This window comes from Astyanax mexicanus, chromosome 16, assembly GCF_023375975.1.
Source record: "Astyanax mexicanus isolate ESR-SI-001 chromosome 16, AstMex3_surface, whole genome shotgun sequence".
In the NCBI taxonomy this organism is placed as follows: Eukaryota; Metazoa; Chordata; class Actinopteri; order Characiformes; family Acestrorhamphidae; genus Astyanax; species Astyanax mexicanus.
This window is the reverse complement of record NC_064423.1, coordinates 40,328,031-40,585,000: the sequence shown is the minus strand read 5'-3', so window position 1 is coordinate 40,585,000 and position 256,970 is coordinate 40,328,031. Positions and strand designations below refer to the sequence as shown.

Genomic DNA, 256,970 nt, shown 5'->3' with positions numbered 1-256,970 from the left:
TGCTCAGAAAATCCAGGGACACTTTTCCTCCCAGGATCCACAGAGCATGTGGAGGGGCATCAAGTGCATCACGGACTACAAATCTAACGTTGCACAAAGCTCCAAAGACCCATCCCTGCCTGAGGCTCTCAACACGTTCTACGCCCGCTTTGAGAACCCTGACACACCCCCCAGCACCAGACTCCCACACTCACCAGGAGAGGAGCCCCTCAGCGTGACACCAGCAGAAGTAAGGAGGACGCTGAGGAGGATTAACCCCCGGAAAGCTGCCGGCCCGGACAACATCCCCGGACAGGTGCTAAAAGACTGCACAGACCAGCTCTCGGACGTCCTGGCCGACATTTTCAACGCGTCCCTCATCCAGGCAGCTGTCCCCACTTGCCTGAAGACCGCCACCATCATCCCGGTCCCCAAGAGCTCCACAGTGACAGGTCTGAATGACTACCGGCCAGTAGCCCTCACTCCGATAGTCACAAAGTGCTTTGAAAGACTGGTTCAGACCCACATCAAAGCCACCATCAACATCACTGTGGATCCACACCAGTATGCATACAGGAAGAACCGATCCACAGAGGATGCCATTTCCTCCGTGGTCCACACTGCCCTCACCCACCTGGAGCAGAAGGATTCCTACGTCCGTATGCTCTTTGTGGACTTCACATCTGCTTTCAACACCATGATTCCTCAGACACTGATAACCAACTCTCCTCACTTGGACTGAGCTCTTCCCTGTGCAACTGGGTCCTAGACTTCCTGACCAACAGGCCGCAGTCTGTGAGGATTCACAACATCTCCTCCCCCTCCATAATCCTCAGCACTGGCTCCCCTCAGGGCTGTGTGCTGAGCCCCCTCCTGTTCACACTGCTCACATATGACTGCTCACCTCTCCATCCAGGCTGTCATATTGTGAAGTTTGCGGACGACACAGCAGTGGTTGGATGCATCACAAACAGAGATGAGTCCAGCTACAGGCAGGAGGTGGAACACCTGGAGGATTGGTGCAGAGAAAACAACCTCTGCGTCAATGTAAAAAAGACAAAGGAGATGATTGTGGACTTCAGAAGGGGCCAGCATGCCCACCTCCCCCTGCACATTGGAGGATCTGCGGTGGAAGTGGTCGACAGCTACAGGTACTTGGGTGTGCACCTGACCAGCAACCTCACCTGGAGCAACAACACTTCCACTCTGGTCAAGAAGGCACATCAGCGGCTCTACTTCCTCAGGAGGCTGAGACGAGCTGGACTCGGGAGCGCAGTCCTCACCTCCTTCTACAGATGTGTGGTGGAGAGCGTCGTGTGCTCCAGCATCAATGTGTGGCATGGAAGCTGCTCTGCTGCAGACAGGAAAGCACTGCAGAGGGTGGTGAAGGCTGCACAGAGGATTGTTGGAGTTAGCTTCCCCAGCACCACAGACATTTACACCTCCAGGTGCAGGAAAAGGGCCACCTGCATCAGGAAGGATCCCACCCACCCAGCACACGCACTTTTTGTCCCGCTCCCCTCAGGCCGGAGGCTGCGGAGCATTAAGTGCAAAACAACAAGACTCAGAAACAGCTTCATTCCGGAAGCTGTAAGACTCTTAAACTCCACTTAACAACACACTGCACTGACACCAAGGACAAATTACTGTTTACTGTTTACCAACATGGTCACTTTACTTGCACTGAGACACTTTATCTCCACTGCTCTAATTCACATTATCATGCTGCTATAGCACACTTGCACTCTGGACTTCATGTTGCTGAACCTTTCTACTCTCTATTTATTTATTTTATTCTTGGGATATTTATCTATCTATTTTGTATATTCTATTTCTTTTATTGTATTCTTTTTTTTATCTATATATCTATTAATAACAGCTCTTTGGGTGTAAAACTGGATCGTGAGATCACAATTTCGTTCCACCTCATGTACCACATGTGATGCGAATGACAATAAAATCTCCTTGAATCCTTGAATTTGTAGCATGAAGGCAGACAGGGAGCAGAGAAACAGAAAGAGTGGAGCTTCTGGAGTAGGGCTGCACGATATATCGTTTAAGCTTCGTGAAAATGATGTGCGCATGCACAATAGTCAAATCACAGGAAGTGTGATGTCACTTAAGGCAATTAAATCAAACACGTCATGTTACAATGTTTTGATTCTCGACACAAGAAGTAGATACACAGCGCTGTCTCTGTGTCTGTGTGAGTGACAGGCTGCTGCTGCCTGAGAAGCGCGAGGGGGAGGGGCATGGCCTCCATCCACATGGTTGGGCACGTGCTTGTGAACGTGAGCATGTGTGGAAAGCTGTGCTCCTCAGTCCAGCACAGTTTAGCAGTGCAGATATTTCCAGTTACTGAATTCACGCTTTTAATCCCAGAAAAACAAACGCTCTTATTTGCCTTTTAAAAAACTGTTTAAATGCTGATTAAAGGGCTGATTACTGTAGTTTTGCTGTTTTCCTCGGGTTTTGAGTTGAGCTCGGCGCTGACTCAGCTCTTGATTGGTCCGGACGCGAGACAGCGTGCGGGTGGGGGCGGGGCTGGTGATGTCATGGGCCTTGCATTGTTTAATGTTGCGATATATATCGTCAAAAAAAAAAAAGAACATTTGCAATGTATTTTTTTTTTGTGTTTTTTAAAGTAAGGTTCCGGTTCCCAGCCAGTCTGTGAACATGACCGAAGCACAACTGGAATATATTTATAGCTAAATTAACTCACATTCCCTCTCTTCAGGCACTGCACCTTAACTCAACATGCCAACAAGGAACAGCCCCACATCCTTTATCTGTATTTATTTAATAACGCCTCAGTGCTGCATTCCTACAGTATGATCTCACGTTCACTAATCAGAACCATGCACACCAGACCCAGACCAGACCCCATCACTACTGCTGCACTGCTGCACTCACTCCCAGAGCTCCACCAGCTAACTCCACCCCCCGTACACCACTCCTCGTACACCACTCCCCGTACACCACTCCCCATACACCACTCCTCGTACACCACTCCCCGGGTCCAGCCGGGTCCCACCACATCCCTTCACCTAGAATACAGCCGATTACAAAACGCACCATGTTAAAAACCATATTACTTACTTTTATTTGTATGCTATTCATATTCAACAATCAAATGATGCAGGGGTGAAACGATTACTCGAGTAACTCGAGTAAGGACCAATATGTAACTAATTTTCAGTATCAAATTATAAAATAATCAGGATGTATCATCAGATATTAAGGAAACATGTTGAGTGAAAGCACATGAACAATATTATACCCTGAAATATTATGCTATATCACCCACCCCTAATTATCACATCTGGGTACTACTTTTTTTTACTGTTTTTATTAAAAGAAATATTCACACTGTTCTCATTTCCCATTATATATCAGACTCCTCAACTGCAGAGACTGAACTGATGGTTTTTCTGTACATGCACACACACTCTTACCCCACTTACCCCAGAAAATGGAAAGCACTAAAAACCCTACTACCTCACTGGACTCTATTGCACACTGTGTAATAGAGGTAATTACTACCTCACCTGGTCTTTTTTGCACACTGCATAATTTGCACACTGTCTTGTTATTTATTATTCTTTGTCTGTATTGTGTTGTATTGTCTGTCTGCACTTTTGTACTGTTGCACTATTGTTCTGTATACACTGTGTTTATGTGCACCATGGTCCCTGGAGGAACGTTGTTTCGTTTCACTGTGTACTCTCTATATAGCTGAAATGACAATAAAAACCACTTTGACTTTGACTTTAGAGATTAGAGATTATATCTGTGCAGTATAATTTATTTTACTTCAATCCTGGATATATGGAGATATTTGGAGGAGTGCGTTATTACTATTATTAGTATCATGATATTCTGGATCACTGACTACTGTTACAAATCTGATATTTTTTTTGTATTTTTTTAATATCTCAGTTAGGGTACGCCATATCACTTTTTTATTTCTCAATTTTATTTTGTTGCAAAAGTGTATTCTTGAATTTTTTTTTTTATTTAGTGTTTTGTCATATCGCCAAGAGTATCGCTATCGCGAAAATACCATGAAATATCGTGATATTATTTTAGAGCCATATTGCCCACCTCTACTGCAGATCTTTAAAAGTCTTAAAAAAGTCTTCACATTTATCACCACAGAAAAATACAAATAAATACAATTTTGCTTTTATTTTCATTATTTATTCATCTTCTAAAGCCCTGATTAATCAGATATCTGGAGATTTCCTCTCTGTGGAAGAACGTGAAGCGTAAACCAGGTTTCCTGCACCAGTTTGACTCATTATTCCACACACTGCGTCTGACTGACGGGTTTAAACAGCCCACACTCGTATTCATCACTCACTCATCCCTCAGAGATCAATCCCATGACTTCACTACATCACCAGACCTCCACCAACCAACTGACTGACGTACACCGGTGACTCGACACCGAGTGATTGGTGAATTACATCATACTGATACAGTCCAGGCTGAGGCTGGGTACAGGGTTCTGCTGGGCATCAGGAAGTGAGAATAGAGGATAGGGCTGGGTCGATACATGGACCTAAAATAATAATATCACGATTATTTTATTTTATTATAATATCAGGATATGTTTTACAATAACAATATTCTTGGTGATATGATAAAACTTTAGTTTTTGAAAATTTAGTACTGCACGATTCTGAAAAAAAAAAGTCATCGCAATACATACATTTTCTTTTAACAATATAGACCTTTGCAAAATAATAAAAGAGCACTTAAAATGACGAGTTTCTTAGATTTTACCAAATTGAAAACCTCAAGATAATCAAGAGAAAGATGGTTAAAAACAAGCCATCAAACCAAACTGAACTGCTTGAATTTTTGCACCAGGAGTAAAGCAGCATAAAGTTATCCAAAAGCAGTGTGTAAGACTGGTGGAGGAGGTTCGAACCCCAGCTTATGCAGCTTTTCCATTAGCTGCCGGCACTCAGAGGGAGCACAGTTGGTCTTGCTCTCTCTGGGTGGGTACAGTACAGTAGATGGTGCTCTCTCTTTCCCCTCATCACTCCTAGGGTGATGTGGATCAGCACAAGGCTGCGTCTGTGAGCTGATGTATCAGAACCGAGTCGCCTCGCTTTTTCATCCGAGCGTTAGCACTGTGATGCTACTCGGCAATGCTAAAGCTTCAGCAGCAGCAGTTCAAAAAGAGGTGGAGTCTGAGTTTAAATGTGTCAGAGGAGGCGTGTGCTAGTGATAGGAGTGCTAATATCTTTTTTAAATAAATCACCAAATATTGATTTCTGAACTCTTAAAACTTTATGAATATGAACTTGTTTTCTTTGCATTATTTCTTTTTTTGTTATTTCAGTCATTTCTCATTTTCTGTAAATAAATGCTCTAAATGACGATATTTTTATTTGTAATTTGGGAGAAATGTAGTCTGTAGTTTATAGAATAAAACTACAATGTTCATTTTACCCAAACTTTTACTAGTATCGTGATAATATCGTGATAATATCGTGATCGTGAGACCCCCAGGCTGTGCAGTGAACTCATAGACTCATAGTTTCCTCAGCAGATCCAGGAGGCCAGTAGAGAGTGAGCAGCAGCAGAGGGACTTCCTCTTCCCGAGATTCCGGTTTCTCCGCAGTCATTAACCCGACGTGACTCAGCCGGAGCCCCTGAATAAAGCACAGCTGAGCGGGAGAGCGAGGGGCTAAAGCCAGCTGGGTCTCTCTCTCTCTCTCTCTTTCACTGGCAGACACTTCTAGAAACACTGGAACAGGATGAAGACTCTTTTCATGCACTCACCAGTGTTCAGAGGCTACTCTCGTTTTCACCACAGTCTGAGATAATAGTGTCATCCAATCAAATACCACCTACAAATAGGGGTGGGACAATACTGCGGGGAAAATTAGTATTTAATAAGTGTTAAATACGATTTTGCAGTTTTTCCCGCCTACAATTAATGTAAAGGTATGTAATTTTTTTATTGTAGGTACACTTTAACTGTTTATCAAACAATCAATCTTTATTTTAATTTAGAATTTTTTAATTTTTTAATGTAGCCGAGCATTTACAAAATACAGGTATTGACATGACTAAATTTAATAATTTTAAAATAACAGTAAATAATAAAAAAAAAATAGATTAAATAAAAACTGAATTAGAATATAATAAAAAAAAATAATAATAATAATAATAATAAACTTGGTTTCATTGATAAGAAATTAAGATTAAAATAAGAGAAAAATTAATACAACCAAAACACAGCTAAAATTAAGCTAAAACTAACTTTTACATAATACAATAAAGAATACAAATAAATAAAAATAATAATAATAAAAAACTAATAATAATAATAATAATAATAAGAATAGTAATAATAATAATAATAATAATAAGAAGAATAATAATATAAGAAAATCAAAATAAGTTAAAGCGCAGTAGTGCAAAACTATTAATAAAAAAAATCTAATTAAAATGAGGAAGGAAATAAAAAGGAAATAAAGAACTAAGAGAAGAACTAAAATAAAAAAAATAAAATTAATAATTAATTATAAATAATATATGAATTATATATTAAATTAAATTAATTTGCCTTTAATTTCATAAAATAAGTATTTGATGCATTTGAAAATCAGAACTTAATATTTGTACAGAAACTTTGTTTGAGCACCAAGTGGTCCAGTGGGCTAAGCCCTGCAACTATGATCAGGAGATCGCTGGTTCGAATCCCAGTCATGCAGCTTGCCATCAGCTGCCTGAGCCCTGAGAGAGCACAGTTGTTGGCTGTTTGATCATCATAATGTTTTTGAACATTAATGGTCTTTGCTACTCCACTTAAGGATATTTTCAAAGGTCTTTAAATGTTTCTGATCGACTGCCGTTCATTTTTCACTAAACTATTTTTTTCTTTATTTAGTTGAGTAGTTGTTGTTTCTCATAATCTGGATTATAATATTACTCTATAAATATTCACTATTCACTGTATACCTGTAACTCTACCTCTTCACTACTTTACTTTAACTGATGCTCTCAAACACTTTATTAAGAGACAAGAAATTCAAGTAATTAACTCTTGATGAGTTCAGCACAGCTGTTAACTGAAAGCCTGAATTCCAGGTGATTCTACCTCATAAATCTGACTGAGAAAATCCAGCAGAGATGTGTAAAACTGATCATCTAAGGAAGAGGTGAATCTAAAATATAAAACATATTCTGGTATATTTAACCCTTTTTTGTTTACTAAATAATTCCATATGTTTTTCTTGATAGTTTGAATGAGTTTAGTATAAATCTACTACGAAAAAAAAAATTAAAATAATGAAAAAACTCTGAATTTTGACTGCTATTATATCTATATAGATGTGTAGCTCACTCGGATCACTAATAGTGCTTTCAGAGGACCTGAATCAGCACTGTATCCAGTAACACATTACAGACCCGGCATCACTACCAGCGGGAAACACAATGACCCACATGCCTGATATGATCACATATTAGGAATTAGAAAAACAGGTCAAAGCAATATGGCAGCAAAATGTAAAAAAAATATATATATATATATAAATATATGTTTAAAGACAATGGGCCCTATATACCTATTTTTACGCCTCACGCTGGCCTGGTTTAAATAGCAACAGTGCTTCTGAATATATCTACACTATTTATGTTCAGGTACATTTCTGGAGTTTTTGCTTGTTTATCTTGGTAACAGAAAACACAGGAGCTCCACTGACTGAATACAACCTAGACAGACGTTCATTGCTATCTTGGCGCAATCCCAACGCCCACATGACATAGACAAAACCTTTTGCAACATGTAGTCTAAGGTTTGTGGACACAGCTCTGATAGCAACAAGTATTTACACACCACCATTTAGCTAAAAGTATTTGGACATGTAACCAAATGTTTTTGGACAGGACTGATACACGTCTGCAACATTGTACACAGCCCTGAAAACAACGTACATTTCTGGAGTTTTGCTTGTTTATCTTGGTAACAGAAAACAGAGGAGCTCCACTGACTGAATACAACCTAGACAGACGCCAACAGTCAGACGCTTATTGCTATCTTGGCTTACCCCAACGCCCAACTGACATTGACAACAACCTTTTGCAACATGTAAACTAAAGTTTTTGGACACAGCTCCGATATCAACAAGTATTTACATACCACCATTTAGCCAAAAGTATTTGAACTGCCATATATAACAAAAAGTTTGTGGCCATAGCTCTGTTAGGAACATATATCTGCATTCCACCATTTAGCCAAAAATATTTGGACAGAAAGATTTTATCAAAAGTATTTGGTTTGCAACATTTAACCAAACATATATGCAGTCAACCACTTATCTAAAAAGTATTTGGACTGCAAGATTTAATCAAAAGTACTAGGACACGGCTCTGTTAAAACATATATATGCAGTGCACCATTTAGTCAAAGTACTTGAACTGCTACATTTAACCAAAAGTATTTGGACACATATGTTCATACATGTATATGCAATACACCATTAATCTGAAAAGTATTTGGGTCGTAATATTTAATCACAATTATTAGGACACAGCTCTGATACCAACATGTATTTACATTCCAAATGTTTTTGGACAGCACTGATAGTTTTTGTTTTTGTACACAGCTCTGAAAACAACATCTACAAGCAGTCCAACGTATAACCAAAAATATTTGGACTGCAACATTTAACCAAAAGCATTTAGACACAGCTATGATAGCAACATGTATCTGCATTCCACCATTTGATCAAATGTATTTAGACACAGCTCTGTTAGCAACGTGTAGATTCATTCCAACACTTAGCCAAAAGTATTTGAACTGCAACATGTAACCAAAAGTATTTGTACACATCTCTGTTGGCAACAAGTATCTGAATACCACCACTTAGCCAAAAGTATTTGTACTGCCTCATATAACCAAACGTTTGTAGATACAGTTTCGATAACAACATGTGTTTGTATTCCACAAATTTAACCAAAAGTTTTTGTACACAGATCTGTTAAAAACAGGTATATGCAGTCCATGATTAAGCCAAAAGTATTTGGACACAACTCTGTTAAGATGGTTGGACTGCAAATTTAATCAAAAGCATTGAACTGCAACATTTAATCTTAAGTTTGTAGAAACAGCTTTGTTAAAACATGTATCTGCATACCACCAATAAACCAAAAGTATTTGGACACAGCTCTGAAAACAACATGTATATGCAGTCCCCCATTTATCTAAAAATATTTAGACCGCAACATTTAATCAAAAGTTTGTAGAAACAGCTCTGTTAAAACATGTATTTACATACCACCATTAAACCAAAAGTATTTGGACACAGCTCTACTGGCAACATGCAATATACATTCTACCATTTTGTCAAACGTATTAGGACACAGCTCTGAAAACAACATGTATATGCAGTCCACCATTTAACCAAAAGTTTTTGGACACAGCTCTGACAGCAACATGTATTTATATTCCACCATTAAACCAAAAGTATTTGGACACAGCTCTGAAAACTACACATACAAACAGTCCACAATTTAACCAAAATTGTTTGGACTGCAACATTTAACCAAAAGCATTTGGACATGTTGTTAGCAACATGTATCTAAATTCCACCATTTAGCCAAAAGTTTTTAGACACAGCTCAGAAAACAACATGTATCTGTATTTGATAATTTATCTAAAAGTATTTGGACAGCCAGATTTAATCAAATGTTGTAGAAAAAGCTCTGTTTGCGATATATATCTGCATAACACAATTAAACAAAAAGTATTTAGACACAGCTCTGAAAACATGTATATGCACACCACCACTAAACCAAAAGTATTTGGACACAGCTCTACCGGCAACATGCAATCTACATTCTACCATTTAGTCAAAAGTGTTTGGGTACAGCTCTGCTAAAAAAAAAAATTATCTGTATTTCAACATATAAACAAAATAGTTTGGACTGCAACATTTAACCAAAAGCATTTGGACACAGCTCTGTTAAAAACATGTATATGCATTCCACCATTAAGCCAAAATATATGGACACAGCTTTAATAGCAACGTGTATTTGTATTCCACCATTTAGCCAAAAGTTTTAGGACTGCCAGATTTAATCAAAAGATTGTAGAAACAGCTCAGTTAAAACATGTATCTGCATTCCACCATTAAACCAAAAGTATTTGGACACAGCTCTGAAAACATCATGTATATGCATTAATCAAAAGTTTTTGGACACAGATCTGATTTATCCAGAAGTATTAGGACAGCTCTGGTACAGTAAGGTTAATTAGGTTAATAAGGTTAATTGGGTTATTGAGCTGATCTGAGTTTATAGTTGTGAAAGTTGCGGCTCGGAGCTCCGGGGAGATTCCGCCGCTCTCTCCCCGGGGCTCCGCTCTCCGCTCCGGCGGTTAAATAGCGCTGTAACCCGATACTGAGCGCTGTTATTCCAGATTATTCTGTGTAATAATAATAATAAAAATAAAAATAATAAGATGTTTATGGAGCTGCTGCAGCAGCAGCAGAAGGCCTCGGCCGGATCCCGAACCCCCTCCTCCGGTTTAAAGCTGCTGGGGTCCCCGGTTCCTCCCCTCCGCCTCCCGGCCCCCGAGCCCCGGCCCCCGGCCCTCAGCTCCAGCCCTGCCCGCATTCCCTCACACTGATGCCCGGGAGCGCAGCGCGCAGCCCCGGCCTCCTCCGCCGCTTACCTGGATGAACTGTATCGTGAGCGCCGACTTTCCGACGCCGCCGCCTCCGACCACCACCAGGCGGTACTTCTCCTGCACGGAGCCGTCCTTCCAGCCCGCAGCCATGGGGGAAACACTCTCACACACACCGCCAGCGAGCGCTCTCCCGCTCCGCCGTGTCCCGCAGGCCCTGGAGGAACAGACCGCGGCACTGGAGGAGCAGACAGGCCGGGTTCGGGGAGTAATCCGCGGGGGGAGAGAGGGGAAATCACCCGGGGAGCGTTCAGCGCTGGAGCCGCCTCAACCGTCCGCCCTCCGCGCAGCCGTGTGTGTGTGTGTGTGTGTGTGTGTGTGAGAGAGAAACAGAGAATGTGTGTGTGTGTGTGCGTGTGTGTGTGTGTGTGTGTGTTTGAAGGCTGCAAGACAGGGAAAAGATAGGAGTGCTTGGTTTCACCGTTACACACGGACGACGCTAGAGGGCGCCGTCGGTCACGATACATACAGTCATACCCCCTGCTTTTATAGATCTTGTGTCCAAATATGTTTCTTTGAAGTAATAAAACACATCAGTCCTGCTTAAAATTATTATAAACATTTCCTAAACTTTAAAAACTGCATTTATTGAGGCCATTTCCGCAACCATCTGCGTCTCACGGCTATCAGCTCTCCCTATTGCCCCGCCCCTAAACCCATACATCACCCAGTGCCCAAATACATCACCCAGTAATACCCCTCCCATTTTTGTAGCTTTTTCATTTTCAATTTGAGCTGAGGGTAGAGTCAGCTAAAGTTGTGTTTTTGTTGTTTTTTGACTCTGATCAAAGTTCAAACCTTAAAAAAGTAGCTTACATTACATTTGATTATATTACATTATATTGCATTTAGCTTTAAATTAAAAATTTGCTTTAAAAGATTTATCCAAAGCAACTTAAAAATAATAATGTACATTAAATTTGTTAGAAGACATAGAAATTCAAGGCAAAACATTTTAGGAGACCAAAAGGTAGAAGTGGGATAGAAAAGGATCGGAAGGAGGAGGGATTGTTAGAGGTGTTAGGAGAGTAGGTATTTTATTTTATTGTTTTTAAAAAAAAAGTATTTTATAATTATATACAAAATTTTGCTGACACCATAGAGTATTAGCTGAACATTTTTTGACTCCAACATTTAGCCATATGCTTGTGGATACAACTCTATTGGACAAATGATTTTGCATTCCAATATTTAGCTAAATGTTTGTGCACACAGTTCTATTAGGCATATGTTTTTGGACACCAACATTTAGCCAAATGTTTTTGAACTTTTTTGGTGCACGTCTTGCTGAAGCATCTGTGACCAAGACAGCAAGTCTTTGTGATGCATCAAGAGCCACGGTATCCAGGGTAATGTCAGCATACCACCAAGAAGAACCGACCACATCCAACAGGATTAACTGTGGACGCTGTAAGAGGAAGCTGTCTGAAAGGGATGTTCGGGTGCTAACACCCAAAAAACATAAAACCACGGCTGATCAAATCACGCAGAATTCAATGTGCACCTCAACTCTCCTGTTTCCACCAGAACTGTCCGTCACCACAATCAATTATTGTGCTCTAAAACCAGGTGTTTCAGTTGCATTGTTCAGCCTCTGTATATAAAACCTGAGAAAGAGCTGAAATCAGCTCTGTGGGAGTTAATTCAACACTTGAGTTTTTGCTCTGAAGTGATTGGAGGGGAGGGGAGTGTCCATGTATCACATGTGTTACTATAAAAGGTCTACGTCCTCAGTTCTTGCTTTTTAAGATCAGTATGTGGTGGAGAGAGCTCTGGATGTTATTCTGGTGCTGCAGGGATGCACTGGGACCGGCTCGCTCGGAGTTAATTGAAATTCCTTAAATTCCTCTGGGGCTCCGTCTGAGAGTGGGAGTCAATAAGAATCTGTTATTTCTGCAGCTGAACAGTAAGAGCAGTAAGAGCATCACATTAAACACAGTATACACATATTCAGATTATGAAGGAACACATAAGGAATCATGTAGTAACTTACTCTGTAAAGAAGCATTTAAGTTACTCTTATCTGGGGAGCTGTTTGTTAACTTGCGGTTTCTAAGGCTGGTAACTCTGATGAATTTATCCTGTACAACATAGGAAACTCTTACTCTTCCATCCCTTCCTATTTTCCTATTCCTATTTCACTCTTCTTCTCAGTGATAAAACTCGTGCATCCAGAGTGCAATTGAAAAAAACAGGAGAACCAGTGAGTTTTTAGTCTTTCTCGGTCACATGACATCAGTAGTTCAGTAGCTCCTCCATTTCCACTCACTGTTGTGTTTTTTTTTTTTTCGTGGATCTCTGTGGAAACGTGCACCTAAAGTGTAATTACGATGCGCTGCAGTGGACAAATAGCTATTTTATTAAACGCGAGGAGACGAAATTCTAAAATTACTCTGAGAAAAACAGTAGATAATTCAGCCTGTAATTTTTAATCAGAGGACGTCTGAGAAAAACACGTACATGATCGCTCTGGACGGGAATAAAATCACAGAGGATAAAAACCGCCACAAAAGAGAAAATTACCCCCAGAGAACCCCCTGAGAAACTAATCCCACCCGGACATGGATACATTTTTTTTTTCTTTATTTGGTTGAGTAAAGTGCTTACTTTTCAAGTAATTAACTCTTGATGAGTTCAGCACAGCTGTTAACTGAAAATCTGAATTACAGTTGACTTTACCTCATAAAACTGACTGAGAAAATCCAGCAGAGATGTTCAAAACTGATCATGTAAAATTTTTGTTTACTAAATATAATAATTTAACGTTCTTCTTCTTAGTTTGGATGAGTTCAGTATTAATCTACTATGTAGAACATTTAATGAGAAAAAAAAAAACCCCAAAGAGTTTAAGGCGTGTCCAAACTTTTGACTGGTCAGTAAATTTTACATTTCATTTAAAGTAAATCAAGGGATCAGAGTCTGGAGGAAGAGTGGAGAGACACACAGTCCAAACTGCTCGAGGTCTAGTGTGAAGTTTCCACCAATCAGTGATGGTTTAGAGATGAGGATTTCATTTTCCAGCAGGATTTGGCACACTGCTTGCCAAAAATACCAATTGGTCTTAATATGTAATATTTTTTTTTTTTTGAGACACTGATTTTTGGGTTTTCATTGGCTGTAAGCTTCATAATCATCAACAATAAAGGAAATAAACACTTAAAATAGATCACTCTGTGTTTAATACATCTATATAATATATGAGTTTCACATTTTTAAATGCATTACTGAAATAATGTAACTTTTCAATGATTCAAGTCCAAGACTAGGCTTTATCTCTGTCTGTAATTTAAAAAAAAGTAATGAAGAACAAGCTTCTGACTTCTTCTAAAGGCTACAACAATATTAAAACAATAGATCTGTTGAGAAAACTCTAAAAGAAAAATCTAAAATCTGCAATTGTTCAATCTAAAATAAAACATACAGTTTGAAAGTCAGAGGTTTGAGCAAAAGGAAAGCTGTGCAGGTGCTGAACCAACAGAACAGAGTGAAATTACACCCAAAAAAAGAAATTAGGAAGTAAATGTGAAACTAACACAGAAAATTCCTTCCCCCTAATACTAAAGTGAAAAAACACACACCCAGAGTATATTTAAATACACACAGTGCCAGTTCAAAAAGTGGAAACACCTTAAATTCAGTGGGTTTTGAAGAAAAACATATGGAATCATTTAGTAAACTAAAAGTGTTAAACAAACTAGAATATGATTTTTATATTTTACATACTTAGATGATCAGTTTTGAACATCTCTGCTGGATTTTCTCAGTCAGTTTTATGAGGTAGAGTCACCTGGAATTCAGGCTTTCAGTTAACAGCTGTGCTGAACTCATCAAGAGTTAATTACTTGAATTTCTTGTCTCTTAATAAAGTGTTTGAGAGCATCAGTTAAAGTAAAGTAGTGAAGAGGTAGAGTTACAGGTATACAGTGAATAGTGAATATTTATAGAGTAATGTTCGAATCCAGATTATGAGAAGCAACAACTACTCAACTAAATAAAGAAAAAAATACTTTAAGAAAAAAAATGAAGGATAGGATTTCCACTCTTGCTCGTGAATATTCATACATGCAAACATATCACCTCTGATTGGCTAACAGCACTGCGACACCACGAGTGAGACGAACAGCAGTTGGAAAGGTTTTAAAAATAAAGAGATTTTTACACTAATAACAGTCTTTACAATGTCATATGTTACTTTATAACATGTGTAATAATGCCCTGCTAAGTGCAGTTCAGCCTATACTGACCTAGTCTTAGAGTCTCTCAGAGTAAAACACCAAATCCACCGGAGATCCTATTTTAACCTATAGTTACTCACACACAGAGGTGGGTAGTCCAGGTCCAGAAAGTAAAAATCCACCCTGAGGTTTTGTTGGCTGAGCCGCAGCAGAGCCGCCCAGGCAGTTGAAACAAAACCCTGGGGTGGATTTTTACTTACAGGACATGGACTACCCACCTCTGCTTACACTAGATAGCTAGTTAGCAAAGTAATTAGTGTAAACAGAAATATTTCATTGATTTCATGATTTAATAATAAAACACTGAAATAATGGGAAGCAGTCAATACCTGTTAACTAGTTAATTTACCCACTTTTAACTTTCATCAGATTTTCCTGATTTTCTTTCCTGATCCCTAGAGACTCATAGAGTCTCAGTAAATGTACACCTATAGTTACTTACATAAGATAGCTGCTGTAAACAGAACTATTTCATGATTAAACAAAACACTGATTTAATGGAAAGCTCTAAATATTTAACACTGTTCACTAAATTGCACCTTTCATGAGTTATGGATTGAATTCCACATACCTCATTTAAAAGTCAATTATAAATGTTCGAAACATACACACCTACCTATCTCTGATGTGTTATTTGCACAAATAACACATGAATGAACTGCATGCTGTTTCTAGCGCTGTTAGCTCCTTCTATCTGACAAGACGGTGTGTCTGCTCGGCTTTAGCTCTTCCTGTGGGCGGTCCTGAGCCGAGGTGGGCGGGGCCATGAATACCAATTCACGGGTTGATGTAGACACGGTGCTTTTCCTGATCGACTCGTTTGTGTTTTTCTGAATATTTTCTTTTACTAGCTGCTGCAGACATGGAGGAAGAGGTTGAGGAAGAGTTTCATCATGTGCAGCATCATAAACAACTCAGAGAGACCCGTTATATTTCACTAATAACAAGAAAAAAAGAATTTAAACAGAGTGAGACCTTTAAAATATAAAAGTAAAAGTAATGTAAGGGGAAAAAGACCATTATGGACAAATGCTTGGGCCGCGCCACAGACTGCTATAATGTGCAATATAGTGTGTGTAAAGGAATTGAACAGATTGAGGCAGGCGGTGATGTGTGATGTGGAGTAAAGGTTTATTGAAACAGAATACAGATTAACGAGGAGACGATCCTCTCAGAGTGTTTAAGAAGAGCCGTGTTGTAGAAACGCTGAATAATCCTCTCACGCATATTTCACAGGATTACCCAGTAAAACGGGCGACTCAGTGGAGACAGGACAGACAGGAGACAAGAGACAGAGGACACAGGAGATAAAGAGAACCACACACAGAGCTTCCAGGTGAATCCTCACTCAGGTGCAGAGCCCAGGTCAGCCTAAAGCTTTAGGAGATGGTTTTCTTCTGGGAGAGGTTGATCTTGTCACCCAAACTCAACGCCATACCCTGAGGAGAATAAGAATAAGAAAATATTAGAATATTATGGTCTATTTTCATATATAAGGTGCACTGGATTTTAAGGCGCATTAAGCGACACTATTAAGGATGCTACATCAAAGTGAGCAAGGGTGTCGCCATGTTTCCCTTCTAATGGGAAAGCTGGGGGAAATGCCCAAGTAAACAAAACTAATTCTTAAAAAAAAAAAAAAAAAAAAAAAAACATTTTTTTTAAAGTCAAACGAGTGCTGGATGTTAATCTACACAGATTTCTCTCCTGTAAACTGTTTATTTATTTAGTAAATAATAATTTATTTAGTAGTTCATTCACTAGTTAATTCATCTACTGTTTACGTATCTTTTGCACTGCTTAATTTAATTTAAATTATTATATAACTGTGTATTTGCACTTTCTGTTTGCCTGACATCAGTTATCCTCACATTATGCACATCAACTGGTGTTCACTGTCTATTGTGTTCAACTGCACTACCTCCATTCTCCATCTCCATTACACACACACACACACGAAGACTGTACATTTACACTGTATATTCTATTTCTTATTTGATTGTATTTATATGTATCTTTATATTTTATCTTTTTTAACTTTGTGTATTGTGTAACCTGCTGCTGGATGCCAAGAATTTCCCCCCGGGGATCAATAAAGTATCTATCTATCTATCTATCTATCTATCTATCTATCTATCTATCTATCTATCTATCTATCTATCTATCTATCTATCTATCTATCTATCTATCTATCTATCTATCTATCTATCTATCTATCTATCTATCTATCTATCTATCTATCTATCTATCTATCTATCTATCTATCTATCTATCTATCTATCTATCTATCTATCTATCTATCTATCTATCTATCTATCTGGGTGAGTAAAGTGCTTCCATTTAATTACAGTAAGCCTAGATTTTTTTATATTTTATCCAAGGGTGAGCGCTAACCACAGCCTCAGTTAGCTGTGCTACTCAGCTTCCTTATACTCTGTTATTCATAGGAGTATATTTACTGCTCCTTTCAACCTGACCGGTAGAATTCACACATACAGTGCCTTGCCTCCTTGAACTTTTCAACCTTTTGCCACATTTCAGGCTTCAAACATAAAGATATGAAACTGTAATTTTTGTGAGGAATCAACAACATGTGGGACACATTCGTGAAGTGGAACGAAATGTATTGGATATTTTAAACCTTTTTTAGAAATAGAAAACTGAAAAGTAGGGCGTGCAATATTATTTAGCCCCCTTGCGTTAATACCCTGTAGCGCCACCTTTTGCTGTGATCACAGCTGCAAGTTTTGCAGCTTGGGGTTTGTCTCTATCAGTTTTGCACATTCTTCCTTGCAAAGTGAGGTTGGATGGAGAGCGTTGGTTTGTGATGAACAGCTGTTTTTTTTTTCAGCTTTTTCCAGAGATTCTTCATTAGATTCAGGTCTGGACATTGACTTTCTGCCATTCGAACACCTGGATACGTTTAATTGTGAAGCGTTCCACTGTAGATTTTGGCGTTCTTCTTTCCACGTTTCCATAAAGGCCACATTTGTGTAGCGTACAACAGATTTTGTCCTGTTGTCCTGTCAACAGTGTCTCCCACCACAGCTGTAGATCTCTGCAGTTCATCCAGAGTGATCATGGGCCTCTTGGCTGCGTCTCTTAACAGTCTTCTCTTTGTTTGAGCTGAAAGTTTAGAGGGACGGCCGGGTCTTGTTTAGTAGATTTGCAGTGACCTGATACTCCTTCCATTTCAATATGATCGCTTGCATGGTGCTCCCTGAGATGTTTAAAGCTTGGAAAAACATTTTGTATCCAAATCCAGGTTTAAACTTCTCCACAGCAGTATCTCGGAGCTGACCGGTTTGTTCCTTGGTCTTCATGATCAAGTCAAGTCAAGTCAAGTAGTTTTATTGTCAATACTGCATATGTACAGGACATACAGAGAATTGAAATTACGTTACTCTCCTTCCCAATTTTACAGCAAGTACAGATAATAGATATAATAAAGGAGAATGGGAGACACTATGTGTACAATACAGCAGGGACACAAATAGACATACATGAGACAAAAACAAGGTGCAGTGGTGTGGGGGAGGAATAGATATATAAATATAAGTAAATAAGTAAAAATAGATATATAATTATAATATAAAAGAGTGGGAGACACTATATGTTCAATACAGCAAGACACAATAAACATACGTAAGACAATAGTGCAATATTGATGGTGATTGAGATGGAATGACAGTAAAAATAGTAAATAACAGTAGTGCAAATACGGTATATGGTATATAGCTTAAGGCTGGTAAAGTGAATGGGTGCGTAAGTCCTTAAAGTTCACAGTTTAAGTGGAATTAAAGTGCGTATAGACAGTGCAAGTATATCAGTAGTGCAGGTGTTGTGTAGTGCAAGTCCGTTTGGAAGGGACCAGTACTTTGTGTATTGTAGTGCAGAGTTTCAGTACTGTATTAGTGGGGGGGTCAGGATGCTGAGTGAGTGTGTGCTGGGGGCAGGATTGGGATGGGGGGTAGAGCAGGAAGAGAGTTCAGCATCCTCACAGCCTGATGGATGGGGCTGTCCTCGCCCCGAGACTCCGCAGTCTCCTCCCTGATGGCAGCAGGCTGAAGAAGCTGTGTAGTGGGTGAGAGGGATCTCCTGCCAGACGGAGGGCTTTCCGTGTGAGGCGGGAGCTGTACAAGTCCTGAAGGGAGGGGAGAGAGGTGCCAACAATCTTCTCAGCTGCTCTCACGATGCGCTGGAGGGTCCTGCGGCAGGATGCTGTGCAGGCCCCGTACCACACGGTGAAACAGCTGGTCAGTATGCTCTCGATGGCCCCTCTGTAGAAGGTGGTCATGATGGGGGTGGGGGCTCCAGCTCTTCTCAGCTTGCGGAGAAAGTAGAGACGCTGGTTTGCCTTCCTGGCCAGTGACGCTGAGTTGGTGCTCCAGGAGAGGTCCTCTGTGATGCTCTCTTAAACATGCCTTAAACATTGTGTCCCACTTGTTGATTCTTCACACAAAAAATTACAATTTCATATCTATGTTTTAAGTCAGAAATGTGGCAAATGTTTAAAAAGTTTTGCAAGGCACTGTAAGAACTGAACCCCATTAAGAATTTTTGGGATGTTCTGGAGAAGATCTGTGCAGTTAAATTAACATTTTTTTGGTGAGTGATTTACCTGGCTCTTTGCCCGGATGCGGATGTGGCCGTTGACTGGAGCGTCTGGACCCAGGTGGATGGGTTTCTCAATGCTGACGTTTGCCAGGGCGTCCTCCCCGAAGATAGAGCGAGCGTACAGATTAGCAGCCATGAAACCACAGATCCCAGAGAGAGCCTGAGGGTTTAAACACAATCCAGAACCTCATTAACCACCATGTTTCTGTTAGTACGATTTAACAAGCTTTAAGTGTAGCTATAGCTAATATTAGCATATTACCTTCTCAGGAGTTAAGCACTTCATGTTGGTGGAGCCGAGGATGTGCAGAAGATACTCGTTCAGGTCTGAGATGTTGGTGTTAACTGTAACCTTCATTGAAGAGGAGAGGAGAGCAAAGTTGGTAACATAGAAATGGGCATCACAGCCTTAATATTTAAGATAAATATAGCCAACATTGTCGATTTAGGCAGCGTGGGCAGTGTGCCAAGTCCTGCTGGAAAATGAAATCCGCATCTCCATAAAAGTTGTCAGTAGCAGAGGGAAGCTGTAAGATATGAAGTGCTGTAAGATTTTGTGGGAAAACAAAACTGCACTGACTTTAGACTTGATAATAAAACACAGTGGATCAACACCAGCAGATGACAGACATGACTCTCCAAACCATCACTGATCATCAGTACATTTTACATTTCATTTAAAGGAAATCAAGGGAGCAGAGTCTGGAGGAAGAGAGGAGAGACACACAGTCCAAACTGCTCGAGGTCTAGTGTGAAGTTTCCACCAATCAGTGATCAGGATTTCATTTTCCAGCAGGACATGGCACACTGCCCACACTGCCAAAAGTACCCAAAAAAGTCACATTTCCTAAAATATTGATGTTTGGATTTTCATTGGCTGTAAGCCATATTCATGAACAATTAAAGAAAGGCTTAAAGAATTAGAGATCTGACAGGTGCAGTGCAGTAATAAAATCATTAATAAGATTAGAAAAGAATGCACCTATTTACATATAGTGTACAACTACAAGCACAAACGTTTAGCTTGTCAAAAAACAGCTAAAATTGATTGGCTGATAGCTTCCTTTCATTTAAGATCACTTGTAGGTTAGGGACCAATAGATCCTGTGAACCAAATATCAACTTTATAAAATGTATGGCTGCAAAGAATCCTGCATCATTAATATCGCCCCCTATTGGCATACATGAACATAACTTCATGTTTTTTTTTTTACCACAAAATCTTTTGGAAACATTTTTTTTTTTAATTTTGAGCAATAGACAGGTTTGCAAAAAGTAAATTTTGAATATTATTGCAAACTAACAAAGAACAAAGTAGGCGGAGCCTAATAGTTCTATCAACATTTCATGCTTGAACTATGGTGTCACATCAATGTCGAAAGTCGGGGGCACAAAAATACCAGGTAAAAAATATTAAATGCGCGTTTTAGTGTTTTGCATGTATTAATTTACTTCTCGCGAGCGCAAATGTGAAACTCGTGAGCAAAAAAAAAAAAAAAAGGAAATCATGTGGGCAATAAAAAAAAATATATATCAAAATATGAAAGAGCTTCATTTCTCTTCTTCTAGGGTGTTTTTCCCCTCAACTACACAATTGTCTTCGCACACTATGTGCATTATCTGCGGCGGCAAGTGTGGTTTTGACAGTTTGGGGGCGGGGTCAGCAAATGCCATTGGCCGATATCTCCCTGGAAAATGAAAAATTAAGCTTGGGAGCGATATTTAGATTAGTGTGCACACGATTCTATTTTTTTGTTTGCGAGTTTCTCATTTGCGCTTGTGAGAAATAAATGTATACACGCAAAACGTTAAAACACGCAGGTACATTTTTGCAAGCATGAAATGTCGATAGAACTATTAGGCTCCGCCTATGTTGATTTTGTGCAAACCTTCATAATATTCAAAATCTATTTTTTTGCAAACTTGCCTTTTGCTCAAAATATGTAATAAAATAAAAAAAAAGGATCTATAACTTTAAAACACTTGATCGTAAAAATACGAAACTTTGCATGCGATGCCATATTAGACCCCTAATAACCGTTTTGTCTCGAGAGTGTACAGCCTGTTTGGTACCTTGTTTTCCCACTCGAACTCCGCCCACATCTGTCTGAACTCGGCGTCTGTGCAGGAGGCGGGCTGAATGTAGTCCATGATGTCGATGTGAATATCACTGAGGACCACGCAGTTCCTGTCGCTGGCTGCTCCCGACACGTCATACACTGCAAACCATCCCATAATAATATCAGTATTAAACAATGAACATGCATTAATACACTTTCTGATCAAAAACATAAAAAAACCAAGAAGAAGATTCGAGTATAGCAGTCAAAAGTTTGGACACGCCTTCTCATTCAGTGTTTTAATTCCTACATTCAGTAAATGAATAGTAAAGTGATTCAGTCTATGAAGGAACACATAAGAAATCATGTAGTAACTTAAGTGTTAAACAAACCAAATATACTCTGTAAAAAAGCATTTAGGTGCTCTTAACTCTTAAATTTAGGAGCTGTTAACTCTGATGAACTCTTACTATTCCATCCCTCCTGGGGCGGGCCTGATGAGAGCCAGTTCCATCATTATAATGGTTCTGATATTTTTTCCAGTTACTGCACTTGGGGTTTATTGTTTTTTTATTCTTCAAGTAATTTTTATTTTTTATTTAGTTGAGTACTTCTTGCTTCTCATAATCTGGATTAGGGGTGGGCGATATGGCTCTAAAATAATATCACGATATTTCAGGGTATTTCTGCGATAACGATATACTTGGCGATATAGGAAAACTAAAATAATTCATTCATTTCAGAAATATAGTATAATAGTATAACAGTATAATCATAATGTGGTCAAATAAATAATATAGCATAAAATAATATAATGCAGCAAATAATATTGCAGAACATTTAGTGCATGCATATAAACTGCAAACTAAAACTTATATTATACAATAAATACACCTAAAGCTTCACAGTAAATAATAGACTACTTTTAAGACAGAACAGCCCTATTATCACGATATGGATTTTTAATATCATGATATTTCTGTGTAACGATATATTGTATACGATATGATATTGCCCACCCCTAATCTGGATTAGAACATTACTATAAATATTCACTATTCACTGTATACCTGTAACTCTACCTCTTCACTACTTTACTTTAACTGATGCTCTCAAACACTTTATTAAGAGACAAGAAATTCAAGTAATTAACTCTTGATGAGTTCAGCACAGCTGTTAACTGAAAGCCCGAATTCCAGGTGACTCTACCTCATAAAGCTGACTGAGAAAATCCAGCAGAGATGTTCAAAATGAATGAGACTACTCATGTCTGCTATTAATTAAATACGCTGGGTCAGAAAAGTTATCACTTTTTGTATTTTATGATGCAGAAGGTGAGGAAAGCACTGTTACGCCCTCTTGTGGTGCATTACTTTATTAATGAGTGTAACACCAATAATAAAAATAATACTAACAGAATGTTGGCTAACATCTAATACACGTACCGATATTCCCAAATATGATGCCGTTCTCTGTAGAGGCCACTTTGACGTTGGCTTTGATGTTGGCGAAGTCGTGTGGAGCCAGAGTGAGAGGAGACGGCTTCTCCACCAGTTTAAGATCACCTAAAAATATAAAAACACCAGTTTACTTAAAACTAGATCCATTTACAAATCAATTAATCAATCAACCTTTATTTTCACTCAGGGTAACCCTCATTTACAATGCTGCCGAGCATTCATAACATCAAAGGGATTGAAAACATTTAATAACAAATTTGAAATAATATATAAAAAAAAGAAAAAAAAAAAAAAAAGAAAAGAAATATTAATTTTAAATACAAATTTAATATATATAAATAAAATATATATGTAAAACAAATTTCTAAAATAACAAAACAAATTGACACACAAAAATTGAAAAAAATTCTAAAATATAAAATAAGTAAAAAGATAACAGTAAAAGTAAAGTAAAATGTTAAGAATGATAAGAAATTAAGAACAAGAAGGAAAATAAAAAAACAAAACGTAATAATAAATAAATAAAAATAAATAAAATAAATACAAATAAGAAACAAGCTGCATGTGACGCAGTAATAGTTAGATTAGAGTGTAAATCAGTTGAAAATATACGAATTATGATGATAGTTCAATACATGGCTTATTACTGTGACAGAATATATATAGAAAAAGATAAACTAATAAAAAAAATTATGTAATAAATATGTACCCAGTGTGGCCAGTTCCAAAGTGCAGTTCTGTAGAGTGTCACTGGTTTGATTGACTACCAGCACATCCAGGACAATGTCGTACTGGTTGACGTGGACGTAGGCCTCGGCGTAGACCGGGTCTGAGAAACCCGTCAGCTGCGTCACCTGCAGAAAAACCCAGCAAAACACATAAAATCCTGATATTAAAGAGGATATTATTATTTTTACTATTTTTATACTAGGTTAGAATAGGTCTATGTTCTATACAAAACCCTTTCAGTATGAGCTGTTTAAGGGCTTGGTCACTTTTATGCAAATAAGCTGTTGCTGACCACACCCCATCTTAAAAATTAGCTTTTACCACACGTTAATTTTAGCTTAGAAAAAGCGACTTGATGCTAAACTGCAATAAAGGCACAGATCTCTACATCTCCCTCATCTGCTGACTCTCTACAGACAATAGATACAGATCCCTCCCTCAGACGAAGTCTGCTGGATAATCCTGTTGAGTACTGTCTAACATCCATAACCAAAATTAGAACATATACATATATACACAGCTCTGGAAAAAATGAAGAGACCACTTTAGTTTCTGAATCAGTTTTGTGTCAAATGTTTGAATAAAATGAGCATTGTTGTTTTATTCTATAAACCAGCGTTTCTCAACCTTTTTTATATCACGACACCCTTTAAATATATGCGAGAAGTCACGGCACCCCAGTTTACGGGGGGGGAGGGGGGGGGGGGGTTGGGGGGGGTGCTGGCGCAGTACTTCAGTTGAGAAGGGGGGGGGTTTGGGGGGTGCTGGCGCAGTACTTCAGGTGAGAACGAGGGGTGTTGCTGGCGAAATATGAAATAAAATAGCGCGTACATCGCGTGGGGGACAAAAACTCTACAGTGTGTCCCAATTTAGGGGCTGCATCCTTCTGAGTCTGTATTAGAAGACAGATTGCGTCACAGCTGCGCAGTAATACACCGCCTCTGTGGGTCGCATCCTTCAGAGTATGCTGCCTGTGAATTGGGACACACCCCGACACGAGCTGACTCTGGAAAGGAAATATGCACGTGAGGCGCAATATTTTGACGGCACCCCCGATGAAGCCAGACGGCACCCCAGGGTGCCGCGGCACCCTGGTTGAGAAACACTGCTATAAACTACAGACAACATTTTTCCAAATAAAAATATTAATATTGTCATTTAGAGCATTTATTTGCAGAAAATAACAAATATGAGAAATGGCTGCAATAACAAAAAAGATGCAGAACTTTCTGGTTTTTAATCACAGTTTTTTTTTCATGCATCTTGGCATCATGTTCTCCTCCACCAGTCTTACACACTGCTTTTGGATAACTTTATGCTGCTTTACTCCTGGTGCAAAAATTCAAGCAGTTTAGCTTGGTTTCATGGCTTGTGATCACCCATTTTCAATTTGCTAAAATCAAAGAAACTCATCATTTTTAAATTCAAGTAATTAACTCTTGATGAGTTCAGCAGCACAGCTGTTAACTGAAAGCCTGAATTCCAGGTGACTCTACCTCATAAAGCTGACTGAGAAAATGCAGCCAAGAGGTGCTACTTTGTAGAATGTAAAATATAAAACAAACAATTTTTTAGAGAAGTTGTAAATTTGTTTTAAATAATGGAAAAACACTAAATTTAAGGTGTGTATTGTGTATATCCATCTAGGCCTAACAACAAGAAGATTTTAATCCACTGTAAACTGAAGCACAGCGCCATCTGCTGGCCCAACACCTCACATTACACCTCCCTGCTCTCAGACCCTGTTCTGAAAGCTCTTCCTCCAGAACCTGCTGCTCTGGTACCTTGTTGAGTTTGGAGGCGAGCGGGTCGGCTGCCTCCTTCCTCTGCGTGTTCCCCATGGCTGCCAGCAGGCTGAGCTGGAACTGGTCCTCTTTAGAGGTCATCTCGTTCTTAGCCGTCAGCTGCATGAAGGAGATGGGGTCGTCCGCCTGCACCGTCACGTTACGCTTCTCCGACTCTTTCTGTGGATCAAATCAGAGCTAAAACTGAGAACTGGAAACACAAAACACATTCAATAACTCTTATCAGCTTTAGACTAGGGATGTCCCGATCTGAGTCGTCTGATTTTGAGCATCTGCCGATCCGATACTTTGGAAACGCAGTATAAAAAAAATAAAAAAATAAATTGTCCATTTTGTTTGTTTTTTATATTTATTTTTAATTATTATTATTAAAACAATGGTATTTAAACATACAAAATTACTACATGGACATATAAATTATATTCCTATTTAAAAATGCATATTTTCCTAACAGTGAAAAAAGTCAACAATTCTGTTATTTATCATAATTTAAATTATGATTTCTTTTTTTAATATGCTGGTGTTTTCCTACATAATATCAGTGTAGGGTGGTTTACTAAGTCTGGCAGACTAGATTTAGATCTATAGTATCTACTACTGCATCTCAAAAAATTAGAATATCACTGAAGTTACTTTATTTCAGTAATTCAGTTAAAAATGTGAAACTCATATTACATTATATAGATGTATTAAACACAGAGAGCTTTTATTTATTTTATTGTTGATGATTATGAAGCTTTCAGACAATGAAAACCCAAAAATCAGCGTCTCAGAAAATTTTTATATTATATAATAAGACCAATTGGTATTTTTGGGGCAGTGTGGGCAGTGTGCCAAATCCTGCTGGAAAATGAAATCCACATCTCCATAAAAGTTGTTATCAGCAGAGGGAAGCTGTAAGATATGAAGTGCTGTAAGATTTTGTGGGAAAACAAAACTGCACTGACTTTAGACTTGATAATAAAACACAGTGGATCAACACCAGCAGATGACAGACATGACTCTCCAAACCATCACTGATCATCAGTACATTTTACATTTCATTTAAAGGAAATCAAGGGAGCAGAGTCTGGAGGAAGAGTGGAGAGACACACAGTCCAAACTGCTCGAGGTCTAGTGTGAAGTTTCCACCAATCAGTGAATTATTAAAAAAATGGAAAAAAATGTTATATAAGTGTTGCTGCATATTTTTTTTGTACATTCCAACTTAGAAAGATGTTGGGAGTATTCAGCACAGCGACAGTGTCTCAGTTTGAAGAAACGGAAACGTGGCTAATAAAATTAGGGGATAGCTCCATATAGCTCCATTCACACCGGAGTCACTTAAAACACCATTACAGACTAAACAACCACAAACGAAGATTATAAACCCAATAAAAACTGTGTTCGGACCTTCTGAGAGAGCTTCTCCTCCTCCAGGCGTACGGCGAGCATGTGGGACAGGGACCGGCGGCACTCCTTGTTGAAGATGTCGTTCATCAGAGGCGAACACTCGGACAGCACCTTCAGACACAGCGAGATGCGGTCCACGTCGTCGTCTGTGATCGGCTTCTTCGGCAGAGAGGACTTTCCCAAATGGAGCACGGTGGCCATGATCAGCATAGCCTCTGCCACAAACGACTGAAGAACAAAAAAAACATATATCACAAAATATTAAAACCTGCATTAGAACACAGTTATAAGACAGTCTGATAGAGATGTAACAGGTCAAAGTTCTCACGTTTTGCTTCCTTTTATCCTGAACGATAGCTACGTAGCGCAGGGCTACTTTAGTGAGTGTGGTTGCCAGAGATGCAGCAACGTAGAAATCTCCGTCCATGAGGAAGCCCCTCAGTGGAGGCCTGCAGGACACAGAACAAAGAAATGCGTCAAATAATACAGAGAATAAACTCAAAACACAGATTTCTGAAATCTTCAGAGTTTCCTGAAAACTGTTTATTTGTGTGATTGGAGCACTTCTGTTTATTTACAGTAAGCTTAGATTGCTAATATTATGTATGAGGGGGAGTTTTCAGTTTTCAAGTTTCTCCAGCACTAAGGCTGGGTGCAGCAGCATTAGCATTAGCCGCTAACCGCACTGCTTTTCGCTAGTAAATGCCTCCCGATAGCGCTAGACTGAGAAAACCTGATATAATCAGGTGCGCTTAATAATCCGGTGTGCCTTCAAGTCCAAAAAATACAATATGTATGTAATGTATTTCATTGGAAGAGCTCCCAATATATGGAGTTCTGGAAAATAAAAATAAGAGAGCACTTAAAAATGATGAGTTTCTTTGATTTAACCAAATTAAAAACCTCTGGAATATAATCAAGAGGAAGATGGATGATCACAAACCATCAAACCACCAAACTGAACTGCTTGAATTTTTGCACCAGGAGTAAAGCAGCATAAAGTTATCCAAAAGCAGTGTGTAAGACTGGTGGAGGAGAACATGATGCCAAGATGCATGAAAAAAAACTGTGATTAAAAAAAAAACAGGTTTATTCCACCAAATATTGATTTCTGAACTCTTAAAACTACTTTATGAATATGAACTTGTTTTCTTTGCATTATTTGGGATATTTTCTGCAAATAATTTTTATTTGTAATTTGGGAGAAATGTTGTCTGTAGTTTATAGAATAAAACAACAATGTTCATTTTACTCAAACATAAACCTATAAATAGCAAAATCAGGGAAACTGATTCAGAAACTGAAGTGATCTCTTTATATTTTCCAGAGCTGTACATCTATAAAATCTCATTATAATTATGATTAATTGGTTACAGCTGCTATAAAATGGAACGGGAAGCTCGTGAACCCCCTTTACATCGTCAGAACGAGAGAAATAGGGCATCCTAAAGCCTGACGGTCCTCACAGGAACACGCGTACGAGGACTACAGGAAGTAAAGTGGGTCATTAGGGACTGGGGGTGACTCTCTGTATTTAATCTTAGTCAGGATGTAGACGTGTAGCCGTGTATTTTAGGAAGCTGTACCTGTCCTCCTCTTTCTTGGAGGGTCTGGAGGAGCTGAGGGCGCTCTGAGTGACGTAGGTACCCATCTCTGTGACCAGTTTCTGGGCTGGTGCTGCACTGACCTCCTCCTCAGGCTTCACCTCTCCGGCCTCCTTCTTTATCTCGTTCTCCACTATGGGAATCTGCAACACAGGAAACACAGGAAACAGGAAAACTCAGCTCAGTTACTTACTGATACTCTGTAGTACGAGAAACAGGACAGCCATCAATATTAAATATAGACTACATAATATTATTCATACAGTACAGGCCAAAAGTTTGGACACACCTTCTCTTTTTCAATGCGTTTTCTTTATTTTCATGACTGTTTACATTGTAGATTCACACTGAAGTCATCAAAACTATGAATGAACACATGTGGAGTTTTATGTACTTAATAAAAACGTGAGCTGAACCTCCACAGTCACCGGACCTGAACCCAATCCAGATTTGAGGTTTGAGGTGAGCTGGAGCACAGAGTGAAGAAGACAAAGGAGCAACAAGTGCTAATAAACACCTCTGGGAACTCCTTCCTTCCTTCCTTCAAGACTGTTGGCAAACCATTTCATTTCAGGTGGCCACCTCTTGAAGCTCATTGAGAGAATGTCTCTGCTGCTGCTCCATGTTGTTTAGACACTAAGAGCTCAGTCTGTGCAGTGTTCACTGCTCACATCTGTGCCGCACTTCCCATTAAAAACACTGTGTTTAAAAGCGCAGCTGCGGCTGGAAATCAGCATGCACATTTTGATGGGTGGAAGAGGAGAGCAGAGAGAACTCAGGTCAAAGGACAAAGTTACTCAGCCTTGGGGGAAAAACTCTGCAAACCTTCTCCCTCGTGCGGCTCCTGTCCAACCCGTCCACGGTCGAGTGGACTGGGCAGCGAAGTATGGAAACCACCGGTAGCACATCTTCAAATTAGCTTGAGTGGTTGGAAGGGTACCTACGCGGACTGAAGCCGGGCCTTGTTACAGCTCTGCTAATTACTGAGTAAAATCTGATGCCGTTGAGGAGCTGCTAAATCACTGTGCAAAGTTTCCTAGTGGGACATGTGGGATGTCCTCACACCACGACACCATGATATCCAGGTGAAATGTCAATCTCACAAGTTCATTATTGAAATGTGCTTTAATTATACAGTGGGCTTTATAAGAGTCCTAATGGCCTCTGCTAATTGATAACACCACTGACTCTATCTTCATTAATGGATGTGTCTTTGGTTAGATGGTTAGGGCAGTGGTTAGGGCAGTTTTGGGGCTTTTTATGGTCCGGAGCCCAATGTGCTGTGTTTAGTTGAGCTTATAGTAGGGCTGCAACTAATGATTATTTTGGTAGTCGACTAATCTGACGATTATTTTTTCGATTAGTCAACGATTATTTCTGCCATCTCTAAAAACGATAGAAACAGCAGAACATGAGATTCAAATGGCATTTAAATATCCGAACATTGTTTAAACATGGAAATAACTGATATTTAGTGATTTAATATGTAATCTGTTGTGTTTGGGCACTTTTGGAGACACAAACTTAGTCTCCTATTGCTTTTTTTTTTGTCCCCAGCACTTTGTGTAATGTGATACTGTTACAAATGAACGATTATTCGACAATTAAATTTGTAGTCGACAAATTTAAATAATCAACATTGTCGATTATATCGACTAATCGTTGCAGCCCTAGCTTATAGCCATGAAAGTTAAAGACGTTACAATTAACAAAACTAACAAAAGGTTAGGACAAAACGGTTTTAAATAATAGTGTTTGAAGGATTTTGTATTTATTATCTTTTCTTTTTTTTTGCTAAATTTGTAGGAAATGGTTCACTTTTTTGTGTAATAATTAAGATTCAAGATTCAAGAAAAGCTGTAAAATATATATAAAAAAAAAAAGCACAGCTGCAGATTTTCAGTGCTGTGTGTTAAAGCAGCTTCACACTGCACAGATATACAGATAAACACACTGAAACACAGAATCTACTCTCTCACTATATTTACTTTCTTGTTCCGCGCCAGACAGCTCTGACCAATCAGAGGAGACGATGTGCTTGTGTGGTTTATTTGTGCACATTTTGGTGCGTTTAGGTTTTTATACCCGTGTGAAACTAAACCAAACAGAGGGAGAAATCGCCTCGCTTTGCCAAAAACTCACACAAAGCAATCCAGACTGTTCTCATACAGAGTTCCCCAATGGTGGAACAAACTACCTTCTACTACCAGATCAGGAGAATCTCTCGCTATCTTTAATAAACTCCTGAAGACAGAGCTCTTCAAAGAGCACCTACTCTCCTAACACCTCTAACTAACTACCTTCTACTACCAGATCAGGAGAATCTCTCACTATCTTTAATAAACTCCTGAAGACAGAGCTCTTCAAAGAGCACCTACTCTCCTAACACCTCTAACTAACTACCTTCTACTACCAGATCAGGAGAATCTCTCACTATCTTTAATAAACTCCTGAAGACAGAGCTCTTCAAAGAGCACCTACTCTCCTAACACCTCTAACTAACTACCTTCTACTACCAGATCAGGAGAATCTCTCACTATCTTTAATAAACTCCTGAAGACAGAGCTCTTCAAAGAGCACTTACTCTCCTAACACCTCTAACACACTAACTACTTCTAACCTCATTTCCTTCTTCCCCTCCTTCACTCCTCTATCCTATTATTCCCCTTTGACCTCCTTTTATCCCTATCCAAAGATGTTTTTCCTTTAAACTTATTTTACTTGACTATTGTAAGTCGCTTTGGACAAAAGCGTCTGCCAAATGTAATGTAATGTAATGTAATGTAATGTAATGTAATGAGAAACGCATCTTACTCCAAATAACAAAACTCATCAACTGATCCAGATCATAGAAGCTTTCACAACTACAGGTGGTGAAAACGCTCTTTTATAATCAGAAAATTAATTTCTAATTCAGAAATCCTTACAACCAAGCTAAAATGTTTAGAATAAAGTAAAAAAAAAAAAAAAAAAAAGTTTCTTCTGTCCAATTTATCAGGCATTCTTTGTTCCAGTGCCCCACGCTGACCTTATCACCCCTAAAACATGTATATCAAGTATATAATAGTATTTTAATTAACACAATTAATATAGATATAATTACCCTTTACATTTCTTACATTCACTCTTTTATTTACATTTAAATATCCACCAAAAACTTGACGTGTCTTAAGAACAAGAACAAGTGTGATTAACTGCAAGTTAATCACAGAATATTGTTGTGATTAACTGACACCACTAATAAAAAATGTAAGTATGTACTGAAATATTATCACTGTTCTCACTGGATTCTTAGACATACTCAGAAACCGATCATAAACCGATTATATAGAACGAGCTTACCTCTCCGAGCGACCGGCGCACTTCCGTCATCACGCTCTGAATGTCGTCTTTGGTGCTGCAGTATTCTCCCAGAATCCACAGAGCTCCTCTGTAAATTCTACAGCAGGAACAAACCAGAAGATTAACTACTAACACAAATTCAGTTATATAACAATCAATACGAACAGCTACGGCTAACAATTCTGCAAATATAGCACCTGTTATAGATTATTAAATAAGGTAAAGTAGGATTAGATAGCTAGACAGACACACAGACCGATGGAAAGAGTCTCTCACATAAGTGAGGAGACCCCTCACATTTTTATAAACAAGTCAGCAATGCCACCTCATGGCAAAGAACTCTCTGATGATGTGAGAAACAAAGTATTGCTGCTGTACATAAAACTGGCCTAAGCTTTAAGAAGATTGCTAGATTGACAGGGTCGACCAAAGAAGTTGAGTCCATGTGTTCAATGCAATATCTAGAGATTGGCTGCCAGTATTGCTGCAGAGGTTTAAAGGTTGGAAAGTGTGGAACAGATTTCAGGAGATAAATGTGTGTAGATTAATAACCAGAACTTGTTTGACATTGAAGAAAAAAAAAAAAAAAAAAAAGATTTTTTAAGAATTACAGTTTTGGTGACTTAGGCGCTTCCCCCAACAGCAAGACGTGTGGAATTACATTGTTGGGTCCCTATTATCGGCCACCTTACATTTTGCCTAAAATTCCCAGAATTAACTGAAAAAATATGTACACCTGAGCATATATTTTATTAACAACAACTCTTAACATGATACTGGTGGTTGATAATGTGTGTAATAATGTGTATTTTTGAATCGCTGGGCTTATTTATTTGTGGGACCGCGTCTTTGTCTGCGCTGCCTATTGGAGACATAGCTTAGCGCTTCCAGTGGTGCATAATGACATTGCATTTGTCCTGTGTGGGCATACATACTCTGATTCTGTCAGGAAAACATGGCGCCACCCTTGTTCACTTCAATTTAGGCATCCTTAGTAGTGTAGAACATTAAAATCAAGTAAAAAATAGCCATGGTGCTACAGAAGCACGGTGCATGCTTCAAAGATTTCAATGCACATATTTACAGCAATGTTAGGGAAACTAAAACAATGTTTTATGACGGGAAAGAGAAAGGAAACTGCGCAATAGGTGGTGCTGGCCGTTAATAGGGGCACTGGCCGATAACAGGGGTACCTATTATAGGGGTACGGCTGATAATAAGGTTGTGGTCGATAATAGGGTTACGGCCGATAATAGGGGTACCTATTATAGGGGTACAGCTGATAAGGGTATGGTCGATAATAGGGGCACTGGCCGATAATAGGGGTACCTATTATAGGGGTACGGCTGATAAGGGTATGGCCGGTAATAGGGGTACGGCCGATAATAGGGTGTACCTTTTATGACGGTACGGCTGATAATAAGGGTATGGCCGATAATAGGGGTACCTATTATAGGGGTACCTATTATAGGGGTACCTATTATAGGGGTACGGCTGATAATAAGGGTATGGCCGATAATAGGGGTACGGCCGATATCAGGGGTACGGCCAATAATAGGGCACAGTAAATGTATACTGTTATTCAAGCTCTACCTCAACTATTATACACTGTATCAAAGTGAAATATTTCAGTATTATTACAGGTGAGAGCAGTATTGATCATGCATTATTAAAATCTTTACTTCACGGTCTTGATGGCGTGGAAGACCTCCAGCATCTTCTCGATAATGAGTGGCCTGAGGTTGTCAAATCTCTGGATGGCCTCCCGCACAAACTCCAACACATCAGCTGCTGCTGCTTCATTCGTATCGCTCAGGAACTCCATCAGCTGAGATATCACACAAACACACCACAACATATTAATTTACACATACCTTTAATCCACTATAATACACAGTCAACATCAAAAACAAGAGGAAGAAAAACTTAAAGGCCAGTTTATAACGCACAAACATAAACGCTCACAGCGGCATAGGACACTCGCACAGGCTACGCCATTAGCCCTATCTGGACGGGATTATTTTCTGTGAAAAATATCTCACACTTCTACTCAGTGATAAAAATCCTGCATCCGGACTGCAATTGAAAAAACAGGAGGATCAGTGAGTTTTTAGGTTTTTTTCTCGGTCACATGACATCGCGTTCAGTAGCTCCTCCATTTCCACTCGCTGTTGTGTTTTTATTACGTAGATCTCTGTGGAAACGCGTGCCCAAAGTGTAATTGCAGTGCGCGGCAGTGGACAACCAGCTATTTTATTAAAGGCGAGGAGACGAAACTCAGAGATGTGTGTCCGGACGGGAATAAAATTACCGGAGGACTATGGAGTTCAGAGAAAAACAGTAGATAATTCAGCCTGTAATTTTTTATCCAGAGGACATCTGAGAAAAACACGTACATGATCGTTCTGGACGTAATGGAACTGTGGTATAATCGCAATAATACACTCGGGGTTTGTGTTATAACATGTAATATTTGAACTCCCTCTCGTGTGTTATAGAGCACTCCCTCTTGCATGTTATTCTGTGCGTTAAAGTAATAATTCATGTGGCTAATCAGTAAGTTTTTTTTAACCGATTACCAGCCCTAATCAAAAGGTTAAAACTCACCACAGGAATGACATTAGCAGCCATGTCGGGGAATCGAACGCTGCAGGAGTGCAGAGTGCGAACCAGCAGCTGTCTGTATTTATCCGTGTCCTCGTGCTCCGTCACGTTATTGGTCTTGATCACTTCCTTCTTCAGCACGATCACCAACTGCAGAAAACATAGAGAATCATCATGTTTATACATGTATTTCACTGTAAAGTGACAAAAAATTATTTAAGTTATATTGATCTCAAATTAAAAAAAAAAAAATCTAGGTTTAATAAAAAAATCAATAAACTCTAGCTTTGTAACTGAATTACAATCAAAAAACAGGAAAAATATGTTCATACAATGGTGAACAAAAGTTGTGAAATTAATAAAAAGCTGCATTTTTATTTCAGTTAATCTCTAATAAGGCCCGTCGTGATAAATGTTTACAATTTTACATGTACATGTGCATCCCAAAAAAATTTAATATAACTGAAAAGTTACTTTATTTCAATAATTCAGTTGAAAATGTGAAACTTATACTGTATTATATATAGATGTATTAAACACAGAGTGATCTTTTTTAAGTGTTTATTTATTTTATTGTTGATGATTATGAAGCTTACAGCCAATGAAAACCCAAAAATCAGTGTATCAGAAAATTAGAATATTATATAATAAGACCAATTGGTACTTTTGGCAGTGTGGGCAGTGTGTCATGTCCTGCTGGAAAATGAAATCAAATCCACATCTCCATAAAAGTTGTCAGTAGCAGAGGGAAGCATGAAGTGCTGTAAGATTTTGCGGGAAAACAAAACTGCACTGACAACTTTTATGGAGATGCAGATTTCATTTTCTAGCAGGACTTGGCACACTGCCCACAAGTTGATCTCCATGTGGCTCATTCACATGTTTAACAGCAACTCTGGTTGTGTTTGCATCAGATAGGGTACATAAATAGCTTGCCTAGTAACAGAAGTTACAGACGTTTGTGTATGGCTTGATTAAATGACGTGAAGGACTACAGCAGCAGTAAAACTGTAGTATGTATGTTTAGCCTAATTTAAGCAACGCAGCACACAATTACCAACCTCCTCCACGTTACGGGACGATACCAGGTCCAGAGCCAGCTGCAGCGTCTTCTTACGGACCTCCAGATCCGGGGTGGTCAGAACTCTCAGGATATCCATCACCAGATCCTGAGATTAAACCACAGCATTTAACAAAAAAAAAAGAGAGTTAGTCTATCTGTATTTCTAATTTTTCCTAGGGGAAAATAAAGTATCTAATCTAATGTAATCTAATCCCATTTACTATAACACTTTATTTGGATGGACCACAGAAGAACATACATAGATGCTTAACTAACCCTAAGGTGAAAGTAATGATTATCTATTAAAATGTACCTCTACTCCCAACTTTAAGTATTTACATATTAAGTAACTTTAGTATTTTTATATTTTGAAAGTTTAGATAAAAGTTTGGGTTAAATTTTAGGTTTAATTTAGGTTTTATTTTAATGTCATGGTTGAAATTAGGCTTAGAGTTGGGGTTAGGTGAAGATTCTATGGAACCATGCACCAGGCAGCTTGATTAAGGGCGTGTCAGTGTGTCTTTGCTATCGTAACGATGGGAAAAGTACACCTTGAGCAGCTTGAAACACATGAAGAATTAATTAATTCTCCTGATTAATTATGGGTGTGGTTAATTTTGGGCTTAATGTGAAATAAACCAATCAATCATTTAAGAGCCAGGTGCCCTCTGCCTTTGGTGGATTGCTATTTTAACTGCGCAGCCACCTGATAATATTGTATGAAGATAATGTTGTAGCATAATAATATTGCATCATCATAATATTGGTGCATCATGATGGTATTGTATTGTGATATTTAATCATGACAATATCATATCGTGATATTGTATCAGGATAACATTGTATTGTGATCATTTTACAATTAAATCTATATTAAATGGCGCAGCTACCTGCACAAGTCCAACGCTTCTGACCTGCTTGTTCACGAGTGTCTCCTCATCTTGTAAATTTGTTGCGTTGACAATTCACTGCCAAGATAGCAATGAACATCTGCCTGTTGATTTCTGTCTAGGTTGTATTCAGTAAGTCGTGCACCTGTGTTTTCCGTTGCCAAGATATAGATAGCAATACTCCAGAAATGTACCTGAACACACCTCATTTCCAGACCACCACACCCATCAGTGTAGATATATTCAGAACCTCTGTTGCTATTTAAATGATTCAGGTGGTAGGTGTGAAAATAGACTCTTCGCAGTGTGTAAGATAGCAATGAGCGTCACAATGCATCTATGTGATATCATGTGATACCATGTCTTTACCTGCAGAACGCGCTCGTGGGTGGGGTGTTCCTTCAGCTCGATCAGCCGGTCCAGAACTATCAGCTTTACGTTGTTATCGCTCTCTTTAATAATCAGATCAATGTAGCACTGAGCTGCAGCCTGGAAACACAGATACATGGAAGATTTTAAAACGTACAAACGTGAGGTGATGTATTAAACGATCATTAATGATTAAATGGGAAAAGCCTGCAGTACCTTGATGGCAGTGGGAGCACTGGAAAGGGTAACCAGGGTTCCTGCAGCCTCGTACTTCACCGCTGGGCTGGAGGACTGCAGCAGGTTGTAGATGCACCGGATGAAGCGTGCTCTCTCAGACGGGTTTGCATGGCACACCTACATATTAAAACATTAGGAACACATACTTAGGGATTCACGATATTCAGGAGGAGGAGGAGGGGAAAAAAAAGTCACTAATTAAGTCACTAATCAGTCTGTCAGTAAGTCTTTCAGTAAGTAATTTAGTCACTAATCAAGGCATTAATTAAGTCAGTAAGTCCTTTTGTAAGTAATTAAGTCACTAGTCAAGTCAGTAGGTAATTAAGTCACTAATTATGTCAGTAATAAAGTCACTAAATCAGTTAATCAGCAAGTTAGTTAGTAAGTCCTTCGGTAAGTAATTAAGTCACTAATCAAGTCAGTAAGTAATTAAGTCCGTTCTTCAGTAAGTCCGTTCTTCAGTAAGTCCGTTCTTCAGTAAGTCCGTTCTTCAGTAAGTCCGTTCTTCAGTAAGTCAGTGTTTCAGTCAGTCAGTGTTTCAGTCAGTCAGTATGTCAGTAAGTCCTTCGGTAAGTAATTAAGTCACTAATCAAATCAGTGAATAATCAAGTCAGTTTTTCAGTAAGTCAGTTTTCAGTAAGTCAGTATGTCAGTAAGTCCTTTGGTAAGTAATTAAGTCACTAATCAAGTCAGTAAGTCAGTTCGTCAGTAAGTCCTCCGGTATGTAATTAAGTCATAAATCAAGTCATTTCACTAATTAAGTTGCTAATTAAGTCAGTTCGTCGGTAATTCCTTCTGTAAGTTATTAAGTCACTAATCAAGTCAGTAAGTAATTAAAGTCACAAATTAAATTAGAAAGTAAGTCAGTCAGTCAGTAAATCACTAATCAAGTCAATAAATCAGTCACAAATTAGGTTAGTAAGTCAGTTTGTCACTAAATCAGCCAGTAAATCAGTCAGTAATTAATAAAGTCACAAATCAAGTCAGTCAGTAATTAAGTAAGTCAGTAAGTTAGTCGGGATATTTAAACTTTTGTATTGAAGCCAAATGTAACTTTTGAATAATTACAAGTTTACTCTTTTTGTACTGTAATATCAGAAGCATATAATGTGGTCTTAAACGACAATATCATTCATCACAATTATTTTTAACCAACAAACATTGTTGATATACAAAGATAAACAAGACTTAAACTAAAAGACACAAAAGAAACTGAGGCACAGTTAAATTAGTTTTGACATTGTGATAGACTGAGATGTTTTAAAGGTGCCAATACAGCATAATAATGGTGCTCTGACTGATGCTACAAGTGAAACACTGCCAACATGAATTATACCGACATTATTAACTTTATTTTACTTATTCCTGTAGTAAATACAAACAACACTAAAGCTAATCCAAAATATAATGGAACAGTGGTATAATCACAATAACACAATATCAGTGCCATTGACTCACATTATAATATAACATATTATATTATAAAACATATTATTGCTTAATTAACTCCTTTTCTCACCTTATAGATTAGCTCCACAATAACAAGCTGCAGAATGTCTCCGAAAGTGTGGACCTGATCGATGCAGGTGCTGAGGTAATCCAGGGCTCTGTCCTGAAAAGGCAAAAAGAGGCAGGAATCAATAAAATCAGACTGTTTTTATCAGCGATTCTGTTTTGCAGTGAAAACTGTAACTAATGCGTATTGTTACTCTGGGGTGCAGCGCTTTGTACCTGGTCAGCGTGGATCAGCATCATAAACGCGTTTCTCTTGCAGCTTGCATCTTTTTCATTTACCAGAAAATCATGAATCAACTCTGGGGCGTCTGGGATCAAATTCTCGAAGTTCCTGAATCAGGAGAAAATATATCGAATAAATCAGCGTCAGGAAACCCGACGAACAGTGAACACAGTGCAAACGCTCGGATTAATGATGCTGGCTGTTTTATACAGCAAAAGAATCAGTGAATACTAAATTAAAATATCACTTTATGTTCTTTTCCCACATATCTTGAGTGGTCTGCACTGGCTATTTATTGCTAATTTAATCTTTTGCGTTTAAATTTTACTTGATTTCTTTTTTATATAATGATTAATACTCTATAGTAATACTCTAGAACCCTAGGAGCTGCAATTATTATTAAAATGTATACAGGTTTGACAGTCTGACCAGTTATTAAAAACAATAGCTATTAATTTTAAGTTTTTAGCATCCTAGAGATATATACCTACAGTACCAGTTAAACGTGTGAACACACCTTCTCATTCAGTGTTTTTCTTTATTTCCTTATTTAATGTATTTTCTACATCGTAAATTAATAATAAAGGCATAAAACAATTAAGGGACACATGGAATTATATAGAAAACATTATATTTAAAAAAAAAAAAAAGAAAAGAAAAAAAGGTGACTTAAATCCAACTGAGACGGGTGATTTGGGATGAGCTAGACCAGTGTGGTTGTCTGAACCTAGAACCCACACAAACTACTTATTTAACCACAAATACTGAGACTTACTTTATTGATCCCAGAGGGATTCAGTCTGTCAATCAATAAATCAGTTAGTAAGTCAACAAGTCAGTCAGTGGGTCAGTAAGTCAGTCGGTAAGTCATTATATCACTCAGTAAGACAGTCAGTTAGTTACTAAAAAAAGTCAATAAGTCAGTCAATAAGTAAGACATTCAGTAAGTCATAAAGTTACTAAGTGAGAGTCCGTCAGTAAGCCACTCAATCAGTAAGTCATTAAATCAATGAATCAGTAAGTCAATAACTAAATCAATAAATCACTACGTCAGTAAGTCCTTATGTCACTAAGTGAGAGTCTGTCAGTAAGCCACTCAATCAGTAAGCCAGTAAGTCAGTCAGTCAGTCAATGAGTCAGTAAGTAAGTCACTAAGTCAGTCAGTCACTAAAACCATAAACCACTAAGTCAGTAAGTCAGTCAGTAAGTCATTATGTCACTAAGTAAGACAGTCAGTCAGTTACTAAGTCAGTCAGTAAGTCAGTCAATAGGCCTTTGTCAATAAGTAAGAACTGAATCAGTAAGTCAGTCAGTCAGAAAATAAGTCAGTAAGTCAGTCACTAGATCAGTCAGTCACTAAATCCATAAACCACTATGTCAGTAAGTCAGTACGTCCTTATGTCACTAAGACAGTCAGTCAGTCAGTCAGTAAGCCAGTCAGTCATTAAATCCGTAAACCACTATGTCAGTAAGTCAGTACGTCCTTATGTCACTAAGTAAGTCAGTCAGTAAGCCAGTCAGTAAGTCAGTCAGTCACTAAATCAATAAACTACTAGGTCAGTAAGTCAGTCAGTAAGTCCTTACGTCACTAAGTAAGACAGTCAGTCAGTCAAAGTCAGTCAGTCACAAAATCAGTCAGTAAGTCATTATGTCACTAAGTGAGGGTCCGTTAGTAAGCCACTCAATAAGTCAGGAAAAAAGGTTGGTCAATAAGTCACTCAATAAGTCATTGTCACTGAGATTGTAAGTAAGACAGTAAGTCAGTCAATAAGTCAGTGACTCAGTAAGTCAATCAATAACCCGATGAGGTATTTTGTGTACCCACCTGTAGATGGTGTAGATGGCGAGGACGGCGTTGCGGCGGACGTAGCTGTGGCGATGTTCCAGACAGGCACGGATGGCCGGCATCAGCGGCTCCAGCAGCTCAGACTCCTTCAGCTTACACAGGAAGCGCAGGGTGGAGCCACGGATGAACTCGTTGGGATGCTGCAGGTCCTGAACAAACAAATCAGCACATTTCAGGACTTCAGAACCGTGATATGTCCTGTGATTCCCAACCATAATTAAGAATTTCATGCTCGTATATGTACAATAACTCAATAATGTAAACATTATTACAGGCCTAACATCAACCCATAAGAAAAGTACTGAAAACGAATTGATTTGCTGATAACTGATGGTTACCTTCCTGTAGGCATCACAGACCAGAATCATCTCCTGCAGCAGTTTCCCATCAGGTGTGGTTTTGGGCACAATCTCCCAGAAGACCAGTAGAAGCTTTTTAATGGTGTGGTCTTGCAGAGGGAGCACAAATCTGATGATGGTCATTAAGAGGCCTGGCAGCTTCTCACCATTCAGGATCATGATGATGACCTTCTTCAAAGCCTCTGTTTTGGCTTTTATCTCCCCCTTTTCTGTTTTTTTTGTAACAGAAACAAAAAAATTACAACGTGCATTGTCAGTTTATTCTAAAATCTCAGGCAGTCACGTCATTTGGAACACAATAGGTCACACTCCTGCTAGTGCATATTAGAGAGCCAGTGGGCGTAAGCTAATGGCTTAATAATTTTAGATTTAAGCTATTATTCTTTAAAAACATTAAATTGTTTATATAAAAGGTGAATTCATATGAGGTGCATTTGTCATTGTTTATACACTTATTCACAGAAATAAAGAAAGCACAAAACAGGTTTTTTGATTACCTAAATCAGCTTTAAGGCTGACTTCTGAGGGGGGTTCTGAGTCGTTGGTTACATTGATGAGGGTATAACACACATTCTCCGCTGCTGTCATGGTGCCAGACAGATCCTATCCCCCTTCCGGAGACACCAGGCAATGACTGGGGCTACGTTTTTTCCTGCAACAAGAGCAACAACACGAGTGAATAACAACAAAGCAAACCGGTATAAACATAATATTCCCCCAAAAAATGACAATATATGAAGAAATCAGACTTCACTAGAAGAAAAACGAATAAGAATGTAAACAATAGATCATAAAAAGAGATACGCCAACAACTTTAACACGGCTTCTTTTACTTAACAAAATACTTTAAATTGTTCCATATACACTATAAATGGTATTAAAATGCTCAAAATTTAAGTATTCAAAGAGATATTTCTCAAAGGCTCTACTGTACAAGTAACACACAAGTTTAATACTAATTTATAATATTATTCTTATAGCCATTAGTCAATACTGTATTACAATCAACCACAATTACCTTCTTTCTCCAGTTGACAAATAATTTCAGTTCAGTTGTCTTAAAATTATCCTTCAAGTTACAGTATCTATTTATTTATTTATTTAAAAGGGCTATATTTCTGTCCTGTTCTTAAAGTTTATTTGCACCTTGTATCCATATTTGTACTTATTTCTTGTTAATGAACTATAATTTAAGGCTATCAATTATTTATCTAGCTAGTTAATGATGTAGATAGCGTAGGGCTGGTTGTACAAAAAGAAATCTTGATTCTTGAAATATATGAGCAATTCTCGATTACAACATTTAGTTTTTACAAAACAATTTCATGTTTTTATTTGTAAACATATAGCACCATTTAAATTATACATTTAAACCTATAAATTATGACATGTCTCTTCAAACTATCACTGATCATCAGTAAATTTTACATTTCATTTAAAGTAAATCAAGGGATCAGAGTCTGGAGGAAGAGTGGAGAGACACACAGTCCAAACTGCTCGAGGTCTAGTGTGAAGTTTCCACCAATCAGTGATGGTTTTATGGAGAGACATGTCATCTGCTGGTGTTGATCCACTGTGTTTTATTATCAAGTCTAAAGTCAGTGCAGTTTTGTTTTCCCACAAAATCTTACAGCACTTCATATCTTACAGCTTCCCTCTGCTACTGACAACTTTTATGGAGATGCAGATTTTATTTTCCAGCAGGACTTATCACACTCCCAAAAGTATCAATTGATCTCATATAATATTCTGATTTTCTGAGACACAAATTTTTGGGTTTTCATTGGCTGTAAGCCATAATCATCAACAATAAAAAACATGCACTAGTATTACTTAATCTAATTAGGTTATAGCTAGTGGTCCAAAAATTTAACATATCAAATGTGATACACTTGCTAGAGCTTTTTTTTAATTGAGATATGAGCTTACACATACTGCAAATGCCTAAACACCTATTTGTCAGCATATTAGCTAACATATTTCTAACTAGCTAACAGAGCAAATTTAAAACTGCATTAGTTTTACTAGCTTGCTGTTACATTGGTTAGCTTAGCTTAGCATAGCTTTTCCTAGTTAAGCTAACTAGCTAGTTTGCACTAGCTTAGCCGTATTAAAGCATAAGCTAACTAACATCGATAAACATTAGCACTGGTGCTATTCTCAATTAATAACAATTAGTTTAGACGTTTTTAGCACGAACAACATTTTCTAGTACGCAGGGAATAAAAACAATATGATATTTGTTGGTAACTTAGCTAGCTAAATAGTTAGCTAGGTTAGCATTAGCATTAGCTGCTGGTGGTGGTGGCGTCTACGTGGATGTAGAGCGTTAGCTGTGCTCCGTGGCCGCGGTCAGTCAGCGCGCTGCGAACGGTGTGAAATAAAGCATTAAAACTGCGTTACCGCGCTGTTTTAAAGATTCAGAGCTGAACGCGGGTTCCAGTACCTGTTCAGCGGGTCGGCGCTCCTCTCCTGCCCGGGTCTGCGCTCTCCTCTCCGGCTCTGATTCAGCTCAGGATCCGAGTGACGTGGAGCTTCAGAGACCCGGCCACATCAACACTGTACAGGAAGAGCAAGGCGGACCAATCAGAGACGTGGAGGGAACGGGGCCGCGTCCTCAACCACACAGCACGGCCGCGTCACAATTCAATATTGTACACCAATAGTGTACTGAAACACAGTACCAAAAGTAAAAGAATTTAGACACACATTACACCTCTTCTCATTCCATGTGTTTTCTTTCTTATATATATATTTTTAAACATTTAAATTTATTTTATAAACAAAAAATATCAAATGTTATTAAATAAACTAGAATGTTTATATTTTTATATATGTATTGTTGCTATCCAATGAAAAACATGTTTCTCCAAAAATAAAATCTTAGTTTTCACTGAAAATCAAAATTTCAGTTCATACTGAACAGGTACGCTAAATGGCTAGCTAATTCAGTCAGGTAATTTATCACAAACACTAGGTTATCTTACTAGGCACTGGTGTTTAAATTAATTTTTAAAATGTAGTGTTCACATTTATATTAGTGATCTGTGTGCAGCTGGAATAACAATTCTGGTGGACTACATATGGGCTAGTGGACTACCGAGTGGACTACAGAGTATGCTAGTGGACTACAAAGTGGAATAATGGACTACAGAGTGGAATAATGGACTACTGAGAAGTTCATCCCAGAAAATTTATTTTGTTTCATTTATCAATATATTTTGACACACTGTAAGGGACAGTTTGTGTTTGCAAATTATGTAGTAAACTAAAAAAACAACAAAAATGGAGATACTTGTTTTACATTGGACAGCAACTATCAAACACATTATGGTGAAACTGGCACTCATCAGCACCGCCCGAGGAAAGGAAGAGCAAGAGTTCCATCGGTTGCACAGGATACACCATCAGAGCTACCAGCCTCAGAAACCTTAGAGTATTTTGTTTTTTCTTACAATGCAAATGTAATATTGAAGATTATATTAAAGCTATACAAAATCACATACTTAATTATTTAGTTTAAAAAGTGTTAAATATACCAGTAACACATTTCTCTTGAGGATAGATCTGCAGACTCTTGGTATTTTAATCTCAGTGTCTTCATGAGGGAGAGTCCCCTGGAATAGTTTTTTCAGCATCTTAAAGGAAGGAGTTCCTGGAGGTGCTGAACAATAGTTTTACGCTGTGAAGATCCTGCTCATCTTAATTAAATCACGTCAAATCACCATCTCAGTTAATCAGAGGGGATTGTGGAGGATAAACACTGTTTTGCTGTTTACTACATAATTCTATATGCATCCCTTAATTGTTTTAATGTATTTAAAGGATCAATATGCAATTTATTTATCAGATATTAAGGAAACATGCTGAGTGAAAGCATTGGCAGCTCTTGTTAGCAGGGCTTCAGCCAGTACATTCCTATTTTAAGTGTTCGGTCTACTTCGCCTACAGGTATATCAGTGGCACAGCAAATGAGTTAGCTAGCAGGGCTGGTTCAGTTAAACCTCAGCTGCTACACAGCTTAAAAAACTCAGCATGTCTCAAAAAAGCTCAGTAACCAAAGAAGGAATAAAACAAGAGTGAATATTGGCAGTGAGTTCGAAAGCTGGGGAAGACTTTGAGTTCAAAAAGACTATAAGACCAACCCAGAGCTGCTACTTTTCTCCTGAACAGGTAAGCTAAATGGCTAGCTAATTCAGTCAGTTAGTTTATCACAAACACTAGGTTATCTTACTAGGCACTGGTGTTTAAATTAATGTTAAAAATGTAGTGTTCACATTCATATCAGTGATCTGTGTGCAGCTGGAATAACAACGCTGGTGGACTACCTATGGGCTAGTGACTACCCAGTGGACTACAGAGTGTACTAGTGGACTACAGAGTGGAATAGTGGACGACAGAGTGGAATAGTGGACTACTGAGAAGACTATTGGACTACCGAGTTGACTAGTGGACTAGTGGGTTAGTAAACTACCGAGTGAACTAGTGGAAAACCAAGTTGCCTAATTGACTATTAGACTATTGAGTTATAAATAAATAAATAAGTAATGACCTACTGTCCCAAAATAATGAATTAGTATCTTAAAATACTGACTTACTATCTTAAAATAATGACTTACTATATCGACATAATGAATAAGTATCTCAAAATAGTCGTTTAGTTAATAAAAATAAAAAATTGGTATTTTAGGTGATGGGAATGGGATTTCCTATAAAAAAGAAAAAAGTTTTTACACAGTATTTATCAGTAAATTTACAGAAAAATATCTGTTTTGATACAGACCGACAGTAAAGTAACAGATTTTTTTAAAGTAGTGAAACTGACAGTCCATTTGCCTTTTTTTTTTACAGAAGGATTTTTACAGTGTATACTCAACACTGGGATAATTGTAACAGTGGACAGTAACTGTATTTAACCGTATCAACTTTGCAACCTGTACATATTTCATAAAACTACTTACAATACAATACAAAAACGTTTCAGTGCTTGACACACTGGAGTTTATGATACAGCAAATTGGAAGTTCCAGTCATGTGTAATTGTTGTTTTTTGTATTTATTGGAAAAAAAAACACAAAACGTGCAGCAACCATCCCTGTCTCTGGTCTTTCCTACATTAGTGTAACTTAGTGGTTCTATTTCGTTACTATACATCTCTTAAAATGCATAAACTAGTAGCAGAAAGCAATGCATATACTGTAGTTGCATGGGGTGTCCAGAAGTATTTGGACACGTGCACAGTCTGCACAGTACACACACACACACACACACACACACACACACACACAGTGCAGTTATAGTGCTGTATCTGATATATCCTCTAGACGGTGCAGTGGAGCTCCCTGCCTGCCTTCTTTCTCTCTTTACAAGAAAAGCCCTCAGAACCACAACAACAACATTTCACCTTCTTTTCCTGCTCGGGAGCCAAAATGCTGGAGCCCGTTTGAGCGAACATGGAGCGCGTTCGCCCGTCGAGTGCGAGAACCGTCGGTGGCGGCGCGAGGAAACTTTAAACACACGCGGAGAAAAGAGAGCGAGGAGGAGGAAGGAGGAATACCGAGAAACCGAGCATGGCAGTCCGGGAGGACGGAGAGCTGCTCCAGCGCGGCGGGAAGAACAGCGGCAGACAGCAGCAGCAAGACGGAGCCGCCACTGCCACCGCCACCGTCACCTCCACCGAGAGCCTGAGGAACGGCTACGTGAAGGGCTGCGTGACGCCGCTGAAGCAGGACGGCGAGCGGGGGCTGCTGGCTCACGCGTGCCGCCTGTGCGGCGCCTCGGAGCCGCTGCGGGCCTGGGCGGCCTGCGCTGGCGGAGCCCTGGCCGCGCTGGTCGCCGCTCTGGCCGCCGCGTGGCTGCTGCTGTTAGCGGCAGCTGCTTCTCCAGCCTCCCCGTCTCGCTGGAGCTCGGCAGCGGCGGGGCTGCGGGAGTTCGCGGGCGACGCGTGGCACTCCGCGAGCCCGCTGTTCAGCATCGGCTGCGCCTACTTCTTCCTCACGCTGTACCTGCGGCGGGCGGAGCGGGAGAGCGGCCGCGGCTGGCTGCTCGCCCTGCCCGCCTCCTGCCACCTCGGGGACTGGCTGCTGGCGCGGTTCGTGGAGGACGGGGAGAGGGATTCGGACGAGGAAGCCCCGGTGGTGGCGGCGGCGAGCCGGCTGCCGCTCGCTCTGGCCTGTGCCGGCCTGCTGACGCTGGCCCCCGCGGCTCTCCGGCTCCGCCACAGCGTGCTGGCGCTGGCCCTGGCCGCCGCCGCCTGGCTAGTGGCGCTCGGGGGGCTGGGACGCGTGCCCCCCGCGCTCAGGCCTGCCCTCGCCGCCCTGGCGGGAACCGGGGGCGCCGCGCTGGCTCTGGGCTTCGAGCGGCGCTACCCGGCGCGGCAGGCCGTGAGCAGCGCGGGGACCGAGGAGAAGGTGCCGGTGGTGCGGCCGAGGAGGAGATCGAGCTGCGCGGCGCTGGGGGAAGCGGCCGGGGGCTGCTACGGAGGAGCCTGGAAGATGCCCCGGAGGCCCTCGCTGCCCTGCATATCCAGAGAACAGGTGAGATAACAGTTACAACATATGCTGGGGTATTATTTTATATTATATTATTAGCATTACTATTATTATTATAAACATAATTGTTTATTTAGATTGTCACGTGGCTATAAGCTGTATCGTGGTTGGTTGTGTTTGGCACTGATAGGTCAAGAGTGAGTTTTCCCTCGGTTGTTTTGGTAAACTTTAAAATATTTAAAATATGTGTAGTAACTTATGGTGGGGCTACTATATATTGTTGGGCTACTTCTCTGCTACAGTGATGGAAACAGAGTCAGTGTTGCCAATAATATATAAAACAATACATGTAAATACAGTGAATACAAATTATTTTATTAGTATTAATAATAATATAATCATATTTGTTTATTTAGCTTGGCACGTGGCTATAAGCTGTTTGGCCAAGAGTGAGTTTTTCCTTGGTTGTTTTGGTAAACTTTAAAATGTAAATCTTTTTAGTAATAGTACTATATGGTAGTATTGTTGGGCTACTTCCCTAGTACAGTAATAGAAACAGAGCCAATAAGGCCAATAATATATAAAACAGTATTTACAAAAATACAGTTGCTGTGGTTAACTGGTAAATGGAACTTCTATGCAGTTCTATTAACCTTAATTATTACAATTATTTTATTTCTGTAGCAATACAGGGAGGTACTTTAAACAATACAAGGCCAGTAGGTAAAGCACAAGACTATGCACAAGTGTGCATAGAGAAAATACAAAAATACAACAGGTGAGGGACATGTGGGGTTGTTTCTGTTACTAGTAGTAGTATTATTGTTGTTGTTATACGTATTTGTTTGGCTCGCTGTATCGTGGTTGGTTGGGTTTGGCACTGTATAACCAAGCTTGTTTTGGTAAACTGGAGGTAATTGCACTTCTATTCACTATCAATCAACTTTATTATTATTATTTTACTCTAATACTGGGCAGTACTGTTGTGCTACTTCTGTGGTACAGTGATATAAACAGAGACAATACGTTTCCCTCGTTTGTTTTGGTAAACTGGACGTGATTGTAGTTTTATGTTCAGTTTTATCCAACTTGACATTATTTCACATTATTTTTGTACCAATATATTGCTTTACTATTGGGCTAATTCTCTGCAACTGTAATAGAAATAGAGCCAACAATTGGCAAAACACAGTGCAAGGTGCATAGAGTAAATACAAAAATACCATATCCATGATGGCACTTATATTTACTTTTATTCAACTTTATACTCACATTTTATTCAAAATTAAAATATTTGGAGCAATATCTGGTGGAACAGTAATATAAATAGAGCCAACAATTGACAAAATACAAGACAAGGAGCATAGAGTAAATACAAAAATACAATATCTAATATCTATTCAGTTCTATTCAACTTTATTATTATTATTATTATTATTATTTCTGTAGCAATACAATTTAATACTTTTCAGCTACTTCTCTGGTACAGTAATATAAATAGAGACAATATATTTCCCTTGCTTGTTTTGGTAAACTGAACGTAATGGCACTATTTTTTGGCTTTATCTAACACAACAAATTATGTTTGGACCAATATATGGTGGTATTGTTGGGCTGCTTCTCTGGTACAGTAATAGAAATAGAGTCGACATTTTTACAAACACAATGCAAGGAGCATAGAGTAAATACAAAAATACAATATCCAATATATATTCAGTTGTATTCAACTTTATTATTAGCCCATAAGTGTTTTGGTAAATTGGACAAGATTACTTTTTTTTATTCACTTCTATTTAACTTTATATTTATATTTTATTCTAAAGTAAAATATTTAGAGCAATATATGGTGGTACTATTGAGGCAGTTCTCTGGTGCAGTAATTGTAAAGGTCAGGTTAAGGTGCATACAGTAAATGCAAATAAAAAAAAAATAGTTTCTCTCGCTCTTTTTGGTGAACTGGACGTGATCTCTCTTACATTCTGTTTTATCCAACTTGACACATTTTTTTTGTACCAATATACAGCACATATTTTCACTTATTTCACTTATTTATTCATCTTTATTATTATTATTTTACTTCAGTGCAGTACTGTTGGGCTACTTCTCTGCTACAGTTATAGAAATAGAGTCAATAAGTTTCCCTCGCTTGTTTTTAGTAAACTGAATGTGATTGCACTTCTATTCGTTTTTATTGAATTTTGACAAATTATTTTTGTACCAATATATTGCTTTACTGTTGGGATAATATCTGATACAGTAATAGATAAGTCAAGGGAGGGACATTCTGGCTTATTTCTATTATATTTCTAGTTTTATAATAGTGTGTTTATTTAGATCTGTATCGTGGTTGGTTGTGTTTGGCTCTGTTTGACCAAGAATGAGTTCCTTAAAATGTTTTAAATATTTATAGCAATATAAGGTGCTACTGTTGAGCTACTTCTCTGGTACAATAGGCCAAAAATACAATATCTAGACAACAGGTGAGATAGAACATGCATGGATATTGTTTTATATTCTATTATTATTATTATTATTATTATTAAATGTGTTTATTTAGCTTGGCACATGGCAATAAGCTGTATCGTGGTTGGTTGTGTTGCACTGTTTGCCAAGAATAAGTTTCTGCTTAGTTGTTTTGGTAAAAAAAAAAAAAAAAAAAAAAAAAAAAAAAAAAAAAATATATATATATATATATATATATATATATATATATATATATATATATATTAATATATATATATATATATATATATATATATATATATATATATATATATATATATATATTAATTATATATAGCAATATAAGGTGGTACTGTTGGGCTACTTCTTTGGTACTGTTAAAGATTTATTAAAGGTTATTAAAGTTATTATTATTATTATTATTATTATTATTATTATTATTATTATTATTATTTATTTGGCTTGTCGCGTTGCACGAAACTGTATCGTGGTTGGTTGTGTTTGGCACTGTATAGCTGAGAGTGAGTTTTTATATTATTTTATATTTTATATTATAGTTCTGTAGCAATACAGGGTTGTTCTGTTGGTGTACATTAGGGGTGGGCGATATTACTCTAAAATAATATCACGATATTTCAGGGTATTTTTGCGATAACGATATACTTGGCGATATAGGAAAACAGAAAAATAATTAATTAATTAATATAGTATAAGAGTATAACAGAATAATCATAATGTGGCAAAATAAATAATATAGCATAAAATAATATAATGCAGCAAAAAATATTGCAGAATATTTAGTGCATGAATATAAACTGCAAACTAAAACAATTATACAATAAATAAACCTAAAGCTTCACAGTAAATAATAGACTACTTTTAAGACAGAACAGCCCTATTATCACAATATGGATTTTTAATATCATGATATTTCTGTGTCACGATATATTGTATACGATATAATATTGCCCACCCCTAGTGTAAATCTTTGGTTCAGTAATAGGAATAGTGCAAGGCCAGAGGGCAAAGCACATGTTAATGCGTATAGATAATTGCAATAAATACAATAAAACTGTAACTCTAGTTGCTCTAACGTTATCACAATATTTATAGGCATTTTTAATATGTACAGTAGCTATCATGACATTTTGAAATGCAAACTAATACATCAGTAGCAGACATATTTTAAAAACTGCTGTAATGCTATTGCATACTTATACTTCTTCTTCTATATATGTATTTTATTCATTTTCAGCGGTATTATTATTTTATCATTTAGTATTGATACAGTGTAGTAATGATGGGTTACTTCTCTGCTACAGTGAAAGAAATGAGTGAGTGAATAATACAATAATGGACAAAACAAAAGTCAAGGTTCTTACAGTAAATACAAAAATACAGTTGCTGTAGTAAAAAAACAGTCATTCTTCATTCTTCTATTTAGTTCTATGCAACGTTTATTCTTATTTTTGAAACATTACAGGATGATACTGTTGTGCAGTGATGGGAATAGTGCAAGGCACTATTTTCCACTTTTTCTTGCTTGTTTTGTTAAACTGGACGTGATGGCACTTCCATTGACTTTTATTTAGCTTTAAAATTTAAATATTTGTACTAATATCCACGGCACTACTGTTGGACTACTTCTCTAGTACAGTGATCGAAATGGAAATAGAAATGGAATACCAATAAAGCCAATAATAGACAAAACACAGTAAATACAACATCATATTGTATATATTTATTAAATAGCAATATCATGGCTGATTTGTATAGAAACTATGAAGGAGCACATAAGGAATCCTGTAGTAACTTAAAAAACAGTGTTAAACAAACCAAAATACTCTGTGAAGAAGTATTAAGGTGTTTTAAGTTGTTAACTTGTGGTTTCTGAGGCTGGCAACTCTGATAAACCTAACGTGTACAACAGAGGAAACTCTCGCTCTTCCTTTCCTGTGGTGCTCCTGATGAGTGCCAGTTTCATCCTCATCATAAACCATCACTGATTGGTGGAAACTTCACACTAGACCTCGAGCAGTTTGGACTGTGTGTCTCTCCACTCTTCCTCCAGACTCTGCTCCCTTGATTTCCTTTAAATGAAATGTAAAATGTACTGATGATCAGTGATGGTTTGGAGAGTCATGTCTGTCATCTGCTGGTGTTGATCCACTGTGTTTTATTATCAAGTCTAAAGTCAGTGCAGTTTTGTTTTCCCACAAAATCTTACAGCACTTTATTGATGCACTTTTATCAATTGAGTTTAGACAAGCAGCATTATTTTATTTAATATTTACTACTGGTGTTCTGTTCACCTTTCTGTATGTATGCACAGCAGTTTGAGCTGTGCCATATCGTATTGTACATGATAATATCGCCAAAAAATGGTAATATCGTGAACGATATCATACCTTGAAATATGGTGCCATATCACCCACCCCTAATTACCTAATTATCACATCAGGGTTCTACTTTTTTGCCATTTTTAGCAAAAGAAAAATGCACACTGTTCTCATTTCCTATTATTTATCTACTAGATACTGTCCAGTATCATTTATTTTACTTTAATATGGAGATATGGAGATATTTGGAGTGCATTACAAGTATCATGCCATTCTGGATTATTGACTACTGTTAAAAATCTGATGAAATTATTTTTTTAAATATCTCATTTAGCCATATCATATTGCATGCAACAATAAAATTCAAAATTATTTTACTAATTCAGTGTTTTGTCATATCGCCAAAAGTATCGTTATCGTACAAAAACCATGAAATATCGTGATATTATTTTAGAGCCATACGCCCACCCCTAGTTCGTACAGGTGCTTAAAATCCTGGAAAATGCTTGAATTTTAACGTTCTGTTTTTCAGGCCTGAAAAGTGCTGGAATTTTGGAGAAAGTGCTTAAAAAATGCTTGAAATTGTAACTACATTTACTTTACAATAAATAACTATCTGACTAATTAAGTTTGCTTTAAGAAAAAAAATTGCAGAGCCTTAAACTAAAAAAGGCTTGAATTTCTTCTCATTCTGCTGTTAGCAAACACAATACCACCATAATACCATCTTCTGCAGTGTGACAAAAAGGAAGTCAATAATTTTGATATGTAAAAATGCTAAATGCTAATGTATAAATGCTAAATGCTAAATCCCAAATTACTGCTGTTAATTCCAACTTACTTAGAAGTATTTTTTTTTTCTTGGCAGCGTAGTCACTGTGAAGTGTGGAGAATAGTTTTGCATATATATTCATTGATCTATATCGCTAAATCGCAGTTTTGAGATATCACTATCAGTAATTTACCACAGCTGAAAGGTGCTGAAAAAAAAATAAAAAATGGGCCTTGAAAGTGCTTGATAAGAGCTTGATAAGAGCTTAAATTTTACCATGTAAAAGGTGTACAAACCCTGTTTAAAGTACTACAGCACTAGCTGAACCACTTCTGACACCAATCTTATCACTTTAAAGTAATACAAATGTATATTGTGTGTTTTTGAAATTCGATACAGTGTTGCACAGCTGAATAACGTGAGACGATATTGATGTTGGTTAGGGCTGCAACGATTAGTCGATATAATCGACAATGTCGATTATTTAAATTTGTCAACTACAAATTTTATTGTGGACTAATCTTTCATTTATAACAGTACTGCATTACACAGAGTACTGAAGACAGAAGTGCAATGGGAGATGAGTAAATGGTTTAATGATTTAATCACTAAATATCAGTACTTTGCATGTTTAAATAACATTCAGATATGTAAATGCCATTTAAATCTCATGTTCTGCTGTTTCTATCGTTTTTAGTGGTATAAAATGGCAGGAAAAATCGCTTACTAATCGACTAATCGAAAAAATAATCTGCAGATTAATCGACTACCAAAATAATCATTAGGCCTAGTTGCAGCCCTACTATTGATATGATAAAAACGCATCTCTTCAAGACAGCTTACTCTGTAATTCTTGTATTTAAGTTATTTTAATGGATGTGATTGTTGTATCGTGGGCCTTGAATCAGATGGTAAAAAAAAAAAGTAAAACCAGCAGCACTTGTTGATTTGAGAATTTCTGATTTATTAGCAGAACAAAAATAACCAACGCATTTCAGCGCTCAGTAAAAGTTACATAGTTACTTTTAATTATTTGATGTAAAAAAAGTACAACAAATCATCAATTAAATTGTTTTTAATGAACTATTATTCCACATAATAATTTGGGTCTTTCAGGCAGTATTTGTTCAGACCCCCCCATAAAACATTTTCAAGAACAAGTGGTATAGGTTTCTATGATCCATTTTTTCTTCTTTACTATTAAAATTTATGGTCATATAGGTGACTATAAACCGTATTTTTATAGTTTCACAGTTCATTATTATATTTTAACTTGCCATTGCTGTGCTTTAACTGCTATTAACATTTTTTTTTTATCATTTAAGCAGAATGTTAAAAATATTTACCACCACATGCTTTCTCAGGTTTCATGTGGAAGTTTTGAAAGCTGACAGCTCTGTCCGGCGGGGCACATTTTGTAAAGTAAAACTACCTATTTTAAAAACTACTTTAAAAATAACAAATTACTCAAAAAATGTACTCAATTACAGTAACTTGAGTAAATGTAATCCATTACTTTCCACCTCTGGTTGTGGGCCTTAAAAGTGCTTAAAAAGTGCTTGAATTTTACCTTGTAATAGGTGTATGAACCCTGTAAATATATATATGTGTGTATATATATAAATAATTAATTAAATAAATAAATATATATATATATATTTATATTTATATATTTAATATTAAGAGACATCATGAAATGAAACATCAATTTGAAAAATCTTAGTTTACCGACACTGTCAAACATAGATAAAGATAGTAAGTCAAGTAAAACTGTGTATAAATGAAAATAATTAGGAAAATGTATTATTTAAAGTGGTATATTTCATTATTTGTTTTATTACAGAGTCTGTGGCCCGTGACTTCAAATATATTTCTCCTTCTGGCCCCCAACAAAAATAGTTTGGACACCCCTGGTATATATTATTTATTATTACATTGTCTTTAAGGATCCTGATGCGGTACTGTAAGCGTCTCAGCCTGCGCTGATTGTAAGGCGTATAAAACCCTGGTAATTGAGTGAGTAATTGAGCCGGAGCGTGCCGGAGGGGCTGGTTGTGTGCGCAGGACGTGGTGTTGAATTACCAGCGGTACACGGCGGGTGACCTCTGTGCGCTGACCTCTGAAAATCAGCTGAGAGTATTTGTATTAGACAAAGCTGACCTTATTCCACCTGTGCCGTCAGCTCCGCCCAGGTCAGGGGTCCTGTTCAAACAGCACAGTTACTGTAACGTCGCCGCTGGGCCTGCTGCTGCTGCTGCTGCTGCTGCTGCTGCTGCTGCTGCTGCTGCTGCTGCTGCTGGTGTCCAGGGTATATACCCAGGGTTCATCTGAGTGCTTAAAATGCTTGAAAATGCTTGAATTATAAGTCCAATTCCAATTTCCAAGTCTAAAAAGTGTTGTAATTCTGGATAAAGTGCTTGGAAATGCTTGACAACCTTGCTGTCTGTCTGTCTATCAAAAACCACTTTGACTTTGACTACGACAAACAGCTATTTGATTTTAAATTAGTGCTGCAGCTATCAATTATGTCAATAATCGAGTACTCTACTGAAAAATCGTTTTGATTAATCGAGTAATTGATTGATTAATCGGATAAAACAAAGTAAAAGATTTCATGAAAATAAGAAATTTCACTTTCACATAATGAATGACCAATTTAATTTAATTAGTTTAATTTTTTAATTCACAAAAAGTTAAATAAGGCTAAACTAAGTACAAAATTGTACTGCATGTAATCTACACAGTTTTCCCTGCTGGAAACTGTTTATTTGGGCGAATAAAGCTCTTCTGTTTATTTACAGTAAGCTTAGATTTCCAGATTTCCACTAAAGCTAGGTGCAGCAGCATCAGTGTTAGCATTAGGGGCTAACCGCTAGTAAATGCCTTATGACAGAGCTGCACTGAGGAACCTTGAGTGTTCCGGTAATCTAGGGTAATATCAGCTAGTGATTTGTAGCAGTTAGCAGGTAATGCTAATGTTCCAACAACAGTGCTTGCCAGGGTTTGCAGCAGGCTACAGCCCGATATACTCACCTCTGAAAGGCATAAGAGCTAGCGTTTGGCACGGTTCGTGGCTAATGCTAATACTGCCCAAGCGTTTTGTCATATCGCAAAGAGTATCATTTATCACAAAAATACAATATATAGAAATATTGTGATTTATATTATATTAGGGCCATATCGCTCATCTCTACTTTGGATGTTGTTCTGGGTTCTTTTTTTTTTTTGTTGGGATCTCCTGGATGAGTAGTTCATGCCCTTTTGGAGTAATTTCTTTTCGGTCGGCCAGTCACTCCTGGGAAGGTTCACCAGTGTTACACATGTTTTCTCCATTAGTGAATAATAGTGAATCACTGTGGTTCTCTGGAGTCTTAAAGCTTTAGAAATGACTTTATAACCTTTTCCATCTTTTATCTGCTTCATGTTGTTATAAGTTTCAGGTTCTATTATATAAGTGATTTCTTGATTCTACAGGTCTGGCACTAATCAGGCCTGGTTGTGATTAGTAGTGAAATTGAACTCCGCTTTCCAAAAAGTGATGAATCACAGTTAATTAGTTAATTTAATATTTACTCAGTTTATATTTCTCTGATATTAACGTTTTTTGATAGTCTGAGAAACGTAACTATGACAAAAATGCAACAGCAAAAGAAATACTTTTTTGTAACAGGCCTGAGTGTTGATTGTGTACTCTGTGTAAAGGTTGTGGTGATGTTCTGGTGAAGGTTCTTTCTCACGTGTGGCCTCATGACTTTTCCATTCGCAGTGAGAAACAGCTCAGCACCTGTGACTCACTGCACTCGAGCCGGCACTCGGCCCGGCGCTCTGTGTTTAGAACCGGTGGCAGGATCACTGCGTTTTTAAGGTGGACACTGTGTGGAGGGGCTATACTGTCAGCAAATAAAAGTCACAAATGCAACAACAAAAAAAAAAAAGAACGTGTGATTAAATAAGAGAATTAGTACATGACTTTTGCATGGTGTTCCGAGATGCACAAGGTGTACTTTTCCCGTCGTTACGATAGCAAAGACACACTGACACACCCTAAATCACGCTCTAAATCAAGCTGCATGGTGCACAGTTGACGACTCACCTGTAGATTGATTAAAACAGAGCCCAAAGTGGTGTTTTGAGATGCGCAAAGTGTACTTTTCCCGTTGTTATGATAGCAAAGACACACTAACCCACTATAAATCAAGCTGTACGGTGCACAGTTGATGACTCACCTTCATATTGAACAAAAAAGGGCCCAAAGTATTTTACTCAGCCCGGGACTCTTTGTTTAAAACCAGTGGCAGGATTAGTACGACATTTTTAAGGTGGAACGCTGTGTGGAGGGGTCAGACTGTCAACAAATAAAAGTCACAAATGCAACTAAATAAAAAAATTAGTGGGTGATTTAATAAAAAAAAAAATAGTTCATGCCTTTGCGTGGTGTTTTTCAAGATGTGCAAGATGTACTTTTCCTGTCGTTATGATAGCAAATACACTGACACATTATAAATCAAGATGCATGATGCACAGTTGACGACTTACCTTTAGATTGATAAAAAAGGGCCCAAAGATTTGTGCTCTGGCCAGCGCTCAGTGTTTAGAACTGGTTGCAGAATTATTGTATTTTTAAGGTTGAACGCTGCGTGGAGGTGCTGGAATATCAGCAAATAAAAGTCACAAATGCAACTAAATTAAAAATGAATGTGTGATTAATTAAGAGAATTAGTACATGCAAGGTGTACTTTTCACGTCGTTATGATAGCGAAGACACACTGACACACTATAAATCAAGCTGCACGGTGCACTGTGTGGAGGGGCCGGACTGTCAGCAAATAAAAGTCACAAATGCAACCAAATAAAAAATTAATGTGTGATTAATTAAGAGAATTAGGACATGTCTTTTGTGTTGTGTTTTGAGATACACAAGGTGTACTTTTCCCATCGTTATGATAGCAAAGACACACTGATGCACTAAATTAAGCTGCACGGTGCACGATTAACGACTCGCCTTTAGATTGATTTAAAGAGGACCCAAAGTTTTGTGCTCAGCCAGAATCTCTGCGTTTTTAAGGTGGACGCTTTGTGGAGGGGCCGGACTGATGGCAAATAAAAGACACAAATGCAACTAAATATAAAATAAATGTTTGATTAATTACTGCATTAATTAATTGCGCAACATGGGTCAAAAATTACCCAGCTGAGTTTCAATTTTCTATATCTTTGCAATAAATTAATTCAATTTTTTTTGTATTCAAGGTGTTCCTCAATTCACTTGTTTTTGATCATCATACATCCTTATTTTATTTTTCCTTTATTACGTTTTAAACAAAAACCTTTTTTTATACAAAAGCTGCTTCTTTTTTAAGTAAGTAAGAAAGAAAAATAAAAATAAATAGTTGTGTGTAAAAAACACTGCCATGCATGAATTAACACAAAATAATGAATGCAGTTCATTTTTGACCCATGTGGGTAAAAATTCAATATAGAGAAATAATGTATATTTCTTTAATAAAGTGTTAAATGAATGCATTTCACGGGGTTACTCATTTGTTGCTCATCAAAGGGTTACGGAAATTATTAAGTGCCTTTTGTGTGGTGTTTCGAGACACGCAAGGTGTACTTTTCCCGTCGTTACGATAGCAAAGACACACTGACACACTATAAATCAAGCTGCACGATTGACGATTCACCTTTAGATCACCTTTAGGCCCAAAGTATTGAACTCTGCCCAGCGCTCTGTGTTTAGAGCTGGTGGCAGGATTACTGTGTTTTTAAGGTGGAACGCTGTGTGGAGGGGCCGGACTGTCAGAAGTGTTTATGTGGCAGAGGACCTTAAATCACTAAAACCATAACAAAGCCAGATCACCCTTAAACCCAGAGAGAGAGAGAGAGAGAGAGAGAGAGAACAGGCAGAACAGGCTTTCTGAGTTCAGCTCAGATCCATTCTTCTCTCACAGATCTGTCTTTTAAATTCATGAAGTAATTCATTATATAGAAAAAAATAAGAGCACACTTAAAAATTCTGTTTTTCTTTAATTTTACCAAATTTAAAACCTCTGGAATATAATCAAGAGGAAGATGGATGATCACAAACCATCAAACCACCAAACTGAACTGCTTGCTGAATTTTTTTGCACCAGGACTAAAGCAGCATAAAGTTATCCAAAAGCAGTGTGTAAGACTGGTGGAGGAGAACATGATGCCAAGATGCATGAAATTAAAACTGTGATTAAAAACCAACCAGGGTTATTCCACCAAATATTGATTTCTGAACTCTTAAAACTCTTTATGAATATGAACTTGTTTTTAACTTTGTATTATTTGAGGTCTGAAAGCTCTGCATCTTTTTTTGTTATTTTAGCCATATCTCATTTTCTGCAAATAAATGCTCTAAATAACAATTTTTTGGGGGAATTTGAGAGAAATGTAATGTAATCCATTTATCTCAGCAATATGAGTGTTTTTACCTGAAAAAAGCACCACATATGATTTTGTATGATTTGAACAGATGCAAATACACGTAAATACAGCAAAAAGTAACAAGGAATTCTCATTTTTAACTAAGTATCAATTGAATAAGATTTCTCCTGGATGCTCCTCAGCCAGCATGTGTACATTATGTTATTTTATGTTCAGTTCCGTCAGCAGCTCACCTGATTTACCACATTTACCAATTTACCAAACCAGGAGTTGATTAATATGATGAGAGCTAGAAATAACTCTATTAAACTCAGATTAGGAGGAGGAGAGATTAGGAGATGTTTTGTTGTTTTAAGGGAAACTTTAGCTTTTTGTAAAATTGCTGTTTGTATTTATTGTAATGCTGTAATGGGTTTTACTGAGATAATAAACACTTACTGCACAGATAAGAAGCTTTTTCTTTACTGAAATTCCTTCCCACAGGTGCCTAAAACTTTTGCACAGTACTGTATATTGTAGTAATATATGCTTAACCCTTGTGTGGTGTTTGGGTCTGTGGGACCCGTTTTCATTTTTCATCAAATGATACATAAAAAAATATTTTTTATAACTCAAACTCATTGGCATTGGCTCATTTTTTTTTTTGTGTGAAAAACATATATCAAAACGACATTTTTGATAAACACACACTGTACACCACACACACACACACACATTTATATTACATACAGTATGTTTGGCCAAGGGCTAATAAACATTGCTTCATTTGTAAATTTGAAACTAAACAAATTTTCTACTCATATCTTGAGTTTAATTCATTTTCTTTTACATTTTATTAAAAAACTAATAAAAAAAGAGTAGCACTTTTTAAAAGAAATGTAACATAAGAAAGGTAAAGGGCAAATATTAACCATGTAAGCTGTTTATATTTCTTGTAATTTAGGTGAAGCGAGCATGTGTAAAGCATTTTAATGTAAAATTGCTTAATTTTGCTGAATTAAATACAAGTAACAAAGTAAACGAGTAACAAAAATATGAACACCACACAAGGGTTAATGCTGGTGTGTTGGGGAGGTTTTGTTGGGGTGGTCAGTGCTGCGTCTGTTCTGGAGGTTCTGTTCTGCTGTAGGATCACCTCGTGTTCGGGGGACGGTGTGATGGAGGGTGCGAGTGATGCGTGAGAGAAACCAGGCTGTTTTACAGGTTCTGGAACGGAGCCGGCAGCTATTTTAGTCCGTTGTTGGACGTGTTTTTGTCGTAGCTGTGGTGAAAAAGGGCATGCTGGACGAGCTGACATCCTGTGTCGGATGATGTTGAACATTTTAGAGCGTCTGGAGCCGTAGAGTTCAGACCGGAGTCGTGTGAGGTTAGGAGCTGATTGATAGAGTGATTTTACTTTAAATTTTAGGGATTGCACCATTATATCAGTTATATCAAAGTTATATTGGAGTTATATTGGTATCGGATGATATATAATAACATTTCAAATAAGGGTGGGCAATATTATATCGTATACAATATATCGTGACACAGAAATATCATGATATTTAAAATCCATATCTTGATAATAGGGCTGTTCTGTCTTAAAAGTAGTCTATTATTTACTGTGAAGCTTTAGGTGTATTTATTGTAGAATTGTTTTAGTTTGCAGTTTATATGCATGCACTAAATATTCTGCAATATTTTTTGCTGCATTATATTATTTTATGCTATATTATTTATTTTGCCACATTATGATTATTCTGTTATACTATTATACTATATTTCTGAAATAAATGAATTATTTTAGTGTTCCTATATCGCCAAGTATATCGTTATCGCAAAAATACCCTGAAATATCGTGATATTATTTTACAGCCATATCGCCCACCCATAATTTCAAACCAATATTGCTGACGTATTTATTAGACTAGCAGGAAAAGGACCAAGAGATGCTGGCTGCACTACTACAGTCAGCCAACACTACTTTTCAACAGCTAGGTTATTTAAAATTCATTGATTTTTAGCTCATTTATATTTCTTTTCATTAGTTTCAATAGATCTGTTGTTTTATTTAACCTGTAATTTTTTTTATGATTTAACATTTAGTACACTATTAGTACCCCTCATCCCTATCCAACAATTTTTATTTAAATATAAATATGAGAACATATGTCCTAATAATCAGAAAATATACAATAAACTGTTCATTAAATAAAGAGGGTTTAAAGCTGTGAACAGTCTGTGTAAAAACAATATGAGAAACCTTTCTATTTATTGTTTGTATATATTTTTTAAAAGCTAAAATGTAAGGAGTATGAAACTGAAACACCTGGTTTTAGAGCACAATAATTGATTGTGGTGACGGACAGTTCTGGTGGAAACAGGAGAGTTGAGGTGCACATTGAATTCTGCGTGATTTGATCAGCCGTGGTTTTATGTGTTTTTTGGATACAATCCGGGTTAGCACCCGAACATCCCTTTCAGACAGCTTCCTCTTACAGCGTCCACAGTTAATCCTGTTGGATGTGGTTGGTCCTTCTTGGTGGTATGCTGACATTACCCTGGATACCGTGGCTCTTGATGCATCACAAAGACTTGCTGTCTTGGTCACAGATGCTCCAGCAAGACGTGCACCAACAATTTGTCCTCTTTTGAACTCTGGTATGTCTCCCATAATGTTGTGTGCATTGTAATATTTAGAGCAGAACTGTGCTCTTACCCTGCTAACTGAACCTTCACACTCTGTTCTTACTGGTGCAATGTGCAATTAATGAAGATTGAACACCAGGCTGCTCCAATTTAGCCATGAAACCTAAAATCCCACACTAAAATGATGACAGGTGTTTCAGTTTCATTGTCCAACCTCTGCACATTACTAACCATATAAAAATATTTCAAGAATACACTACTGCAACAAAATAAAGATTAAATACAGGGTAATTCGATTTTTATATATTTTCTGTTGCCTGCCTTAATAGATTTAAGGTGCGTCCTTCATCACTCGCTGTTTAAAATACCTGATATATGTGAATATGTGATTCTGACAGGTGTTTAACTTTAGTCCCGGCTCTTCCTCTCGATGTAAAAGTGCAGCTCTTTTTCTTTTTTGGTCCCTTTTTGTTAAATGTCTTCAGTTCTGTTCTTTTTTTTTCCCCCTCTTTCCATTGTTCTGCGTGTGGCCGCTTATATAATCTGGATGAAGTGCACTTCTGAGTGTTTAGGGGACATTAACAAGCGGCATGATATTGGGGGAAAAAGCTGACATTAACTTAACACTTTTGAAATTTTTTGGTCATTTTATTAATCATTAAAAAATATTATTATATTAAATATTATTATTATTATTATTATTATTATTATTATTATTATTATTATTATTATTATTATTATTATATACTATTGTTACATGAATTATTAATATTAATATTTTTTTTACTACTATTTTTTTTTTTTTAGATAAATACCGATAATAAATTATTGCCCATTGGTCTTATATAATATTCTAATTTTCTGAGACACTGATTTTTGTGTTTTCATTGGCTGTAAGCTTCACAATCATCAACAATAAAATAAATAAACACTTAAAATAGATCACTCTGTGTTTAATACATGTATATATTATAAGAGTTTCACATTTTCAACTGAATTACTGAAATAAAGTAACTTTTCAATGATATCCAGGTTTTTTTTTTTAGATGCACTAGTGGTGTGTGTGTGTGTGTGTGTGTGTGTGAGTGTGTGAGAGCACTGGGGAAGAATGTACTAGAATACATTTCCTGGAAATCTCAGAAAGTCAGTGATGTGTTTGTTTGGCTGAGGTGGTTAAAGTCAGGCGTGAGGTGGAACTGGTCAGACGGGCCGAGAAATGCTGGTGTCTGTGTGTGTGTGTCTGTGTGTGTGTGTCTGTGTGTGTGTGTCTGTGTGTGTGTGTCTGTGTGTGTGTGTCTGTGTGTGTGTCTGTGTGTGATTTCTGAGGAATGCAGTTTAGCTGTAGGTACAGTTTTTATTAGACTTTAGCTCTGTGTTTCCCAAAAACGTATTGTTAATTCTGTAATTCTACATTTATATAATATAATATAATAATACAAATTATATAACTATATTTTATGTAATATACAAATCGTATATATACTTAGGATCGGGCCTCACAATTTTGGGGAAAAATTGACATTGCAAAATGTTGTGTGTCAATGATGTCATGATATAAATGCAGTCTGTGGATCAATAATGGGAGTAATATAAATGGTATTATGTTGATATAATCTAAATCTGGTAGGTATTGTCATGTAAATGAGAAAAGAAAACAACACAAGTTTTGGAGCTGGAGTGAACTCTGTCTCTCTGTGTGTTTGGGAGCTGGAGTGAGTGCAGTGTTTGTGAGAGCAGAGTGTGAGTGGGAGAGTGCAATATGTGTGCGAGAGCAGTGTATGTGTGAGAGAGCAGTGTGTGTGAGCTTAAGAGAGAGCAGTGTACGTGTGTGAGTGTGTCTGATTTTTAAGTGTTTGTGAGAGCAGAGTGTGAGTGGGAGAGTGCAATATGTGTGCGAGAGCAGTGTATGTGTGAGAGAGCAGTGTGTGTGAGCCTAAGAGAGAGCAGTGTACGTGTGTGAGTGTGTCTGATTTTTAAGTGTTTGTGAGAGCAGAGTGTGAGTGGGAGAGTGCAATATGTGTATGTGCGAGAGCAGTATGTGAATGTGGGAGAGAGCAGTGTGTGTGCGAAAGCAGTGTTTGTGAGCCTGAGAGAGAGCAGTGTCTGTGTGAGTGTGTCTGATTGTAAGTGTTTGTGAGAGCAGTGTGTGTGAGCGTCTGAGAGCAGTGTGTGCACGAGAGTGTGTGTGAGCGTGAGAGATCACTGTGTTTTTGTGAGAGCAGTGTGTGAGTGTGTCTGATGATAAATGTTTGTGATAGAAGTGTAAGAGTGTGTGTGAGAGCAGTATGTTTTTGTGAGAGCAATGTGTGTGTGAGTGAGCATGAGAGAACAGTCTGTTTGTGAGAGCAGTGTGTGTGCACATCTGAGAGAGCAGTGAGTTTGTGAGAGCATTGTTTGAGAGAGCATTAAGTGTGTGTGTGAGAGCAGTGTGCATTTGAGAGCAGGGTGTTTTTTGTGAGAGCAATATGTTTTTGTGAGAGCAGTGTGTGTGTGAGTGTGAGCATGAGAGAGCAGGGTGTGTGCGAGAGAGCAGTGTGAGCGTGAGAGTAGTATGTTTTTGTGAGAGCAGTGTGTGAGTGTGTCTGATTGTGTTTGTGAGAGCAGTGTGTAAGCATCTGAGAGTGCAGTGTGTGTGTGTGAGAGAGCAGTGTGTGAGGAGTGTGTCTACGCGTCTGAAAGAGCAGAGTGTGTGTGCGCGAGAGAGCAGTGTGTGAGTGTGTCTGATTGTGTTTGGGAAAGCAGTGTGTGAGTGTCTAAGAGAGCAGTGTGTGTGTGTGCGCGAGAGAGCAGTGTGTGAGCGTGAGAGAGCAGTATGTTTTTGTGAGAGCAGTGTGTAAGTGTGTCTGTGTTTGTGAGAGCTGTGTGTGTGTGTGTGTGTGTGAGAGAGAGCAGTGTGTGAGCGTGAGAGAGCAGTATGTTTTTGTGAGAGCAGTGTGTAAGTGTGTCTGTGTTTGTGAGAGCTGTGTGTGTGTGTGTGTGTGTGTGTGAGAGCAGTGTGTGAGCGTGAGAGAGCAGTGTGTGTGCGAGAGAGAGCAGTATGTTTTTGTGAGAGCAGTGTGTGAGTGTGTGTGAGAGCAGTGTGTGTGTGAGAGTGTGTGTGTGTGTGTGAGAGAGAGCAGTGTGTGTGCGAGAGAGAGCAGTATGTTTTTGTGAGAGCAGTGTGTGAGTGTGTCTGTTTGTGAGAGCTGTGTGTGTGTGTGTGTGTGTGTGTGTGTGTGAGTGCAGTGTGTGAGCGTGAGAGAGCAGTATGTTTTTGTGAGAGCAGTGTGTGTGTGTGAGAGCAGTGTGTGTGTGAGAGTGTGTGTGTGTGTGTGTGTGTGCGGGAGCAGTACGGCGGTAGTGGAGCTCCTCTCAGCTGTCACGTTCTCGCGCTCTGCAGCCATGTGGAATGATATAACATTGACGTCAGTGGGGCGGTGACGTATGAGAGTGTGACTCCAGAATAAAGCCCAGTTTTACTTATTGCCCTGTACCATTTACTGCCGGCTCTGCTGCCTGATCTCTGCGCCGGGTACAGTGCCGGGTACATCGCCGGGTGCACCGCCGGCTCTCCTCGGCCCGATCCGACGCTGCATGCTTTACATACAATACATTATTTCACTAATTACAGGCCTCACACAAAAAAAAACCTAACAAACATACATATAAATATATAAAATATATATATATATATATATATATATATATATATATATATATAAATATATTGTTTTAAAATGCTGATTATCCGCTTATTGTATCATTAAACAATAAAAATGTTTGGTTTCCTGTATTTGTAATTGGCTGGTGTAAATATAAACTATAGAAGAGCTACTGTGAAAAAAAAATACATTAATGCTGATATTAATAGTATTATATATAATTTCATATTTCCACATATTTAATAATTTCACAAATAATGAACATTAACAATGTAATATAATAATATGTTAAATAAAAAAAGATAATAAGTAATGTCTCATCTCATTTAAGTATTAATTGACACTAGTTAAAAATGACTAAATTTCAATACTTAAGATTATAATAAATGATAAATTTAGAAATAATAATTAAATTGTAATTAATAATAATTAACATATAACAAGGGTCAATTAATAATTAGTTATGACACATTAATTTACCCTTATTAGTTTGTAACTATCATAATTTGTTTGAGTTTATAATAATTGAATTATTTTAATTGTTTTATCTTAATCCGTCCAAAAATATAGGTAATTACAGATGAGTATATGTGAGTATATATTTCTATATATGTATGAGTCAATCCAGAATTGCAGGTATATTTCACACCTCATAACTTTCACACTAATAAATGTTTATATAAATATAACCTTTTTAGAATAATTATACTGCATTATTCACATTAATTCAGTATAATAACAAAATGTATTAATTTACAGTCTTGTACATTAAATGTGTGGGATGAGATTATTCACATATATAACCAGATTATGAATCAAGTATAATGTTTAAACACAAATAAAATTTAACTAATACTTAATTTAAGTTAGTATTTAAGGGAATGAAGAAGAAAGCTGTCAGAAAGATTCGAGAAACTGCAAGTTTAAGTTCATTTTTACCATCTATTTGCATAAATAAAATAAATGAAAGGAAGTGTTCACTACACCTTACCAAAAAAACTGGCTGCCTCTTTCCGTGTAAATTTCACCTGCTTGTGTGTGTTGAGCAGCACAGCTGAGGTAAATTTATGACTAAAACTGCACTGCTGAGGTAAATGCAGTGTAATATTGTACTTTGCTAGTAAGTGTGTTGTTAAGTGGTTAAGTATTCTCCATGTACCTCTCTTGCGCTTTTTTCTATTCTTATTTTCTGTCTTACTCTGTCTCTCTCTCTCTTTTCTTTTCTTTTCTTTCACTCTCACACAAACACTCAGTCTCTCTCTCTCACTCCATCTCCCTTTCTTTCTTACTCTCACACATTCTCTTCTACTCTTACCCTCTCTTTCATTCTTATTCTCGTTCTCTCTCTCTCTCTCTCTCTCTCGTTGTCTTTAATACTTTTACTCTCTCTCTCACTGTCTCTCTTTCACACACACACACACACACACACACACACACACACTCTACTGTCTCTTACTCTTCAACACACACTCTCTCTCTTTCTTTGCTCGCTTAATTATTTCTTTCTTTCTTTCTTTCTTTCTTACTCTTACACACACACACACAATCTCTCTATCTCTGTCTTTCTTTGTGCATCCCTAGTGTAAATTAATATTTAATTTATTTACAAAAAAGTAAATAAAGTTTTCTTTTTTATTTCTTTTACACTCTTTCACTCTCTCATTTTCTCTTACTTTTACACACACACTCTCTGTCTCTGTGTCATTCTGTGTGTGTAAAGTCATATAAAAACAATTCTTTATTTCTTTTACTCTCTTTCTCTATTGCTTTCTTTTACACTCTTTCACTCTCTCTATCGCCTTTTCTCTTACTTTTACACACACACACACACACACACACACACACACACACACACACACACACACACACACACACACGTGTGCATCCCTAATAAAAGTAATTACAATTCTCTCTTTCTTTCTCTCTTTTTCTTTCACTCTTTCTTTCACTCTTCTTTTACACTCTGTTTTGCACTCTTTACTCTTCCTTTCTTTCACTCTCTCCTTTTCTCTCTTACTTTTACACACACACACACACACACACTTTCTCTCTCTATCTTTGTGTTTTTCTGTGTGTGCGCGCATCACTGGTGTAAATTTATATAAAAAAACAAAGTTCTTGCTTTCTTTCACACTTTCTTTTTCTCTTTCTTTTTCTCTCTTACACTCTTTTTCTTTCTTACACACACTCTCACACTCTTACACTCTATCTCTCTTACTCTTTCTTACACACACTCGTGTGTGTGTGTGTGTGTGTGTGTGTGTGTGTGTGTGTGTGTGTGTGTGTGTAACAGGATGCAATGGCTGCGCAGTCGGCTGCTCTGAGTGCAAACAGATGAGGAAATGCTGGAGCGGCGACTCCAAAACTCGTTACCCCTGGAAACCGTTTGCGTCACGATCAGCAGCAATTAGGCTGCAGCTCTTTAGTTTTTCATGCTGCGCTGCTGCGGCTGCACGACTGCGAATAGTGAACTCGCAGCTCGGCCAGACAGCCCGCCTCTCTTTACTCAGCGCTCAGTTTTCACAAATAAATACACATATATATGTATAAATAAATATAGAATAACATTTAAATAAACTTTTCTTGTAGTATAAAGTATGTTATCTTATTTCCTGTGTGTGCTCAGTTTCACACTCACACACTTGTGAACACAATTGTACGTTTATGACATAATATTTGTATAAACCAATATAAACAACTGTTAAAAGGTTAGGAATGGCTTTTATATTTTATATTAATAATAATATTAATCTAATATATATAAACTTGTATACACTGCAGACTCATATAACAAATGTTATGAACGTTTGACATGTTTTACAGAGTGTTTTAAATATTTTATACTTTTATATTAGTAGCAAAAAGACATTAAGGAATACAGAACAAAACACAGTATAATATATTTAATTTATATTGCATTTTTATATGGTCAGCGCATTTTTTTGGATCATATGAAAATCTGGCAGCAGTTTTTGTTGTATATGGAGTTGAATTGAGTGAATAACCAGACTGGGTCTTTTTACTGTACCCACTACTTGCCTTTTTTATGTAAATTTGTGATTTTTAACTTTAGGAAGCTCAGAAAGGAAGGGTCAAATGAGACTTGTGAGGAGTTTAGGGCTGGACGATATGACACTAAAATAATATCACGATACTTCCGGCCATTTTTGCGATAAAAATATAGTTGGAGACATTAAACACATTTTTAAAATTAATTTTAAGAATTTACTACTGCAACAAAATAGTATTGGGTAGAATACAGAACAAAACACAGTATAATATGAAGAATGTATATTGCATTTGTATGTGGTCAGCACTTTTGTGGATCATATGAATAAATCTGGCTGTTTTTAGGGTTCAAGCACCGAAGGTGCGTAGAACCCTATTGTTTTTGCTAAGATTCTTCTTCTTCTTCTTCTTCTTCTTCTTCTTCTTCTTCTTCTTCTTCTTCTTCTTCTTCTTCTTCTTCTTCTTCTTCTTCTTCTTCTTCTTCTTCTTCTTCTTCTTCTTCTTCTTCTTCTTCTTCTTCTTCTTCTTCTTCTTCTTCTTCTTCTTCTTCTTCTTCTTCTTCTTCTTCTTCTTCTTCTTCTTCTTCTTCTTCTTCTTCTTCTTCTTCTTCTTCTTCTTCTTCTTCTTCTTCTTCTTCTTCTTCTTCTTCTTCTTCTTCTTCTTCTTCTTCTTCTTCTTCTTCTTCTTCTTCTTCTTCTTCTTCTTCTTCTTCTTCTTCTTCTTCTTCTTCTTCTTCTTCTTCTTCTTCTTCTTCTTCTTCTTCTTCTTCTTCTTCTTCTTCTTCTTCTTCTTCTTCTTCTTCTTCTTCTTCTTCTTCTTCTTCTTCTTCTTCTTCTTCTTCTTCTTCTTCTTCTTCTTCTTCTTCTTCTTCTTCTTCTTCTTCTTCTTCTTCTTCTTCTTCTTCTTCTTCTTCTTCTTCTTCTTCTTCTTCTTCTTCTTCTTCTTCTTCTTCTTCTTCTTCTTCTTCTTCTTCTTCTTCTTCTTCTTCTTCTTCTTCTTCTTCTTCTTCTTCTTCTTCTTCTTCTTCTTCTTCTTCTTCTTCTTCTTCTGTAAAAACAGTTGTGCAGCCTAAACCGTAAGTCATAGAGAAATGAAACTTGGTAGGTAGATGTAGGATCAGTGCATCTCGGTGGACAACAAAAATGGCACCGATTGGTCAAGTGGTGGCGCTATAAACAAGGAAATTCATTTTTCACAATTTTCTCAATAACTCAAAAACCATAAGACCTACATTCAAAATTCTTTTTTTGATGGATTCCTTGGGTCAATACCAACAACTTTCCAATTTGGACCATGCACTTCCGTCTATATAGATTTTGTGCTAATTTGCATAATATGCAAAACCTACTTTTGCAAACTAGTCCTAGGAATTTTGACCAATCCTGGCATGTTTGGTATCAAAACACTCGTGAGAGCATGCGCTTCAATATTCATTAAGAAAAAGTTGAAATATGTAAACAATATGGCCGCCATATGCAAATTAGTCCTTCCGGATATATGCCCCATTCACTTCAAGAGGTAAATTTGGAGCACTGTTTCTCAGCAACCGTGCAACCTAGCAAGTTGAAACTTTGCATGCAGAATCTATCATACAGCCTCTAAAGGATGTTCAAAGGGCAACTTAATCAATCAACATGGCTGAACACCATCAGCCAATCAGCATTCAGCAGACATTTTGGCAGGCTGAATGTTGCCCAATCTGGATGATATTTGGCAGTTATGTTTAGGTGGAGACACTGTAGTGACCTGCAAAGTGCTGAAACAATCCGCCCACTGGGGGGCGCTGTTCCAAAAAAACAAGTATATGTCAATCATGCTGTACTATTTTGACATCTAATTGTTTTTGCCATATTTAGTACAGTGGCTCTGACAAATTTCTCAATACAACTATGTTTAAAAAGTGCTTTGTTCATTCATAATTGCTAATTGTTTGAAAATAGCTATATTGAAACTACTCTCTGGATATTTGGCCTATCACCTCCATTTCAGTCTTGCTGCACACTGTAGAGTCTCTAGGTAAATGTTCATTAAAAACATTTGTGAACATTTCACATACAATACTCTCCAGGCATCAAGCAATCTGTGCGTCCTTGGAATTTCTAACCTAAATTGCTGTAACTCTGCAGTATTTGCTGTAATCTCACAATGTTAAAGACCTCTGTACAATATCACTCTGATGAAGCGCCATTTAATGCAGAACTAGATTAAGAATAACTTGACATTACATGTCATATCAGAACATTCACTCCTTTGTGCCTCTTCTCAACATTAATAACAGGTGAAAGACTTTTGATCATTTCTAAATGTGACAGAATGTCTCCAATTGTGTTAGACCTTCTTACACATCACCATCCTATGCTCTAGTAGGCACCATTGTGCTAGTTGGTGCTTGATGAAGCGCCATTTAATTCAGAACTAGATTTATAATAACTTCGTAATTACATGTCATATCAGAACATTCACTCCTTTGTGTTAATTTAAACTTGTTTGGTCAAACATTTCAGCTTGTTCTGCAAAGGTTCAAAGGTCAATCTGAATACCACTTTGTGAACATTCTGGTTGAAGCCACCTGATCAATACCAATAACATGTAGACACCTTTTGACTAGTTCTAACTCACTTAATGAATATCCTACAAAGTTCACTAGATTTACATGTGAATTTAAGCACTGATCAGGTTGAAAGGCCTCTGCTCAACATTAATAACAGGTGAAAAACTTGATAATTTCTAAATGTGACAGGGCATCTCCAATCATATTAGACCTTCTTACACATCACCATTCAATGCTCCAGTAGGCACCATTGTGCAAGTTGGTGCTTGAACCCGATGATTGCCGCTTGCGGCTATATTTGTACTATTTGATGTTGAATTTTGTGATTAACCAGACTGTATCTTTTTACTGTACCTACTATTTTTAACTTTATGTATAATTGTGATTTTTAAGTTTAGGAAGCTCAGAAAGGAAGGATAAGTTGAGACATATGAGGAGTTTAGGGCTGGACGATATGATACTAAAATAATATCACGATACTTCAGGCCATTTTTGCGATAAAATTTAATTGGAGATATAAAAAAAAACACATTTTTAAAATAAATTTTAAGAATTTACTTCTGCAACAAAATTATATAGAAAATAATACAGAACAAAACACAGTATAATATAATTAATTGATATAGCATTTTTATTTATGGTCCGCACTTTTTTGGATCATATGGCAGTTTTTGTTGTATTTGGGGTTGAATTGAGAGATTAACCAGACTGGATCTTTAGATTTTAACTACTTTTTTTCTAAAGTTGTGATTTTTTAAGTTTTGGAAGCTCAGGAAGGAAGGGTCAGTTGAGACATATGAGGAGTGTAAGGCTGGACGATATGGCACTAAAATAATATCACGATACTTCCGGCCATTTTTGCGATAAAAGTGTAATTGGAGATATTAAACACATTTTTAAAATTAATTTTAAGAATGTACTACTGCAACAAAATTGATATTGAATAGAATACAGAACAAAACACGATAATATACTATAATATATAGTGTATAATATAGTGAATTTATATAGCTTTTTTATTTATGGTCAGCACTTTTTTGGATCATATGGCAGTTTTTATTGTATATGGAGTTGAATTGAATGATTAATCAGACTGGATCTTTTGATTTTACTTACTTTTCCCACTAAAGTTGTGATTTTGAAGATTATGCATAATATATTTATGCTAATTATATATTTTGGCCTATTATTATTAAAGTTAAGTCATTTTTGCAGGCAAGTGGGATAAGACAAAATTTTTTAAATGATCAAATCCTCTACAAGAAAACAAACGTTTTAAATATATTTAATAATTTAGAAAAAAAAAGTGTTTTTTTTTCTTTTTACCTATTTTTTTTCCTCCTATTTTATGTGGCCAATTGTTTAACTTTGGTCTCCTCTGACCTCAAAAGCTTCTTCCACATTTTTGCTGTGTTTCTACATGGCTTGTGGTGAACTACACATTAGGGGTGGGCAATATGGCTCTAAAATAATCACGATATTTCAGGGTATTTTTGCGATAACGATATACTTGGCGATATAGGAAAACTAAAATAATTAATTAATTTCAGGAATATAGTATAATAGTATAACAGAATAATCATAATGTGGCAAAATAAATAATATAGCATAAAATAATATAATGCAGCAAATAATATTGCAGAATATTTAGTGCATGCATATAAACTGCAAACTAAAACAATTATACAATAAATACACCTAAAGCTTCACAGTAAATAATAGACTACTTTTAAGACAGAACGTCTCTATTATCACGATATGGATTTTTAATATCATGATATTTCTGTGTTACGATATATTGTATACGATATAATATTGCCCACCCCCACTACAAACTACAAACTTTGTTCTTAATGCCATACTTATCCTATAAAGGCCAGACTGTGGATCTCTGCAGCTCCTCCAGAGTGACCATGGGCCTCTTGGCTGCTTTTCTGACCAGTGCTCTCCTTGCTGTATCATGGCCATGTCTTGGTAGGTTTGTAGAAACAGTTGTTTAATATATTTTTTCGGGCTCATTTTTGGATGGTGGATTGAAGTACAGTGTTCTTTTCCACAACTTTATCTCTGATCTGTCTGTCGAGTTTCTTTATGATGCTGTTTGTTCACTAACAAACCACTGAGGCCTTCAGAGAACAGCTGTACTTGTGCGAGACTAAATTGCACACAGTTAATTCTCCTTATATAGGCGTTTTTAGAATAAAGGGGATTGAATACTTTTGCATGTCACACTTTGAGTGTTTCTCTCTCTCTCTCTTTCTCTCTAATCATAAATATTCCTCACTAGTCTAAAGTTGGACTTACCTCAGGTGTGCTTTACTAATAATCAATTTTCCTCAGCAGTGCTATTTTAATAATGATTTACCTCAGCAGTGCTATTTTAATGTTGGATTTATTTCAGTAGTGCGATTCTAATCATGGATTTACCTCAGCAGTACTATTTTAATGATTGATTTACCTTGGCAGTGCTTTTTTAATGTTTGATTTATTTCAGTACCCTTATTCTAATAATAAATTTGCCTTCAGCAGTACTATTTTAATGATTGATTTACCTTAGCAGTGCTATTCTAACCATGAATGTGCCTTAGGAGTACGGATTTACCTCAGCAAAGCTATTGTAATCATGAATGTACCTCAGCAGCGCTATCCTAAAGATGGATTTACCTCAGCATTTAATGGCATTAATCATCAAAGTAACCTATTTTAAAATTAAACTGAATAAAAAAAATAATAATTCTTTGCAGCAGTGCAATTCTAATTTAAGATGTATCTCAGCAGTGCTATTCTACAGATGGATTTACCTCAGCAGTGCGGTGGTAATGAAATATTTATCTCAGCAGTGTTTTTTTTATTAAATTACACACATTTTATACTCTGTATTTAGGCGTTTCAGAATAAAGGGGGTTGAATACTTTTGCAGGTCACATTTTGAGTTTGTGTATAGAGGTGAGGGGGGAGAGGTCATGTGATTTGTGTACACCTTGAGCAGTTGTTAGATATCAGTGATGGCCCCGACGGGTGATAAGGGTCTTTTCTGGGCCGATGTTGAAGTGGCACATGCCCCCCCACCCCGTGTGCCTGGTCTGGGCCGTGTGATTGGCAGGTGTGGAGGGGGATTTTCTGCATGGTTTATCTGGAGCTGTGTTGCGCAGTAAAGGTTATCAGCATCTCCGTGTTTTTAAGGTGGACTGATTGGCTGATAGAGCACTTGTGGCTTGAGCGGCACAGCCGAGGTAAATCTGTGACTAAAATTGCACTGCTGAAGTTTCTTAACTGTAGTTTTCTAATTCTAATAAAGATTTGGTGCATCTTTCTCTCTCACGCGCCCTCACTTTTTCTTACTCTCTCTCACACGCTCTCTCTTTCTTTCTTTATCTCATCTATTTTTTTGCGTCCTCTGTCTCCTTTTCTGTCTCATACTCTTTTCTTTTCCTCTTACACTCGCACACTTTTCTCTCTTTTTTTCTCACTCTCACACTCTCTCTTTTTCTTGTTTTCTCTATTACTTTTGCTTTTTCTCCTTCTTTTTCTCTCTCTAATTCTCTCTCTTTCTTTCTCTCACTCTTTTATGGTATCTTACTTTTTTTCCTCTTACTCTCTCGCACGCTCTCTCTCTCTTTCTCTCTATAGCTCTCTATCTCTTTATTTCTCTTTCTTACTTTAGCTTTCTCTCTCTCATTCTCTTGCTCTGTCTTTTTCTTTACTTTTTTCCCTCTTTTTTCTTACACTCTGTCTCTTACACTTCAACTCTTATTTAGAAAATCACTTTCTCTCTATCACCCTCTGTATCTCGCTTTGTCTTTTCTTTCTTTCTTTCTTTCTTTCTTTCTTTCTTTCTTTCGTCCGTCTTACACTCTTGCATAGTATCTAACCTTTTCTTACTTTTTATCTTACTCTTTCACACTCTCACTCTCTCTTTCTATATCTCTCTTTCTCTCTTTTTCTTTTTTTCTTTCTCTCTCTTACTTCTGCTTTCTCTCTCTCATTCTCTTGCTTTATTTATGGGTGGGGGTCACGGCCGGGTCGTTCAGGAAGGAAGGATAAGTTGATGCGGTTGAGAGGTGTAGAGCTGGGCGATACGGCCCTAAAGTAATATCACAATATTTCAAGGTATTTTAGCGATAACAATATTAAAAGCCAAATGAAAAAAATAATTGTAAAAAATATTGTAGAAATAAACTACTGCAACAAAAATAACAATGGAGCAATATTTGCTATAAATATAAACAAGCAAAAAAAATCTATAAGCATTTCATAAACAGTGACTTATCCAGTAAAAAAGCCCAAATAAAAATGAATTAATGAACAAGTAAAAGCATAAAGAAAGAAAGAAAAAATAAATGACAAAAAAATCAACTAAAAAAAAATTATAAATATGTTAAAATGCTTAAATAAATTAAAATCTATTTTTTGGATTTTGAATTTAGGTCAAAGGTGAAGCATCAGGTAGATTTCAATTAAAGGTGAATTTAATTAATTAATATATTTTGTTTAGTAATAATATATAGATTTTTGAAAAAACAGAATACAGATTTTTTTTTTTTTGTAATAGGTTTACATTCTAAGATTGGTGTCAGAAGGGGTTCTTCTTTTAGTGTTATGTTTAAACCCCACCCACTAGCGAATCGCTGGTAAAAATATTCTTTTAAAAACATTTAGACCCTTAATTCAAATCTGTTTGACTTAAAACTCATAATTACAAATTCAGACCAAATTTAAACTTTCAGTAAATAGAATAGAATGAAATTAATGTACAAATTTTGTTTGTTTTATCTGAAAATCAAAAAAAATCTACACATCAGAAGTCAATTAAACGTTCAGTGTTCTTAAAATTTCAATTTCTTTAAATTTCTTTCAATTATTAATCAATTATTAGTTATTAATAATTAATATACTCTGATTTGTTTAACAAAATTATTCTTTTGTTTGCTAAATAATTTTGCATGTGTTCATGTATAGCTTTTATGTAGTCTTTAATATTAAATATACAATGTAAAAAGAAAATAGAAAGAAATCTTTTGACTGGTGCTGTGTATTATTAAGTATTTTAACTTTATTAACAAGTAAGGTCAATTTAATTGAAATACCCAAAATGCAGATTTAAAATACTAATGACAGATTTAAATCTCCATAATATATTATAGTTTAATATACCTTAGTATAGTATGTCATATTTCTTTGATTTTTATCAAATTAAAAACCTCTAGAATATAATCAAGAGGAAGATGGATGATCACAAACCATCAAACCACCAAACTGAACTGCTTGAATTTTTAAGCAGGAGTAAAGCAGCATAAAGTTATCCAAAAGCAGTGTGTAAGACTGGTGGAGGAGAACATGATGCCAAGATGCATAAAAACTGTGATTAAAAACCAACAGTGTTATTCCACCAAATATTGATTTCTGAACTCTTAAAACCTTATGAATATGAACTTGTTTTCTTTGCATTATTTGAGGTCTGAAAGCTCTGCATCTTTTTTTGTTCTTTCAGACATTTCTCATTTTCTGTAAATAAATGCTCTAAATGAGAATATTTTTATTTGGAATTTTGGAGAAATGTTGTCTGTAGTTTATAGAATAAAACAACAATGTTCATTTTACTCAAACATAAACCTATAAATAGCAAAATCAGAGAAACTAACTACAATACAAAGGAGAAACACAGTTATTGTGAAAGAATTGTAAAAGTTATTGTTGTGAAAGCCTCGTTCGCCCCCCTTCTCTCTCTCTCTCTCTGAATTGGAAACAGTGTCAGCGCTGCTGCTTTTACACCAAAAGGCGGTTGCTAGGCGACGGCTGACGTCACCGTGGCTACAGAGGAAGGTCTGTGTGTTTAGCTGCCGAGGGCGAACCCGACCAAACAGAGCAGAACTCTGACCCGCTGTCACTGCCGCCGCCACGGAACCGACCCGGCCCTGCCGCGGAGCTCCTCCACCCGGCACCGAGCCAGCGCCGGGTCCCCCCGTCCCTCCAAAACCGGCTCCTGGCACCCTGCCAGCCTGCCCCCCTCCCCCTGCCGGCCCGGCTCTAATGACATCAGTGAGATTTTGCAGAAGGGGAAAAAAATCAATCACTTGTTGTGTCTGCAGAGAACTCTTAACTCCACAAACCGCCGGCCTGAGAGCAGCGCTTTCTCTCTCTCTCTCTCTCTCTCTCTATTTCTCACTCTCTCTCTCTCTCTCTCTCTCTCTCTCTCTCTATTTCTCTCTCTCTCTCTCTCTCTCTCTCTCTATTTCTCACTCTCTATCTCTTTCTCTATCTCTCTCTCTATTTCTTTGTGTGTCTCTCTCTCTTTCTTTGTTTCTTTCTTTGTTTCTTTCTTTGTTTCTTTCTTTGTTTCTTTCTCTCTCTTTTTCTCTCTCTCTATTTCTCACTCTCTATCTCTCTTTCTATATCTATCTCTCTCTCTATTTCTTTGTGTCTCTCTCTTTCTTGTTCTCTTTCTATCTTTCTTTGTTTCTTTCTTTCTTTCTTTCTCTCTCTTTTTCTCTCTCTCTCTCTCTCCTACAACTTCATCAACACAAGCTTTAATATTATTATTCTTAATAGTAGTAATAATTAATTCTTATTACAATAAGACAATGTTTTTTAGCGATTAAAGATGTATCTAATTAATTACAATAAATTTAATCAATAAATTAATCTAAATTAATCATGTATAATTTATAATTGCATTAATTATCAAAATAGCCTGTTTTAAAATCTCAACTGAATTTTATCTGAAGAGCAAAAGAATCATACCTTTTTTCTTAGCAGTGCTATTCTAATCATAAATGTACCTCAGCTGTGCTATTGTAATGATGGATTTATTTCAGTAGTGCTATTCTAATAATGGATTTACTTCAACTGTGTTATTCTAATCATAACTTTACATTAGCAGTGCTATTCTAATGATGGATTTACCTCAGCAAAGCTATTCTAATCATGAATGTACCTCAGCAGTGCTATTCTAAAGATGGATTTACCTCAGCATTTAATGGCATTAATCATCAAAGTAACCTATTTTAAAATCTACAACTAAACTGATTTTTATCTGAGGAGCAAAATAATCATAATTGTTTATCAGCAGTGCAATTCTATTTCAAAATGTATCTAAGCAGTGCTATTCTAAAGATGGATTTACCTCAGAAGTGCTATTTGAAGGATTGATTAATTTCAATAGTGCTGTTCTAAAGTTGGATTTACCTGAGCAGTGCAATTCTAATGATGGATTTATTTCAGTAGCGCTATTCTAATAATGGATTTACCTCAGCAGTGCTATTCCAATGATTGATTTACCTCAGCAGTGCTATTCTAATGATGTATTCACCTCAGCTGTGCTTTTCTAATGATTGATTTACCTCAGCAGTGATATTCAAATCATGACTGTACCTAAGCAGTGCTATTTTCATGATGGATATACTTTAGTAGTGCTGTAATCATAATTATTTTTAGATTTTTATAACTGTTATAGACGTAAAAGCTCCCTGTAATGAACATCAGTCAGTAACAGATACTGTACACACTGTGTATTTCTTAAAAATGTTGGAGATACTAATCTTTTGTACTTAATGTCATTTTTACTTACATTACTTTTACTTTTATACTTTAAGTAGTTTTAAAACCAGTACTTTTACACTTTTACTTAAAAAGAATAAAAGCTTGAGTTGATTCTTCTTCAACTTCTATAGACGTATTTTAAACCCTAGTATCTATACTTCTACCTACAGAGTAATGAATGTAGTAATGAATACTTTTCACACCTTTGTATATCACACACACACACACACACACACACACTCCCCTAGAGAAGTGTGTGTGTGTGTGTGTGTGTGTTTATATATGTGTAATTGTAGGATTATAAAATGGACCCTTAAGGAATAGACACAGGCAGAGAAACGGTTAATTAAAGTAATGAGGCGTAACACTGCTGTCTGCTGAGGTGTGTGTGTGTGTGTGTGTGTGTGTGTGTGGCGTGAATGACACAAGCTGTCATTAGAGATAAACAGGCCAGTGGAGCATGTGCTTTAATGCAAAGTGTGATAGGCGTGTGTGTGTGTGTGTGTGTGTGTGTGTGTGTGTGTGAGGGAATCACGTGGCTGTTGGAGAGTCAGCACTTTGGTAAACACTTTCTACTACTCGCCCCCCCACTCCCCCCAACACACACACACACACACACACATCCATGCACATGCAGTGTGTCACCACTAGGGGTGTGCAATATCACATTGTACCCAATAATAGCTTAATATTTTTAAAACAATAAAAAAATGGTTTTGATGTAAGTAAATAATTACTTGTTGTAATTGAATGTATTTACCTTTTAATATGCAGCATCAAAATGCTGTGCCATAATTTCTTCCTTTATTTAACTTCACTTATATTTGTTTTACATCATATTACAACTGATGAAGGCAGGATTTATTTTTACATTTTAATGCTCTAGTCGTTTAAATCAAAGCATTTATGATTAGAATAGGACTGATGAGGTAAATGTATGATTAGAAAAGCACTGCTGAAGTAAATGTATGATTAGAAAAGCACTGCTGATGTGAATTTATGATTAGAATAGCACTGCTAAGGCAAATGTATGATTAGAATGGAGAGTCTGAGTAGGTCATACTTCTTCTCCATCAGCAGCCGGAGTCCGAGAGAGAGAGAGAGAGAGAGAGTACAGTAGGTCATGCTGCTTCTGCATCAGCAGCCAGAGTCTGAGAGAGCGAGAGAGAGAAAGAGAGAGAGAGTACAGTAGGTCATACTGCTTCTCCATCAGCAGCCGGAGTCTGAGAGAGAGAGAGAGAGAGAGAGTACAGTAGGTCATGCTGTTTCTCCATCAGCAGCCGGAGTCTGAGAGAGAGAGAGAGAGAGAGAGAGAGAGAGAGAGAGAGAGTACAGTAGGTCATGCTGTTTCTCCATCAGCAGCCAGAGTCTGAGAGAGCGAGAGAGAGAGAGAGAGAGGGAGTACAGTAGGTCATGCTGTTTCTCATGTGTTTCTTTGTGATGCTGGTTGGTTCAGGTGTCTGTTAGATGATGTATCAGATCTGGGGACCCAGCGCTTTCCTGCGAGTGTGATGCTGCCTAGTGATGCTGCATTAATTGGCTGCAGTTGAAAAAGAGGCGGAGTCTGACTTCACATGTATCGGCAGAGGCGTGTCTAAGTGTCAAGACCATCACTAGTGATTAGTGATTAGTGACTCCTAATTAGTGGGTGGGGTAATTGGTCTTCTAAACTGGGGAGAAAATGGGATGTAGAGAAAGAGAGTATGCAATAAGACTTCAGGCATGTAACGATGATTATACTATCGGTTAATCGTACAATATGTGGGCATGACCTCAATAATATTTTAGCCAGTCATGCAATATATATATATATATATTTTTTTTTTTTCCAAGCTATGATAAATTCTAATGTTATGCTATTCTATTAGGCTATAGTTACCTATAATTAAATTAATATCATTTATCACAATAATTTCTGGGATGATATCTTGTCCACAAAGGATTGTTATCGTGACGGGCATAGTTGAGATGTTCTGTGGTGAGTACTGAAAGATCTGGCGTCCAAATACTTTAGATTTTAATCGTGATGTTCTGAAATCTCCTGCTGCAGAATAACAGAACAGAATGAGCTGATTTGTGGAAAGTGCTGAATTCCACAGATAACTTCTAAAGACCTGAACGTCGCTTTCGTCTGATTGATGTTCTCTCGGACCTTTAGACGAGGACTCGATACTCGATCCTAAATTGCCGCAGTAACATCTATTATCTGTTTTATCCGCCTGTGGATCTCTTTAGATGACTGTACGCCGTGTTTTTGTTGTCTGTGTTTTTATTAACGCCGTTAGCGTTAATTAGTGCAATTAATCTGGGAATATTATTATATATATATTATATAATAAAATATATATTTTAAAAATATATCAAATACATTTTTAAATCCTTTAAAAAATGACATGATCAAATCGGGGACATCTCTAATTATAATAAAAAAATATATAATAAATATATATAAATATATTTATTATATATTTTTTTATTATAATTAGGGATGTCCCCGATCTGATACTGTAATGTTTTTAAAGGATGGGAATCTGGCATAAAAGATACGGATCACTGATGTATCAAAAATGTCACATTTAACATTGTTACTCCACGAGTTCACTATAGAACAGGGGTCGGCAAATAAGTTTGGCCTCGGGCCAGATATTTCCCAAGCCATTTTTGGCCACAAAAAAAAAAAATCTGTTTTGTAAACTGAAGTGTAATGGGATGGAGTGTAGCTACAGACTAGTAGCTCTCCAGCCCAGAGGGTTGTTGAACCCAATTGCAGGACAGTTGATCTCAAAGCAGGTAAACCCAAGAAGAAAGGAATAAAAAATAAATAAATAAATAAATAAACACCGCTCCTCACACGGGATCAAACCCGTGTCAACAGGGTCTTGTTCCAATACACTACCGCTATCATAAAATATGATACTTCGAATAAATATTAAAAGTCTTAATGATGCAATTTGCTCTAGTCTAGTGTGTATTTCTATTCGATCTTTAAAAAGAAATTGTGTGTTTAATCCAATTTCCTATCAAGTGGTTGGATTGGGGACATTGATTGATTGATTGACACCAATAATATATAAATATAATGTACTTTTGCCAGTCTAACACAGATTTTTTTTGCATTTATATTTAAATACTTATTATTTGTTAATCGATTTTAATCAATTTCACTAGTATGTATTAAAGTGATGAGTTATTAGTGGTGCCGGACGGCTGAAGTGGGTTCGAGACCCTCGGGGATGAAGTGGAAAGTATTCTTTAGCATTCTTCACATGCCGTGCTCTATTAGCGATGCTGTTTGGTTAGTGCAAATTGACACCACATGTAGAAGCTGAAGGACTGCGGGAGAAGATAAAGGGTAATTTGTGTATCAGAACGGCTGCTGGGAAATTCCAGCATCTGATATTTAAAGGCCGTTAATCACGGGACGCCATCCACAAATGTTTAGTTTTAGGAATTCTGAGATTTTAATGAAGAATATAAAGCGCTGTACATATTTTACAACAGACGAAACAGAGCGTCTGCTTTCTACTTATACACTTATCTTTGTCTTATTGTCTAAATGCATTTCCTTAACTGTTGTTCATAGGGATTCACAATAATAATGAATATTGCAATTATATATTTTTTTAAATCTATTTCGTAAAAATTACCTTTTGTGTAAAAAAATGTACATTTTGTATGAAATATTAATAATGTTATAGTGTAACAAAATAAAAGTTACTTAAATAAAGTAATATGACAAGAAAGCATGAGTGAGGGGGAGACTGCGAGAGCTAGTGAGCAAAAGAGACAGCGCGAACGAGCAAGCGAGAGACATTGAGCGTAAGTGGGAGACAGCACGAGCGAGAGACAGAGTGAGTGAGCGAGCGAGAGACAGTGCCAGCGAGCAAGTAAGTGAGAGACAGCACAAGTGAGTGGGAGACAGCGCGAGTGAGCGAGAGACAGCGCGAGTGAGCGAGAGACAGCGCGAGTGAGCGAGAGACAGCGCGAGTGAGTGTAAGAGAGACAACGCAAGAGAGTGAAAGAGAGAGCACAAGTGAGTGGGAGACAGCGCGAGTGAGTGAAAGAGACAGCGCGAGTGAGTGAAAGAGACAGCGCGAGTGAGTGAAAGAGACAGCGCGAGTGAGCGGGAGACAGCCCGAGTGAGCGAGAGACAGCGTGGGTGAGTGAGTGGGAGACAGTGCAAGTGAGTGAGTGAGAGACAGCGCGAGTAAGTGAGCGAGAGATAGCATGAGTGAGTGAGTGAGTGGGAGACAGCTGAGTGAGTGAGACATTGCGAGGGAGCGAAAGCATGAATGAGTGGAAGACAGTGCGAGAGTGAGCGAGAGACATTGCGAGTAACTGGAAGACAATGCGAGTAAGTGAGCAAGAGACAAAGCAAAATTCAAGCAAAGTTTTGAAATAGGCACCTCTTTTTTTTTTTGAGAGAGTTATCCACTACACCACCAATCACTATCTCACTGCGCCAGTCTATACACACAGTACACACTATATGCACCAATTATAAAACATTGTGTTGGTTTTTAATCTTATATATATATATATATATATCTGTATGTTACTCTGGTCTTCAGTTCTGAAGGTCAGATCACCGGTCTATAGCTACTAGCATAATGCAGTGCTCTATTTTCTATTGCAATAAATATCGATATTACGTTATTTAAGTTATTAAGTCCGGTCTAGGACTGTCTATCTCGGTGTAGGTCTGTGTTCTGCAGTTATTAAAGCTGCGTGTTAAAGGCATTGTTCCGCGCTCCGCCTATAATCCTGTGTTTTTACCTTCAGCGGTTATTTAGTACGTCTTTAATTGAAATAATTGTTTAAAGGAAATGAATTCTTTTACCCAAACAGCTATTGAAGGATTAGTCTCCATGACGCAGAAGAATCTGAGGTCCTCACCAGGGGAACGCCGCCTCTGCTAATTGGTTCCTCTCCTCCAGAGTGTTAAACGCCAGCTCAGACTCTCAGAGCTGCTGGTGAAGGTGCTATACATACAGCATACACGCATTTAGCTTTGATTATGGCCCGTGTTTCCACAAGCTTCTGCAGCAACTCAACATTTATTTCTGTTCAGAGTTACATTCATTTTTCTTATATTGATGTTGGGAGATTTGGAGCACAGCTCAAAGTCTTCTTCAGCACATCCTACAGATTCTCAATGGGGCTCATCTCTAAACTCTGTGGTGGCACTCAGTCTGTGACTGGGCAGGAGAAGCCCGTGAAATAGGTAGACCGCTTGTGACTGGGCAGAAGCCTGGGTCCTGCTGGGCAGAAGCCTGTGCCTGGGCAAAAGCCTGTGCCTGGGCAGAAGCCTGTGACTGGGCAGAAGCCTGTGTCCTGCTGGGCAGAAGCCTGTGAAAAGGTAGAACCCTGATAATTGGTAGAAGCCTGTGGCTGGGCAGAAGCCTGTGAATTAGTGGAAAGCCTGTGGCTGGGCAGAAACCTGTGTCTTGCTGGGCAGAAGCCTGTAACTGACTGGGCAGAACCCTGTGCCTGGGCAAAAGCCTGTGCCTGGGCAGAAACCTGTGATTAGGTAGAACCCTGTTAATTGGTAGAAGCCTGTGGCTGGGCAGAGGCCTGTAACTGGGCAAAAGCCTGTGAATTAGTGGAAAGCCTGTGGCTGGGCAGAAGCCTGTGTCTTGCTGGGCAGAATCCTGTGACTGGGCAGAAGCCTGTGAATAGGTAGAACCCTGTTAACTGGTAGAAGCCTGTGGCTGAGCAGAGACCTGTGACTGGGCAAAAGCCTGTGAATTAGTAGAAAGCCTGTGGCTGGGCAAAAGCCTGTCACTAGCGAGATGTTTCTGAATAGGTAGAAACCTGTGTCTGACTGTGCTGAAGCCTGTGAATTGGTAGAACCCTGTGAATAGGTAGAATCATGTTAATTGGCAGAAGCCTGTGGCTGGGCAGTAGAAGCCTGTGAATTGGTAGAAAAGGCTTGTGACTGGATAGAGGTCTGTGTCTGGCTGGGCAGAAGCCTGTGTCAAAACCTGTGCCAGAGCATATGTCTTCTTTTTCTTACACTCATTGAATTTGCTTTGTAAAATTAATTCTAATCTATAGAATTTATCACTGTCCAAAAACTTCTGAACTTATGTGTGAAAGTATTTCCTCTATTAAAAGTACAGTTTATAGTGATGTGTTTTATTAGAATCAGTGAGAGAGGAGAATAACGTCACTCTCTGGGTTTCTGGTGTAAATCTCCATAAATAACTCGTCTTATCTTCCTGAATTAAACCTGTGTTCAGATTCCAAGAAGTCAGGAATTAGGGTCACATTCTTCTGCGTTTATTTTATTTAGCTAAACGTGGAGAAGATAAGAACGCGGGGCTGGATTTTATTACAGTGTTGTTCTATAATTAATATAATGATTTCAGCTAATGCTGCGATAAGAACATAACAGATGTAATCTTTGTTCGTACGCTGTGTGATTCTTAATATGGCTCATTAATATTGATTATGTGCTTCTCTGTAACGTTAGATTAAAGTTGAGTGTTACTTTATTGTGATATACTGTACCAGTCAAAAGTTTGGACACATCTTCTCATTCAGTGTTTTTCTTTTTAATTTATTTAATTTTATTTTATTTATGTATTTTATTTATTTATTTTAACCCCTTAAAATGCCTTAAAATAACTTATTTTACTTAAAGGTTTGTAAATAGACGTAAAAACTGTACAAACGTAACGAAACTTAAGGTTTGGAGGAGATGAACCGTTTGATTTGTATTCAGGAAAAAAATCATTTTAAAATGAAGTTTTATGATTTTATCTATTATATTTTGACATTTATAATAGATTTACTCAAATATATTTTTTATATTTTTCTATTACAATTACAGTTATGATTTTCAGTAATGTTCCTTATCGAACATGAAAGCTTTTTATGTAATGATTGAATATAAATCCCCAATATTTAATGGTGTAATGTCAGGCAGACAATTGACAAAAAACTGGCCTGTCAAAAAAAATTATGTATTTTCTACATTCTATTGTAGATTAATATATATATATATATATATATATATATATATATATATATATATATATATATATATATATAAAACACTGGATAGAGTAAATTCAGCTGTGATATGTGTGTGACATCTGTATATTACTCTGGTCTTCAGTTCTAAAGTTTAAAATACTGACATGTAGTAATTAACCAAATTAATGCTGGATGGTTCTGAGTGTGAACTATTGAAAATGTGTGTTTAAAAAAAAAATAAACTCTTACTTGGCAAAAATATGCATTTTTAAGCTATTTTATAAAAGGCATGCTTTGGGTGTCTATTACATCTCAACTAATCTAAAAGATGAACAAACACTGAACTGCTTTAGCTCATCTAGGAAGGCTTTCCACAAGGTTTAGTAGTGTGTTTATGGTGTTTATGGGAATCAATCAGACACTAATGTTGGACGAGAGGATCTGTCTCACAGTCTGTCCACTATGATTCATCCCAAAGATGTTCTATCAGGTTAAGATCAGGACTCTGTGCAGACCAGTCAAATTCTTCTTCACCAAACTCAAACTCACCAGCTCATCCATGTCTTTATGGAGCTTACTTTGACAGGCCTGTTCCCAAAATAGGGCTGCACGATATTGGAAAACTTTTCTTTTTTTGACAATATATAATCGCGATATTAAACAATGCAGGGCCAATGACGACACCAGCCCCGCCCCCACCCGTGCGCTGTCTCGCGTCTGGACCAATCAAGAGCTAATTCCGAGTCAGCACCGAGCTCAACTCAAAACCCGAGAGAAACAGCAAAAAACAACAGTAATCGGCCCTTTAATCAGCATTTAAATGGCTTTTTAAAAGGTAAATAAGAGCGTTTGTTTTTCTGGGATTAAAAGTGTGAATTCAGCTGTAACTGGAAATATCTGCGCTGCTAAACTGTGTTGGACTGAGGAGCACAGCTTTCCATATGTGCTCACATTTACAAGCGCGTGCCCAACCATGTGAATGGTAACCATGCCATCCCCCCCCCCCCCTCACATTTCTCAGGCAGCAGCAGCCTGTCACTCACACAGACACAGAGACATCTACTTCTTGTGTCAAGAATCAAAACACTGCAACATGAGTCAAGGGTCATGCACATGAAATTGTCCAACATCTCTTGGTCTGCTGAAGCAGTAAGAGTTAATTTTCATGAAACAACCCCACACCATAATCATAATGATCCCCCCTCTACCAAACTTTTTACACTCAGCACAAAGCAGTCAGACAAGAACTGTTCTTCTAGCAAATGCCAAATTCAGACAGAGAAGAGTGATCCTGAGAGAGACCCATGCTTTCACTAATGTGTGTAGAAGCAGTCTGCATGCCCAGGTGCTTGGTTTTAATCACCTGTGAACATGGAAGTGTTTGGAACACCTGAGTTGAGTGATTTGGATGGTGATGAGCGAGTACTTGTGGTTGTAGAAGCTGGTGGAATGCAGGGAGGATGAGGACGCTGGGTTATTAGGGCAGGTTCTGACGGGTCTGTGGGTTCTGGGTTGGAAGTGTGCAGCAGGTTATGGTGCAGGTGTGCAGGACAGGCTGAGAGCTGGAGCAGGTGAGTTTGGTATGGACTTCTGCTCCAGCATAGCATTTAAAAGAAGAGAGAGAGAGTGTTCGGGCTGATAGCTGGTTTTGTGTGAATATTATTCACAGTATTATTGCAGTATTGAGCTTATATGCATTCTTATAGGCAACTCTTCATATATTTTACATATATTTTGAACATCTCTCAATTAATGTATTTTATTGAATGCATTATTTTTTAAAAAACAGTTTTCAGGCATTTTTGAAACAAGCTATCACAGTATTGCACGAAGAGTGTTTCAGTGTCTAATTTAACCTGTTAATTGACAGGATTAAATGACAGGATATCTGCATATTCGTATAATGCCTAAATTTATGTATACGTTTTTTTATACATATATAAATAATAGTACTTTGATAAAACAGCTGTAAGTGGAGCTTTAGCATGGCGTGCAAACACATTTCTTTGATTTTACCAAATTAAAAACCTCTGGAATTTAATCAAGAGGAAGATGGATGATCACAAACCATCAAACCACCAAACTGAACTGCTTGAATTTTTGCACCAGGAGTAAAGCAGCATAAAGTTATCCAAAAGCAGTGTGTAAGACTGGTGGAGGAGAACATGATACCAAGATGCATGAAAAAAACTGTGATTAAAAACCAGGGTTATTCCACCAAATATTGATTTCTGAACTCTTAAAACTTTATTTTTTTGCATTATTTAAAGGCCTGAAAGTTCTGCATCTTTTTCGTTATTTTAGCCATTTCTCATTTTCTGCAAATAAATGCTCTAAATGACTATATTTTTATTTGGAATTCTGCCGTGATTTGATCAGCCGTGGTTTTATGTGTTTTGGATACAATCCGGGTTAGCACCCGAACACCCCTTTCAGACAGCTTCCTCTTACAGCATCCACAGTTAATCCTGTTGGATGTGGTTGATCCTTCTTGGTGGTATGCTGACATTACCCTGGATACCGTGGCTCTTGATGCATCACAAAGACTTGCTGTCTTGGTCACAGATGCTCCAGCAAGACGTGCACCAACAATTTGTCCTCTTTTGAACTCTGGTATGTCTCCCATAATGTTGTGTGCATTGTAATATTTAGAGCAGAACTGTGCTCTTACCCTGCTAATTGAACCTTCACACTCTGCTCTTACTGGTGCAATGTGCAATTAATGAAGATTGAACACCAGGCTGCTCCAATTTAGACATGAAACCTAATATCCCACACTAAAATGATGACAGGTGTTTCAGTTTCATTGTTTAACCCCTGTATGCTCGTGTAAAGTTCAGGACAGGTCAGATTGGGACTGAACCGTCGTCAGCAGCTCTGATTGTCTCTGAGAACATGTGTGTTGATGGATGGCGGCTCGGCCGACGGCGGCGCTGCTGTTGGCTGGAGGTCTGCTGGTCCCTGTTTATACGAGCAGTCTGTCCTCACTGATTCACTCCCACCGTCCCCCCGCCCCCAAATACAGCCAGATGTTCCCTTACAAGGCCGGGGACGATCTGGCTGCTGCCGCTGTTGTATCAGGTAGAGCTTTACTGTGGAGCTCGGCCTTCCTCCTCCAGTGGCAGCAGTGCGCTCTGTACTCAGCTCCAGAGCCAGGTCTTTAACAAAAACTACTCTTTTAACACCTAAATTTAACCCTTCTGTTATGTTCTGGGTCAATTTGACCTGTTTTTAAAGTTTGAAGATCTAGTAAAAATAGTTAAAAGTATTTTTTTTTCCAGTATAAAACTTCTTTTGCTTGCCTTAATTATTCTAGTCATCATATCGCATATTTGCAACAAAATTACAGTGTTATGTTTCAATATTATGTAAAACTATTGTTGGTAACACTTTAAAATAAGACTACCATTATAAAGGGTTTATGAATGGTTTATAAAGAAGTTTATTAATGGTTTTTAATTAGGTTGCAAATACTTTAAAACCCATTAATAAGCAGTTAATTAATATATAACAAGTAGAAAAGGCAACGGTGAGCTGAAAATTAGCAAAATAATGATTCCACACTCATTTATATCATTTATACTGTCAATCCTCAGATCTTTATAGATACTGATTTTACTTTGTGTTTTCCATCAATCAGCATTAAACCTGTCATATTAATATATTTATAAGTATGTTTAACTATTTACCATAGATTAAATGAATAAGTTGCCATTGATGTGTTTTAACTGCTTATCAATGGTTTTTAAGGCATTTACAACCTAATCAATAATAATAAGTAATAATCTAATTTGCAAACCATTTATAAATCCATTTATAGTCTTATTTTAAAGTGGTACTCAATTGTTTTATGTGTTAATAATAATAATAATAATAATAATAATAATAATAATAATAATAATTGTAATAATGAAGTTTATTAATATAGCACCTTTCATACATAAAAATCCTCCTCAAAGTGCTCTACATAGAGAGAAAGAATTGGTTCATAAGCACAACAAGCAAGCAAGGCAATTTTAAAAAATAAAATAAATAAAATAAAAATAAAATAACAAAATAAAATGAACATGAATAAAATATAATACTCAAAAACAGATGTATGACAATTATGATAGAATAAAAATACAGTCAAAACCAGACAGATAAAAATAAGATCTAATTAAAAACTGTAAAATAAAAATAAAAATATAATAATAGGGTAAAAATGAAATCAGAACCAAAAAATAAAACAGTTATAATACATAAATAATAAGAAAGGTCTAAATGAATGCTAGAAAATTAATGAGAAATAAATATAAGAAGCTCTAATTAAATGCAAAAAAAGATATGTTTTTAGATTTTTCTCAAAAATAGAGGTTGCCGCTTCTCTACTCTTTATGAACATGATGGCAATTGTGTCTATTTGTATGTTTGTTCACATACATAACAGTAAACAGTATTTTGGCCAATCATGCTTCAACAACTGTGATTCCATAACATACACAGAGTGCGGACTATAAGTAAATAATTCACAAACTTATCTTAATAAATGATTGATTCATTCAAATTGCTTTTCTCCAACTCATTCAATTCAGTGTGCATTAATTTTTTTCTTCACACTTCGTCACTGTAGTTACTGCTCTTGACTTGTTTTGCACCTTGTATCCAGAGTTTTTAATGGAGTTATTTTTGTCTTTTGTGCTGAATAAATGATTCTGTACCCAGGACTGAATCCATTTGTCCCTTTTCTGAGTGAATAACTGCTCTTTGCTGTTGTTGTTTTTTTTAGTATTTTACTCGGTAAAAAAACACTCATACAGTGAGGAACAGCAGCAGGAGCTCCTCAGATAAAGTGCTCTATAATGTTGACATGTTGAGATTAATTCTATTTGTCTATTTGAATGAAGCTTATTTGCCAAGCTAGCCGGTTCTGTAGCAGCTGGTAAGTTTGGGTAGATGTTTTCTGGAGGCACTAGACCATACAGTATCAAACTTATTTTATTCACCGTTTAATCTTGATCTTAATTTTAATCTGTTTTGAGCAGGACAGACTGTCTAAAAGTTATGTTCCCTTTACTTGCTTAATAAGTATTTTATTAATGGAAATGAGATATTGGGTCATGCTTTAATGACAGCATTAAACCAAATAAAATATATTTTACCTTCTGGATTGTACAACAACTTTATGCTGGAATATAATGGAACACCCAGGACCTGACTGTAAAACATTAGCCTCGCAAAATGAGGTAAAATTCCCCGGAACCTTTGATGGAAGTTAATATAAAATGTGTATTTTGGAGATGCAAGCTGTTGTTTTGTGGACGACGGCCGCGATAACGACGATGGACAACAACAATAACAAGTACAAACAGTATAAACGTCCCTCCAAAGGTACAGTGTGATCCAACGGGTCCAACTGTGCTCATTAAACATAGATAAATAAACTGTGCAGAGGGATACAGTACGAATACATCCCGTAACTAAACGTACCAAAGATGTACCCTTGAGGTTCACCGCCCCAGTGACTAATTTATACCCTTTTTTTAATTCGTGAGGGTGCAGAATTAACTTTTCTGCCATTTCTAGAACTCTAAAACTCAATAAATGCAATAAAATAAAATAAAAACTCTCAGATTTCTATCAAACTTGATATACAGTTATATATCTCAGATATGGCTGATACGTAAATGACTACAGGTGGGTCTTGCACCACAAGAGGGCGTAAGAGCTCTAGTTAATGCCAACCTTGCAGAGACAAAGCTTTTAGTCCTGCTGATGGAAAGGGTACTCATCAGTGTTGGAGATGGTTAACCCCAACCTTGCAGAGACAGAGCTTTTAGTCCTGCTGATGGAAAGGGTACTCATCAGTGTTGGAGATATCTTAGGCTAACATTGCAGAGACAGAGCTTTTAGTCCTGCTGATGGAAAGGGTACTCATCAGTGTTGGAGATGGTTAGCCCCAACCTTGCAGAGACAGAGCTTTTAGTCCTGCTGATGGAAAGGGTACTCATCAGTGTTTGAGATATCTTAGGCTAACATTGCAGAGACAGAGCTTTTAGTCCTGCTGATAGAAAGGGTACTCATCAGTGTTGGAGATGGTTAACCCCAACCTTGCAGAGACAGAGCTTCTAGTCCTGCTGATGGAAAGGGTACTCATCAGTGTTGTAGATATCTAACGCTAACCTTTCAGAGACAGAGCTTTTAGTCATGCTGATGGAAAGGGTACTCATCAGTGTTGGAGATATCTAATGCTAACCTTGCAGAGACAGAGCTTTTAGTCCTGCTGATGGAAAGGGTACTCATCAGTGTTGGAGATATCTAATGCTAACCTTTCAGAGACAGAGCTTTTAGTCCTGCTGATGGAAAGGGTACTCATCAGTGTTGGAGATATCTAATGCTAACCTTGCAGAGACAGAACTTTTAGTCCTGCTGATGGAAAGGGTACTCATCAGTGTTGGAGATATCTAATGCTAACCTTGCGTTAGACAGAGCTTTTAGTCCTGCTGATGGAAAGGGTACCCATCAGTGTTGTAGATATCTAACGCTAACCTTTCAGAGACAGAGCTTTTAGTCCTGCTGATGGAAAGGGTACTCATCAGTGTTGGAGATATCTAATGCTAACCTTGCAGAGACAGAGCTGTTAGTCCTGCTGATGGAAAGGGTACTCATCAGTGTTGTAGATATCTAACGCCAACCTTGCGTTAGACAGAGCTTTTAGTCCTGATGATGGAAAGGGTACTCATCAGTGTTGTAGATATCTAACGCTAACCTTGCTGAGACAGAACTTTTTGTCCTGCTGATGGAAAGGGTACTCATGAGTGTTGGAGATATCTTAGGCTAACGTTGCAGAGACAGAGCTTTTAGTCCTGCTGATGGAAAGGGTACTCATCAGTGTTGGAGATATCTAACGCTAACCTTGCTAAGACAGAGCTTTTAGTCCTGCTGATGGAAAGGGTACTCATCAGTGTTGGAGGTATCTAACGCTAACCTTGCGTTAGACAGAGCTTTTAGTCCTGCTGATGGAAAGGGTACTCATCAGTGTTGTAGATATCTAACGCTAACCTTTCAGAGACAGAGCTTTTAGTCCTGCTGATGGAAAGGGTACTCATCAGTGTTGGAGATATCTAATGCTAACCTTGCAGAGACAGAGCTGTTAGTCCTGCTGGTGGAAAGGGTACTCATCAGTGTTGTAGATATCTAACGCTAACCTTTCAGAGACAGAGCTTTTAGTCCTGCTGATGGAAAGGGTACTCATCAGTGTTGGAGATATCTAATGCTAACCTTGCAGAGACAGAGCTGTTAGTCCTGCTGATGGAAAGGGTACTCATCAGTGTTGGAGGTATCTAACGCTAACCTTTCAGAGACAGAGCTTTTAGTCCTGCTGATGGAAAGGGTACTCATCAGTGTTTGAGATCATTGCTTGCGAGTTTATTTTTATGTACTGTAATTTTAAATAGATTTTAATAGATTTTTTGTAATTAGTAAGATATTTTATTTATTATCATGTTGGAATAAACCTTGAATAAGTTTGCCCGTGGGCCAGGTATTTTGTAAGCCATTATGTGGCCACAAAAAAAAAATCTGTTTTGTAAAAGGAAGTGTAATGGGATGGAGTGCTGCTACAGACTAGTAGCTCTTCAGCCCAGAGGGTTGTTGAACCCAATTGCAGAACAGTTGATCTCAAAGCAGGTTAACCCAAAAAAAAACCCGAACCAGTCATCAGGGTCGTGATCTAATACACTACTGCTGCCCCGACTAGTGAATTGGGACACGGCCGGGGAAAAAACGTCCTTATAAGGTGATAGTGAGACCAAGAACGGGTGGAAAAACGAGAACGAGCGGAAACTTAAGTCACGTTGAGCACGACAGAGAGAGAGCGAGACAGGGCAGGAATATAAACAAAAGCTCACCAGAAAAGCATTTTATTTATATATATATATTTTTTCATTTTGCTCCAAACTTTTACACAAACAATTATAATTCGTTTTTTTTTTACAAATACAAATACAAAATAAACTGCTTTGAAAAATATTGCACTAATCACCACATGGAGTTCATGATTATAATGAATTATTTCATTTAAGTAATATATATATATTTTTTTTTTGGGGGGGGGGGGGGGGGGAGGGGGGGGACAATAACATAATTATTTTACACAAGTGTAGCAATAATAATAAAATAAAAAAAAATAATAATAATTTTAATAATAGCACTAATAACAAAAAAATAAGAATTAAAATAAGAACTAAACAAAAATAATGTTTAATGATAAGTTATATTGATTTTTTTTCTTTTTTTATAATAATAATAATAATAATAATAATAATAATAATAATAATACTTTATTACAACAACAAAAATAACTACAATAACTATAACATTAATAACAAAAAAAAGATAACTAAACCAAAAAATAAAATAAAATAAAATAAATGATTAATGATAATAATTTGTATCAGTGAGAGCCGGGTCGTCGGTAGCGGTTCTGAGACGGATGGTGTAGAGCAGCAGGTTAAGTAAACTCTAAAGCAGACAGGAAGGACTCGGGCCGGCTGGAATAAACAGGAAGAAGTGCGCCGGGCCGAGAGCAGCCGCAGGCTTTTCACTCAGCGCTGAATAAAAACCGGAGCCGGGTTAGAACTGCCAGTCCACCTCTCTCACCAGAACACCACAACCTCCACCAACTGAGGCTCTGACGCTTAACGCTTAATAGGTAGAAGTATAGATACTAGAGTTTAATAAAATACTTCTGTAGAAGTTAAAGAAGAATCAACTCAAGCTCAAGGAAAAGTGGTTTTAAAACTACTTAAAGTATAAAAGTAGAAGTAACTACCCTTTCTCCAAAACACATTTTTCTAAAAGCTATAAAGACTATAATGTTAAAATATTAAAATGATAATGTTGAAAACCTTATATTTGGGATACACTAGGCTCCCAATGTTTCTGCTGCATATATGCCCAATTGTAAATGAATGTATTTTATATTTAGTAGAATGTAACTATATATTAAATATATTCTTTAATATATATATATATATATATATATATATATATATATATATATATATATATATATATATATATATATATATATATATATGATAAAGGATATATTAAAGAAGGGTGTGCAGGTGTGATGGATCACAGTATAAACCAATAGGGAGTCGGAATGGTATATTTTTATACTTATATGTTTATACTCTACATCCAATCACAATCAGATTCACTCTGATCTGGATGGAGAGATTTATCTGGATAGAGGTTTTATTGAACGATGAGAAGCCGGAATTTAAAAAAACGAGCTGAAATGAGTAAACAGGAGTAACGAGGCTGTTTTTATTAAAATGTAAGGAGTAGAACGTTCAGATAATTGTGTGAAAATGTAATAAAAAAATAAACAGTCCAGTACAGTAGAGAGAACCTACATTGCAACTTAACCCTCCTATTATGTAAATTTTTTTAGGAACAGCAATGGTGTTCCAGGGTCAGTTTGACCCGCTGCATCTTTAATTATCCAAAAGATAAACTTAAAAACCCCCCAAAAATCCTTACAAGAAGTGTAAATATAATTTTTTTTACTAACTCAATTAGGATAATTCACTCGTTTTTCATTCAAACTTTTTTTAACGTTTCCCTACTTTATTTACTTTTAAAAGACCAACATACAAAACAATAGTTTTACATAACATTGAAACATAACATTGTAATTTTGTTTTAGTTTTTGCAAATATGTGAGATGAACCATTTTCATATTATATGTTCATTAAACTAATTAAGGCAAGCAGAAGAAGTTTTAAACTGAAAAAAATACTTTTAACTATTTTTCCTAGAGCTTCAAACATTAAACCAGGTCAAGTTGACCCGGAACAAAACAGGAGGGTTAAGTACAGTAACAAACGAATGCTACTTTTTTATATATATATATATATATATATATATATATATATATATATATATATATATATATATAAAAGGTCATATCTTGATATTTTGATTATTTTATGAATTTTTACATTGTAAATTTAATATTAAAGACTATATTGAAGCTATTCAGGAACACATGCTGAATTGTTTAGCATTAAACAAACCAGAATGAGTTTTATGCTTTAGATTATTCTAAATAAGTATTACATGTATCTTTGAGGACAGATCTGCAGACTCTTGGTGAGATTTTAATCTCAGTGTCTTCATGAGGGAGAGTCACCTGGAATAGTTTTCTCAGCATCTTGAAGGAAGGAGTTCCTGGAGGTGATGAACAATAGTTGCTGCTAATTTTCCTAATGCTTCCTGATTTTATTAATGGCTGTTAACTAGGTTGAAAAAACATTAATATAAGTCAATAGAAAGAGCAACAGGCAACAGTGGCCTGGATGCTTATCGTACTTTGTCGTTTCCATCAGTCAGCATTAATATATCTAATAAAATAATATAGGAAAGTCACTTTAATATAATTAAGCTAATGTAATATAAGGTTAGCATACACCACGTTATGACACATTATGATTACTGGATAAATCATTAATCTTGGTAGTTAAATGTAGTTAAAAGTTGTCAACATATATGTTAATGCTGACTTATGGAAACCACAAAGATTAACAGTATAAATAAATGTGATCAATGAATCAGTATTTTGCGAATGAAAAATAAGTAATTGTGATAAACGATGTTGTTGTAATTAAACTATTATTATTATTATTATTATTGCGTACGATTATTATGCGAGTTTATTATGGTTATCTTAGTAATCAGTGCACTTTACTGTGAATGTTAATGTTGAAATTATTTTAAGAAATAAAAGTTAATTACTCTTTAAAACTGTTTTAATGTACTTTTATGCTATTATACTATGATTATATCAGTGTCATAAAATGCTTTTAAAATTACAATAATATAATTTATCGCAATTATTTATTTATATGCATTATTTCTAGGACACAATATTGTCCAAACTTAAACAGTTATTATTGTGACTGGTCTAAAAGTTGGAACAGATAAACTGCTTTTAATGTTATCAATATACTGAGTTATTCTATTAGTTGTAAATGTTCTTGCATTTTTATTATTATTATTATTATTATTATTATTATTATTATTATTATTATTATTATTATTATTATTATTATTATTATTATTATTATTATTATTATTTGAGCTCTCTAAACAAATTCATTATCAATTTGTTGTACAAAATATATATTTTTATTATTATGGTTATCTTAGTAATCAGTGCACTTTACTGTGAATGTTAATGTTGAAATTATTTTAAGAAATAAAAGTTCATTACTCTTTAAAACTGTTTTAATGTTTTCTTATGATTATATCATTATCAAAAAATGACAAACATATAGTTTATCGCAATTATTTCTAGGGTAAAATATTGTCCAAACTTAAACAGTTATTATTTTGACTGGTCTAAAAGTTGGACCAAATAAACTGCTTTTAAGCAGTTAGTTATACAGAGTTTTGTATTAGTGTAAATGTTTTTTTGCAATATTATTATTATTATTATTATTATTTTAAGATACTATGCAATACGCTCCACACACACAGTGCTGCAGTGTAAAGCATGAGCTGGGTGGAGGTGGGCGTGAGTCTCAGGGTATTGTCTGGTTCAGTGGCTGGTTCAGTGGCTGGTCTCAGAGGCTGAGGGCTCTGAATGGTAAAAAATGCCATTGTGGGAAAAAGTTCATCATTGACGTAATAGACTTGACCTTCCTCAGCTTGTGGCATTTTTGTTGTTCCTGCAAACACGTGTTTGTCATTATGCAAGCTCCTCGCCGCCTGGCACCGCGCCACCGCTCCAGCCTGCCGCTCGCCCGCGCCGGGGAGAGTGGCAGGTTCCGCGCCGGGTGAGCCGGTGAGCCGCTGATCTGCTCTGAGCTGCGGAGGAACAGTTTAATCTGCTCTGCTTTGTGTTTCTGCAGGACGTTTCCCCAAACATGCTGAAACAGCATGAAGCAATAAATACACTGTATAAATATACTGAAATATTCAGCGTTTAATACACAGATTTACCCCAAATTACAGCACGTCAACTTCTACTACTGGCATTTTCTCTCTTTTTAATGGAGTTTTTATTAAAAAAATAAGATCCAACTAACATCAGTTTAGAGTATAGAGCTTAACATCCCTCAACAAAACACATTAAAAAACATAAAAGAAATAAAGAAATAAAATGAAATGTGCAAAAATCATAAAAAGACATTAAAATACATGTTGAATTATAAAAAAACATGAAAGACTGAAAGAGAAAGAGAGACTGAAAGATAGAAAGAGAGATTGAAAGAAGGAAAGAGAGACCAAAAGACGGAAAGAAACTAAAGGACAGAAAGAGAGACTGAAAGAAAAACACTGAAAGAGATGCAGAAAGACGGAGAGAGACTGAAGGACAGACTGAGAGAAAAAGACTGAAAAAGAGATGCAGGTAGAAAGACTGAAAGACAGAAAGAGATGCTGAAAAATGGAAAGAGACTGAAGGAAAGAAAGAGAGGCTGAAAGATAGAAAGAGAGACTGAAAGAAAAACACTGAAAGGACAAGGACAGACAGAGAAAAAGATTGAAAAAGAGATGCAGGTAGAAAGAGACTGAAGGACAGAAATAGAGGCTGAAAGATGGAAAGAGAGACTGAAAGACAGAAAGAGACTAAGAGAAAAAGACTGAAAAAGAGATGCAGGTAGAAAGACTGAAAGACAGAAAGAGAGGCTGAAAAATGGAAAGAGACTGAAGGAAAGAAAGAGAGGCTGAAGGATAGAAAGAGAGACTGAAAGAAAAACACTGAAAGGACAAGGACAGACAGAGAAAAAGATTGAAAAAGAGATGCAGGTAGAAAGAGACTGAAGGACAGAAATAGAGGCTGAAAGACGGAAAGAGAGACTGAAAGACAGAAAGAGACTAAGAGAAAAAGACTGAAAGAGAGATGCAGAAAGAGAGAGACTGAAAGACATAAAGAGAGACTGAAAGAAAGATGCAGAAAGAAATAAAATCTTTAATAAAAAATCTTCAATAGATAGAGAGACTGAACAAGACGGAAAGAAAGACTGAAAGACTGAAAGTTAGGCTGAAAGACAGAAAAAGAGACTGAAAGACAGAAGGTGAGACTGAAAGACGGAAAGAGACAGAGAGAGACTGAAAGAGACGGAGAGAGACTGAAAAAGACCGACCCAGAGAGAAATTAAAAGACCGAGAGAAAGAATGAAAGAAAGACAGAGAGAGATTGAAAGTGAGAGAGAGAATTAGACAGTGAAAAGAGGAAAGAGAGAGAGAGAGAGTGACAGCAGTCCTGTAGAAAAGCCTGAAGACCTGATTCTGCCCTGCTTGTGTCAGAGCTGCCTGCAGAGGGGGAGGAGCAGCATGTGGAGGGGGCGGGGCAGATGGGAACAGCAAAGGGGTTCTTGGAAGCTCCACATCTGTATGGTGGGGGTGTGGGGGGGGGGGCATGGCGGGACAGAGAGGCAGGGAAGGCTGTAGAGAGTGCCAGCTGTGACGGGGGTGGGCACGGCTGGAAGGCACGGCGCCGGGTTGGACGCTGTGTGCCGGGTCTGGACCTCCTGCGTCATCAGTGTCTGGTCAGACTGGAGGCTGGAGGCAGGTGGCCTCGCCTCGCCGGCTGTAAATCAGAGAGCCGCCAAAACAGCTGCTCACAATCAGGGATCACCCTTTTAACAGTAGTGCAAACACACACACACACACACACACACACACACTCTCAGTACTGGATTATTATATACTATTTTCACTGTTTTTGCATTATTTGCACTAAAATAAATATAATATAATATAATATAATATATATATATATTTAGAATTGAATTGCACACAGACAGTAAAGTGTGAAGGCCAAAAAATGGTCTAATGTAAGAGAAAACGCTGCAATATATGTCAAATATAATCTACAATAATTCAAATAAATCAGTCACTGTTAGGTCTGTCACAATAATTGCAATACCGATTTATCGCACAATAAAAGAACATGATCTCAATAATTTCTGATCATTGTGATATCGTCTATTGTGTTTAATTGTATGTTTGTTCACACATATAATAGTGAACAGGTGCCATCTTTAAAAAGTGTATAATTGTTTTTTATGCTATTCTGTTATCATTATGTCAGTGGCATTTAGTAGTCTTAAATTTACAAAAAAATATTGTGTATCGCAATAATCGTATCGTCCACAAAAAAAAAACTTATCGTGACAGACCTAGTCACCGTTTGAGGCAAAACTATCCTTCAAATGTTTTAACTTGTTTGTCTGAATATTTTTGATTGCAAAATGTATGTATTTTATACATGCAAGAAATAAGAGAGCACTTAAAAATGTTTCTTTGATTTTACCAAATTAAAAACCTCTGGAATATAATCAAGAGGAAGATGGATGATCACAAGCCATCAAACCACCAAACTGAACTGCTTAAATTTTTGCACCAGGAGTAAAGCAGCATAAAGTTATCCAAAAGCAGTGTGTAAGACTGGTGGAGGAGAACATGATGCCAAGATGCATGAAAAAAACTATGATTAAAAACCTCCAGGGTTATTACACCAAATATTAATTTCTGAACTCTTAAAACTTTGCATCTTTATCTTAAAACTTTGCAAATAATCTTTGCATTGTTTGAGGATTTCTCATTTTCTGCAAATAAGTGACTATTTTTATTTGGAATTTTTATTTTTCACATTTAAATTTTTTGACTGTAGTATAGATTAATACTCAGTGTTGTACAGGTCAGACGCAGCTCGTACATTACATGCTCGTTTCTGCCAGCTGACACGATAGCACACTTAAAGAAATGGGTCGTAATGCATGCGCATGCAAATTTGAGCTGCCACTCGCGCCGGCTGGGCTGCTCGGGTTTCTTCTGACGTCAGGCTGCTGTAAGCGGCAGCTCTGGTTTCCTGCCTGCTCTACTGCAGTCAGAGTATTCATTACAGCCTGAGAGAGCGTTCCCCCCACCCCGACCCGGCGCTGAACCGACCCGGCACTGAACAAGTTTCACTTTAAACCTACCAGCCAAGCCTGGCCTGACCCGGCACTGAACAAGCTTCACTTTAAACCAGCCAGCCAAGCCTGAGCCAACCCGGCACTGAACAGCAGTCCAGCCAAAGTTCAGGTTTTACTTTAAACCTACTAGCCAGCACTGCCCTGACCCGGCACTGAACAAGCTTCACTTTTAACCTGCCAGCCAAGTCTGACCCGACCCGGCACTGAACAGCAGCCCAGCCATGGTTCAACCTTCACTTTAAACCTGCCAGCCAAGCCTTACCCGACCTGGCACTGAACAAGCTTCAATTTAAACCTACCAGCCAAACCTGACCTGACCTGGCACTGAACCGACCCGGCTCTGAACAGCAGCCCAGCTGGGGTTCAGCCTTCGTTTTAAACCTGCCAGCCAAACCAGGCCCGACCCGGCACTGAACAGCAGCCCAGCCACATTTCAGCCTTCACTTTAAGCCGCGAACATTCTTTATTATTTAAAACATTCTTTAGTTCCTATTTAGCTCAATAAAATAGAACTTCTTTAATATTTAACTCTTATCATTTGGTGTAGTATAGAAGAAATGGGTTTTTATCCATTTTTTTATTTTCTAGTTGTTGTTTTTTTATGTCTGCACCTCACAATTAGATTTCAGGGGAAAAAAAATCTTTACATTTTTTTATTTTCCCATCTTGTAACAAAAGTAAGCTACATTATACCATTCAATGTTTGTTACAAGATGCAAAAATTGAAAAATCTAAAAAATATATATTTTTTTATTCTGTTAGCGAAAGGCAGAAATGAAAAATTAAATGAAAAATAAAATATCTCCTACATTAAATAAAAAAAAATACATTTTATACACAATTTTATATGGCCAGATTTAGCCTAAACCTGTCATCAAATTGATAAAATTGGTAAAACTGATGAACGTTTCATTTGCCGAAACCTCACTGAAATCACCAGATTCATTCACTTTGAAAAGAGAATGCACCACAATGCATGTTTTAAAAGTACTTTTTTTAGCATGCTTAGTGCAGTTACACACTCTTACCAAAAACTTTTAGACTCACTTTAATATTAAAGCTTCTTGTAAAATTAAAGGAACAATGGAATTATACAGATACAGAGATTAGATAGTTGTATTCATGCTATTTGTTAATATTTTGGCCCAAAAAATGAATAAAACTGTCTTTTTTTTTTCTCAGTTATGTAAGAGTTGTGTGTAACTCAGACCGTGTGTGTGTATGTAAAGCTGTGCTGTTGTATACTTAACCCTGATTACATTTGTCACGGTGGTGTTACGTGTTTTGTGCGCTATTGTGTGGCGAGCTTCGCTTTCTTTCTGCCCAAAGCAAAACCAACACTGTGCCGTATGTGATGTCATCACCCAACCGCCTTCAATCTGTCCCTGTGGAGCACAGTCCATTACCTCATCACACTGCGTTAATAATTAATACAGCAGCAGTGAGATGCATCAAAACCTTTAGAGTGCATCAGAAGCTTCACTGTGCATCAGAAGCTTCACTGTGCATCAGAAGCTTCACTGTGCATCAGAAGCTTCACTGTGCATCAGAAACTTCACTGTGCACCAGAAGCTTCACTGTGCACCAGAAGCTTCACTGTGCATCAGAAGCTTCACTGTGCACCAGAAGCTTCACTGTGCATCAGAAGCTTCACTGTGCATCAGAAACTTCACTGTGCACCAGAATCTTCTCTGTGCACCAGAATCTTCTCTGTGCACCAGAATCTTCTCTGTGCACCAGAATTTTCACTTTGCACCAGAACCTTCAGAGTGCATCAGAACCTTCAGAGTGCATCAGAACCTTCACTGTGCATGTGCATCAGAACCTTCACTGTGCACCAGAACCTTCACTGTGCACCAGAACCTTCACTGTGCATCAGAACCCTCACTGTGCATCAGAACCCTCACTTTGCATCAGAACCTTCATTGTGCATCAGAACCCTCACTTTGCATCAGAACCTTCACTGTGCATCAGAAGCTTCACTGTGCATCAGAACCCTCACTGTGCATCAGAACCCTCACTGTGCATCAGAACCCTCACTGTGCATCAGAACCTTCACTGTGCATCAGAATCTTTACTGTGCATCAGAACCTTCTCTGTGCACCAGAATCTTCTCTGTGCATCAAAACCTTCAGAGTGCACCAGAATCTTCACTGTGCATCAGATGCTTCACTGTGCATCAGAACCTTCACTGTGCACCAGAACCTTCACTGTGCACCAGAACCTTCACTGTGCACCAGAACCTTCACTGTGCATCAGAACCTTCACTGTGCATCAGAAACTTCACTGTGCATCAGAACCTTTACTGTGCATCAGAAACTTCACTGTTTTTGAGAACGCACGCTCGACCTTGTGTTTGGACGGCGGACGGTCGGCCCTGCGGGTGCCAGGACTTTCCCACACTCGCAGCAGCTGCAGAGCAGTGTGTGTGTGTGTGTGTGTGTGTGTGTGTGAGGGTGTTAGGCTGCACTGACGTCAGCCGACTGACACCCACAGAATCACAGACGGAGACAACAGCACTCACTGCACATTCATCACACACACACACACACACACACACACACTCTCTCTCTCAAAACAATGTTTTTCTCTCCGTCTTTCTCGCTCTGTCTCTTTCATACAGAACATTTATTAAACCTGTAAATATAAACAAGATTCCAGTGAGATTTTGGAAAGAGTGAGTGTTGCTCATTATTCCACATTGAAGTGTAACTAAACCCCCTGATTTTTGCTGAATGGGAGGGGATGGATGATGTATGGGTTTAGGGGCGGGGCAGGAGGGAGAGCTGATTGGGTTGAGCATTGTGCCTCTGATTGCGGTGAGACGTAGATGGTTGGATGTCAGCAGGAGGCGGTATTATTGATTGATATTTTTAGGCATAAAGTAGTGCTGGGCGATATAACGATATCGATTTGTTTCGCGATAATTTTTCCCTCGATGACGATGATAAGCCTGTGCAATAGAATTCGATAAACATTCATTTCCATTTCCGTCTAAGTGGCGCGGCAAACAACGAAAACACAACGTGTAATCAATCCAGAAGACGCTGGAGCAAATTAATAAATAGTTAAGAAAATTGTAATAGTTATTCTCATGCATGCAACAAAAAACCCTAAAGAATAGTGGAGTATGGCCCGACACACGCAAACAACCATAGTGTTTGTACTTTGGGAATAAACGGCCGCACTGTTCAGCACGTTTTAAATAAATTTTAAGTAAATTTTAAGCACTAAATGTAATTAATTCAATTTATATTAGGACCTCGGGGCAGGTGCTGCAAAAATGTGTATGTGGGGCGCGGATTAAAGGAAGAGGTTTTTTTGCGGAGCGGTAACAGGACAAAAACACCTTAAGAATGATGTCTAAATGACTTTCCTCTAATCTAATATAATTTAACATGGTTTAAGGATATAAAATAATTTCTAAACAAACGAACTTTTTAATATTGAGCTTATGGCCCAAGTGCAAAAACACAAAATCATTTATCATTTAGATTATCTGCCTGAACGCGAGCCCGAACCCGAGCTTGAACGCCAGCCTGACTCAGGCGCTGCATGAACTCGGGCCGGTCGAGAACACCGCTTTCCTCTCAGATTAGGCGGAAGAAAATGGTCTTTTTTTTAATGTAACAAATCACACTGTGATTTTTGTGATATTTCCCCAATTACAGCTCAGCTGCGCGTTTAAAGCTCAACGCATGAATTAATCGGTGCGCTGTGCGCCGCGCGTGCTCGCGGGGGATTTGACGCGTCTGTCAAGCAAGTTAATGGACCGTTTTGGGGGCAGAGATTAAGAAGTACAGCAGGTACATCTCAGATTTGTAGTTTAATGCTCTACTAAATTACTGGCTTTAAAACTGGCTCATGATATGGTCGGTTCTGGCTGGATTTTTTCCTGCCTACAGGCTGCATTTGACGGAAAGCAGCTCCTCAGTCAGACAACAGTGTCAGCATACAAATCGTGTGCGTTTCCTACAGGACAAACCATTTAAAAGTGCAGATAAACTCATTAAAAAATCACACAGTGTCTGTCTGGCTTAAAATACTTTTAATAAGGTACAGCTTTTAAATTAATAAATCAACATTCATTAAAAATCCGTGAGAAGTTCTGTATGCTAAATGACAAGCTAAGCTAATAAGCTAATAACATTTAATAATAACAGAAAAATAGATATGAATTTGGAAAATAACCAACTAAAGTGAGCTCAAAATACAATAATAAATATAATCTAACGAATTTCAAAATATAAATTAGAAATATTGAACTTCAATATTAAATTCAACTTCAACTACAAAAAACGCAAGGACCGATAGAACATAACGAACAGAAAAAAATAAATTTGAAATTGGAAAAAAAGTTCAAAATGCTAAAAGAAATAAAACCTAACGAATTTCAGAATATAAAATCTAAATATTGCACTGCAGCAGTACAAAAGCCTAAGTGCTTAAACAAACAAACCAAAAAACAGCCTATCACAAATCATTTTTTGAGCCCGACCCAGCTGAGGAAAAGGTGGGAAATCTTTTTTTTTCCGGCTGGGTCTTGGAAAACTTTGTGGTGAATTAAAGGGGCCGAGTTGCAATTTTTGTTTTACTTTAATCAGTTTTTAATCCGTCTTTTTAAAAACAAATATTCCAATATTGGCTGCCAATCAGTGCCCAATATTCTGAGCTCAAAAAACGCTATTCGGGCCAGCCCTACTAATCTAATATAATTTAACATGGTTTAAGAATATAAAATAATTTCTAAACAAACGAAATATTTAATATTGAGCTTATAGCCCAAGTTTTTTTTTCAGTCATGGAAAATTGGAAAAAATTGGAAAAAAGCCCGAGTTCATGCAGCGCCTGAGTCAGGCTGACGTTCAAGCTCGGGTTCTGGCTCGCGTTCATGATTAATTTGTTTTTTTTAAAAACTAATATTGGAATATTCGCTACCAATTACTGCCAAATATCCGGAGCTCAAAAAATGCTATTCGGGCCAGCCCTAATAATTATGGAGATACAGAAAAAAATATTGTGATAAAACTTCCATCACTCCCTTATTCTCTCACTAATAAAAACAAACCTTTAAGTGTGACACAAAGTGATTTGATTTATATCGTGATACATATCGATATCGACTGATATGGAAAACTATATCGTGATAAGATTTTTTCCCATATCGCCCAGCTCTAGCATAAAGTTTTTATTTAAAAAATATGGTTTAGGGTTTTTAATGCCTTTTGTTAGACAGTTTTTTATGTAAAGGTGTTTGTTGCTAAGGCGATGCTATGCTACAAGTGTTGATTGCTAAGATGTTAATAGGTGTTTCCTGAAGTGTTAAATAGGGGTTCCTAAAGTGTTGCTAGGTGGTTGCTGAGGTGTTGCTATGCTACACGTGTTGATTGCTAAGATGTTACTAAGTGTTTCCTGTTGCTAGACAGTTGCTTAAATAAAGGTGTCTGTTGCTATGGTGATGCTATGCTACAAGTGTTGATTGCTAAGTTGTTGATTAGTGGTTCCTAATGTGTTGCTAGGTGGTTGCTGAGGTGTTGCTATGGTATAAGTGTTGATTGCTAAAGTGTTGATTAGTGGTTCCTAACGTGTTGCTTGGTGGTTGCTGAGGTGCTGCAGTGCTATAAGTGTTGATTGCTAAGATGTTAATAGGTGTTTCCTGAAGTGTGTCTAGACAGTTGTTTATGTAAACGTGTTTGTTGCTAAGGCGATGCTATGCTACACGTGTTGATTGCTAAGAAGTTAAATAGTGGTTCCTAAAGTGTTTCCAGGTGGTTGCTGAGGTGTTGCTATGGTATAATTGTTAAATACCTTAGATGTTGATGGGTCATTCCTAAAGTGTTGCTAGACAGTTGCTTATGTAAAGGTATGTCGCTAAGTCGTTACTATGGTATAATTATTGATTGCTGGGGTGTTGAATAGGGGTTCCTAAAAAGTTGCTAGGTGGTTGCTGAGGTGTTGCTGTGCTACAAGTGTTGATTGCTAAGTTGTTGAATGCGGTTCCTAAAGTGTTGCTAGGTGGTTGCTGAGGTGTTGCTATGCTACACATGTTGATTGCTAAGATGTTAATAGGTGTTTCCTGAAGTGTTGCTTGACAGTTGCTTACGTAAAGGTGTCTGTTGCTAAGGTGATGCTATGCTACAAGTGTCCATTGCTACGGTGTTGATTAGTGGTTCCTAAAGTGTTGCTAGGTGGTTGCTGAGGTGTTGCTAAAGTTTAATTGTTAAATACCTTAGATGTAAAATAGTGGTTCCTAAAGTGTTGCTAGACAGTTGTTTATGTAAAGGTGTTTGTTGCTAAGGTATTGCTATGCTACAAGTGTTGATTGCTAAGGTGTTGATCAGTGGTTCCTAAAGTGTTGCTAGGTGGTTGCTGAGGTGGTTTCTAAAGTGTTCCTAAAGCTACACGATGACATAATGAGAATAAGAATTTGATGTGTGAAGGCAGAAAAGAGAATACTTTCGGCAATACAGTGTAAATATATATAGAGTGAGAGAGGAACCGGTATCATATATAACGCAGTAATCGTTAGTGTGTCTTTTTTAATGCATTGTTTTTCCCTGTTTACAGCCTGTTTATCCGTACCTGTGCAGTTCACCTGTGCAGTAAATCTGTTATCAGTGTGATGTAATCACCCCTACATCACTGATAACTCCGTTCTTTATGTAAGCAGTCTGAAACATAATTACAATAAATTCATCAAAGCAGAAGAGGAGAAGATCAGAGGGGGCGTGGCCTGCTGGACACTGTTAATGTGTAGCAGATGGCATCGGTTGGGTCATAGCATTTAACAAGTATTGCTACACCTTTGAATTACATATTGAAACATTGCTATAAGGACTGGATTGCATTCAGATTTATGAATTTTTATATTAAAATATTAATATTTTTATTGAAACCATAAGTGCTCTAAACTCCCTTGCACTCGCCCCATAATTAGATTTATTATAGTTACTGCTTCATTACTCCACATGGTGGCGCTAGTATCAATTGAATAAGGTTAATAAACCTGCGGTGAAGAATATTAATTGTTAAATTGTGTGAAACTTAAACACCATAAATCCATAATTGCTGGTATTTTATTATTTAGGAGTATTTTATTAATATAACACATGCTGTGAAGTATTGTAAAGAAGTATTGTTATATTGAGTATAACAGAATCACAGTATCGTGATATCATTGTTATTGTGAGCAAAGTATCATGATAATATCTTTATTATGAGATTCTATTGTGTGCAACATATTGTTCTTTTGGGCAGCATATTGCGATAATATTGTTATTGTGGGCAATGTAACGTGATAATGTAGTTATTGTTTGCAACATATAGTGATATATTGGCAACTTATCATGATAATATTGGTATTGTGGGCAACATATCTTGATATCATATGATGGACAAAAATATATTGATATTGTATTGTGGGCAACATATATTTATGATAATGTAATTTGGGCAATGCATGGTGATATTGTATCGTGAGCAACATGTGATAACATGGGTTTTGTGGGGAAAATGGTGTGATATTGTATTGTGGGCAACATATGTGATAATATTGTTATTGTGGGCAAAATGTTGTGGTTATATTGTTATTGTGGGCAACATATCATGATATATTATGATGGGCAGTGTATTGTCATGATATCGTATTGTGGGGAACATATTGTGACAATATCGTATCGTGGGCAGCATATTGTAGTGATGTTTTATTCTGGGCAAAATTATTATGATATTGTATTTTGGGCAGCATATCTTGATATCTTTATTTTGGGCAATGTATGGTGATATTGTATCCTAAGAACCTATTGTGATGATATCGGTATCATGGCCAAAATGATGTGATATTGTATCGTGGGCAACATATGTAATGATATTGTTATTGTGGGCAACATATCGTGATATCATATGACGGGCAATGTATTGTTATAATATCATATCGTGAACATATTGTGGTAATATTGCATTGTGGGAAACATACTGTGATAATATTGCATTGTGGGAAACATACTGTGATAATATTGTATTGTGGGGAAACATACTGTGATAATATTGCATTGTGGGAAACATACTGTGATAATATTGCATTGTGGGAAGCGTACTGTGATAATATTGCATTGTGGGAAACGTATTGTGATAATATTGCATTGTGGGAAACATACTGTGATAATATTGCATTGTGGGAAGCGTATTGTGATAATATTGCATTGTGGGAAGCGTATTGTGATAATATTGCATTGTGGGAAGCGTATTGTGATAATGTTGCATTGTGGGAAACATACTGTGATAATATTGCATTGTGGGAAGCATATTGTGATAATATTGCATTGTGGGAAACATACTGTGAGAATATTGCATTGTGGGAAGCATATTGTGATAATATTGCATTGTGGGAAGCGTATTGTGATAATATTGCATTGTGGGAAGCGTATTGTGATAATATTGCATTGTGGGAAACGTATTGTGATAATATTGCATTGTGGGAAGCGTATTGTGATAATGCGTGCTGATATTGTATTGTGAGCAACATATTGCAATAGTAATATTGTTTTGTTAGCAAAATATTGTGCTAATGTCGTTATTGTGGGCAATATATTGCATCACAAGCAAAATATTGTAATAACATTGTTGTTGTGGACAAGCTCTTAATATGGCAGCAGTGTGTGGGTGAACATTGTCCTGTTGAAATAGATTTGTGTTTATGAGCTCCGGTGAACCTTTTAATTATTTGACATAACATATATTTCTCTACAGGGACTACACAAGCTGTGTCAGCAGTCAGTACTACTTAAAGTAGCTGAATATGTTCATTATATCTTTAAATGTGTTTGTGGTGTCTTCAAGGTCTAGTGTACCTAATGACTTTAAAACTCTGCACGCTCCAGTGAACTCTGAATATAAACACCAGCATAAGTTACTGTTATTCAGACCATTTACCCGCATTTTATCGTTCCAAGAGAATCTGACCATCCGTCCACTACAGTAACTGGAGTAATCTGATACTCTGTGGGTGGTGGGGTGGCACAAGGGCATATAAGGGCATTGTGTTTAGATGCCACCTGCCAGGAGAACGGTACTTGTTTGACTGCATTGTGCTGAGTGTAAAGTTTGGTAGAGGGGGGATCATTATGATTATGGTGTGAGGTTGTTTTTCACAGTTGAGTTGAGTTTTCACACAGTTCCTGCAGATTTTGTGGTAGGGGTGGAGTGTTGATGAAGCGTCCAATAGCATCCCACACATTTTCAGTCAGGGATTACTGCTGGACGATATACTGGTTCATCTGGTTCATTTCCGGAAGGGAAATTAAAACCAGTATGCATTTTCACATACTGCTATACCACGAGAGGCACTGCTGAGCACTGTGTAGAACAGCACAACCAAAGAAGCAGCTACAGCTCGCTAACAAATGCTTGCCAGTTAGCATAACAAGTCTTGCTGTGTCCTGCCTGGAGAGCAATAAGAACAGCACTTTATCTGGGGAGCTCCTGCTGCTGTTTCTCACTGTATGAGTGTTTTGAATTAGAGTAAAATAGAAAAACAACAGCAAACAGCGGTTATTCAGCAGAAAGGATAAAACTCCCAATAATTTTGGATACAAGGTGCAAAAAACTTGAAGAGCAGTAACTATAGCCCTGTTTAAATATATTAGGCTCATTTATAGTGTTTATGAAACTATTCAAAATATTTAGTTTATTAAACAAAGCCGTGTTAAAGTTGTTGGCGTATCTCTTTTTAAGGTCTATTGTTCACATTCCTAAGCTGTTTTTCTGATAATAAAGTCTGATTTCTTTATATATTGTGTAATTTTGTCAGAAAGAGTAAACCCAATAGTAATCAAAGCCTTAATTTAAAGCCTTAGTGTTTTATATTATATGTACTACTAAAAGTAGAGTTAGTCACAAACCTAATAAAAAGCTCAGTTATGCAAAATGTATTCATTAATAATGATTCGATTCTTTGATTATATTGTCTGGAATATAATCAAGAGGAAGATGGATGATCACAAGCAATCAAACCACCAAACTGAACTGCTTTAATTAATTTTTGCACCAGGAGTAAAGCAGCATAAAGTTATCCAAAAGCAGTGTGTAAGACTGGTGGAGGAGAACATGATGCCAAGATGCATGAAAGAAACTGTGATTAAAAACCACCAGGGATATTCCACCAAATATTGATTTCTGAACTCTTAAAACCTTATGAATATGAACTTGTTTTCTGAAAGCTCTGCATCTTTTTTGTTATTTCAGACATTTCTCTTTATATTTTCTGTAAATAAATGCTCTAAATGAGAATATTTTTATTTGGAATTTGGGAGAAATGTTGTCTGTAGTTTATAGAATAAAACAACAATGTTCATTTTACTCAAACATAAACCTATAAATAGCAAAATCAGAGAATCTGAGTCTGAGATTGAAGTGTCCCGCACTATCAGGGATAGATCTGGTGATGCAGCTTCATAAAACATAATAGGGGTGGGCGATATGGCTCTAAAATAATATCACGATATTTCAGGGTATTTTTGTGATAACGATATACTTGGCGATATAGGAAAACAGAAAGATAAATAATTAATTTCAGGAATATAGTATAAGAGTATAACAGCATAATCATAATGTGGCAAAATAAATAATATAGCATAAAATAATATAATGCAGCAAATAATATTGCCGAATATTTAGTGCATAAATATAAACTGCAAACTAAAACAATTATACAATAAATACACCTAAAGCTTCACAGTAAATATTAGACTACTTTTAAGACAGAACAGCCCTATTATCACGATATGGATTTTTAATATCATGATATTTCTGTGTCACGATATATTGTATACGATATAATATTGCCCACCCCTAAAACATAGTATACAGTATATTATCTGTGGTGTCTTTAAAGTGTGTAAGCTCTTGAGATGACAGCAGTATGAGGATGAGCATTGTTCTGTTGGAATAGTGCAGAAATTGAGCAAAAAATGTGATTTTTTATTTTATTTTAATTATTTGTTTTTTAATAACTGTACCGTAAACTTTACAGTGTGCTGTACCGTAAACATCGCCCCTGTCCCTGAGCGGTCTGTGCCTGGTCCGCTCCTGCCGTCCAGGTTGCCATAGTGTTGGTACCACAGTTATTCGCAGGGCTCTGGCGGGTTGCCACGGCAGTGGTAATTTGGCGTAGTGAATGTGAGGTGGTGGTAAGCAGATGCTGATGATGATAAACAGGGATCATCTTCATCTGATCCATCAAACATCTCAGACCTGACACACTGGAGGTGCCTGGATCCGCACTCTGACAGAATGGCCTTAAGGCGGTTGTTGGTATATTTCAGGTTCTGGGCTAATTTCTAATAGTAAGTAGTGTTTAAGTAAGAAGAACGTAAAACAAAGGTAAAAGTAGTTCTAGATGATATTACCAAAATTTATATCACGATATAGACTCTTAAAAACGTTTTACAGCACTGTAATGCAGAGAACAGTGATTCATATGAAGATTTTGTTGCCAATCATTGAGTTGAACTGCATTTTTACATTGCGATAATAAGAGAATTGATCTATTTTGGCATATTGTCCACACCATCATATAGTATCAGTGTGTAGTGCACAATTAGAAACACAGCCTCGGATCATCTTTTAGCTTCTTTTGGCTTTTTATATCTTCTTTAAGCCTCTTTGACCTTTTTTTTTATAAAGCTTTTTGTAGCTTCTTGGAGCTTTCTTGTTGCTTCTTGTGACTTTTGTAGATTTTTATAGATTCTTATAAATTCTTATAGCTTTTTCAAGCATTCTGGAGCTTTTTGTAGCTTCTTGTAGCTTCCTTTAGCTTTGTGTAACTTTTTGAAGCGTCCTATACCTTCTTTGTGCTTCATTTGGCTTTTTGAAGCTTTTTTAGATTCTTGTTTCCTTTTGAAGCTTTCTGGAGCTTCTTGTAGCTTTTATGCAGCTTTTTTGAGATTATTTTGGCTTTCTCTAGCTTTTTGTAACTTCTTGGAGATTCTTTAAGCTTTGTGGAGTTTGTTGATGCTTTTTAGAGCTTATTTGAGCTTCTTGGAGCTTCCTTGAGCTTCTTGGAGCTTCTTGTGGCTTTTTGTAGCTTCTTATATCTTCTTTAAGCTTTGTGGAATTTTTTGATGCTTTTTAGAGCTTCTTTTGGCTTTTTGTAGCATTTTAAGACCTTTCTTGGACCTTTCTTGGAGCTTCTTTGAGTTCTGTGGAGTTTCTTGGAGGTTATTGAAGCTTTCTGGATCTTTTTGTTGCTTTTGGTAGTTTTTGCTTCTTGGAGCTTCTTGTGGCTCTAATCTGTAGATTATTGTAGCTTCTAGAAGCTTTCTAGAGCTTCTTGTAGATTCTTGTAGCTTCTTTGACTTTTCTGGAGCTTCTTGGACCTTCTCTGAGGTTTTTGTAACTTTTTTGAAGCTTTTTGAGCTTCTTTTGGCTTTTTGTAGCTTTTTGTATATTTCTTGGAGCCTTCTTGGAGCTTTCTGGGGCTTCTTGTAGATTCTTGTAGCTTCTTTAAGTTTTCTGGAGCTTCTTTGAGATTCTTTGAGGTCTTTGTAGCTTTTTGTATAGTTCTTGGACCCACCTTGCAGCTTTCTGGAGCTTCTTGTAGCTTTTTTGAGCTTCTTTTGGCTTTTTGTAGCATTTTAGGAGCTTTCTTGGACCTTTCTTTGAGCTTCTTTGAGTTTTGTGGAGGTTCTTGGAGTTTATTGAAGCTTTCTGGATCTTTTTGTTGCTTTTAGTAGTTTTAGTAGTTTGCTTCTTGGAGCTTCTTGTGGCTCTTTATAGGTTATTGTAGCTTCTTCAAGCTTTCTGGAGCTTCTTGTAGATTCTTGTAGCTTCTTTAAGTTTTCTGGAGCTTCTTTGAGGTTTTTGTAGCTTTTTTGTAGCTTTTTTTAGCTTCTTGTGGCTTTTTTGTAGCTTTTTGAGCTTCTCTTAGGTTTTTGTAGCTTTTTGTATATTTGTTGAACATTTCTTGGAGCTTCTTTTGGCTTTTTGTAGCTTCTTATATCGTCTTAAACCTTTGTGGAGTTTTTTGCTGCTTTTTATAGCTTCTTGGGGCTTCTTGGAGCTTTCTGGAGATTCTTGTAGCTTTTTGAAGCTTCTTTGAGTTTTCTGGAGCTTCTTGGAGCTTCTTTGAGGTTTTTGGAGCTTTTTGTAGCTTTTTAGGAGCTTTCTTGGACCTTTCTTGGAGCTTCTTGGAGCTTCTTTGAGATTCTTTGATGTTTCTATCACTTTTTGTATATTTCTTGGAGCCTCCTTTGAGCTTTCTGGAGCTTGTTGTAGCTGTTTTGAGCTTCTTTTGGATTTTGTAGCTTTTTAGGAGCTTTGTTTGACCTTTATTGGAGTTTCTTTGGCTTTTTGTAAATTCTTGTAGCTACTTTGAGATTTCTGGAGCTTTTCGGAGCTTTTTGGAGCTTTTTATAGCTTCTTGAAGCATTCTGAAGCTTTTTTGGGCTTTTTATTGGTTCCTATACATTCTTTGAGCTTTTTTTTGTTGTGTTTTGTATCTTTTTATTGTTTTTTGGGGCTTATTGAAGCTTTCTGGAGTTTCTTGTAGATTTTTGTCGATTCTTATATCTTCTTCGATCTTTGTGGAACTTCTTGGAGCTTTTTGAAGCTTTTTTGATATTTTTGGAGGTTTCTTGGAGCTCCTTGGCGTGTCCGGCTGCCCTCTGTTCAGGCCGTCACTGTGTCGGCTGGTGTGCGAGAGCTCTCAGTATCAGCTGATCAGTGGCAGGTCGGTGGGCAGGCTGTTGGGACAGGTCTGGCACCAGAACGGTCCGAGTGTCCTGCTGCCGCTGACGGATCGGACAGGCGGCACAGGTGCAGGAGACCACGGCATTGTCTGATCTGCCTCCTGACTTTCCCTCTAACACACCCACACACACACACACACACACACACTCTCTTTACTGTACAGTATATCCTCATATCTCCAGCACTCCCCCGTGTGGTCAGATCCGGAGTGTCCAGTCCTGCTGCTCTCAGGAATTAAACATGGCGACCCGTCGCTCACCCGTCCTCTCTCTCTCTGTCTCTCTCTTTCTCTCTGTATCTCTCTCTGTCTCTCTCTTTCTCTCTGTATCTCTCTCTGTCTCTCTCTTTCTCTCTTTTTCCTTTCTCTCTGTTTCTCTCTCTCTCTCTCTCTCTCTCTCTCTCTCTCTCTCAGACTGCTGTTTATCACTGCTGAGCTGAGCTGATTACACTTATTTATATGATTATTATATGACAAGAATGCCAACAACAGCTGAAAATACTGGAAATGACGGATAAACTTTATAAATAATTATATTATATAAACTGTATAAGTTAAAGTAGGTTATGTGTCAATAGCCACATAAAACCTATTGACATTAGACTGGGTGACGTTTTATTTTGTATTATTATTAAAGTATTATTTTGTGTTTCATATTTTTCTTCATTATAATCTTATTACCTTCATTATTATTAAATATTTTTAATTCTGTTGTTATGGAATTTAAAAGCTGACCTAAGTACTGAATCTGCATTTTGTGTAGTTGAATTAAATGTGGATTATAGTGTGTGTAGTGTAGTGTATAGTATGTAGTGTAGTATAGTGTGGATTATAGTGTGTGTAGTGTAGTGTATAGTATGTAGTGTAGTGTGGATTATAGTATGTGTAGTGTAGTGTATAGTATGTAGTGTAGTATAGTGTGGATTATAGTGAGTGTAGTGTATAGTATGTAGTGTAGTATAGTGTGGATTATAGTGTGTGTAGTGTAGTGTGTAGTATGTAGTGTAGTGTAGTGTGGATTATAGTGTGTGTAGTGTAGTGTATAGTATGTAGTGTAGTATAGTGTGGATTATAGTGTGTGTAGTGTAGTGTATAGTATGTAGTGTAGTGTAGTGTGGATTATAGTGTGTGTAGTGTAGTGTATAGTATGTAGTGTAGTGTAGTGTGGATTATAGTGTGTGTAGTGTAGTGTATAGTATGTAGTGTAGTATAGTGTGGATTATAGTGTGTGTAGTGTAGTGTATAGTATGTAGTGTAGTATAGTGTGGATTATAGTGTGTGTTGTATAGTATGTAGTGTAGTATGTAGTGTAGTTTAGTGTGGATTATTGTGTGTGTAGTGTAGTGTATAGTATGTAGTGTAGTGTAGTGTGGATTATAGTGTGTGTAGTGTAGTGTATAGTATGTAGTGTAGTTTAGTTTGGATTATAGTGTGTAGTGTAGTGTATAGTATGTAGTGTAGTGTAGTGTATAGTATGTAGTGTAGTATAGTGTGGATTATATTGTGTGTAGTGTAGTGTAGTGTATAGTATGTAGTGTAGTATAGTGTGGATTATAGTGTGTGTAGTGTAGTGTATAGTATGTAGTGTAGTATAGTGTGGATTATAGTGTGTGTAGTGTAGTGTAGTGTATAGTATGTAGTGTAGTGTATAGTATGTAGTGTAGTTTAGTGTGGATTATAGTGTGTGTTGTATAGTATGTAGTGTAGTATGTAGTGTAGTGTAGTGTGGATTATAGTGTGTAGTGTAGTGTATAGTATGTAGTGTAGTATAGTGTGGATTATAGTGTGTGTAGTGTAGTGTATAGTATGTAGTGTAGTATAGTGTGGATTATAGTGTGTGTACTGTAGTGTATAGTATGTAGTGTAGTATAGTGTGGATTATAGTGTGTGTAGTGTAGTGTAGTGTAGTGTATAGTATGTAGTGTAGTATAGTGTGGATTATAGTGTGTGTAGTGTAGTGTAGTGTATAGTATGTAGTGTAGTATAGTGTGGATTATAGTGTGTGTACTGTAGTGTATAGTATGTAGTGTAGTATAGTGTGGATTATAGTGTGTGTAGTGTAGTGTAGTGTAGTGTAGTGTATAGTATGTAGTGTAGTATAGTGTGGATTATAGTGTAGTGTAGTGTAGTGTATAGTATGTAGTGTAGTATAGTGTGGATTATAGGGTGTGTAGTGTAGTGTATAGTATGTAGTGTAGTATAGTGTGGATTATAGTGTGTGTAGTGTATAGTATATAGTGTAGTATAGTGTGGATTATAGTGTGTGTAGTGTAGTGTATAGTATATAGTGTAGTATAGTGTGGATTATAGTGTGTGTTGTATAGTATGTAGTGTAGTATGTAGTGTAGTTTAGTGTGGATTATTGTGTGTGTAGTGTAGTGTATAGTATGTAGTGTAGTATAGTGTGGATTATAGTGTGTGTTGTATAGTATGTAGTGTAGTATGTAGTGTAGTTTAGTGTGGATTATTGTGTGTGTAGTGTAGTGTATAGTATGTAGTGTAGTGTAGTGTGGATAATAGTGTGTGTAGTGTAGTGTATAGTATGTAGTGTAGTTTAGTTTGGATTATAGTGTGTGTAGTGTAGTGTATAGTATGTAGTGTAGTGTAGTGTATAGTATGTAGTGTAGTATAGTGTGGATTATAGTGTGTGTAGTGTAGTGTAGTGTATAGTATGTAGTTTAGTGTAGTGTATAGTATGTAGTGTAGTATAGTGTGGATTATAGTGTGTGTAGTGTAGTGTATAGTATGTAGTGTAGTATAGTGTGGATTATAGTGTGTGTAGTGTAGTGTAGTGTATAGTATGTAGTGTAGTGTAGTGTATAGCATGTAGTGTAGTATAGTGTGGATTATAGTGTGTGTAGTGTAGTGTATAGTATGTAGTGTAGTATAGTGTGGATTATAGTGTGTGTAGTGTAGTGTAGTGTATAGTATGTAGTGTAGTGTATAGTATGTAGTGTAGTGTAGTGTGGATTATAGTGTGTGTAGTGTAGTGTATAGTATGTAGTGTAGTATAGTGTGGATTATAGTGTGTAGTGTAGTGTATAGTATGTAGTGTAGTGTAGTGTGGATTATAGTGTGTGTAGTGTAGTGTATAGTATGTAGTGTAGTATAGTGTGGATTATAGTGTGTGTTGTATAGTATGTAGTGTAGTATGTAGTGTAGTTTAGTGTGGATTATTGTGTGTGTAGTGTAGTGTATAGTATGTAGTGTAGTGTAGTGTGGATTATAGTGTGTGTAGTGTAGTGTATAGTATGTAGTGTAGTTTAGTTTGGATTATAGTGTGTGTGTAGTGTAGTGTATAGTATGTAGTGTAGTGTAGTGTATAGTATGTAGTGTAGTATAGTGTGGATTATAGTGTGTGTAGTGTAGTGTAGTGTAGTGTATAGTATGTAGTGTAGTGTATAGTATGTAATGTAGTATAGTGTGGATTATAGTGTGTGTTGTATAGTATGTAGTGTAGTATGTAGTGTAGTTTAGTGTGGATTATAGTGTATGTAGTGTAGTATGTAGTGTAGTTTAGTGTGGATTATAGTGTGTGTAGTGTAGTGTATAGTATGTAGTGTAGTATAGTGTGGATTATAGTGTGTGTAGTGTAGTGTATAGTATGTAGTGTAGTATAGTGTGGATTATAGTGTGTGTTGTATAGTATGTAGTGTAGTATGTAGTGTAGTTTAGTGTGGATTATAGTGTATGTAGTGTAGTATGTAGTGTAGTTTAGTGTGGATTATAGTGTGTGTAGTGTAGTGTATAGTGTGTAGTGTAGTGTGGATTATAGTGTGTGTAGTGTAGTGTATAGTATGTAGTGTAGTGTGGATTATAGTGTGTGTAGCGTAGTGTATAGTATGTAGTGTAGTGTAGTGTGGATTATAGTATGTGTAGTGTAGTGTATAGTATATAGTGTAGTATAGTGTGGATTATAGTGTGTGTAGTGTAGTGTAGTGTATAGTATGTAGTGTAGTATAGTGTGGATTATAGTGTGTGTAGTGTAGTGTATAGTATGTAGTGTAGTGTATAGTATGTAGTGTAGTATAGTGTGGATTATAGTGTATGTAGTGTAGTATGTAGTGTAGTTTAGTGTGGATTATAGTGTGTGTAGTGTAGTGTATAGTGTGTAGTGTAGTGTAGTGTGGATTATAGTGTGTGTAGTGTAGTGTATAGTATGTAGTGTAGTGTGGATTATAGTGTGTGTAGCGTAGTGTACAGTATGTAGTGTAGTGTAGTGTGGATTATAGTATGTGTAGTGTAGTGTATAGTATATAGTGTAGTATAGTGTGGATTATAGTGTGTGTAGTGTAGTGTAGTGTATAGTATGTAGTGTAGTATAGTGTGGATTATAGTGTGTGTAGTGTAGTGTATAGTATATAGTGTAGTGTATAGTATGTAGTGTAGTATAGTGTGGATTATAGTGTGTGTAGTGTAGTGTAGTGTATAGTATGTAGTGTAGTGTATAGTATGTAGTGTAGTGTAGTATGGGGTGTAGTGTAGTGTAGTGTGTAGTACAAGCTGCTTCTAAGCCTGGGTCTATCGGCTGTGTGATATGTTTGTAGTGTAGTATATAGTATGTAGTGTAGTATAGTTTGGATTATAGTGTGTGTAGTGTAGTGTAGTGTATAGTATGTAGTGTAGTGTAGTGTGGATTATAGTGTGTGTAGTGTAGTGTATAGTATGTAGTGTAGTATAGTGTGGATTATAGTGTGTGTAGTGTAGTGTAGTGTATAGTATGTAGTGTAGTGTAGTGTGGATTATAGTGTGTGTAGTGTAGTGTATAGTATGTAGTGTAGTATAGTGTGGATTATAGTGTGTGTAGTGTAGTGTATAGTATGTAGTGTAGTGTAGTATAGTATGGATTATAGTGTGTGTAGTGTATAGTATGTAGTGTAGTATAGTGTGGATTATAGTGTGTGTTGTATAGTATGTAGTGTAGTATGTAGTGTAGTTTAGTGTGGATTATAGTGTGTGTAGTGTAGTGTATAGTGTGTAGTGTAGTGTAGTGTGGATTATAGTGTGTGTAGTGTATAGTATGTAGTGTAGTGTGGAGTATAGTGTGTGTAGCGTAGTGTAGTGTAGTGTGGATTATAGTATGTGTAGTGTAGTGTATAGTATATAGTGTAGTATAGTGTGGATTATAGTGTGTGTAGTGTAGTGTAGTGTATAGAATGTAGTGTAGTGTATAGTATGTAGTGTAGTGTAGTGTGGATAATAGTGTGTGTAGTGTAGTGTATAGTATGTAGTGTAGTTTAGTTTGGATTATAGTGTGTGTAGTGTAGTGTATAGTATGTAGTGTAGTGTATAGTATGTAGTGTAGTATAGTGTGGATTATAGTGTGTGTAGTGTAGTGTAGTGTATAGTATGTAGTGTAGTGTAGTGTATAGTATGTAGTGTAGTATAGTGTGGATTATAGTGTGTGTAGTGTAGTGCATAGTATGTAGTGTAGTATAGTGTGGATTATAGTGTGTAGTGTAGTGTAGTGTATAGTATGTAGTGTAGTGTAGTGTATAGTATGTAGTGTAGTATAGTGTGGATTATAGTGTGTGTAGTGTATAGTATGTAGTGTAGTATAGTGTGGATTATAGTGTGTGTAGTGTAGTGTATAGTATGTAGTGTAGTGTAGTGTATAGTATGTAGTGTAGTGTAGTGTGGATTATAGTGTGTGTAGTGTAGTGTATAGTATGTAGTGTAGTATAGTGTGGATTATAGTGTGCGTAGTGTAGTGTATAGTATGTAGTGTAGTGTAGTGTGGATTATAGTGTGTGTAGTGTAGTGTATAGTATGTAGTGTAGTATAGTGTGGATTATAGTGTGTGTTGTATAGTATGTAGTGTAGTATGTAGTGTAGTTTAGTGTGGATTATTGTGTGTGTAGTGTAGTGTATAGTATGTAGTTTAGTGTAGTGTGGATTATAGTGTGTGTAGTGTAGTGTATAGTATGTAGTGTAGTTTAGTTTGGATTATAGTGTGTGTGTAGTGTAGTGTATAGTATGTAGTGTAGTGTAGTGTATAGTATGTAGTGTAGTATAGTGTGGATTATAGTGTGTGTAGTGTAGTGTAGTGTATAGTATGTAGTGTAGTGTATAGTATGTAATGTAGTATAGTGTGGATTATAGTGTGTGTTGTATAGTATGTAGTGTAGTATGTAGTGTAGTTTAGTGTGGATTATAGTGTATGTAGTGTAGTATGTAGTGTAGTTTAGTGTGGATTATAGTGTGTGTAGTGTAGTGTATAGTATGTAGTGTAGTATAGTGTGGATTATAGTGTGTGTAGTGTAGTGTATAGTATGTAGTGTAGTATAGTGTGGATTATAGTGTGTGTTGTATAGTATGTAGTGTAGTATGTAGTGTAGTTTAGTGTGGATTATAGTGTATGTAGTGTAGTATGTAGTGTAGTTTAGTGTGGATTATAGTGTGTGTAGTGTAGTGTATAGTGTGTAGTGTAGTGTGGATTATAGTGTGTGTAGTGTAGTGTATAGTATGTAGTGTAGTGTGGATTATAGTGTGTGTAGCGTAGTGTATAGTATGTAGTGTAGTGTAGTGTGGATTATAGTATGTGTAGTGTAGTGTATAGTATATAGTGTAGTATAGTGTGGATTATAGTGTGTGTAGTGTAGTGTAGTGTATAGTATGTAGTGTAGTATAGTGTGGATTATAGTGTGTGGAGTGTAGTGTATAGTATGTAGTGTAGTGTATAGTATGTAGTGTAGTATAGTGTGGATTATAGTGTATGTAGTGTAGTATGTAGTGTAGTTTAGTGTGGATTATAGTGTGTGTAGTGTAGTGTATAGTGTGTAGTGTAGTGTAGTGTGGATTATAGTGTGTGTAGTGTAGTGTATAGTATGTAGTGTAGTGTGGATTATAGTGTGTGTAGCGTAGTGTATAGTATGTAGTGTAGTGTAGTGTGGATTATAGTATGTGTAGTGTAGTGTATAGTATATAGTGTAGTATAGTGTGGATTATAGTGTGTGTAGTGTAGTGTAGTGTATAGTATGTAGTGTAGTATAGTGTGGATTATAGTGTGTGTAGTGTAGTGTATAGTATGTAGTGTAGTGTATAGTATGTAGTGTAGTATAGTGTGGATTATAGTGTGTGTGTAGTGTAGTGTAGTGTATAGTATGTAGTGTAGTGTAGTATGGGGTGTAGTGTAGTGTAGTGTGTAGTACAAGCTGCTTCTAAGCCTGGGTCTATCGGCTGTGTGATATGTTTGTAGTGTAGTATATAGTATGTAGTGTAGTATAGTTTGGATTATAGTGTGTGTAGTGTAGTGTAGTGTATAGTATGTAGTGTAGTGTAGTGTGGATTATAGTGTGTGTAGTGTAGTGTATAGTATGTAGTGTAGTATAGTGTGGATTATAGTGTGTGTAGTGTAGTGTAGTGTATAGTATGTAGTGTAGTGTAGTGTGGATTATAGTGTGTGTAGTGTAGTGTATAGTATGTAGTGTAGTATAGTGTGGATTATAGTGTGTGTAGTGTATAGTATGTAGTGTAGTATAGTGTGGATTATAGTGTGTGTTGTATAGTATGTAGTGTAGTATGTAGTGTAGTTTAGTGTGGATTATAGTGTGTGTAGTGTAGTGTATAGTGTGTAGTGTAGTGTAGTGTGGATTATAGTGTGTGTAGTGTATAGTATGTAGTGTAGTGTGGAGTATAGTGTGTGTAGCGTAGTGTAGTGTAGTGTGGATTATAGTATGTGTAGTGTAGTGTATAGTATATAGTGTAGTATAGTGTGGATTATAGTGTGTGTAGTGTAGTGTAGTGTATAGAATGTAGTGTAGTGTATAGTATGTAGTGTAGTATAGTGTGGATTATAGTGTGTGTAGTGTAGTGTAGTGTATAGTATGTAGTGTAGTGTAGTGTGGATTATAGTGTGTGTAGTGTAGTGTATAGTATGTAGTGTAGTGTAGTATGGTGTGTAGTGTAGTGTAGTGTATAGTACAAGCTGCTTCTCGGCTGTGTGATATGTTTGTAGTGTAGTATATAGTATGTAGTGTAGTATATTGTGGATTATAGTGTGTGTAGTGTAGTGTAGTGTATAGTATGTAGTGTAGTGTAGTGTGGATTATAGTGTGTGTAGTGTAGTGTATAGTATGTAGTGTAGTATAGTGTCGATTATAGTGTGTGTTGTATAGTATGTAGTGTAGTATGTAGTGTAGTTTAGTGTGGATTATAGTGTGTGTAGTGTAGTGTATAGTATGTAGTGTAGTGTGGATTATAGTGTGTGTAGTGTAGTGTATAGTATGTAGTGTAGTATAGTGTGGATTATAGTGTGTGTTGTATAGTATGTAGTGTAGTATGTAGTGTAGTTTAGTGTGGATTATAGTGTGTGTAGTGTAGTGTATAATATGTAGTGTAGTTTAGTGTGGATTATAGTGTGTGTAGTGTAGTGTATAGTGTGTAGTGTAGTGTAGTGTGGATTATAGTGTGTGTAGTGTAGTGTATAGTATGTAGTTTAGTTTAGTGTGGATTATAGTGTGTGTAGTGTAGTGTATAGTATGTAGTGTAGTCTAGTGTGGATTATAGTGTGTGTAGTGTAGTGTATAGTATGTAGTGTAGTTTAGTGTGGATTATAGTGTGTGTAGTGTAGTGTATAGTGTGTAGTGTAGTGTAGTGTGGATTATAGTGTGTGTAGTGTAGTGTATAGTATGTAGTTTAGTTTAGTGTGGATTATAGTGTGTGTAGTGTAGTGTATAGTATGTAGTGTAGTTTAGTGTGGATTATAGTGTGTGTAGTGTAGTGTATAGTATGTAGTGTAGTGTAGTGTGGATTATAGTGTGTGTAGTGTAGTGTATAGTGTGTAGTGTAGTGTAGTGTAGTGTGGATTATAGTGTGTGTACTGTAGTGTATAGTATGTAGTGTAGTATAGTGTGGATTATAGTGTGTGTAGTGTAGTGTAGTGTATAGTATGTAGTGTAGTGTAGTGTGGATTATAGTGTGTAGTGTATAGTATGTAGTGTAGTGTGGATTATAGTATGTGTAGTGTAGTGTATAGTATGTAGTGTAGTATAGTGTGGATTATAGTGTGTGTAGTGTAGTGTATAGTATGTAGTGTAGTGTAGTGTGGATTATAGTATGTGTAGTGTAGTGTATAGTATGTATTGTAGTGTAGTGTGGATTATAGTGTGTGTAGTGTAGTGTATAGTATGTAGTGTAGTATAGTGTGGATTATAGTGTGTGTAGTGTAGTGTAGTGTCTAGTATGTAGTGTAGTGTGGATTATAGTGTGTGTAGTGTAGTGTATAGTATGTAGTGTAGTATAGTGTGGATTATAGTGTGTGTTGTATAGTATGTAGTGTAGTATGTAGTGTAGTGTAGTGTGGATTATAGTGTGTGTAGTGTACTGTATAGTATCTAGTGTAGTATAGTGTGGATTATAGTGTGTGTAGTGTAGTGTATAGTATGTAGTGTAGTGTAGTGTGGATTATAGTGTGTGTAGTGTAGTGTATAGTATGTAGTGTAGTTTAGTGTGGATTATAGTGTGTGTAGTGTAGTGTAGTGTCTAGTATGTAGTGTAGTGTGGATTATAGTGTGTGTAGTGTAGTGTATAGTATGTAGTGTAGTTTAGTGTGGATTATAGTGTGTGTAGTGTAGTGTATAGTATGTAGTGTAGTTTAGTGTGGATTATAGTGTGTGTAGTGTAGTGTATAGTATGTAGTGTAGTGTAGTGTGGATTATAGTGTGTGTAGTGTAGTGTATAGTGTGTAGTGTAGTATAGTGTGTAGTGTAGTGTATAGTATGTAGTGTAGTATAGTGTGGATTATAGTGTGTGTAGTGTAGTGTAGTGTATAGTATGTAGTGTAGTGTAGTGTGGATTATAGTATGTGTAGTGTAGTGTATAGTATGTAGTGTAGTGTAGTGTGGATTATAGTGTGTGTAGTGTAGTGTATAGTATGTAGTGTAGTGTAGTGTGGATTATAGTGTGTGTAGTGTAGTGTAGTTTATAGTATGTAGTGTAGTGTGGATTATAGTATGTGTAGTGTATAGTATGTAGTGTAGTGTAGTGTGGATTATAGTGTGTGTAGTGTAGTGTATTGTATAGTTTGTAGTGTATTGAGGATTATAGTATGTGTAGTGTAGTGTAGTGTGGATTATAGTGTGTGTAGTGTAGTGTAGTGTGGATTATAGTGTGTAGTGTAGTGTATAGTATGTAGTGTAGTGTGGATTATAGTGTGTGTAGTGTAGTGTTTAGTATGTAGTGTAGTATAGTGTGGATTATAGTGTGTGTTGTATAGTATGTAGTGTAGTATGTAGTGTAGTGTAGTGTGGATTATAGTGTGTGTAGTGTAGTGTAGTGTATAGCGTGTAGTGTATTGAGGATTATAGTATGTGTAGTGTAGTGTAGTGTGGATTATAGTGTGTGTAGTGTAGTGTAGTGTGGATTATAGTGTGTAGTGTAGTGTATAGTATGTAGTGTAGTGTGGATTATAGTGTGTGTAGTGTAGTGTTTAGTATGTAGTGTAGTATAGTGTGGATTATAGTGTGTGTTGTATAGTATGTAGTGTAGTATGTAGTGTAGTGTAGTGTGGATTATAGTATGTGTAGTGTAGTGTATAGTATGTAGTGTAGTGTGGATTATAGTGTGTGTAGTGTAGTGTAGTGTGGATTATAGTATGTGTAGTGTATAGTATGTAGTGTAGTGTAGTGTGGCTTATAGTATGTGTAGTGTATAGTATGTAGCGTAGTGTGGATTATAGTGTGTGTAGTGTAGTGTGGTGTATAGTATGTAGTGTAGTGTAGTGTGGATTATAGTATGTGTAGTGTATAGTATGTAGTGTAGTGTAGTGTGGATTATAGTGGGTGTAGTGTAGTGTAGTGAATAGTATGTAGTGTAGTGTGGATTATAGTATGTAGTGTAGTGTAGTGTGGATTATAGTATGTGTAGTGTAGTGTAGTGAGTAGTATGTAGTGTAGTGTGGATTATAGTGTGTAGTGTAGTGTGGATTATAGTATGTGTAGTGTAGTGTAGTGAGTAGTATGTAGTGTAGTGTGGATTATAGTGTGTAGTGTAGTGTGGATTATAGTGTGTAGTGTAGTGTAGTGAGTAGTATGTAGTGTAGTGTGGATTATAGTATGCGTAGTGTAGTGTAGTGAGTAGTATGTAGTGTAGTGTGGATTATAGTGTGTAGTGTAGTGTAATGCTGCTGCTGAGTCTGGGCCTATCGGCTGTGTGATAGTGCTGTAGTGTATAGTGTGTAGTGCAGTGCTGAGTCTGGGTGCTGTGTAGTGTAATATAGTGTAATAGTGTAGTGTGTAGTGTAAGCTGCTGAGTCTGGGCCTATCAGCTGTGTGATAGTGCTGTGGTGTGGTTTATTGTGGTGTGTTGTATAGTGTAGTGTGTGTGTGTAGTGTATAGTGTGTGTAGTGTAAGAGTCTGGGCCTATTGGCGGTGTAATAGCATTGTGGTGTAGTGTTGTGTAGTATAATATATTGTGTGTAGTGTATAGTGTGTAGTGTAAGAGTCTGGGCCTATCGGCTGTGTGATAGCTCTGTGGTTTAGTGTCGTGTGTAGTGTTGTGTTGTATAGTGTGTAGTGTATTGTGTGTAGTGTAAGAGTCTGGGCCAATCGGCAGTGTCTGATAGCACTGTGGTGTAGTGTGTAGTGTATAGTGTAGTGTAAGAGTCTGGGCCTATCTGCAGTGTGTGATAACGCTGTGGTGTGGTTTAGTGTAGTGTGTAGTGTTGTGTTGTATAGTGTGTAGTGTATTGTGTGTAGTGTAAGAGTCTGGGCCTATCGGCAGTGTGTGATAGCACTGTGGGACTTGGCCTCAGTTCTGTGACTTTCTGAGAGACAGATAATGTGGAAATGCTCTCGGATGACGTAGTTTGGCCAGATAAGATCTGAGAGTGCCATTGTTGACGTCTCAGTGTGGTTACAGTGGTTTGCCTCTCTTCTTTTTCTGTTTTTTTTCTCTTTCCTCTCTGCGAGAGTTCGAGCGCTGCAGCTGCTGAGCACAGGCGAAATCATAAACACAGTTCTGCATGCTGATGCAGATTTTACTGCACTGTGAATTACAAACAAACACATATGGAATTATGTAGTAAAAAAAAAAGTTAAATAAACCAGAATAATGTTTTTACCTAAAGGAGCTCCAGATGTGGTCAGCACTTGTTGCTGCTTTTACTTCACTCTGTGCTACACCTCATCCCAGACTCGTCAATCCCAGACTCATCAATCCCAAGAATATCCATCCCAGACTCATCAATCCCAAGCATATCAATCCCAAGCATATCAATCCCAAGCATATCAATCCCAAGCATATCAATCCCAAGCATATTAGTTGCAGACTCGTCGATCCCAAGCATATCAATCCCAAGCATATTAGTTGCAGACTCATCAATCCCAAGCATATCAATCCCAAGCATATTAGTTGCAGACTCGTCGATCCCAAGCATATCAATCCCAAGCATATCAATCCCAAGCATATTAGTTGCAGACTCTTCGATCCCAAGCATATCAATCCCAAGCATATCAATCCCAAGCATATCCAAATTTATCAATCCTGGACTCATCAATCTTAAATGCATCCCCAGACTCATCACTCCCCAGACTCATCAATCCCAGACTCATCAATCCCAGACTTATCCAAAACTCTCACTCATCCCAGAATAGTGCCCAATCCCAAACTCAATCCCAAACTCATCCCAAACCAAATGCAGTTGGGTTTAGAACTGATGTTTGTGGAGGACAAACAATATTTTGTTAACATGTGTTTTATATAGAAGAACTTTGTGTGTTCATCATAGCCGGTCACAATAATTACATTATTATCACCATATGGTGAATTATGATCTTTCATTTAAATATTATATGATTTATATATTTAGTTTTGTGTTTTGTTCGCAAGAAGCTCTAATTAGTGTGCCGTGTTTTATTACGTTTCGTTTCAGGCAAAATGTTCATTCCAGTGCATTCATCTATAGTACTGATGCCTTCTATCTGTGTATATATAATGTATAATATAAAATAATACATAAAAAGCACAAGCACTGAAAATAAAGGGTGTGTCTAATTTGTACTATAAATGTAAATATATTTTTCTGTGGGTCATGTGACTATTGTTCTACATATATAGTCGTGTGTTCTGCAGGCTGTGTTGATGGATTTGGGCTGATTGTTTTTTGTTCTAATGGTTTTTGTTGTGTTTTTCCTGCAGATGATCCTGTGGGACTGGGACCTGAAGCAGTGGTATAAGCCGCAGTATCAGGTCAGTATTCTATATTTGGTGCCGGGTCCGGTGCCGGTCTCTGTGCCGGGCACTCTATTTGTTTCTCAGTTTTGTGCTCAGATTTGTGCCTGTCTCAATCCCGCACTCTGTGCCCATCTCAGTGCCGGGCTGTGTTTGGCTCTGTTCTGTTTGCCGGGCTCTGGTTGTTTTTTCTGATTTAGTAGGGTTAGTTTTACAGGCTCAGTGCCAGTGCCGGGCTCTGTGCCGGGCTCTGTGCCGGGCTCTGTGCCGGGCTCTGTGCCGGGCTCTGTGCCGGGCTCTGTGCCGGGCTCTGTGCTGGGCTCTGTGCCGGGCTCCGTGCCGGGCTCTGTGCACACTGGTTTAGTAGGGTTAGTTTTATGGGCTCCGTGCCGGGCTCCGTGCCGGGCTCCGTGCCGGGCTCTCTGCTGGGCTCTGTGCACATTGTCTGTTTCAGTAGGGATAGTTTTACAGGCTCTGTGCCGGGCTCCGTGCCGGGCTCTGTGCACACTGATTTAGTAGGGTTAGTTTTATGGGCTCTGTGCCGGGCTCTGTGCCGGGCTCTGTGCACACTGATTTAGTAGGGTTAGTTTTATGGGCTCTGTGCCGGGCTCTGTGCCGGGCTCTGTGCCGGGCTCTGTGCCGGGCTCTGTGCCGGGCTCTGTGCCGGGCTCTGTGCCGGGCTCTGTGCACACTGATTTAGTAGGGTTAGTTTTACAGGCTCTGTGCCGGGCTCTGTGCCGGGCTGCGCTGACGTCACTGCGTCTGCGTTTGACTGTGCATCTCTCAGATTAATACTGAGCGCTCTGATAATCTGCTTTTCAGCTGGTGTAACATTCCCTAAATATTTCAGTGGATTAGAACATTGCCTGAACTTTAGAACAGCCAGTGTGTTTAATTTAATATATTTCTGTGTTTAATATTGGGTGTAATATTTTGTAGTGCTGGGTATTGGACTGGATCATCTGAATTATTTTAATGCTGTTAAGCTAATGCTAATAATGCTATTAGTATTTAGCCTGATCAGCATCAGTGAGTGAATGAACATGATTGTCCCTAAATCTAGACTGATGATGAGTCTGATGCTAAAATCAGCAGAATGTCGCTTCAGTAGCGTCACTAAAACCACCCCCCCCCCCCCCACTAGTGCTGCAGCGCTGGAAACCACAATGTGACAGGAGCTTTTATTATGTAATGATTGTACACATTTTATTATTATTTTTTTATGAATTATAATAAATTTTCTATAATAGATTAATAACTCGCGATTTTAATCTTAATCTTTTTTCTGCTTTTTTAAAAAATAAGTCATTAATTAAAATAGAGACAAAAGAGCACCCATTCGGTTATTGTCAAAACTATAAACTTTATTTGTTTTTTTGAAAGCTTAAAATACATAAATATTAAAAAGTTTCTTATAATATGAGAAAGCAAAACCTTTTATTTTTTATTTTTTAAAAACTGGGTCCTTTTTTTTTATTAATTCATTATATTGTTGTATACTCACCTACACTCTCTATCGCGCTCTTGCTCTCTTTCTCGTTCTTTCTGACTCTCACATTCTCTTTTACTCATGTTCTCACTTGCACTCTCACTCACGCTCTCACTCACTCATGCTCTTTCTCTGTCCCTATCTTTCACTCACTTTTTCAGACGTTCTCTGACTTGCTCACTGTCTCTTCTTTTCTATCACTCACTCGTTCTCTCTTTCACTCACTCACTCTCTCTCTTGCTCTGTTTCTTTATCTGTCTCTCACTGTCTCCCTCTTTCCATTTCTTCCTCTCTCTCTCTCTCTCTCTCTCTCACATGGTCACTGACTCTCACTCTCATGCTCTTATACTATTTCACTCTCTCTCACACTCTTTTTCACTCTCTCTCACTCTTTCTCGTGGTCTCCCTCACTCTTTCACTGTCTGTCTCTCACTCTTTCTCTTAACACTCACTCAATCACTCTCTCACACACTTTTTACTGTCTCACTCTCTCTCTCTTTCTTTCCCTATCTCACTCTCCACCTGTCTCACACAGTCTCTTTCATACACTTTCTCTCACTGTCTCTCTCACTCTCACACTCTCTCACTCTCTCTCTCTCCTTGTCGCTCTCTCACTGTTTCCCTCAAAGTCTTTCTCTCTCACTGTTTCTCACTCACTCTTTCACTGTCTCGCTGTCTCTCTCTCACACTCTTTTTCACTCTCTTTCACTCTTTCTCGTTGTCTCCCTTACTCTTTCACTGTCTGTCTCTCACTCTTTCTCTTAACACTCACTTAATCAATCACTCTCACACACATTTTACTGTCTCACTCTCACTCTTTCTTTCCCTATCTCACTCTCCACCTGTCTCACACAGTCTCTTTTACACACTTTCTCTCACTGTCTCTCTCTCTCTCTCTCTTTCTCCTTGTCTCTCTCTCACTGTCTCTCTCTCGCTCACTTTCTCACACACACACACACACACAGGATCATCTACAGAAGGTATTTATGATCTCAGTACAGGAGCAGGTGGCTAGCAGTTAGCATGTTAGCCTGTTAGTATCTTAGCCTGTTAGCCTGTTAGCATGCTAGCCCTTCCCTCCGGCAGCACAGAGCACTGAGCAGCACACTGCAGCACAGCCCAGTGGATTACCCTCAGCTCTGCTTACATAAGGCCTGCCTGCTGACGTCAGCACCCGCAGGAAGTGCTCACTGTGCGCTTTTCACCCACACACCCACACACACACACACTCAGAGCCCACGCAGCCATACCAGCACTCTACTTTATTGCTCCAGGACATCACGGCTCGGCTGCAGAATCAGCCGCACTCCTGAATCAGACCCAATCCCTGTAATGACGGCAGCGTGCTCTGCTCACGGTTCCGGAGATGGATTAGAGCGGGCCGGGATTACAGACAGCTGCACTGCTGCTGTAATATCATTAAACGTATGTTTCTGAGAGTGGATTTCAGAGCGCTGAAACACCACGCTGCTTCCTTTCCCTTCATCAGGAGAGTACCACTTACAGAAGTGCCCTGTCTTAAAGATCTTCCAACAGGAGATGAGCTGCCCTGTAAAACCTGTAAAAGCCTGTCCTCAGATAGCCGCTGTAGCTCCATGTCTCCACCAGGGGACATCAGAAGACCCCTAGACTGTCTGAACTGTTTGTGGTGCCACTTTAGTGCCAAATAAACTTTTATAACATAATATAAGAGTTAATTTGCAGTAATAATGTGAGTTGAGCATATCTTAAAAACACATTAAGCGATAAGCGATAGGAACACGTAAAAATAGAAAGGGCAACCTAGTGACCTGTTCAGTGATCGGAACCCATTAATGAATTGCTCATAAACCATTAAAGATACAGAGAGAGACATCAATCCAAAAAGGAAAACTAAAAATTTGAAAACTACATTATCTATTATCTATCTATTATCTACAGCAAGTGGCTTAGAAATAACCTGAGATGGTTTAGGTCAGGGGTGTCCAAACTATGGCCCGCGGGCCATTTGCAGCCCGTTTTCTTTTTTGGAGCGGCCTGTGAAATATTTTAGAAATAGAAAGAATCTAAAAGCGGAGAGAGTGCGCATTTCTAGCGCAGAAAAACGGGCCAAAGAGTCTAAAAGCAGAGAGAGTGCGCATTTCTAGCGCAGAAAAACGGGCCAAAGAGTCTAAAAGCAGAGAGAGTGCGCATTTCTAGCGCAGAAAAACGGGCCAAAGAGTCTAAAAGCAGAGAGAGTGCGCATTTCTAGCGCAGAAAAACGGGCCAAAGAGTCTAAAAGCGGAGAGAGTGCGCATTTCTAGCGCAGAAAAACGGGCCAAAGAGTCTAAAAGCGGAGAGAGTGCGCATTTCTAGCGCAGAAAAACGGGCCAAAGAGTCTAAAAGCGGAGAGAGTGCTCATTTCTAGCGCAGAAAAACGGGCCAAAGAGTCTAAAAGCGGAGAGAGTGCGCATTTCTAGCGCAGAAAAACGGGCCAAAGAGTCTAAAAGCAGAGAGAGTGCGCATTTCTAGCGCAGAAAAACGGGGCAAAGAGTCTAAAAGCGGAGAGGGTGCGCATTTATAGCACAGAAAAACGGGCCAAAGAGTCTAAAAGCGGAGAGTCTAAAAGTTGCCAGAATTAAGGAGTTTAATATTAAGAGACAACATGAAATTAAACATCAATTTGAAAAATCTTAGTTTACACAACACTGTCAAAGATAAAGATAGTAAGTCAAGTAAAATGGTGTGTAAATGAAATAATCAGGAAAATGTATTTTTTAAAGTGGTATATTTCATTATTTGTTTTATTACAGAGTCTGTGGCCCGTGACTTCAAATATATTTCTCCTTCTGGCCCCCGACAAAAAAAGTTTGGACACCCCTGGTTTAGGTAGATTATAAATATACAAATATAGTAAATCAGGAAAGTTTAAGAAGGTTAAATTTGTTATTTTACAGCTTCAACTCTTCTTGCAAGGCTTTCCACAAGGTTTAGCAGTGTGTTTATGGGAATTGTTCACTATTTATCACTCAAAATTAATCCCAAAGTCGTTCTATCAGGTTAAGATCAGGACTGAACTGTGCAGACCAGTCAAATTCTTCCTCCAAAAGTATTCGATCACCCATTCGATGTACTGAACTCATGTGTTTTAATAAATCTCTTCCATCTCCACAGGTGTTTAATAATAAAAGCAGCAGCTAGGCATGCTGGGACTGCTTCTACAAACATTACTAACAGAATGGGTTGCTCTCATTGTGCTGAGTGTAAAGTTTGGTAGAGGGGGGATCATTATAATCTCTTGATCTGCTGAAGCATTAAGAGTTCCTTTCACAGGAACTAAGGGGCGGAGCCTAAATCCTGAAAAAAGAAAAAAAACAACAACAACAACCCCACACTATGATTATAATGACCCCCCCTCTACCAAACTTTACACTTGGCATATTGCTTTTTAAAAAACTGTGCAGACCAGTCAAGTTCTTCCTCCATACCAAACTCACCAGCTCATCCACGTCTTTATAGAGCTTGCTTTGTCCACTGGTGTGCTTGTAGTCATGTTGGAACAGGAAGTGGATGTCTTCAAACTGTTGGGAGCATGAAATTGTCCAAAATCTCTTGCTCTGTTGAAGCATTGACAGTTTCTTTCACTGGAACTATAAACAAGCCAACACCATAATCATAATGATCCCCCCTCTACCAAACTTTATACTTTGCACAATGAGAGCAACCCATTCTTTCAGTAATGTTTGTAGAAACAGTCCCAGCATGCCTAGCTGCTGCTTTTATTATTATACACCTGTGGACACGGAAGTGATTGATTAGAACTTCTGAGTTTAGTGATTTGGATGGGTGATCGAATACTTTTTGGCAAAATAGATCATATATATCCTACCCCAATAATCACGACAGTGTCCTCTTAGCAACATCATAGAAACCACTGGTGATGCCATAGCAAGTACCTAGCAACTCTTGGGTGACTTCACTTAGCAACACATTAGCAACCAGCCTAGCAACCACTTGTCACTAACATAGCAACCACTTAGAAACACAATAGCAATAATTGGCAACATTGTAACAGCTGCTTGGGATACTGAAGCAACATTTTTGTGACTGCAACTGATTTTGAAAAAAGACACAATGTGTGAATGGACAAAAATCCAAGAAATATTGGGACTTTAATGTCAGTATAGTTTATATCTCATCTAAATGTAGTTTAAATAGTTTAAATAACCTTTATTTTAGCAGTGTTGGTCATTTTTTGGACATGCAGGACAGCAAGTGTGACCATAAAGGAAGCTGTGGATTTTTTATGAAGTTCTAAGTAGTAATTGTATATTTGTGTGTGTGTGTCTACAGGGTGCTACCTGTGGGAATGGTGTGGATCTGTCGGTGATAAATGAAGCTCGAAGCGTGGTGTCGGACCTGCTGATGGACATGTCTCTCTCGCCTCACGTTCTCTCCTCTCTGAGGAGCGTCAGCAGCCTGATGGGGACGTTCTCGGGCTCCTGCCGACCCCGGGTCAACCCCTTTACCCCCTTCCCCGGGTTCTACCCCTGCGCCGAGATGGACGACCCCGCCGAACGGGGCGAGAGGAAGTCCCTTAAGGTAGGAGAGCAAATTATTTTTGGCAGGAAATTTTCCAAAATCTCTTGGTCTGCGTAAGCATTAAGAGTTCCTTTCACAGGAACTAAGGGGCGGGGCCTAACTCCTGGAAAAAACAAACAAACAAAAACAACAACCCCACACTATGATCATAATGATCCCCCCTCTACCAAACTTTACACTCAGCACAATGCTTTTTACAAAACTGGTGTAACCCAGACTCGTCCATCAGATTGCCAGGCAGAGAAGCGTGATTTTGTCTCTGTCGCTTTGCATTGGATTTGAGCAAATTATTTATGGGGTTTTAATTTAAATTTGACTTAGATAAAGTTGTACATCCTGCAATGTAACCATTGCGCATAAAGACATTGCAGTGGCAATGCTGAAACAATATACTCTGCAGCTCTAGAATTTAGATTATTATATGAAGTAAGGGTAAAAAAAGAAAATATGAAAACCTTATCCCAAACTAATCCCAATCCTCAACCTAAGACCTCATTTAAATCCTCATTCCAAACCTCATCTCTAAGCTAGTCCCCAGACCTCATCCCCAGACCTAAACCCGATCCTAGTCCCCAACACTCATCCCAAGACCATAACCATCATCTTCAATCCTTATCCCCAACCTCATCATCCTCATTGCCGACTTCATTTCAAACTTCACCCTAAACCTAACCCATAAACCTCTCAAAGCTAGTCCCCAGACCTCAACCCTCATCCCAAGACCCAACCTCTCATCTTCAAACCTTATCCCCAAACCTGATCAGCCCCAACTCAAAACCAACTCTCGTCCCAAGACATCGCCCCCAAACCCCATTCATAATCCCTTATCCCAAACCTCATCTTCCTCAACTCATCCATAACCTAATCCCAACCCTCATCCTTTACCCTCGTCCCCAACCCACATGTCCAAACCTCATCCCAATCCTCATCTCAAAGCTAGTTCCCAGACCTCATCCTGACCCCAGTCCTCAACCCTTGTCCCAAGACCCCAAAGCCTCATACTCAATTCTTATCCCCAAACCTCATCCCAAACTTAATCATCCCCAACCCATCCCCAACATCATGCCTAAACTCATCCCCAAGTTCATCCCAAACCTTGTTCCCAACCCTCATCCCTAAACCTCATCACCCCAACTCTTACCTAAACATCATGCCTACACACATTCCCAACCTCATCCAAACCTCATCATCCCAACCCATCCCAAAACATCATGCCTAAACTCATCTCCAAGTTCATCCCAAATCACAGTCCCAAACCTTTTCCCCAAACCTCATCCCTAAACCTCATTGCCCCAACCCATCCCAAAACATCATGTCTACCCACATCCCCAACCTCATTCTAAACCTCATGCCTAATCCTCACCCCCAACCACAGTCCCAAACTTCATCCTAAACCTTGTCCCCAAACCTCAGTTCCCAACTCTTGTCCCCTAACGTCATGCCTAAACTTATCCCCAAACCTCACCCCCAACCCACATATTCAAACCCCTCATCCCAAACCTAATCATCCCCAACTTATCCTCAAACATCATGCCTTAATCCTTACCTCAAAATTTCATCCCACAGCTCATCCTCAAACCTCATGCCTAACCTCATCCCCAAAACTCACCATCCCCAACTCATCCCCAAACCTCACCATCCCCAACTCATCCCCAAACCTCATCATCCCCAACTCATCCCCAAACCTCACCATCCCCAACTCATCCCCAAACCTCACCATCCCCAACTCATCCCCAAACCTCATCATCCCCAACTCATCCCCAACTCATCCCCAAACCTCGCCATCCCCAACTCATCCCCCAACATCATGCCTAAACTCATCCCAAACCTCACCATCCCCAAACCTCACCATCCCCAACTCATCCCCCAACATCATGCCTAAACTCATCCCAAACCTCACCATCCCCAACTCATCCCCCAACATCATGCCTCAGCTCATCCCCAGCCCTCATCCCCCAGCTCGTCCCCAAATCTCACTATCCTCAACTCATCCCCAACTTATACCCAAACTTATGCCCAACTCTGTACATCCATCCCAACCCTCTTCCCCAACCCTCGCCTCCAAACCTCATCCTAAAACTTATCCCCAAATCCAGTCCCAAACTCATCCTCCTCTACTAATACTGATTTTTACTTATAACAATAATAATTAGTAACATATAACTTGAGTAGCCTTAGTTTATAAAACTAAATAGTTTGCAAAAAGTTTTGAAGATCTCACAATAAATTATAAATATAATAATGATGTATCTAATAGAGGGTTAATTTGAGGTGAGCGTGACGTAACTCATTAATGTCAGAAACATAAGTTTTATAATAAACCCCTCCCTCTGTCGTCAGTAACTCTCTCTCTCTCTCTCTCTCTCTCTCTCTCTCTCAGGGTCTGAGCAGCAGGAACAGTCTGCCCACTCCTCAGCTGAGACGAAGCTCCGCCTCCTCCTCGCTGCCTCCTCTGGAGACGCTGCCGTCCCCTCGCTGGGAGCGCAGTAACGGAAAGAGACCTCACACTGAGCTCAGTAGCGGCAGGTCAGACCCTCAGCGCCGGCCCTGGAGGCTGCCGCACACGCCACACTCACACGCCACCTACTAAACTACTGCCACTGCCACTGCCACCGGGAGGAGCCCTACCTACATCCAGCCTCAGCTGCACTGCAGGACGTCACTGATATGCCTGGGGATGAGACACTTACCTATATATACATATACCTACATATATATTTATTTATATTTATATATATATGTCCCATCCCCAGACATATCAGTGACGTCCTGCAGTGTGTATAAATATATATAAATACAATTTGAGAGCACTTCAGTTTCTGAATCAGTTTCTCTGATTTTGCTATTTATAGGTTTATGTTTGAGTAAAATGAACTTTGTTGTTTTATTCTATAAACTACAGACAACATTTCTCCCAAATTACAAATAAAAATATTCTCATTTAGAGCATTTATGTTTAGCAAAAAATGAGAAATGTCTGAAATAAAAAAAAAGATGCAGAGCTTTCAGACCTCAAATAATACAAAGAAAACAACAAGTTCATATTCATAAAGTTTTAAGAGTTCAGAAATCAATGTTTGGTGGAATAACCCTGGTGGTTTTTAATCACGGTTTTTTTTCATGCATCTTGGCATCATGTTCTCCTCCACCAGTCTTACACACTGCTTTTGGATAATTCAAGCAGTTCAGTTTGGTGGTTTGATGGTTTGTCCATCAATCTTCCTCTTGATTATATTCCAGAGGTTTATATATATATAAATATATAGCATGTAGTAACTTAAATTGTTAAACAAACCAAAATACTCTGTGAAGAAGTATTTAGATGCTCTTATCTGGGGAGCTGTTTTTAACTTGCAGTTTCTGAGGCTGGAAACTCTGATAATCTCATCCTGTACAACAGAGGAAACTCTTACTCTTCCAACCCTGTCCTGGGGCGGTCCTGATTAATGCCAGTTCCATCATTATAATGTTTTTGATGGTTTTGCGGTGACTGCACTTGAGGATACTTTCAAAGTTCTTGTAATTCATCTTTTTTATATTGACTGACCATCATTTTTACTTTTCATTATTTAGTTGAGTAGTTCTTTCTTGTCATAATCTGGATTCGAACATTACTCAAATATTCACTATTCACTGTATACCTGTAACTCTACCTCTTCACTACTTTACTTTAACTGATGCTCTCAAACTAACATTTACCCTTTCAGACTCGGCATCATTACAGTAATAATGATAAAACAATGATTTGTAGTTTTTTTTTATCATGTTTAGAGACGGTTTGTGAAATATAATAATTAAAATACTTTATTTAATTGGTTTTAATTTTGTATATAGACTTTTTTTTATTAAAATATATAGAGTCTACCATTTTGTGCATTACAGACAGAAAACATTTTAAACATTTTTATATTTTTCCATCAGTGGAACATAAGTCAGGTCTGAAAGGGTTAAGAGACAAGAAATACAAGTAATGAACTCTTGATGAGTTCAGCACAGCTGTTAACTGAAAGCCTGAATTCCAGGTGACTCTACCTCATAAAGCTGACTGAGAAAATCCAGCAGAGATGTTCAAAACTGATCATCTAAGAATGTAAAACATATAAAACATATTCTGTTTTTTTGATAAATAAATATGTTTTTTTTAATGAGTTTGGATAAGTTTAGTATTAATCTACAATATAGAGTATTTTAAAATAATGTTTTTTTTTTATATTTGTTCTACAGTGCTGGTTTTTATGATGTTTTAAACACATGCTTTCAATGCAGTGGATATTAAAAAAACAATGAAATATTTGAATTAATTGGATGTAATGCATATATAGAGTTTAAAATATCTGTTTTGAGTTACAGACTGAAAACAGCATTTTCATTTATATTGATTCCATCAAAAATAGAATATATTTCTGCTCTGAAAGTGTTAAAACTCTATTTAAAAGGCAGTAATATATATATATATATATATATATATATATATATATATATATATATTACTTAAAGTGTTTTTGGAGAGGAGCTGTACTGTTGATTGTCCTCAGGGTGGCAGTGTTGAACAGATATTAGATTAGAAATCTCTGAGTGCACATATTTACACACATAATCCATAACTGCAAATAAAACATAAATCCTGCTGTTTTTAATCATAATTGTTACTTTTCTGATTTATATATTTTTAATATATCTCTCCAGCAGTCAGGGCTCTTTCTCTAATGGTCCAAACAGCAACCTGCTGACCATCCCCAAACAGAGGTCCTCCTCCGTCACGCTGGCGTTCGGCCACACCGTCCCCCGGAGACCAGGTCAGTTTTATGTGTCCAGTCATACAATGTCCTTTTTTTAGGTTTTTAAACATTATATACTTTTAAAGTATATACAGATACATTTAAGTTATGTTTATGTTACGTTTTTTTATTTTTATTTAATTAATTTCACTTAATAATTAATTTAGTACAATAAATCCCTCAACACATCCCCAACTCATCCCTTAATCCATCCCGTACTCATCCCTAACACTTCCCCAAACTCATCCTCCCCAACTCATCCCCCAACCCATCTGTAACTTATCCCTCAATCCATCCCTAACTTATCCAACTCATGCCCCAACTCATCCCTAACTCCATCCAGCCTTCAACCCATCCCTTAATCACACCAGCTCGTCCCCTAATTTACTGCCCAACTCATCCCTAACTCATCCCGCAACCCATCTTTTACTTATCCTCAACTCATCCCCCAACTCATCCCTAACTCCATCCAGCCTTCAACCCCTCCCTTTATCACACCTCACACATCACAGGTCATCCCCTAACTTACTGCCCAACTCATCCCTCAACTCATCCCTAACTCATCCCACAACTCATCTTTTACTTATCCCTAACTCCATCCAGCCTTCAACCCATCCCTTAATCACACAAGCTCATCACCTAACTTACTGCCCAACTCATCCCTCAACTCATCGCGCAACCCATCTTTTACTTATCCTCAACTCATCCCCCAAATCATCCCTAAACTCGTTTGTAACTCATCCCTAAATAATCCCCAACCTATCCCACCAACTCACCTCCCAACTCATCGCTCAACCCTTCCTTAAATCATCCCTTAATCCATCTCTAACTCATTCCTCAATCCATCCCTTACTCATCCCTCAACCATCTCTGAATCTTCCCCAACTCATCCCCCAACTCATCCCCCAACTCATCCCCCAACTCATCCCCCAACTCATCCCCCATCTCATCCCACCCCTAACTCATCCCTTAATCCATCCCTTACTCACCCCCTAACTCTTCCCCAAACCTATCCCTAAATAATCTCCAAAAGCATTCTTAAATTATTCCGCAACTCATCTCTCAATTATCCCCCAACTCGTCCCTTAACCCATTCCCAACTGATCCCCCAACTCATCCCTCAACCCATCTTTAACTCATCCCACAATTAATCCCTCAGACCATCCCTAAATAATCCCCCAACTCATCCCTAACTCCATCCAGCCTTCAACCCATCCCTTAATCACACCAGCACGTCCCCTAACTTACTGCCCAACTCATCCCTCAACTCATCTCTCAACTCATCCCTAACTCATCCCCCTCCCCATCTTTTACTTATCCTCAACTTATCCCCCAACTCATCCCTAACTCCATCCAGCCTTCAACCCATCCCTTAATCACACAAGCTCATCACCTAACTTACTGCCCAACTCATCCCTCAACTCATCCCTAACTCATCCCCAACCCATCTTTTACTAATCCTCAACTCATCCCCCAAATCATCTCTAAACTCGTTTGTAACTCATCCCTAAATAATCCCCAACCTATCCCACCAACTTACCTCCCAACTCATCCCTCAACCCTTCCTTAAATCATCCCTTAATCCATCTCTAACTCATCCCCCATCTCATCCCACCCCTAACTCATCCCTTAATCCATCCGTTACTCACCTCCTAACTCTTCCCTCAACCTATCCCTAAATAATATCCTAAAGCATCACTAACTTATTCCCCAACTCATCTCTCAATTATCCCCTAACTCATCCCTTAACCCATCTATAACTCATCCCTAACTCATCTCTCCATCTATCCCTCAACCCACCCCCAGCTCACCCCTCAACTCATCCCTCAACTCAACCCAACCCTCATCAAACTAAACCTCGAACTCAACCCCATCTCTGTCCCAAACCTCCCAGAACATTGAGAGAGAGACAGTATCAGTATCCTGAATGACCTGTAAAACACAGTATATATATTAAAATATTTCTCTTTATATTAAAATAATTTTAGTCTTATTCTCAGGTGCGTCTCCGAGCCTCAGTCCGGTTAATTCTCCGAGTCACAGTCCCCCCGGCGCTCCCGGCTCGTCTCTGATCACCCGCTCCCCGGTGGAGTTCCCAGACACCGCCGACTTCCTCACCAAGCCCAGCGTCACCCTGCACAAACCCCTGGGCTACACACTCAGCTCACCTGACTTCCAGCAGTACCGAAGCCCCGCCTCCACCCTGCTCTGCACCAGGTACCACTTTCAGAGCTCATGCGGTGCTGCGGTTTAAAGTGTTTTTGTATTTTGGTGGAGATTTTAGCCACTCATGCTGAAATAGAAAACAGACTACACACACTACAGTTTTACTGCTGCTGTAGACTTTCACACCATTTAAGTAGCTGATACAAAAACCAAGATACAAAGATCTTTAACAGACAAGCCAATTCGACTTCTCTTTTTTGTGTAAAGTCCCTATCCTGACTCACTCTAGCGAACGACTCTGTTAGCACAACAGACCTCTGAACTATTTTTTTATATAACATTATATAAACATGATCTGATCCGTGACTTCAATGGTCCTGGCCATTTCTGAACATTGAGTTTTTGCTGTCAACCTTCTGGAAACTTTAGTTAAGTACTATCATTAAATTTTTTTATTATGATTAACCCTTGTGTGGTGTTCATATTTTTGTTCCTCGTTTACTTTGTTACTTGTATTTAATTCAGCAAAATTAAGCAATTTTACATTAAAATGCTTTACACATGCTTGCTTCACCTAAACTGCAAGCAATATAAACAGCTTACATGGTTAATATTTGCCCTTTAACTTTCTTATGTTACATTTCTTTTAAAAAGTGCTACTCTTTTTTTTATTAGTTTTTTAATAAAATGTAAAAGAAAATGAATTAAACTCAAGATATGAGTAGAAAATTTGTTTAGTTTCAAATTTACAAATGAATCAATGTTTATTACCCTTGGCCAAACATACTGTATGTAATATAAATGTGTGTGTGTGTGTGTGTGTGTGTGTGAGTGGTGTACAGTGTGTGTTTATTGAAAATGTCGTTTTGATATATGTTTTTCACAAAAAAAATGAGCCAATGCCAATGAGTTTGAGTTAGAAAAAATATTTTTTAGTATCATTTGATGAAAAATGAAAACGGGTCCCACAGACCCGAACACCACACAAGGGTTAATTACTGACTATTGTTGAAATGAATAATTTTATTAAAATGTATTATTTATTTAATTATTTATTTATTTATTTATTTATAATAATTGACTCCACTAATATAAATCTAATTCATTTTTTCCAATCTAACACTGATTCTTCTTTTATTTATGTTTAAATACCCATCGTTAAAAGCTTCTTAGCATCTTAAGAAAATGAAAAGTTGCAAATAATCACGATTAATCACAGAATTCTGTTGTGATTAATCTGATTAAATGTTTTAATCGATTGTGTTTGTGTTAGTTGCGGGAGGCAGATGCTGAAGAGCGGTCCGAGTTTGGAAGTGGGTGAGAGTCACCTGCCCTCAGCATCTGAACTGCAGAGACGGCGCTCAGGTTGGTTTAACATCATCACTGTTATATTCACTATATTAAATTATAAAAACATTAAGACAGTTAAACATGGGCTTTAAATGGGACTTGTTATAGAATCACAATAATTACCTGCTTTTAATTTAAAATTTAAGATTTTCCGTGAAAACAAAACTGCACTGACTTTAGACTTGATAATAAAACACAGTGGATCAACACCAGCAGATGACAGACATGTCTCTCCAAACCATCACTGATTGGTGGAAACTTCACACTAGACCTCGAGCAGTTTGGACTGTGTGTCTCTCCACTCTTCCTCCAGACTCTGCTCCCTTGATTTCCTTTAAATGAAATGTAAAATGTACTGATGATCAGTGATGGTTTGGAGAGTCATGTCTGTCATCTGCTGGTGTTGATCCACTGTGTTTTATTATCAAGTCTAAAGTCAGTGCAGTTTTGTTTTCCCACAAAATCTTACAGCACTTCATATCTTACAGCTTCCCTCTGCTACTGACTCTAACTTTTATGGAGATGAGGATTTCATTTTCCAGCAGAATTTGGCACACTGCCCACAGTATTGCCAAAAGTACCAATTGGTCTTATATAATATTAAAATTTTCTGAGACACTGATTTTTTGGGTTTTCATCGGCTGTAAGCTTCATAATCATCAAACATAAAAGGAATAAACGCTTAAAATAGATCACTCTGTGTTTAATACATCTACATGTACAGCTCTGGAAAAAATAAGAGATCACTTAAAACATTTTCAATTAATTTTACCAAATTAAAAACCTCTGGAATATAATCAAGAGGAAGATGGATGATCACAAACCATCAAACCACCAAACTGAACTGCTTGAATTTTTGCACCAGGAGTAAAGCAGCATAAAGTTATCCAAAAGCAGTGTGTAAGACTGGTGGAGGAGAATATGATGCCAAGATGCATGAAAAAAAAACTGTGATTAAAAACCACCAGGGTTATTGCACCAAATATTGATTTCTGAACTCTTAAAACTTGAAAAAATATGAACTTGTTTTCTTTGCATTATTTGAGGTCTGAAAGCTCTGCTTCATCTTTTTTGTTATTTTAGCCATTTCTGATTTTCTCATATTAATTCTCATATTTTTATTTGGAATTTGGGAGAAATGTTGTCTGTATTTTATAGAATAAAACAGAAATGTTCATTTTACTCAAACATAAACCTATAAATAGCAAAATCAGAGAAACTGATTCAGAAACTGATTTTAAATAGGAGACCTCACCACAATGCACATTTTAAAAGTACTCTTCTGCATGATCTGTGCAATTTCACGTTTTCACCAGAGAGGTCTCCAAATCCCCAAAACATACAGACTATTTTAACACTGACGCTTTAACCCTTTATGTTTAGTGCTGATGACTAATAAGAGGTATTTGTGTTCTCACAGCTGAGGGGGGGGAGTACGGCGGGGACAGTCTGATCAGGGAGGAGAGCGTGGAGGCCGAGGCTCAGGGAGAAAGCTCCGGAGCTCCTGGGAAATCCAGAGAACGAGGGCAGCCGGAGGAGGACCAGGAGGAGGAGGGGGAAAGCTCCAGTGTGGATCAGACGCCGTCCAATCCGGAGGTACGCTGACCAAAACAGTGGACCAGAACTATAATATTACAATATTGGATATTGTTTTAGCATCGATAGATGTACAGATGATATCAACCAGATACTATTCATGTTACTCCAATTATTGATGCACAGATTGCATTATTAATATCATGACATATTGTAGCATTATAGGTACTATAAACTATAAAACTATATGTAATGTTCTAATCCAACTTATGAGAAGCAAGAACTACTCTAAATAACAACAAAAAAATTACTTATATAATAAATAAGTAATATAAGTATATACTTATAAAATAAAGTATCCTCAAGTGCAGTCACAAAGACCATGAAAACGGTTATGATGAAACTGGCACTCATCAGGAAAGGAAGAGCAAGAGTTCCCTCTGTTGCACAGTTAAGGTTCATCAGAGTTATTTGTTTCTTTTAGTTTAACACTTTTTAAGTTACTACAGTATTTTTCCCACTATGAGGAGCACCGGATTATAAGGCGCATTATGCGACACTAGTAAGGAACAGGGGTGTCGCCATGTTTCCCTTCTTATTCAGCAGATACTAGCTAGTGGTTAGTCCCACGTAGCATGTTTTAACATGGTAAATGCGCAGATTACAGTCCAATATATTCAACTCTGAACGGCGAAAGAGCTACCGCTTAGCACACTTAGCGGTTAATGCTAATGCTGCTCCTGCAGTGCTAGCCGAGGTTAGCAGCAGCAGGCTACAGGCCGATAATGCTCACCTCCAAACAGCAAACGAGCTAGCACTTAGCACACTTTTAGCGGGTAATGCTAATACTGCTCCAGTCTTGATGCTGAAACTCTTGTATAACATAAATTCATACATAAGGAGCACTGGATTAAAAGACACATTGATGATTTTTTTTTAAAGGAATTTAAATGCACCTTATAGTGCGAAAAATATATTACTCCAATTATTGATGCACAGATTGCATTATTAATATCTTGACATATTGTAGCCATTTACTATAAACTATGAAGAAAAATATATGGAGTTATATAGTAAACAAAAAAGTATTAAACCAGAAAATGTTTTATATTAGGCATTTTCTCAGTCAGTTTTATGAGGTAGAATCACCTGGAATTCAGGCTTTCAGTTAACAGCTGTGCTGAACTCATCAAGAGTTAATTACTTGTATTACTTGTTTCTTAATAAAGTGTTTGAGAGCATCAGTTAAAGTAAAGTAGTGAAGAGGTAGAGTTACAGGTATACAGTGAATAGTGAATATTTGAGTAATGTTCGAATCCAGATTATGTGAACAACTACTTAACTAAGTAAAGAAAGTAAAGAAAAAAACACTAAGAATATTTTACAAAGACTTCAGGAAGTGAAGTATCCTCAATTGCAGTTGCAAAAAAGACAAATGGTTAAGATGGAACTGGCACTCATCAGGACCGCACCAGGAATGGAAGCGCAAGAGTTACCTCACAAGATGAGTTGCACAGGATAAGTATCAAACATTGTATCAAACTGCAAAAAAAGCTTTATAAATGTGATATTTGATATATAACGTTACATTAAATGTTGCATTTTCTGCCATGTGACTGTTGCATGTCTTGTGAACATTGCTCTCGTTTAGCAGTGATTTTTTTTCTCACTTTACGCCCATTAGTAGACGTCTATGATGACCTGGAATAGCCTTTTCTTTTCTGGAGTCAGCAGTTTCTGCACAGTCTTTATGGTGCGGTCTGGTTGTGATTAGAGCAGCAGCTGTTTGAGGGGTGGTAGTTTGGAGAGGAAGCGAGGCTCGCGTGTTCGAATGTGGGAGACGGATTTATAGCAGTGAGCTCTCTCAACAAGCATGCAGATGATACAGTGGCCTGGGGGGGGCTCGTCAGGGGGGGTTTAGGCCATGTGAGGACACGTATGAGCCGAGCGCCGTATCTGCTGGTCCAGGACCAGCTGGGTAACTGTTCTGTAAGGGCCTGCGCTGGAGAATCTGACTGTGGATCAGTGTAAAATCACCATCTGTTGTTTATTATTTCGCAGGGCGAGGAGGAGTTTAAGTTGGACCCCTTGCTGGAGGACCATGAAGGCCTGATGGAGAAGCTCAATAGCTGGAACTTCCAGATATTTGATCTGATGGACAGAACGGGAGGGAAAACGGGGAGAATCCTCAGCTATGTTAGTATAATTAATAGCTTTACACATTAATAAAAATTATATCTGAATTTCATTGAAAAAAAGTTATTTTTTTGGTAATTCAGTTCTAGATTAAAAAAACGCAAAAATATTTTGTATAGTTTATTTTAAAATGAAAATTAAAAATGATATATTATATAAGACCAATTGGTACTTTTGGCAATACTGTGGGCAGTGTGCCAAGTCCTGCTGGAAAATGAAATTCACATCTCCATAAGATATGAAGTGCTGTAAGATTTTGCGGGAAAACAGTGCACTGACTTTAGACTTGATAATAAAACACAGTGGAGATGCAGATTTCATTTTCCAGCAGGATTTGGCACACTGCCCACACTGCCAAAAGTAACAATTGGTCTTCTTTAAATATTCAAATTTTCTGCGACACTAATTTTTTTTTTGTTCTTTCAATATTAATTACTATTATTTATTATTTGTCCTTTTATTGATTTTATTTCTTCTATATTCCTAATGATATACATAAGCCTCCTCACCCATTACTTTCTATATGGACTGTTAGACTCTTAGACTGTTGCACCACCCGGGAGCCCTATTTTCACCCGTCTTTCACCTGGATTGTTTATTTAGTAAAATAATTTTAATATAGTCGTTTTTATTTGTCCTTTTATTGCTTTTATTTCTTTGATATTCCCAATAATAAATAGGCCCCCCCTCACCTATCACTTTTGGCACTTAGACTGTTGCACCACCCAGGAGCCCTTTTTTCATCACTGTCTTTTACCTGGGTTGTTTATTTCGTACAGCATTTGCATGAAGTCGTTTTTATTTGTCCTTGTATTGCTTCTATTTCTTCTATATTCTCAATAATATATATATATATATATATATAGGCCTCCTCAGCCATTACTTTTTAGACAGTACTTAGACTGTTGCACCACCCTGGAGCCCTATTTTCACCCGTCTTTGAACTAGGCTGTTTATTTTGTTCTGTATTTTCATATAATACTTTAATTGTCCTTTTATTGCTTTTATTTCTTCTATATTCCTAATGATATATATGGCCCCCCTCACCCATTACTTTCTAGACAGCACTTAGACTGTTGCACCATCCAGAAGTCCTATTTTCACCACTCTCTTTCACCTGGGTTGTTTATTTCGTACAGTATTGTCATACAGTCATTATTATTTGTCCTTTTATTGCTTTTGTTTCTTCTATATTCCCAATGCTAGATAGTCTGTCTCACCTATCACTTTCTATATGGCACTTAGACTGTTGCACCACCCAGAGCCCTTTTTTCATCACTGTCTTTTACCTGGGTTGTTTATTTTGTACAGTATTTTCATAAAGTTGTTTTTATTTGTCCTTTTATTGCTTTAATTAAATCTATATTCCCAATAATATATAGGCCCCTCAGCCATTACTTTCTAGACAGTACTTAGACTGTTGCACCACCCTGGAGCCCTATTTTCACCCCTGTCTTTGAACTAGGCTGTTAATTTTGTACAGTATTTTCATATAATACTTTATTTGTCTTTTTATTGCTTTTATTTCTTTAATATTCCCAATGATATAGATAGGTCCCCTCAACCAATACTTTCTAGACAGCACTTGGACTCTTACACCACCCTGAAACCTTATTTTCCCAATAATAGATAAGCCCTCTCATCCATTACTTTTTATATGGCACTTAGACTGTTGCACCACCCGGGAGCCCTATTTTTCACCCATGTCTTTCACCTGGGTTGTTTATTTTGTACAGTATTTTCATACAGTACTTTTTATTTGTCTTTTTATTGCTTATATTTCTTCTATATTCCTAATGATATATTTAAGCCTCCTCACCTATTACTTTCTAGACAGCACTTAGACTGTTGCACCACCCGGGAGCCCTATTTTCACCCCTGTCTTTCACCTGGGTAGTTTATTTTTTGTACAGTATTTTCATACAGTACTTTTTATTTGTCCTTTCATCGCTTTTATTTTTTCTATATTCCCAATGATAAATAAATAGGCCCCTTCACCCATTACCATCTAGACCTCACACTGTTGCACCACCCAGGAGCCCTATTTTTTACCCTTTTTTGTACCTAGGTTGTTCATTTCGTGCAGTGTTTTCATAAAGTCATTATTATTTGTCCTTTTATTGCATTATTTTTTCTTCTATATCCCAAATGCTAGATAGTCTGTCTCACCCTATGCTTTCTAGACAGCGCTTAGACTGTTACACCACCCAGAATCCATATTTTCCCCAATAATAGATAAGCCCCCTCACCCATTACTTTATATATGGCACTTAGACTGTTGCACCACCCGGAGCCCCATTTTCACCCCTGTCTTTAACCTGGGTTGTTTATTTTGTAATGTATTTTCATACAGTACTTTTCATTTGTCTTATTTGTCATATTGTTTTTATTTCCTATATATTTCCCAGTGCTAGATAAGCCCTTTCACCCATTACTTTCTAGACAGCGCTTAGACTGTTGCACCACCCAGGAGCCCTATTTTCCCCCCGTCTTTAACAGTACTTTTTATTTGTCCTTTCAATGCTTCTGTTTCTTCTATGATCCCAATCATAATTACACTTATGTATGTTTACCAAGATGAGCTTCTAAAAGGGAAGTTGATGTAGTACTTTATTTTAATTGCAGTATCTGTGCTGGTGATTGGCACATTGTATTATTATATAAGCCGCAGTGGTGCTGATCCTTTACGGCGCTGTGTGTTTGGTCTGTAATAGTGGCCGTCACCGGGGATTCACGCCTCGGTGAAGGCCTGTTGTGTCTGTCTTAATGAAGTTTTGTTTGTTTGGCTGTCTCTCAGGTGGCGTACACTTTGTTCCAGGACACGGGTCTGTTTGAAATCTTCAAAATCCCCGTCCGGGAATTCATGACGTACTTCTGCGCTCTGGAGAACGGCTATCGTGATATTCCCTGTGAGGGTTAAATTAATGTTGTCAAAAGTGAAACTTTAGAGTGGCACGCATGAAGGAGCACGCTTCGGCACCAGCGCCACCAGATTAACAATTACATTTAGATACACTGATCAAGCATAACATTATAACCACCTGTATTCTATAATTCCAGACTGTAGTGCTGTATCTGTATAGTCCTGTTTCTCTGTATAATTTATTATTATTATTATTAATGTAAAATGATGAGTTTTCTGTCAGCACTAACCCGTGTGTTTCCTCCATAGATCATAATCGAGTCCACGCTACAGACGTCCTCCACGCGGTCTGGTACCTCACCACCCGGCCAATCCCGGGCTTTCAGCAGATCCACAATGAACATGTGACAGGAAGTGACACAGGTACCCAGCCTAATAAAGTGACATTGTTTTTGTTTGCAATATGCTATCAGCACATGGAGTCAAATACTAAACTACCCATTTAACTATCCATTTATCCATTACCTATCCATCCTTCTATCCATCCCTCTAACTGTTTAGCCATCCATCCAGCTATTCATCCATCCATTCATCTATAAATCCATCCTTCCATTCATTTACCTATTTATCTATCCATCCATCCATCCATCCATCCATTTATCCACCTATGTACCTATCCATTCAGCTACTTATTTACATATCCATTCATCCATCCATCTACCTAATTACCATTTAATGTCCGTCTATTTACCCATACATCCATCCATCCATCCATCCATCTATAATCCATTAGATATATAGATAGATACTTTATTGATCCCGAAGGAAATTTAGCAATCCATTAATCCATCCATCTATTCACCCATCTATCCGTCAACCTATTTACCCGTAGTTCCATCTATCTTTTGAGCTATTTACCTATCTGTTCATCCACTATCCATCCATCTACCTATTAATCCATGTGTCATCCATCCATCCACTTATTTACTTATCCATCAGTCAACTTATTTATCCATCCATCCATCCATCCATCCATCCATCCATCCATCCATTAAGCTATTCATCTATCCATCCATCTACCTATTAATCCATGTGTCATCCATCCACCTATTTACTTATCCATCAGTCAACTTATTTATCCATCCATCCATCCATCCATTAAGCTATTCATCTATCCATCCATCCACCCATGCATCCATTCATCTGTCAATCCATCTACTTGTACATCCACCCACCTACCTATCCATCCATCCATCCATATTTACCTATTCATACATCCATTCGTTTATCTATCCATCCACCTATTTACACATCCATACATCTACCTTTTTATTCATCCATCCATCCACCTATTTATCCATCCATCCATCCATCCATCAATCCATTCATCTGCTTATACATCCACCATCTACTTGTTTATCCATCCATCTAACTATTTGTCCATCTGTTTATTCCCCCATCTGTTTATCCATCCATTCATTCATCTATCCATTGGTCCATCCACATATACACCTATCCTTCCATCCAGCCAACCAACCCAGTAAACTCGTACAGTGGTGTTACTCTGTACTCTAGAGCTGATCTAAGAAATCTTGAGTCGGCATTGAGCTTTTTTTTTGGTTTGCTTTCATTGTTTGTTTATTTGTTTGTTCTTTTGCGTTTTCTCTCTCTGAAGGCTGAATAGTTCGTCTGCTTGGTGTTTTCTCTGCTAATTATATCTCATGACCCTCTGATCCTGTGGGAATAAATCAGACCTGCCGCTGGCCGGTGTGAGAGGTCTGTGCCGGCGGCGGCGGCAGCTGCCGTCCTGTAAGAGCGGCTGTATTGTGATTGAGATCAGAGGCTGGCTCTGTGCTGCTGGCGCTGTGCTGGCTCAGCATGTTCGGGACTTATTTTAAGCTTGCTGATGGCCGTTTTAATTTCTGAAATGGAGTTCAGTCTGAGTCACCGGGCTGCCGGAGCCGGCGGCGTGGCGGTGCAGGAGGTGCCCGCGCTTTAGAGGTGTTGAATCACAAGCGAACCGGTGACTTCACTCGCTGGCACGCACTGCCGCGGTGCAGATGATGCCCGTTTGGGCCTTTTTATGTATTCTAGTGGAGTATAAACTCGTACGCCAGGAGAATAACATCGTTTTCTGCTGCTGTGCTTCTGAAAGTGTGTTTCTCTGAGGTAGAACTCGTTCACCCGACTCAAATCAGAGTTTTTTTTCATTATATTTAAAATGTTCTGTGTTGTAGATTAATATTAAAGTCATCCAAACTATGAAAAAGAAAAACATATGAATTTATTTAGTAAAGAGTCAAGAGTAAAACTGTTGCTTAATTTAAGGTGGAATAAAAAAAGTCTGGAAAGGAAAAATGCTAACGCAAACTTGCATCATAAACACAAGCGAAATATACATTTACTATTAATGCATCTTCTATTAAGATGCATCTGTTTTTACTACTCTAACAGGCATTATGTAACTCTGAAGTTACTGAAGTGGACAGGACAGTGCTTGCAATAAATGCATAATGCTGTGTAACACGCATGCTTCTTTTATTCCTCAGAAATGCATGTGCACAGCGTGTCCTTCAGTTGCGGGTCAAAGTGTGATTTTTACCTCCAGACTCTAGGGGGAGCCCAGCAGAAAGAAATACTCTCCTCATCCACATTATCTCACGGTCATTAAGTCGCAACCTACTTTTATAGAATTGCTGCTGGGTGGTGGTGGTGGTAGTGGGGGGTAGCTAACTAAGTTAAGCAAAGCTAAGCTAAGTAAACAAAACTGTAATAAAAGACTTTATTTTCAAGTCAAAAGTAAAGCGCTTCCGTTTATTTCCAAATTCCTCCAGCACCAAGGCTGGAGCATTAGCATTAGTGGTTAACCAGCAGTGCTATTCGGGGTTAGAAGCAGACTATAACAGTCCTATATACTCATCTCTGAACGACGAAAAAGCTAACGCTTAGCACAGTTAATGGTTAATGCTAATACTGTTCCATCAGTGCTAGCTGGGGTTAGCAGCAGGCTACAGGCTGATAATACTCACCTCTGAACAGCAAGAAAATTAGCTTGGTTAGGGCCTAATGCTAATGCTGTTTCAGCAGTGCTAGCTGCGGTTAGGAGCAGGCTACAGGCTGATAATAATCACCTCTAAACAGTGAATACTGTAATACTGCTCCAGCCCCTGTGCTGGGGAAACTTTACTAAATCTCCTGCCTGTATAACTCTGTTCTTCAGCAGAGTGTCTTTACTGCTCCTTAATACCTGACTGGTAGAATTCATACATAAGGAGCACCAGATTATAAAGAGCTCTGATGATTTTTGGGAAAATATAAGTATTTTAAGTGCACCTTATAGTGCAAAAAATACAGTAAGTATACTTTTCGCATGAATATTTGTGTGTAATTAAATTAAATCTTTTATTTCCTTGTTTTTTCTCAGATTCGGACAGCGGGATCTCCCCCGGCAGAGTGTCCTACGCCTCGTCTAAAAGCTGCTCGATCTCAGACAACAGTTATGGTTGCTTGACCTGGAATGTCCCCGCCCTGGAGCTAATGGCACTATATGTAGCAGCTGCTATGCACGACTATGATCACCCAGGTCGCACAAACGCCTTTCTTGTAGCCACTAACGCCCCTCAGGTAGGTTTATATAGCACTCAGCTCTCTCGTTTTACATTATTTTAAAATGTTCTGCGTTGTAGATTAATACTAAACTCAGTTGGAATTATTTAGCAAACCAAAAACGTGTTAAATAAACCAGAATATGTTTTCTATTTTACATTCTTTAAAGTAGCACCTCATGTTTAGATGATCAGTTTTTTTGTTACATCTCTGCTGGATTTTCTCAGTCAGCTTTATGAGGTAGAGTCACCTGGAATTCAGGCTTTCAGTTAACAGCTGTGCTGAAAAGAATACCGTCTGTCAATCCTTGAAAAGAACTTTGAAAGTATTCTCAAGTGCAGTCGTAAAAAAGACCATCAAAAGCGTTGAGGATGATGATGAAACTGGCACTCATCAGGACCACCACAGAAAAGGAAGAGCGAGAGTTTCCTCTGTTGTACAGGGTAACTTTCATCAGCTTCATCAAACTTTTTGAATGGTCCTGTATATTGTGCTATTAACAAAATACAGGATTATTTACAAGACTACACCAGAAATCATAAGTGAACCAACCAACACGGTTTTTCAGATTCTCATTAATTGTGGCACTTTATTCACTGTTTTATGAATTAAATAGTATTAAATAGTAAATTAAATTGTGTTGATTTTTAAAGGAAACACTGTTCATTTGTCTTTTTACTTATTTGCCCGTTTACAAAGATGATTTTCTGGCCGATTTTGTCCAAATAATTTCAGTTCAATATTCACACCCCTAATTTTGGGTATATACAGATAAATCTCTAAAAATTAGAATATCTTTGAAAAGTTACTTTATTTCAGTAATTCAATTGAAAATGTGTATATATATATTATAGATGTATTAAACACAGAGTGATCTATTTTAAGCGTTTATTTCTTTTGTTGTTGATGATTATGACTTACAGCCAATATCCAGACAAATTGTTACTTTCTGCAGTGTGGGCAGTGTGCCAAGTCCTACTGGAAAATGAAATCTTCCGCATCTCCGTAAAAGTTGTTATCAGCAGAGGGAAGCTGTAAGATATGAAGTGCTGTAAGATTTTGTGGGAAAACAAAACTGCACTGACTTTAGACTTGATAATAAAACACAGTGGATCAACACCAGCAGATGACAGACATGACTCTCCAAACCATCACTGATCATCAGTAAATTTTACATTTCATTTAAAGTAAATCAAGGGATCAGAGTCTGGAGGAAGAGTGGAGAGACACACAGTCCAAACTGCTCGAGGTCTAGTGTGAAGTTTCCACCAATCAGTGATGGTTTGGAGATGCGGATTTCATTTTCTAGCAGGACTTGGCACACTGCCCACACATATAATATTCTAATTTTCAAAACACTGATTTTTGGGTTTTCATTTTTGGGCTGTAAGCTTAATCATCATCAATAATAAAATAAATAAACACTTAAAATAGATCACTCTGTGTTTAATACATCTATATAATATATGAGTTTCACATTTTAAACCGAAGTACAGAAATATACTAACTTTTCAATGATATTCAAGTTTTTTTAAGATGTGTCTGTATATATAATTTACCTATTTTTGGCAAATAAAAAACAATTCCTTTTGCATAAAGCAGCACGAAAGTTGTAGTACAATACTTAAATAATATTTTGTAGAGTCTACATTGTTAAAAAGCTATAAAAATCATATAAAAGTCAAAATAAAGCTTGATTACAAAAAAAGTACTATATAAATAAAATGAACTACGCAACTATTTGATTTAATTTGATTTTACTGTAATAATCTCTTTTTCTCTCTCCGGCAGGCGGTGCTATACAACGATCGCTCAGTTCTGGAGAACCACCATGCTGCCGCTGCATGGAGCCTTTTCCTGTCACAGCCCGAGTTCAACTTCCTGTCCAACCTGGATCACGTGGAGTTCAAGCGTTTCCGCTTTCTAGTTATCGAGGCAATTCTCGCCACAGACCTGAAAAAGCACTTTGACTTCCTCGCAGAGTTCAATGCCAAGGTGAGCAGCCAGCATTAAAGCGGCAAGATGAAAGTTTAGGGGATTTGGAGACCCCTGTGGTGAGAAAGTGTAATTGCATGGACCATGGGGAATAGTACTTTAAAAGGGGATTTAAAAACTAAATCCCCTGATATTTACAGACTCCACCCTCAGCTCAAATAAAAAAAAAAAAATAAATAAATGGAAGGGAAAGTTTGGGAGGATCATTGGATGATGTATGGGTTTATGGGCAGGGCAGGAGGGAGAGTGCATAGTGTAATGTGTGTCTGTGTACCAAAGTACACGGAAACATCATCCTCACCTATAGCAGTTAAACTTGTAAGGACGCTGCAGAGGCAGAAATTAACAGAAATGTTTTTTTTTTTTTTTCAAATTTTAATCAGGTCTTTGGGTATTTTGTTGCTTCAAAGGAACACATTTCAGCTATTAAAGAAACAATTATGATTTAGTGTTTAATTTGAATGTAATAAGCATAATGCCACCTAAAAGCAGTGTGTAAGACTGGTGGAGGAGAACATGCCAAGATGCCCTGGGTTACCAGAACACCCAGGGTTCCTCAGTCTAGCACTCTGGTTAGCAGCTAATGCTAATGCTCCAACCTTAGGGCTGGAGAAACTTTATTTAAAACTCACGCTTAGACAAAATACTGGAAATCTAAGCTTACTGTAAACAAACAGATGCACTTTACTCACCCAAATAAACAATTAAAAAGTTTTCAGGAGAGAAATCTGTGTAGATTAACATCCAGCGCTTGTTTTACTTTAAAAGAAAATGTTTTTTATTTTAAAGAACTACGTTTTTATTTACTTAGAAACATGGCGATGCTCTTGCTCACTTCGAAGTAGCATCCTTACTAGTTATGATCTGTAAAATACGGCAATAATAAATATGTATGTGTGTGTATATATAGAACAGAACAGTAGTATTGATTGATGCGTTTGACCTCTTTTCTCTGCTTGTTAACAGGTAAATGATGTGAACAGTCCAGGTATCGACTGGACTAATGAAAACGACAGGTTGCTGGTTTGCCAAGTGTGCATTAAGCTGGCGGATATTAATGGGCCGGCCAAAGAACGTAGCCTTCATCTGAAGTGGACAGAGGGCATTGTGAATGAGTTTTACGAGCAGGTAGGAGCTTTTATCCACATTTATTTATTTCTTTATTGCTACACAGTTGTAAAAAATAACATTGGTGAATAGCATTGTACATTTAAATGCTTTTTTTAGTTTTTAATATTTTAGTTTTTGTTGTAACAGCATTCAATTTGCTAGCATTGAAGCATAGTCTTCAGTTTTTAGCAAAAATAACCTAAGAAAAATACACACATTAAGGTTTGTGATAATATTGAACTGATACCACCAGTATACCCGTGTTTAAAACACTAGAAATGCTGATTTATCATTGCAGTTTTATTGCATAATAAACAGTCAACATTCAAACATTCATAACACTTATATTCTTCATAACTTATTATCTACATTTAAATTAATTTAAATAATTGTAATCTGGCATTTAAGTCTTGTTTTTCGTATATATTATGTTGGGATTTTATTATTTTAAAATTATTATAATTGTTTATTAGTGGATCAATAGAAATAACTTATAAGAAAATACATTCTTTTATAAAATAATATACTGACTTCTTTTAAGGGTTAAGGGTAAGTTTTTAGATAGATTTTACGTTTAGAATTTGCCTTTTTAAAGTACAACAGAGAGAAGATATCCTGATGAAAGTCACTTTTATCTTTTTTTAATTAATTAGTCAATATTGCCATGTTTTAGCAAATATTTTGACATCTAGCAACATTTATTGTCATTTAGCAATTTAGCTTCAGCTATTTTCCTCAGAAAAAAAATACATTTTGGCTACACTGCTTACTATGTAACTGTTCACTATGGTGAAGTGGGCGGGATAAAGGATGTGAAAATGACGTAAAGCTGTATTGCTTAAGTCATATTTGTGTAAATAAAGTCTTGTAATATTATTCTAACGCATAAAGCATCATTCCACATGTTCTTTCTCTAAATTATTGACAATTCTGTATCTCTCAGCTTGTCCAGAAATGCATGTTATGCATGCCTTCAGTGTAGGCATCCTAACTAGATTCACCTTATAATACAGTGCACCTTATTGTCTGAAAGATACGGTACCAAAGTTACTGCTTTATAACTCCACATGGTGGCACTGTAATCAAATGAAATAGGGTTAATAAACTTATGGTGGGTCAAACAAGGAAAGAAAGAGGAGTGGGAGACCCCGATGCACAACTGTGCAAGAAAATAACTTGGATCTTAGGAGTGTGCAGTTTGAAAGTTTGAAGACACCTCAATGTAGAGCTGCAACTAATGGTTGTTTTAGTAGTTGACTAATATGATGATTAGTCAATTAACTACAATTGTTTTTAGTATGGTCTCTGTAACCAGTGTTGCCAGGTTTTTAGGCTACTTTTTCCTTAATTTTAAAGCATTCAAAATGAAAATGTGCTGTGTTGTTAACGTCTGTGGCGACCTTGGATATTTACTAGTGTCTTAATGTTTCTGATGGGCGGATTTTTTTTTTTTTTTAGACAGATTTTTACTGGACCTGGCAACCCTGGCGTAAAAAAAAACTTTCGATTTCGATTTTAGTCTATTTTTTGGTTGTTTTTTACTAAAATCTAACTAAAGATGAGTGAAAGAGTTGCATGTGTGCATGTGTACAGCATGTTCTTTAGTGATGTTTAAAGTTGTGCTAAAGTTCACTTTCTGACTGTAGGAGGAGCTCAGGAGCAAGAAATATGAATAGTAATTATTTTGTTAATAACTACAGTAAATGTGATTGTCTGTTTCGCAGGGCGATGAAGAGGCAGGCCTAGGATTACCCATAAGCCCCTTCATGGACCGCTCCACCCCTCAGCTAGCGAAGCTGCAGGAGTCCTTTATTACGCACATTGTTGGTCCTCTCTGCAACTCGTACGATGCGGCTGGACTGCTGCCAGGATACTGGATCGACGGGGAGGGATCAGAGGAGGAAGAGGAAGAAGAGGAGGAGGAGGAAGAGGCTGAAGACACTGAAACTGACGATGAAGAGCTTGAAGATGAGCTACACCTAAGTATGTGTGGTTTATTAGGGGTGGGAGAAAATATCGAACATTGGTATATCTCATATCGTATCGTTTTCGTTATGAAGTGTTATAAAGGTGAGTTTTCAGTCAGTTTTAGTCAATTTTTTTAGTTTCTTCTTGGGTTTTACCTGCTTTGAGATCGACTGTTCTGCAACTGGGTTCAACAACCCTCTGGGCTGGAGAGCTACCAGTCTGTAGCACTCCTGCATCACACTTCATTTTTTTTGTGGGCCGCCACGTAATGGCTTGGAAAATATCTTTATTTATTTATTTATTTATTTTAGATATTTTAGATTAAAATGATAAAATTACACCATTTCTGAAAATTAAAATGTAAAACTATAAATCGAATTAACCAAATTAATTTGTCGATCTTTTCTTTATCACTCTAAAAACAGCAGAAACCACTAAATGTTGGATTTAAACTCTGAGAATATGATTAAATTAGGGTTGTTAACGTTAAAGCGTTAATGTGTGCTGTTAATTTGGAATCAGTAACGCTTTACACACACACACACACACACACCCGCGCTTTACTGCCCTCCTGCTCCTCATCCCTTAGATTTTTATACTCGTCAAATTAAGTTCAAATTTATTCCAGCACCCTACGTTGATTTTTATCTCCCCTCAAACATACAAGTATATACTATATACTATTTTAATTGACACCACTAATATACATTTAATTGCATTTTACATTTCTTACATTCATTTATCCTTTTTTAATTTTTTTTTATTTCATAATTTTATTTCTAGTTTTCTCCCCAATTTACACGGCCAATTACCCAACCCACTCACTAGGACTCCCCCTATCACTAGTGATGCTCCAACACACCAGGAGGGTGAAGACTAACACACGCCTCCTCCGATACATGTGAAGTCAGACTCCGCCTCTTTTCGAGCTGCTGCTGATGCAGCATTACCGAGTAGCATCACAGCGCTAACGCCCGGAGGAAAGTGCAGCGACTTCGGTTCTGATACATCAGCTCACAGATGCAGCGGGGAGAGAGCGCCATCTACTGTACTGTACCCACCCGGAGGGAGCATTTTTTTAATAAGATCATGGTAAAGCTGCATGAGCGGGGGTTCAAACCTGCGACTTTAGACCACTGGACCACTGTTGTGATTAATCAGATTATTATTATTTTTTTAATAATCGATTGACACCACTAGATTAAATCTGTAATAAGATGATGTACAGTGAGTATAGGGGTTGTCTTGTCTCATATCTGAAGTGTTTACGCTGTTTGAGTGTGATTATGATGTTTTCTGTATGATCTGTGTGTTTTTTACAGAATCGGGGAAGAGCCGACGCCGCCTGTTCTGCAACATCATGCAGCACCTGACTGAGAACCACAAGCAGTGGAAGGGCATCATCGAGGAGGAGGAGAAGAGCAAGGAGCAGCATCAGCAGCATCAGCATCAGCAGGCCGACAGCCCCGGCCTTCCTCCATCATCATCATCCTCAGACGACATCCAGGTCATTCAGGAGGAGGCGGAGGAGGAGGAGCGCCAGTAGCAGCTGCAGCAGCAGCAGCAGCGAGACCACCGGCCTCCGTCTGTCCTGAAGCTCCTAGCTGTGGTGGGAGGGGCCTAAGCGAGGTGGAGGGGGCGTGGTCACATGGTCACGTGGTCTCACACACTTTTGCTCTTCTGCTCTCTTTCGCTGCCCCTCCCACTTCTTTCAAACATATATACACAATACATAATACATACATAAATACATACATAGCCCAAACAGGCGCCCACAGGAAGACCCGGTCGGATCTCCCACACTGAAATTCGTCACTGTGCCGACGCTCTCTCCGACGCTAACGCCGTTAGCGCACGTTGTGTTAACGATAAAAAAAAAAAAGAAACGGAAGCGAAAAAGAGAGAAAAAACGTTAAAAAAAAAAAACGTAGAAAAAAACAAAAAAAAAACAAAGGCCTTACTACTGTGAGAGCATCCTTGCTGCAAATGATGGTGGGAGCCCCACTACTATGCACTTTCACCCCGTGGAGAACAGACGGATGAAGGACGGACGAAACGAAAAGAAGTGAAACGAAATGAACACAGCTTTCGAGGAGATGCGTAAAACGACGTAGAAAAAAAAACGTTACAAAAATACGTAACGCTCTCCTCCACACTCGGCTGTGATGCTGCCTTGAATGCAGAGCTCTTAACTCTCCTGTAGGTACTTCTTCTAACAATTATTATTTAAAGACTGAACATTCAAAAAAAAGTTTGAATGATGAAAAAAAAAGCGTAAAAAATGACACTTTTATTTTTATTTTTATTATTTTTTTCTTTCAAGTAATCGTCACTTGTTACCAAAGCGAACAGTTCAAAAACAATGTGGCCGAGACTATTTCAGGCTCAGTGTCAGGAATACTCGAGAAGCATAAATCAAACGTGCCTGTCTGAACTTTTTCATGATTATTTCGTTCGTTTATTATTTTGTTTTTCGTTTGTTTTTGTTTTTTTTAAATAAATGTAGTCCGTGCGACGAAGGGCGGGACTACGCAGGACTACACAGGCTGCTGCACCGTGGGTTCAGTGCAGCTCCCTCCTCATGCTGGCGACACGAAACACTGTATCACTGAACTCGTACGTGGAAATTCTGACGTTTTTTTGAAACTGACTGAAAACGAAGAGAGAGAAATTGAGAAAAAAAAATTATAAAAAATTTACGACAAAAAAAAAAGAAAAAACGAACACTGACATTTACTCCTGCATCGTTTTTTCGGATGCTTTTTTATTCATGTGTACCACCTGCCTTTTGTTTTAGTCTCTTCGTCTCATCATAGTATTTGTTCGTTTTGAATTTTTTTTTTGTGTGAGTGCTCATGGGTTGTTAATTTTAGATTTTTTGATTATTTTTTATTTTAATCTTTTTTTTTTTCCTCTCGTCTTTCCTCTTCAGGAATGCTGAATTGCCAATTGTTGAATTTCCCTCTGTGTGAAGTCCAGCCGTGTCGAAAGCGAGCGTGTGGAGTGCGGAACAGGAAACCTGTTCTAAATGAAAGGATGTTTGTTAGTTTTTTCCTGTTTTAAATGCGTGTTTGTATTATTTCACGGTTACTCAGGATTCACACGGATCGATGGTTCAGCTGACAGTCTGACAAAAATGTTGCATTTCAGAAAACAGAAAAACTCATATGTGTGTGAGAAAGAGAGAGAATGTGTGAAAAATATAATAATTGGATGAAAGAAAGAAGAAAAATCTATATATATACATCCCATAATAAAAAGTGACCACTATCCCTTATCACGTATCGTCCGCCCCAAAAAAAAACTACCGAACTCCACCGAACTGGTAAGAAATGGATCCCTGAAGTCTATTGAGTACGTCATTGAGTACTGTTGTTAATCATTATGCCCATATTTGGTACTTTTTAACCTAAATCAAAATAATAATGAATATGCTTATTAAATACTTAAAGGAGAACTATGGTGTAAAATCAACTTGATTTGTAGTGAAACCTAATAACGAGTATAAACTTTTGTTGAATGGCTTATAAAATATCTCTCCCAGCATTCCGAAAAACAAGACAAAATTTTCCTTTTTTTTTTTTTTTTTTTTGCTTATAATGCAAGTGATTGGGGCATAAATTTGCAATTTGTACTCGATTCAAATCAATTTGTGATTCTGGATTCACAGTTCTGGATTTATTAAAAAATATATATATATTTTCTCACAACAAATTTGAAACAAATTTTAAATATATATAAAAAGAAATTAGACATTTTCTTATTTTCATTTCTACTACTTATTACATATTTTTATATAAACACTCTCTGTCCTGTTCTAAGCGTTTAAAAAAAACTACTGTGCTTTTATATTTTCACAGTTAATCACTTTATGCATTTATTTAGACAATCTAAATGTGTCTAAAATATCATTGTCTGAGCGGACAGTAATAAATAAAAAGGAAATTAAAAAAATATATATTTACTCTACGTAAATATATCTTTGTATCTTTACTAAAGTATACTAAAGTATTTATTTAATTTGGGCACATTTAAAATTCTAACTTCTTCATTTTCAACCCACTACGTTATTGGAGAGACAAACCTTGGAAATAAAAAGCACTTGTGTGATTGGTTTAGTTGGTTTCAGTCAAAAACGGATGACGCATCCTTCACCTTTGCTTAAGCCCACTGGTTCTCTGGTCTGCACGAGCAAGATTGCAGCTACATAACATTTTATAAACAGAACATGGATGTTCTCACAATGTATAATTGTCAAACATTTTTATTGCGATACAGAGTGTAACAATGCTTTGTTACACCATTACGATATACTGATAAAATGGGTAGTAACGTGACCCCACATGCCGCACAGGGAGAAGATAGCTGCACCAGTTGTTGAAGCAAAACCCAAACCACAGGTTTCAGAAGAACAAGAGATCGATACTCACAAAATCAGCTCACAAAATCAACAATTTACTTAAATATACCAAACTCAGTCCCAGGTCTAGAAAAAGGCTAGTGTGATTCGCTTCAGTAAAAAAATGACTGATATATACTCTGCCCTTTGCTTACGCCCACTGGTTCTGTTCTTTTGCGTTGCATCATGCAACGATGCTTTGTTACACTCCTAGTTTCCCATGCAAAGAAATAACTATTTTTACACCATTAAAAACCTTATTTTCTATTAAAAAAAAATTGGCAGCATGTTTATTGAAATTTAATGTATACTTTTCAATAGCATTATTTTTATATTGTGTTTCACATTGATGTCATGATATCCAAAAGCGTTATTACACATTGCATTTTTTTACAGGTGTAACTTAGAATTTTTAGTTTGCCTGTGGGTTATACATGGTCTAAATTTCAGAAGAAATTGAGAACCACTCGGATACGTTACAATGCAAATTTATTATAGAGACATTTTCTGCAACAGCTGGAATTCATGCATTTTTAGAATCAATTTTAGAATTAATTCTTTAATCTGTTCCCCTGTCCGGCTTATCCATTCGTCACTAGCATTGTTGGCTAAAAGTCATTGTATTTGGAAATGCTAGGAGTGAACGGCGGTGGGATATTCAAAAGTTCGTACATGTTCAGAATTTTACTACAACCCAAGCCCATTTCACACTGGATTTCTCCTTTAATGACAAACAGAAAGAAAAACAGATGTTGCTACACTTAAAAATGATATATATATACTCTGCTCCTAGCTTACGCCCACGGGTTCTCTTTGGCCTGTACTAGCGGAATTGCGACTTCTAGTGTTTAAACAAGTAGTAGCCACTGAGAGCTTTATTTTTATATATTTTTGTGAAGCAGTGGAGGAAAGCACTTGAACGCCCTCTTGTGGAGTCTAATCAGAATACACCTGTAATCATTTACGTATCTGCCGAATTTTAAGACGTAATTATGAGCTTTAACTATGAGTTTTAGTCCCAGATTTTACATATTGCATTTTTTTAGTCCGTATGTCTTTTAGGTGTTACTTTGAATTAGCGGAATTGCGACCTCTAGTGTTCAAACAATGCAAAGCATTGTAAACCTATACTTATGTGTACTTATTTTTTGCTATAGGCGTGAAGCAGTGGAAGAAAGCAAGCACTTGATATTAGTATCAAATATGGGCATAACAAGATCATAACAACTCTAATCACACAGCTACGCTAACAACACAGTGACGACACAAGTGGTCTCTGGGATGTGAGGAATGTATTTGATGTATTTGATGATGACGATGAAATGTTTCGTCTTCGTTACGTGTTACGTTTAACGTAATCTGTCCGTGTGGGAAATTGAGTTGGCTTTGAGTTTAATAATGTTGGCATTATTGTTTTTTTAAACAATCAAAATCGTTTTCGTTTTTTAATGTTTTGTTGTTTTTTTTGTTCATCTGTCTTTTTCTGAACACACTGCAGACACTCACATACACATATATACACACGTATACATATACACGCATACACATATATACATATATTTTTACTGAACATAACCATTGCCAAACACAACCAGGCCAGTGCATAAATTTGAAGTGATCCAGGGTTTCACCTCAAAAGCTGTACACTTTTTTATATTTTCTTATTCTCTTCACCACGACGAGGCAGGTTTAATACTAATAGTTCTATATATTTTTGTCTGAAGCAAGAACTCTAGGCATTCCACTAGAATAAAAGAGGAAGAGTGCTGGTGGGAGCGGGACACCGACACGCCTCCTGACCTCTCCTTCATCACCAATTTTTCAATTTTTGATTTATTCTTTTTTTTTTTTTTCGTTTTATTGTTTTATTTGATTTTTCCTTTTTTATTTTTCCTTTTTTTTTAGGTCTGGAGAGGAAAGTTCTCAAGTAGGCAATGTAAATCAAGATAGTATATTTAAAGAAAAAGAAATATAAATGTGCACATTTTACTACCAAACAAGTGTTTAATCTCTGCACACAAAGACTATCTGCATATATATATATATATATATATATATATGTATATATATATATATATATATATATATATATATATATATGAAAGAAATATGTATATGTTATATTTTTTAATTAATCAACTGAATGCGTGCGTCTGTTTTTCTACATACAGCAGCCGGCATATATTGTACATTTGAGAAAAAGAAAAAAAGAGAAAGCTGTAATTATCATCTTTGTTTCCAGAGTTTTTAATCTAATACTATGTGTTTGGGTGTGGTGTTATTATAATTATGATTATCATCATCATTATCATTATTATTAATTATTATTGTTATTATGATTAATATTATTATTATTTTTTGGGTGCACTGTCTGTGTTCCTCTGCATAACCACTTTTTTTTTTTTTTTTTTTTTTTTAGCTGAGAGACCCCAAAGTCCGCCCACACGGCACAAGCTCCACCCATAATTCATCAAACTCCACCCACAGACCCCCAACTCCACCCACAGACCCCCAACTTTGCCCACATACACCAAACTCTACCCACAGACAATAAACTCCACCTACATACCCCCAAACTCCACCCACACACCCAAAACTCCACCTACATACCACAAACTCCACCCATATACACCCAAACTTCTCCCACAGACCCCCAAACTCCACCCACATACCACAAACCCCGCCCACACACCCCCAAACTCCGCCCACATCTCCGCAAACTCCGCCCACAGAGCTGGTTGCTGTGATTCGGCTCACTGCAACAGTGCCAACCGCTCACCGTTCCCTTCAATTCAGAGCTTAATAAAGCTCACATCCATATTTAAATCTGCATTTTGTAATTTTGTATACTAAAAAATATACTAAATTAATTCAATCTCACGTTTAATATAATATTATTTAAATCAGGGGTCCTCAAACTACGGCCCGCGGGCCGCATACGGCCCCCTGCGCTCATTTGACCGGCCCCTTTAGCTCCAACAGCAGTACCTGCTCCCTGGCCCCTCACGCAAGCAGCATTAGCTATACGGGGGGAAAAAACAGTAAAAAAAAAAATGACAATTGGCCATCGAGTGTCTCCGTAGACAGATGAAAAAAAACAGAAGGCTATTTCCCACGGTAATCAGACAACATACTACCACTCGCTCTGTGCTGTTCGCATGAGCTCTGAGACTCACATCTGACGGAATGTCGAGGAAAAGAAAATCGACTCTGAGTGCAGGGTATTTAATCAACAGTGGACCTCTGACTACCTTTTTGTGCAATGTAAAGAAAAGGCTGTTTGTCTCATATGCCAGGAGTCAGTCGCCGTGTTTAAGGAATACAACCTGCGCCGCCATTATGAATCGCGCCATAAAGACAAGTTCGGCTGTCTGACGGGGCAGGTGAGGACAGACAAAATAGCAAAACTGAAACATGTGTTGGAGACTCAGCAAAATTCTTTTATAAAGCAAAAACACCTAAATATATCATCAGTTCGAGCTAGCGTTCAAGTGGCCAAGCTAATAGCTAGCAGTGGAAAGCCGTTCACCGACGGAGAGTTTGTAAAACAGTGCCTGGTGGCGGTTGTCAAGGAGATGTGCCCAGAAAAGGCGGACCTGTTCAGCGCGGTGAGTCTATCCGCACCCACAGTTACACGGAGAGTAGAAGAAATGGGCGACAATTTGCACCTTCAACTGCAAACTCAGACAAAAAGACTTTGCTCCTTTTCACTGGCTCTTGACAAAAGCAACGTATGCGTGACACGGCGCAACTGTTGATTTTCATCCGCGGAACTAATGATAAGTTCGAAGTCACAGAGGAGCTTGCTGGACTACAAAGCATCAAGGGAACGACAACAGGAGAGGACATCTACAGGAAAGTTCACCAAACGGTGGCGGATTTAGATCTGGACTGGGCTAAATTAGTGAGTGTTACCACGGATGGTGCGCTTTGAAGTAAAACTGGGTCTCCTCCTTAAACATGTGAAGGAGAAAAATTTCTGCCATTTTCCCACTACACAGAGTAACAAACATGGAACCTGACATTGACAGTCTTGTCAGCCAGAAGCAGGCTCACAGTTCACATTAACTTATGGAAAAGCACTGTATGAGGTAGGATAATGGAAATTATTACTTAATAAATCATTAAAATGTCTGCATTGTGAATTACACATATAGCATATATTATGCAACCAGTATCACATGATAAATAGTTTTTAATGTTTATTGTTAGTCCGGCCCCCCAGAAGACTGAAGAACAGTGAGCTGGCCCTTTAGTTTAAAAGTTTGAGGACCCCTGATTTAAATATTCAATACTGTTCATAAATTTTATTCATAAATGTTAATTTCAACATTGTTTTTGCTGTTTATATATATATATATATATATATATATATATATATATATAATTATTTTTTATTTTCTTTTTTGATGAAAAATAAATTCTGCATGGTCTAGTAGATTGTTGGTTCGAATTCCAGGTCAGCATCAGCATCCGGAGTCTGAGAGAGAGAGAGAGTACAGTACATCATACTGCTTCTCCAGTAGTAACTGGACTTTTAAATTGGAGAGAAAATAGGATAAAATTAGAAATGTAATTATTATGATCAAAAAATTATCTTGGTAATTTGATACGAATTTTAGGCTATAGATGAAACATCCAGTAGATAGATTTGAGTTTATAACTCTGAGCATGCAAGTTTTCTATATATTTTGAAATAGATTTTTTTTTTCCAAAGTGAATTTGAAATGTCTAAGTTTTAAGGTCAAGACAGAAAAAAACGCATTGCTGATATATTAAATAATTTCATTCATATCTACAAAATGCAGATTATTTTACTAATATATGTGAACTTTTTAAGCTCCGCCCTCAGACACGCCGTCACCTGTGTGACTCCAGGACTCCGGCGGGTTTTACCCGCTCCGACACTTCCGCCCCCATGCTTCACAGATAGCTTTATCAGGGCATTAGCACTGCTCAACCTCAGAAATGCTCTCCCAGCTTCTTCTGTCTCTGCCTGTCTGTCTGCCTGTCTGTCTATCTGTCTGTCTGTCGTGTGCATCTTATTTTTCTTTTTCTTTCTTTTTTTTTTTTTTAGTCCAACACAGTCCCCTCCATCTTCATCAGCACCATCAGCACCCCGTTTATGAACAGCTGTCACCTCTTTATGTAGCAGCCTATTTTTCGATAGCAGTGTCTGATGTAACCGTTTCAGCCTTTTTTTCTGAAGTTGTGGGGGAAATTTTCACCTTTTTTTCATTGTTATTATTTATAGATGTCATAAAAACACCATCCCTGAAAATAACGCAGAATTTGTCCGTGTCTTTACTCAGAAAGTGTGTGTGAGTGCGCATGCATTTCTATATTTGTGAGGACCTTGTAGGGATAATAATAATAATAATAATAATACAGACATCCCACCATTCCTAGAAGTTCCGTGAGTAGACCAGCGTCAGGATTCTGGATCTAAAGGGAAGCTTTAGATCCAGCACAAGATAAGCTGCTGCTGGTTTCTGGATCATTTGCAGATGTTTGATGGCTCACAAACGAAGAGCAGCTTAGTCAAGACTTGGTCAAGAGACGAGACGTTGGTTGAGGACCTGTGGGACATCCTTTGTGAGAAACGGTGGAAAATCTCCAGGTGTTTTAAAGGAGAAATCAGCTTGAACAAGATAGATTTTCAACATAATTTGAGAACAATAACTGGACATGCATAACTCCCACAGCGTTGGATCAATGCTGTGGAACTCTGGGTCTGCTTTCCAGAAGTGTTTGACGGTTGTAGATGATGATACCAGTAACGTTTAGTGCAAAAAGAGCGTCGAACAAACACACAAACAACAAAAAACGGAATATGTGGCATCTTGATGAACCCTAGAGTGGACCTTAATTCACCTTAAGTTCATAAAGCCAAGGCAAAACACATGCAGTAAAAAAAAAATGCTGGTAAACAAGTGAAACTTGCTTCAAAACTTTATTTCCTGTTTTCCCTGAAAGTCTCATCCGATTGCTGTTGTCTGGATCATTTGCAGATGTTTAATGACTTTTAAAAGAAGAGCAGCCACGAGCGAGTTGCAGTAGTTAAGTCTTAGTCAAGAGATGAGAGGCTGATTGAGCACCTGTGGGGCAACCTTAGTGAGAAATGGTGGAAATTCTCCAAGTGTTTTAAAGAAGAAATCTGCAAGACAGAATTTTTCACATTTTCAACATTATTTGAGAATGATAACTGTTCATCCAACAGCGGAAAACACAGGAGCTCCACTGACTCATTAAAACCCTGACAACAGTCCAACAGTCAGAGTCCATTCCTATAGGTGCTCCCAGCGCTGCAGAGCTCAAACGCTAATTTTAACTCAACAATCAACAGAATAAAGAATAAAATAACATTACTGTTCCCTTAAATGAGCTGCTGGTGTATCTTCGCAGTGTGAACGAGCGATTTGTACTCTTTTTTTTTTTTATGCGTTTCAAGTCGTACAAGTCATATTTTTTGTGCCCGAGTGTCCAGGTGAATTTGTAATATTAAATCAGACGTAAAATTAATCTTAATATGACCATTAAATGCCAGATACAGTCCAGCTAAGCATTGTAAGTATACACTCTTGTAAGACCAGGCTCCCCACGGTAGGATATTAACTAGCGTTAGCTAGCTAAGCTAAGCAGGCTCCTTTAAAGAGCTGTGGCTTTGGCTAATGCCCCCCTCCCCACTCTTTTTGACGTTAAATGGTGATCTGTATTGATTTTGTAAATCCATTCACGGTGAAGTACGAGATCTTTGGGGAAACTATAGAAGGTTTGAACTTTATAAAATTTCTTTTTTTTTGAGTGCATTTTGAAATCAAATTTTAGTGTTTGATAAAACACATCCTGTTCATTATAATAGAGAGAGCCACTGCACAGAGAGAGAACGCTTTCCTGGCGGGGGTGCTGAATTCAGCACCCTATAGTGGCTAAATCTGCACCCCCGCCATGAAAAGCACCCCCTCTCGGCAGCGAGTACACACCGTCTTCTTAATAAAAGCACTTTTACATTATTTAGAAGTACAGGGGTTGGACAATGAAACTGAAACAGCTGTCATCATTTTAGTGTGGGATTTTAGGTTTCATGGCTAAATTGGAGCAGCCTGGTGTTCAATCTTCATTAATTGCACATTGCACCAGTAAGAGCAGAGTGTGAAGGTTCAATTAGCAGGGTAAGAGCACAGTTCTGCTCTAAATACTGCAATGCAAACAACATTATGGGAGACATACCAGAGGTCAAAAGAGGACAAATTGTTGGTGCACGTCTTGCTGGAGCATCTGTGACCAAGACAGCAAGTCTTTGTGATGCATCAAGAGCCACGGTATCCAGGGTAATGTCAGCATACCACCAAGCACATCCAACAGGATTAACTGTGGATGCTGTAAGAGGAAGCTGTCTGAAAGGGATGTTCGGGTGCTAACCCGGATTGTATCCAAAAAACATAAAACCACGGCTGATCAAATCACGCAGAATTCAATGTGCACCTCAACTCTCCTGTTTCCACCAGAACTGTCCGTCACCACAATCAATTATTGTGCTCTAAAACCAGGTGTTTCAGTTTCATAGTCCGACCCCTGTATGCTACGGAGAGAGGGTGCTTTTCCTGGCGGGGGTCCTGAATTTGGCGCAACACTGGCACTGGTATAGGTCGCTAAAATAGGGCTCCATGTCTCTTGTCTTCAGGTGCTGAGATGCCGTCCATGATGATGAGACCTCAGCGAGACAAGGTGCTGAGGTGTGAGATGAATGTGAGACTCTAGCAGTGGTAAGAGAAGACAAAAATAAATATTTTAACGTTATCTGTGGCTGAGCATCTTCTCTGCACATGCTGATGTTTATTAAACAGGGTGCTCACAGAGGAAATCCCAGCATCCTCTTGGGTAGAGCCGGCTGGAAAATGACAGTGGGTGGATGATGAGTCCCTCGTCGCGGGGTCTTCCCTGAACTGTCCAAATATTTACGCTAGACTGAGTTACTGTGACAGCGTTACTCATCCGGACTTCTGCTACTCCACTGCAGCGTCTCCAACAGCAGTATTTCAGAATTATCTCCTCATTAAACTGCTGTTATTTATTATAATAATATTTGTCCAAATATTTATGGACACCTCTTTTACAGTAATGAACGTATTCAGCTACTATTTTAATAATAAACATGAATCTATTAGCACTAGGACTGAACAATATATCGTTTTAGCATCGTCATCGCAATGTTGATCATGTGCAATATCATAAGATAAGAAAAATTTTATCAATACATAGTCTGTCCTGTTTTAGTGATCTATAGGTGAGCTCCCAACCGTGCAGCTTGATTTAGGGCATGTTAGCATGTCTTTGCTATTGTAACGACAGGAAAAGTACACCTTGTGCAGCTTGAAATGCTCAAAAGGCATGTACTAATTATCTTAATTAATCATGGGTCTTGATGATTTTGGGCGTAGCCTAATGAAATAAACCAATCAGAGTGTCTCTTGCTCATCATTTTCTTTAAGTCAGGTGAGCTCTGACTTGGGCGGATTGCTATTTTAACAGCGCAGCTACCTGGACGTGTCCAACACAGCAGAGGTTCGTGATAGTATTGCATCATCATATTGTATTATGATAATATTGCATCATTATATTGTATCATGATAGTATTGTATCCTGACATTGTATCAGAATAATAGTGTGTTCTGATATCGCATCGTGATTTTATTGTATCGTGATAATGTGTAATGATAATATCGTAGTGGGATAGTAATGTATCGTGATATCACATTGTGATATATAATGATACTATTGTATCTTGACATCATATCAGCATAATAGAGTACCGTGATATTGTATCATGATAATATTCTTTTGTGACGTTGTATTGTGCTATCATATCATGATATAGCATATCATGAGATCATATAATAATATTGTATCATGTGTAGCGGCTCAGTGGTTTAATACCTGGTGCTAATTGAGATGTTGAAATATTTTTAATTGGGCGCCAGTTATTAAATTAATTTAATTAGATTAATTAATTAATTAATTAATTAATCAAATTAATTAATAACACAAGACATCTCAGGGTGTGGTTTCTACAGGTGACAGAAATTTTCATGACCAAGTTATCCAGAAAAACACACTGAAATGACAGGTTTTGTAAAATAAAAGTATTTATTAAATCACACAGATATGAGTAAATAATTCATTAAAAAGTCATAAATGTAGCCATTATATATCAAATCATAGTGTAGAATAATAAATGAGAAATAAAAGAACAAACACGTTATAATGCTGATATGAAAGGAATAAAGATTAATAGAACTATTAAGTGAATATTTCTAAATAAGGGTCTAAGGCATTTTAAGTCTACGAAACCAGTTCTTATTTCCAACCAAGCAACTCAAAATGAGTCATCTATACTAAAGACGCTCTATTAAAGACCCGACCCAGACCATGACCAACAGACACCATCTGCCGAAAGATTAAACCCAGCTCTGCCTTACTCTGAGGTGTTGAAGTGGGCCTCGGTGACGTCCGTCTGTGTTGGTCGTCTGCTGCTTCACCCCGACAAAGGATCACGTGAGCCTGTCTGCAGGGTAGTTTGACTTCCTGTGTCAGCACGGAGCCCCATTAGAACCCACAGGGTAAATCCCTTCGCTCTCAGGTGGCTTGCTGGTGGCCTCCGGACCGCAGGTTTCTGGGTTGGATCTGGCGGATCTCTTTTTCAGCTGTACTTTAGCTAAACTTAGATGGAATAATGCTTGGCTTCGTAGATTGTAAAATAACCTTAGATATTTTAACTAGGATAGCTAATATTAATATACTTGAAGATTAAATGCACTAGTCTAAGAAAACTAACTTAAGATGACTAAACTAACAGTCTATCCTTTCTCCATCTCTGGGCTCCCTAACCTCTCTCCTCTAACTGTTTTCCTCAACTCATCTTCTCCAACTCCTTCTCCCACTGCTTCTCCTCCAACTGCACTGAACTAAACTCAACTGGAAACTCCAAAACTGGAAACTCTAAACTGGAAACTGAACTGTGTCTGCCCAGTTTAACTATTAGTCTCTGTGGCCTGTTTGGCCCCTGAGCTATGATTGGCCCTGTGGCCCAAATGTCTGTGTTTTGATTGGTCTAGGAGCAATTTCAAACTTTGGTGGGGATTCACAAAGGGCCATAAACCCCCCCTCGCTCACATGGTCAGCATGCTTCAGCATTTTTCTAATAGATCAAACCAAAAGAAAACTCAATTAAACAGTGGATCAAAATACATTTTTCAGCATATCAGTTTGTGAGGATAAATTCAGGAAACAAACAATCTTACAATTGAATCACAATAAATGTAATATATATATATATATTGCCCACAAACATGTACTATTCAAGATAATCTTAGAAATACAACGATGGATGGTACTCTGTCAGAAAGAGATCAAGAGTCATGTTATTATTTAAACCCAATTAAATCACTTAAAAGATAATACATGGTTAAACCACTGATAACCAAATAAAGCAAAATTATCAAATGCTAATTAAACCTTGTTGATTCAGACTTGAATGTGTAGGAGAATTCAATCAGGACACATCCAAACACATATACCATATACCAGACACATATACCATTATTTAGTAAACATTCTATAAAACACCTTTTTTATATAGTCAATATATATGTATTTTAAGCAAAATCTTCTGAGTGAGAAATTCCTCCCCTTTGCTGAGTGCTTAGATAAGCGGTTGGCATCGGAATTTACGACGGTGGGGGAAGGAGTTCTTTCTGCATCCCACCGAATTTGAGCCTGCAATGTTGAAAATGGAATCCCAAGCTTAGAACATTTCTCTTAATTTCATTAATCTTATTTCTAAGTGATTGCAGAAATAACTAGGCACAAACCCCTAAATTGGTACAACATTTGGTGAATTAACAATTTCCAAGGCATTAATTAAGTTTTGACACTCTCTTAAGTCCGCAGTCCCGTCCTAGTGATGGTGTTGCAAATGTTCCAAATGTTTACATTAACTCCGAGGTTTATGACTTGGAGGAATGTAAACAGAATTTTACCCTAAACTCGCATTTAGGGCTCTTGAGCGAGGCTGAGTGAAGAAATAGTCAGTAAATGTCATTTTGAAATTTAAGGTTGTTTGAAAAAAAGATTACTCCAAGGTTTTTTTAGAGTGTTCTGGGTTCGAAGTTTCCTTATAGGCCGTAAAGTGGGGGTAGTGTGTGTTTGTGTCCAAGCAATGAAGAAATCCTCTGGTTAATCCACTACACATGTTAATATCGTACTATATTTTTGTGATATCGTATCATGATAATATTGTTGTGGTAATACCGTAATATATTTTTGTGATGGTATTGTATCGTGATATCGTAATATCTTTTTGTGATATCGTATCGTAATATCTTTTTGTGATAATATCGTATTATATCATAATACTTTTTGTGATAATATCGTATTATATCATATCTTTTTGTGACGGTATTGTATCGTGATGTGATATATCGCAATATCGTAGTATCTTTGTGATATCGTATCATGATATCTTTTTGTGATAATATAGCATCGTAATATCTTTTTTTTTGATAGTACTGTATTGTGATAATGTATCGTGATATCTTTTCGTGATAATATCGTATCGTGATATCTTAATATCGTTTTGAGATGATATCGCATCGTGATGTATCTTTGGGATATCATATTACGATATCGTAGTATCTTTGTGATATCGTATCGTAATATCTTTTTGTGATAATATCGTATTATAATATATTTTTGTGATGGTATTGTATCGTGATATCATATTGCGATATTGTAGTCTATTTGTGATATCGTATCGTAATATCTTTTTGTGATAATATCGTATCCTGATATCGTAATATCTTTTCGTGATAATATTGTAATATCTTTTTTTTTTGATAGTACTGTATTGTGATAATGTATCGTGATCTCTTTTTGTGATAATATCGTATTGTGAAATCTTAATATAGTTTTGAGATGATATCGTATCTTAATATCTTTTCGTGATCTTTTTGTGATAATACTGTATCTTGATAATATCGCAATATCTTTTTTGTGATAATATTGTATCTTGATAATTGTATCGTAATACCTTTTTTCGATAATATCGAAACGTAATATCTTTTTGTGATATCGTATCATATTGTATCTTGACAATATTGTATTGTGATATCGTAATATCTTTTTGTGATAATATTGTATCATGATATCGTAATAACGTTTTGGGATATCGTATCGTGAATATATTGTTTTGTGATAATATTATAATATCTTTTTTTGATGGTATTGTATCGTGATATCGTATCGTGATAATATTGTATCGTGATATTGTATCGTCATAATATAATGTTCTTCAGCTTCTATAGGTTCACAGGATGTGCCAAAAGTCATGGGACACACATTAATCCTTGTCTATCACAGATCCCCCTGTTTTAGAGAACTCGCTCTGTTATTAGAGCAGCTGTTTATAATTAGAGTTTATACGGTTTGATCTGTATAAAGATAAATATGTGACGTGAATCACTGAAGCCGTTTTAAATTTTTAGCTATAGTCAGCAATAAGCCGAGACGGTGAGGCCGGAGATCTGGACATAAAATCAGTGATTTTTTTTTCAGTATCTTGTTGTAAATGGCTGGAAGAGTCCCGGCGGAACCGGAGCCAGATCGGGTTTGGAGTCGAGACGACTTGGCCTGAGAATCCTGGAGAAAAGGTCATTTAAGGAAACAAACAAAACCAGACGGACCTTCGGAGAGAAACACAGTAAAACACACATCTCACACTGTAGAATACAGTTTATATATAAAAAAACTTTATTTAAAACCAATTTATTTTTCTTTTTTACAGTACAATGTATAATAATAATATTAAATGTATATAAAACTATTTGTGCAGAAAAATACAGTATTGGTTAAAAAATACATAAAGGTCCCTTTAGAACTGCAGGTATGCAAACCTTTTATTATTGTTTAAAAAAAAAAATACAAAAAAGTATTCTTATTGAGCCAGTTTGAGATAATAATAGTTTGAAGATAATAATAATACTAATTAGTAATTATTATTATTCATTTTCCACCATTAATGATGAATTTCTTTTTAATATTTAAAATCAGTTATAAAATCAATTCCATGTATAAAAATATTCTGTTTTTTTTTTTTTTTAAACAAACATGGTATTGTGATAGGATGCAGCACCATTCGTGAAATTTCATCACTAATCACTACTAATTATTCCACAGCCAACTGTCAGTGATATTATTATAACACAGTGGAACTGATGTAAAATGAAAGAGTGGGGTCAGTGGATTTTTGGTATTTGCCTGGAGACAGGTTCTTGTCTGACTGCACTGTGTTGAGTGTAAAGTTTGGTAGAGGGGGGATCATTAGTTTTTTTCAGGAGTTTGGGCTCCACCCACTTAGTTCCACACTACTAAACCTTGTGGAAAGCCTTTTCGGAAAAGTTAAAGCTGTTATAGCTTTAAAGGACGGCTTAATATCATATTAAACTCTACGCCTTAAAAATGGGACGTCAGTTGATATGCAGTGATGGCAACATAGTGATGGACACATGGAAGTCTAATACTCTTTATAACCTCTTATTATTATTTTGCGTAAAATAAATAGTTCTGGATGAATTTTGAGTATATAAGTTATTGGTCTAAACCAATAGTTCACAAATTATTAAATAAGAATTATAATAATTGTTAAAAATGTATAAAATGCTGGTTTTAAATCTGCTGCATTAAAAACTGAGTCTGAATAATGGGTCAAATAGTTCACATGTAACCACAATCCCATCCTAGAATGGGCTAAATAAAATATATAGGATTAATTAAAGCTGATTGGGTCATTTGCTTGAATGTGACAGTTTAGTTCTACACTATTAGTGCATCTTTAAAAAAAATAGAAATAAAAAAAATAATTATATTATATAGATGTATTAAACACAGTGATTTTAGTTTTATTGTTTATGATTATGAAGCTTACAGCCAATAAAAACCCAAAAATCAGTATCTTAAAAAATTCTATTTTTTTTATGTTGAGTTTTCATTGGCTGTAAGCCATAATCATCAACAATAAACAATAAAGAAACAACTTTTCAATTATATTCTTTTTTTTTTTTTTTTAGAAATTAAAACCAAAACGTTTAAAAAGCTTTTGTTGAGCCTTATAATTTGTTTGGCTGTTTAGTTCCATTAACCGAAATAATGCTTAAAACCTGCCCAATCACCCTTAACTGTAAAAATAACCTGAAATGATACAAAATCCAGTGAAGTTAAATGATACAAAAGTGATCAGTAAACTGGCAGAATGTAAAAACAATTTTTTAAAACGTTTCTTTAGAGAAATTACAGAGAAACACCGTTAAAAAAAAAAAAACTGGATTAAAAAAACTGCTACAGGAAGACAGACGTCTGGCTGACCCACATGGAAACAGCAGCTTTAGACTTTAATACAGTTTATAATATAACACAAGCTACTAACGGCAGCACCAGGAGATGAAATAACGTGAGGAAATAATATCAAGACCTTAGGAGACCCAGACTTGGACCCAGACGTGGAGCTCTGCGCTGAGATAAATCAGAAGGCCGCTGTTGGTTCAGTGCTGATGATGGGTACGTGTGGCTGAGATCCCGGGAGCTTTCTGGGAAAGGCAGCTGCTCTGCTTCAGCTTGGCGGCTGCAGAACGCAGGGAACCGCGTGTTCTCATTTCGAGGAACACTGTGAAAGTGGTGGAGAGGTAAACTCTGTGAATGATTGACGGAGCGTGGCCAGCTGCGTGAGAAGTTCGTCCTGAATCCAGATGAATCCAGCTGTGCGTATACCCTCACACGACTCCACGCCTCCCGTCCGCGTGACCCCCCCCGCCCCGGCTCTTATCGCGTCTCTCGTCGGCCGAAGTTCCGCGGAAACCTTGGACGAATGATTAGCGAGAGTCAGCGGCAGGGGTCAGTCCCCCCGTGCAGTAAATGCGACGCAGGAGCCGTGCTGCACGAGTTTTCCCAGTAAAGTCCCCTGAGGTGAGAGTCTGCAGCTTTACTGCTGTCTCCTGACGGCGCAGATGGAGTAGGGCAGGGGCTGCAGAGTCATGCCCAGCTTCGGGCGGAGGCTGGGAATGCAGCCCTGAGGGAACTGCAGGCGGAACCGCTGGAGGAGGGTGGTGAAGAATAGGAACATCTCCATCCGTGCCAGCTGCTCACCCAGACAGTGACGTCTGCCTGAGAATAAAATATATATATATATATATATATATAGAATTTATACATCCCTTTCAGACTCTGCATCCATTACAGTGGACATCATGTATTTTCTCTTTATTTTTAAATGTTTTGTTGCACATAAAACTATTTGACCGGAATGAACCAGCCAATGAACAAGCTTAAAGCAATGAAACAGTGGCTTTGCCCCGCCCACTGCACTGGAAAAACAGTAGTACCAGTAGTAGCAGTGGCGTGCAGTTAATATAGTGGGTACCCCTTGTCTCATTTATCGCCCCCCCCCCCCCCCCCCCCCCCCCCGGAGTGAAAATCATGAATCTGTTTGGTTAGATTGTCCTGCGACTTTGCTAATAGCCTCATTACTACACCCTTCAAAAAAATCAGGAGAAGGGGCACGCAGACACAAGGGGGGAGGAGCTATTTAAAACAGCATTTTTGATTGGTTATAATAGCTGTCAGATAGACAAGAGTCCTGTAACAACTGAAAAACACAAAAAAAAAAAAAATAAATAAAAGGACTAATGCTTTGAATTAGTTGCTGTTTTTTATTTTAGTTAATTGAAAAAAAATATATATATGCTTATAGTTTACAATAACTATAATATATATTTCCTGATTAAATAGTATGTAATGATTTACATGCACCTATTGTTACCCCCTTTTTTTACTGTTAAAACATGGTAAAAAAATACAAACATAATAAACAAAATAACAAAATAAAATAAAAAGGTCGATATGAAATATATAAAATATTACCCACAGTCTTCCAATGCAATAGAAATAAAAAAGATATATAAAATATTTGAGTTAATTGTTAGTTAATTAATTGCAAGATTAGCTAGGTTGATTCTGGAGTACTAGTCTATTGTAGTCTTCTTTGTGTATGTGCATTACCAATAGAAAACAGCATTCTTATTCTTTTTTTCTTTACTGGAGATAATAATTCAGGCCTGAAAGGGATAGATACAGCTTAGTTTCTTTGATTTTTTTTTACCAAATTGAAAAAAAAAAAGATGGATGATCACAAGCCATCAAACCAAACTGAACTGCTTGAGTGAATTTTTGCACCAGGAGTAAAGCAGCATAAAGTTATCCAAAAGCAGTGTGTAAGACTGGTGGAGGAGGAGAACATGATGCCAACATGCATGAAAAAAAAAATGTTTGTCTAGACTCTAGTAGATATATAATGGGAAATGAGAACAGTGTTGATTTTACTTTTGCTAAAAACAGCAAAAAAGTAGAACTGATAATTAGGGGTGGTTGATATGGCACCATATTTCAGGGTATAATATCGTTAATATATCATTGCGTACGATACAGTATGGCATTTTTTAATATCTCAGTTAGAGGTGTGCCATATCACATTAAATTGTATGCAATGATAAAATAAAGTTTTTTAATTTTGTTGCAGTAGTGCATTGTTGAAATATATTTATTTTTATTTCAGTGTTTTGTCATATCGCCAAGATATCGTGATATTATTTTATGGCCTCCCTATTCTCTATGATACATGAATATTTGTAATGCACGATGCTGAAACGATATATCGTGCAGCTCTGGATACCTACCCACTGAAAACGGCACGAAGGCGTCTTGTCTCATAAAGTTTCCGTTGTTGTCCAGGAACCTCTCCGGGCAGAAGACGCCGGGTTCCCGCCAGTACTTCTCGTCGAAGTGCACGGAGTACAGGTTGGTGATGACCATCGTTCCTCGAGGGATGGTGTATCCTCGCACCACCGTGTCCTGAGACGTGGCTCTGAAGATTCCCAGAGGAACGATGTTGCAGAAGCGCAGAACTTCGTGCAGCACCGCCTCCACGTACGGCATCCTCTGCTTATCCTCCATGGTTGGAGCTCTGCCATTTAAAACACTGTCGATCTCCCTGTGGACCTTCTCTGCACAGATAAGAAACCATACAATATACAGAGAGCACTTAAAGATGATGCTTTTCCATGATTTTACCAAATTAAAAACCTCTGGAATATAATCAAGAGGAAGATGGATGATCACAAACCATCAAACCACCAAACTGAACTGCTTGAATTTTTGCACCAGGAGTAAAGCAGCATAAAGTTATCCAAAAGCAGTGTGTAAGACTGGTGGAGGAGAACATGATGCTTAAAAACCATCAGGGTTAATCCACCAAATATTGATATATTTTTTGAACTCCATTTCTAAAACTTTATGAATATGAACTTGTTTTCTTTGCATTATTTGAGGTCTGAAAGCTCTGCCTCTTTTTTTGTTATTTTCAGCCATTTCTTATATTTCTCATTTTCTGTAAATAAATGCTCTAAATGAGAATATTTTTATTTGTAATTTGGGAGAAATGTTGTCTGTAGTTTATAGAATAAAACAACAATGTTCATTTTACTCAAACATAAACTTATAAATAGCAAAATCAGAGAAACTACTGATAATACAGGAAATGCTAAATGTCAGGGACAAGATACTAGCTCTAGTCCTGGTTCTGGAGAGTTTCTGTGGAATTTTGGATTTCTGCCAAATTTGCTCATCTTTCTACATGGACAATTCTAGACAGATGTCGCCGGTCACCATCATTACCATCCACCGTACTTGTAGTCCACTGTGGGTGGTAATAATTGCTACCTTCTAAAAATTGACATATTTCCTTTTGGTCCTTATATCCTCCGATACACGTGAAGTCAGAGCTGCTGCTGATGCTGCTGATGCTGTAGCATTGCCGAGTAGCATCACAGCGCTAACGCTCGGAGAAAAGCGCAGCGGCTCGGTTCTGATACATCAGCTCACAGATGCCCTGTGCTGTAGACATCACCCTAGGAGTGATGAGGGGAGAGAGCGCCATCTACTGTACCCACCGAGAGGGCGCAGGGCCAATTTTGCTCCCTCTGAGCGCCGGCAGCTTGATGGTAAAGCTGCATGAGCGGGGGTTCGAACCTGCGACCTCTTAGCTGCTCATAGTGGCAGCGCTTTAGACCACTGGACCACTCGGTTTTGACACACTGTGTCAAAATTTCTTGACGAATATACAAAACTCTCCAAACTGGCCTGGAATACACTATTTTTTACATTGATTCCATTAAAAGTTCAGAAACTCCACCAGTTTCTCACCTTGTACGCTGGGATACAGCGCCAGGTAGAGCATGGCCCAGCGCAGGGTGTTGGTGGTGGTCTCGGTTCCGGCGATAATGAGCTCCCCGACGGAGAAGATGAGGTTCTCCCTGGAGAAAGACGTGGCCTCGTCGCCGGCGCTCTGCTCCATCTCGTCCAGGTAGGCGTCGATGTAGTGCCGCGGCGAGTGCTGCACCCTGCCCTGGGAGAAGCGCTCGATGATCTGCAGCAGGAAGTCGTACACCTTGTTGGCGTTTCTGAAGAGCTTCTGGTGTTTCCCGAAGGGCAGGTACTCGATCCAGGGGAAGGCGTTGTAGAGGAAGGCCCAGGCGCTGGCCGCCAGCTCCACGTTCTCGCTGAAGATCTGGATCATGTGCTGGAAGTCCCGGTCGTCGTAGGTGAAGCGCTGGCCGAATATCACCAGGTTGGTGACGTTGGACACGGCGTTGGTGACCAGGTGTTGGGGGTTGAAGGGTTTGCCCTTGTGTGTGTCGATGGCGTCCACGAAGAACATGCACTCCTCTGAGATCCTCTGGAACATGGCCTCCCCGCTGCCGAAGTAGCGGAAGCTGTTGACGGCCAGCTTGCGGTGCTCGATCCAGCCGCGGCCGTATTTGCAGTTGAGGAGTCCTGGAAGGTCAATTTAAAGAGAATATTTGCTCAGTCTGGAGCTGATCGATGACTCGGGGTCAATAACATTCCTAGAGCTGCATCGTGACTCAATCAGCATTAAGAACAGTTCAGACTAAAGAAAACAGTTCTTTTGTTTTAATGTTAAAAAGAAAGATTGGAACAATGTTTAATGTGAAATTATCGTGAAAAGGTCAATAAAACACTTAGAAATCGAGGTTAAAACTCATTTTTACTCATTTTTTGTGTATTTCGATTTATTTATATCTAAATGTACGTGTTAAAAGATTAATAGAAATATATCGAATCTGAAGAACCTTTTCATCTTCAATTGCTAAAACCATCTTGTTTTTTTTTTTTACTAAACCTTGGAAGAACCTAAAACGTAAAAAAATATATATAAATAATCTTTGGTTTATTTGTAGTTGAGTAGAAAGATGTTGAAACAATGCTTTAAACAATGTTGAAATATCGACAATCAAATATATATATATGTTGATTCGTGAATGTGAAAAAAAAAAACACATCAAAATATATGGGACATATATTTTTTCATTAATGTAATAATGAACTCATCCAAACTATGAGGAAAAACATTTATGGAATTATTTAATAAACGAAGAAAAAAAACAGACTATTAGCTGGATTTGATTTTCTTATGAGTCAGAGTCACCTGGAATTCAGGCTTTCAGTTAACAGCTGTGCTGAACTCATCAAGAGTAAATTACTTGAATTTCTTGTCTCTTAAAAAAGTGTTTGAGAGCATCAGTTAAAGTAAAGTAGTGAAGAGGTAGAGTTACAGGTATACAGTGAATAGTGAATATTTGAGTAATGTTCGAATCCAGATTATGAGAAGCGAGAGCTACTTAATTTAGTAAAAAAAACAAATGAGAAACAAACTGTTAATTAAAAATGATACAATGATGAAACTGGCACTCATCAGGACCGCCGAAGTAAAGGAAGAGCAAGAGTTTCCTTACATTTAAGTTACTACATGATTCCTTATGTATTCCTTCATAGTCTGATAGATCACTTCACTATTCATTTATAATGTAGATAATAGTGAAGCTTAGAACAATGGCAATTAGTCCTAAATACATGTAGGCTTGTTATCTAGAACCATTGCATACTTTATCATCCTCTATTCACACTGTTTTTCACTAGTCTTCAATGGTCTCCATTGGTTTAAATGGTCTTCAGTGTCCCCCCCACCCCTACAAAGTGTCCTATAAGATCAGTAAAGCTGATAAGCTGATAGAAAAACGAGTGAAGAAACAAGGAGGGTGGTCATAATGTTCTGGCTGAACTGTGTAAACTTTGTAGTCCATTGGGTTTAAAGGAATGACCTGAATTGTTCTGGTAATAATCTGATTACATCACATTACTCTTCTGATTGACCTTTCATCTCTAGTTCAGCTCAGCTCTCTCACAGCTCCCTCCCTCCACTCTGCTCTGGAAACCTCGCCAGATAACGTCCCTACCAACAGACAAACATTCATAGAAAGATTTCTGGTGGTTCCTGGTGGTTCACCGGTTCAGCAGAAGCCCTGTGGTTGATTTCTGACAACGTGAGGATTTTCTACTGGAAACTGTTTGTTTTAATTGATCACAATCACATACAGATACATCTAAATAAAATTGGATATCATTGGACATTTACTTTATTTCAGTGATTCAGTTAAAAAATGTGAAACTCATATATTATATAGATGTATTAAACACAGAGTGATCTATTTTAAGTGTTTATTTCTTTTATTGTTGATGATTATGAAGCTTACAGCCAATGAAAACCCAAAAATCAGTGTCTCAGAAAATTAGAATATTATATTGGTAGACCAGTTGGTACTTTCTGCAGTGTGGGCAGTGTGCTGCAAGTCCTGCTGGAAAATGAAATCTGCATCTCCATAAAATTTATAAGCAGAGGAATCAATGTTAAAACTCATTATTATTTAGATTTTTTTTAGCATTTTTATTGTATTTTGATTTCTAAATATGTAAATGTAAGTGGTAAAAGATTCATAGAAACAATCTGAAAACTATTTTCTTGCTCAATCATTCAAACCATTTGTTTTTACTAACCTCTAAAGAATCTATAACCAATAAAAAATGACCTATGGTTTATTCGTAGTTAAAAAGACAGACATTGGAACAATGTTGCAATATCAACAATCTAATATATCTTTTAAAATGAAAATGTGTGCCAAGTCCTGCTGGAAAATGAAATCCACATCTCCATAAACGTTGTAGCTGCAGAGGGAAGCTGTAAGATATGAAGTGCTGTAAGATTTTGTGGGAAAACAAAACTGCACTGACTTTAGACTTGATAATAAAACACAGTGGATCAACACCAGCAGATGACAGACATGACTCTCCAAACCATCACTGATTGGTGGAAACTTCACACTAGACCTCGAGCAGTTTGGACTGTGTGTCTCTCCACTCTTCCTCCAGACTCTGCTCCCTTCATTTCCTTTAAATGAAATGTAAAATGTACTGATGATCAGTGATGGTTTGGAGAGTCATGTCTGTCATCTGCTGCTGTTGATCCACTGTGTTTTATTATCAAGTCTAAAGTCAGTGCAGTTTTGTTTTCCCACAAAATCTTACAGCACTTCATATCTCACAGCTTCCCTCTGCTACTGACTACTTTTATTGAGATGAGGATTTCATTTTCCAGCAGGATTTGGCACACTGCCCACACTGCCAAAAGTACCAATTAGTCTTAATATATAATATTCTAATTTTCTGAGAAACTGATTTTTGGGTTTTCATTGGCTATAAGCCAAAATCGTCAGCAATAAAATAAATAAACGCTTTAATAGATCTATATAATTTATGAGTTTCACATTTTGAAGTTACTGAAATAAAGTAACTTTTCAATGAGACTCCCATTAGGAGACCAAATAATTCAGTTTAAATTAAATACTTCTGAAGAGCATCTTTACACTGTAAAACTTGCAGTGTACACAAAAACTGACCAAGCTGACTCAGTTAAAGGTATTTTATGAGAAACGTAAAAACAGAAAAAGAAAAAGTAAAAAAAAAAGTAAAATTAAATTAAAAGCTTAACAACTTGAGTTGAAAGTTTAAAAACCTGATTTAAAAGCTAAAAAGCCTGAGTTAAAATCTTAAAAACTTTAATTGAAAGCTTAAAAACTTGATCTAAAAGCTTAAAAACCTGAGTTAAAAGCTTAAAAGCCTGAGATAAAATCTTAAAAACTTTAGTTGAAAGCTTAAAAACTTGAATTGAAAGCTTAAAAACCCTAGGTAAATTTTAAAAACTTGAGTTAAAAACTTTAAACCCTGAGTTGAAAGCTTCACAACCTGAGTTAAAAGCTTAAAAAACCTGAGTTGAAAGCCTAAAGAATTGGGTTAAAAGCTTTAAAATGTAAGTTAAATGGCTGACAAATCAGGAACTCCAGTTGAAATCACAAAACCTAACTGGATTAATTCATTTAAAATAAAAAAAGTAAGTTATAACATATTGCTGTATTTTTTACAGTATATATACCATATTAAAATCACCAAAATATTTGAAATAAACATGTTTTCAGGTCATCTGACAGCATTAACACCACCTTTATTTTTATACACTCTAGACTGTACATAATCATATCAGCTCTTATCTTATCAGCTCTACTGAGCATAAAGTACACTTTATAGTTCTACTGTATAATTACAGACTGTAGCCGTATACCGGTTTCTCTTTATACTTTATTATATACAGTAATGTGATATCATCATTATCATGGGAATATTCCCACACATAGCATAGTATCATATGCAACTGAGATTCATTTCGTTTTTTTAGCTGGGAATTTCTAATGATTTGTGATTCTCTGGTTAATTTAAAGGGGATATTTTATGCAAAACTCACTTTTTGCATCGTTTTTCTCCTTGGGTCTCCACCGCCCCTATAAACATCCCAAACTCCACACTGCATCATGACTCAAACACTATTAAGAATAGTTAAATAAAATGTTGACATAATGTCAGTTGTTTCAATGTTGAAAGTAATGTTGAGACTATCTTTACTGTTAAACGATTGTAAAAAAAAAAAAAAAAAAAAAAAAAGGTAATCTAAACTCTTATAAATCTTCTTATTAATATTATCATTATTTAGTTTTTTTTTAGCATTTTATTATATTTAGTTTTTGAAATATCTAATTGTATGTCTTTTAAATAGAAAACAGTAACAGCAACAAACTAGAAAGTAAAGTTTGCAAATTTACTTCTGCTTTAGTCTGAAGAATGTTTTTTTTTTTGCTGCAAGTGATTTTTTTTTTGGTTAAAACCAATGTTTTTACTTAACCCTTGAAGAACCGTGCAAAAAAAATGTAGAACAGACAAAAAAACTAAACTTTGTAATTAAGAAGTGAGATGTTAATTTAACTATTGAATTTTTCCAGGTCTATGAAATGCATCTATGAGCCGTTTGGATGCTCCTCCCTTATTGTGACATCACAATACATAAACCTGCATAGAACCACCCTGGCTCCACCCCTTACCCGTAAACCACCACCAGAGCCCCGCCCACTATACCTTCAGTTGAAGAAACACCATTTCAGTCTCTGGTTTAGAACCTTAGATAGTACACAGCAAGTTAGCCAGAAGACTTCTTCTGAGGGAGGGATCTATACCTAACAGCTCATTCAGAAAGGGACTGAAACTGGTAAGAATGGAGCTGGTGAGATCTCTCTATCTTTGTGTGAGAGTGATTTTGTTTTGTACTACAGCCCATAGACCTATTCTAACGTGTCTAAAAGAGCTTTTTAATATGTCCCCTTTAATACGATGATAATCCAGAGACTGCCAAACTCTTTCATCAATAGTTGGGGATTTAAAAAATGCAGACAACGGCATTTATCTTTTTCTAAGCTCTGAGAACAGAGTGCCATCTTTGTCCTACCTCCCATTTTGGTCATCTTCTGGAACAGAGGCAGAGACGGCCGGTCGGCGAACACTTCGCTCTGGTGATAAAGGCACTCTTTAATGGCATCGTAGCCGTTCAGTATGACGGTAGAGATCCCTCCCAGGTCCAGACTGAAGATCTGCAGATAAACGCAGGGAGAAGAGATGCTTGATTAAGTGACCCACATGCAGACAAACGTTCAGGTTGCCAGATAGCTTAATGGAAAGCGTCTCTCAGGCCGGCTGGGGTTGATTGTAAGCGGAGGATACAGTTCAGAGTGGCTGGAGCTGACTCAGCACCTCTTCGCTGTGGTTGCAGCTCGCTGCCAAAACTGCAATTGGAAATGCAATCTTTTGTTCCCCTCTGAGCGCTTTTACTAACACAGTGGAGACACGGCTGAAGACAGCTGTGACACGTTCGAAAAGATCCATCTGTTGGGATTATCTAAAACATACTGTATGCACCATTAACCCTTAAAGAGCCCAGAGCTTTTTCTAAATATTAGTATAGTCGAGATTAAAAAACTAAATATTTAATTAATCAAGATTTAGCTGAGGAGCCAACTGATAACTTTACCCGGGTAAAGTGCTGGGTGAGGTAAAGTCCTGAGCTGGGTAAAGTGCTGGGTCAGGTAAAGTGCTGGGTCAGGTAAAGTTCTGAGCTGGGTAAAGTGCTGGGTCGGGTAAAGTGCTGGGTCGGGTAAAGTGTTGGGCTGGGTCAGGTAAAGTGCTGGGTCAGGTTAAGTGCTGGGTCAGGTAAAGTGTTGGGCTGGGTCAGGTAAAGTGCTGGGTCAGGTAAAGTGCTGGGTGAGGTAAAGTGCTGGGCTGGGTAAAGTGCTGGGCTAAGTAAAGGGCTGGGCTGGGTAAAGTGCTGGGTCAGGTAAAGTCCTGAACTGGGTAAAGTGGTGGGTCAGGTAAAGTGCTGGGTCGGGTAAAGTGCTGGATCAGGTAAAGTGCTAGGTCAGGTAAAGTTCTGGGCTGGGTAAAGTGCTGTGCTGGATCAGGTAAAGTGCTGGGTCAGGTAAAGTTCTGAGCTGGGTAAAGTGCTGGGTCAGGTAAAGTGCTGGGTCGGGTAAAGTGCTGGGTTGGGTAAAGTCCTGGGTCAGGTAAAGTCCTGGGTCAGGTAAAGTCCAGGGTCAGGTAAAGTGGGGGGCTGGGTAAAGGGCTGGGGCAGATAAAGTGCTGGGCTGGGTAAAGTGGTGGGTTGGGCAAAGTGGTGGGCTGGAAAAAGTTCTACCCAGCACAGCACAGCACTTTACCCAACCCAGCACTTTACCCAACCCAGCACTTTACCCAACCCAGCACTTTTCCCAACCCAGCACTTTACCCAACCCAGCACTTTACCCAACCCAGCATGAACTGCATGCACCACAAAATTACATACCAATTTATATATACATACATTTAAGCAATATACATGCATAACAGTCCATTAAAGTCCAACTACTTTATAGAGATAAATATCTATCTAAAAATAAAAAAACGTCAAGATATAAATTGTAATGAAGATATAGTGCACATATCACTACTTTTACAATATTTTATAGAGAAAATATGTAAAACGTATATGAAAATAGATTAAAATGGCCAATTATAAATTAAGTTTCCTTAATGTGTACTGCAATTGTTTGAAATCAAGCAACATTTATGCATAACATGTATAAAATTGAAGTCCTTTAAAGTCCAACAATTTGAGGGTTAAAACTTTCAAAAGTTAACTATCTATCTAAAAATTCAATCAAATAAATAAATAAACTTTAAGCTGTACCATATATAAAATAATATTTATTATAATGCATACATCACTCTTTTAACAAACTTTTAAATATTTAAAAAATACAAAATAAATCGCCCCAAAAATGTGTCTTAATGTTTACTGCAGTTATTTAAAATGAAAAGTATATTAGTGCTGATAAATGAGATTAAAGTGAGATTAAGTGTTTATAAGATGTGTATAAAGTGTTTATAAGGTGTTAATACCTGTCCATAAGTCTCGCTCTGGTTCTTCATGTAAACGTGCGGCTCCACGGCCAGCGAGAGGATGTTCCCGATGAGCGGCAGCGGCGCGGGGCCGGGGGGGAACCCGCGCGGTCTGCGCTGCTTCACCAGCCGCCGAGCCACCAGCACCAGCAGGCAGGTCACCGCCAGACTGCAGCCGAACTGCAGCCCCTTCCCGCGGCTCAGCGCGCTCAGCAATGCCCGCGGGCTCTCCGTCTGCTCCGGACCCGTCATCCTGCAGCGGCGCGCGGTGCGGTGTGAGCTCGGAGTCCGGCTGCTGCTGCTCCTCCACACGCCGCCTATCCCCCGCCTCCAGCCCGCCTCCGCCACCCGCCACGCCGCCGACCCGCCACACAGATCATTACCGACTATTGATCAGCCTTTCCCAATAAACACTGCCGAGTTCCACCCAGCCCTGCAGGAGATCAATACACACCAGTTACACACTTATCTGTAAACCAATACTGAGAAACAAAGTTACTAAAATTTACACCAAAGTAATAAATAAATAAAAATAAAAATAAAATATCCATTTGCTTAAAATATGGAAGCCCATTCCTGCTTCCAACTTTTAACACTTTCAGACCTGAATTATGTTAAATTTATGGAAAAATAAATAAAGGCTGTTTCTGTCTGTAATGCACACAATATTCCTAATATTAAATCTGTATTTAAATAAATCCAATGAACTAAAATTTGTATTCCTAAACATAATTAAAAAAGTGTTCAAAGACTAAGAATTAGTTCTCATTTTTTCATGTGGTGCAGAGTGAGTGGCTGATTTTTTTTGTCCAGTGCAGTGGGCGGAGCTAAGCTACTTTATCATTGGCTGGCTTAATGTAATTGCTGCAGGGTCTTAACGGGTTAAAAATCTCTTTTATTGTGGTAATTCCTGCCTCTGCAGCGCCCCCACAGGTTCAACTAGACTATAGGCGAGGATGATGTTTCAGCGTATAATCAATAATCAATAATAATTACCCCCCCACTGCTCAGCCCAATCAGCTCTTCCTCCTGTTCCGGCCCTAAACCCATACATCACCCAGCACCCCTCCCAAACCCCAAACTGTCTCTTTTTCTGAGCTGAGGGTGGAGTCAGCTAAAATCAGAGGGGTTTAGTTTAGTTTAGTTTAAAAGGAGAACTTGCGGTGTGAAAATACCTTTGGTTGAATTAAATGAATGAAAAACATGATAAGTATTCAATTTTGTTGAATAGCCTCCAGCATTCTGAGATACAGCCAGATGTTTTTAGCCGATGCTCCCAAAAAGTCACATTTTTACCACTATTAATTTATTTCCAGATATTTACATCTGAATCTGATACACAGTTCAGAAGATAAAAGCTTCTATCTAAACCCATCCATTTTTTGTATGAGATTAGTAGCAAATCCTTTGTTTGCAATATCTGCATTAAGCCTGTGACATCAGTAGACTTTACATTCTTATTTTCTGACACTTTCCAGGCTTTTAGTGCAGCATGTTTTATCTGGTGTTTGTTGTGGGGGTTTACTCCCTTCAGTCTCCTCTTTAGCAGGTAAAACACAGTCTGTATAGGGTTAAAGTCTGGAGATTGACTTGTTTTGGTGCCATGCTGCATTAGGAAGGATCTCCCTATTAGTTTGGTTGCATCTTTCTTTGAATTGACAGACATTTTTTTTGGTAGACCTTCATAGTAGAGTTCATCTTCCATCAATACAGATTAACGAAACTGTCCCAGAAGATGAATTTCAGCTTTTAATTTCAGGTATTTTCGTACATCTGGATCTGATTCACAGGTATCTCCTGGATGAGTTTTTCGTACCCTTTTGGAGTAATTTTGTTCGGTTGGCCAATCACTCTGGGAAGGTTCACCAGTGTTCCATGTTGTCTCCATTTGTTCTAAAGCTTAAGAAATTACTTTATAACATTTTACAGACTGATAGATGATCAATGACTTTGTTTTCTCATCTGTTGTTGAGTTTCTTTAGATGGGGATATAATAATAATGTGCTGCTTTTAAATGAGATCTTTTATCTGCTTCGTGTTTTCATACAGGTTCTATTATATAAGTGATTTCTTGATTCTACAGGTCTGGTTGTAGATTTAAGGGGAAGGTTCTTGTCACAGAGCTGCTCTACAGACAGACTCAGGAGATCCTTTGTTCCGAGAGCATTCAGATTCTTCAACTCCGCCCAGTGGAGTGAAGAGAGAGGAGAGATCGATCGATCAATCTATCTACGTATCTGTCTGTCTGTCTGTCTGTCTGTCTGTCTTTCTATCTATCTATCTATCTTAAATTCATTTCTGCTTTCCAAACAAAATCCAAAAGTAATTAATCACAGTTAATTCATGTTTTTCACATAGGGCCACGTTGGTTTGGATAGATTTTTTCCTTAATAAATTAGATCATCATTTAAAATCCCAAGTTCAGTGAAAAACAGTAGATAATTCAGTCTGTAATTTTGTTTGAGGTTCAAAAGATAGCACCTTCTGTCTGAACCCACCACCTTCCACTTACTGACCCTGATTAACTCATTTGTACTTTTAGCAGAGTGTTTTGGGTCAATGTCTTTGTTCATGTCAAACTCAATATTTTTTCAGTCTACAGCAGAAATAAAGGGATTGACCTAACTGTTCTACACTGGCAAAACTAGACGAAATATATGTAAATTGAGATGTATATGCTTAAATTATGCAAGAAATAGCATTTTTTTCTCAGTAAGGTATCAGTAAGATTAAAGGGTAACTAAACCCCCTGATTTTAACTGACTCCACCCTCAGCTCAAATTTGAATACAGATAAAAAAAAATGGAAGTGTAGTTTGGGAGGTGCGCTGGGTGATGTATGGGTTTAGAGGTGGGGTAGGAGGGAGAGCTGATTGGCTGAGCTGCAGCAGCAGCAGTGTGCCTCTGATAGAGGTGAGCCGCAGATGTTTGGACATTAGCGGATCTGCATATTGTGATGATATTTAAGTTTAGGAAATGTTTATAAATGTTTTAAGCAGGACTGGTTTGTTTTATTACATCAGAGGAACTCATTTCAGCTATTAATAAAAAATATATGGTTTAGGGTTTAGTGTCTCTTCAAAAAGAAAAAAAACAAAATGAGTGAAGTAAGTTTTAAATCAAGCAAAATTCATTTAAATTCAAGTTTATTTGAGTAATTTATTTGGCTAATTAAGATAATTATTCCTAAAGTAAGTAAAACAATCTAACACTTACACAATGATTAGTAAGACAAAAAGTCTTATCAGTGAAGAAAATAAAATGTATTGTCTTGGAGTTAGTAAATTTTGCAGTGTAACACTTTTTGAGGAGACTATGTGCATTTGTTTAAATATATTTAATGCGCCTAAAATGTTAATGGTAGGGTAGTGCTAAAAATAGCCTGTGCAGTGAATGGTGGTCGTTTCACCACTATTTACTAGTGTAAAAGGTTGGGACCTAATGTTGAGTAAGTGAGGTTCGGGGGTCGACAAGCAAACACACTTATCTCAGTCTGGCTGGGTCATAATCCCTCCACAAACTTTGACCCAGTGGTTTGGGACGCTCCCCTCCCCCTCCAGCTTTAAAAGTTACTGGTAAAAATTACATTTTGTTCCCACCATACTGACCATTCCTAAAAATCCCGATCAGTTACATATGAAGCTCAAAAGCTGTGTTAGTTGTATTGTATAATTAAATACGTATTTAAATCTGCATTTTGTTTATGCTTATGTGAAATACAGTCAATTTTACTTTTAAGAAACATGTAAAATTTAATAATGTAATAGAGAAATTAGAAGTAGAAATTAGAAGAACGGTTCTTTTTTTGTTTTTGGAATTCAAAAGAATAGCTCAATAGGGTCAAGCTGATAAAGTGGTGTGAAAAGTATTTGCCCCTTATAGCTTTATTTTAATTTTGTGATGTGAGACGGGTGGTTGTGTTGTTTTTGGTCAGCAGTGTTTTTCATTTTCACTCAGACTCTTTATCCTTATTATTGAATCATTAACTCTGCATTAAATCCTGCAGTTCTTTAAATGTTGTTCTGGGTTCTTTTGGGATCTCCTGGATGAGTTGTCCATGCCCTTTTGGAGTAATTTTGTTCGGTTGGCCGGTCACTCCTGGGAAGGTTCACCAGTGTTCCATGTTTTCTCCATTAGTTTTAAAGCTTTAGAAATGACTTTATAATCTTTTCCAGACTGATAGATGACCAATGAAATGACAAATGGTTTTCTCATCTGTTGTTGAGTTTCTGCAGACGGGGGAATAATAGTAATGTGCTGCTAGATGTAGGTGGAAGGTTCTTGTCACAGAGCTGCTCTACAGACAGACTCAGGAGATCCTTTGTTCCGAGAGCCATGAGATTCTTCAACTATCTATCTATGTACTTTAAATTAATTTCTGCTTTCCAAAATATTTCCAAAAGTAGTTAATCACAGTTAATTCATGTTTTTCACATAGGGCCATGTTGGTTTGGATAGATTTTTTTCTGTAATAAATTAAATCATCATTTAAAAAAACAGGTAATCTTAAAGCCCTATCCGGATGGGATTAGTTTCTCAAGGGGACATCTATATGTCCCCTTGAGATATACATAAAAAAAAAAGTTCAGTGAAAAACAGTAGATAATTCAGCCTGTAATTTTTTAAATCAGAGGACGTCTGAGAAAAACATGTACATGTTTTTGACAGGAATAAAATCACAGAGGATAACCCGCCCCCCCCCATAAAAGAGAGAGAAAAATGCCCCAGAACCCCCTGAGAAAATATTCCTGTCTGGATAGAGCTTTTTTATCTAATTTTAAAGTTTGTTTGATAATCTGAGATTTACCAAGAGTTTCCCATATCAATCTAAATGTAATTAATCTTTATTTAGTAAAAGCGTTGCAATCCCACACTTTCGTTTTTTTTGTTTTTTTTTCCTGTCACTGTTTTAAATTATTTTTTAATTAGTTTATCTTTTTTCTTATTTTAATTGTTTATTTATTTAATTTATTTTTGTTTATTTATTTTTACTTTTTTAATGTTTTATATTTTCATTCTTGTTCTTAGTTCTATTATTCATTTAATCACTTCTTCTTTTCAATTTTTAACATTTTGCTTTACTTTTACTACTATCTATTTACTTATTTTATATATATATATTTTTTTAATTTTTTACTTTTCATGTGTCAAATTTTTTTAATGGTATTTTAGAATGTTCTGTTTTACATATTTTTTTATATTAAATGTTGATTTAAAATGAGTACTTCTGTTATTATTATTATTATTATTATTATTATTATTATTATTTTACTATTTTATTTCTTATTATTTCTCAATTATTTTAATAAATGTCTTCAAACCCTTTGATGTTATAAATGCCCTCTATGTTTTTCCTGAGTAAAAATATAAAGGCTGATTGATTGATTGATTGATTGATTGATTGATTGATTGATTGATTGATTGTTTTTGATGATGCAGGTACAATAAAGAAAATTCAAAATATCATAATATTTTTTATTTTTCATTCAGAAAACAGCAGGCTCCTGTAATAAAACTGAGAGTGCTCTGGCCGGCTATAAAGTCTCCTATGTCCTCATCATCAGAGGTCTTTTCCTCGTGCATTTCGCCGCCCCGCCGTACGCGGGAACATCACGGCGCGCGGAATCACTTCAACACGTCCCATTGGCTTTTAATGGCGGCTACATAAAAGCAGGTCATGTGACCAGTGAAGCGCAGGGCCGGGATTGGGCGGGCTCCAGGGTGCGCCGGCTGATTGATGGCCAACACTCAGTGATTAAATCTCATTTCCTTAATGTCTGAGGATGGACTGTGCGAGCTATGCTCCCGCTGTCTCAGAGAGGATTATGGATCGGGTTTGGTTCAGCTCTCGAAACCGAGCCGGATCTCAGACTAATCCCTGTTCCTCTCGCTGTACAGGTGTGCAAACAGTACCTGTGTGTGAGCAGGTGATCTGGACGGAGAGGCCTGGACCATTAAGGACGTTTCAGTGTTTCCAGACGTCACATTTTCCTTTATTTATGTTTTTAATTAGTGTTTTAATCTTTATTTTCCAAAGTACGGAACATTTTAGGATGCAGGCAGACCAGCCCTACCCTGCTGAAAAAAAATATATATACTTAATTGTACTTAAAACACATTAAAAGAAATGAAAAATGTCAAAGTATGCTGTAAATATACTAACAGATATTTATACTTACTCAAAATATATTAAAAGTACATTAATATTACGCTTTCATCAAGTGTTTAAAAGTTAACTTATATATATAAGTATACTTTTTAAAAAGTACAATATAGTGTATTAAAAAAAACACTTGCTTCCAGTATATTTTTTAGCAAAGTGTGTAAAAAAAAACAGCCGTTACAGTAGTAACAATGTATCCTGTAACTTTTTAGAAAGTAAATTAAATTACTATATTCATAATATTTTTGCTAAATTTGTAACACGCTAAAATTGTAGTGCAGTATAATAAAATTTATATTTTTATACCCAACAAAATACAGTAAACTAGAAGTGTGCTACTTACAAAAGCCAGGAACATAAAGGAATATATTTGTACTATAATGTAAATATACCACATATATTTAACATCAATTCTTAGTACATTGTAATCCTAAAATACTGATTAATAATAATGTGGCTACAAGAACACTTTAGTGCACTATATAGTATAGATTAGTATATTTTAATCTACTTTTGATATATATTTTTTGCCTAGGGTAGTGAAAAAAGTAGATTAAAGTATACTAAGCATAGGGTGTTGAAAACTAGCAAGTGAAGACTAGCACACGCCTCCTCCGATACATGTGAAGTCAGACTCCGCCTCTTTTTGAGCTGCTGCTGATGCTGTAGCATTACCAAGTAGCATCACAGCGCTAACGCTCAGAGGAAAGCGCAGCGACTCAGTTCTGATACATCAGCTCACAGACGCAGGCTTGTGCTGATCCACATCACCCTTGGAGTGATGAGGGGAAAGAGAGAGCACCATCTACTGTACTGTTCCCACCCAGAGAGAGAAAGGACAATTGTGCTCTCTCAGGGCTCCGGCAGCTGATGGCAAGCTGATCATAGTGAAAGTGCTTTAGACCGCTGGGCCACCTGGAGGACCTGAAAAATGTATTTTTTTTTTTTTATTGTTTTCAGACGTCACCTTTTTTCTTTATTCGTTTATAATTGGTGCTTTAACTGCAATGTATGGACAATTTCAGGATGCAGGTGGGCCAGCATGCTGTCAATACTCTAATCTTCTGCAGCCATGCCTTTTTTAATGTGTGCAACATGTGGTTTTGCATTGTCTTATTGAAAAATGTAACTCATTAAACAATTAAATGCGCAGTTATAAGATACGATATTTGATCATCTCTACAGCAGCATCACAACATGACTTTTACCAGATCGATGTAAACTACTGTCGCCTGTACTAATTAGTGTTTTTCAGGGACTAGTTTAGAATAACATCCCTGAACGGACCAGAATCTCTGTTTTCTGATGTTTTAACCCTTTTATTCTCTTTTATAGTATGCAAAAAAGTTTCGCGGAGAGATTTGGACATTTCGGGATGTGTAATTGTTAGTTTTTCTTCTATATTTCGCCTTTATTCTCCTTTTTTCTTCTTTAATCACGCTTCTGTTGGTTTATCAGCAAAGCACAGGAAATGTTCCATGACATTTCATGCAGAACGCTGCTTACGTGCATACGTGCACGGCCCGAGCGTAGACGGTGCGTCCGAAAGCATCCGGTTCTTCAGCGTCGGAGGAACAGGAATGATTATCTGTCTCTGGGTATAACTTACAGAAGGCTGGTCACGCTGAGAGACGGTGGAGCCGGAGCGGACTGTAAAGGTCACTGTATCGACTTGAAAAGTTTGCTGCAGGAAAAGGAAAGTTACGGCGGGGCTCGGCGGCTGATGTATGGACGCGGCGCGGCTCGGCGAGGACCCGCTCGGCCGGAAGTGGCGATTCATTAGACTGAAGGGGCCGTTTGAGAACGGGAGTGCAGTTTGCGTCTATAACGGGGCCGAGCCGTGGTCCCCGCTCCCGTCACATCCCCCTGATTTACGGCTGCGGCCGCCAGCGCTGCGCGGAGTTCGATAGCACTAAAAGGCCTGTCCGGACTAATGGGGTTCCTATGTGACGCAAACTCAGCCTCTCTGCAGAGGAGCTTCACGAGCTCCGGCCGATAATGAAAGCAGAGGCAGACGACGCTCAGAGACAAACAGCGCAGCGTCCAGAGCTCAGAAACAAAGCTCATTATTCCCAACCTTCCCCTTTGATTTCCATTAAGGGTCACGGCGCAACGGAAACCCAAATAAGGAGCAACAGCAGAGCGGCGATCGATTAAACGCTCTGTTATAGGATACGATATTTGATCATCTGCACAGCGTCACAACATGACTTTTACCAGATCAATGTAAACTTCTGTCGCCTGTACTAATTAGTGTTTATCAGGGACTAGTTTAGAATAAATGTGCTTTATTCACACAATTCTGTTTTATTGTTGTTTTTTTTAACAGGTGCCAAACATTTGTTACGTATGCAGCATGTGCTCTTGCATTGTCTTTTTTAAAAATGCATTTCATTGTTTTATTTTGTTGTTTTTTTTTAAGACATCATGCCTAATCCACAAAGTGTGCAGCATGTGGTTTAGCACTGTCTTGTTGAAAATGCAACTCATCGAATGATTAAAACAATATTTTATCCTCTTTACAAAGTTTATGACTTACTTACCAGATCAATGTAAACTTCTTCCACCTGTACTAACTAGTGTTTATCAGGGATTGGTTTAATACGCAATGTGGTTTATTCAAATCATTCTGTTTTATTGTTGTTTCTGCATAGGGGCCAAATATTTGTAGTGTGTGCAGCATGTGGTTTAGCATTGTCTTGTTGAAAAATGCATTTTCAGATTTTTTTTTTGTAAAAAATATATATATTTTTTAATTTATTGTTTTTTTGTGTCATAGTTTGCAAATAAATCACCAGAAAAAAAATATTTCAGGGCTTTTTTTTAATAGGGCCGAATTTTTGTAATGTGTGCAACATGTGATTTTGTATTGTCTTGTTAAAAATGTAACTCATTAATTATTTAAACGCTCTGTTAACATGACTTTTACCAGATCAATGTAAACTCCTGCGTCCTGTACTAATTAGTGTTTTTCAGGGACTAGTTTAGAAAAAATGTGGTTTATTCACAAAATTCTGAATAGAGGTGAAATATTTATAATGTGCTGAATGCAGCATGTGGTTTTGCATTGTCTCGTTAAAAAAATGCATTTAATTTTTTATTGCATGCTTTCATGCTGCAGGCAGGCCAGACCAGTACCCATATCGTCGCTGTCCAATGAAAAACACTTATCTCCAAAACAGCAATTTTATAGGAGAGGGAAAAAACCTTGTAAATGGAAGTCAATGTAAAAAGAGTTTATTTCAGGTCATTTTGAAGTGTTTCTATTGGTCCATTCATCATGAAATGTTTTCACAGTGTAAGAGACAGTTTGTCTGTTCAAATTATGTAGTAAACTAAAAATAGACAAAAATGGAGATAGTGTTTTTTCATTGGACATTCGCTCATTCTGCAGCCACATTTTTGTAATGTGTGCAGCATGTGGTTTTGCATTCTCTTGTTAAAAATGTTATTCATTAAACAATTAAACACATTGTTATAGAATATGACATTTGATCATCTCCACAGCGTCACAACATGACTTTTACCAGATCAATGTAAACTTCTGCCTCCTGTACTAATTAGTGTTTTCCAGGGACTAGTTTAGAAAAAATTAGGTTTATTCACACAATTCTGAAAAGAGGTGAAATATTTATAATGTGCTGAAGCAGCATGTGGTTTTATATTGTCTCGTTTAAAAAAATGCATTTCATTTTTTTTATTGCATGCTTTCATGCTTTATCCATTAAGTATGGTACTTTTGAAGAAAAAAAAAATATAATTGGTGCTTTAACTGCAATGTATGGACAATTTCAGGATGCAGGTGGGCCAGTATAGTGTCAATACTCTAATCTTCTGCAGCCATGCCTTTTTTAATGTGTGCAGCATGTGGTTTTGCATTGTCTAATTGAAAAATGTAACTCATTAAACAATTAAACGCGCAGTTATAGGATGCGATATTTGATCATCTCCAAACATTTCCATGACATTTTTTTTATTGCATGCTTTCATGCTTTATCCATAAAGTATGGAAATTTTGAAGAAGAAAAAAATGCATTTGTAAATGCATTTTATCATGTCTAATCCACAAAGTGTGCAGCATGTGGTTTTGCATGGTCTTGTTGAGAAATGCATTTTTTAGACATCATACTTTAATTTATCGTTTGTTTTCGGATCATACTTTGCGAATAAAGCACAGAAAAAAAGATTTTCCACAGTGGATGTTACGTTGTTTTACTTTTCTTTTTTTTTTTTTTACATTTTATGCTTCTATAATGCTTTATCCATAACATTTCAGGATATTTCCATAAAATATCCATGCAAAATTTCAGGACCTGCATGCGGGTCAAACAGTACCCATATCCTCATGCAGCATGTGGTTATACATTACATTACATTACATTGTACATTTTACATTTTAGTGGATTGTGATGTGATTTGTTCACACATTTTTTGTTTAATTCTTGCTTTTTAGAATAGGGCCAAACATTGGTAATATGTGCAGCATGTGATTTTGTATTGTCTTGTTGAAAAATGTTATTCATTAAACAATTAAACGCATTGTTATAGGATACGATATTTGATCATCTCCACAGCGTCACAACATGACTTTTACCAGATCAATGTAAACTCCTGCTGCCTGTACTAATTAGTGTTTATCAGGGACTAGTTTAGAAAAAATGTGCTTTATTCACACAATTTGATTTTATTGTTTTTTTTTTAACAGGTGCCAAACATTTGTTACGTGTGCAGGATGTGTTTTTGCACTGTCTTTAAAAAAAATGCAGTTTCATACGTCATACAGCTCTGAAAAAAAATAAGAGAGCACTTAAAAATGATGAGTTTCTTTGATTTTACCAAATTGAAAACCTCTGGAATATAATCAAGAGGAAGATGGATGATCACAAACCACCAAACTGAACTGCTTGAATTTTTGCACCGGGAGTAAAGCAGCATAAAGTTATCCAAAAGCAGTGTGTAAGACTGGTGGAGGAGTACATGATGCCAAGATGCATGAAAAAAAATGTGATTAAAAACCACCAGGGTTATTCCACCAAATATTGATTTCTGAACTCTTAAAACTTTATGAATATGAACTTGTTTTTTCAGTCATTTCTCATTTTCTGTAAATAAATGCTCTAAATGAGAATATTTTTATTTGGAATTTGGGAGAAATGTTGTCTGTAGTTTATAGAATAAAACAACAAAGTTCATTTTACTCAAACATAAACCTATAAATAGCAAAATCAGAGAAACTGATTCAGAAACTGAAGTTTTTGAGATTATGCAACTAATATAACAGTGAATATCTGAACCAGCTTACAAAAACATCAAATTAACATTCCATCTAGAGTAACGTACAGTGATTTGATTTCAAGATTTCAGCTTGTGGAGCATTTTTATTGGCCCATTCATCTTTTAATGTTCACTCAATGTTAAAGGAGCACCGTGAATCACATGGCATCTTATGATAGGATAATATTAGCGTGATAACGATACTAATGATATCACGATACTGGAATTCTGCGTTACTAGATATATCATTAAATAATTCTCTCCAATACTTTAAAGCATCTGTGTTACTAAAAAATACTCCTAAATTATCAAATACCAGCAATTATGGATTTATTGTTTTTTCAGTTTCACACAATTTAACACCCAATATTCTTTACTGCACGTTTATTAACCCTATTCATTTAGGGATTACAGCGCCACCATGTGAAGTACTGAAGCAGTAACTTTAGTAAGTCTAATTGAGGGATCAGTCTTAGGAAGTTTAGAGCGCCTATGTTTCAATAGCAATATCTACAATATATTTGATGCCACATATCGATACAATATATCATGACATCAATATATTGTCCCAACCCTATTCAAGTTATATTTACATTTGGTTCTATAAGTTTTGTTCTATAGGCGAGTTTTAAACCGTGCACCGTACAGCTTGATTTAGGGTGTGTCAGTGTGTCTTTGCTATCATAACAACAGGAAAAGTACGCCTTGCTTAGCTCAAAATGCTGAGGTCAAAATGCTAATTATCTTAATTAATGATGGGTGTGGTTAATTTTGGGTGTAACGTGAAATAAACCAATCAGAGTATCTCTTGCTCATCATTCCCTTTAAGAGCCAGATGTGCTCTGACTTTGGCGGGTTGCTATTTTAATGGTGCAGCTACCTGGATGCGTCCAATGCTTTTCAGCAGAGGAATCTGAACCTTTGTAAAGTTTGCATAGTTGCTAACTGGCATGCGCTATGGGTTTGTGCACTGCTGCATGTGTTGAAAAAGTCACTGCCAAGATAGCAATGAACGTCTGATTGTTTCTATTTCTATTTCTATTGTTTCCATTTCTATTGGCCCATTCGTCTCTAAATCTCATGGCACTTTACTATCGATATTGATTCGATACGGTATATCATGATATTAATATATTGTTGCAACCCTATTCAGAATATATTAAACACTACAGGCCCTATTTAGTGTTCTATAGGCAAGTTGTCAACCATGCACTGTACAGCTTGATTTAGGGCATGTTAGTGTGCCTTTGCTATCGTAACGACGGGAAAAGTACACCTTGCACAGCTCTTTGCACTATGGGTTATTGTATTCAGTCAGTGGCACCTGTGTTTTCTGTTGCCAAGATAGCAATACACCAAACATTTACTTCAGAAAACACCTAATTTCAATTATGCCCACCATGCCCATCTGCGTAGATATATTCAGAAGCATTGTTGCTATTTAATCGAGGCAGGCGTTTAAATAGTAAAAATAGAAAAAATTTGGGTTCTATTTAAGGTGATGTAACAATGTAAAGTGTAAAGTGAATTTCTAGATTCAAATAAACGTTTGGAGCATTTCTATTGGCCCATTTTTTTTTTAAGATGTTAGATGATCCTTGGTATCTACTGGTATCTTGGCAGCTACTGTTATGTACTCTCTATTTGGAGCATCTCTATTGGCTCATTTATTCTAAGATGTTAGTAAATCCTTGATATGTCTTTGCTATCATAACAACGACAAAAGTAGACATTTTGGAGCATCTCTATTGGCTTATTTATTCTAAGATGTTAGTAAATCCTTGATATGTCTTTGCTATCGTAACGACGAGAAAAGTAGACATTTTGGAGCATCTCTATTTGGAGCATCTTTATTGACAATTTTTTTCTAAGATGTTAGCCTATCCTTTATATGTCTTTGCTGTCGTAATGACGGGGAAAGTAAATATTTTCGAACATTTCTATTGGCTTATTAATTCTAAGATGTTAGCTAATCCTGGATATGTCTTTGCTATCGTAATGATGGGAAAAGTAAACATTTAGGAGCATGTCTATTGGCTTATTTATTCTAAGATGTTAGTAAATCCTTGATATGTCTTTGCTATCATAACGACGAGAAAAGTAGACATTTTGGAGCATCTCTATTTGGAGCATCTCTATTGGCTCATTTATTCTAAGATGTTAGCTGATCCTTGACATGTCTTTGCTATCATAACGACGAGAAAAGTAGACATTTTGGAGCATCTCTATTGGCTTATTTATTCTAAGATGTTAGTAAATCCTTGATATGCCTTTGCTATCGTAATGACTGGAAAAGTAGACATTTTTGAGCATCTCTATTTGGAGCATCTTTATTGAATAATTTTTTCTAAGATGTTAGCTAATCCTTTATATGTCTTTGCTATCGTAACGCCGGGAAAAGTAGATATTTTCGAGCATCTCTATTTGGAGCATCTCTATTGGCTCATTTATTCTAAGATGTTAGCTGATCCTTGACATGTCTTTGCTATCATAACGACGAGAAAAGTAGACATTTTGGAGCATCTCTATTGGCTTATTTATTCTAAGATGTTAGTAAATCCTTGATATGCCTTTGCTATCGTAATGACTGGAAAAGTAGACATTTTGGAGCATCTCTATTGGCTTATTTATTCTACGATGTTAGTAAATCCTTGATATGCCTTTGCTATCGTAATGACTGGAAAAGTAGACATTTTGGAGCATCTCTATTGGCTTATTTATTCTAAGATGTTAGTAAATCCTTGATACGTCTTTGCTATCGTAACGACGAGAAAAGTAGACATTTTGGAGCATCTCTATTGGCTTATTTATTCTAAGACGTTAGCAAATCCTTGATATGTCTTTGCTATCGTAACGACAGGAAAAGTATACGTTTTGGAGCATCTCTATTGGATTACTTATTTTAAGATGTTAGCTAATCTTTGATATGTCTTTGCTATCGTAACGACTGGAAAAGTATACGTTTTGGAACATCGTTATTGGCTGAATTATTCTAAGAGGTTTGATAATCCTTGATATCTCCTAGAGCAGCTACTGTTTTGTACTCTACATCATATGATGAAGCAGAAAAGTGCACATTTTAAAGAAAATGCTTAAAATAAGTGGGAATATGATGATTATTACTGGGTATTACTCATGCCGTAGCTGTTTATAGACGTCTGATTGCGTACGGGAGGCTGTGGATTATGTATTTTTCCATGCATTTCTTTATTAGGAGGGGAACATTGCTGATCACTGGTGAAATTTTGTGAATGGGGCAGTTTGTGACTGAGAAATGACGTCATTGGCGTGACACACTCTTCATCACTTTCCAGAACGAGGGCCGCTCTGATTGGCCGCTTTCCGAGGCGGAGGGCTCTGGTTGGCTGGCGGTCAATCATTAAACACCCACACTGTCAATAGTGGGACCCTCGTGGTGGGTATATAGGCGGCGGCGCTGCAGCTGGACGCAACAGACCCATCAAGTTGAAATTTCATCAACTGCTGCTGTTTTTCTGCAAGCACCCTTTTTTTTAACGTCAAGAAAGCTGTAAAATTACACAAGGTAAGTGTTATTTTTTATTATTTAGTGCATTTTTGTATGTTTTAGTGGAGTTTTAATTGGGATAATTTGAATTTCTTTGATTTTAAATGCAATTTTGAGCAAACCTTTTTTAAAAAATAGTTTTTTCTTCATTTTAAATATGATTTTTTTATGTGAAAAACAATAAAACTAATGGAAAAATGCAGACAGGGTGGATTTTCAAGGAGACTTGGACTGCTCCTCGGCTCTGGATGGTGATGGAGATGAGGATATAGATGGGGAAGGGGATGGGGGTGCGGAGCAGCAGCTCATTACACTAATGCACAGGGTCTCATGGGAGGCGCCGTCAGGAGCCACTGTAATCTGTCTAATATCTCTAATACTTTACTTACAGGCTGATTCAGGCAGCGGGAGATCTCAGAGCGCACTCAACCCACCAGATAATAGATAGAAAAGATAATACTCAACCTCTCAGAACCTGCGGAGAACTTACAGGGACTTACAGAGACATACAGAGCAGCTTAGATCCAGATTAGCTTCATCTTTGTGGCTCTAAATCAAAAATAATCATGGAAATCTTTGATAATTATATTTTTAATCTGATTTAGGGCTGATTTTCAAGGACTGATGGATCTTTTTTTAACTGAGAATTCAGAATTCTTTAGGTTTAAATAGTTAAAAGGTTAATTATGTACAGGAGCTCATAAAAATATACTTTAAATATACTTTCAACTTGAAAAAGTATGTTTTTTAATATGTTTGATGGCTTTAGGGGACCATGGTCATGCTGAAGATCTCTGCTTTCCTCGTTGCCTACGCTTTGATCATCTGTCAGATGTACAGCTCAAACGCAGCTCCATCCAGGTAAGACCTTTTACGATCTTGATATATATTTTATATATATTTATGTAGTGTAATTTATATGTTAATGTGCTAAAATATGTAAATATTGTATTTAGTTTAACTTCACTCCCATACTCTCTCTCTCTACTCAATAGAGAAAATAGTATAGAGTATGTATTTCTTTCCCATTCTAAAAATATATTTAATATCAAAATATATATTTCAAACAATGGCTGTATACATTAAGTAAAAACATATATACATAGATTTCATATTCATTTAATGCATGTATTGATAAATGCACATTTCATATGCCTTTATTTATACATTATTTCATTTATATTTACATTTATATTTACTCCCCACATGGTAAAAGAAATATATGGGCGTGTATTTCATTATATGTGAAATCGATTTCAAATATGTTGTTTAATTAAGAAAATAAGACAAAATAAGAAAAATACATCTCTGGCCATTTTTAAACTTTTTAAAATGTATTGTTGAATGTATTTTAAATATATATGTTTTTCATATGGGTCTACTTAATATATACAGTATGTACGTTTTCTATTCATACGCAGTTATATACATCTTGTTGCTGTAAGGGCTGCAATTTCTTTAGGGATCAATACAATTCTGTCTATGTATGCGACTGATATATTGTTATATTGTTATATAGAGCCTGCTCAATTAAAAAAATATATAATACAAAATGTTCAAAAACCTATAATTTAGATTTAGTATCATTATGTTGTTGTATCGTTGTTGAGGGTCTGTGCCAGTTTTAACCAAATTGAATCCTTTTTAAATTACATTTTTAAACGTTTAACTTCTTAAATGTTGTAGATCAATAAAGATATTATAGAAATAATCATTAAAATAAAAAAAATATATCAAATATCACTACTGAATCTACTAAATTTTAACGTTTTCTGGGTGCATCAGTTTTCTGATGCAATAATTTTAACGTTATTTAATACTTAATGTTAAATGTTAAATGATCAGTAAAGCTATTGAATATAATAATAAGAAAATAATAAAGTAGAGATATATATTTAGTCATATATGTTGTGTTGTTGTTGAGGATCTGGGACAATTTAAAACCAATTTTGATATTTAAAAAACTAAATTCTTAAATGCTCAATGGAGCTATTATAGTAATGATAATAAAAATACCAAACCTCATATAAGAAATATCAAATCACTAATAAATATATAAATAAATACATCTGCTTTGGTCAGATATATCCTAATGCTGCATTTATCTGCAGTTTCTTAATCTGCAGGATCAATACAATTCTATCGATCAACTTTTCTTGATTATTAGATTAGATTAAGTATTGTTGTATAGTTGTCGAGAGTCTGCACCAATTTTAACCTATTTTTAATACTTTAAAAATAAAAGCTAAATGTTAAATGCTCAATAAAGCTATTATAATAATATTATTACAAATAAAAAAAGATCATATAGATCATAAATCGCTACTAAATCTACTAAATTGTAAATGTTTGCATTATTTTATTGGAGCTGCATTTTCTCGGAACATTAGTTTTCAGATTTCAGTTTTTTGCCAGATGTTTCTTAAAGCTGCATTTTTCTGCATTTTCCTTCGGGATCAATGCAGTATATTGATTATTTGATTATGATTTGTAGTGATATGTTATGTAGTGTTGTTGTGGAGGGTCAGTGCCAATTTAAACCCAATTTTAATCCTTAAAACTATCTGGTTTTAAAATCAAAATAAAAAATAAAAAATGTTTAATGCTCAATAATGATATTATAAATCACATATATATAATATGTTGCTACTAATTGAACAATTTTTGTATTATTGATTACAAGTTTTGCCCAGCTGTATCCTATTCATTTATTTTATTTTATTTTATTTATTTTACTTTTAAATATATAAAATCAAAATGTTAAATGCTCAATAAAGCTACTAGAATAATATAATAAATAAATATAAAAGTATAATATACTACTAATCAGATGATTTTATCAGTTTTTTTTTTTTATTATAGGCTTAAGCTTGATTTATCCTAATGCTTAATTTATCTGGATTTTTTTTTTCGGGATCAATACAATTCTATCTATCTATATATTGATTATTTAATTATTTTATGTATTGGTGTATAGTTGTTGAGAATTAGCACTAATTTTAAGACAATAGTGATACTTTTAAAAATAAAAGCAAAGTGTTAAATGCTTAATAAATCTATTATAATAAAAATATTTATCATATATCACTACTAATTGGACAATTTTATCATTATTTTTCCCTGATTTAAAAAAAGGTTTTGGTCAGATGTAGCCTAACGCTGCATTTACCTGCAGTTTCTATCTATCTATTCTTATTATTTGATATCTACTGTTATATTGTTGTATAGTAGTTGAGAATTATCACTAATTTTAAAACTAAAAGCAGAACGTTAAAAGCTCAATAAATTTACTATAATAACAGAAAAATTAAAATTGATCATATACATATGTATATCACTACAAATCACTACACATAGGATGAGTCTTCTGATTACAGGCTTTGAGCAGATGTATCCTAATGCTGCATTTATCTTACTTTAGGATCAATACAATTATATCTATCTGTCTATATTGATTATTTAATTATGATAAGTATTGTTGGAGAGTTATATAGTTGTTGAGAGTCTAATCTATCTATATAATTTACTAATGATATGTATTGTTGTATAGTTGTATTGTTGTATAGTTGTCTCTGCACTAATTTTAACTAAATCCAGCACTAAAACGAGTGCTGGATGTAGTGATTGAGTTTAAAAAAACAAAATTTAAACCCAATTTTAATCCTTAAAACTATCTGGTTTTAAAATCAAAATAAAAAATAAAAAATGTTTAATGCTCAATAATGATATTATAAATCACATATATATAAATATATAATATGTTGCTACTAATTGAACAATTTTTGTATTATTGATTACAAGTTTTGCCCAGATGTATCCTATTCATTTATTTTATTTTATTTTATTTATTTTACTTTTAAATATATATAAAATCAAAATGTTAAATGCTCAATAAAGCTACTAGAATAATATAATAAATAAATATAAAAGTATAATATACTACTAATCAGATGATTTTATCAGTTTTTTTTTATTATAGGCTAAAAGCAGAACGTTATGTGTAGTGATTGAGTTTTAAAAACAAGATCAGCAATGCTTATTATACCTATTTTTATTGGATTATGGGATTATTTTTATCTGGGAGCATCGGTTTCTAATTACAGGATTTGGGCAGAATTATTCTATTTATTTGTAATTTCCTTTAAGATCAATATAACTGTATCTATCTGTCTATATATATTGATATACTTTGTAAGATATATATATTGTTGTACAGTTATATAGTTGTTTATTTGTATTGCTGTATAGTTTTATTGTTGTATAGTTAAATTTTAATAGCTAATTTTAACTAAATCCAGTACTTAAAAACAAATTTACTTTTAAAAACAAAATTAGCAATGCTTATTAAAGCTGACTGCGTTATCTGGAAGTATCAGGTTTTTCAATAGAACTATGTATATTATTTAATTATGATATGTATTGTTGTATAGTTGTTTTGTTGTAAAGTTAAATCTGCACTAATTTTAACTAAATTCAATACTTATTAAACTTACTATAATAATATAGAAAATAAGAAAGTATGATATGGTAATATATATTGTATATTACTACTAAATCTACTAATTCATACGTGTTTTTAGGTGATTTTATTGAAGACTAGGTTTTCTGGGAGTATCAGTTTTCTGATTAAAGGTTTTGGGTAGATTTATTCTATTTATTTGCAATTTCCTTTAGGATCAATAGAACTGTATCTCTCTATCAATCTATATTGATTATTTAATTAAGATATATATATTGTTATATATTGTAAGATATATATATATATATTGTTGTACAGTTATATAGTTGTTTATTTGTATTGCTGTATAGTTTTATCGTTGTATAGTTAAATCTGCACTGATTTTAACTAAATTCAGTACTTTTAAAAACATATATATATTTTATTTTTGTTATTGTTATTTTAGTTATATATATATATATAATTGTATAGTTGTATTGTTGAATCTGCACTAATTTTAACTAAATTCAATATCTTTTAAAAACGAAATTAGCAATGCTTACTATAGCTATTATATTAATAACAACAACACACATAATAAAGATCAAATACATCTCTAGATAAAAATAAGAGAGCACTTTAAAAATGATGAGTTTCTTTGATTTTACCAAATTGAAATCCTCTGGAATATAATCAAGAGGAAGATGGATGATCACAAACCATCAAACAACCAAACTGAACTGCTTGATCTTTTGCACCAGGAGTAAAGCAGCATAAAGTTATCCAAAAGCAGTGTGTAAGACTGGTGGAGGAGGAGAACATGATGCTAAGATGCATGAAAACTAACAAATATGCTCTAAATGAGAATATTTTATTTGTAATTTGGGAGAAATGTTGTCTGTAGTTTATAGAATAAAACAACAATGTTCATTTTACTCAAACATAAACCTATAAATAGCAAAATCAGAGAAACTGAGAAAAGCAGTGAACGTTGAGTGCAGTAGATGTTTTATGAAGATAATGACGATGTTTAAGTGTAAGTGTTTGGGTGATTTTATTGGAGGTTTGTTATCTGGGAGCATCAGTCTTCTGATTACAGGCTCTGGGCAGATGAATCCGGGCCAAACCCGCGGCACTCGGGCCGGTATCGATCCGCCCGTAAATCTAAAGTTGGCACGAGCTCAGCCTTTAAGTGGCGCGCTCTTAGCAGATTGTTTTGATCGTGATCGGACTCTTGCGGCAGCAGAAGCTCCAGTGACATGATGTAAAGCGATGTTTTTCAGAGCCCTGAGAGCCTTTTTTTACTCTAACTAATGATAATACAGCCGTGCGTTTTATTCCACTATGAAAAATCACCAGTAAACCATAAAATATAACAGATAAATCTATAAAAAGCAAAGTATTTTACCTTAAAACTCCCTGAATATCAGTCTGTTCTGTCTAAATTTAAAAAAAATATAATAATTATTTTTTTTTTTTTAGTACAGAGCCCATGCAAGGAAATGTTTTTAATGCATTTTCAAGGAAAAAAGGTAAAAAGTGCAGCTCACCAGATACTATATATTATGTGGTGAGCACCAGATACAAGCATACATTTAATCACTACCAAAAATTACCAGTAAACCATTTAAAATAAGAGCTAAATCTTAAAAAAAGTAATGCTCACCAGATTACACTATTGGTAACAATACACAGCATCTGGTGCTTACAATATATTATCTGGAGCTAACCCCTTAGTCTCTGGTGCTCACTATATAGTACCATGTGCTCACCAAATGGTATCTGGTGCACAATACATAGTATCTGATGCTCATTAAATAGCATCTGCTGCATGCTGTATAGTATCTAATGCTCAGCAGATAGTACATAGTGCTCACCACATAGTATATGGTGCATAATACATAGTATTTGGTGCTAACTACATAGTATCTGTTGCTTGATGTATAGCACCTTGGGCTCACTACATAGCATCTGTTGATCATTGTATAGTATCTTGTGCTCACTACATGCTATCTGGTGCTTACTACATAGCTTCTGGTGCTCGTTATATAGTACCTAGTTCTCACCACATGGTATCTGGCGCATGCATAATATTTGGTGCAAATTACATAGCATCACTATCGCTGTATATTATCTGGTGCTCATTATATAGCATCTGTTGCTTGCTGTATAGTATCTTGAGTGCACTTCATAGTATCTAGTGCTCACCATATAGTATCTGGTGCACAAAACATAGTTTCTAGTGCTCACCACATACTGTATATTTTGGCTCACTACATACTATCTGGTGTTCATTATTTAGCTTCTGTTGCACACTGTATAGTATCTAGTGCTCACCATATAGTATCTGGTGCTCAGTACATAGAATCTAGAGCTCTTTATATAGCATATGTTGCTCACTTTATAGTATCTTGTGTTCACTACAAAGTATCTGGTGCTCATTATGTAGCATCTGTTGCTCACTGTGTAGGATCTAGTGCTTACCACATAGTATGTGATGCTCACTACATAGCATTTGGTTTTCACCATATAGTACCTGGTACTAGCTAGAAAGCATGTGTTGCTCAATATATAGTATCTAGTCTTCATCACATAGTATTTGGTGCACAATACATAGCATCTGATGCTTACCAAATAGTATCTGGTGCTCACCACATAGTATTTGGTACTAACTAAGATGTATCTGATGCTCAATATATAGTATCTAATAGTATCTGGATCTCACCATATGGTACCTCCTGTTGACCACATTTCTGGTGCTCAACATATATAGCACCTGTTTCTCCCTGTATAGTATCTAGAGTTCACCACATAGTATTTTGTGGTCACTATATAGTATCCTGTGCTCACTACATACTATCTAATGCTCATTATATAGCATCTGTTGCTCGCTGTATACTATCTATTGCTTACCACATAGTGTTTGGTGCTAACCAGATGATATCTGACAGTCACTACATAGTATCTGGTGCTCACCACATAGCTTCTGGTTGGGTAATGTTAATGGATGCTGTGATGGCAGGCCAGCTCTGGAGCCGTCGCCGGATGAAGCGGCGCTCAGTGATTACGAGGCGAGACGGTTACTAAACGCCATCATTAAAGAGTTCGTGCAGATGACTGCAGAAGACCTGGAGCAGCAGGAACCTGAAGAGAACAGGTACCCGTCCGTCACACTACAGGACATTACCATAACCATAACAAGATATAACCAAAAGATATATAACCATCTGTCAGTATCAGTATAACCTGCCTTATGTTTCTGCTGTGTTCCTTTATACTGTTTAAGCTTAAAACTTTAAAGTCCATCCTGTCGCAATAAAATATCACAGTAAAAACATAAAAAAATATTAGAAAATCAAAAATTATCTTCGAAACACAACAAAAACAACAGTTGCCATGAACATTTAACTCTAGATCAACCACGATTACGTCAAATGCCAATTTTTGTTAAAATTGTCCATCCTGTAACTGTCCACCCTGTATTCATTCATACTGTTTTTAAGGGACTGAAGACACTTTCTACTGCATGTTGAGCAATTTATAATATTAATTTTACTGTTAATTTCTGATACTGTCTCCGTACTGAGCTTAAAAAGGTAAAGCTTAAGTTTTAGTCCACCCTGTCACAGAAAATATCACAAAAATATTTTAGAAAATCAAAACGTATTTTTAAAACAGAACAAAAACCACCAGTCATCATTAACAATTCAACACTTTTGCGACTCTTAATTAAACCACATTTTTATTAAATGACAACTTTCCCTAAATTTGTCCTCCCTGTTATGCAGCTTTCCATAACAGGGTAGACATTACAGGACCATAACTTGGTATATCATGGTAAATAAAATAATTGTAGAAAATCAAAACGCATGTTTCTACAGCTGTAGACAAACCATGTTTTTATTTTTGTGAAAATTGTCCAACCTGTCATGTAGCTTGCCGTAACAGGGTGGACATTACATAACCATAATTTTGTATATCTAACGATTTATAATAATGGGACGGTATCAATATAACCTATATAATATGTCCGCTGTGAAATTATTTTAATTAATTTCATGTAATATTTCTTATACTTTTTCCGTACTGAGCTTAAAAAGGTAAAGCTTAAGTTTTAGTCCACCCTGTCGCGGTAAAATATCACAGTAATAAAATAAGAAAATATTAGAAAACCAAAATGTATTTTTGAAACAGAACAAGAACAGTCACCATGATGCATATTCAACAATTAATAATAATAATTTCACTTAATATTTCTCCTATTGTCTCGATACTGAGCTTAAAGACGTAAAGCTCAAGCTTTAGTCCATCCTGTCGCGGTAAAATATCAGGGCAAACAAAATAAAAATTTGGAAAATCAAAATCTATCTTTGAAACAGAGCGAGAACAAACCACAATTAATTATAATAATTTCATCTAATATTTATCCTATTGTCTCCATACTGAGTTAATAGAGGTCTAGCTTAAATTTTAGTCCACCCTGTCGCGGTTTTTAGAAAATCTAAATCTATTATTGAAACGGAACAAGAGCAAAAACAACTCTAGCTCAACCCTGTTTTTATGAAATAACAGTTTTTTTTCTAAAGTTGTCCACATATTGTCTCCATACTTTGTCTCCATACTTAACTGAGACTTAAGCTTAAGATTTTGTCCACCCTGTCACAGTAAAATGTTACTGTACTTAAAGTAATTTTAGAAAATGAACAATTAAATATGTCAACAACTCTAGGTCAACTACGTTTTTATTAAATTACAGTTTTCTGTAAAATTGTCCACCCTGAAATTGTCCACTCTGTCATGCAGCTTGCTGTAAGAGGGTGGACACATGTGGATGCATGACAGGAAATTAAAAGTAACTGTCCACCCTGTATACCTTCATAATTAATAATATTAATTTCGCTTAATATTTCAAATATTGTCTCCATACTGAGTTTAAAGGATAAAGCTTAAGCTTTAGTCCACCCTGTCGCTGTAAAATATCACGGTAATAAAAATAATTTTGGAAAATCAAAATGTATCTTTGAAACAGAACAAGAGCCAGAACAACTCTAACTCAACCACAGTTTTCTCTAAAATTGTCCACATATTGTCTCCATACTTAACTGAGAGTAAGTTTCAGCTTTAGTCCACCCTGTCGCGCTAAAATTTCACTATATTTAAAATCATTTTAGAAAAAAATGAACAATTAAACTGTTGTCTGCGACTCTAGATTAGCTATGTTTTTATTAAATTACAGTTTTTTTTGTAAAATTGTCCACCCTGTCATGCAGCTTGCTGTAACAGGATGGACACATGTGGATGCATGAAAAAAATATAAAAAAAAAGAGATTAAGCTGAAAAATTAATTAATATGATGAATAGTCCCTTTTTTAAGTTATGAGGAACAGCAGAAACCAATAGGCACAGTATTCTGATATTGATCCATGTATTGATGATAATAATATTGAATATTGGAGGATGATGCACTGTATTGATCTCTCACGACGTTGTGAAGATGTGAGAGATACTGATAAAAGGTTTCAGAGCGAGAGCAGCGCCACATAGCTGTAAGAGGCGGCAGTGCCGATGGTTTTAGATGGGAGGTACGTGAGAGAAGCCCTGCCCAATCAGAGCTCAGCAGCGTTTTTATTTGTTGTTTTTCTGTTTTTGTAGTTTATAAGTTTTTGCATGAACCCGTGGCTGGATTGTATTTATCTGTGTGATTGATGGTGGGATGAAGGCTTGATGCCGTATTATTTGCCTGTAAAGCATGCGGCCAGAAACCATACCAAACGGCATGAAGGATGGCATGATCTCTGAAACGACTGCAAAAATATATATATAAAAAAAATTAAATTAATTTTTTTGCTCCAAAACTTAAAAACAAAAATACTTATTAAATTAAGTTAAAATTCTGTATACCAAGTAACAAACTTTGTTTTCAAAGAATTTTCATAATTTATTTTATGTGCCACTTTTTCTTCACGTTTGCATAAGTAAAAAGCCAAAACTGCATTTTATCTAATAATGTAATTTCTTCTGCTATTTTAAATATTAAAAGCGATTGCAAAACTAAAATTAAATAATATTTTTTCAATGATTTTTTTAAACATTTAATATCCATGCTTTTGGGATTTGGTCACATCAACAACAACAACTTTTTATTAAAAAATTTATTCAAAATACTGCATACCAAATACCATTTTTTTTTTTTATAATTTTCAGAATTTTTTTAATGAGCCAAAACAATTTTTTTAATTGTTTTTTTTTTACAAAAAGATTACAAAACTACAATTTAAAAATATTTAATAAACACATTTTTTTAGTTTCCAAATATAAAAAGCAATTTAAAAACCTTAAAAATGTAATAATATTTAATTAATAATTTTTTTAAAAGTTAATTTCCTTGCTTGCTGAGATTTGGTCTCGTCATCAAAAACATCATTATATAAATGATCGGTATATAATTTTTTTTAATTCTTGGTCCGAAACTCATTTATTTTTTATTAAAAAATTAAGTAAAAATGTAATCTATACTGTATACTATATACAAAAAAAATCTTTTAAAGAATTTTCTTACATTTTTTATTTGCCAAATAATTAGCCAAAAACTGCATTTATCTTGCTTTTTAAATATAACAAGCAATTAAAAACTACAATTTAATAATATTTATTGAACAATTTTAACATTTAACATCCTTGCTTGTTGAGATTTGGTCATGTCATCAAAAACATCATTATATAAATTATCAGTATACACTTTTTTTTTTAGAGACTAAAAATTTGATGCATACCTAATAAAATACATATATACTCTACTACATATAAACTCATCTAAACTATGAAGAAAAAACATATGGAATTTTTACGTAAACAAAAAAATACATGTGTTACCAAACCAGAATATGTTTTATATTTTTGGATTCTTCAAAGTAGCTCCTCTTGCTTAGATGATCATTTTCACTTTTTTTTAACTAAAGATGTGCAAAGTTTAAAGACAAAGTAACATTAATGATACTTAATGATACAGAAAAAAAACCATCTGAAAGTAAATGTTTTTTAATGTTTTCTGTTTGCCGGGATTAAGCATGTTTAGGAGCATGCTCAGTTTGATATGCATTGCATCCTATTCAGTACTGTTCATTGCAACCGTGCAGCTATTGTTGTTAATGCATTGTTATTATTGCTGTTTGTTTGTTTGTTTGTTTTGTATGTAATGCAGATTATTAAATGCAGTAAAATGCAGTAGTGAATGCATGCCTGCGTTACTGTGAGCTGTGCATGTGCTCTTCTCCTACAGCCTGGCCAGACCAATGACCAAGCGCTGCTCCAACCTCAGCACCTGCGTTCTGGGCAAGCTGTCGCAGGAGCTGCACAAGCTGCAGACGTACCCGCGCACCAACGTGGGGGCGGGCACCCCGGGCAGGAAGCGCAGTGCTGAGGCCGGCGGCGTCTTCTGAGCATGCGGATCTCACAGCCTGCCTGAATGACTTGACTATTCCTACATTTTTTCCTGTTTTCTTAATTTTATTTCATTTAATTTCTTTTTAATTCAGTTTATTTTAGTTTTAAGCTTCTCTGAGTGGCAGAGTGCCAGCATAGTACAATACTGCACCATTTCAAAACCTCTTAAAATATCTCATCAAATCTGCATCTATAACTTTATAACTATATCTATCACCTTAATTTCTACAAACCCTTTAGTTTAATCCAGCACAGCCCACAGCAGTGCAAAATCCCTCTATCTCCTCTGATCTGACTCATTTAATAAACATATTTTTACAAGGATTTTCTGGTCTGCTGAGGTTTTTCACTTTTTCACTTTTCCTGAAATGTTGTATTTATATTTTATTGTGCCTGAATAGGTAAGATATCACACTCATCATGCATTTTTACTGTTTTTTTTTTATATGTATACTGTATATTAGAGATGCAAAAACAAACAAATTGAAACAAATCCAGTTTTCATTTATTTTTTGCCAAATATTATTGTATATTATACAAAAAGTTCTAAAAATTTAGATTGCTACAATATTCATCTGTGTTTTCATACATTTTGTAATTTTTTTTCACATTGCACTTTTACAAAGAGCATCTCACTTTAGGATGACTTTGATTTGATTGCGTCATCAAAAATATCACTGTGTTTTTCCAGATAAAATTTTTTTGTGCAATTTTTTGCAAAGATTTTTTCCATTTCATTTTAAAATTTGAGGCATTTGCAAAGAGTGCGACACTTCATGTTGGCTGTAATTCGCATAATCGCATCATCAAAAACGACATTGTTTGGTATAAATGATTAAGTTCAGTTTTTAATTAATTATTATTATTTTATTTTATTTTATTTTTTTTACCATTCGAATAATATTGATTGGCAAAATTAAATGTTCCACTTAATTTAGCAATTTGCTGCATTTGCAAAGAGTGCCACACTCCACGCTGGCTGTAATTTGCATAATCACGCCTTCAAAATTTACATTTTGGGTATAAATTATTAAAGTTAAGTCTTTTTACTTATTTGGAGCTTTTTGTCATTGAATTTTTTAATTTTGATTGTCCAATAAAAGTTAGATTGCCAAAATGTGGATGTTAAACATTCTGTGCATCTCTAAAATATATGAATAAAATTGTAAAACATTGTATAGATATATGTCCACATGTATTGTTTATTGCTTGCTTGTAGCTAACGATGCTAACGGTGTAATTTCTCCTGCAGTGTTACAGCACAGAAGCGAGCCTGTAACACGGCCACATGCGTGACCCACCGCCTCGCCGACTTCCTGAGCCGCTCAGGAGGAATCGGAAACAGCAAGTTCGTCCCGACCAACGTGGGTTCTCACGCGTTCGGCCGACGAAGGAGACTCAGTCAGGAGTAGATGTGTAATTGGACCTTAGCAATATGGTGAGAAATATGGAGCCTATGCTGCAGAAGCCAATGGAAAAGAAACTACAAATGGCAACAGACTAAAATTAGTCAATGAAATTGAGTAATTTTTAGAAATATCCAATTTTACATAAAACAAACTTTATTTTTTGAGTCAATGTGTGTGTTTACGATGCACTGCGTGCAAAGTCTTTAAAGTCAGTCTAAGCTTTATATATTTTGATATACTTATTTCTCCGCAGGTCACCCGTTTATACATCCATAGCTCTGGTCAAGCGAGAAGAGAACCCATACCCCCCCACCTGCATCCAGAACCCTGGGAATGGACCTTCCACCAATCCACCCCCCCCGTCAGAATGGACTCCTGTTTACTGCACTGATCTGTAGAACCCAACCCAACCCTCAAAAACTCAAAAAACACTGTCAGCTCATCCTCAGACACTGTCACATTCATCCCTGCTCATCCCCGCTCATCAATGCTCTTTAAAAGGCAGAAAAAAATATTTAAAATAAAATAAGAACAAAAAAACAGAAAAAAAGAAAGAAAGTTTTAGAAAAGTTTTGCATCCATTTAAAATGTGATCATACACTCATCTTTCTGATCTTTCTGCTCATCTGATATAAAGAGAAAGTGGAGGGAGAGTGGACCCTTCATTATCATTCCTTTAATTCGTAATTCTTTGTGGTTTTTGGGCGTTTTTGAGCGAGAGCACATGGCGGTGGTGTACAGTACGCTTTTCTGTTTGGGCCCATGTTTCCTCTCCTGTGTCTCCTCAGCACATTAACGCAGTGATGTGGGGGTGAACATTAAAGCAGTGCCTGGTAAAAAGGCTTCCCTGACTATGGACTATGTGTCTTGTGCCTTGATGTAAAACCACTTTACATGATGCTGTTGTACAGAATGTCTGACGCAAACGAGGGAGGAACAATCAAATGACTTACAAATTGTAACAATTGTGAATCTGAGCAAGATTAAAATGTATTTTAGATACATACGATTTGGGTACTCGTTTCATTGCCTGCTTCAATAACGTGGCACTCACTACACACGACTGCTGCTATGGGATTCTTATATAATAATAATAATAATAAATATAGCTGCAAGCGGTTATTTAAGGGGGAAGTTAGACCAGTAAGACTGAATACATGGTTTCTGGGATCATACTGTCGTTACATGTATTTATAGAATTGACCTCTGATGCAGCATGCCAAATTTCAGCTTGACAGGGAATATGGTTGCTGAGAAAAAAAAGATTTAGCTGTAGCCCCACCCCCTTTTGCCATTTTAGGAATGTAACCACAGAATCATGTTTAGATTAACTTTTTTAAAATGAATATTAAGTTTCATACTCCCCTGAGTATTTTAAAACCAAATACATGAAGATTACTCAAAAAACCTAGGATTAGTTTGAAAAGTGCAATTTTACAAAACAGGCCACTGAACAGAAACAATGCAATTTTGGTAAAGACATATAATTGCAAAATTGTAAAGTCGACAGCATTGAATACAAATGATTAAGAATCATATGGCTATGCAACATGTACATTTCAATAACGTGGCACTCACTACACACCTCTGCTTCTGTTGGATTCTTAAAAAATAGTAAAATAAAATATAAAATATAGCTGAATTTGGCGATTTACGCGGTCCAAGCAGTACAGGATAAAAAGGCAGCTTAAGGCCAGTTAGGCTAAAAACATATTTTCTGGGATCATACTGTCATTACATGTATTTATAGAATTGGCCTCTGATGCAGCATGCCAAATTTCAGCTTGACAGGCTATACAGTTGCTAAGAAACAATGATTTAGCTGTAGCCCCTCCCCCTTTTGGCGATTGTTTGCCAAAATAGACATGTAACCTTAGAATCTTGTTTAGATTAACTTTTCTTAAATGAATGTTGAGTTTCATACTCCCCTGAGTATTTTAAAACCAAATACATGAAGATTACTCAAAAAACCTAGGACTAGTTTGAAAATTGCAATTTTTACACAATAGGCCACTGAACAGAAACAATGCAATTTTGATAAAGACATGTAATTGCAAAGTTTTAAAGTCTACAGCATTGCACACAACTGATCAAGAATCATATGGCTATGCAACATGTACATTTCAATAATGTGGCACTCACTACACACCTCTGCTGCTGAGGGATTCTTAAAAAATAGTAAAATAAAATATAAAATATAGCCGAATTTGTCGATTTACGCGGTCCAAGCAGTACAGGGTAAAGAGGCTGCTTAAGGCCAGTTAGGCTGAAAACATATTTTCTGGGATCATACTGTCATTACATGTATTTATAGAATTGGCCTTGGATGCAGCATGCCAAATTTCAGCTTGACAGGCTATACAGTTGCTAAGAAACAATGATTTAGCTGTAGCCCCACCCCCTTTTGGCATTTGTTCGCCAAAATAGACATGTAACCTAAGAATCTTGTTTAGATTAACTTTTTTAAAATGAATGTTAAGTTTCATACTCCCCTGAGTATTTTAAAACCAAATACATGGAGATTAATCAAAAAACCTAGGACTAGTTTGAAAATTGCAATTTTTACAAAACAGGCCACTGAACAGAAACAATGCAATTTTGGTAAAGACATGTAATTACAAAGTTGTAGAGGCTACAGCATTGCATACAAATGTTTAAGAATCATATGGCTAGGTGACATGTACATTTACATATAATAGTTTTTTTGTTATAGCATCCCCAAGAGGCTGATCATTTTGAAAACTGTACAGGATGATAGACATATAGTATTAAAGTTTAATCTTGATTATTGAAGGTTTAGCCTGTAAAAAACCTTGCTTAAAACTGATTGGCTGATAGCGGCCTTTAAGCGGCAATACAATTCCAATATTGATATTAACAGTATAAAAAGCACCACCACTACTACACATAATCACACCATAATAGAGATATATGCATACAATTTTGTATAAGGCACTTTTACAATACACACTATTTATCATATTTTGACTTGCAGAAAAAATCCATCTATTAATCATCTATAAATGCTGCTATTCAAATGCTCTTTTACTGATTCTTATTTCATTTTAACATATTTAATTGCTGCTCATCATCCAATTAAACAGGATTTTTACACTCTCTGTAATGAAAAGTACAGTTGTGTAAGAACTGATGATCCTTTATATGCTTATTGTTGATACAATAAGAAATGTGTCATGACAAAATAATATTTCAATAACAAAAAAAGTAAAATAAATAAATAAAAGTGGTGTAAAATTTCGAAACTAATGGTATGTGGTGGATTTTATAAAATAAAAGTTTTCCAAGTAATTTCAATTTTTTAATTTAATTGCCTCGATTATAAACAAATCAGAATTGGAACGAAAGGTCGAATACAGATATTGTATTGTATCATAAAACTACAAAATAAGCATCCTGTAAGATTACAAAAGATTACATGGTGTGTGATTAGTTAATCTCACTGGACACTGGATGAAGCTGACCTTCAGTACAAGTCAAAAGTTTGGACACACCTTAAACTCAGAGATTTTTTAATTATTTATAAATGTTCTGCACTATAGATTAATACCAAACTCATCCAAACTATGTAGAAAAACAAGGAATTATTTAGTAAGAAAATATGAAAGCATCAGTTGTAAAGTAGTGAAGAGGTAGAGTTACAGGTATACAGTGAATAGTGAATATTTGAGTAATGTTCTAATCCAGATTATGGGATGGGAGGGACTACTCAACTCAAGAAAATAATGACCTTAAAAAAAATTAAAGTCAGTCAATCTGAAAGTCAATTTCGAGAACTTTGAAAGTATGCTTAAGTGCAGACACTGCAAAGACCATCAAAAACGTTATATTGATGATGAAATTGGTGCTCATCAGGACCGACCCAGGAAAGGATGGAAGAGCAAGAGTTTCCTTCCTGTACAGGACAAGTTCATCATGAGTTACCAGCCTTAGAAACCTCAAGACAACACTGGGATGTAGTAGCAGCTTCCCACATAAGAGCACCTAGATGCTTCACAGAGTATTTTGGTTTGGTTAGGCTGGAGCAGTATTAGCATTAGCCGCTAACCATGCTAAGTGCTAGCTCTTTCGCAGTTCAGAGCATGCATGTTTATAGTGTTAAAACAAACTACATAGGATGAACCGCTAGCTAATATCACCCTGGATTACCGGAAAACTCAGGGTTCCTCAGTGCTAGCCTCTAATGCTAATGCTAATGTAGTGTAAATCTGGAAATCTAAGCGTATTGTACTGGAAGTGCTTTACTCACCAAAACAAACTGTTTTCAGGAGAGAAATATATGTAGATTAACATCCAGAGCTTTTTTGACTCTTTGACTGAAAATGTTTTTTTATTTAAGAATTAAATAAAAATTAAGTTTTGTTAACTTAGCTTAGCTTAACTTAACTTTAGTTACCCTCCACCAACACCCAGAGATGAGACATGTTAAATTAGAAGAAAAACATGGCGACACCCCTGTTCCTTTCTAGTGTCGCATAGTGCGTCTTATAATTCAGTGTACCTTAAAAATACGGTACTAAACAAAGAGGACAGATCTACCAAACTGAACTGCCTGCAATTATCTGGATTCTCCAGAACCAGCCGTTCAATTTCATAATCAATATTTCAATATTTACTGCATTTTAAATGTGTAAAATTGTGTGTCACTTTGTTATGTTTGCTAATAAAAGCAATATGACGATAAAATCAAATGCAGTTTGTGCATCTAAACGACGAGAGCAACAGTTTGCACGGGTTCTGAAGCTGAAGCTGATTTTTCTTTTGGAACGACAGCGCGCTCAAAGACCTGCACATTATTTTTCAGCTTATTAAGCCCTCTGAGCTTTATAAAATGTCATTCTCCACACAAACGTCCCCCTGGGAGGAGCTTGTCATTAGTCTTCTTGTCAGAGCTGCTCTGAAGCTAATTAACAAGTTACTTTTTCACCGCTGACAGTTTCGGCCCAGGAGAGCCTGCTGTTTACATGAGAATCAATTTCTCCAAATACGAGCAAAAACAAGCCTTTTTTCTTCTCTTTTTTTTCTTTAAAGGAAGCAAGATATGGAGAGATGATGAGGATAATAAGGAATAATACACTACCGACCAAAAAAATAGCTATTTTAGTGATCTATAGGCCTGCCATTTATTTAGACCTTGATTTAGAGCAGTGTACCAGTGTGTCTTTGCTATCGTAACGACGGGAAAAGTACACCTTGCACGACTCCAAACACTGTGCAAAAGGCATGTACTAATTATCTTAAATAATCATGGGTGTGGTTAATTTTGGGCATAATGTGAAATACGTAAACCAATCTGAGTGTCACTCGTTCATCATTCCCTTTAAGAGTCAGGTGAGCTCTGACTTTGGTGGATTGCTATTTTAACGGAGCAGCTACCTGGACGTGTCCAACGCTTCTCAACAGAGGAAAAAATGGACTGCTCGTTCACACTGGTTCATTCTGTTTATTGTTCATGTGCAAACAGTGGTGTACATGCGCTGGGGATGCAATTGCTGCCAAGATAGCAATAAACGTCTGTCTAGGTTGTATTCAGTCAGTGGAGCTCCTGTGTTTTCTTTTACCAAGATAAACAAGCAAAACTCCAGAAATTTACCTCAGAAAACACCTAATTTACATTATGCCCACACGCCCATCAGTGTAGATAATATATTCAGAAGCACTAGTGCTATTTAAAAACAAATTCCAAAGCTCAGTTTATTCCCATTGTTACAGACCAGTTGTAAGCTGTTACCCAATGATTTAATTCACTTTATTCACTATAGAATCATTTAAAAATGCACAGAAACTGCTAAGTATAGCACCATGCCAACCACCCAGCAACTACAGAACAGCCACATGCGATGAGAAAATATTTAAAAGTAGCTATTTTGCAACTGCATACATAGAACCATAGAAATCACTCTGGAATTCCAAAGCAACCACTTCGCAACCACCTGGACTGTCACAGAAATTGCCTAACAACACCATAGCAACCACCTCTAATAACATACACTAGGGTTAGCTAGTCATTCATTGTTTCTTTTGAAATCTAGGTTATTTTAAAAGGTTTACACCAGGGTGCGAATTATACGAATATAATTTAGGGGTCATGTATTCCTTCGGGGTGTATATGGAAACCATTACAGCGCAGGTGCTTCGCTAAACTGAAGTCTTACAAATGTCTCTCTTCCTTACTGTAATGTCTACAGCATGTAGAAAATAAATTCATTACATCAGCTAATGTAGCACTTATATACCACACAATAACCTTTATAAATCATAAATAATATATTATACAGCAAAATCCACAGTTAATCCTGCAAAAACACACACAATGCTATTGGCTGCTATCTTTCATCAGCTTTTCAATTGTTATTTAATTCTAAATAACTTGAAAATAACAGTGTTACTGAAAATCCCTGGAGATAAAGCTTTTGTTCTATCTCATCCACATATTTTAACACTGGGACTACAATATTAAATGTTATGGGGAGATGTAGGAATGCATTTATATAGCTTGGCTAATGCCTTTTTAAAAAGCTTGGCTATAGCTAATTATTAAATATTTTCAAAGTAGCGTGATAAAAAGATCGAAACTAAGTCTTACCTTAAATTTTTTTTTTTATACTTTCTTGTCCACATTTCCCTTCTGCCTTAAAACCCATTTCCGTTCCACCTTAACAGTTTCCCTGCATTAAAACTTATTTTATCTATGTTAAAACAGTTCCTTTTTAAGCTTGAAGTAGATGATGAGTTTTAATATTTTACACATTTCTGATTAGAGTTGGCAGAAATCACAAAAAGTCCATATAAAACACAACATGGATTCCCATTTAAATGTTCTTTTCCACCATAAAAGCACTAAAAATAGTAATTTATTTACAGCCTGAAGCCTGTAACTGTCTGTACTGTATTGCTGTGAGAATTTGATTGCATTCAGCAATGTGAACTAGACAGAGTGAGGCCACCACCTCATCCCCAACTCCCCAAAGCTTTTTATCCAAAAGTAGACGAAGAAGAAGAAGAAGATAAAAGCGAAGAAGAAAACAAAGACTGCCTCAAAGAGGGAAATCAAGTTATCTGAACAAACTTCTTCAGTAATTGAACACGACACATTGATCCACGACGCTGACGTCACTCGACCAATCAGAATCCCTGCAGCTCACTGACTGCACAGTGCTGAATGAAGCTTCTCTGCAGTTGTATTAAAGCTGTATTAAAGAAAAGTAAATCCAGCTGTTTATCTTCAGTAACATTAAATACACTATATATCCAGATGTTCTCCAGATGTTTGTGGATTCAGTACATATTTTTTATGAATGCACATTAACCCAGCTGGCCTCAGCTTTTATACAGTACCAAAAGTTAAACGTTTGAACACACCTCCTCATTCAGTGTTTTTATTGTGTCCTAATGCGTGGCCACAACTTATTCAGGCATGGGAATGAGATCCTAATGCATAGCTATGACTTATTAAGACGTGGAAAATAGATCCTTACATGTGGGCCTGATATAACTAAGGCATGTTAATGGTCATAACTTATTTAGGTGTGGGAACAAGATCCTAATGTGTGGCCACAACTTATTAAAAGTGTAGGAACGAGATCCTGATGTGTGGCCACGACTAATTAAGGCGTGAGAACAAAATTCTAATGCGTGGGACTGAGATAATAAAGGCATATGAATGGCCATGACTTATTAAGGCATGGGAACGAAACCCTAATTCGTGGCCACAACTTATTAAGGCGTGGGAATGAGATCCTAAGGTGTGGTCACAACTAATTAAGGCATGGGAACAAGATTCTAATGTGTGGGACTGAGATAATTAAAGCATGTGAATGGCCATGACTTATTAAGGCATGGGAACGAGATTATAATGCATGGCCACAACTTATTAAAAGTGTGGGAATGATATCCTAAGGTGTGGTCACAACTAATTAAAGCATGGGAACAAGATTCTAATGTGGGGGACTGAGATAATTAAGGCATATGAATGGCCATGACTTATTAAGGCATGGGAACGAAACCCTAATTCGTGGCCACAACTTATAAAGTCGTGGGAATGAGATCCTAAGGTGTGGTCACAACTAATTAAGACAAGGGAACAATATTCTAATGTGTGGGACTGAGATAATTAAGACATGTAAATGGCCATGACTTATCAAGGCATGGGAACGAGATCATAATGTATGGCCACAACTTATTAAAAGTGTGGGAACGAGATCCTGATGTATAGCCACGACTTATTAAGGCGTGGGAATGAAATCCTAATGTGGGGGACTGAGATAATTAAGGCATGTGGATGGCCATGACTTATTAAGGCATGGGAACGAGATTGTAATGTGTGGCCACAACTTATTAAAAGTGTGGGAACGAGATTGTAATGTGTGGCCTCAACTTATTAAAAGTTTGGGAACGAGATTCTAATGCATGGCCACAACTTATAGAAAGGTGTGGGAACGAGATCCTGATGTGTGTGACTGAGATAATTTAGGCATGAGAATGACCATGACCTATTAAGGCATGGGAACAAGATGCTAATGCGTGGCCACAACTTATTAGGGTGTGGGAATGAAATTCTTTTTTTGGGATTATATAAAGTATTTTTTTACTTGTCTTTATTTAGTTGAGTAATTGTTGCTTCTCATAACCTGGATTCGAACATTACTCTATAAATATTCACTATTCACTGTATACCTGTAACTCTACCTCTTCACTACTTTACTTTAACTGATGCTCTCAAACACTTTATTAAGAAACAAGAAATTCAAGTAATTAACTCTTGATGAGTTCAGCACAGCTGTTAACTGAAAGCCTGAATTCCAGGTGACTCTACCTTATTATTAGTAAATAATTACTAATTAATCCCATATGATTTTACTCATACCCTAAAAAAGTAGATTAAAGTAGCTTTTAATCATTATTATGCTATAGTGCACTAAAGTGTTCTTGTAGCCACATTATTATTAATCAGTATATTTAAAGAGTGATAAAATGAAACAACTTTTTTGTACTTATTATACTTTAACTGTACTAAAATAGAACTATTTTAAATATACTTAAGTAACTTGAGTAACATTTAAACTACTTCATGTATGTAACCCCATATTTTTAATATGCTTACAGTCAAATTATAATACATTTAATGGGTATTACAACTGTATCACTATTATATTATACACCAGATATATTGGAAATGTACTAAGAATTAATGTTAAATATATGTGATCTATATTTACATTAGTACATGAGTACAAATATGCTTCTTGTTCCTGTCTTTTGTAAGTAGCACAGTTCTAGTATACTGTACTTTGCTGGGTATAAAAATATATATTTTAATATACTATACTACAATTTTAAGCATGTTACAAATTTACTTTACATTTTTTTTTTTATTAGTAGTAGTGATTTAATTTACTTTTTAAAAAGTTACATGATACATTGTACTTTAACTGAACTGCTGTAACAGCTGTGTTTAACACACTTTGCTAAAAATATGTACAAAAGTATATTTGGAAATAAGTATTTTTAGAAGTATATTGAATTACATACTAAAACTAAAAGTGTACTTCATGGTACACAATTAAAGTGTACTTTCAAACATTTGATGAAAGCATAATATTAATGTACATTTAATATATTTTAGGTATATATTAAAATTATATACTTAATATATACCTAACTTAAAATATACTTAAATAACATTTAAACATATTACTTCATTTACAGTATTTAATCCCATATTTTAAATATGCTTACAGTAAAATTATAACAATACATTTAATGAGTATTACAACTGTATCACTATTATATTATACACCAGGTATATTAGGAATACAATGTACTAAGAATTGATGTTAAATATATGTGATATATTTACATTATAGTACAAATATATTACTTTATGTTCCTGTCTTTTGTAAGTAGCACACTTCTAGTATACTGTGTTGGGTATAAAAATATATATTTTAATATACTGTACTACACTTTTAAGTGTGTTACAAATATACTTATTAGTAAATTTAATTTACTTTTTAAAAAGTTACATGATACATTGTCACTTTAAGTGAACTACTGTAACAGCTGTTTTTAACACACTTTGCTAAAAATATGTACAAAAGTATATTTGGAAATAAGTATTTTTAGAAGTATATTGAATTACATTAAACTAAAGTGTACTTCAGAGTACATCATAGTACAAGTGTAATTTCCAACATTTGATGAAAGCATAATATTAATGTACTTTTAATATATATTTTAGGTAATTACATGAATCTGTTAGTATATTTACAGCATACCTAGACATTTCTTAATATGTTTTAAGTATATGTATATTTTTTTCAGCAGGGTAGTTTGTATGAGTTTTGTAATGAGTTGTAATGGTACAGTGTAGGATGTGTACAGTGAGCAGTAAGGAGCAGATCTGTAATGTAAAAGTTTGTGTGGGATTATAAATGTATAATTGTATAAATATATAAGTGTATAAATGGACGGTTTGGCTCGTAGCCTCTGCTTTTCAGTAATTGAGGCAGAAGAGGATACGATATCTCCTTATTAGCGGGACGGGGTGGGCCGAGCCGAGAGACAGTAATATGAAATGAGTCACTCCTACTATCGGGGCAGCGGGGTTAATTAACAAAGCATCTTACTGGATGGGCTCCATTTGGACAGTGTGAAGAAAAGGACGTGAAGAAGCACTTGGTGATGTGCCATCAACCCCCTTCAGCACGACGCGCCGAGAATCTGAGATTAGAGCTTCATTCATTCCTTTACTGAGGAGCATCACGTCACATTCTTTCATTCTCGCTTATTCAGATCCTTCATTCAAACAAAACCCTGCATTTTTATACTTTAAAGATCAGGAGAATCTCTCGCTATCTTTAATAAACTCCTGAAGAAAGAGCTCTTCAAAGAGCACTTACTCTCCTAACACCTCTAACTAACTACCTTCTACTACCAGATCAGGAGAATCTCTCACTATCTTTAATAAACTCCTGAAGACAGAGCTCTTCAAAGAGCACTTACTCTCCTAACACCTCTAACTAACTACCTTCTACTACCAGATCAGGAGAATCTCTCGCTATCTTTAATAAACTCCTGAAGACGGAGCTCTTCAAAGAGCACTTACTCTCCTAACACCTCTAACACACTTCCACTACCAGATGAGGAGAATCTCTCACTATCTTTAATAAACTCCTGAAGACAGAGCTCTTCAAATAGCACTTACTCTCCTAACACCTCTAACTAACTACCTTCTACTACCAGATGAGGAGAATCTCTCACTATCTTTAATAAACTCCTGAAGACAGAGCTCTTCAAAGAGCACTTACTCTCCTAACACCTCTAACACACTTCCACTACCAGATGAGGAGAATCTCTCACTATCTTTAATAAACTCCTGAAGACAGAGCTCTTCAAAGAGCTCCTACTCTCCTAACACCTCTAACTAACTACCTTCTACTACCAGATCAGGAGAATCTCTCACTATCTTTAATAAACTCCTGAAGACAGAGCTCTTCAAAGAGCACTTACTCTCCTAACACCTCTAACTAACTACCTTCTACTACCAGATCAGGAGAATCTCTCACTATCTTTAATAAACTCCTGAAGACAGAGCTCTTCAAAGAGCACTTACTCTCCTAACACCTCTAACTAACTACCCTATCTTCTACTACCAGATGAGGAGAATCTCTCACTATCTTTAATAAACTCCTGAAGACAGAGCTCTTCAAAGAGCACTTACTCTCCTAACACCTCTAACACACTTCCACTACCAGATGAGGAGAATCTCTCACTATCTTTAATAAACTCCTGAAGACAGAGCTCTTCAAAGAGTACTTACTCTCCTAACACCTCTAACTAACTACCTTCCACTACCAGATCAGGAGAATCTCTCACTATCTTTAATAAACTCCTGAAGACAGAGCTCTTCAAATAGCACTTACTCTCCTAACACCTCTAACTAACTACCTTCTACTACCAGATGAGGAGAATCTCTCACTATCTTTAATAAACTCCTGAAGACAGAGCTCTTCAAAGAGCACTTACTCTCCTAACACCTCTAACACACTTCCACTACCAGATGAGGAGAATCTCTCACTATCTTTAATAAACTCCTGAAGACAGAGCTCTTCAAAGAGCTCCTACTCTCCTAACACCTCTAACTAACTACCTTCTACTACCAGATCAGGAGAATCTCTCACTATCTTTAATAAACTCCTGAAGACAGAGCTCTTCAAAGAGCACTTACTCTCCTAACACCTCTAACTAACTACCTTCTACTACCAGATCAGGAGAATCTCTCACTATCTTTAATAAACTCCTGAAGACAGAGCTCTTCAAAGAGCACTTACTCTCCTAACACCTCTAACTAACTACCCTATCTTCTACTACCAGATGAGGAGAATCTCTCACTATCTTTAATAAACTCCTGAAGACAGAGCTCTTCAAAGAGCACTTACTCTCCTAACACCTCTAACACACTTCCACTACCAGATGAGGAGAATCTCTCACTATCTTTAATAAACTCCTGAAGACAGAGCTCTTCAAAGAGTACTTACTCTCCTAACACCTCTAACTAACTACCTTCCACTACCAGATCAGGAGAATCTCTCACTATCTTTAATAAACTCCTGAAGACAGAGCTCTTCAAATAGCACTTACTCTCCTAACACCTCTTACACACTTCCACTACCAGATCAGGAGAATCTCTCACTATCTTTAATAAACTACTGAAGACAGAACTCTTCATTTCTTGCTTTGACGTCCCTGCAGGCTGCTGTGTCCCTGTGCTGCTGCCGTACCTCCATCAGATGAGTGAGAGGCAGCTCTGAGATGGATGGTGCGTAGCTGCTGAGGTTCCTCTCTAAAATATATATATATATATTTTTCATCTATATCTAGTTAAAACACTTTATAAAAATATCTAGTGCTCTATTCATTATATAGTTTTGATAAGAAATGCTTTATAACTTTATCGAGTTATAGTCTAGGCCGCGTTATATAACTCACGCTTTCAATAGTAAAATGTGAATTAAGCTAATTTCTTCTTATTTTATTTTTTTCAACCTCAGTGTGCTATACCTGCAGCCGTTCATTGCAAGATGTGACGATTTATTTGGTTTAAAATCTGTTTCAGAATAAACAGAGTGGAAAGCAGCACTGGTTTGAGACCCGTTTACTGGCCAAACAGTGGTCGTTACACTAGTAAAAGAAAATATTCAGAAAAACGAGTCGATCAGGAAAAACACTGTGTCTACATCCACCCGTGAATTAGTATTCGTGGCCCCACCCACCTCGGCTCGGGACCGCCCACAGGCAGAGCTGAAGCCGGTCGGAACGCTGTTTCATCAGATAGGAGATAACTAACACCACTAGGAACAGCATGCAGTTCATTCCTGTGTTATTTGTGTGAATAACACATCAGTGTTTATATACTTTACCCAGTAATTCAGAGCTAACAAATGGTTAGAATTAGTCTATGGAGGAAAAACACCACCAGCCAAGTACAATAGAGGACGGTAAGTGTTTGGATGTTTAGAACAGTTCTGTTTACACTAGTTAAAAGTAAAAATCCATTTTTTACTTTCTGGACCTGGACTACCCACCTGTCTGTGTGTAAGTAACTGTAGGTTTAAATAGGATCTCCAGTGGATTTGGTGTTTTACTCTGAGAGACTCTTAGACTAGGTCAGTATAAGCTAAACTGCACTTAGCACGGCATTATTACACATGTTGTAAAGTAACATATGACACTGCAAAGACTGTTATTAGTGTAAAAATGTCTTTATTTTAAAACGTTTCTAACTGTTTTCTGCCTCGCAGCCAATCAGAGGCGATTAGATGTTTGCATGTAAGAATATTCATGAGAAAGAGCTGAAATGCTATAGTTTGTCCCTGTCCACTCCTCCACCGGACTAAAGCAGTGTTATACCGGATCACCGGAGCACTTTTTTTTTTTTTTTTTACTAAAACCAGCTCACATGGCATTCATTCATATTAAAGAGACCACAACGATGGAATGAGACCTTTAAGGCTTTTATGTAAAGAATATAAACTATTTTATTTATTAATTAAAATAAAATAATACTAATACTATTGCAAACGATACGACATGGTACACAACTATTTTGTCAATGTTCTTCAGATGTTCTCCCCCTCTGTTCTTTATTCATCTCTCCATCCTGACACTGCGTGGAGTTCAGCACGTAGCATGTGCCCATATACAGTCCCCACCCCCACCTCCATCACCCTCCACCCCTCCCCTCGTCCCCAGCCCGAGCATGATCGCCTGCGCTGCAGTTTACCCTATAAAACATCCATCTGCATCATTTCAGTGACGTCATTCACTTCACCTCATGAATGAACACGGCCAGAACCTGCACCCTGCGTTCCAGCATCTACCCCCTGCTTAAGATCAACCACAGCATCTCAATCAGACTTTAACTAGACCCTCCAAAACCTTCATTTAGTTTTTCTTTTAAAGCCATTCAGAGGTGGACTTTGTGGGTTTGTGTGCTTTGGGTCATTGTCCTGCTGCAGAACCCAAGTACTCCTGAGCTTGAGGTCACTCAGGAACAGATGGACCCGTCCAGTAGCCCTAGACCATCAAAACACTACCACCACCATGTTTTACTACGTTTAGTATGATTTTTGTTTTCTGAAATTATGTGTTTTATAGTTTTACGCCATTTCACCCAGTTACTTTATTCTTATTATTGAATCATTAACTCTGATCTTAACTGAGGCGAGTGAGATCCTGCAGTTATTTAAATGTTGTTCTGGGTTCTTTTGGGATCTCCTGGATGAGTTCTTCATGCCCTTTTGGAGTAATTTTGGTCGGCCGGTCACTCCTGGGAAGGTTCACCAGTGTTCTGTGTTTTCTCCATTAGTGAATAATAGTGAATCACTGTGGTTCTCTGGAGTCCCAAAGCTTTAGAAATGACTTTATAACCTTTTCTAGACTGATAGATGATCAATTACTTTGTTTTCTTGTCTGTTTTTGAGTTTCTTCAGTTTTTTTTAGATCTTTTATCTGCTTTATGTTGTCAGACAGGTTCTATTATATAAGTGATTTCTTGACTGAACAGGTCTGACAGTAATCAGGCCTGGTTGTGGTTAGTAGTGAAAATGAACTCAGCTTTACAAAACGGGGGATGGGGGGATAATTTACTGGTTTGGATATTATTTTTCCCATAATAAAAAAAAAATATTATTTAAAAAGTGCTTTTTATATTTACTCAGGTTACCTTTGTCTGATATTAATGTTTGTTTGATAATCTGAAAAATGTAAGTACGGCAAAAATGCAAAAACAAAAGAAATCTTTAAGGAGGCAAACACTTTTTTTCACATCACTGCATATATATGTATGCATATACAGCTCTGGAAAAAATAATAGAGAGCACTTAAAAATGATAAGTTTTTGATTTTAGCAAATGTAAAACCTCTGGAATATAATCAAGAGGAAGATGAATGATCACAAGCCATCAAACCACCAAGCTGAACTGCTTGAATCAATTTTTGCACCAGGAGTAAAGCAGCATAAAGTTATCCAAAAGCAGTGTGTAAGACTGGTGGAGGAGGAGAACATGATGCCAAAAAAAAAAAACACCAGGGTTATTCCACCATATATTGATTTCTGATCTCTTAAAACTACTTTATGTATATGAACTTTTACTTTCTTTATTTTTTTTGCATTATTTGAAGTCTGAAAGCTCTGCATCTTTTTTGTCATTTCAACCATTTCTCATTTTTTAATTTTCTGCAAATAAATGCTCTAAATGACAATATTTTATGGAATTTGGGAGAAATGTTGTCTGTAGTTTATAGAATAAAACAGCAAAGTTCATTTTACTCAAACATAAACCTATAAATAACAAAATCAGAGAAACTGATTCAGAAACTGAAGTGCTCAGTTGTATATATATACATATATATATGTGTATATATATATGTATATATATATACTGTATAATCTATTTGTTTGTAATTGTGATGCTGTAGAATAAAGTTTTGAGGAGCTGGAGGTCTGAAGATACTGTACGGGGTAATTGCAGGGTTTACAGTAAATTAAGCTCCTGCAGTTCCCCCCCCCCCCCGGGCCATGATGTCATCATCTGCTAAACGAATGAAAGTCACAGTTCTTCACTTTAAACTTAAAACAAATGGACTGATGTAAATGGAAGCCATCAACACCCTGAAGGCAAATAAAATCGCAGCCACTTAAGAGCATTCTGCACATGGCAGCCGTCCAATCCATTAACTCTGACAAATATGATCCAGACATGCAGGGAAATATGCAATAATGTAAAGCGTGGGGCGGCGGGTCTGATGACGTACAGTACTGCAGTGCTGCAAGACTGCACCACAGCCTGCAGCCAGGGATACAGTACATGCATCCTGATCCAGAATCAGCGATTATTATACTGTATAAACGCAGTGTAGGACCTATTATTGTTTTTTGTTTTTTTAAATATTGAAGTAAACTGACTTGAAAGCAACTAGAAGTTAAAATAGTTACAAAAATGCTGTTGGCAAGGTTTACTATGATTTGGAGTGGATGTTGTGGTATCTCAGGTGGGTGCTGGCGTTGCCAATTAGTTGTAAGGTCATTGGTATGGTTTTCCTTAGTGGAATAACCACACACTGCTACTAAATGGGAACTGTAGTATACCAGTTGGTTGCTATATTGTTGCTAAGTGGTTGCTAGGAGACAGCTATGGATTCCAAGGTGGTTGTTATGCGGTTGCTAAGTGGTTGCTAGGAGATTGCTATGGTATCTAAGGTAGTTGCTATACTGCTGATAACCTGTTTAGCTACCTGTTTTGCAACACTGTTGCAACAAGCCATCAACACCATAGCACCCACCTGGGATACCACAACATCCACTCCAAATCATAGTAAACATTAACCAACAGCATAGCATCAACTTGGAATGCCATGGCAACTACCAAGCAGTCACCTTTATATAATAGCAAATACTTAGCAACACTTTAGCAGCCACTTGGGATGCCAGAGCAAGCACCTAGCAACAGATTATCAGCAGCATAGCAACCTGGGTTGCTCTAGTAACAGGCAGCTGTTAAGTGGTTGCTATGATATCCTATGTGATGGCTGGTTAGTTGCCATGGTATTCCAGGTGGCAGATAATAAAGTGTTGCTAGGTGGTTGCTCTGTTTGCTATTTTGTCCAAGTGACTTTTATGCTGTTGCTAAGTGGTTGCTAGGAGATTGCTATGGTATTTAAGGTAGTTGCGACTGTACAGGTTGCTATACTGCTGATAACCTGTTTATAACTGCTTGCTCTAGTGACCCAGGCGGCTGTTAAGTGGTTGCTGTGATATCCTATGTGTTGGCTAGTTAGTTGCCATGGTATTACAGGTGGCAGATAATAAAGTGTTGCTAGGTGGTTGCTCTGTGTTTGCTATTGTATTCCAAGTGGCTTTTATGCTGTTGCTAAGTGGTTGCTAGGAGAGTGCTATGGTATCTAAGGTAGTTGCGACTGTACTGGTTGCTATACTGCTGATAACCTGTTCATAACTGCTTGCTCTAGTAGCCCAGGCGGCTGTTAAGTGGTTGCTATGATATCCTATGTGATGGCTGGTTGGTTGCCATGGTATAAGTTGCAGGTGGCAGATAATAAAGTGTTGCTAGGTCGTTGCTCTGTGTTTGCTATTGTATTTCGAGTGGCTTTTATGCTGTTGCTAAGTGGTTGCTAGGAGATTGCAATGGTATCTAAGGTGGTTCTGATTCTGCTGTTAAATGGTTGCTATGCTGCTGATAAGCCACTGCTAGCTGCCTGCTCTGGTAATCCAGGTGGCTGCTAAAGTGTTGCTAAGTGGTTGCAGTGATATCTTAGGTGATGGCTAGTTAGTTGCCATGGTATTCCAGGTGGCAGATAATAAAGTTTGCTAGGTGGTTGCTCTGTGTTTGTCATTGTATCCCAAGTGGCTGCTATGCTGTTGGTAAGTGGTTGCTAGGAGATTGCTATGGTATCTAAGGGGGTTCCAATTCTATTGTTGAGTGCTCGCTATGCTGCTGATAATCTGTTGCTAGGTGCTTGCTCTGGCATCCCAAGTGGCTGCTAAAGTGTTGCTAAGGAGTTGCTATGATATCCTAGGTGACTGCTAGGTAGTTGCCATGGCATACCAAGTTGATGCTATGCTGTGGGCTTGTGTTTACTATGATTTGGAGCGGATCTTTTGGTATCTCAGGTGGGTGCTATGGTGTTGATGGCTTGTTGCAATGTCGTTGCTATGTAATTGAATGGTTATTGGTATGGTCGTCCTTAGTGGTTGCGCGGTAGAAGCTTTGGTGCTGCTAAGTGGTTGCTGTGGTATACCCATACACTACTGCTAAATGGGAACTGTAGTATACCAGTTGGTTGCTATATTGTTGCTAAGTGGTTGCTAGGAGACTGCTATGGTGTCTAAAAGTGGTTTCTAGGTGGTTGCTGACTGAAATCTGTTACTCAAATTTTTTACATAATGTGACTCAGATCAGATTTTTTCATGGCTGCTATGCAGTTGCCAAGCTTCATTATGATTTTGCTAGGTGGTTGCTAGGAGATTGCTGTGGTATCTAAGGTGGTTGCAATTCTATTGTTAAGCGGTTGCTATGCTGCTGATAGTCTGCTGCTAGGTGCTTGCTCTGGCATCCCAAGTGGCTGCTAAAATGTTGCTAAGTGGTTGCTATGATGTCCTAGATGATTGCTAGGTAGTTGCCATGGCATTCCAAGTTAATGCTATGCTGTTGGCAAGTGTTTACTATGATTTGGAGCGGATGTTGTGGTATCTCAGGTGGGTGCTATGGTGTTGATGGCTGTAAGGTCATTGTTATGGTTTTCCTTAGTGGTTCAGCAGTAGTAGTTTTGGTGCTGCTAAGTGGTTGCTGTGGTATACCCATACAGTACTGCTAAATAGGAACTGTAGTATACCAGTTGGTTGCTATACTGTTGCTAAGTGGATACTAGGAGACTGATATGGTGTCTATGGTGGTTGCTATGTTGTTGCTATGTTGTTACTAAGTGGTTGTTGCGTGTTTGCTATTGGATCCCTATTGGATGATATGCTACTGCTAAATGGTTAAATGCTAGGAGATTGCTGTGGTATCTAAGGTGGTTGCGATTCTATTGTTAAGTGGTTGCTATGCTGCTGATAATCTGTTGCTAGGTGCTTTCTCTGGCATCCCAAGTGGCTGCTAAAATGTTGCTAAGTGGTTGCTATGATGTCCTAGATGATTGCTAGGTAGTTGCAATGGCGTTCCAAGTTAATGCTAAGCTGTTGGCTTGTGTTTACTATGATTTGGAACGGATGTTGTGGTATCTCAGGTGGGTGCTATGGTGTTGATGGCTTGTTGCAGTGTGTGTACATAGTGTGAAGTGTGTACAGTATGTGTGTACAGTGTGTGTGTTGGACGAGGGCGTACTGTAAAAAGCACTCGCAGTGATTAAAGGGAAAGTGACGCACAGTCTGTAATCAGATCAATGGTAGAATATATAAAAACATGATATTTAGAGGAGCAGGAGGAATCTGACCAGAATCAATTCTTTCCTCATCGCTCTCGCTGCAGCTCTTGTCTACAGAAGATGAAATGGCCATTTTGGCCCAAAACCAGACTAAATACAGTAGCAGCGGGATCTGCTGTGTGCTGATACTACAGTGTAAATGAATGGACCGGCTTCTTATTCAAATGAATAAGCGTTTCTGAAAGAATGAAGCGATAGAAAGCTTCCATAAAAGGAAAAACCTGTTTCATTTAAAGAAAAAAGCTCCGCTCTGCTGCCAAAACCACTTTCAGGAAGAATTAGTAGCTAGAAATAAAGTTCCCACTACAGCAGATGCTTAAAATAGGCTACAGTATAACTGAAATTGTTAAACAAAGAAAAATAGTTGCAAAAAAAGTATGTGAATCCTTTGGGATTATACTTGGATTTCTGCATAAATTGGTCATTAAATGTGTTTTAAGCTGCCCTGCCCTATAAAAAAAACACCTGTTTTGAGTTTGCTGTTCTTAAGAAGCATTGCTTGATGTGAATCATGCCTCGCACAAAATATCAAAAGAGCTCTCAGAAGACCTATGTTCAAGAACTGTTGACTTGAAGCATGAAGCTGGAAAAGGTTACAAAAGTATCTCTAAAAGTCTTGATGTTCACGTGTCCACGGTAAGACAGACACTCTACAAAAATAGAGAGTTCAGCACTGTTGCTGCTCTACCTAGGCGTGGTAAAGTCCTGTAAAGATGACTGTAAGAGCACAGCGCAGAATTCCAGGAGACTCTACCTCATAAAGCTGCCTGAGAAAATCCAGCAGAGATGTTCAAAATTAATCATCTAAACAAAATATATTCTGTGTTTTCTTAATAGTTTGGATGGCTGTAGTATTAATATACAATGCAGAACTTTTTTAAATAATGAGAAACCTACAATATAAACCCATACGTTGTTTGAACTCAAATGATTTAGGTCTGTTTTACATAAAATTGGATATTTCTAAAAAATACTCAACTACTTTGAGTTAGTTGTACATTTGTGGGCACATATACTGTATATACATTCAAACTGAGATCTTTGAGTTGAACCAAAATATAAATTATAACTGAGTTTAGTCTGTTGCCATTAACAGCTTCTTTTCCATTGGCTTCGGTCACAATCTATTTGCATACTGGGCGTGTCCAACAGTTTCTGACTAACACTCACCATCAGTGTGTAGTGATTCCCCCTGGGCTGCCTTACAAATAAATCAACTTCCCCTTTAGTTGTAATAACTTGATGTTTTAGTTTATGCTAACTCAAGTTTTCATTCCCCATTACTTAACTTTTTTAAGCAACCAGTTTCCTCAATTTTTTTAAGTAAATTCAACTTATCCGGGCTTACAGTGTACCTGGTTGCAGTATGGTTGCTAGGTGGTTGCTATGGTATCGCTAGGCTTCTAAATGGGCACCATGGTATCCCACATGGTTGCTTGATGGTTGCTATGGTACTGCTAGGTTGTTACTATTCAACTGCTAAATAGGTGCTGTGGAATCCCAGATTGTTGCTACGGTGTTGCTAGGCAGTTGCTATGGTGTTGTCAACTGGTTGCATTGAGATTTCCCAGGTCAATTTGATCCGGTACATGTTTAATTATCCAATTAATATCTACAATAATAATTATCCATAATAATAATTGTTTAAAAATATCCAATCCTAATTATTCTATCAAAAGATAGAATAACAGGAAATGGTTCAATCAGGATAATTTACCAGTTTTTCAAAAAAAAAAAAAAAAAATATGTTGAAACTTAAACTAATTTTTTTTAAAATACTTTTTTCACTTTTTTTTTTAATACTTTTGATAGACCAACATATTGGACATAAAAGCTTTACATAACCTTAAACATTTAATTTAATTTTGTTTTAGTAAGTGTTTATTGCAGGGGGGTTATACGTTGATTACACTAATTAAGGCAAGCAGAAGAAGTTTTAAACTGAAAAAATACTTTTTAACTATTTTTCCTATAGATCTATAAACTCTTAAACAGTTCAATTTGACCCAGAACATAATAGGAGGGTTAAATTCAGCGGGGAAGACTCCATTGTTCCATTGTTTCCTGCCTGATTGATCAGTGATCATGTCTTGTGAACAATAGAAAGTGTCATCCTCACTTCAACTTCATTCACTTTTAACTCAGACAGGTTGGGTCAGTCTTATTGAAGTATAATGCTTTTAGATATGTTTCTTATTGATCAGAAAATGATTGAAGCTTTTTTGCGGGCGCTGCTCTGCTGTGGGGCTCTAATGCGAGTGGGTGGTATTGATCTGAGGACGGGAGACGGACGGATGGTGTAAATGGTGATAGACTCTTCTGAAGGACGCGGTGGAATCTGTGAACTGCTAATGCTCGGCTGGATGCTGCGTTTGGATCAGCAACAGTTTGCACTTTTCCTTTAAAGAGGGAAGTTTATGCAGTTTTTAGAGAGCTCTTAAAGAGTTTGTGTAATGTCTGTGGTACAGTCATGGCCTGTAAATTAGATTTTATGTATGTTTTTTCTTCCAGAAAATTACATATTTCTCCTAGAACATTAATGCAATTACACATGTTTTTATGGGTGAAATGATTACTCGAGTAATTCAAGTTACTCGATTAAAAAAAATGATCAATACATTTTCTGTGCCTCGAGAAATTGTTTATTTAATTTAATAACTCAAAGCGCGGTATTTCTGTGACTTTTATTGTGAAATACGAGCTTAAAATGCCTTTTTTATTGATTAATACTCTATATTTGATACTTACAAAAAATCCAAATTTGAAAGTAATGTAATTAAATATATTTTTTACTTGTGGTATTTATTTCGGTACCACTTTAAAATAAGACTACCTTTATAAAGGATTTATTAATGGTTTATGGCTAGTTTATTAATGATTACTAATTAGGTTGTAAATGCTTTAAAAATCATTAATAATCAGTTATAACACATACTGTACTTAGAAAGGGCAACAATATAGATGGCTGTGGTTTAACTATTTGGCAAACAGCAGGTCATTGTTGCCCTTTCTACGTATGTGTTATAACTGATTATTAATGATTTTTAAGGCATTTACAACCTAATTAGTAACCATTAATAAACTAACTGTAAACCATTTATAAACCCTTTATAAAGGTAGTCTTATTTTAAAGTGGTACCTTTATTTCTTTATTGTGTTTCATTTATTTGTATTTGCAATTTGGAAATGTATGTTGTGAATTTAAAAATGTAACTTTTCTAAACAAGGAAACCGATTGGTCATTCATTATTAAGTGAAATGTCTTGTTTTTATTTCTTGTATATTTTTAATTGCTCTTTAACCAAGCAAAAATGTTTTATCCGATTAATCAATTAATCGATTAATCGAATCGATTTTTCAGTAGAGTAGAGTATTATACTCTTGTTTATTTCCTTTGTGTGTATTGAAACAACAAAACAAAACTTACCTGTGTTACCTGTGCCAGGTAACAAATCCCTCCTGAAACCAGATAAAATGGGACAAAAGTTGACTTGTGAATCTTTGCACATTGTGTGTCATCTGTGAACAAAAAGAGAAGAATAAAACTTTTTAAAAATAGGATCCAAAATTGTGCACAAATATTAACAACAATCCCCATGAAACAAGAACATGTCCAGTCAGAAATTGTGATGCTTCTTTGTCTTTGTCAACTGTGCTCTCTCGGGGCTTCAGCAGCTGATGGCAAGCTGCATGACTGGGATTTGAACCAGCGATGTCCTGATCATAGTGGCAGCGCTTTAGCCACCGTGTTTTGTCATTTACAGTAATATGAAAAAGTTTGGGCACCCCTATTAATCGTAATCATTTTTAGTTGTAAATATTTTGGTGTTTGCTACAGCCATTTCAGTTTGATATATCTAATAACTGATGGACACAGTAATATTTCAGGATTGAAATGAGGTTTATTGGACTAACAGAAAATGTGCAATATGCATTGAACCAAAATTTGACCGGTGCAAAAGTATGGGCACCCTTATCATTTTATTGATTTGAATACTCCTAACTACTTTTTACTGACTTACTGAAGCACAAAATTGGTTTGGTAACCTCATTGAGCTTTGAACTTCATAGCCAGGTGCATCCAATCATGAGAAAAGGTATTTAAGGTGGCCAATTGCAAGTTGTTCTCCTATTTGAATCTCCTCTGAAGAGTGGCATCATGGGCTCATCAAAACAACTCTCAAATGATCTAAAAACAAAGATTGTTCAACATAGTTGTTCAGGGGAAGGATACAAAAAGTTGTCTCAGAGATTTAACCTGTCAGTTTCCACTGTGAGGAACATAGTAAGGAAATGGAAGAGCACAGGGACAGTTCTTGTTAAGCCCAGAAGTGGCAGGCCAAGAAAAATATCAGAAAGGCAGAGAAGAAGAATGGTGAGAACAGTCAAGGACAATCCACAGACCACCTCCAAAGAGCTGCAGCATCATCTTGCTGCAGATGGTGTCACTGTGAATCGCTCAACAATACAGCGCACTTTACACAAGGAGAAGCTGTATGGGAGAGTGATGCCAAAGAAGCCATTTCTGCAAGCACGCCACAAACAGAGTCGCCTGAGGTGTGCAAAAAAGCAAAAGCACACCTCAGTTCTGTTAGTACAATTAACCTCATTTCAATCCTGAAATGCAAGCTAACACTAACACACGGTAAACGCTTAGCGACAGCTTATTTACATAAAAGTGACGAAGCCCTTAAATGGCTCAATTACGTTAAAGAATAGAGCTGGTGATTTTGTGTAAAGAACTTCATGAACATGTTTTTAAACTCCTGTAGGACTGGTTTTACATCCTGAATGTTCTGTAATATAATTCCCCTGGTTTGCTTTTCCACTAAAGCTTTATTAACGATGCATATTCATAAGGAACAGATCGTTAACGCTGGAGATTTGATCATGTTTCAGGCCACTGGCCAGACCGTCTCCCCGCCCACGCTACTGGAATGTGATCTGATTTCACGGCCGCTCGCTGATTCCTCTATTTCACGCATTATTGATATTTGAATGTGAATTGAGCGAAGAACGAGGAACACAGGATGAGTCACTTCATCAATTTAAAGGATCAGAAGTTTCCCAGCGGCCGTCCGGCAGTAACGAGCATCGGCACAGAGTGACCAGCAGAGGTGCAGAGCTACCGGAGAACGCTATCACAACATTTCAGGAAGGTTAGCCTGTAATGATACAGAAATAACATTCCTGAAACGTTCTGAAAACCTGTGATGTAATAATAGTTTGCATTGCAACGTTATTAGAACGTTTCTCATGCAACTTTTCCAGCTAGATTAATACACAATGATTCTAATATTATTATAAATAACATTATGGAAACTTTAAATGCAACATTCCCAAAACTAAAAATCCAAAAATTGACACGAGTGATGTTGCAGCAGAGTTACTGCTACTGCTAAATGGGTACTGTGGTGTCCCAGGTGGCTGCTATGTTGTTGCTAAGTGGTTGCTAAGGTGCTGTGATTCCATTTCTAAGTGGTTGTTCGATGGCTGCTATGTTGTTGCTAAGTGGTTGCTAGTTGTTTGCATTTGTATCCCAAGTGGTTGCTATGTTGTTACTAAGCAGCTGCTACGTTGCTGTTAAGTGGTTTCTAGGTGGTTGCTATAGTATCTCAGGTGTTGTGATTCCATTTCTTAGTGTTTGTTTGATGGTGGCTAAGGTGTTGCGAAGTTGTTGCAACGGTATCCCAGGTGACTAAGTGGTTGTTCGATGGCTGCTATGTTGTTGCTAAGTGGTTGCTAGTTGTTTGCATTTGTATCCCAAGTGGTTGCTATGTTGTTACTAAGCAGCTGCTATGTTGTTGCTAAGTGGTTTCTAGGTGGTTGCTATGGTATCTCTGGTGTTGTTATTCCATTTCTAATTGGTTGTTCGATGGTGGCTAAGGTGTTGCTAAGTGGTTGCAATGGTATCCCAGGTGACTTTGTGGTGATGCTACTGCTTCTGCTACTGCTTAATGGGTACTGTGGTGTCCCAGGTGGCTGCTATGTTGTTGCTAAGTGGTTGCTATGGTATCTCAGGTGTTGTGATTCCATTTTTAAGTGGTTGTTCGATGGTGGCTAAGGTGTTGCTAAGTGGTTGCAATGGTATCCCAGGTGACTTTGCGGTGGCCCTACTGCTACTGTTAAATGGGTACTGTGGTGTCCGAGGAGGCTGCTATGTTGTTGCTAAGTGGTTGCTATGGTATCTCAGGTGTTGTGATTCCATTTCTAAGTGGTTGTTCGATGGCTGCTATGTTGTTGCTAAGTGGTTGCTAGTTGTTTGCATTTGTATCCCAAGTGGTTGCTATGTTGTTACTAAGCAGCTGCTATGTTGTTGCTATGCGGTTCCTAGGTGGTTGCTATGGTGTCTCGGGTGTTGCAATTCCATTTCTAAGTGGTTGTTTTGATGGCTGCTATGTTGTTGCTAAGTGGTTGCTAGTTGTTTGCATTTGTATCCCAAGTGGTTGCTATGTTGTTACTAAGCAGCTGCTAGGTTGCTGTTAAGTGGTTTCTAGGTGGTTGCTATAGTATATCAGGTGTTGTGATTCCATTTCTTAAGTACTGGTCCCTTCCAAATGGACCTGCACTACTGATATACTTGCACTGTCAATACTCACTTTAATTCCCCAAAAACTGGGAACTTTAAGAACTTTACGCACTCATTCACTTTACCAGCCTTAAGCTATATACCATATTTGAACTACTGTTATATACTATTTATACTGTCATTCCATCTCAATCACCATCAATTCTGCACTATTGTCTTCCGTCTTATGTATGTCTTTGCGTCCCTGCTGTATTGTACTTATAGTGTAAATTTGGGAAGGAGAATAACATAATTTAAATTCTCTGTATGTCCTGTACATATGCAGTATTGATAATAAAACTACTTGACTTGCCTTGATAAAAAATAATTTTGTAAAGAGAGAAAAAAAAAAAAAAAAAAAAAATATATATATATATATATATATATATATATATATATATATATATATATATATATATATATATTAACTTCTGTTTCCCAAAGTCAGACTAAAGTTGTGTGTAAAGTTGTTTTCTGTCTTTACTGTAATATAAACTATAAAATACATTACCATAAACCAGCCGCACACCGGACGACCCGCTGCATTAATAACACAGACCCTCACTTTATAACCACAGCTTTCAGACACTGAGCCGAGTGCAGCTCACTAATAACACTGCAGTCCTATAGGAAGTGAATTAACTTTACATATACTGAGGTTTTAAATGATTAAGATTTATTTCTAATCATAAATTATACAACTGTTGTTTTTCCACAAAAAAAAAATTCAGTTGTTCCGAAAAAGTTGCACTTTATTGAAATAATGCACCCGTGCCGGTTAGATTAAAAAAAGAATATTTCTTTCCAGTAAATTCTGACACCTAGTCATTTTCCATTTTGGTGAAAAACAATTAAAGTGAGTTTTTTTTATTTCTGATTTAAATATGCTTCATTATACTTCATTATGATTTTTCTAATGAAGTTTCTAATATTTGTAATATAATATAATCTAAGTTCCAAATAGTTTAGTATTATTTTCAACTACCTCATCTAGTGATGTTTACAACAATAATAAAAGTCTGATAAACAGAAATAAGTTTTTTTCCCCAAAAAATTAAGACACTTTTATCTCTGAAAGTCAGTTTTTCTTACATATTGTGCAAAATTTGATGAAAAAATTAAAGGTGATTTTTACATGATATTCAGATAAAATGTGCATAATTATACACTGTTATAATGTTTCCTCTTAATGTAATAAACATTTAAGCATTATTTGGTGTGAAACATGTCTACTTTACACCAATAAAAAAGTCAGTTTTTCAGAATAAAATACACTTTATTGAAGGTGATTAATCATGTGGAGACATTTCTTAATAGAAGTGTTTTTTTTTTTTTATTTATTTATTTTTTTTTTATTATTATTATTAAGACACTTTAAAATGCAGTGCAAAAATGCCCAGGAGGGTATTTGTTAATTTTGGTGAAAATAATGAAAAGTGATCTAATATGATATTTAGAAAACCAATGCTCCTGTAAACTCTATTAAGATGATTCCACATGATTTTCCAGATTTTTTAGCGTTATTTTTCATAAATATACAGTGGTACAGTGGGTGGGATGTCAGCCCCAGCACCTCAGTTTACCCATAATTCCCTATGTCCATCAACTACTGGAACTACTGGAAGAATTAATGTTTTATTGAAGATGATTCATCGTTTGAAGACATTTTAAAACAGAAATGTGTTCTTTACAAAAAAAAATAAGACACTTTAAAAATGTTTCAAAAATGCCCATGAAGGTAGGACTGTAGTCTTGCGGATTTTCTCAGTATTGTAAAATTGTAAAAAAAAAAAAAAAAAAGGGGGGGATTTTATGTGATATTCTGATTAAACAACTCTGATGGATAAAGCGGGTATTGACAAATGGATGGATGGATGGATGGATGGATGGATGGGTGGGTGGATGGATGGATGGATGGATGGATGGGTGGGTGGATGGATGGATGGGTGGATGGATGGATGGATGGGTGGATGGGTGGGTGGGTGGGTGGATGGATGGATGGATGGATGGGTGGGTGGATGGGTGGGTGGATGGATGGGTGGGTGGATGGGTGGGTGGGTGGATGGATGGATGGATGGATGGATGGGTGGGTGGGTGGATGGGTGGGTGGGTGCGTGGATGGATGGATGGATGGATGGATGGGTGGGTGGATGGGTGGGTGGATGTATGGGTGGGTGGATGGATGGATGGATGGATGGGTGGGTGGGTGGATGGATGGGTGGGTGGGTGGGTGGGTGGGTGGATGGATGGATGGATGGATGGGTGGGTGGATGGGTGGGTGGATGTATGGGTGGGTGGATGGATGGATGGATGGATGGGTGGGTGGGTGGGTGGATGGATGGATGGGTGGGTGGGTGGATGGATGGATGGATGGATGGATGGGTGGGTGGATGGGTGGGTGGGTGGATGGATGGATGGATGGATGGGTGGGTGGATGGATGGGTGGGTGGGTGGATGGATGGATGGATGGATGGATGGGTGGGTGGGTGGATGGATGGATGTATGGGTGGGTGGATGTATGGGTGGGTGGATGGATGGGTGGGTGGATGGATGGATGTATGGGTGGGTGGATGTATGGGTGGGTGGATGGATGGGTGGGTGGATGGATAGTTTCAAAATTATCCAAAAAAATGCGGTAAAAAAGGTGATAAGACTACGGTTAAAATTATAACTAACAAAATTAAACTATGCTTACTTGCTTTCACCAAATTTCATAGATATTTAGGATTTATTGTCAGAAAATAATAATTTAATTATTAAGTGATTTTATAGGGTTATATAAGATCATTCTTAGATACCAGATTAAATATAACATAAAATAGGTTGATTTGTAGAGGTCAGTCAGAGCCTGTAGATAAAACAGTGCTGTACTTTAGCTCCACCCAGTGGCTGAGCATGGGTAGTTTAAACAGTATACATACGTATATATATATATATATATAATTTTTGGTCAAAATGCAATGTAATGTATGTAAGGCATTTTGCCAATATTGTATTGGTAAAAAACAATGTTTTTTTAAGATATTTGGAAAACCAATGCTTCTCTGTAACTCCATTAAGATGATTCCACATGGTTATACAGATATTTTAGCATTATACAATATACAATACAGGTCAAAGTTTGGACACAATGTTCTGCATGGTTGATTTTAATACTAAACTGATCTAAACTATGAATAAAAAACATAGAGAATTATTTTCTAAACCTAAAAGTGTTAAACCAGATTATGTTTTATATTTTACACTTTAGATGGAGACAGTTTTGCACATCTCTGCTGGATTTTCTCAGTCAGTTTTATGAGGTAGAGTCACCTGGAATTCAGGCTTTCAGTTAACAGCTGTGCTGAACTCATCAAGAGTTAATTACTTGAATTTCTTGTCTCTTAATAAAGTGTTTGAGAGCATCAGTTAAAGTAAAGTAGTGAAGAGGTAGAGTTACAGGTATACAGTGAATAGTGAATATTTGAGTAATGTTCGAATCCAGGTTATGAGACACAAGAACTACTCAACCAAACTAACAAGAAAGAAATACTTTTAGAAAAAATGAAGGTCAGACAACCTGCAAAGAAGAATTTCAAGAACTTTGAAAGTATCCTCAAGTACAGTCTCAAAAAAGACTTTTAAAATCATTATAATGATAGAACTGGCACTCATCAGGAATGCATCAGGAAGAGCAAACGTTATATTTGGTAAAACAAAAATAAAAAAAAATAATGAAAAGTGATTTTATATTATATTAGGATTAGAAAATGACCCTGTCAAATCTAGTAGGATGATTTCATATGATTTTACAGATATTTTAGCATTATTTTCATTAATATAAATGTTTTAAAAGAACTGACTCTCAATAAGTGTTTTTCCTAACAAAGTAAGACACTTGTAAATGTTTCAGAAATAAGACCAAAGGTAAGACTACACTGTAACAAATAATTAAAAGTGATTTTATATAATATTTGAATTAAACAATCCTTATTTATACTATATAATGTAATTTAACCTAATTATATTAAAATGTTAGCAATTATTCTCAGAAAAGAACATTTTCCCCACATATAGTCTTGTTTGTTTCAGACCAATAAAAGTCGGTTTTTAAGAATAATAATTGTTTTATTAAAGATGATGCACCATATGAAGTTTCAGACCAGTTTTACAGGAAAACAACATAAAAACAGGTTGAATTTTTTAATTCAAAAGTCAGAACATGTCTGAATCCAGTGCTGTACTTTATCTCCACCCAGTGGCTGAATATGGGTAGTTTAAACAGTTTAAATAAAAGCAGCCAGTTAGAAATAAATATATAATAAATAAATATATAATAATTGCGCAGGATAAGTTTTTGGAGTATTTTGGTTTGTTTAACACTGTTTTTAAGTTACTACATGATTCCTTATGTGTTCCTTCATAGTCTGATAGATCACTTCACTGTTCATTTACTGAATGTAGGAAAAAAAAAAAAAAAAAATATATATATATATATATATATATATATATATATATATATATATATATATATATATATATATATATATATATATATATATATATATAAATATAAAAAAATATATATATATTTGAAATTATAAATTTATGTTTCAGAAACATCAACATTAAGTAACTAGATTGGCACTTGTGCTTTAGTGCCATCAAGTGGCTGGATGTGGACTGTTCACTATTATAAAATAAATCAGATAAAAGTAGACAGAGTTTAGGCCATTTAAACATTGCTTTAAAAAATATTACTAATACTGATTACTAATTATTATAAACGCATTAAATAGTTTTAAAATAAAATAAAAAACAATTAAAATAAAATTAAATAAAACATCTACTACACCTACTGTAATTCTGCATTGATCCCTCTTGTGGCTCTGAAGCAACCACCTTAGCAACCACTTAACAACACCTTTGTAACCATTTGTGAAACCAAAGAAACATACTGTCTTAGAAAGCACCTACAGTAGGATCCCACATCAACCACCTAGCAACACTTTTTAGCAATCACTTAAGATATCACAGCAACTGCCTAGCAACCACACATAGGAAACATATAGAATACAAAAGCAACTGCCTAGCAACACCTTAGCAAGCATCTACAGTAGGATTCCACATCAATCACTTAGCAACACCCTGTAGCAATCACGGAGGATATCATAGCAACTTCTAGCAACACCTTAGTGAGCATCTACAGTATGATCCCACATAAACCACCTAGCAACACCTTTCAGCCCTCACTTAGGATATCATAGCAACCACATAGCAACAGCACATATAAAACACATAAAATACCAAAGAAACTGCCTAGCAACACATTAGCAAGCATCTACAGTAGGATCCCACATCAACCACCTAGCAACACTGTGATCTTAACTGAGGCGAGTGTAGCAATAACCAAGGATATCATAGCAACTTTTAGCAATACCTTAGTGAGCATCTACAGTAGGATCTCACATCAACCACCTAGCAACACCCTGTAGCAATCACGGAGGACATCATAGCAACTTCTATCAACACCTTAGTGAGCATCTACAGTAGGATCTCATATCAACCACTTAGCAACACCTTTCAGTCCTTACTTAGGATATCATAGCAACCACATAGCAACCACACATAGAAAACACATAAAATACCAAAGCAACTGTCTAGCAACACATTAGCAAGCATCTACAGTAGAATCCCACATCAACCACCTAGCAACACCCTGTAGCAATCACTTATGATATCATAGCAATCGCCTAGCAACCACACATAGGAAACACATAAAATACCAAAGCAACTGTCTAGCAACACCTTAGTGAGCATCTACAGTAGGATCCGACATCAACCACCCAGCAACACCTTTTAGCCCCCACTTAGGGTATCATAGCAACCACACATAGGAAACACATAGAATACCAAAGCAGCTCTCACCTTAGCAAGCATCTACAGTAGGATCCCACATCAACCACCCAGCAATACCTTATAGCAATCACTTATAAGATCATAGCAACCGCCTAGCAACCACACATAGGAAACACAAAATACAAAAGCAAATGTCTAGCAACACCTTAGAAAGCATCTACAGTAGGATCCCACATCAACCACCTAGCAACACAATATAGCATTTAGTTAGGATATCATAGCAACCACCTGGCAGCCACATATAGGAAACACATAAAATACCAAAGCAACTGTCTAGCAACACCTTAGCAAGCATCTACAGTAGGATCCCACATTAACCACCTAGGAACACCCTGTAGTAATCACTTTGGATATAATAGCAACCGCCTAGCAACCAGACAACGGAAACACATAGAATACCAAAGCAACTGTCTAGCAACACCTCAGTAAGCATCTACAGTAGGATCCCACATCAACCACCTAGCAACACAATATAGCAATTATTTAGGATATCATAGCAACCACACATAGGAAACACATAAAATACCAAAGCAACTGTCTAGCAACACCTTAGAAAGCATCTACAGTAGGATCCCACATCAACCACCCAGCAACACAATATAGCATTTAGTTAGGATATCATAGCAACCACCTGGCAGCCACACATAGGGAACACATAAAATACCAAAGCAACTCTCTAGCAACACATTAGCAAGCATCTACAGTAGAATCCCACATCAACCACCTAGCAACACCCTGTAGCAATCACTTATGATATCATAGCAATCGCCTAGCAACCACACATAGGAAACACATAAAATACCAAAGCAACTGTCTAACAACACCTTAATAAGCATCTACAGTAGGATCCCACATCAACCACCTAGAAACACCCTGTAGCAATCACTTCGGATATTATAGCAACCGCCTAGCAACCAGACAACGGAAACACATAGAATACCAAAGCAACTGTAAGCATCTACAGTAGGATCCCACATCAACCAACTAGCAACACCTTTAAGCCCCCACTTAGGATATCATAGCAACCACACATAGGAAACACATAGAATACCAAAGCAGCTCTCACCTTAGCAAGCATCTACAGTAGGATCCCACATCAACCACCCAGCAATACCTTATATTTATTCCCGATTGAAAATAAAGGTTAATTAATTGATTGATTGATTATATTATATTATACAGGTTGAGTAAATGCTGATTTACAAGATACAGGTAGATTGATTAAAAATGAAACTCTCCAGCGCCTCTAGATGGCAGCAAAGAACCATGTATTTTACAGTTTCAAAAAAGACACACACACACACACACACACACACACAAACACACATATATATATATATATATATATATATATATATATATATAAAGAGAGAGAATATGTCTAAATGCTTTGGAGAACCATTCTATCTGCTGCTGACATAGATTTGCAAATGCACAAACACAGCTAGTCATAATCATAATACATTTCTTTATGTAATATACACTCACCGGCCACTTTATTAGGTACACCTTGCTAGTACCTTCAGAACTGCACTAATCCTTCGTAACACAAATTCAACAAGGGGAAACACTTTAATTGGATGGTCCATTTTATGGCCTTGTTGATGCTCAACTGATATTCAACTAACAATGTATTGAATGTCCATTAAATTTAACTTAACCCTATGTTGAATGTAAATGATTTAAAATAGAACCTAACCTTAACCCTTAATCAACCCTAAAATCTAACCCTACACCTAACCCTAACCTTAACCCTTAATCCTTAATCAACCCTAAAATCTAACCCTACACCTAACCCTAACCATGAATTAACCATAAAATCAAACCCTACACCTAACCCTTACCCTAACCTTAACCCTTAACCCTTAATCAACCCTAAAATCAAACCCTACACCTAACCCTAACCTTAACCCTTAATCAACCCTAAAATCTAACCCTACACCTAACCCTAACCTTAACCCTTAATCAACCCTAAAATCTAACCCTACACCTAACCCTAACCTTAACCCTTAATCAACCATAAAATCCAAGCCTACACCTAACCCTAACCCTAACCTTAACCTAAACTTAAAATCTAACCCTAAGCCCAATCCTAAAATATTAAGATAAGCGTTTGGGTTAGAGTTGAATGTAGGGTTTTATTCAATAGAGAATCATTTACTTTCACCTTTTAGTTCATTTGCATTTAATAGACATGTAGTTGAATGTTAGTTGAATGTCAGTTGAGCATCAAAGAGGCCGTCAAACGGACCATCCAAGTAAAGTGTTACCAACAAGCTACTGGAAACATTCGTCAGAGATTCTGGTCCATATTAACATGAGAGCATCACACAGTTACTGCAGATTCATCAGCTACACATCACATGATGAGAATCTCCCAAAACTCCACCACATCACAAAGCTGCTGTAGACATTCCAGTACAGTGAATTAACTCATTATCGTGTTTAAGAAAACAGTCTGAGATGATTCTCCTACACTTTATGACATGGAGCATTATCCTGCTGTAAGTAGCATCAGAAGATACAGGTACACTGTGGACATAAAGGGATGGAGGACATGGTCAGCAGCAATACTCAGGTAAAATTTGTCTGCTTAATGACATGATGCTCAATTGGTACTAATGGGACAAATACCAAAGTGTGGCAGGAAAATACAGTATCCCCCACACCATTACTGCACCACCACCACCAGCCTGAACCAGCTGTTGATACAAGGCAGGATGTCACAGCAGAAATCATCAGAGACTCATCAGACCAGGTAACCAGGCTTTTCCAATGTTCTATTGTCCAATTTTGGTTGGATGTCGGGTTGTGCTGTTGTTCAGAGATGCTCTTCTTTTGCAGACCTCGGATTTTTTCTGATTGTTCTCTGTAAACCTCTAGAGATGGTTGTGTGAAAATCGTGAAAATCCCAGTAGATCAGCAGTTTCTGAAATACTCAGATCAGCCCTTCTGACACCAACAACCCAACAATCATCCAAACGTTCAAAATCACTTAAATCACCTTTTTTCTCCGTTCTGATGCTCTGATGGTTTGAACTGCAGCAGATCGTCTCGGCCACGTCTGAGTGTGAGTGTATTTTCTATATTGTAGATTAATTGTCCACATTAATCCACTGATCTAAACCTGATGAACTGAGATGGTGATTTGAGGTGATTTAATTGGGATGAGCTGGAGCTTCACAGCAAACTGAAGAAAAAGCAGCAACTCAACTAAAAAATTCAGCACCTCCAGGAACTCCTTCCTTCAAGACGCTGAGAAAACTATTCCAGGTGACTCTCCCGCATGAAGATACTGAGATTAAAATGTGATACTTAGAAGAATCTAAAGTACAGCTTTGAAAAAAAATTAAGAGACCACTTAAAAATTATTAGTTTCTTTTTTGTATTTTAACAAATAAAAAACCTCTGGAATATAATCAAGAGGAAGATGGATGATCACAATCCATCAAACCACCAAACTAAACTGCTTGAACTTTTGCACCAGGAGTAAAGCAGCATAAAGTTATCCAAAAGCAGTGTGTAAGACTGGTGGAGGAGAACATGATGCCAAGATGCATGAAAACTGTGATTAAAAACATCAGGGTTATTCCACCGAATATTGATTATTTCTGAACTGTTAAAACTTTATGCATATAAACTTCTTTGTTTTCTTTGCATTATATAAGGTCTGAAAGCTCTGCATCTTTTCTTTTTGCTATTTCAGCCATTGGACATGATAACTGCTGTTCACAGACGCTCTCCATCCAACCAACCTGGCTGAGCTTCAGCTGTTTGATATGGTGGCTCTACTAAGTATTGATTTAGTCAAAGTCAAAGTCAAAGTGGTTTTTATTGTCATTTCAGCTATATAGAGAGTACACAGTGAAACGAAACAACGTTCCTCCAGGGACCATGGTGCACATAAACACAGTGTAGACAGAACAATAGTACAACAGTACAAAAGTGCAGACAGACAATACAACACAATACAGACAAAGAATAATAAATAACAAGACAGTGTGCAAATTATGCAGTGTGCAAAAAGTGTGCAAAAAAGACCAGTGAGGTAGTAATTACCTCTATTACACAGTGTGCAATAGAGTCCAGTGAGGTAGTAGGGTTTTAGTGCTTTCCATTTTCTGGGGTAAGTGGGGTAAGAGTGTGTGTGCATGTACAGAAAAACCATCAGTTCAGTCTCTGCAGTTGAAGAGTCTGATGGCTTGGGGGTAGAAGCTGTTGCAGAATCTGGTCGTGCTGGACCGGATGCTGCGGTACCTTCTTCCCGAAGGCAGGAGGGAGAACAGTTCGTGTGAGGGATGAGTGGGGTCATTCACAATGCTGGTTGCTTTGCGGATGCTGCGGGTGGTGTAAATGTCCGTGATGGAGGGGAGAGAGACGCCGATGATCCTCTCAGCTGTCCTCACAATACGCTGGAGGGTCTTGCGGTCAGAGACGGTGCAGGTCCCAAACCAGGCAGTGATGCAGCTGCTCAGGATGCTCTCAATGGTCCCTCTATAGAAGAGTGTGAGGATGGATGGAGGGAGACGGGCCTTTCTCAGCTTCCGGAGGAAGTAGAGACGCTGCTGGGCTTTCTTGGCTGTAGAGCTGGTGTTCAGGGTCCAGGTGAGGTTATCTGCTAAGTGGACACCAAGGAACTTGGTGCTCTTAACAATCTCCACAGAGGACCCGTCGATGTTGAGTGGAGAGTGGGTGTGTTGTGCTCTCCTGAAGTCAACAACCATTTCCTTTGTCTTGTCCACATTCAGGTGAAGGTTGTTGACTGTACACCAGTCTGTCAGCCGCTGCACCTCCTCTCTGTATGCTGACTCGTCGCCTTTGGTGATGAGACCCAGCACGGTTGTATCATCGGCGAACTTGATAAAGCTGTTAGAACTGTGTTTTGCAGCACAGTCATGAGTCAGCAGGGTGAACAGCAGAGGACTCAGGACACTGCCCTGGGGGGCCCCAGTGTTCAGTGTGATGGTGCTGGAGGTGCTGCCCCCGAACCGGACTGACTGGGGTCTCCCCGTCAGAAAGTCCAGGATCCAGTTGCAGAGGGGGGTGTTGAGGCCGAGCGAGCTTAGCTTCCTGGTGAGGTTCTGTGGGATGATGGTGTTGAATGCTGAACTGAAGTCTATAAACAGCATTCTGACGTAAGTGTCCTTCTTCTCCAGGTGGGTGAGGGAGAGATGAAGGGTGGTGGTGATGGCATCGTCCGTGGAGCGATTGGGACGATACGCAAACTGCAGGGGGTCCAGTGAAGAGGGCAGTCGTGTCTTGATGTTCCTCATGACTAGCCTCTCGAAGCACTTCATGATGATGGGTGTAAGTGCAACGGGACGGTAGTCATTGAGGCAGGACACTGTGGACTTCTTCGGCACGGGAACGATGGTGGTGGACTTGAGGCACGTTGGGACAGTGGCGCTGCACAGGGAGATGTTGAAGATGTCCGTGAGAACATCTGTCAGCTGGTCTGCGCACTCCCTGAGCACTCTGCCGGGGATGTTGTCTGGTCCTGCAGCTTTTCGTGGGTTGACTCTGCGCAGAGTGTTCCTCACATCCACTGTAGTCAGGCACAACACCTGCTCGTCCGGCTTGGGCATGGTCTTTCTCACCATCGTGTTGTTTTGTGCCTCAAACCGTGCATAAAAGTTGTTCAGGGCATCAGGGAGGGAGGCATCACGTTCACAGGACGGTGGCATTGTCCTGTAGTTGGTGATTGCCTGGATGCCCTGCCACATATGCCGCGCGTCACCCGTGTCCTTGAAGTGGCTGTGGATTCTCTGGGCGTGTGCACGCTTTGCCTCTCTGATGGCTCTTGACAGGTCGGCTCTCGCTTTCCTCAGGGCCACCTTGTCACCCACTCTGAAGGCGGAGTCGCGGGTCCTCAGCAGCGCACGTACCTCAGCAGTCATCCAAGGCTTCTGGTTTGGGCGTGTAGTGATGGTCTTGGAGACAGTGACATCATCAATACACTTGCTGATGTAGCCAGTGACTGATGCTGCATACTCCTCCAAATCAACAGAATCGCCTTCAGTAGCAGCCTCCCTAAACATGTCCCATGCAGTGCACTCAAAACAGTCCTGAAGGGCGGAGATCGAGCCTGCCGGCCAGGTTTTCACCTGCTTCTGAACTGGTCTGGAGCGTCTGATGAGTGGTGTGTATGTTGGAGTCAGCCAAACACACATGTGGTCCGAGAAAGCGAGGTGGGGGCGGGGCTCCGCCCGGTACGTGCTGGGGATGTTTGTGTAAACAAGATCCAGCGCGCTTGCTCCTCTCGTTGCACAGTCCACACGTTGATGGAATTTAGGGAGCACTGACTTGAGATTTGCGTGGTTGAAATCTCCGGCGATAATAAACAGTCCGTCTGGGTGTTTGTTCTGCAGATCGCTGATAGACCGATAGAGTTCACACAGAGCCTCTTTAGCATTAGCACCAATGCTAGCGCTGGGTGGGATGTAGACAGCAGCTATTAGCACGGCGGAGAACTCCCGTACTAAATAAAAAGGTCTGCACTTGACTATCAGGAACTCCACCAGCGGAGAGCAGTGTTTGGCGACAGTCACAGCGTTGTTACACCATTCCGTGTTGATGTAAACACACACGCCTCCACCGCGGGTCTTCCCGGATAGAGCCGCGCTCCTATCCGCTCTGAACGCAGTTAGCCCGGCTAGCTGAATGCCGCTGTCCGGAATGTTGTCGTTCAGCCACGATTCCACAAAAACCAAAGCACAGCAGTCTCTGAACTCACGCTGGGTTGTTCGCTGGAGTCGGATGTAGTCCAGTTTATTGTCAAGGGAACAGACGTTTGCCAGAAAGAACGATGGTATAGCCGGCCGGCTAGGACTAGCCTTTAGCCTCGCGCGGATCCCGGCTCTCTTTCCGCGCTTACGCTCGCACCGCTTGCGATGGCACTTCCGCTGGGCTCCGGCGTCAGGAAACACCGCGGGCTGGCGGCCTGGGTCTCTTAGCAGGCTAAGCTCAAGTAGCGTCTGCAGAACCTCGTCCGGTAGCGTGTTTTCTGGCTGATTTCTCCACTGTAGCAGGGTCTGGCGGTGGTAGAACATGTGCACGGGTGTTCTGATGCACATATTTGCAGGAAATAAACGGAAAAAACGACAAATAGTAACACAAAAGCACCATTTAACGGACCCGGAGCGGCCGCTGCGTGTTAACGCGCCGCCATCTTGGGTGGTGATAGCAGGGATGAATACTTTTGCACGTCACATTTTTCAGATTTTTATGGTTATTAATTAGGTTGCAAATACTTAAAAACACATTAATAAGCAGTTAATTGATATATAGCATAAATAGAAATGGCAACAATGAGCTGAAAATTAGCAAAATAGTGATTCCCACTCTAATCATTTATACACGTGTCAATCCTCAGATCTTTATAGATACTGATTTTTTTTTGTGTTTTCCATCAATCAGCATTAAGCCTGTCATATTAATATATTTATAAGTATGTTTAACTATTTACCTTAGATTAAATGACTGATGTTGCCACTGTTGCTTTTTTAATTGATGTGTTTTAACTGCTTATCAATTGTTTTAAGGCATTTACAACCTATTCAATAATAAGTAACAATTTAATTTACAAACCATTTATAAATCCTTTATAACGGTAGTCTTATTTTAAAGTGGTACCAAATTTAGAAAACCATGCATCATTTTCATTCCACTTCATAATTATGCAATACTTTGTCTATCACTTAAAATTTCAAGGATTCAAGGAGATTTTTATTGTCATTCGCACCACATGTGGTACATGAGGTGGAACAAAATTGTGATCTCACGATCCAGTTTACACCCAAGAGCTGTTATTAAAATAGATATATAGATAAAATAAAAGAATACAATAAAAATAGAATATACAAAATAGATAAGATAGGAAGAGTAGACAGGTAGCAGCAACATGAAATCCAGAGTGCAAACAGTAAACAGTTGTAAACAGTATTTTGTCCTTATGTGTCAGTGCAGTGTGTTGTTAGGTGAGTTTAAGAGTGTTACAGCTTCCGGAATGAAGCTGTTTCTCAGTCTGGTCGTTTCAGTAAAATACATTTAAGTTTGTGGTTGTAAGGTGACAAAATGTGGAAAAGTTCAAGGGGTATGAATACTTTTGCAAGCCAATGTATACTTATAATTTCCTGGGGACAGGAATGGCACCCATTTGTTGGAATGGTCCATGCACTGATGCTCTCCACACACTGAGAGGTGGTCTCAGAGGGTCTTACTGGTTGATGCTCTCGGGATCTGGAGTATCTGGTCGGGTTCTGGTTCTGGTCTCTGAAGGTCTGGATGTGTTGAAGGTTCTGAAGGAGAGGACCGGGTCCTAATTGTCCAGTCTTTCTCATTAGAGCCGAGTCTATCGATGCTGATAATGCTGATAATAACGGGTTGTGATTAGATGTGATGCTTTGACCGCTGGGCTGTGAGAGGGGCTCTTGTGATCACAGATGCATTAAGGCCAGGCCGAGCTTCACTGTGCACCAACTGAGACACGAGTGTCTGATCACTGCCTTCAGATTAAAACTTACAAAATCAGCTCACTGATCTGAGCAGCCCAGTGTCTCTACTGCTTATAACACATGTACACTGCTGTTTAACGTCTGAGTGCGAGATTTAATCCACTGAGATTATTCGAGTTTCTGTGTTAAATGTTTTTTAATACTGAGTTATATACTGTAATATAATATAGGGAAGATAGCAATAAATGCCAAGATAGCAATGGATGTCTGACTGTTGGCGCCTGTCTAGGTTGTATTCAGTCAGTGGCGCTCCTGTGTTTACCGTGTTTTCAGAAGCTTAAAACAAGAGTCAATAGTAACAGCAGAATAGGCTGTTTATCATTGGCAGAGAAGATTTGGCAAATTTTATATGGGCGCAACCCACATACTCAGCTCTGCTCCAATTAAAAGAGAAATTAATAGGCTTTCCAATCTAGATAGAGTCCGTGTGATTAGGCAACTTCAAGCTGGTGGACTGTGAAACCAAGTTATGGCATTATTTGGAGTAGGGCTAGTACCAGTATCTCCAAACTAAAGGATGAAAAGATCTGGGCATCCCAAGAAGATTGTCAAACACCAAACTAGTCAATGGTAAAAGAAGGTGCTTGGTATTGGCAGAGAAGATATAGCAATTT

At 37.2% G+C, this 256,970-nt stretch overlaps 5 protein-coding genes and 1 long non-coding RNA gene across 17 annotated transcripts in view; 3 read left to right on the top strand and 3 right to left on the bottom strand.

Annotated features, from left to right (window-relative positions):
- The window catches only part of rras2 (RAS related 2), a 70,913-nt gene extending 59,883 nt beyond the window's left edge, over nucleotides 1–11,030 (bottom strand). For all 6 annotated transcript variants that reach the window (XR_007424755.1, XR_007424756.1, XR_007424754.1 and 3 more), the window contains exon 1: nucleotides 10,679–11,030. Coding sequence is in view for 1 of the 6 variants with exons in the window: in XM_007239334.4 (XP_007239396.1) it covers nucleotides 10,679–10,783 (105 nt within the window). In the remaining 5 variants the exon portion in view is untranslated. The remainder of the gene's footprint in view (nucleotides 1–10,678) is intronic.
- A 5,007-nt stretch (nucleotides 11,031–16,037) lies between these two features.
- Nucleotides 16,038–43,599, bottom strand: copb1 (COPI coat complex subunit beta 1). The gene is made up of 22 exons (XM_049465388.1): nucleotides 43,487–43,599; nucleotides 41,538–41,692; nucleotides 41,020–41,249; nucleotides 40,661–40,830; nucleotides 38,829–38,943; nucleotides 38,617–38,709; nucleotides 37,077–37,214; nucleotides 36,861–36,980; nucleotides 35,600–35,707; nucleotides 34,542–34,688; nucleotides 33,617–33,762; nucleotides 31,935–32,031; nucleotides 28,575–28,735; nucleotides 27,317–27,437; nucleotides 26,989–27,216; nucleotides 25,576–25,755; nucleotides 23,772–23,916; nucleotides 23,048–23,167; nucleotides 21,616–21,761; nucleotides 19,805–19,894; nucleotides 19,547–19,702; nucleotides 16,038–16,364 (listed from the first exon to the last, which is right to left on the bottom strand). Exons 2-22 carry the CDS (start codon nucleotides 41,626–41,628, stop codon nucleotides 16,305–16,307), a joined length of 2,862 nt encoding a protein of 953 aa, XP_049321345.1. The 5' UTR covers nucleotides 41,629–41,692; nucleotides 43,487–43,599; the 3' UTR covers nucleotides 16,038–16,304.
- Nucleotides 43,600–46,512: 2,913 nt separating this feature from the next.
- On the top strand, nucleotides 46,513–162,854 carry pde3b (phosphodiesterase 3B). 4 transcript variants are annotated; one of them, XM_022670109.2, is made up of 16 exons: nucleotides 46,513–47,576; nucleotides 127,729–127,779; nucleotides 133,562–133,810; nucleotides 136,191–136,336; nucleotides 138,500–138,606; nucleotides 140,589–140,805; nucleotides 142,028–142,119; nucleotides 143,525–143,700; nucleotides 145,702–145,836; nucleotides 148,634–148,745; nucleotides 149,009–149,122; nucleotides 152,124–152,323; nucleotides 154,097–154,300; nucleotides 155,267–155,428; nucleotides 157,135–157,393; nucleotides 158,701–162,854. In XM_022670109.2, the coding sequence occupies exons 1-16, from the start codon at nucleotides 46,611–46,613 to the stop codon at nucleotides 158,922–158,924; spliced, it is 3,414 nt and encodes a 1,137-aa protein (XP_022525830.2). In that variant the 5' UTR covers nucleotides 46,513–46,610; the 3' UTR covers nucleotides 158,925–162,854. The 4 variants fall into 4 exon arrangements, with proteins under 4 accessions (XP_022525830.2, XP_022525828.2, XP_022525829.2 ...); XM_022670107.2 differs by having other exon boundaries at nucleotides 140,577–140,805; XM_022670108.2 differs by having other exon boundaries at nucleotides 138,497–138,606.
- LOC125782185 (uncharacterized) lies at nucleotides 62,270–90,637 on the top strand. The gene is made up of 2 exons (XR_007424771.1): nucleotides 62,270–62,341; nucleotides 88,664–90,637. It is a non-coding gene; the product is annotated as an uncharacterized LOC125782185 (long non-coding RNA).
- Nucleotides 162,855–169,623: 6,769 nt separating the features above from the next.
- Nucleotides 169,624–216,862, top strand: calca (calcitonin/calcitonin-related polypeptide, alpha). Of its 4 annotated transcripts, none has more exons than XM_049465408.1 (7): nucleotides 169,624–170,342; nucleotides 174,390–174,534; nucleotides 202,355–202,584; nucleotides 203,336–203,427; nucleotides 210,027–210,161; nucleotides 215,700–215,885; nucleotides 216,133–216,862. In XM_049465408.1, the coding sequence occupies exons 4-6, from the start codon at nucleotides 203,342–203,344 to the stop codon at nucleotides 215,857–215,859; spliced, it is 381 nt and encodes a 126-aa protein (XP_049321365.1). In that variant the 5' UTR covers nucleotides 169,624–170,342; nucleotides 174,390–174,534; nucleotides 202,355–202,584; nucleotides 203,336–203,341; the 3' UTR covers nucleotides 215,860–215,885; nucleotides 216,133–216,862. The 4 variants fall into 4 exon arrangements, with proteins under 4 accessions (XP_049321365.1, XP_049321362.1, XP_049321363.1 ...); XM_049465405.1 differs by having other exon boundaries at nucleotides 216,110–216,862; XM_049465406.1 differs by lacking the exons at nucleotides 215,700–215,885; nucleotides 216,133–216,862 and adding an exon at nucleotides 214,284–214,771.
- On the bottom strand, nucleotides 176,149–187,935 carry LOC103038630 (vitamin D 25-hydroxylase). Its single transcript, XM_022670104.2, has 5 exons — nucleotides 187,605–187,935; nucleotides 185,623–185,764; nucleotides 180,084–180,713; nucleotides 178,559–178,885; nucleotides 176,149–176,990 (listed from the first exon to the last, which is right to left on the bottom strand). Exons 1-5 carry the CDS (start codon nucleotides 187,854–187,856, stop codon nucleotides 176,809–176,811), a joined length of 1,533 nt encoding a protein of 510 aa, XP_022525825.2. The 5' UTR covers nucleotides 187,857–187,935; the 3' UTR covers nucleotides 176,149–176,808.
- Nucleotides 216,863–256,970: the final 40,108 nt, after the last annotated feature.

Bases quoted from the DNA above. Each gene is read 5' to 3' on its own strand.
- pde3b (XM_022670106.2), top strand. From the start codon at position 46,611: ATGGCAGTCCGGGAGGACGGAGAGCTGCTCCAGCGCGGCGGGAAGAAC. The intron at 127,780-133,561 runs GTCAGTATTCTA...GTGTGTCTACAG, and splicing joins GGTATAAGCCGCAGTATCAG to GGTGCTACCTGTGGGAATGG. The intron at 152,324-154,096 runs GTAGGTTTATAT...TCTCTCCGGCAG, and splicing joins TAGCCACTAACGCCCCTCAG to GCGGTGCTATACAACGATCG.
- calca (XM_049465408.1), top strand. From the start codon at position 203,342: ATGGTCATGCTGAAGATCTCTGCTTTCCTCGTTGCCTACGCTTTGATC. The intron at 203,428-210,026 runs GTAAGACCTTTT...CTGTGATGGCAG, and splicing joins TCAAACGCAGCTCCATCCAG to GCCAGCTCTGGAGCCGTCGC. The intron at 210,162-215,699 runs GTACCCGTCCGT...TTTCTCCTGCAG, and splicing joins CAGGAACCTGAAGAGAACAG to TGTTACAGCACAGAAGCGAG.
- LOC103038630 (XM_022670104.2), bottom strand. From the start codon at position 187,856: ATGACGGGTCCGGAGCAGACGGAGAGCCCGCGGGCATTGCTGAGCGCG. The intron at 180,714-185,622 runs GTAGGACAAAGA...TTGACCTTCCAG, and splicing joins GAAGATGACCAAAATGGGAG to GACTCCTCAACTGCAAATAC. The intron at 178,886-180,083 runs GTGAGAAACTGG...TTATCTGTGCAG, and splicing joins GCTGTATCCCAGCGTACAAG to AGAAGGTCCACAGGGAGATC.
- copb1 (XM_049465388.1), bottom strand. From the start codon at position 41,628: ATGACAGCAGCGGAGAATGTGTGTTATACCCTCATCAATGTAACCAAC. The intron at 38,710-38,828 runs GTACAAAGCGCT...TTGCCTTTTCAG, and splicing joins TGCTGATCCACGCTGACCAG to GACAGAGCCCTGGATTACCT. The intron at 32,032-33,616 runs GTAAAGATTTTA...TTCCTGCTGTAG, and splicing joins CACGCCATCAAGACCGTGAA to AATTTACAGAGGAGCTCTGT.